The following is a 247,313-nucleotide window of genomic DNA, read 5'->3' on the forward strand; positions in this document are numbered from 1 at the left end:
CCATTTTGACCGACTTACCATGTCCTGGAAGATGAACACACAAAAACGCAGAACTATCGTTGCAACTTTTTTGCAAATCTAAAAGTATTCCAAAGGAAAAAAAAAAGTATCTGATTAAAAAAAAAAAAAAAAAGGAGCCAAAGGTGAAAGCAATGTAAGGCGGGGGAGCGGAGAGGGCAGGTGTGGGGGCAGGTGCGGGGGCAGAGGGCGAGGCCGGAGAGCCCATTGTAAACCCGGTGGAGAGAGCCGCGTGGGTCTGACTGCAGGAAGCACAGAGGTGGGTCGGCTCTTGCTCTTTCCGACACTTTGATGACAGAGATGACGGTGTTGAAGGTTGAGATTTTAAGAACAAACAGTTGGCCTCCCCATGAGCCCTTGGTACTGCTTTCCTCACCTGGCAGGCAGGAGGGAGGATTCTTGCTGTGCCCAGCAGTTGAGCAAACAGTAATTTACAGGTTTCCATAGACATCTGAAGACACTGGGTGACTGTGACGCCAGGGATGGCAAACAATCCTTTTCCCAGACATCACCCCCCCGCCCCCGCCCCCGTCATCTTTCCGGATTAGGAAAGCCTGGCTGACTCCTCTGGGGCCCCAGGGCTCCGGCGGTGCCTGCCCCGGTGTCCTATCTGAAGGCTGGCAGACCTGGTCCTCCCTCGGTTCATCCTACAAAACGATCACAAAGCCTGCACCGAAACCCCTCTTAAAAACGCAGCTTCTGGGACTTCCCTGGCGGTCCAATGGTTAGGACTCTGAGCTTCCAATGCCAATGCTGGGGACCCAGGTTCAATCCCTGTTCGGGGAACTAACATCCTGCAAACCACGCGGCGTGGCCAAAAAAAACCCTCGAAAAACCAAAAACCAACGCAGCTCCTAACGCATTATGCATCAGGGAGGTAAGAGTTAGTTCGAAGAGCCACTTTTATTTTATTTATTTTATTTTATTTTATTTTTGGCTGCACTGGATCTTCTTTGTGGTGCGCAGGCTTCTCATTGAGATGGCTTCTCTTGTTGCAGAGCACGGGCTGTAGCACACGGGCTTCAGTAGTTGTGGCTCACGGGCTCCAGAGCACAGCCTCGGGAGTTGTGGTGCACGGGCCTAGGTGCTCCGCAGCATGTGGGATCTTCCCGGACCAGGAATCGAACCCGTGTCCCCTGCATTGGCAGGAGGATTCTTAACCACTGCGCCACCAGGGAAGCCCCGAAGAGCCACTTTTCCCAGCCTCCCGTCCCGGCCCCTCTTGGCCACCTGCCTGGGGACCAGCCAACCTCCAGTGTGACAGCGCAGGGGGCACGGTCCGTGCCACGGAGAGCTGTGGGTGCTTCTACTTCCAATGCCGGGGGCTTTCCTGCGGGCTCAGCCCTGGCAGTGGTGAGTCCCAGGCCCTCCTCCTGGACGCCATGCGGGGATGATGCAAGGTCAGTGTCACATGGCCTGTGGCCGTCTGTGGGGAAAGGCTGACCTCTGGTGGCCAGCTCCCATATTGCTGCCTCCGTGCTTCTCCCAGCTTCTACGCTGTCTGCATCCCCCCACGGGAGCCTGGGGACACCAAGGCCTGTTTGTCCCGTCCCGGGTGACCCAGGCCCTCCCCACCCCACGGGTGCCTTCCTGGCTTGGGGTCATGAGGGTGTGTGGGGCAGGGTGAGCTCACCCCTCAGGCCCCTTTCTCCTTGTGCGGACTATGTCCACAGCCCCGTGGCCCTGGGCCTGGCTCCCGGCTATGGGTTCTGGTGGTCCACTAGGACCATGGGGCTGCTCCTCAACCCTAAGGGAGCTCTGTCTGCTCTTGCTGAGCCCAGATCCCCCAGTCTGCGTCCTTCCGTCCTCGGCCCAGGAGAGGGTCCGGGCGGCTCTGTCTCAGCAAAAGCTAGAAGGGACTCAGCCTGCTCTGCCCTGGCCGCTCGGACCAAAGTGGCCTGATGCTAAGACAAAACAAGACACCCCCTCCTGCCTTGAAGAGTATTGTCACCAAGTCATTATTTTATCACCAAGTAATGCTGACAGCAGACCCTTCGATGCCTCCTCCATGTCAAGGGTCAGCAGTGGGGAGGGGTCAGGGCAGGGGCAGGATGCCCGGTTCACATAGTACCTGGTAATTTCTTTTTTTCTTTGGCCACACCATGCGGCACGTGGGATCTTAGCTCCCCGACCAGGGATCGAACCCGTGCCCCTTGCGGTGGAAGCGTGGAGTCTTAACCACTGGACCGCCAGGGAAGTCCCAGTACCTGGGAATTTTTAATGAGGTAAGTCTGGTGACCAGGTTTTCTCTTTTTTTCTTTTTTTGCTTGTTCTTTTATTATTATTATAAAACATATACTAATGTGAACATTTCCCATGTGCCTGTGGGTAGAGCCCCTGCTAGGCGGCCCAGCCTGTGACAGATGTTTCCTCATCTTTATTGGGGTATCTCAGAGGTATCCCAGGAGGACGGGGTCTTCTGCCAGCCAGAAAGCAACCATTAACGTCAAATGCACAGCAATTGGTCGGTGAGCAGGTTGTAGTGACACCGTGAGCCTTGCATACCACCCACTCGAGAGCCTGCAGTTTCATATCCGTGTCCCAGAGACAGCACCCCAAAAACCTACTTTCTGGGTGGTGGGCGTTGGCTCCCGAGACCCCACCTGCTGTAGCACCGCTCTTACAGGCTTGCTACTTTTTTTGGATGAATCGAGGGTAACATTAAATACATTACTGTAGGGGAACAAAATTTGCAGGCCAGAGACACCCAAAATGTCTCTGGCCTGCAAATTATTTCAAGCTGAAAACAATCAAGACACCAAAAGACTCAGGAAAAAACTTTGACCTTCCTCCAGCTGCCCGAAGGATTTAGATAGAGGGCTTGTTCCCAGAATAGAGCTATCCCCTGATATGTCTGCAAAGAATATGGGCCGGCGGAAATCAGGGTCCACTCGGCGTCCCATTGTCTCTGCCCAGCCCAGCAAACAGATATTTACCAACATCTCCACGTGAATGACCTTCCTCCCCTATGAAGTCCCAAACCACCGCCCTCACCATCCTCTTTTGTGTTTAGCTGAAAATGGTATTTAAGGCGAGGGTTTTGGCCATTTTGGTGAGTTACTCAGCTTTTCTGGATCTCTCCCATGTATACGTGTTATTAAACTTTGATTTTTCTCCTGTTAATCTGTCCCATGCCAATCCAATTCATAGACCAGGCAGAAGAACCTAGAAGGGTAGAGGAAAAGTCTTCCCCGACATGACTCATGTAAAAATATGCCCCATGTCCTCACCAGCATTTGGTGTTGTCAGTGTTCTGGGTTTTGGGCATTCTGATGGGTGTGTGGAGGCGTCTCCTGGCTGTTTTAACTTGCATTTCCCTGATGACACATGTGGAGCATCTGCATTCCTTATAAAATCACTAGTTAATGCTGTCATCCTAGAGAGAGGTTATCTGAGAGACGGGGAGGTAAGACATTTTGATGGGGTGTTAAGGCCTCGGAGTGGAGTCCTACCTGGGAGGGTCCGGGTGGCAGAGGAGCATGAGGGCCTTGCACAGCTTCACAGCAATTTCACCGGCGTCACGATTTTGCCTTTGATCAGCTTCCACCCATTCCCCGGAATAACCTACTTTTTGTTTTTACTCTCAACGTTGACAGTGTTTCCGGGGCCCATCGAGGTAGAATTCCCCTCTGCCCACCCCAGGCCTTCCTTCTCAGGCCAGAGAGAAAAACACTACTGAAGGAAGGGGGGCGGGGGATGGTGAGAGAAAGAAAGAGAAAGAGAGAAAGAAGGGAGGAAGGGAGAGTAAGGAAAAAAAGTTGCCCGCCACTCCACTGCTACAAGGATCAAGCCTTTGGCCCCTGCAGTCGCCCACCAACAGTGAGGGGAATTCAGGATGGAAAAAAACAGGAAGCACTCTGTGCTTTGGATACAGACCCCCTAGATAGTGAAGTTACATATCTAAGGAAAAGTTTCAATGACCCCAGATTCTTGCATCTTTCCATACGTAGAAAAGCAAACTAAAATCATTAACTTGAGATGGCCGTTCTTTGTGATTAGCAGTAATCTTTTCATGCTTGATTACATATTTTTCTCAACAAAAAATTCCTATATATCCTGGCTTCTCCCTTACCTCTTCTGAGAGGGGTATAGTCCTCAAGAAGGTCCCCAAATAAACTTAACTGACAACTTTTACGCTGTGCCTTTTCCTTTCAGTCAAGAGAAGGGAGGAAGGAAGAACAGCCAGTGTGAGATAGGAATCGGGGTGAGAGCCTACACCAAACCCGTTAGTGGGGATGTAGAGGATCAGAGTCTAAAAGTTTGCTATGAGAGGATGAAACCTGCAATCGAAGCTGCTTCTCAGGGAAGATAGGACAGGCATCTTATTCAAAATGTGTCGACTGTGCATTTATTCACCGGTCCTATGTTCCTCTAATAGATCTTTCTAGATCTTCATTTTTATCTCCCTTGAGTTTTGATTTCCAATGTGTGTGGTTCTTAGTCTTTGGGAATGAATGATCCACATACAGGACATTATTGTGAAATATTTGACCAGCTCAAACATTCCTCTCCTCTGACCATGCTGGACAAACCTTCTCTGCATCAAGTCGTGCTGTCATTTGGGGGGTTTGATTCATTCACTGTTTATTCATAATTTATTAACATTTAGCAAATTGTGCAACATTTTTGTCCTGGGGATATGAAGGTGAATAAGATACAGCCTGAGGGAGACTGACACCTAGCGGAGGAGAGACACAGCACATGGATTACTATTAAGCAATAAGCTCCTAGCGTATCCTAGCTCCTAGCGTATCCTGGGGACCATTCCAGGAAATGCATTAATGGGAAAATCTTGACTTACTTGGAAATCAGATAACATGAACATTATTCCTGGCATGCGTTTGAAATACTGGGCACCACTTAACCAATTCTCCAATCCAGTCTTTGAGTGCTCTCTAACAACGTAGAACTCTCAGGTTTTGATGTAGAAGAAGTCTTTGTTGCATTTCACATGTTTTATATTAATTGCATCATTCATGAATGATGCAGTTAACGGCCAAGGATAGGAGGATGTGGTTAGGTCTCTGCCCAGAACTTAGGTTTCAGAACTGCGATTCCGTGAAGGGTTAACACCTGGCCCCCTCCAGATGGCCTGAGGTCAGAGCCTCTCTGGAAGAGGCGGGAGAACAGCCCTTCCGGAGAATTAGAAAGTTTAGTGCATGCGATCTACTTTCAAAGCCAGGCAGCTGGAATTTAAGGGGCCATGGCTATGAACCCTGAGCATAAGTTGTTGACTGTGAGATGATCAGGCTTGAAAACTGAGCTGGTTCCTGGGTCAGGCAGGATTAAAGGGCCAGATGCTCAAAACAGTGATATTACGGGGATTTAAAAAAATCAACTTAAAGAATCACCAATATCTCCAATTATTTGGGCAAGGAGTTTTACCTTTTTAAAAACAAATTTAACCTTAGGGACAGATTTGCAGTTTCGCACACTGCATGTTCTCTAGGCTGCTGCCTCGAAATCTGCGTGCAGGAAAGCTGGCTTTGGGCTGTGTTTGGGCAGGTTTAGGGGACACAGTGGCCGGGAAACAGATGAGCAGTTGCAGGCTCACAGGGCAGCACGCAAGGTCGTTGGCTTCATCACAACCTGTTCCCTGACTCGCTGTGATGTTACAGGTGCCTTTCGAGTTTGCAGTTAACATACCCAGCATGGCTCTGTCTTTTGTCGCATTTCCTGCACTATTATCTAGGTTTTGGTGTTTCCTCCTCCCCAATTTTTGCATCTGATGACTTACAGAATGTCCTTGATCTTCATGTGATGGCTCTGAGATGGGTGATAAAGAAGATGGGGCAATGGCAAGAATGAAGAAGGCCCTGCACTTGTGAGCCAAGCAGATGAGTGAAACTACAGCACAGATCTTTGCTTAAAATCAGTCAGCAGGAAATTCCCCCCCCCATGCTAAGCGTGGATGTGCGTGGGAGAGAAGAAATACAGGCTGTGCCTGTATTTTCCGAATTTTAAAAGTTAGTATATATTAATGACACACTGAAAAATACCATTTAAAGACTGAAGCAGTGCTGTAATATGGTAGACTAAGTTATCTGGACCAATCCTCCCATTCAAACTAGAAAATGATGGATAAATGTTGAAATGAGTCTTCTTAAAGGCATCAGAAGGGTAACAAGGAGTAAAGAATCACCAAATCGGAACCTAACGGGAAGTACATACAAAAAAAAAACTGAGTAGAGGCTGGGCTCTGAGATGGCTTTTGCTTCCGGGCATGGGCAAGTGTTGCCATGTTTGACTTGGGTGTGACAGCCTCAAAGGGCAAGGAGAAAGCTCAGCAAATCCAAGGCTGTCCCAGGTGGGAGCTACAGGGCCATTCCCTGCAGATGAAGCTGAGGTGCCAAGAGCTGTGCTTGAGGATGAGGGTGCAGCAGAAGTAAGCCTGCTGCCCAGAACCTCGGGAACAGAGAAGGTCACCCCAGTGCCGAGCGGGGTATGTGGGAAGGCAAGGTCCCTGAGATACTGTAACCACATCCAGGCTTTCCTTGGATTCTCAGCCTCAATTTACATCACCTGGGTTGTCCAAAAGAAACTTAAGACACTAATCTGGACTCAGGATGTCATGAGCTGGCAGTGTCCAAGGCTGTCTGGCAGAAGCAAAAGCAATTACCCTTGGGAAAAAGATGCTTTCGCTGAAATCTTTCAAAGGTTATTCACAAGCAGTTCTTCAAGGATACGAGCAGCGTCACTGCAGCACAAACTGATTAACATACATTATTTAAGGACAAGACAAGCTTGAAAACGTCTGCAGGGAACTGAAAGCTATAAAAGTGATCCAGCAGATTTGAGAAAAATTGAAGCTCTGAAAATTACTAATCATAATAAAAAATTATATGGACAAGTTAGACAGATGTGATGGGGCTGAGCAAACAATCCATGAACCAGCAGATAAAAGGAGGAATTATCTAGAATGCGGCACAGAGGGACAAACAGAGGGAAAACGGAGAAGAGAGGTTAACAGACCCAGGAGAAGAGAGGGACGAGGGGGCAACGGCATCCTCTGAAGAGAGGATGACAGAGAAATCCCGGACCTGTAAGGCCACCACACACAGCCTCACGAGGACCAGCAATTCCCAAGCAAAGTGAATACAAAGAAATAAATGTCTAAACATATCTTAGTGAAACTGCAGGATAATGGAGATGAAGAAAAAAAAAAAACGCAAAAGCAGGTGGAGAAAAAAAATTACTTTCCAGAAAGATCTTTAGAAAATCTCCAAATATCTGGAAACGAAATAACACACTTCTAAGTAGCCCAAGGGTCAAAGAAGAAATCAAAAAGGGAATCAGGAAGTATCTTGAACTGAATGAAAATCAAAACAACATATTAAGATTTGTAGGATGCAGCTGAAGCAGAATTAAAGGGAAATGGAGAGCACTGACTTCTGAGATCTCTCAAATCAATGAATTGGATTAGAAATAAATAACAGAAAGATCTCCAAATGTTTGGAAATTAAACAGCACACTTTGACCCCAAAGAGGAGAAAGTTTTGCTTTCAGCCACGATGGAGCAGAGAGACTGGGTTTCCCCTTTCCCCTCACATGTTTATTAAACTGGACAAAATACATGAAACAAGGGTTTTGATGTCACTCCCTCCCTTGCCTTCCCTCTTCCCCTTCTCCCCCCATCCTCTCCTTCTGTACTTATTCCCTGCTTCATTTCACAGAGCATTTGAGGAATGTCATCATGTTTATCTCATTAGAACAAAACCTCCTTGAAGCTGGTGGCTGGGTCTTCTGTTTTGTGTCTCATGTGTCCTGGTACAACATCCCCGCATTGTGGTAACCAATTAATGTTGTTAAATGAAATGATCGTCAGCCAATTCAAAACCGTGACCCCACTTTGCAGCACAGAGAATCTCTTAAATTTGTATTTTGCTTTTTACTTTTCTAAGCTTTTTAAATTTCACTTGATTCTTTCAAGAGTTCTGTGTAGGGGGCTTCCCTGGTGGCGCAGTGGTTGAGAATCTGCCTGCTAATGCAGGGGACACGGGTTCGAGCCCTGGTCTGGGAAGATCCCACATGCCGCGGAGCAACTAGGCTCGTGAGCCACAACTACTGAGCCTGTGTGTCTGGAGCCTGTGCTCCGCAACAAGAGAGGCCGCGATAGTGAGAGGCCCGCGCACCGCAATGAAGAGTGGTCCCCGCTCGCCACAACTAGAGAAAGCCCTCGCACAGAAACGAAGACCCAACACAGCCAAAAATAAATAAATAAATTAAAAAAATAATAATAATAACAAATGTTCAAGTACAATTGGTGTCTTAAAAAAAAAAGAGTTCTGTGTAGTAGGTGGGTGGGTTTAATATGATCACTTTCCAGGTGGGAAAGTACAAAGACCCACTGCATCAATAGCACACTTGGGAGATCTCTCTAATTACACTGATTATTTGTGGTGAGGGTAATTAGATGTTAGGTGTATTGTTAATTTTTTCTCTTCTAGATTTCAACTTGAAGACAGCAGAGGGCGCCTGACCACACAAAAGGTACACTAAATGTTAATGATATATTAGATTTAAGATTATTCATTAAAGTTTCAAAAATGTGAATTTCACTAAAATAGGACCGTGTACTTAATCTTTCTACTATTTTAGGATTCTGATCTCATTTTAAATGTTCTCTTCTCCTTCTTTCTTGGTAATGAGAGTTTCAACCTCACGTAAATCACCATGACACTATTAATTCCGAGAGCCTTCCAATTGAGCTTCAAGATTCTTTCAGATAATAAAAGTACGAAATCCTGCATCTACCAGATCCTTCCAAATCTTCAGCAGGGAATAGGCTCCCCCTTCTGTAGCTCTTAAGAGGCGACCCCTGTAATGTGTTGCAGACAGATGTGCTGTGACTGAAGGGCCATCTTACTTCAAGTGTATTGCCTCCAGGTTACCTAAAATTCTCAGAAAAGTATAAAAGGATTAGGCATGCTTTTAGTCATATTGCACTAGAGGGAAAGTAATGGTTTCTGAGGAGCACTAGTGAGGCTTTCGCCATTTGTAGCTCATTGTTGAAGGCGATTATGTCTGCAGGTTCAGGGGCCAGGTTCCTGTGAAATTCTGCAGCTCCCTTCCAATTGGCTTCTAGCTGGTTCTTTTCTCTATCATCTCACATGTTCTCCCATTCTCCTACAATCAGTGTTGGGGACGGCGGCAGCCTGAATCCTATTCCACCCCCCCACCCCCCGTAGTTCCCCAAATTTTCTTTTTCTTTTTTTAAAAGATTTAATTTTTAAATTTATTTTTGTCTATGTTGGGTCTTCGTTGCTGTGCGCGGGCTTTCTCTAGTTGTGGCGGGCGGGGCTACTCTTCACTGTGGCGCGTGGGCTTTTCCTTGTGGTGGCTTCTCTTGTAGAGCACAGGCTCTAGGCGCACGGGCTTCAGTAGTTGTGGCTCATGGGCTCTAGATAGCAGGCTCAGTAGTTGTGGCGCACGGGCTTAGTTTCTCCGCGGCATGTGGGATCTTCCCGGAACAGGGCTTGAACCCATGTCCACTTCGTTGGCAGGAGGATTCTTATCTACTGTGCCACCAGGGAAGCCCTATTTTTCTTCTGGAAGACTAGGCTAATGGACAAGGCTTGGAGTTGGCTGAAAAAGCATTCCTCCCTGCCTGCTCAGAGATTAGTAAATTGATTGGATCTAAGTTGATTTTGTTACCGACCAGGATTCTTGGACTCCTTAATCAATAGAAATTGATAAGAGGCCAGAGAAGAAATTCAGGCAAGGCTTTATTGGGACTTGTGCTGCAGCACGAGGGAGCGAAACCAAGTAGCAGGTTCCTTTGCTTGCTCCCTGATGGGGGATGGGGGTGGGGGGGCGAGCTGGTACCTTACATGGGGTGAGGGCATGAGCCGGTCCACGGGTTGGTCTCCAGCAGTGGCTTTGGTGGTCTGCCCCCCCCCCCAACTTGGCAGTGCTGAGTAGAGGGATCATTTGCAGTACCCGTGCTTTGCTTCCTTACTCCTCAGAAGTGGCAGTTGGGTATTTTGTCTTTTTGTATCTTGTTCATAGTTTGCCCCAACTGCCACATGCATGCAGTTATTTTTAATCCCTTAGTTTCTTTGTATTTTGTTTGGAGGCGATTTGTCCAGGTGCAAGCACTGCACCAAAAGGTCTCAGGTCCCAGCCTGTCACAATTTCTTTAAGGCTGAGCCTTGTGGTGGTTCACCCACAAAGTAGGAAAAGAGATTATTTCCTGATTTATGCTTTCCCTTTGCCAAATGTTTGCTTGTGCTTGTCCTTAATTTATCCTGTTTCCTTGATCACAAGCCCAAAGACGACATCTTCTAAGCAATGAGACGCATTTTCACTCTGCTCTGTCCAAACCATAGCATTCCACGTTCTACCTGTGGTTTTTCCCGTTTACTAAATCATTTGAGTCAAATGCTAGCTGGCGGTTTTGGCTTCCCAGACTTGGAACACTGACTGCTCTCGGAGGGGGTGTCATCAGCCCTGCTCGATCATGGAGAAACAAGTCCCCTCACACAGGACACTTAAGGAGTCACCTAGAAGGCGGACTGGCAGGGCTGTTTTTCTTGCTGAGCACAGTACCCTCAGCCCCTAACAATATCTGGCGCTCAGGGTCTGCGAATCCTTTAAGTGCAAAAGCATCTCTATGGGGAGCGAAGCCACAGCAATCATTTGACTCGTACAAGGGTTCGCGCTGACAAAACGCGGCTCATTTACCGAGTCACCCAGCTGGGTCACTGTGCAATGTGCACGCACTAAGCAATATGCGTAAACACGGCAGACACTGAAGCCAACCTTCAGGCCCGGGCCCGGTGGCGGCGGGAACAACAGGCGTCGAGTCCCCCGGAGGAGGTCTCCGAGCTGAGGGCGGACGGCACGGGGACGGGGACGGGGCCCCACTGCTTCCAGGCGGACGCCACCCAGAGCCCGAGGCCCCCAAGCCCGTTTCCAAAGGCGGAGCACAACGAACCGGTAAAGCCTCCATCCCCCGGCCCAGGCCCGCCCACTCCGCCCACTCCGCCCACTCCGCCCACTCCGCCCCGCCCTCGGAAGCGCGCGGGGGGGCGGACCGGAAGTGACGCGATTTCTGCGCGCCGCCCAGCACGTATTTTTTGAGCGCTGCGCGCCGCTCGAGACTCTCAGGCGTCCCGGCATCTTCTCTGACGCGGCGCGATGGGCAAGAAGGGCAAGAAAGAGAAGAAGGGCCGCGGGGCGGAGAAGACGGCCGCCAAGATGGAGAAGAAGGTGTCCAAGCGCTCGCGGAAGGAGGAGGTGAGCGGGGCCGGCGGGCGGGCTGGCCTCCTTCGTCCCGGGTCTCGTGCGTAGCCGGGCCCCCTGTTCTGGGCGCTGGGAGGGGCCGGGCTGAGCGGGCGCGCCTCTGCAAGCCTCAGTCCTCGGCTTTAAAAAGGGGTACGTGATCCTCACGGCAGCCCTGAGCAGTGAGCGTCCGTGGAATAAGTAAGTGGAACTGTGGGGCGTTCCAGAACAGTTCTCTGTGTCTCTCTCCGTCTCTGTCTCTCCCTCTCCCTCCCTACCTCCCTACCTCTCTTACTCTCTCCCCCTCTTTCTCTCTATCTTTACAAGGGTCTACAAATGGATCAGTGCTGAACTTAGAGGAGAGCGCTCTGCTCTTAATTGACTGTTGCTCACGGGCTCCCTAACCCGGGGCGGTTTATAGTGGTTAATGAGTGTTTGCTGCGTGCCAGGCATTGTGCTCTCTGGGCTTTAATTCTTACAACCAATTGAGTTAGGTAACTTTGGCGTCCCCATCTGACAGGAAATCAGAAGCTAACAGTTTACGCGCAGCTCAGGGTCACACAGCTGTGAGGTGGCTTGGAGCTGGAATTTGACCGGATGTCCCTGATCCAGAGCTCTTGACCACATACGCTTGTCCCTTTTCTTCCTATGGCATTCGTGTCTCCATTTCCTCGTCTGTTAAATAATGGGGTTGGGCCTTTCCCCTCCCCGTCTCCTATCATTTTTTGGCAGGGGGACTAAGCAAGTGGTCGTGGGGGACAACTTGGAGTTCTGCCCAGTGCAGAACTCATGTCTCAGATACCTGGTTGACACCTGCACGAGGCTGTCACGCAGATTCCTCCCCTTCTACACTGTCCTATTGAAGCCCCATCTCTTCACCCTGCTGGGGAGACCTACATCACCTGGGCTCACTTCCCTCCAGCCACACAACTCTGTGCTGTGTCTCAGATATGCCACCTTCTTTCTGCACCTCAACCCCAAATACATTCTTCTACACTGGCTCCTTTTCACCTTTGAGCCTGTTGTCGCCTTGGAGAGGCTTTCCTCGACTAGGCCGCCTGTGCTGCCAGACCTACCCTGTCCCAGCCCCTCAGCCCCGTGAGTGTGACGCTCAGCCGTTTGAGAAGTGCTGCCTTAGAGTGGTAGGAGGGAAGCTTACCTGACTCCTGGACCTTGTTTTAATCTGGTGAGATTTGTTCAACGTGCGGGCATGGGGAGCGGCTACTGGATTAACTGGCAAGAAGTGGAGGAGGTGGGGGTTGAAACGAGTCACCCGACAGTCACCGAACCAAAGTTGGGTCCCCTCGCCTGCACGCAGCAAAGCCAACCTACAGACCCCGGGTTGTGGTGAGGGAAACTGCAGGGTTTATTGCAGGTGCTCGGTAAGGAGTCCAGGCAGCTGGTGCTCAAAAGACCCGACTTCCCTGAAGGCTTTCAGGGAAGGTTTTTAAAGACAGGGTCAGGGAGGGGGTGCTGTGGGCTGTGTGATCAGCTTGTGGGCGTTCTTCTTGTTGGTTGGTGGTGAGGTCATCGGGAGTCAACATCATCAGCCTGTTTCCAGCCCGTCTGGGGTCTGCATTCCGGGGGCAGCACGCAGTTAACTTCTTCCACCTGGTGGGTGTTTCCGTATCTGCGAAACAGCTCACAGGACATGGCGCAGAGTATCATCTACAGCTGTTGAGGAGGAACTGAAGGTCCTTGACTTTAAGGCCAAACTATTATTATTTTGTCTTCCTTGATTGTTTTTCTTCTTTCTGCATTTTCTCACTTCTCTGATTAAATTTATTCTTTGGAACTTGGGAAGGCCTAGGAGACTGAAGTTTTTCTACAGACAAGGGGCAGGCAGAGGACATGTTGGCGGGGGGCGGGGGGGTGTGCGGTTTCCTGTCCCCGGAAGGCTTCACAGGGTCCTGCTCAGTTAACGATGGCAGAGCCTGTGCTCCTAGCTAAGGGGTCGACGAGGCCTGCTCCCAAGCAGAGACACCGTGGTCGTGCCTGCCCTTGCGTGGCGGGGTTTGATGCTTCCTGCCGGCCTAGCCAGGTGGGTGTCAGTGCCACTCGCCCCAGGACTGATACAGCAGCTCTCCCTCCAGGCCTGCTGCTGCCCATCGCAGCCACACCTTCCTCCCACCTTGTTCCCGTCTTCCCTTCTGCCTTTAAGGAAGATAATTTCTCGGGTGAGTGACAGTGGGCTAGGAACTCTGAGCTTATGGAGGCTCCAACAGTCACTTCTCCACGCGGGGCTTCCTGTAAGGGTCCAGTGGGTCAGTAACTTGTCTTGAGTACCTAATTACACATAGGAGTAGCAGGATAGCGGATGTTTTTGTGGACTCCCGTGAAGGTGAAAATTGGTAGAGCCAGTTGGGTCCTAATTTGTCAATACCTAGAAAAGTGGAAGCTACGACCTAGCAGTTACACACCTAAAGGTTTACCTTGGAAAAATTACCCCCAGCTACACAAAGACAGGTACTAGAGCGGCCGTGGTAGTATTTCTTGTAAAAAAGAAAATTTTGGAGGTGACCCAGATGTTTGGCAGCAGCAGGATGGGTGGCGAAGCCATATAGCTCTGCCACCGTGACAACGAACGGGTTCAGGGCATCAGACCTTTCTTTCAGCAGTGTTAAGCAAAAAAGCAAGTTGCAAGGGAATATTCAGTACGATAACATTTACGTGGAATTGAAAAACCTAAAACAATAACGTACGTGGTTTAGGGATACATAACGTGTAGTAAAAGTATAGAGAGATGGCGTGAGAGTAAGGAGCCCTCCATTCCAGAGAGTGGCTGCCTTCGGGAAGGTGAAGGGGGTACACACGGTGGGGGCGGGGTTGCGGGTGGCCGTTCGGGCCCAGGGGGTGTGATGCTCTGATGAAAGGAACTGAGAGGAAGCCAGTGCGGCTGGGAGAGTGAGGAGATGGGGTGGGACGTGAGGCAGGCGAGGGCGGGAGAAGGGTCTGGAAGACCCGCTTTCAGGCCCTGCAGAATGTGGAGCCTGGGAACGAGAGCCGGGGTAGTGTGGGGTAGGGTGGGGTGGGGTGGGAGGAAGGATGGGGGGACAGATGCCAGGTCTCAGCATGAGCAAGGTGCTGGGCTGAGCATTGAAGAGAAGGATGGGAGACTTTCCCGTGACAGACAGATCATGCGTCACTGCGGGGTGGGCGGCACTAGTGTAAATGCAGGGACTTAGGGCAGGAAGACTGAGTTCCAATGCTGCCCAGCTGTGCACGGAAATTGGCGCCTTAACGTCTAAATTGGTTTCTGCGTTCCTAACGGTGGAGACCTTCGTACACGGATTGGCTGCAGCTGATAGATGTCGGGCCCCCACCGCGCAGGCGCCGTTCTAAGCAGACTGACATGTCTGGTTCATTTGGAGCTTATGTTTTGTTATGTTGGTGGGAGGGAGGTGGAAACAAAATAAATAAATGAACAAGAAAACATCAGACCCCGCTCTGCAGACAGCAAAGCAGGCTGGTGCGGTGGCCCAGGCCTGGGTTTCCAGGGGTGGCTGAAGGTGTTGGCGTGAAGTTGGGTGGGCTTGTCTGAGAGGAAGGCCTTGGGGGGGCGGGGTGAGGGTTTGGAAGGAGATGATGCACATGCCGTGCGCGGGAAGGTCAGGCCCTGAGTATTTGCGCGTGTGTCAGGGTCTGTGTGTTTGAAATGGGAGAAACAAGTTCTAATTCACGGGTGTGACTGGACCCCGGTCAGGTCAGAGGGGCTGGGGAAAGCTGACCCAGGCATCTGGCCACGTGATAGGGTTTAAGAAAACGTCTCACGTGTGGTGGCTTGTCTGTCTACAGGAGGACCTCGAAGCCCTCATAGCCCACTTCCAGGCTCTCGATGCCAGAAAGACTCGGATCGTGGAGACACCCTGCCCCCCGCCTTCTCCAAGGTAAGCAGCACGGACTCTCCAGTGTAGCTTCCGACCTGAAGTTTTCTGGTATAGATTGGAAAACTGCTTGAAGTAGACACCGTGTTTTCATAAGTAACCGGGCACTTGGGACATTTTCATCATGAAAACCTGCCAGATCAGCTCCCACAAAACATTTTTTTCAGTTCCACTTAGGAAGAATGGGAGTGAGGCAACTCAGCTTCATTGTCGTGTAGAAACACGGCGACGAGGTCTCCTGGCACAGCTGCTCTGCTGGTCAGGGAGGTTGTGTGGGTTTGGTCGTTCGCCACCTGGTGACAGTCTGTGGGCAGTCCGTGAGCTTCTCCTTGCTTCTTAGGTTTCTAAAGGCCCATCACGGTGCGAAACTTAAAATCATGATAGCTTTTTGCTGTGTTCGTTCATAATGCTTTCAAATTCTCATGTGAAAAGTGGGACCATTAAATGTAAACTGTCTGTTAGCCATTTTAGGTGGGTTTGTAGTTTATGTGAGGAGCTCCAGCATCTTTTGTAGGATTTGAGACCCTGTGGAAGGAGCAGGCTGGGGGGTTTCTTTTGTTTTTTAAAAAATTAATTAATTAATTTTTGGCTGCATTGGGTCTTCGTTGCTATGTGCAGGCTTTCTCTAGTTGCAGCGAGCGGAGGCTAATCTTCATTGCAGTGCGCAGTCCTCTCATTAAAGTGGCTTCTCTTGTTGCGGAACACAGGCTCTAGGCACGTGGGCTCCAGTAGTTGCGGCTCGCGGGCTCAGTAGTTGTGGCTCGCGGGCTCTAGAGTGCAGGCTCAGTAGTTGTAGCACATGTTGCTCCGTAGCATGTGGGATCTTCCCGGACTAGGTCTCGAACCCGTGTCCCCTGCATTGGCAGGTGGATTCTTAACCACTGTGCTACCAGGGAAGCCCCAGGCTGTGGTTTTCACTGGCTTCTTGCTCCTTTCTTCCCGTCCCCTTGGCTCCGGAATGCCAGTTGTTCTCTAATTTGATCCAGGGATTCAGGCTCAATAGTTCTTACACCTGCTCCTGGCAGAGCAGAGGCCGGACGTGGAGTGCATCAAGCTAGGAGCCCAGGGAGGCTGAGTGACCCTGATAAGGAGATGCCATGTCCTTCGGAGAAGAGGAAATGCCTTAACTGCACGAGCATCCGGAGCTGTCTTGTTTAGTTGAGAAACGGTTTGCTTTGTTTCCCTCAGGCCTGAGTGGAGGCCTTGGTCTAGCACCTCAGGAAGGGAGGTGGTAAGAGCGCCCCCCTCTGCTTCAGTGGGTGCAGGGCACGGCCCCGAATCCCACGACTTCGCCCCCGGCGTGCGATCGTTACCTGTTCAGGGTCGGGAGCAGTGTGCTTACCCCTGAGCAGACACAAGCGGTAAGCGGCTTTGCAGCCGCTCCCAAAGTTGCAGATCCTTCTTGTTCTTCGACTCATAAATTCCGTTAGGAATCTGCTGTGATTTTCCTTGTATTTATCGTGTTATCGTTGAGGCCAAGCATAAGAGTCACACATGGTAGGTGGACGTTTTCATCTGAATTGTTGAAGCAGATAAATCCCTGAGACCTTTGAGGCTTTATCTGTACAGCACCCCTGAGGGAATTCACTTTGAATGTGGGTTGACTTCTTTTGGATGACATTTTTTCTAAAGTATGTGGCCTAAAAAGCCAGGTGTAATGTCACAATATGATGTGAGACGTTGGCAGTTCCATGGGTCAGCTGGGAAGCTTCCTGGCAGAAGGGAGCAGTTGGAGCTGAGATCTGCTGGGATGCAGACCTTTTGGTGGTAACCTTAGTACCTTCTCGCCTCCACCTCTCTATCGCATTACGGGAAAAAACCCAGGAAAATCACCAAGTTTAAGTGTGTACGTCCCCACGTCTTGGCTCAGAGGTAATTTAATGGGGACATGAGGATGAGGTGCTCGGTTGTACCGGAGCCCAGGGCGCACTATCTTGCCTTGAGGGTTTGACTACAGAGTTTCTCAGCCTATAGAATGTCTCTGTTTACAATAAATCCCCAGGAGAAAAAGTTTTCAGATTTCCCAGACTTCCTTGACCTTGAAACCCTTTTCCCTTTGAGCAGCGTCCTGTGGGATTAATGTGGTGGAGGGCATCTTGGGGAATGCCACTCTAAGGGCTTCTGCAAGAAGGGTATTTTCCCTCTCAGTCACCGTGCCCTTCATTACTTCTGCTGCAATGGTCAGGACCTACTTATAATTCCCTTATGGCTATTCTCTTGTCCTCGTGTGTGAAGTAAGTAGAAAAGTATTTGCGTTTTCTAGATGGAAGGGATCTGGGATGTATATTGAAATGCTTCAATACTGGACCTCTTAGAACAGTTTAGATTGTGATTTAAGAGGATAGACCTTTAAAACAGGACAGTTCTGGAAAATTGGCACATAAATAGGAGCCCCTAGACTTCCCACTGCTGATGATTTTCAGCCAAACGCTGTGTGAGTAGCCCCTGCCCTCCTAGGAGACTGAGCCTGGGTGTTAGTGTCTTGAAGGTGAGGCTGCTTCTAAGGGTGGTGCCTCAGCTTCTGTCCTCAGTGCCAGGCTCCTCTCTCACAGAAGTTTAGGACGGGCATGTCCCTGGTGGCGAAGCCCTCTGATGGAAAGGAGAACGGCTCTCAGTTTGGGCGTCAAGTGGTTTGATTTTGTGTTGAGCTGCTGCTTGTGTCTCTTGCAGGTTAAATGCCTCACTCTCCGCTCATCCTGAGAAAGATGAATTAATCCTTTTTGGTGGTGAATATTTCAATGGCCAAAAAGTTAAGTATATATTTTCTTCTTTCCCTCCAAGTTTTCATGGGTCTCATTTAGAGGAAACTTCATTTTAAGCTGATGTCAGATATTCATGGTCCTTTAACTCCCCTCTTGTGTGTCCACATGTCAGAACTGGCCTGGGCCATGGTCCTTGACAAGGCCCCAGGGTCCTTTAGGGACCTTTAGGGTCACGCTTCTTACCGCCTGCATGAGGTGGGCCAGCACCCTGCTGTTCTTCCTCATGATGGGTTTCCAAAGGTGTTTGAATAGGGAAAGTGCTGATAAATTGCAGAGCAATTGATAAATTGTACAACCTGTAATTTTTATTTTTGAGCAGACCAGAAAGCCGTGTGTTTCAGAGCTATAGATGAAACAGTTCCAAAATCCTGAGTTCGCCTTCCCTGCATGGCGGTCCAGAGATGGTCTTTGTCATTGTGTCATCATCCTGAAGGGTCCGGGGACCAGCCTTAGAAAACACGTTTCCTGGGGAGAGTTAGTGATTGAGATTCTACCTTCCATTTGCTGTCGCTTGTGTGGAAGCACCATTCATGACACTAAATTTCCTCTTCCTTTCTGCAGACTTTTTTCTATAATGAACTCTACATCTACAACATCAGGAAAGACGCCTGGACTAAAGTCGAAATCCCCAACCCACCTCCGAGGCGTTGTGCTCACCAGGTACGTGTCCGTATGGCCATCAGCCTCCCTTCCTCTCTCGCTGGGGCTCTGACTCGGGGTTCCATGACAGACCTTTAGAGCTGGTGACGGCGGGCAGCCTGGTGTGGAGAGGCTGGACCTTGCACCTGGTCCTCACTCTCCAACTTGGACTTGCTTCTGAGCTGCTTCCCGCTCAGACTTCACCTGTGAGGCTGGGAGAGGAACTCCTGCTCCTCCAGGTGGTGTGAAGCTAGGTGAAAGCACCTACGTGGTGCCTGGCGTGTAGCAGTCAGGACAATGCTCCTGTATTTGAGGGAGAGAGGCTCCCACAGGCCCAAGATCTGGTGACCAGAGAGATGAAGACAAAAAGACAGGACGAAAGGTGTCAGCGGTTACCGAAAGTAGCTATTGCAGAGTGAAATGAGTCGTGCCCAGGGACGCTGAGGGAGCAGCGCCAGGTCGGCGTGCTTTTCAGCTCGTTTCTGCGCTGTCAGAGCCGATGACTTACAGGGAAGGGGCCCTGGTTTCATGGTTCCACCTTCGTACGCTCCGCGAGGGCGGGCATTGGTCTGTCTTGTTCATCATTGTACCTGGGACAGCGTTGGGGCTCAAAAGATAATGTGAAAGAGTGATGCCTCTCCAGGGTCAGCCTGCCGCGGCATGACTGAAACGTCCCTCCACAGCGTGTGCGTCTCCTTTTTCTAATCCTGCGCTCAGAGTAACCTCCCGATTGAAATGGGGTCTGTGAGGGGGAGCCGAATGCCTGAACTGCATAGACGTCTCGTGCATAGCCGGGCTTGCAGGCATTTGGACTGGTTCATCTTCTGGAAGAGAGGCATGCACTGCTTTCTGGTTTAAAAACTAGACCTTAGAAAGGCTGGGTTTTAATTAATAAATGGGTCTTGGTAAGTTCTAGTCCATTCACCGGAGCCCTCTCCAGTTCTGAGAATGCACCCACCCCAGGCCTCCAGGCTAAGCACTTAGTCCTGTCCTGTCCCATCCCGGCCCATCCTGGCGGGGAGCAGTCCCCTCTCAACGCCTCTCCAGTTCCCGGGCCCCAGGAACGCAGGCTGAGGTGCTTCTTTGGTGTTTGTTTTCTTATCCGTTTTAATCAGTTATTAACTCTGTCCTTGAAGAATTAGTGTCATGAGTCTTTGAGATTTTTAAGTCAGTTACTTTGGCAGGCTCTGATTTGTATGTACATCTTGGGAGTACTTTATGAGTCTGAGGGTTAATGTTATCCCTGTAGATAAGGTTGGCTTGCTGTTTACTCTGTGAATTTCACAACAAATCAGAGCTCTGGGAAACAGAAAATTGGTTATAAATTCTTTTGCCTAAAGGTCATTACAGTTCAAATTCCACTATGTTAAATTCTGAGGCATAAAAATTCCCTTGTGGGACTTCCCTGGTGGTCCAGTGGTTAAGACTCCATGCTCCCAACGCAGGGGGCCCGGGTTTGATCCCTGGTTAGGGAACTAAATCCCAGGTGCTGCAACTAAGACCCGGTGCCGCCAAATAAATAAATAAATAAATATTTTAAAAAGTTTTTTCCTCATTATGGACTAGTTTCATGAATGTGATGATAGAAGCCACGTTCTTTAATCAATTAGGGGCAAAATGAGTAGAAGGAGAAAGCTTATACGTGGACCCTTCATTCTGTCTTTTCTCTCTAGATTCTTGGGGGATTGTTTTATTTTGTTCACTCATTCATTCATTCATTTAGCTGTGCTGTGTGGCCAGTGGGATTTTAGTTCCCCAACCAGGGATCGAACCCATGCTCCCTGCATTGGGAGCGTGGAGTCTTAACCCGGGACTTCCCTGGCGGTCCAGTGGTTAAGTTATTTTAGCGTGTAATTTCAGGGTTCATTGGCCTTTTCTAAAATGAACACAGCCAGTGAGAGAAGGGAAGGGGTCACGAGGCCCACTGAAGGTGTGCCTGACGACGACCTGTCAGGCCTCACCTGTCAGGCCTTGGCTGGTGCTCCCCTCCCGGCACCCTCCCCTGGGGAGAATGTTCAGACACTCGTGCCTGGACGGGCTGACGGGACTGTTGAGAATGGAGGGGTGGGGGAGTGGGAGGTGCGGGCGCAGACGGAGTTCACATTTTGTTACTCGCCTGATGGTTTGTTTCTCCCCAAGCAATAACTAACTAAACTCACTTGAAACAAGATGCATTCTCTCATGCAGTAGAACAAAAGGTTCCATATGGTTAAAAAAATGTCACCTGTGTTCTCGTCAGCCTTTGTGCGAGCCTGAGCAGTAAGGAGTTTACGGAGAAGAGGTAATGTTTACAAAATGCTTGTTCCCGAGTGAGCAGATTGCGCGGACAGTGCCCACATGAGCTGCAGGAAGTGTTTTCCTCCAGCTCAGTCACAGCTGCATTGCCGTCCATCCGAGAAGGTGTTGCAGACTTGTTCCTTGGGAAATTCTGAGCATCTTTAACATGCAAGGCACTCTTCTAGGGCTGCAATACGGCGACAGAAAAGACACATTTGCCATTCTTGGTGATGTCCCATATTTTGTGTTTTCTTTGGTCCTGATGGCCTGGCACTTTTTTAGGACTTGGCTTTCACAAAGCTGACGTGTGTGGCTGATGTCAGAATCCATTCACAGAGTCTGTATGTTGTTTGGACTCCATTGTGCCTTTTTTTCCACCCTTGGAGGGAGAGTCGTGAACTTAAGGTTTTCTAGACATGATTTTATTCCAGTTAAGACAACAATACAGAAACCCAAACACCTGGGAAGCATACAGCCTCGTGGGACAAGGAGCAAAGTAGATGCTGGCTAGGACAGCCCTGCCTTGTATGGGGAGCAGTGCCGTCCTACTTTGGTCACTGGGCAGTGCTTTGCCTCTGTTAGATCCAGGGAATGTTGGTTGTTTACATGTTTATTTCTTATGTTCATGTTTTCTTCTAAGTCTTTGGACGCATTTATAACTTTTCAAGTCCTTGTCTGCTGATTCATCTGTGTCATTTCTGGGTCTCTTTGTATTGACTAACCTTGTTGATATGGGTCACATTTTTCTGCTGGAGCTGTGTGGTTAGATGGTAGACTTTGTGAATGCAAAAGCAGATCTTAGGGAAGCCTGGGCAAGCCCCAAAGCTGAGATACATCCCTGAACACCAGAGCAGTTCTTGCCTTCTTATTCACAACATTCCCACTGGAGTCTCCATACTCCTTCTCTGTCAGGTTGTCATTGTTCTGATGCCTTCTGCAGTTTCAGCCTGGCCCACAAGGAGACAACGTCCTCAGTCTGTGTCATGCTAGTAAAGTGGGTGGTGTTTGGGTTGCCCAGACCCCTCCTGCCATGAGCGTGACGCCATTCAGTGAAGTGCCGCTGGAGTGTTGACTGCCTGCGTTTGTTTTCGTTCATCAACAGATGATGAGTTTCGTTCTGGTAGGTGGCTCAGCCTCGTGCAGATCACCGTGAGCCTTTGGAGGCTTTCTCTAAGCATGGTAGCTCCATGGCGTGGCCTTTCTGGGGTCTCTAGTGAACGCCCTGGGTATTCGGTGACACCTTTCACTCTGGTTGGAAGCTGTCTGTCTCCGAGCCCCCTGTGAGCTCAGGTCGTTTCCAAGTTTTCAGCCTCGCAGTGATGGTGCCCGGCCTCCGGCGGTCTCAGTCTGCACACGTGCAGCTTAGTGTTTATGGGCTCCAGGGGAGCCCACCCAGACTTCAGGGTGCTCGGCCCTGCAAATTCCAGCTGCCTCAGCATCCTGGAACTCTGGCTTCTGTTTCCTCAGCTCAGCAGGACCACGAGGGTGCGAAACTGCCTGCGGGGTCAGAGGGCTGACCTTGCTCGTTTACCGTCTCTCAGGATCACGGTCCTGCACGTCGTGTTGTCTGGCTGTCGTGCTTCATAGGTTTTGTCCAGTTTCCTCCTTGTTTACAGTGGGAGGGCTGGCATGGTGCTGATTGCTGAGCCTGGTCAGAAGTGGAAGTTTTATGCCTGTCTCTTTATAGTTTTCATCTTCTCTTGAGTAGTATGTTAGCTCTTTCTTGGTGTTTATGGTCTTTGAGGAGGAGGTTAATACAGAGCCCTCAGATCACTGGCCATCAGTCCACCTTCGTGTCGTCCCCCGAGTTCTGCCTGTGATGGGACGTGGGAGACACACTCTGGTCACAGTCTGTTTTCTTGCTTGGAGTTTGACTTCATTTTTTAAGAATGGCTCTGAAAACTGCTTATGTAAGTAATAAATATTCATTGTGGAAAAAAAAAAGAAAATAATGAAAGCAGAGTAGGTCCATTGTCCATTCTTCCAGAACTCCTAATTTATATTTTCTGCATCTTTTCTCTGCACCTGTGATTCATAGTTCTGTGCATCTATATTTCATATTAGTTGGACTGTACACATGCATACATGTGTATACGTGTGTGTGCACATATATACATGTGTATATGTATGTATACATACATATATTCTCCCTGTACTGTTCTTCCCAGTTAATGCATTATTTGTGGTATTATCCTGGGACATTCAGTAGCTTCTATAATATGATATTTCAAAACTATATTGTATTGCGTAGCGTGAAAGTACTACCTAAACTTCATTAAGCTCAAAAAAATGTGTTAGGTTTGGGCCTGAGCTAATCCTCATGTCTGGTTTAAAGATTTGAAGTGATCAGTTTCTTTGTTTATAATTACTGGGGTTTGAGAGTCCTAGGAAGCTGGCTTGTCTCTTGATAGGTCGGTCCTGAGAGGATGCACAAGACTGAGTGAAAATGGGGGGGCGGGGGGGGGCGCACATCACCCCAGGCGTGTCACCAGGACCCTCCGGTTAGTCCAGGGCGGGAGCTGCGTCGGCGATGGGGCCGCACTTCTGCAGCATGAAGCTTGATTAAGAGAAGGACCGCGCTGCAGTGCAAGCCCCAGGGTGCCCGGAGGGTGCCCGGGGCGGGCCTCCTGGGAACCACCGTCTGACCACTCAGTGTGTGCTTGCCCGTGGCGGTTTGCGAGGGCAGGAGGCATTCACACAGGCTGCTTTGGAGCACCTGGCGTCCAGCTGCCCCCGACCCAGTTCCCCTGCCCCGGCCACACTGTGCCTGCTGCCGTCGGCACTGCTTGTGAGCCCCTGGCCAGATGGCCCCTCAACAGGTTCCCGTCCCGCACCCCCTTGGTGTGAAGGATGGGCCCGTTGCCTCCTTCGCTGTCTGGGCCCAGGGCTGGTGACTCTCAGGGCGGGCTGGCCCACCAGTGGCTTGTGTGGCTCTACCAGCCCAGGCGGTCCCGCCTGGTTCCCATGTGGCCTGTGAGCCCTGGGCCTTCAGCAGAACCACAGAGGGGCAGGCCGCGAGAAGGACCTGATGGGGCAGGCATTTGAAGACGAGGTCAGGGCTTGACACCGGGTGGTCTGGGGGAGGGGCTCCGGTTTTACCTGAGAGCTGTATGGCTGTGCCCTGACCTGTCGCCTTTCTCTCAACAGGCTGTGGTGGTGCCCCAGGGCGGCGGACAGCTGTGGATCTTTGGCGGGGAGTTTGCCTCTCCCGATGGAGAGCAGTTCTACCACTACAGGGACCTCTGGGTCCTGCATTTGGCCACCAAGACGTGGGAGCAAGTCAGGTAAGGTGAGGAGCATGACCCCTGGGCCCGCTCCTGTCCCGTACCAGCGTCTGGGGTTCACAGTGGTGGGATCGGCTCTTGTAGGATAATTCCAGGGCTCCGAGGAGCGTGGTTGCCCGCCTGGGAGACCAGCCTGGCTGGTAACCAAAGTGAGGGAAGAGCTTCCCCTTTGCGGAGTGGCCCGGCCCGGTGCCGGCTGCCTGACATCTGGCTTCGTGGAAGGCGTTGCCAGGGTCTCTGGGACCAGCGCCGCATCCGGGCTCATTTTCCTGGTCCTCCCTCCCCTCGTCAGCGTCAACGATGATCATGTTTTGCTGCAGTTCTCCTGTCTGTTTATCGCCCCAGAGGAGGCTCTGGGTTTCAGCTTGCTGCCAGTGGAGTGCCGTGTCACTGAGAGGAAGTATCCGGATAGGTCTGCTTGACATAGGAATAGTGGAGCTTTTAAGAGGAAGGACAGGGGAGGCTTTACATCACTGTTCAGTAAACCAGGCTCGGCCATCGTTGATGCTCGATTCCAGCTTCTGCCGGTGACGTTGACCTGTGGTTGTCACCTTCACCCCTGCAGTCTCCGTGGGCAGAGCCACACGCCTGACTCTGTAGAGAGACGGACGGTGTGTCTGCGTATAAATTATGTACAAGAAGAAGCCTAGTAGCACGACGGATTGAAAGTGGAGTCAGTGGCTTTGCCCTCGTGGGGTGCACGCGCGGCTCTGGGGCACTGGCTTTGTACTGTTAAAGCGGCCGCCAGGCTCCCCGCCTCAGCGGAGCGGAATTCGGGGGGGTTCAGGACTGCTGTCAGGTCCTGGGACTTGCATCCGAGGGAGGTCCCTGGAGGGTGTGCTCCGTGGTCCCCTGAGGGTCAGATCGGCTTCCAGCCTGGAGCGTTAGACTCAGTGTAAAGAGTTGACCGTGAGAGTGATTGGAAGGTGCTCAGACATTCCCAAGCTCGCTAAGCTGCCGGGGAAGCTCTGGAGAGCAGTCCTAGTAAAGCTGGACCCAGGGTGAGCCCTGGTGTGCTCTCCCGAGCGCCGCTTGCATCTCCTTCTCTTGCTTGCTTTGGGAAACGCATGGCAACTAAGAACTTTTCACATTAAAAATTGATTTTGTTGTGTATATGTTAAGACCTAGTCATTTTCTTTTCTTTTTTTTTTTAAATTTATTTATTTATTTATTTATTTTTGGCTGTGTTGGGTCTTCGTTTCTGTGCGAGGGCTTTCTCTAGTTGTGGGAAGCGGGGGCCACTCTTCATTGCGGTGCGCGGGCCTCTCACTATCGCGGCCTCTCTTGTTGCGGAGCACAGGCTCCAGACGCGCAGGCTCAGTAATTGTGGCTCACGGGCCTAGTTGTTCCGCGGCATGTGGGATCTTCCCAGACCAGGGCTCGATCCCGTGTCCCCTGCATTGGCAGGCAGATTCTCAACCACTGCGCCACCAGGGAAGCCCGAGACCTAGTCATTTTCATTTTCCCCTTAATTTAAAGAGTGTTCAGGCCCAGAGCATGTACCCTTTTTTGTCTTTCTTGCTTTGCTTCAGTTATTCTTTTCAAAATGCAGTTGTTATTTCTTTGTTCACTTCTGGTGAATTGGTTCTTGATGTTTTCGTTGCATGTTTGTCAGCTTTGGTAGCTTTTGCCTGTAACGTATGGGTGAGGGACGGTGAATGGCTCCGTGAGGAAGCAGCACCCGTGGGGCCTGGTGTTGATGGTGGCGGCATGTCGTGGGGTGTGCTGCAGTGACCTGCTGGGCTGTGTTGTGGCGCGTGCTTTCTCGTGGCCTTCAGACCTTTCCGGTTCCGTGACAGGTGTTGCAGGTGTTCGCTCCGAGGAAGCAGGGAGGCACTAGTGACATGCAGTCACTGCCCTTTGCAGAGCTCGCCTCACCCGCTGTCCCTAGCCCCGCCTCATTGCGCGACTTGAGCTGTGTCCCGGCGTTATCAGCCTGGTTACGCTTGCTCGGCATTCGAGGCCTCTGTCCGAAGTCAGAAGTTGTTCCTGGTGAGCAGGTCTCGCATTACTTTTTTGCTGATTGTAATTAAAGTGGGAGAATTCCCAAAGGTATACTAGGGGACCTACTAAATGCTAATGTGAAGGTGCAGAGGCAGAACTGAGCTGCCTTTCTCAGCCCCCCTTCTCTAGCCTGGATAGAGTGGTGTGGCAGGGAAAGGGTTAGGCGCTTTACTTTTTGTCTTTTTTGTCTACGGCGTCTTTTTTTTGAGCCGACCTCCTGGGCCATCATCTCTGGTTCTCGGTGGGGGATGGGCAGCCGGGCAGAGCTGCGCTGAGCTGCTCTCTTCAGCAGCCAGGGTGGGGTGGTGCGTTTCACCTGAGCCTGCGGTTCCTGCGGGGCTGAAGGTCGGGGGGCGGAGGGCCTGCCCCTGGCTTCTCCTCTTACTCTGTCTGCCGGGAGATTTTAATCGACCGGCTGAATTTCTGTGTCTCTGCTGCTCAGCCCGGTTCAGTTACCGCTGCTTCACGTGCCTACGGTTCCCAGATGCGTTGTGTTTGAGGCTGGCTCTGCTTTTAAGGCCCCTGGTGGGATGCAAGAAATCAGAAGCGGTGTGCGAGAGATACTGTGTGGTGACGACCTCCGTTCCCCTTTGTCCTCGTGGGCGCTGGGCTCGGAGCCTGGGCGTGCGCACAGCCGCAGCCCTTCCCCCGCCCTGGCCCAGCGTGTCCTGTGAGACCAGCGAGGAAGGTGTGCCCTGTGTGGCCCGTTCCTTGCTGTTACAGTGTCTGCAGCCACCGTGTGTAGGGAGCAAGCACGTCTCAGGGAAGGCTCCCTAAGCGAGTCACACACTGGAAGCCACGAGAGGGTGACTGTCTGACCATGGGGAATGTTAAGATTTTTGTCAGGAATGATGCCACCAGGAAAGTGTGGGAGTGGTGACAGGTTTACAGCGTGAAGCGAGCTCATGTTCAGAATAGAGGCTTTGTGTAGAGTAGCGAGCAGCAAGCGGCAGCCACGCGTGGCTCACACGGAAGGTCGGACTGTCAGGCGGCGAGGGCTGGGCAAGCAGGGGTCCCTCCCGCTGGCTGAAGTGTCGGCTGGCAGCACCCGTCGTTCCAGCATCCTGTTGCTTGTGCCTGCCCCTCGACCCCATCTTCACTTTTAGGAATATACTCTAAAGAAATGTTCCCTCTCATTTTGTACAAAAAAGCTTGTACAAAAATATGTGTACAAAAAGCTAAGATGCAGAGCAACATGTGCCTGAGTGTGTGTGCATGCACGTGTTCCTGCAGACTGGGCCACAGGGCCGGTGCAGGCACACATGCGTGCACACACACGGTCCAGAAGGGTCTGGATGTTTCCGGGTTTTCTTCTGATTCCTTGATCTTCTCTTCCCACCTATTCTAGTATTGCTCCACTTTAATCGCTGTAGCTCTGTGGTTTATTTGGATAGCAGGAAGGTTTTTCTCATTTACTTAAAAAATTTGTCATGCACTCATTTTTTTTTTTTTAATTAAAAAATTTTTTTTATATTTGGTTGCATTGGGTCTTTGTTGCTGCGTACGAGCTTTCTCTAGTTGTGGCGAGCGGGGGCTACTCTTCGTTGAGGTGCGCGGGCTGCTCATTTCGGTGGCTTCTCTTGTGGAGCACGGGCTCTAGGTGCGCGGGCTTCAGTAGTTGTGGTGCGCAGCCTCAGTCGTTGTGGCTCGCGGGCTCAGTAGTTGTGGCTCGCGGACTCTGGAGCGCAGGCTCAGTAGTTGTGGTGCATGGGCTTAGTTGCTCCACGGCATGTGGGATCTTCCCGGACCAGGGCTGGAAGCTGTGTCCCCTGCATTGGCAGGCAGGTTCTTAACCACTGTGCCACCAGGGAAGCCCCACTCATTTTTTTCATAAGAGCTTCAGAATGTTCAAGTTTTGTTTTATAAACATTCCAATGGGATTTCGATTGGATTGCAGTTTGTAGATTTCACCTAGGGAGAATTGACAGCTGTCTAATCCTTAGCCTTCCCAGTCGGGAACATTTCACTTCTCTTAGGAGTCTCAGTTAGGTTTATTTTTTTTATCCTTCAGTAACGTTTAAACCGGCCCAGAGGTAGAGTTTCAAAGTCAGGGGGCGTGTGTTCCCGGAGCCTTGTCCCCGGGTCTGCCTTTCTCCCCAGGCAGTGTGGGCACAGCTGTCTGCAGCGCACAGGTGTCGTGGTTGGGGCGGTTCTTACTTGTGCGCAGGGCCCACCCTCGCGTCACAGGGTAGCACACACTGCGCGGGGCGGCTGCCCTGTCTGCACTTGGGAGCGGGCGTCTCAAAGCGCTTACGAGGTTTCACGGCAGGAGTCGGTGGTGGAGTGGCTGGGAGGCTTGTCAGCCTGGGGAGACGGCTCAGAGCTGACAGGATGCCTCTCTGGGTGATTCTTGGACTTTCGTATGCGGATGAGCGCCTAGGGAGCTCTGGAAATGCATGTTCCTGCCCTCATCCCCCCAAACATCAAGTCTGATTCAGAGCCGCTTTAAAACGGGGCTCAGGAATCTGCATTTGACAGTAACCCCTCCCCACCCCCCTTAGTGACCTTGATCCAGGCGGCCCTGGATCACAGCTTGAGGCCTCGCCTACTGGCGTGTCTCATGCTTATTTTGAGCACCATTCACTAATGTGAAAACAAACGTTGGCTGCCTTTTCAGAAGTAAGAGAACTCATGTAAAATGCCTCTTAGATCCTTAACAATGAAAAGCAGTGTGGGTATTGCTTTTGTAATTTACTACTTATTCCAAAATGAAAGCGTCACCCCACTGTTGTTTGGCAGGGCTGTGCAGGCTTAATTGACGAGGCCCAGCGTAGCCACGGAAGCAGGCAGACTAATGACTGAAGTCGGTCTATCGATCCTGGGGGCTGGGTTACAGCGTGTGGGGTTTTGCCTTGGAGCTGCTGCCACTCGGAACTGGGCTTGGTTATTAATAGGCTGATGCAATGGCTGCTGTTGGGAGAGGGTGACTGCTGGCAGGTTCTCCTCTGTAATTTTTTCTTACTGACCTAAAAGAAAAGGGAAGGCGCTTCAGCCAAAATGAAGGCTGATTTTGCTATTTCTGGGGAAGATCACTGAGTCTGGGGGAATCCACACGGTGTGAGCTCAAATCTTGGGAAAAGTGCAGGAAGAGGTCACTGTGAACCGAATTTATTCGGCCTCCAGGACTTGGCCCCACACTCTGCATTCTTTTTGCCATGCTGCACGGCTTACGGGATCTTAGTTCCCTGGCCAGGGATTGAACCCTCGCCCTCGGCAGTGAGAGCACCGAGTCCTAACCAGGGAATTCTCTGCATTCATTTTTTAGGAAACATTTTTCACTCCCATGGGGGTAGTTTTACATTTGGGGAGACTGAGACCGAGAAAAGGTTAAATAACAGTAAAGGCCAGCAGAGGCAGAGTTAAATCAGTATCTGGTATATGTAGTCCCTTTGTTGGCTTTTAAGCAAGTTTTTCTCGTGGGAGGGCAGGGTGATCGATTCCCAGGTATCCGCTTTGTCTTTCATTTTTGCCCTTCTTGTGTTTCTGTAGCACGTTTACAACGAGCAGACCCTTAGGAGTCTTTATTGTCTTCCTTTATGCACGTTCTCCATTCTTGCAACATTTAATTGACATTATAACAGTTGGAAAATGAAAAGTTTGTAGGAAAAGTTCGTAGCGTTACTAACGTCAAGAAGACCAAAGCTTCAATGTCAGCACAGCCTCCTGATTTACATTGGACAAGTATGACCAACTTTAACAGATGTTTTGAGATGCCCTTCAGTGTCTGTCTTCGGTGGGACGTGCCTGCACAACTGACCTGATTTAAAAAAAAAAAGGCCTGATTTGGTAACACAGATTCTGTCTACTAATCGTGTTTTTATTTTTATACCATACACAGCCTCTCTCCCCGTCCCCCGCTGCATCTCCTCCAGGAGGTCGGGGAGGAGAGTGGGCTATGTCTAAGTGTATGTGCACCTGTGTGAGTCTGAGGGCAGTTCGACACCAAAGGCAGGACTCAGCATTTGCCCACCTGCTCAGTCTCTCACAGCGCAGACTCCACTATGGTAGGTTTATTATTATGTAAACACTCCACAAATGGTTTCATTACTAATAGTAATAGTTAAAGTAAAAGAAGGACACAGTTTGATAGGCTGCCTGGATTCTAGAGACTGCTACTAGTTATTCTGTGCAATGTGAGTAAATACTTACTAAGCTCCAAATTTGTTGTTTAATGGTACTTGGAAAAGTGGGGCTGAATTCTGAAGGCGGCCTGTTTGATGAAGGAGGAGATGCTCTTGCCTGCGTTTCCTGCTCTGGCCACATCGGAACCATTCTTGGAGGAGGGCCCTTTCCTTTCCTGAGGATGGGCCACTAGACTAAGTTCCCCGTCAGGTCGGCCTGTGTGGCCTTGAATCTCTGGGATTGTGAGAGAAATTTTTCCTTTGCTCAGTAAATATCTCGGGAACAGCATGGTACTATGGTGTATCTTTTGTAAGGTGTAAACTTTCAGATAACTCAGGGAAGCATTTGCATACTGAGTGCTTAACACTCTGTTTGTACCCGAAGCCCGTGGAGCTATCAGACGCTTGTGCGTCTTCTGTAAACGTCCCCGCAGCCGCTGGCTGGAAGGGGCCTGGGTGATGCTGAGTGGCGGTGTGCCCTGCCACAGCGCTGCTCTGCACGCAGCTCACATGTGCTGGAAGCACTCGCTCCCACGAAAGTGCACATGTATTTTTGCGCTGCTTATAGAGCTGGCTGAGTAGGACATGTTAATTTTTTAAGACTCCATATTTAGGAGTGACGGCAGTTGAAAAGTGCCTGTTGGAGATTCAAATATAAACGGGCTTTTTTGGGTGGCTTTATTTTCTAAAGGGGTATATGGAGTCTTTTTATAGAAGAAAATTTCCCTTTTCGGTTACAAAACACAGTGGTACTTGGCTGCTGCCACAGAAAGTTAATTGAGTCCTTGATGCCTGGCTCACCGAAGGACAGAACAACCATCAGATTTGTGGCCAGAGGCTGCAGGAGTCCCTAACCTGGCCGTCTCGGCTCTGGGGAGTCATCTAGAGATGACTTGGCTCGCTGGTGCTGCTTCCATAGGTCACTGGGCCATTACATTCACGGTTACTGGAGTAACATTGGGAGCGTTTTGGGCTCTCCTGTGTACCTTTTTTGAAGTAGAATTGGAAGCAAACCTATTAGTTTTTGAAAAGAAAACCTGTTTCCCAGGTTGTACTTGTAAAGTATTGTAACAGACAGTTTCTCAGAAGGGGGGTTTGTTGCTTGCCCAGCACGGTGGTGTTCTTCTCACTCACCTTCTCTGTTGTGCAGCTGTACATTGTGGCTTGTCTCCTAGGCACCCAGCCCCGGGACATGGAAAAGCCATGCCAGCCGCTTCAGCCTGTGGAGTGGGGCCGGCTCCGAGGAGAGCGCTTCTCTCACCGTGCAGAGCGCACAGGCAGGGTCAGTGCCCAGTGACGGCGTGACCTGCGGCGGTGGTGTCGTGGCCTGGCACAGACCCTCCTTCTGAACCTCGTCCATCTGGGATTTTTATCATGAATTTGGAAAAGAAAACATGCTTACTAGATTTGTGGGTGATAAACAGCTAGGAAAGGACTTCCCGGTGGCACAGTGGTTAAGAATCCACCTGCCAATGCAGGGGACGTGGGTTTGATCCCTGGTCTGGGAAGATCCCACATGCTGTGGAGCAGCTAAGCGCATGCGCCACAACTACTGAAGCCCATGCGCCTAGAGCCCATGCTCTGCAACAAGAGAAGCCACTGCAATGAGAAGCATGTGTACCGCAAGGAAGAGTAGCCCCCTCTCACTGCAACTAGAGAAAGCCTGCACACAGCAATGAAGACTGAAGGCAGCCAAAAAAAAAAAAAAAAAAAAAAAATTAAAAATAAATAAATTTAAAAAAAAAACTAGGAAGAAAAGCAAATAAATTGGTTGGCAATTCAGCATCCAAAATTATCTTTGTGGATGAAATCTAGCAAGATGAAATTGAAGTGGGATAAGTTTTCCTTGTAGGTTGCATATAAATGTAGCATTTAAAGAAGCTGCCCTTGCTAGTAGAAGAGAAGTATTTAGTAAGTTGAAACGCCGGTAGTCATCTGCATATGGTGAGGCTACTCCAAGACTGATGCTTAAAGATCAGATTAGCACGATATAGTCTTCAGGAATATGGAACTGGTAATTTTTGGTTGACTTTCCATGGATGGGTACCATGGTTGGTTTGAATGACACATTAAAAGGGAAGTTAATAAGCTGAGGGCATTAGGAGAGAGAGACTAGGATGATCAAGCGTTTCAAGAAAGGTGAGAAGAATGGAATTTGTTCTAGGTTGGAGTAAGGGAAGATCCTGGAGGTCCTCATAGCAGTATGTGATGAAATGTTCATCTCAGATTTGCTAGTGGGGAGATGCTGGGTTGGGCAGCTCAAGCTTCTCTTTCATTTTGAGAGTCTTTGTGTTGTATTTTTTTTTAGGGCACCTGGTTTGCGGGAAAGCTTTGTGGAAATAAATGGAGAATAATGCCTTGTATAGAGAAGTGCTGGACTGGGCAGCTCAGGTTGTAACCATCTTTTGCAGCCTTGACTTAGTGGTTGGATTGTATAGGTGGGAGAGCCAGATTGAGATAGCACCAGTGCAAAACAAGGTGGGCAGAGGTACCTGGTGAGTGTGCCCGGGTGACCACGTCAGCTCTTTTTACATCAGGTTGTTTCCTTACTGTTGAGTTTTAAGAGTTGTTTGTGTGTTTTGGATAATGGTCCTTTATCAGATGTGTTTTCTGCAAATATTTTCTCCCAGACTGTGACTTTTAATTCTCTTGATACTATCTTCTGCAGAGCAGAAGTTTTAAATTTATAAGTCCAGCTTATCTATCAGTTACTTTACATGTAGGCCTGTGATCCATTTTGAGTATTTTTTGTGAAAGGTCTGTGTTCAGGTTCATTCTTTTGCATGTGGATGTTCAGTGGTTCCGACACCATTTGTTGAAGAGACTGTCATTGCTCCATTGTATTGCCTTTCCTCTTTTGTCAGAGATCAGTTGACTATATTTATGGAACTCTATTTCTGGGCTGTCTATTCTCTTCCATTGATCTACCTGTTTACTCTTTCACCAACACCACACTGTCATGATTACTGTAGCTTTATAGTAAGTCTTGAAGTCAGGTAACATCAGTCCTCCAACTTTGTTCTTCTCCTTCAATATCATGTTGACTAGTCTCTGTCTTTTGGCTTTCCATATAAACTTTAGAGTTAGTGTGTTGATATCAATGAAATAATTTACTGGGATTTTGATTGGGACTGTTGAATCTATAGATCAAGTTGGGAAGTACTGACACCTTGACAATAATGAGTCTTCCTATCCATGAACGCAGAATGTCCCTCCATTTACTTAGTTCTTCTTTGATTTTCTTCATCAGAATTTTGCAGTTTTCCCCATAAAGATTTTACATATATTTTGTTAGGTTCATACCTAAGTATTTCATGTTGTAGTGCTAATGTAAACAATACTGCTTTTAATTTCAAATTTCACTTGTTCATTGTTGGTTTATAGGAAAGCAGTTGACTTTTGCATATTAAGTTTGTTGCCTACAACCTTGCTATAAATGCTTACTAATTCCAGAAGTTTTCCTGTCAGTTCTTAAGGATTTTCCACATAGATGATCATGTCATTTGTGAACAAAGAAGTTTTTATCTTTCTTCCCAACATGTATACGTTTTATTTCCATTTCTTGCCTTATTGCATTAGCAAGAACTTTCAGTACGAAGTTGAAAAGGAGTGGTGAGAGAGAATATCCTTACCATGTATCTGCTGTTAGTGGGAAAGCCTCAAGTTTCTCATCATTAAGTATGACTTTAGCTGTAGTTCTTTTGTAGGTCTTTATCAAATTGGAAAAGTTCCCCTTCATTCCAAGTTTACTGAGAGTTTTTATCATGAATGGGTATTGGGTTTTGTCAAATGCTTTTTTTCAACTGTTGATATGATCATGTGATGTTTCTTTTTTAGTCTGTCAAATGTGATGGATTATATTGATTTTCAAACCTTGAACCAGCCTTGCATACCCGGGATAAATTCCACATGGTCATAGTGTATACTTCTTTTTATATTTTTTGGATTCAATTTGCTAATATTTTGTCGAGGATTTTTACATTTATGTTCACAAGAGATATTGGCCTGTAGTTTTCTTATAATGTCTTTGTCTGGTTTTGTCATTAGAGTAATGCTGGATAGAGGATAGAAGCTATCCTCAGAGAGATTGTAGAGGATTAGTATAATTTCTTCCTTAAATGTTTGGTAGATTTCACCAGTGAACCCATCTGGGCCTCATGGCTTTCTGTTTTGGAAGGTTATTAATTATTGATTACTTTTACTTAATAGATATAGGTCTATTCAGATTGTTTATTTCTTGTGTGGATTTTGACACACAATTGTTTCAAGGAGGTCCATTTCATGTAGGTCCATTTCATATAGGCTATCAAATTTGTGGGCATAGAATTGTTCACAGTATTCCTTTATTTTCATTTTAATTTCCACGTGATCTGTAGTGATGTCCCTGCTTTCATTCTTTTTTTATAAATTTATTTATTTATTTATTTATGGCTGCGTTGGGTCTTTTTTTTTTTTAATTTATTAAATTTATTTATTTTTTGGCTGTGTTGGGTCTTCATTGTTGTGCGCGGGCTTTCTCTAGTTGCGGCAAGTGGCCGTGTGTGGGCTTCTCATTGTGGTGGCTTCTCTTGTTGTGGAACATGGGCTCTAGGCACGTGGGCTTCAGTAGTTGTGGCTTGTGGGCTCTAGAGCACAGGCTCAGTAGTTGTGGCACACGGGCTTCGTTGCTGCATGGCATGTGGAATCTTCCCGGACCAAGGCTCGAACCCGTGTCCCCTGCATGGGCAGGCGGATTCTTAACCACTGCGCCACCAGGGAAGCCCTCATTTCTGATATTAGTACTTTGTATCCTGTCTCTTTTTTTCTTAGCTTGGCTAGGGATTTATTGATTTTATCAGTCTTTTCAAAGAACCAGCTTTTCGTTTTGTTCATTTTTTCTCTATTCATTTCCTGTTTTCAATTTCATTAATTTCTGCTATAATTCTTTTTTTTTCTTCTGCTTACTTTGGGTTTCATTTCCTCTTCTTTCTCTAGTTTCCTAAGGTGGAAACTTAGATTACTGATTTTAGATCTTCTTATATGTGCATTCAACCCTGTAAGTTTCCCTTTAAGCACTGCTTTCACTGCATCCCACAGATTTTGGTAAATTGTCTTTTCATTTCCATCTGACTTAAAATATTTAAAAATTTCCCTTGATAATAATTCTTTGGCCCATGTGTTATTTAGAAGTGTGTTGTTGGGGCTTCCCTGGTGGCGCAGTGGTTGAGAATCTGCCTGCTAATGCAGGGGACACGGGTTCGAGCCCTGGTCTGGGAAGATCCCACATGCCACGGAGCAGCTGGGCCCGTGAGCCACAATTGCTGAGCCTGCGCGTCTGGAGCCTGTGCCCCGCGACGGGAGGGGCCGCGATAGAGAAAGGCCCGCGCACCGCGATGAAGAGCGGTCCCCGCACCGCGATGAAGAGCGGTCCCCGCACCGCGATGAAGAGTGGCCCCCGCTTGCCGCAACTGGAGAAAGCCCTCGCACGAACCGAAGACCCAACACAGCCAAAAATAAATAAATAAATAAATAAAATCAAGTAAAAAAAAAAAAACTTTAAAAAAAAAAAAAAAAAAAAAAAAGAAGTGTGTTGTTTAATTTCTACCTTTTTTTGGGATTTTCCAGTTATTTTTTTTTGTTACTGATTTCTAGTTTAATTCTTTTGTGGTCTAAGAGTAGACATTATATGATTTCTATACTTTTAACGTTGTTACAATGTGTTTTATGGCCCAGAATGTGGTCTGACTTGGTGAGTGTTCTTTGAGCTTGAGAAAAATGTGTATTCTACTGCTGTTGGATGAAGTAGTCTGTAGATGTCAATTTTATCCACTTGATGGATGGTGTTGTTGAGTTCAACCATATCCTTACTGATTTCTGCTTGCTGTATCTTATCTGTCCATTTTTGAGAGGGAGGCATTGAATTCTCTAGCAATGATAATGGATTCATCTGTTTTTCCTTGCAATTCTGTTAGTTTTGCCTCATGTAATTTGACACTCTGTTGTTAGGTGCATACCTGTTCAAAATTGTTAGGTATTCTTAGAGAATTGACTCCTTTATCATTATGTAATGCCCTTTTTATCCCTGACAACTTTCCAACTTTCCTTGCTTTGAAGTCTGCCCCATCTGAAATTAATATAGCTACTGTTACTTTCCTTTGATTATTGTTAGCATGGTATATCTTTCTTCATCCATTTCCTTTTTTTTTTTTAATTTATTTACTTAAATTTATTTATTTTTGGCTGCATTGGGTCTTCATTGCTGTGTGCAGGCTTTCCCTAGTTGTGGCAAGTGGGGGTTGCTCAGTAGTTGTGGCTCGCGGGCTATAGAGTGCAGGCTCAGCAGTTGTGACGCACGGGCTTAGTTGCTCCGTGGCATGTGGGATCTTCCCAGACCAGGACTCGAACCCATGTCCCCTGCATTGGCAGGCGGATTCTTAACCACTGCGCCACCAGGGAAGCCCCCATTCCATTTACTTTTAATCCATATATGTCTTTATAGTTAAAGTGGGTTTCTTGGAGATAACGTGTAATTGGGTCTTGTGTTTTGATCCACTCTGATAGTCTCTGTGTTTTAATTGGTGCATTTACACCGCTGACATTCAAAGTGATTACTGATACAGTATCTACCATGTTTGTTATAGTTTTCCGTGTGTTGCCCTTGTTATTCTTGTTTTTATCCTCCACTCTTTTTTTTTTTTCCCTTTTGTGGTTTTAATAGAGGATTTTATGATTCCATTTTCTCTCCTTTCTTAGCATATCAGTTATACTTCTTTTTTTACTTTTTTAAGTGGTTGCCCTATAGTTTGCAGTGTACATTTACAACTAATCCAAGTCCACTTTCAGATAACACTATACCACTTCACAGATGTTGTGAGTACCTTGTAAGAACAAGATAACCCTAATTTCTTTTTCCAATTCCTTGTATCATTGTGTCATTCATTTCACTTATATGTACACATATGTGAGTATATATACACACATAAATATATATTCCTCAGAGGCGTATACATGTATACACACACACTCACGCACACAGGCACGAAAGCAATCATAACCAAATACATTGTTGCTATTATTATTTTAAACAGCCTGTTCCCTGTTTGATCAGTTAAGTTTCTGACCTATATTGTTTTCCTTTTCTCTAAAGAACTTCCTTAAACATTTCTTGTAAGGCAGGTCTACTGGCAACAAATTCTCTCAATTTTTATTTGTCTCATAAAGGCTTTATTTCTCCTTCACTTTTGATGGATACTTTCATAGAGTACAGAATTCTAGGTGACTGGGTTTTTTCTCTCAGCAGCTTCAATATTTCCACTCTCTTCCTGCTTGCATGGATTCTGGGGAGTAGTTGGATGTAATTGTTATCTGTGTTCCTCTGTAGGTGAGGTGTTTTTACCCTTGGTTTCTTTCAGGATACTTTCTTTATCTTTGATTTTCTATAATTTAAAAATGATATAGGGGCTTCCCTGGTGGCGCAGTGGTTGAGAATCTGCCTGCCAATGCAGGGGACACGGGTTCGAGCCCTGGTCTGGGAAGATCCCACATGCCGCGGAGAAACGAGGCCCGTGAGCCACAGTTACTGAGCCTGCGTGTCTGGAGCCTGTGCTCCGCAACAAGAGAGGCTGCGACAGTGAGAGGCCCCCGCACCGCAATGAAGAGTGGCCCCCGCTCGCCACAACTAGAGAAAGCCCTCGCACAGAAACGAAGACCCAACCCAGCCATAAATAATTAAATAAATAAATAAAAATTAAAAAAAAAAATGATATAGCAAGGTGTAGTTTTTGGCATTTATCCTGCTTGGCATCCTCTGAGCTTCCTGGGTTTGTAGTTTGGTGTCTGAATTTAATTTGGGGAAATTCTCAGTAAGTGTTATTTCAAATATTTCTTCTGTTCCTTGCTCTCTTCTCCTTCTGATAGTCCCATTACATGCACATTACACCTTGTGTAGTTGTCCCACAGTCCTTGGATATTCTGTGGGTTTTTTTTCCCCAGTATTTTTCTCCTTGCTTTTTGGTTTTCAAGGATTCTATTGAGATATCTTCTAGCTCAGAGATTCTTTCCTCAGCTGTGTCCAGTCTAACTACAAGCCCATCAAAGGCATTCTTCATTTCTGTCACTGTGGTTTTCATGTCTAGGCTTTCTTTTTGGTTCTTCCTTAGGACTTCCATCTCTGCTTACATTGCCCATCTGTCCTTGCATGCTGTCTGCTTTGTCCATTTGAGCCCTTAGCATATTAAACATTGTTGTTTCAAATTTCTGGTCTGAGAATTCCAGCATTCCTGCCATGTCTGGTTCTGACGCTTGTCTCTTCAAATTGTGTTTTTTGCTTTTTAGTATACCTTGTAATTTTTTCTCGATTGCGGGACATGATGTATCTGTGAAAGGAACTGCTGTAAATAGGTCGCTGGTGATGAGGGGGGAAGCGGTCGCTAGTCCTTTGATTGGGTTTAGGTCTTCTAGTGACGCCTGTGCCTCTGCACCATGAACTTCTCCAGTGTTTCTCAGTTTTTTCCATCCCCTTAGGTGGGACAGGGTGGCTGGAGTGGGCTGGAGGTGGGTATTTCTCTTCCTCCAGGTCATTTTGGCTCTGATAATACGCAGCAGCTTAGGCTGTGGTTAACTAGTTTCCCTCGAGGGCCGGCCTTGTTAAGAACAGGGCTCTGATGTCTCTCTAAGTGGTTCCTTTTCCTCTCCCCCTGCCAGAAGCACGAGGGGGTTTTTCTCTGATATTTACTGTGGGACTCCGGTCGAGCCCCTGGAGGTAAACCTCACAATATTGTGGGTACCCTAGTGATGCGGTCCACATGGAGTTTTCCACTCTCAGGGTTGTCTGCACTGAGCCTTCAGCTGAACTAGGGGGTTTCTACCCTAGTTTCTACCGCAGCACTAGTTCCTCTTGGGGTCTCTGCTTGTGTGTGTGTCCCCCGCCCCGAGCACAACTCTTGTGTCACTGCCCGTCTCTCCAGTCTGTGGGCAGCAGTGTTCCCTGTGTCCTCACCTCTCTCACAGATCAAGAACTGTGGATTTTTCAGTCTGTTTAGCTTTTTAAGGACAGAGTAGCAACTTCCAGGCTCCTTATATGCTGAACCAGAAGCTGGAAGTCCCTTTTCGTGGTTTTTTTTTTATTGTTGTGTATTTTTATATCTGTTTTATTGAGATACAGTTACATTCTATAAAATGTATACCTTTTATGTGTACAGTTAGATGAATTTCAACAACTGTATATACCTGTGTAGCCACCCCCATACCCAAGGCAGAACGTTCCATCACCCTGGAATGTTCCTTTCTGCCCCTTTGCAGTCAGTTCCCTAACCTCGAGCCCCAGGTGGCTGCAGTCACCAGGGATTCATTTTGCCTTTTTATAATCTCATACACGTGGAATCACCCAGTCCGTGCTCCTCCGTCTCCCTGCTTCCCTTGTTCATGATGTATTTGAGACCGTCCACGTCGTGGTGTGTGTCAGTAGATGGCTCCTTTCTGTGGCCGACTTGTGTTCTGTCTGATGAACACACCACACCTTGTGTATCTGTTTACTCGGAGCACTTCCCACCGCTTCCAGCTTTGGACAGTCAGGAGTAAAGCTTCTGTGAACACGTGGAGGTGTTTGTGTGCACCTGGGTTCTCATTCCTCTTGAGTAAATGTCTGGTGTCACGTTGCTGGGTTGTGTGCTGAGTCTGTGTGTGGCGGTTGTGAGAAGCTGCTGTCCCGTTTTCACCCTGCCCGCAGCAGAGAGGGGGCGGGGGAGCGGACTCCAGCGCTTCCCGGCCTCACAGCTCTGGGTGCCGGCTCTTGTCTCAGGCCCCCCGTGGGGTGCAGGGAGGAGCTCACCTCTGGTATGAGACAGCTGGCATCTAATGACCTTGACCACATTTCATATTTGTGTTAGGCGTTTGTATGTCTATATATAATTTTTCTATCTTTTGTGAATTTTGTTTTCATATCTTTTGTGAACTTTCTGTTCAGATCTTTTGCCTGTGTTTTTATTGGGTTGTTTATCTTACTGATAAGGTAGTAAGGATTCTTTATATATTCTGCATACAGGTCACTTGCAGATGTATATTTGCAGATACTTCTCCCAGTCCATCACTTGCCTTTTTATTTTTTAGTGGTTTATTTTGAAGAGCTGAAGATTTTTATTTTGATGGAGTACAGTTTGTTAGCGTCTATCTGTATCTACTCCAAGGTCATAGAGATTTTCTCATGTTCTATTCTAGAGTTTATAATAGTTAGTTATACTCAGGATGGTTTTGGTAGCTTGTGGTCAAATTTGATGGTACCCAGTAAGTGCTTACAGAATAAATTGGTGTAAAAAGTGGTTCTTTTTTATTTTTAATTTAATTTTTCTTATATATTGGAGTATAGTTGATTTACAATGTTGTGTTAGTTTCAGGTGTCCAGCTAAGTGATTCAGTTATACATATACATATATCCATTCTTTTTCAGATTCTTTTCTTGTATAGGTTATTACAGAATATTGAGTAGAGTTCCCTGTGCTATACAGTAGGTCCTTGTTGATTGTCTATTTTACATATAGTAGTGTGTATATGTTAATTGCAAACTCCTAATTTATCCCTCCCCCCTCCATGTTTCCCCTTTGGTAACCATCAGTTATTTCTGAAGTCTGTGAGTCTGTTTCTGCTTTGTAGATAAGTTTATTTGTATTATTATTATATTTTTAGATTCCACATTTAAGTGATATGATATTTGTCCTTGTCTGACTTACTTCACTTAGTATGATAATCTCTAGGTCCATCCATGTTGCTGCAACTGGCATTATTCCATTCTTTTTTATGGCTGAGTAATATTCCATCGTATATACGTACCACATCTTCTTTATCCATTTCTCTGTCAATGGATTTTTAGGTGGCTTCCATGTCCTGGCTATTGTAAATAGAGCTGCAGTGAACACTGGGGTGCATGTATCTTTTTGAATTATTGTTTTCTCTGGATATATGCCCAGGAGTGGGATTGCTGGGTCATATGGTAGCTCTATTTTTAGTTTTTTAAGGAACTTCCATACTGTTCTCCATAGTGGCTGCACAATTTACATTCCCACCAACAGTGTAGGAGGGTTCCCTTTTCCCCACACCCTCTCCAGCATTCATTCTTTGTAGATATTTTGATGATGGCCATCTGGTAGGTGTGAGGTGATACCTCATTGTAGTTTTGATTTTCATTTCTCTAGTAATTAATGATGTTGAGCATCTTTTCATGTGCTTTTTGGCCATCTGTATGTCTTCTTTCGAGAAATGTCTGTTTAGGTCTTCTGCCCATTTTTTTTTTTTTTTTTTTTTTTTTTTTTTTTTTTTTTTTTTTTAAAGGAACTCCATTTATCCAAAGGATATCTAAAAATTTAGAACAAAATTCATACTTAATGTAAGAATGTTGACAGCATATCCTTAAAGAGCAGGTATAAGACAAGGGCCTCTGCTATCAGCACTTCTTTTTTTTTTTTTTTTTTTTTTTTTTTTCCACACACACACACTGTATTTTATTTTTACAAGAGATAGATAGACTGACACCAAGCATTGTACATGGATGACCACAACAAAAGCAACAATGATTGCAATTACCAAACATGAAACACACTTATACTATGTCATAACATTGACATTCAGTCCAGTAATCCTCCACTGTAACAGCTCCTTTACTTTGCAGTGAAAATTGATTTGTATATTCTTTTCCTCTGAGTCCTTGTGGGATTTTTTTTTTTTTTAATTCAGACAGAAAGTCACAAAAATTATACTCATCCTCATCAGTTCACTCAGTCCCATGTAATTAATTTCTTTTTTTTCATCTTGATCTTTTGTTAGCACTTTTATGAGTTCATCAGTTTTTCATTAGAGTTCTGAAAATGCTTATTCATTCAGTTCAGCAGTACAGTCAGTTACCAGAAACCTGTACTTGTCAGAGTCTTTTCCATGAATTTCTTGAAGATGAAACTCTTTTATAGGAACATATTTGCAAAATCATCAGAGTACACCCAGAACTGTCTGTAAATGACAAAAGACTTAAAAATGACCATGGTTAAAGATTTGATGAAAGTTCATAATAATGCAGTTGACAAGAAAATTAGTTATTTCTGAGATATACATTTTAAAGTAATAACTAGGATTATTACTTATAACATTATACCAGAACATATAAGATTTTTAGACGTTTCCTGTAATGTCTGAAACATTTATATTAACATATTTCCATACATATTTCCATACAAATACAAATATAAGATTTTTAGAAATTTCATGTAATGTCTGAAACATTTATATTAACATATTTCCATACATATTTCCATACAAATACAAATATAAGATTTTTAGAAATTTCATGTAATGTCTGAAACATTTATATTAACATATTTCCATACATATTTCCATACAAATACAAATATAAGATTTTTAGAAATTTCATGTAATGTCTGAAACATTTATATTAACATATTTCCATACATATTTCCATACAAATACAAATATAAGATTTTTAGAAATTTCATGTAATGTCTGAAACATTTATATTAACATATTTCCATACATATTTCCATACAAATACAAATATAAGATTTTTAGAAATTTCATGTACTGTCTGAAACATTTATATTAACATATTTCCATACATATTTCCATACAAATACAAATATAAGATTTTTAGAAATTTCATGTAATGTCTGAAACATTTATATTAACATATTTCCATACAAATAACCCAATGAAAGTTTAGTATTAGTTGTTTTGTTTGTTTTTTTATACTGCAGGTTCTTATTAGGCATCAGTTTTATACACATCCGTGTATACATGTCAATCCCAATCGCCCAATTCAGCACATCACCATCCCCACCTCATCGCAGTTTTCCCCCCTTGGTGTCCATATGTCCATTCTCTACATCTGTGTCTCAACTTCTGCCCTGCAAACTGGCTCATCTGTACCATTTTTCTACGTTCCACATACATGCATTAACATACGATATTTGTTTTTCTCTTTCTGACTTACTTCACTCTGTATGACAGTCTCTAGATCCATCCACTTCTCAACAAATGACTCAATTTCGTTCCTTTTTATGGCTGAATAATATTCCATCGTATATATGTACCACAACTTCTTTATCCATTCGTCTGTTGATGGGCATTTAGGTTGCTTCCATGACCTGGCTATTGTAAATAGTGCTGCAATGAACATTCGGGTGCACGTGTCTTTTTGAATTACGGTTTTCTCTGGGTATATGCCCAGTAGTGGGATTGCTGGGTCATATGGTAATTCTATTTTTAGTTTTTTAAGGAACCTCCATATTGTTCTCCATAGTGGCTGTATCAATTTACATTCCCACCAACAGTGCAAGAGGGTTCCCTTTTCTCCACACCCTCTCCAGCATTTGTTGTTTGTAGATTTTCTGATGATGCCCATTCTAACAGGAGTGAGGTGATACCTCATTGTAGTTTTGATTTGCATTTCTCTAATAATTAGTGATGTTGAGCATCTTTTCATGTGCTTCGTGGCCATCTGTATGTCTTCTTTGGAGAAATGTCTATTTAGGTCTTCTGCCCATTTTTGGATTGGGGTGTTTGTTTCTTTGATATTGAGCTGAATGAGCTGTTTATATATTTTGGAGATTAATCCTTTGTCCGTTGATTCATTTGCAAATATTTTCTCCCATTCTGAGGGTTGTCTTTTCGTCTTGTTTATGGTTTCCTTTGCTGTGCAAAAGCTTTGAAGTTTCATTAGGTCCCACTTGTTTATTTTTGTTTTTATTTCCATTACTCTAGGAGGTGGATCGAAAAAGATCTTGCTGTGATTTATGTCAAAGAGTGTTCTTCCTATGTTTTCCTCTAAGAGTTTTATAGTGTCCAGTCTTATATTTAGGTCTCTAATCCATTTTGAGTTTATTTTTGTGTATGGTGTTAGGGAGTATTCTAATTTCATTCTTTTACATGTGGCTGTCCAGTTTTCCCAGCACCACTTATTGAAGAGACTGTCTTTTCTCCATTGTATATCTTTGCCTCCTTTGTCATAGATTAGTTGACCATAGGTGCGTGGGTTAATCTCTGGGCTTTCTATCTTGTTCCATTGATCTATGTTTCTGTTTTTGTGCCAGTACCATATTGTCTTGATTACTGTAGCTTTGTAGTATAGTCTGAAGTCAGGGAGTCTGATTCCTCCAGCTCCATTTTTTTGCCTCAAGACTGCTTTGGCTATTCGGGGTCTTTTGTGTCTCCATACAAATTTTAAGATGATTTGTTCTAGCTCCGTAAAAAATGCCATTGGTAATTTGATAGGGATTGCATTGAATCTGTAGATTGCTTTGGGTAGTATACTCATTTTCACAATGTTGATTCTTCCAATCCAAGAACATGGTATATCTCTCCATCTGTTGGTATCATCTTTAATTTCTTTCATCAGTGTCTTATAGTTTTCTGCATACAGGTCTTTTGTCTCCCTAGGTAGGTTTATTCCTAGGTATTTTATTCTTTTTGTTGCAATGGTAAATGGGAGTGTTTCCATAATTTCTCTTTCAGATTTTTCATCATTAGTGTATAGGAATGCAAGAGATTTCTGTGCATTAATTTTGTAACCTGCAACTTTACCATATTCATTAATTAGCTCTAGCAGTTTTCTGGTGGCAGTTTTAGGATTCTCTATGTATAGTATCATGTCATCCGCAAACAGTGACAGTTTTACTTCTTCTTTTCCAATTTGTATTCCTTTTATTTCTTTTTCTTCTCTGATTGCCGTGGCTAGGACTTCCAGAACTATGTTGAATAATAGTGGTGAGAGTGGACATCCTTGTCTCGTTCCTGATCTTAGAGGAAATGCTTTCAGTTTTTCACCATTGAGAATGATGTTTGCTGTGGGTTTGTCATATATGGCCTTTATTATGTTGAGGTAGGTTCCCTCTATGCCCACTTTCTGGAGAGTTTTTATCATAAATGGGTGTTGAATTTTGTCAAAAGCTTTTTCTGCATCTATTGAGATGATCATATGGTTTTTCCTCTTCAATTTGTTAATATGGTGTATCACATTGATTGATTTGCGTATATTGAAGAATCCTTGCATTCCTGGGATAAATCCCACTTGATCGTGGTGTATGATCCTTTTAATGTGTTGTTGGATTCTGTTTGCTAGTATTTTGTTGAGGATTTTTGCATCTATATTCATCAGTGATATTGGTCTGTAATTTTCTTTTTTTGTAGTGTCTTTGTCTGGTTTTGGTATCAGGGTGATGGTGGCCTCATAGAATGAGTTTGGGAGAGTTCCTTCCTCTGCAATTTTTTGGAAGAGTTTGAGAAGGATGGGTGTTAGCTCTTCTCTAAATGTTTGATAGAATTCACCTGTGAAGCCATCTGGTCCTGGACTTTTGTTTGTTGGAAGATTTTTAATCACAGTTTCAATTTCATTACTTGTGATTGGTCTGTTCATATTTTCTGTTTCTTCCTGGTTCAGTCTTGGAAGGTTATACCTTTCTAAGAATTTGTCCATTTCTTCCAGGTTGTCCATTTTATTGGCATAAAGTTGCTTGTAGTAGTCTCTTAGGATGTTTTGTATTTCTGCGGTGTCTGTTGTAACTTCTCCTTTTTCATTTCTGATTTTATTGATTTGAGTCCTCTCCCTCTTTTTCTTGATGAGTCTGGCTAATGGCTTATCAATTTTGTTTATCTTCTCAAAGAACCAACTTTTAGTTTTATTGATCTTTGCTATTGTTTTCTTTGTTTCTATTTCATTTATTTCTGCTCTGATCTTTATGATTTCTTTCCTTCTGCTAACTTTGGGTTTTGTTTGTTCTTCTTTCTCTAGTTTCTTTAGGTGTAAAGTTAGATTGTTTACTTGAGATTTTTCTTGTTTCTTTAGGTAGGCTTGTATAGCTATAAACTTCCCTCTTAGAACCGCTTTTGCTGCATCCCATAGGTTTTGGGTCGTCGTGTTTTCATTGTCATTTGTCTCTAGGTATTTTTTTATTTCCTGTTTGATTTCTTCAGTGATCTCTTGGTTATTTAGTAACGTATTGTTTAGCCTCCATGTGTTTGTCTTTTTTACGTTTTTTTCCCTGTAATTCATTTCTAATCTCATAGCGTTGTGGTCAGAAAAGATGCTTGATATGATTTCAATTTTCTTAAATTTACTGAGGCTTGATTTGTGACCCAAGATGTGATCTATCCTGGAGAATGTTCCGTGTGCACTTGAGAAGAACGTGTAATCTGCCGTTTTTGGATGGAATGTCCTATATATATCAATTAAATCTATCTGGTCTATTGTGTCATTTAAAGCTTCTGTTTCCTTATTTATTTTCATTTTGGATGATCTGTCCATTGGTGTAAGTGAGGTGTTAAAGTCCCCCACTATTATTGTGTTACTGTCGATTTCCTCTTTTATAGCTGTTAGCAGTTGCCTTATGTATTGAGGTGCTCCTATGTTGGGTGCATATATATTTATAATTGTTATATCTTCTTCTTGGATTGATCCCTGGATCATTATGTAGTGTCCTTCCTTGTCTCTTGTAACATTCTTTATTTTAAAGTCTATTTTATCTGATACGAGTATAGCTACTCCAGCTTTCTTTTGATTTCCATTTGCATGGAATATCTTTTTCCATCCCCTCACTTTCAGTCTGTATGTGTCCCTAGGTCTGAAGTGGGTCTCTTGTAGACAGCATATATATGGGTCTTGTTTTTGTATCCATTCAGCCAGTCTATGTCTTTTGGTTGGGGCATTTAATCCATTCACGTTTAAGGTAATTATCGATATGTATGTTCCTATGACCATTTTCTTAATTGTTTTGGGTTTGTTTTTGTAGGTCCTTTTCTTCTCTTGTGTTTCCCACTTAGAGAAGTTCCTTTAGCATTTGTTGTAGAGCTGGTTTGGTGGTGCTGAATTCTCTTAGCTTTTGCTTGTCTGTAAAGCTTTTGATTTCTCCATCAAATCTAAATGAGATCCTTGCTGGGTAGAGTAATCTTGGTTGTAGGTTCTTCCCTTTCATCACTTTAAGTATTTCATGCCACTCCCTTCTGGCTTGCAGAGTTTCTGCTGAGAAATCAGCTGTTAACCTTATGGGGGTTCCCTTGTATGTTATTTGTCGTTTTTCCCTTGCTGCTTTCAATAATTTTTCTTTGTCTTTAATTTTTGCCACTTTGATTACTATGTGTCTCGGCGTGTTTCTCCTTGGGTTTATTCTGTATGGGACTCTCTGCGCTTCCTGGACTTGGGTGGCTATTTCCTTTCCCATGTTAGGGAAGTTTTCGATTATAATCTCTTCAAATATTTTCTCTGGTCCTTTCTCTCTCTCTTCTCCTTCTGGGACCCCTATAATGCGAATGTTGTTGCGTTTAATGTTGTCCCAGAGGTCTCTTAGGCTGTCTTCATTTCTTTTTATTCTTTTTTCTTTAGTCTGTTCCGCAGCAGTGAATTCCACCATTCTGTCTTCCAGGTCACTTATCCGTTCTTCTGCCTCAGTTATTCTGCTATTGATTCCTTCTAGTGTAGTTTTCATTTCAGTTATTGTATTGGTCATCTCTGTTTGTTTGTTCTTTAATTCTTCTAGGTCTTTGTTAATCATTTCTTGCATCTTCTCAATCTTTGCCTCCATTCTTATTCCGAGGTCCTGGATCATCTTCACTATCATTATTCTGAATTCTTTTTCTGGAAGGTTGCCTATCTCCACTTCATTTAGTTGTTTTTCTGGGGTTTTTTCTTGTTCCTTCATCTGGTACATAGCCCTCTGCCTTTTCATCTTCTCTGTCTTTCTGTAACTGTGGTTTTTGGTCCACAGGCTGCAGGATTGTAGTTTTTCTTGCTTCTGTTGTCTGCCCTCTGGTGGTTGAGGCTATCTAAGAGGCTTGATGGGAGGCTCTGGTGGTGGGTAGAGCTGACTGTTGCTGTGGCGGTCAGAGCTCAGTAAAACCTTAATCCACTTGACTGTTGATGGGTGGGGCTGGGTTCCCTCCCTGTTGCTGTGGCGATCAGAGCCCAGTAAAACCTTAATCCACTTGACTGTTGATGGGTGGGGCTGGGTTCCCTCCCTGTTGGTTGTTTTGCCTGAGGCAACCCAACACTGGAGCCTACCCGTGCTCTTTGGTGGGGTTAATGGCCGACTCTGGGAGGGCTCACGCCAAGGAGAACTTCCCAGGACCTCTGCTGCCAGTGTCCTTATCCCCACGGTGAAACAGAGCCACCACTCGCCTCTGCAGGAGACCCCCCAACACCAGCAGGTACGTCTGGTTCTGCCCATTTTTTGATTGGGTTGTTTGTTTTTTTTGAAATTGAGCTGCATGAGCTGTTTATATATTTTGGAGATTAATCCATTGTCAGTCACTTCCTTTGCAAATACTTTCTCCCATTCTGTCGGTTGTCTTTGTTTTTTTATGGTTTCCTTTGCTGTGCAAAAGCTTTTAAGTTTCATTAGGTCCTATTTGTTTATTTTTGTTTTTATTTTCATTACTCTCTAGGAGGTGGATCCAAAAAAAATATTGCTGTGATTTATGTCAGAGTGTTCTGCCTATGTTTTCCTCTAAGAGTTTTATCATATCCAGCCTTACAGTAGGTCTTTAATCCATTTTGAGTTTATTTTTGTGTATGGTGTTGGAGAATGTTCTAATTTCATTCTTTTACATGTAGTTGCCCAGTTTTCCTAGCACCACTTACTGAAGAGACTGTCTTTTCTCCATTGTATATTCTTGCCTCCTTTGTCATAGATTAACTGATTGTAGGTGTATAGGTTTATTTTGGGGCTTTCTATCCTGTCCCATTGATCTATATTTCTGTTTTTGTGCCAGTACCATACTGTTTTGATTACTGTAGCTTTGTAGTATAGTGGGAAGTCAGGGAGTCTGATTGCTCCAGCTCCGTTTTTGTTTCTTAGGATTGCTTTGGTTATTTGGGGTCTTCTGTGTTTCCATAGAAATTTAAAAAAAATTTTTCTAGTTGTGTGAAAAATACCATTGGTAATTTGATAGGGATTGCACTGAGTCTGTAGATTGCTTTGGGTAGTATAGTCATTTTGACAATGTTGATTCTTCCAATCCAAGAACATGGTATATCTTTCCATCTGTTTGTGTCATCTTCGATTTCTTTCATCAGTGTCTTACAGTTTTCTGCATACAGGTCTTTTGTCTCCTTGGGTAGGTTTATACCTAGGTATTTTATTCTTTTTGTTGCAATGGTAAATGGGAGTGTTTCCATAATTTCTCTTTCAGATTTTTCATCATTAGTGTATAGGAATGCAAGAGATTTCTGTGTATTAATTTTGTATCCTGGAACTTTTCTGAATTCATTGATGAGCTCTAGTAGTTTTCTGGTAGCATCTTCAGGATTTTCTATGTATAGTATCATGTCATCTGCAAACAGTGACAGTTTTACTTCTTCTTTTCCAATTTGAATTCCTTTTATTTCTTTTTCTTCTCTGATTGCCATGGCTAGGACTTCCAAAACTATGTTGAATAAAAGTGGTGAAAGTGGACATCCTTGTCTTTTTTCTGATCTCAGAGGAAATGCTTTCAGCTTTTCACCATTGAGAATGATGTTAGCTGTGGGTTTGTCATCTATGGCCTATGGCCTTTATTATGTTGAGGTACGTTCCCTCTTTGCCCACTTTCTGGAGAGTTTTTATCATTGATGGGTGTTGAATTTTGTCAAAAGCTTTTTCTGCATCTATTGAGATGATCACATGGTTTTTATTCTTCAATTTGTTAATGTGTATCATACTGATTGATTTGCGTATATTGAAGAATTCTTGAATCCCTGGGATAAATGCCACTTGATCATGGTGTATGATCTTTTTAATGTATTGTTGCATTTGGTTTGCTAGTATTCTGTTGAGAATTTTTGCGTCTGTGTTCATCAGTGATATTGGCCTGTAATTTTCTTTTTTTGTGGTATTTTTGTCTGGTTTTGGTATCAGGGTGATGGTGGACTCATAGAATGAGTTTGGGAATGTTTCTTCCTCTGCAGTTTTTGGGAAGAGTTTCAGAAGGATAGGTGTTAGCTCTTCTCTAAATGTTTGATAGAATTCGTCTGTGAAGCCATCTGGTCCTGGACTTTTGTTTGTCGGAAGTTTTTTAGTCACAATTTCAATTTCAGTACTTGTGATTGGTCTGTTCATATTTTCTATTTCTTCCTGGTTCCATCTTGGAAGGTTGTACCTTTCTAAGAATTTGTTCATTTCTTCTAGGTTGTCCATTTTATTGTCATAGAGTTGCTTGTAGTAGTCTCTTAGGATGCTTTGTATTTCTGTGGTGTCTTTTGTAACTTCTCCTTTTTCATTTCTAATTTTATTGATTTGACCCCTCTCCCTTTTTTTCTTGATGAGTCTGGTTAAAGGTTTATCAATTTTATCTTTTCAAAGAACCAGCTTTTAGTTTCATTGATCTTTGCTATTGTTTTCTTTGTCTCTATTTTATTTATTTCTGCTCAGATCTTTATGATTTTTTTTTTCTACTACCTTTGGGTTTCGTTCTTCTTTCTCTAGTTGTTTTAGGTGTAAGTTAGGTTGTTTGAGATTTTTCTTGTTTCCTGAGGTAAGATTGTATTGCTGTACACTTCCCTCTTAGAACTGCTTTTGCCACATCCCATAGGTTTTGGATTCCCGTATTTTCATTGTCTTTTATCTCTAGTTATTTATTTATTTACTATTTGATTTATTCAGTGATCCATTGGTTGTTTAATAACATGTTGTTTATCCTCCACGTGTTTGTGTTTGTTTTTTTTTTTAAGTTCTTTCTGTTATTGATTTCTAATCTCATAGTGTTGTGGTTGGAAAAGACGCTTGATATGATCTCAGTTTTCTTAAATTTACCAAGGCTTGCTTTGTGGCCCAGCATGTGACCTATCCTGGAGAATGTTCCATGTGCGCCGCCTGAGAAGAATGTGTATTCTGCTGCTTTTGGATGGTCTAATGTGTTACTTATGGCCTGTGTTTCCTTACTGATTTTCTGTCTGGATGATCTGTCCATTGATGTAAGTGCGGTGTTAAAGCCCCCTACTATTATTGTGTTACTGTCGATTTCTCCTTTTATGGCTGTTTGCATTTGTCTTACATGGTGAGGTGCTCCTATGTTGGGTGTATATATATATTTACAATTGTTATATTTTCCTCTTGGATTTATCTCTTGATCATTAGGTAGTGTCCTTCTTTGTTTCTTGTAACAGTCTTTATTTTAAGGTCTGTTTTGTCTGATATGAGTATTGCTACTCCAGCTTTCTTTTGATTTCCATTTGCATGGAATACCTTTTTTCCATCCCCTCACTTTCAAACTGTATGTGTCCCTAGATCTGAAGTGGGTCTCTTGTAGACAGCATATATATGGGTCTTGTTTTTGTATCCGTTCAGGCAGTCTTTGTCTTTTGTTTGGAGCATTTAAACCATTTCCATATAAGGTAATTCTTGATATGTACGTTCTTATTGCCATTTTGTTAATTGTGTTGGATTTGTTTTTGTAGGTCTTTTTTCTTCCCTTCTTTTGTTCTCTTGTGATTTGATGACTATCTTTAGTCTTGTGTTTGGATTGCTTTTTCTGTGTGTGTGTCTATTGTATCTATTGTAGATTTTTGGTTTGTGGTTCCCATGAGGTTTTGGTAAAGCAGTCTATATAGTGAATATATACAAGATTGTTTTAAGTTGCTGGTCTCTTAATTTCAAACACATTCCCTATATCCTGCATCTGTACTTTCCTCTTCTCACGATTGCTGGTTTTGATATCATATTTGTGTGTGGGTGATTTCCTACCTTTACTGTGTGTTTGCCTTTACTGGTGAGCTTTCACATTCATAATTTTCTCGTTTCTAGTTGTGGCCTTTTCCGCCTAGAGAAGTTCCTTTAGCATTTGTTGTAAAGCTGGTTTGGTGGTGCTGAATTATCTTAGCTTTTGCTTGTCTGTAAAGCTTCCGATTTCTCTTTTGAATCTGAACGAGAGCCTTGCTGGGTAGAGTATTCTTGGTTGTAGGTTTTTCCCTTTCATTACTTTAAGTGTATCATGCCACTCGGTTCTGGCCTGCAGAGTTTCTGCTGAAGAAACCTTATGGGGATTCCCTTGTATGTTACTTGTTGCTTTTCCCTTGTTGCTTTTAATATTTTCTCTTTGTCTTTAATTTTTGTCAGTTTCATTAATATGTGTCTTGGCATGTTCCTCCTTGGGTTTATCCTGTATGGGACTCTCTGCACTTACTGGACTTGAGTGAGTGTTTCCTTTCCCATGTTAGGGAAGTTTTCGGCTATAATCTCTTCATATATTTTCTCGGGCCCTTTCTCTCTCTCTTCTCCTTCTAGGAGTCCTATATTGTGAATGTTGATGTGTTTCATGTTGTCCCAAAGGTCTCTGAGACTGTCCTCGTTTCTTTTCATTCTTTTTTGTTTATTCTAGTCTGTGGCAGTGATTTCCACCACTCTGTTGTCCAGCTCACTTATTCATTCTTCTGCCTCATTTATTCTGCTATCGATTCTTTTCAGTGTGTTTTTCATTTCAGCTATTGTGTTGTTCATCTGTTTGTTCTTCAAATCTTCTAGCTCTTCATCAAACATTTCTTGTATCTTCTCGGTCTGTGCCTCCATTCTTTTTCTGAGATCTTGGGTCATCTTTACTGTAATTACTTTTAATTATTCTTCAGGTAGATTGCTTATCTCCACTTCACTTAGTTGTTCTTCTGGGTTTTTAATCTTGTTCCTTCATCTGGCACATATTTCTTGCCATCTCATTTTGTCTAACTTTCTGTGTTTGTGGTCTCCTTTCTGCAGGCTGCAGGATTGTAGTTCCTCTTGTTTTTGGTGTCTGCCCCTGGAAGGTGAGGTTGGTCCTGGGCTTGTGCAGGCTTCCTGGTGGGAGGGACAGGAGCCAGCCCACTGGTGGGTGGAGCTGGGTCTTGTCCGTCTGGTGGACAGGCCCATGTCAGGAGGTGTGTTCAGAGGTGACTGTGAGCTCAGTACAACTTTAGGCAGCCTGTCTGCTGATGGGAGGGGCTGTGTTTCCCCTGCCGGTTGTTTGGCCTGAGGCATCCCAGCACTAGAGCCTGCTGGCTGTTGGGTGGGGCCGGGTCTTGGTGCCAAAATGGCGACCTCACGCTGATCATATTCCCTGGGGCCTCTGCCACCAGTGTCCTTGCCCCCACAGTGAGCCACAGCTGACTCACTGCCTCCCCAGGAGACCCTCCAAGACCTGCAGGTAGGTCTATCCCAGGCTCCTGTGGAGTCACTTCTTTGTGCTGGGTCCCAGTGCACACGAAATCTTGTGTGTGCTCTCCAGGAGTGGAGTCTCTTGTTTCCCCCAGTCGTGTGGAGCTCCTGCACTCAATCCCTGCTGGCCTTGAAAGCCAAGAGCTCTGGGGGCTCCTCCTCCTGAGGCCAGACCCTCAGGCTGGGGAGCCTGACGTGGGGCTCAGAATTCTCACTCCTGTGGGAGAACCTCTACCATATAATTATTTTCCAGTTTGCTGGTCACCCACCTGGCGGGTATGGAATTTGATTATATTGTGAAAGTGTTCCTCCTACCATCTCGTTGTGGCTTCTTCTTTGTCTTTGGGTGTAAAATATCTTTTTTGGTAGCTTCTGGTCTTTTTTTAAAACATTTGTTTGTTTGTTTATTTATTTACTTACGGCTGAGTTGGGTCTTTGTTGCTGCACGTGGGCTTTCTCCAGTTGTGGTGAGTGGGGGCTACTCTTCTTTGCGGTGCACGGGCTTGTCATTGTGGTGGCTTCTCTTGTAGCGGAGCACGGGCTCTAGGCGTGCGGGCTTCAGTAGTTGTGGCTCACGGGCTTCAGTAGTTGTGGCTTATAGGCTTCAGTAGTTGTGGCACATGGGCTCAGTAGTGGCTTGTGGGCTCTAGAACACAGGCTCAGTGGTTGTGGTGCATGGACTTAGTTGCTCCGTGGCATGTGGGATCTTACCAGACCAGGGCCCGAACCCATGTCCCCTGCATTGGCAGGCGGATTCTTAACCACTGCACTACCAGGGAAGCCCCCCAGTCTTTTTTGTTGATAGTTGTTTAGCAGTTAGTTGTGATTTTGGTGTTTTCTTGAGAGGAGGTGAGCTCGATCCTCTACTCTGCCATCTTGTCTGGCATTGAGGGGCTGCTTTTAGTCTGGATGCTTGCTGCCTCTTTCCTCAGTGTATGCTGGACATGATCCCCTTGATATGGGGTGTGCAGGTGCGGTGGCCCGTGTGCGCTCCTGGTGTGGCAGGGGCAGCGATCAGCGCCTACTTGTTGGTCTCCCCGCAGTGGCGGCGGCCCCTGAGGCTTTTGGACGGCGGGGGCAGTGGCCCCTGCTCCCAGTTCTCGTAGTGGTGGTGGCAGCCCGCATGCTCCCAAGAGGGCAGAGACAGTGATTGGCGCCTGCTGGCGGGTCTCTTGGTGGTGGTGGCCCATGCCCTCCCGAGACAGTGCAGGCAGCACTTGGCACCTCTTCATGGGTCTTGTGGTGGCAGCGGCAGCCCATGCACTCCTGGGACAGCAGGGGCAGTGCTTGGGGCCTGCGCGCGGGCTTCGTGGTGGCGGCCCGTGCACTCCCAGGACAGCGGGGGGCAGTGCTTCGGGTCTGCTTGTGTGTGTCTTAGCGGTGGCGATGGCCCATGCCTGCCTCTAGAGCCCATGATGGTGGTGGTGGCTCACACCCAGCCCAGAGCTCGTGTGTCCGGTTGACTGAGAGCACGTGCACAAGGAAGGAAGCTCTTATGGTGGTCCTGCTCCTCTCCTTCCATGCCCCCCAACAATGGCACCTTGCCTCTCTGACAGGCCCAGGCTTCTTCCGAGCACACCCTGAGTTGCCACAGTCCAGCCTCTTCAGGCTGTCTCTGTGTGCCAGCCCTGGTCCTTTCCCTGGGTCTGACCTCCGAAGCCCAAGCTTCAGCACGCAGCCGCCCCCCACACCTGTGGATGAGTGTCTCAGGCTGGGGAGTGCAGGGCAGCTGTACCGACTGTCTGTGCAGGGCACTCTCCGTGTTGCCTTCCACAAACTGGCTGTTACGCTCTCCTCGGAGGCTCCAAAGCTCCCCGTCAGTCCAGGCTGATCTCCCTGACGATGAGTGAACTTCCCAGGGTGCGGGAACCTTTTCTCCTTCACAGCTCCCTCTCTGGGGTATAGGTCCTGTCCCAACTCCTTTCACTTTTTTTTTTTTTCCTTTTGTTCTACCCAGTTATGTGGAGGTTTTCTTGTGCTTTCGGAAGTCTGAGGTCTTCTGCCAGCATTCCGTAGATGTTCCGTGCGAGTCGTTCCACTTGTAGATGTATTTTGGTGTGTTTGTGGGAGGAGGTGAGCTCCACGTCCTACTCTTCCGCCATCTGCCAAGCTTCTCTTTTTTTTTTTGTTCAATTTTAGATCACCAGGCGGTCCTTCAGGACGGAGTGGACATCGGATGGTGGCCTGGAAGAGACAGTTAATCCTTTTTGGTGGCTTCCATGAGAGTACAAGGTCAGTACAAATAGGAGGATCATCTTTGCTGGAGCAGTCAGGAGTGGGCTCCTTATGGGAAGAACCATTCTGAATACACGTGGAAAGTGCTGCCCATCCCTTAAAGCCAGGGCCAACGGCTTGGGCAGCTGCAGAGGAGGGCCCTGAGCTTGGTTAAACGCTCTGCTGTCACTGTCGTGGGATTCTTCATCATTACTGAACAGAGGTTCCCACACTTTTATTTTGCACCAAGGCCTGCAAGTAATGTGGCCAGTCCTATCTAAGATGGGCTCTCAAGCTTCAGCCTGTTGAGAACCCTCTGAAAGGCTTGTTCAGACCCTGATTTGTGACTCCGTTGGCCTGGGATCGGGCTGAGGATCTGCATTTCTTGAGGCTCCAGGTGATGCTGATGCTGCTGGCCAGGGAACCCCACTTTGAGAACCATGAGGCTAAAATAACTTTAAAATCCGCCCGATGGGGAACATGCGGCAGCCTGCATCCTGCAGAGGGACCTGAGGGGACATCCAGGTCTCCTGTGCCTGGTTGTGTCGCCACAGTGCTTGTGTGCCCAGCCTGGCGGCATGTTCTCCGGGGGTTTTAAGCCCATCATCTATACTGATACTTTCCTGAGTGGCCTTATTAGTTCAGTCCAGAGAAAGAAAACGCTTGGTGAACAGGTTAGTTCCTGCCACTGTCGTAAAACGCTAAGGTTCTGGGTGAGACGTCCAGACTGCTCTGATGCCTGGCGCAGGCCGCGCGAGTGGGGCTTTTCCTCTGACCTTGGGCCGTGTCAGACAAGGTGGGTGGATGGCTTTCTCGCTGGTGCCTCGTTTCACGTGCTCCTCTGTTGCCTAGTCCTTTAAAGAATAACATGCTTATCAACTCGTGGTGGTGGCAGTACACACACTTTTCTCAGTGTGACTCCATTGGCACACATTTTTTTTTTTTTTTTTAGAAATCTTCATTTTAATTTTTATTTATTTACTTATTTATTTATTTATGGCTGTGTTGGGTCTTTGTTTCAGTGTGAGGGCTTTCTCTAGTTGCGGCAAGTGGGGGCCACTCTTCATCGCGGTGCGTGGGCCTCTCACTATTGCGGCCTCTCTTGTTGCGGAGCACAGGCTCCAGACGCACAGGCTCAGTAGTTGTGGCTCACGGGCTTAGTTGCTCCGCGGCATGTGGGATCTTCCCAGACCAGGGCTCGAACCCGCGTCCCCTGCACTGGCAGGCGGATTCTCAACCACTGCGCCACCCGGGAAGCCCCATTGGCACACATTTTTTACGATACTCACTGGCTCATGAAAATAAGTCCTTGCACATACATGTGGGGAGAGTGGCGCTCGGTACGTTAGCGGGAGTGAGCGTTGCTGTGTTCCCTGTTCCCTACCCGAGCTGAAGCATCCTGGTGTCGATCTAGCTCAGTTGAGGTTTCAGGTTTCTTTCACGAACAAAAAATATTTTCATTAGTTGAGAAAAGGGGATATAATTCTTTTTTTTTAAATTCTTTTTTATTTTTTAACATTTTTATTGGAGTATAATTCTTTACAATGGTGTGTTAGTTTCTGCTGTATAACAAAGTGAATCAACTATACATATACATATATCCCCATATCTCCTCCCTCTTGTGTCTCCCTCCCACCCCTCTAGGTGGTCACAAAGCACCGAGCTGATCTCCCTGTGCTATGCGACTGCTTCCCAGTAGTTATCTGTTTTACATTTGGTAGTGTATATAAGTCCATGCCACTCTCTCACTTCGTTCCAGCTTACCCTTCCCCCTCCCTGTGTCCTCAAGTCCATTCTCTATGTCTGCGTCTTTATTCCTGTCCTGCCCCTAGGTTCTTCATAACTTTTTTTTTTCTTTTAGATTTGATATATATGTGTTAGCATACGGTATTTGTTTTTCTCTTTCTGACTTCACTCTGTATGAAAGACTCCAGGTCCATCCACCTCACTACAGATAACTCAATTTCATTTATTTTTATGGCTGAGTAATATTCCATTGTATATATGTGCCACATCTTCTTTATCCATTCATCTGTTGATGGACACTTAGGTTGCTTCCATGTCCTGTCGATTGTAAATAGTGCTGCAATGAATATTGTGGTACATGTCTATTTTTGAATTATGGTTTTCTCAGGGTATATGCCCAGTAGTGGGATTGCTAGGTCATATGGTAGTTCTATTTTTAGTTTTTTAAGGAACCTCCATACTGTTCTCCATAGTGGCTGTATCAATTTACATTCCCACCAACAGTGCAAAAGGGTTCCCTCTTCTCCACACCTCTCCAGCATTTATTGTCTGTAGATTTTTTGATGATGGCCATTCTGACTGGTGTGAGGTGATAACCTCATTTGTAGTTTTGATTTGCATTTCTCTAATGATTAATGATGTTGAGCATTCTTTCATGTGTTTGTTGGCAATCTGTATATCTTCATTGGAGAAATGTCTGTTTAGGTCTTCTGCCCATTTTTGGATTGAGTTGTTTGTTTTTTTTTTTGATATTGAGCTGCTTGTAAATTTTGGAGATTAATCCTTTGTCAGTTGCTTCATTTCCAAATATTTTCTCCCATTCTGAGGGTTGTCTTTTCGTCTTGTTTATGGTTTCCTTTGCTGTGCAAAAGCTTTTAAGTTTCGTTAGGTCCCATTTGTTTATTTTTGTTTTTATTTCCATTTCTCTAGGAGGTGGCTCAAAAAGGATCTTGCTGTCATTTATGTCATAGAGTGTTCTGCCTATGTTTCCCTCTAAGAGTTTTATAGTGTCTGGCCTTACATTTAGGTCTTTAATCCATTTTGGGTTTATTTTTGTGTATGGTGTTAGGGAGTGTTCTAATTTCATTCTTTTACATGTAGCTCTCCAGTTTTCCCAGCACCACTTATTGAAGAGGCTGTCTTTTCTCCATTTTATATTCTTGCCTCCTTTATCAAAAATAAGGTGACCGTATGTGCGTGGGTTTATCTCTGGGCTTTCTATCGTGTTCTGTTGATCTGTATTTCTGTTTTTGTGCCAGTACCGGACTGTCTTGATGACTGTAGCTTTGTAGTATAGTCTGAAGTCAGGGAGCCTGGTTACTCCTGGTCCATTTTTCTTTCTCAAGATTGCTTTGGCTATTCGGGGTCTTTCGTGTTTCCATACAAATTGTGAAATTTTTGTTCTAGTTCTGTGAAAAATGCCAGTGGTAGTTTGATAGGGATTGCACTGAATCTGTAGATTGTTTTAGGTAGTATAGTCATTTTCACAATATTGATTCTTCCAATCCAAGAACACGGTATATCTCTCCATCTGTTTGTATCGTCTTTAATTTCTTTCATCAGTGTCTTAAAGTTTTCTGCATATAGGTCTTTTGTCTCCTTAGGTAGGTTTATTCCTAGGTATTTTATTCTCTTTGTTGCAGTGGTAAATGGGAGTGTTTCCTTAATTTCTCTTTCAGATTTTTCAAAATTAGTGTATAGGAATGCAAGAGATTTCTGTGTGTTAATTTTGTATCCTGCCACTTTACCAAATTCATTGATTAGCTCTACTAGTTTTCTGGTAGAGTCTTTAGGATTCTCTATGTATAGTATCATGTCATATGCAAACAGTGACAGCTTTACTTCTTCTTTTCAGATTTGGATTCCTTTTATTTCTTTTTCTTCTCTGATTGCTGTGGCTAAAACTTCCAAAACAATGTTGAATAATAGTGGTAAGAGTGGACAACCTTGTCTTGTTCCTGATCAGGGTGGAAATGGTTTCAGTTTTTCACCATTGAGAATGATGTTGGCTGTAGGTTTGTCATATATGGCCTTTATTATGTTGAGATAAGTTCCCTCTGTGCCTACTTTTTGGAGGGTTTTTATCATAAATGGGTGTTGAATTTTGTCAAAAGCTTTTCCTGCATCTATTGAGATGATCATATGGTTTTTATCCTTCAATTTGTTAATATGGTATATCACATTGATTGATTTGCATATATTGAAGAATCCTTGCATCCCTGGGATAAACCCCAGTTGATCATGGTGTATGATCTTTTTAATGTGCTGTTGGATTCTGTTTGCTAGTATTTTGTTGAGGATTTTTGCATCTATATTCATCAGTGATATTGGCCTGTAGTTTTCTTTCTTTGTGACATCTTTGTCTGGTTTTAGTATCAGGGTTATGGTGGCCTCATAGAATGAGTTTGGGAGTGTTCCTCCCTCTGTTATATTTTGGAGGAGTTTCAGAAGGATAGATGTTAGCTCTTCTCTAAATGTTTGATAGAATTCGCCTGTAATCCATCTGGTCCTGGGCTTTTGTTTGTTGGGAGGTTTTTAATCACAGTTTCAATTTCAGTGCTTGGCATTGCTCTGTTTATATTTTCTATTTCTGCCTGGTTCAGTCTCGGAAGGTTGTGCTTTTCTAAGAATTTGTCCATTTCTTCCAGGTTGTCCATTTTATTGGCATATAGTTGCTTGTAGTAATCTCTCATGATTCTTTGTATTTCTGCAGTGTCAGTTGTTAATGTCTCCTTTTTCATTTCTAATTCTATTGATTTGAGTCTTCTCCCTTTTTTTCTTGCTGAGTCTGGCTAGTGGCTTATCAATTTTGTTTATCTTCTCAAACAACCAGCTTTTAGTTTTATTGATCTTTGTTATTGTTTCCTTCATTTCTTTTTCATTTATTTCTGATCTGAGCTTTATGATTTCTTTCCTTCTGCTAACTTTGGGGTTTCTTTGTTCTTCTTTCTCTAATTGCTTTAGGTGTAAGGGTAGGTTGTTTATTTGAGATGTTTCTTGTTTCTTAAGGTAGGATTGTATTCCTATAAACTTCCCTCTTAGAACTGCTTTTGCTGCATCCCATAGGTTTTGGGTTGTCGTGTTTTCATTGTCATTTGTTTTTAGGTATTTTTTGATTTCCTCAGTGATCTCTTGGTTATTAAGTAGTGTATTGTTTAGCCTCCATGTGTTTGTATATTTTACAGATTTTTTCCTGTAATTGATATCTAGTCTCATAGCGTTGTGGTCGGAAAAGATACTTGATATGATTTCAGTTTTCTTAAATTTACCAAGGCTTGATTTGTGACCCAGGATATGATCTATCCTGGAGAATGTTCCATGAGCACTTGAGAAGAAAGTGTATTCTGCTGTTTTTGGATGGAATGTCCTATAAATATCAATTAAGTCCATCTTGTTTAATGTATCATTTAAAGATTGTGTTTCCTTATTTATTTTCATTTTGGATGATCTGTCTATTGGTGAAAGTGGGGTGTTAAAGTCCCCTACTATGATTGTGTTACTGTTGATTTCCCCTTTTATGGCTGTTAGCATTTGCCATATGTCTTGAGGTGCTCCTGTGTTGGGTGCATAAATATTTACAGTTGGTATATCTTCTTCTTGGATTGATCCCTTGATCATTATGTAGCGTCTAAAATAAAATAGACTATTTTAAAGTCTATTTTGTGTGATATGAGAATTGCTACTCCAGCTTTCTTTTGATTTCCATTTGCATGGAATATCTTTTTCCATCCCCTCATTTTCAGTCTGTATGTGTCCCTAGGTCTGAAGTGGGTCTCTTATAGACAGCATATATATGGGTCTTGTTTTTGTATCCATTCAGCCAGTCTTTGTCTTTTGGTTGGAGCATTTAATGCATTTACATTTAAGGTAATTATCGATATGTATGTTCCTATTACCATTTTCTTAGTTGTTTTGGGTTTGTTATTGTAGGTCTTTTCCTTCTCTTGTGTTTCCTGCCTAGAGAAGTTCCTTTAGCATTTGTTGTAAAGCTGGTTTGGTGGTGCTGAATTCTCTTAGCTTTTGCTTGTCTGTAAAGGTTTTAATTTCTCTGTCAAATATGAATGAGATCCTTGCTGGATAGAGTAATCTTGGTTCTAGGTTTTTCCCTTTCATCACTTTAAATATGTCCTGCCACTCCCTTCTGGCTTGTAGAGTTTCTGCTGAAAGATCAGCTGTTAACCTTACGGGGATTCCCTCGTATGTTATTTGTTGTTTTTTCCTAGCTGCTTTTAATATTTTTTCTTTATATTTAATTTTTGATAGTTTGATTAATATGTGTCTTGGTGTGTTTCTCCTCGGATTTATCCTGTATGGGACTCTCTGTGCTTCCTGGACTTGATTAACTATTTCCTTTCCCATATTAGGGAAGTTTTCAACTATAATCTCTTCAAATATTTTCTCAGTCCCTTTCTTTTTCTCTTCTTATTCTGGGACCCCTAATGTTGGTGGGGTTATTCGAATGTTGGTGCATTGGTGCGTTTAATGTTGTCCCAGAGGTCTCTGAGAGTGTCCTCAATTCTTTTTTTTTTTTTTAATAAATTTATTTTATTTTATTTATTTTTATTTTTGGCTGTGTTGGGTCTTCGTTGCTGCGCGTGGGCTTTCTCTAGTTGCCGCAAGCGGGGGCTACTGTTCATTACAGTGTGCAGGCTTCTCTTTGTGGTGGCTTCTCTTGTTGGGAGCACGGGCTCTAGGCGTGCCGGCCTTCAGCAGTTATGGTACGCAGGCTCAGTAGTTGTGGCTCAGGGGCTCCTAGAGCGCAGGCTCAGTAGTTGTGGCGCACGGGCTTAGTTGCTCTGCGGCATGTGGGATCTTCCCGGACCAGGGCTTGAACCCATGTCTCCTGCACTGGCAGGCAGATTCTTAACCACTGTGCCACCATGGAAGCCCCTATCCTCAATTCTTTTCATTCTTTTTTCTTTATTCTGCTCTGCAGTAGTTATTTCCACTATTTTATCTTCCAGGTCACTTATCCATTCTTCTGCCTCAGTTATTCTGGTATTGATTCCTTCTAGAGAATTTTTAATTTCATTTATTGTGCTGTTCATCATTGTTTGTTTGCTCTTTAGTTCTTCTGGTTCCTTGTTAAACATTTCTTGTTTCTTTTCCATTCTATTTCCAAGATTTTGGATCATCTTTCCTATCATTACTCTGAATTCTTTTTCAGGTACACTGCCTATTTTCTCTTCATTTGTTTGGTCTGGTGGGTTTTTACCTTGCTCCTTCATCTGCTGTGTGTTTCTCTGTCTTCTCAGTTTGCTTTACTTACTGTGTTTGGGGTCTCCTTTTCGCAGGCTGCAGGTTCTTAGTTCCCGTTGTTTTTGGTGTCTGCCTCCAGTGGGTAAGGTTGGTTCAGTGGGTTGTGTAGGCTGCCTGGTAGAGGGGACTAATGCCTGTGTTCTGGTGGATGAGGCTGGACCTTGTCTTTCTCTCGGGCAGGTCTGCGTCTGGTGGTGTGTTTCGGGGTGTCTATGACCTTGTTATGATTTTAGGCAGCCTCTCTGCTAATGGGTGTGGTTGTGTTCCTGTCTTGCTAGTTGTTTGGTGTAGGGTGCGCAGCACTGTAGCTTGCTGGTTGTTGAGTGGAGCTGGGTCTTGGCGTTGAGATGGACATCTCTGGGAGATTTTCACCGTTTGATATTATGTGGAGTTGGGAGGTCTCTGGTGGACCAATGTCCTGACCTAGGCTCTCCCACCTCAGAGGCACAGGCCTGACACCCGGCCGGAGTACCCAGACCCTGTCATCCACACGGCTCAGAATAAAAGGGAGAAAAAAAGAAGGAAAGAAAGAAAAATAAATAAAATAAAGTTACTAAAATAAAAAATAATTATTAAAAATTAAAAAGTAATTAAAAAAAAGAAAGAAGAGAGCAACCAAACCAAAAAACAAATCTACCACTGATAACAAGTGCTAAAATCTATACTAAACAAACCAAAAAAAAAAACCCCGACAGACAGAACCCTAGGATAAATGGTAAAAGCAAAGCTATGCAGACAAAATCACACACATAAGCATACACATACACACCCACAAAAAGAGAAAAAGGAAAAAAATACATATATCGTTGCTCTCCCAAAGTCCACACCGCCTCAGTTTTGGGATGATTCGTTGTCTATTCAGGTATTCCACAGATGCAGGGTACATCAAGTTGATTGTGGAGATTTAATCCGCTGCTCCTGAGGCTGTTGGGAGAGATTTCCCTTTCTCTTCTTTGTTCGCACAGCTCCCGGGGTTCAGCTTTGGATTTGGCCCCGCCTTTGTGGGTAGGTCTACTGAGGGCATCTGTTCCCGCTCACAGAGGATGGGGTTAAAGGAGCAGCTGATTCGGGGGCTCCGGCTCGCTCAGGCCGGGGCGAGGGAGGGGTACGGAATGCGGGGCCAGCCTGCAGCGGCAGAGCCCGGCGTGACGTTGCACCAGCCTGAGGCGCGCCGTGCATTGTCCCGGGGAAGTTGTCTCTGGATCACGGGAGCCTGGCCGTGGCGGGCTGCACCGGCTCCCGGGATGGGAGGTGTGGATAGTGACCTGTGCTTGCACACAGGCTTCTTGGTGGCGGCAGCAGCAGCCTTAGCGTCTCATGCCCATCTGTGGGGTCCCTGCTGATAGCCACGGCTCGCGCTCGTCTCTGGAGCTCATTTAGGTGGCACTCTGAATCCCCTCTCCTCGCGCACCGCGAAACAATGGTCTCTTGCCTCCTAGGCAGGTCCAGACTTTTTCCCGGACTCCGTCCCGGCTAGCTATGGTGCACTAACCCCCTTCAGGCTGTGTTCACGCAGCCAACCCCCGTCCTCTCCCTGGAATCCGACCTCTGAAGCCCGAGCCTCAGCTCCCAGCCCCCGCCCGCCCCGGCGGGGGAGTAGACAAGTCTCTCGGGCTGGTGAGTGCTGGTCGGCACTGATCCTCTGTGCGGGGATCTCTCCGCTTTGCCCTCCGCACCCCTGTGGCTGCGCTCTCCTCCGTGGCTCGGAAGCTCCCCCCTCTGCCACCCGCAGTCTCCGCCAGTGAAGGGGCTTCCTAGTGTGTGGAAGCTTTTCCTCTTTCACAGCTCCCTCCCACTGGTGCAGGTCCCGTCCCTGTTCTTTTGTCTCTTTTTTCTTTTTCCTTTTACCCTCCCCAGGTACGTGGGGAGTTTCTTGCCTTTTGGGAGGTCTGAGGTCTTCTGCCAGCGTTCAGTAGGTGTTCTGTAGGAGTTGTTCCACATGTAGATGTATTTCTGATGTATTTGTGGGGAGGAAGGGAATCTCCACGTCTTACTCTTCTGCCATTTTGAAGGTCTCCCAGAGTATAATCCTTAAGTGCTTTGGGAGGAGATTTTTAAAGTCGAATTGAAATTAAACAAGGAATGATTTTGTATCCTTAAAGGCATAGTCTGGGTATAATAGTGCTTAAATTTCATGTCTCGTCACAAAGTTCACCAAGTGGTTTTTACAGAATTCACTTAAAAACCAAGCTATTGGGAGGGCAGGTTATTATCTCAAGCTAAAGATGAGGAAACCAAGATAACTATTAAGTAGTAGAACTTGTCCTCGACCAAAGATTGCGGATGTTCAGTTCTCCCATGTTCTGTCGTGCTGCACCCCCCGGCTCCCTGCCCTGGTCCATCTGCTGCCCCTGGTCACGTCTCCTGCTCCTGGTTTGTCTCTTGCCTGCACCCTGGTTTTCTGTCCTGGTCCATCTCCTGCCCCTGGTCCATCTCCTGACCTGCAGGTGTTTGGTTTCTTGCCATTTTGGAGAAGAGAGCCTGCTCTGTTTTTTAAAATTCATATTTAAAGGATTGTTGTTTACACTTAAAACCCTTTACAAAGCAAATAATTGTTTGCCATTACAGACACGGGGGTTCATGAGACGTCAGTGTGTTAATTCAGCACCTGCTGTGTGCAGGACAGTGAGTGGGGTCTACACAGGCCCTTCTCCTGAGACTCAGGTTACAAAATGAGTCAAGGTTTACAGTGGTTGTAACTTGGAACCATTTCAAACTCAGAACGTTTTTCAAAGCTATTATCTGTTACTTTGTTTAAAATTATTTTTTATGAAGTATTTCAAACATATAGAAAAGTTGAAGTTCCTCAAACAGATATCTGTGTGGTCACCATCCATATTAAACAAAGTACAGTTTGACCTTTAAAACCCAATGACAGTTATTTACTTTGCGTGCAGAATAGAATTTTTTTTTCCTGGAAATCTGCAATGTGAAATCGGAGAAAACTGTGGAATGTGGTGAAGTCTTTTAAAAACTGTGCCCCTGGTTCCTCAGTTCATCTACTAGAAGCCCTCCTCCTGCGGAAGGATGTGTTTGATGGGGAGTTCACGTGGCTCATCCTGTTCCGAGTGCCCTGCTCTGGATGGCATTCTGGGGGAGCACAGTGACCTGCATGTTGGCTGCGGGGCACCAGACTTGGGTGATCTGAGTGCAGCAGGAGAGTCAGGAATCACGTCCGACTGGTGGGGCTGCTCGCTCCTTCCATGCGTCCATGCTTTCTTCCTGCAAATGTCGGGCCCAGCTCTCCGTGTGGAGTAGCTGGGGAGCATCTCTCATTCTTCCGTGTAATTCTGACCCAAGGCCCCTTGGCTTTGCCCGTGGCCACCTGTGAAATTCCCGTCAGGACACACGGTTGCCTCTGTGTCTGTGGCAGAACCGCTGCTTTCCTCACACATGTGCTCCCTCCTCAAGGCCCCATCTCTGTTTTGAGTGCTTTGACACTGAAGTCCCAGGAGCGTTGAGCAGGGCAGGGCCTCTGTGCCTCTTGGAATGCCTCAGCCATGTCCTCCTGGCTTTTGCTCGGGCTTGTGGGCTCCAGGAGTTCTCCTCTCTGAGTTTCAGGAATGCTTTGCCCCATCTCTGCCCAGCCTGGGGTCTCCACAGGCCTTGCCAAACTGTAATATCTCCCTTCTAGGTATGCAGGGTATTGGTACATAGTTCATTGTCCCGCTTAAAGTTACACATATAGAAAACTAAGATAATTGTTTGCAAGACTGTGATTGTATAAACTGCGTAACTTTCAGAGTGAAAAGACTTGCGGATCCCGGCGTGTTACTGTGCTTCTCTGGGCCAGTGTTATTTCTAGCTTCAAATGCAAACTCACATATGCTTGCTGTCCTTTTCTATGAATTTAAGCTTTAATTAAACCAATAACTTAGTACATATGGTAGCAAACGTACCTTTATTTTAAATCAAGTTCACTTTTTCATGTCACCGCCCTTTTGTTTGTGTTCCTATATTACAACAGAGATTACATCTATTACAATGACCTGTACGCCTTCAGCCTGGACGCTTTCACGTGGAGCAGGCTGTCCCCGTCCGGGACGGGGCCCACACCCAGGTCCGGCTGCCAGATGACCGTCACCGCCCAGGGCAGCGTCGTCATCTACGGGGGCTACTCGAAACAGGTAAGACGCGCGTGTGGGATGCAGAGTGACTTCTGTCTGCTGCCTTTTCAGTTTCACCAGCGATGAAAACTTCAAGTAATAGTTCGTTAGATTAATATGAACAGTCCTTTCTGTTGAATGAGAAATGGACAGAGGTGGTGGTGATCTGCTCCTGTGCGAACATACTAAGGTTCTTTACGGCCACGTTGCGTTCTCATCCACACGCCCCCGAAACACGCGGCGTAAATGATGGCTGTGGCAGGGAGGTGCCCCGGCCACCTCCTTCCACCCTGCCACACCCCCACTCAGCCAGCCGCCAGCCCTTGTTCTGGAAAGGAAAACTGGCTTGGGATTTGTGGCTGTGACCTGCCTGGGGCGTGGCTAGGCGCGTGACAGTTGGGAGGGCCCCACGAAACAGGCGGCTGTCGCCAGAGGCCGCGCGCGGCGCCCAGAACTGATGCTTTATCGCGGTAGATGCTCCTCAGAGCAAAGCAGGATGATGAGCATCAAGCCCTTGTCACGCTGCCGCCGCTTCAATCCCAAACGCTGCTCTTCTGCAGCCACACGGGCCGCTGGGGAATGATCCGAGGGCCTTCAATGCAGGGCCACTCTCGCCAGGCCTTCGGCGTTCGATGGCAGTGAGAAGCTGCTCTGTTTGCACTCACGGGGCATTTACCAGAGCTGGTGAAAGACGTGGGTGTGACACTGGGGTTCTTCTGGGTGGGAACGCCCTCCGCAGGAGCAGCGTAGTGTTGTGACACTTGGGACACGTCTCTCTCAGATGTCTGTGGGTGCCGTTAATACCGTATGAGACAGAAATGTGCGAGCAGCGGAAGGAATGCTGTGTCAGGTGCACGCCCGTCGCTGCTCCGTGGCGTTAACGTCCACCCCCCCTTGGGGAGGAGCTGAGGCCCCGCTCAGAGCCTTGCACGCCTGGGGGAGTCTGACAGCCCCGGAGGTTCACGCGCATTCTGGTCCCCCTCTAGTCCAGCGAGGAGACTGAGCGTCTGGCCAGTGTGAGGCGCGTTACTGAAGGGCGGCGCAGGCCACCGGGTGAGGGACTAGCTCCCGAGCCTCGCGGCACCCCTGTGAGGAAGGGGAGGTGGGGTGGGAGTTGCGTGCTTCGGGGGGAGCCCGCGGCTGCAGCCTCCTTGCCTCCCCGGCCCCGGGCTCTGCCACGCCGGCCCCTGTGTGGAAGCCGTGGCCCCGGGCAGGCAGAGCGGCGTTCTCAGGGAGGGCTCTGGCGTACAGGCGTCGCGGGGTGTACTTAAATGTGATGGCATGCAAGTTCTCCTCAGCTCGCTGGTTCTAAGGAAGGGTGGTCGCTGTCGGTGGAGCAGTGCCATGGATGCCAGCAGGTGCAGGAGGACAGGGGGCTGAGAGGGAAGGGCTGGAGCCCGGCTGCGGGCAAGTTTGTAACACAAGCAGACGGCACTGAATTCCTGCAGTGTGCCGCCAGCCGGCAAGGCCTCGTGTGGATTTATTTTTATTTTTTAAAATTTATTTATTTTATTTATTTATTTTTGGCTGTGTTGGGTCTTCGTTGCTGCGCGCGGGCTGTCTCTAGTTGCGGCGAGCGGGGGCTACTCTTCGCTGCGGTGCACGGGCTTCTCATTGCGGTGGCTTCTCTTGTTGCGCAGCACGGGCTCTAGGCACGCGGGCTCAGTAGTTGTGGCATGTGGGCTCTGGAGCTCAGGCTCAGTAGTTGTGGCGCACGCGCTTAGTTGCTCCACGGCATGTGGGATTTTCCTGGACCAGGGCTCGAACCCGTGTCCCCTGCATTGGCAGGCTAATTCTTAACCACTGCACCACCAGGGAAGCCCCTCGTGTGGATTTAGTTCCTGAGAGTGCTGGGCTTTTGGCTTGGAAGGGTGGGCATGGGAGTGGCAGCCACTTCCCCTGCTAGCCTGCTGGAAAAGAGGAGTATGCAGTCTCAGTAATTGTGATTGCATCGCTTGAATTGTGCACCTGTTTCCAGAGGAGAACAGAAGAGGCATGCACCTAGCTCTCGTTTCCTAGAGACAGCTGCTTCCCACGCGTGACTGACGTTGGCCCTCCTTGGTTTTAGGACGGTCAGGTCACATGTCCGGCCGACAGACAATTGGATTGTTTGTTTTCCAAAAGGAAAATAGGTTTTCCCCCCTTACAGTAAACACAATACATACTCGTTAGTTAAACAAAACAAAATGAATTGTGCACACGTATTCCCTGGCTCTGTTGGCTGATAGAACAAAACACCACCACCCAGCAGCAGTCAGCATACCTAGTGCCCAGATCTTGGATTCTAGGACCATCTCCACGAAGTAACCAGGGCTTCTCAGGGAAGTAGCCGATTCTGGAATTGGGGCGAGAAGTGTGCAAGGTGCTCCCGGAGCTGCTTGTAGCGCCAGAGCCCAAGGAAGCGCGTGTAAGAAACATGCGCTGATGGGGTGCATCAGCGGCCCGGGAGCCGCCTGAAAGGGTTCCCAGTGCACTGGGCTGGAACTCTGAGCAACAGAGTAAGTAAGGTCGTGTCGGACTGCAGCGCACAGGGGCCCGAATATCCATGAGCCCACGCGATCGCGAACCAGCGATTGAATAGATTAAATGCACGGGGAAAAGGCACAGTGCTCCGTGCAGCATTCCACACAGAGGTGGACCCTCCGCCCTCCTGAAGAGGGGGCTGCGCAGACTGACGCTCTTCCAAGGAGGACAGGCTGGAAAGTTGGGGCGGGGCAGTAACTCGACAGCGAGAAACCTGAGAAACACACCTCAGCCAGGCGAGCAAGGTCCACGTCGGCAGGGATGGGTCTTGGTGACAGCATGCACCCTTGATAGGATGTGATGGGAAGGACACTTGACCTCTGGGATCCACCACCCAAAACCCACAGCCCTGTCCAATTGTGAGAATAGTGTCAGACGAGCCCCGGTAGAGGGGACCCTACAAAACACCTGACTGGCCCTCCTCAGTGTCACCAAAAACAAGGCAAGTCTGAGCAACCCTCACGGCTCAAGAGGCCTAAGGATTCGTGACGACTCCGTGTGACGTGGGTCCTGGGACAGGGAAAGGACATTAGGGAAAACTAAGGAAATGTGAATAAGCTGTGGGCTTCAGTTAATAGTCATGTGTCAGTACTGGTTCCTTCGTTGTGGCGGACGCGCCACCCTGATGTAAGAGGTTAGCCGTAAGGGGACACAGCGTGCGGCGTGCACGGGAGCTCTCGCTACCGTCTCCTCCGTTTTCTGTAAATGTAACGCCGTGCTGGAGTTAAAGGTTTGTTAAAAATAGGGAATTTGAGGGACAAAGACAAAGCAGTTAAGATTGCCGAGATCATGCCCCTGAGGCGAGCTGTTTTCCAGGTCGCTCTCTCTAGACCCTTCTACACTGAGGTAGAAGGTGCAGCGTGAGGACTGGGGTGCTGCTCGGGAGGGTAAAGTGTGTGGTCTGCCCAGGGTCGTGAGCCTAGTTTGAAGCAGCAGACCGGGGTGGAAGCGGGCCGTGCTGTCCACAGCTCAGGAAAGCTCTGTAAATGGCTGTGCTGGCTTCTGCACACGGCGTTCGTTGGATCCTCGCACCGAAGCTTGAATCCCGTTATTGGGAAGGCGATGGGAATTGAGGGCACAGGGCTTGGAGATGGAGGGTGGCTGTGTAATGATAGGAGGGTCCCTGTGGTGACCCCGCCCACCCAGAGCAGGGCTCGGCTCGGAGCCCCAGGAAGCTCTGAGAGGGGAGCTCCGGGGTGTCCCCAGCCTGTGGTCATTTATTCTATCCGTTCGGATGCGGTCTGGATGGAACCTGTTGTGTTTCAGATTTTGCGGCTGGTCTGAAGGCTGGCGAGTCACCCCCGTGGAAAACGGGACCGCGAGCTTGGGGGGCCTTGCGTGGCTTGGCACAGCACGCGGCGTTTGTCATGTTTGTCTGTCCTTTCGCAGAGAGTCAGGAAAGACGTGGACAGAGGTACCCAGCACTCCGACATGTTCCTGCTGAAGGCTGAGGAGGGAAGAGAAGGTACGTGCGCTGTGCAGCTGACAGACCACGCGGCTGGTCTATGTGTCGCTGTGGAAAGCGGGCAGAGGGTCGCGGGGCTGGTGGGGCCCTCCATGAACAGCCCCCGTGTCCCCTCTGGGGCGTTGAGGACGCACTGAGTTAGAAACACAGGTGATGTCAGTCCAGCCACAGCTCCCTTCTTGGGGGCGGGGCCACGGCCTCTGTGTCATCTCTCATTTGTTCTTGCTCAATGTTAGGACGTAGACTTTTGGAATGCATCTTGTGGGGTTGAAATGCCCACTTTTTTTTTTTTTTTTATTTGAAGTATAGTTAATGTACAATGTTGTGTTAGTTTCAGGTGTACAGCAAAATGATTCAGTTGTACATACGTTGTTGTTTTTCAGATTCTTTTCCCTTATAGGTTATTATAAAATATTGAGTAGAGTTCCCTGTGCTATAGAGAAGGTCTTTGTTAATTATTTTATACATAGTAGTGTGTACCTGTTAATCCCATACTCCTAATTTATCCCTCCCTGCTTTTCCCCTTTGGTAAGCATAAGTTTGTTTTCTTTGTGAGTCTATTTCTCTTGTGAATAAGTTCATTTGCATCATCTTTTTAGATTCCACATATAAGTGATCTCATATGGTATTTGTCTTTCTCTGTCTGACTTCACTTAGTATGATTATCTCTAGGTCCCTCCATGTTGCTGCAAATGGCATTGTTTCATTCTTTTTCATGGCTGCGTGATATTCCATTGTGTGTGTGTGTATGTGTGTATACACACACAAACACACACACACACCACATCTTCTATATCCGTTCCTCTGTTGATGGACACCGAGGTGGCTTCCCAGCACTCATTTTTAAAGCTCAGAAGTCGGGAGGTGGTTAGTTTGCATGGTGCACGTGATGGGAGAGGGGCCTGAGCGGATGGGACCCATCTGGTCCTGGCTGCCCCTTGGCCCCTGTGAGACCCGTCTCTGTAAGACGAGAGGCCTGCTGGGCAGGAACGTTTCCTCTTCCCACTGTGACGTTCTTTAAGCAGAGGCTGCAGAAACGTCACGTACAAGGCGTTTCTCAGGTCCCAACCACGCCGAATTGCGGTGACTGATGGGGACGTGGGAGCCAAGGTTTAGAGCCCCTTTTACATGTCAGCGCACTTGAACTTGAAAGTGGACTGTGTTCTAGGCAGTGGGACCCCAGCCCTTGTGTTCAGCCCCCGTGTCTGGCCGTCAGGCCCTCGGCCCCCAGTGAAAAGTACACGGTGTGTCCTGAGACGCATCCGGCACGGCAGGGAAAGCGACCTCCCCCGACCACGTACAGGGCACGCTGGTGCTTATTCTCTTCTCTTCTTTAAACATTCAGATGCTGGTTGCTGTGAGTGACCTTGTGGCCCACTAACGCATGCCGCTCGGGCTGCGCCTCCAGGGAAGGCTTGCCCTTGGCTGCCTCTCTCTTTTTTTAAATGTTCGTTAAAGAAAAAACATCCCAGTTTCTTTTTCTGGACATGTTGGGAAGACTCCCACATGTTTTGTGCCAGGCCACATCTTGAGGGTTGCTGCGTAAACACGGCGCCTGCCCAGAGGGAAGGACCACAGTGCGTGGCCCACGGGAGGTTCTGGGGGTGTCTGTGGTCGGGGCCCCGCCCGAGGGCACAGTGTGCAGGATCCCCCGGAGCTGGTGCGCCCGCCTCTACCTCACCCCTGCCTTCACATCACAGCTGCACGGCGCCCCTGGGCAAGTGTTGGGAGGGTGCGTGGACAGGTTCCCTACCTCAGTGCAGCCTGACCCTTGAGGAGGAGGCATGGCCTCCAGGGTGCGCCGGACCCGCAGGCGCAGAGCGACGGCCGTGGCATTCTGCAGGCCCCCCCTCCCCATTTCCTCTCCTCATCAGGCAGATGGGCCTGGGCTCGGGTCAACCCTTCCGGAGCCAAGCCCTCGCCAAGGTCCGGCTTCTCGGTGGCTGTGGCCCCGAACCATCAGACGCTGCTCTTTGGGGGTGTGTGTGATGAGGAGGAGGAGGAGAGCCTGGAGGGTCACTTCCTCAACGACCTGCACTTCTACGACCCCGTCAGGAACCGCTGGCTCACGGGGCAGCTGAAGGTAGCGTGGGCCCCAGACCTGCAGCCAGTGCCGGGCCTGCCCGGCTGTCACGTCCGTCAGTGATGCCCAGGACCTCCCCGGTCACTGTCTGTGAGGCTCTGTGGAGCTGCCACCGACTTTACTGTCAACGTAGGCGGGACCGGGTCGCCTCTGCCCCTGCTGCTGGCGCCGGCCTGAGAGGCGCGGCACAGTGGCTGCTCTCCCGGGACCGACACGCCTGGGGCTTCATCAGGTCAGGGACCTCAGAAGCAGGGCCCTATGGCCAAAGGAGGGCGGGTGGTCCACTCTGTGGCAAAGACTGGCTCTGCTTGAAGTCCCTTGGCACCTCTGAGGGGAGTCGGGCAGCGTGTGAGGGCTGGTGTCTGCCGCCCGTTCCCCTGAGAGGTCACACCAGGCAGGGGTGCTGTGGTCCCCGGGGTGAGCCCCAGCACGTGGATGGGGGTCCTCTGGCTGTCGGGTGCTCGCTGCCCCCATCCTGAATCGCGCTGCCTTGCTCTTTATCAACAGGGGCCCAAGGTGGAGAAGAGGAGGCGCAGGCGGGGCAAAAGAGGGGAGCCCGGGGGTGCCAACCAGCAGGAAATGAAGGGGACCGGGGCCCAGGAGCCCCTGGAGGTGGTCCGAGAGGTGGTGGCAGAGGACGGGACCGTGGTCACCATCAAGCAGGTGCTCGCTGCCCTGGGCCCAGCAGGACGGCCTGAGCCCGACAACGACGAGGACGATGACGACGGCCCCAGCGAGGCGGGTGTCCCTGCGGTGGAGCCCAGCCCCCGCTCCAACGCCATGCTGGCCGCGAAGCATGGGCGCCTTTACCTCTATGGGGGCATGTTTGAGGCTGGCGACCGCCAGGTCACCCTCAGCGACTTGTACTGCCTCGACCTTCACAAGATGGAGGAGTGGACGGTCTTGGTGGAGATGGATCCAGGTGAGGGGGTGGCACCTCTGCAGTTGCCTCGGGAGCCCCCAGCTTGTCCGCCGTGCGCCCGCCGAGGGTGCTGCACGGCTCCGCCCCCTCCCATGCCCTCAGTCCAGGGGAGAGGGCCCTGCTGCCCGGGGGCCTGTCTGTGCACGGCCGTCCCGGCAGGGGGCCCGGGGGAGGGAGTGGGCTCACCCCGACACCGCCCGTGAGCCTCGGACCTGCCCCGGCAAAGCGGACTGGACGCACGTTTTCCCTGCGGTGCGCGTGTGCGCCCGGGAGCAGACACGCGGCCCACCCGTCTCTGCTGCCGTGTCGCACTACAGGCTGCACCCGACTCGCTCACTGCTCAGTCCTTGGGTCTGAGGCTGAAATCCCTTAAAATCCACACGTTTGGGCAGAGGCCCTGAGCGGCTGTGCGAGACGGCTGCTGTCTTGGAGCGCAGCTTCTCACTCTGCCTGTCTCTGCCTCAACGTGTGGGGATGTGATGTTTGCCGCGAGCTCCAGATGCGCTGGGGGCGGGGCCCCCGCACTCACATCCGCGTGTCCAGGCGGAAGGTGGGCTCCTCGGGGCGGCCGCGGCTCGTGTGCAGTTTCCCCGGTGCCCTGGCCGTGCTGACACTCTGTGGTTTTTGCTTTTGCCTAAAGAATCTCAGGAGTGGCTGGAGGAGACGGACTCGGAGGAGGACAGCGACGAGGTCACGGGCGCAGAGGGCGGCGGGGAGGACGAGGAGGACGAGGCCGGCGGCGCGGAGGCCGGGGGTGAGTGTGCCGCGGGGCCGGGCCCGGGCCCCCCAGGGCTCGCAGCTCAGGTCCCTTCTCTGCCGGAGCCCTCGTTTTTATCGATGATGAGGGAACGTACAATTTTACCAAGCTTCTGTTAAAATTTGACTTTGCTGTGGGTGTGCTCCTGAGGCCAGCTGAAGTGTTTTTTCTAACTGTGTCTGGAGTACGTTTGCGCGCTTGCTGTTTAAGCAGGGTCGTGACGGCCTCGTGACGTCCTCCGTGTAAATCCGGGTGCTCACAGCGCGTTCGCTCCGTCAGGACTCAGGCCTCCTTCCCCGACTGAACGCGTTTCTTTCTTATTCCCCTCCTTCCCCACGAAAGAGCAACGCCCCTCGGCGGCACCCGGTGAGCCGTTCGCAGACTCCCTGCCCAGGACCGAGCAGTAGTGGGCGAAGCTGGCGTGGGACGACGCCGGGCCCTGGAAGGAGAGTGCCGAGAGCCGCCCGGGCCATGGCCACGGCTTTCTCTGCTGACTCGGCCTGAGCCGCACACCAGCCAGAGCATAGACTGCGGGGGTCGGGTTCCCCAGTCTAACCGCAGTGCGCTGTGTGCGGTTTAAAATAAACTGGACTTGGCAGGGGCTGCCGCCGCCAAGGTGGTCTTCCGTGCAGCCACCGGGCCCCGGTGGTTCTGGCGGGGCCTCTGGCTGGGTCGGGGCCAAGATGCGGGCGAGGGGAGCCGCCTCCACGGCAGGCGGCACCTTGATCGTGAAGTGGAACGCTGCGGGCTTTGTGGGGTTCCCCTCTGCAAAACTAGGAGACAGGCTCTGCCCGCCTGCGTGTTCAGCTGACTCTTTGATTTTTAAAAATTATCGGTAGCCGCCCACCGCCTCCTGTACGCATTTTCTTGGTTCTCTGGAGAATAAAGCGCCTGTTGTGGGCTGGTCTGCTCGCTCTGCCACGTGGCTTTGCCTGGGGTCTCTTGCAGTGCCGTGTGCCCAGCTCCTCTGGCCGCTCCCCGCCTTTGGGGAGGAGGTGGTGGAGCTGTGCTCTGCCCCTCTCCCCTTCAGGCTCGAGGTCGTCATTCGGACAGCAACAGAAGGGGACAAGCAGCCGGAGGGCGGGCCCCACCGTCCCCACGCGGCCTCGCCGTCCCGTGCCGGGCACGTCTGGGTCTGCGGTGCGTGGGCGCGCTCCCTGGTGCCTGCTCCAGGGTTAATGGCAGGAGGCCGCTCCTCCTTTATGTAATTGGGGCAGAGCTTGGGCTTTGAATTCACACCAGGTGAATTCATCTTCATCTAAAATATCATCAATAACAAGAAGGCAGGATTCTTAGTTTTCAGTAACAGGCCGAACGACCCATCATTACCTTGGACGGGTCATCCTGCTCATTACCTGGAAGCTAGAAGTGAAGAGTGGGCGCACCCACCCCAGCAGAGCGGGCCCGGGCCTGGGAAGGCTTCAGTGGAAGGTTGAGGCCAACTTGCCCAGAAGCAGCCCCTCACCCCAACCAGCACTTACTTTCTCGCCATGCTCGGCCCCCGCACCTCTGGCCGCGTGACCTCACTCGTCAGACTTCTCACGCTTGACTGCACGCGGATCAGAAATAGGAAGCTCTCTCCTCGCCCCTGCCCACCAGAGCCTCCCTCTGGTACGGGGCCTGGCAGAGCCCGTGGGGGTGCCGGTCGCTGGGGTTGGGCAGACGCAGCCTGTGTGTGGTGGAAGGGCAGGCGCTTCGGCTTCAGCATCTTGCGGCTCCCCGTGGGTGCTGGGGCAGGGTGGCAGGGCTCAAAGCCAGGCCGGGTGTCACGGCAGGCCCGCGGGGGCCCCAGAGCCCTCCCAGTACCTGCCCTGCGTGCTCGCGATGCGAGGCCCAGGCGTACAGCTCCCGCTCTCTTGGCTGCTGCCTTGGGAGGAGGTGGTTGGGAGAGCGTCGGCCCCAACGCAGGCTTCTGTTCCCGGGGCCGCTCTTATTACAGAGGAGCCTGCAAGCAGGTGAGACTCCAAGGAGGATGGTTTGGAATCAAACAAGTTGAAAAAGAAATGACAACCCCCTGAAGAAACTTCTGTTTTGCTCTCTGCTTTGCTGTCCTGTCCACGGGGTTGTTGCTGAGGACGCCGTTTGAGTGACAGAGGAAGAAAAACCCAAGCTCCACACAAGGAGCTGCCTCTGCTGTGTCACCCCCGTGATGAAAGCATCCCTTCAGTGGGACAGTGGCAGGGAGAGGGGGGCGTACGCTGCAGGACTGCGGGGTGCCCGGGGGGGGGCAGCGGCCAGCGCACCGTCCCCGCTTCTGCCTGCCGGCAGCTGGTTTGCTGAACCGAATGCTCCTGGCGCCTGGACGGCCAGCACAGAGCCCCAGGCCTCCGTTCCCTGCATTGCTGGAGCCAAAACAGCAGGGTGACAGCTGTATTCAGGGTCAGCGAGGGCCTTGAGTGGACGTCCGTCTTGCCTGCTCCTTGGTTTGCTGACCTGTTGGTAAGACCCCCTCACTGCCCCCCTTTGGACGGGTTCTGCCCCTGTCTCTCGCTGGTGCCCACCAGCTGGCCCCATCACTCCTGCGGACACCACACCAGAGCCCCTGGAGGGCTTTGTGGGGTTTGAGTGTGAATAGCTGTCCTTTCTCCCCGCTTCCCAGGAGCAGCTCAGCTGGCTGACGGCGTCAGGCTTAGTCAGATAATTTGAGAGGGTTGGTCTAAGGCGGTGATTCCTTGGGGTTGGACTGAATTGAGCAGAAATCAAGGGAAACACCTAGCGAGCTCGGAAATCCTTGCCGTTCACAGAGGCGTCTGTGGCGTGTTTGTTAGCATGTGACAGTGGTGTTTGTTGCAGTGTGACATCCGGTTTTTGTACCAAGTGGGTGCAGGCAGGAAGTCAGTGCTCCGTGACAGTAGAAACGCGCTGGGGGACCCGACGCTGGGCGGGGCTGCCGGGGAGACGGCCGCTTCGCTGTCCTCGCGGGGTAGAGGAGGCCCTCCTGAGGCCCCGCTCAAGTGACACGAGAGAGACTTGTGCTTAGGGAACCCCGCCCCCCCCCCCCCCCCCCCCGTGAGTGGGGATGCGAGTGTGACAGTGTGCCCAGAGCTTCCGCTGGAGGAGTGTGGCCCGGGAGGGACAGCAGGTCCTGCCTGGGAGGAGCGTGGTGGCTGCAGCTCGGGTGGGCGTGCGACGCCTCTGCTCGCTGCTGCCTTCCCAGGCGTCTTAGGTCGGAGAGCAAAGCTGTGTGGAGGCCGTGGGTCCAGAGTGTAGACCGCGGTCACCTGCACTTCTGTGGAAGATCCGTCCGAGGCCAGGCCTGGTCGTCGGGGCTCTGAACACGGGCTCCAGTGGAAGCTGAGGCACCGACCAGCGCAGCTGGTGGCCACGGGGCTGGGGCCGAGGTGACCTAGGCTCTGGTCGGCCCAGCCATTCACCTCGGAGCCCCCTGGACGTGAGCCGTCTGGGGCCGAGGAGCCGGCAGGCTGTGCAGGAGCAGAGCGGGGGCGCTCTCTGTTCCTGGACCTGGGTCAGGACCGGGACCAGGGCAGCGCGTGGAGCGCAGGGGCCCTGAGCCGAGAACTCGGGAGGGGCGGGCTGCTCCCGGCCTCGGGGCAGGGATGGGGGTGCGGGGGGGGGCTCTCGTCTGTGGAGCTGGGCCTTGGGGCAGGGATGGGGGTGCGGGGAGGGGGCTCTCATCTGCGGAGCTGGGCCTGGAAAGACCCCCATGTGTCGGGAGGGTGTGGAGGTCAGAGAGACTCCAGTTGGGAAGAAAGAGTAACCGCCCCAAGAGACACATGGCTGTCAAAGTTTAAGAAAGTTAAGGTAGGTTTGGAGCAACGCTGCTGGGCGGTCCCTCGGCAGAGCGTGCCTCTGTGAGTCGCCTCTGTGTCCTCCGTTCGCTGGTGGAGGGGAGCAGGCGCGAGGTGGGCTTCTGGGTCGGTGAGGGGCCGGCGCCCAGTGGGGCAGCGCTGGCGAGGGAAGGGGGTGCATTTCAGATCCCTGCTCTCGGAGCTCTGCTGCTCAGGGTCGTAAGACCCTCCAAATACGATAGACAGACGCTGTCGGGTAACATAAACCTGGTTCCGTGAGAAGGAATTTGTGTGTGTTCATCTCAAAACGTGGGCAATAGAAGGAATTTGCAGTGAAGACACTGGCTTGTAACGAGATGATGCGAGTTACCAAACTTCCAAATGGTGACGTTTATTACTAAAAGGAGCGAAATTTTTCTTTAATCTCGACAGTGTCTCTCACTTGCGGATAGTGAAGAATGTAGTAATGGTATGATTTAAACAGTTATATTCGTTAAGGAAAGTTATTTTCATTTCGGAAGCAACCAAGCCATTTTTCCAGCTAAAACAAGGGAAGAAAGGCAAAGGTAACGTTTTAACCGCTTCATCAGTGAGAAAAATCAGAACACAGTCGACATTGCCTTTTTGTCAATGTGCAAAACGATTGCCTGTATTAACAGACAGTTTACATGTACCAGGACATAAGGAGGGAGAAAAGAAAGAGACCGACGTGTGAGAGAATGCACAGGAGGGCATCTGCGTCAGGTTAGTGGCTTCACCTCTGGAGTGAGGGCCCACCTGCACGGAACGGACCGTGTGGGTTTACTTCAGTCAGGCTACGTCAGGGGGCGTTTCTTTGGAGATGGCGGATGGTACCCATAAGTAGGGTCCCGCTGGAGGACATTGTCAGGGAAGCACGAGATCAGCATCAGCGGCACATCTGCCCACACGTGAGCCACGGTTCTGCAGCGCGGGGCGGACCGCCACGCAGCAGGCCCGGCGGTGAGTGCAGGCCGCATTGCTGTCACTGGAGCTGGGCTCCCGAGAGGCCCAGTGGGAAGAGCTGGGGGTCCCAGGGGTGCAGGAGCAGCACGGGGGGAGGCGGGCCCCTGCCCCCTGCATTCACGCCCGTCTCCTCGCTGTACCTGCCCCCGGTGTTGGGAAGCCCTTGCTGGGGCAGTGGAGCGCGGCCCTTCCTGCCCCGTCCCTGCCCCGTCCCTGCCCTTTGCGGGCCTGGTGTGGGGTGGGAGTCACTCACTGAGCGGCAGTCGGCTGCCTGATGGTCCTGTTGATGGCGTTCAAGGGGGGGGGGGGGACCCTTGGGCCAGGCCCGCCTCTTGGTCACGGTTGAACACAATACCTGCCGGAAAACCCTCGGTCTCTTCTGTGGTCCACACGCAGGAGGCCCTGGGATACCAGTGTGCTCTGCTCTGAAGGGACCAGGAATTCTCACGCCTGCCTTGGGTGTGTCAAGCGCTGACCTCTCAGGAAGAGCCTGGTGCCTGTCTGACCGTCCTGGCAGGCGTGGAGTGAGTTACTGAAATGGGCTGAACGAGGAACCGCCAGCGGGTGGAGGGCAGGGTCCAGCCGAGGCCCGTCTCGGCCACTCCTTGGGGCCTCCAGGGTTGGGATTGTGCTGTCACCGTGTTGCCAGGCAGCGGCTGCGCACCTGGAGACCTGCACCCACCTGTGACAGGCAGGACGGGAAGGGTGTGCACATGTGATAGCCGTGTGAGCCCCGGCTTACCGTGAGGGGTGTGTGTTGGGGGCAGCGAGGTGGGCGCGAGAGGGGTGCTGCCCCAGACCCAGGCCCGAGCCTGCTCACCGAGGCTCGCCCGGGGCTGGCTGCGTCCACACTGTGACCCACCCCCGGGGGTGCCTGCTTCCCTGAGGTGTGGGACGATCTGGAACAAAATGTGTTGCCCGTTTGCATCCCAGGCTCTTCCACGTTGGGGTGGAAGCAGACTCCAGAAGCTGCGTCTGTGCTAACGCATGCGCCGGTTCTGGGGAGCGTTTGGCATTGCTTCCATCGTCCTCAGGGGTGTCCACCTGCTTTGGGCCCCCCTCCGTGCGGCCGTCTCCTTCCTGCTGTTCCCCTGGGTGCCCGGCAGCCCCTGCTGGAGGACGGGCCCCAGCATCTTGGTGCCCGGCGCCTCATACCCACCCTCGAGGGTGGTCCACGTCCTTGAGGTCATGTTGTCCAGGCTCGTGGACATGCTGTACAAGAGCAGCTTCGTTCTCTGGTTTTACACAAAGGCAGCTGCACTTTTTCTTCTTTGAAGGCTGAGTTAGTGACACTAGTCGGCACTTGGGACCGGTGGTTTTTCAGTCTTCGCTTCCTGCCCGTTTCCTGACACCTGGACAGCCCTGGGCAGGAGAGCGAGACTGACCAGGCCCTGAGCCGGGCTTCCCCTCCCTTCTGCGCCCTCGTCTGGACTCTCGGTCCCCCTACGTAACTGACCAGCAGCACATCCTCGTCCCGGGCAAGATTAACAGTGACTCTGTCGTGGTGCTGACTCGATGTCACGACAGGACAAGCTGGAGGCTGTCGGTGGACTGCGGGTGGGCGGCCCGTGTGGCAGTGAGAAGAGAGGTCGTGACGCCTGGGAGGCACCTTTACGGTAAGTTTCTGGGACGGAAGGCACGGAGCGTTGGAGACGAGACCTGGAAGGCTGAGCTGAGCTCGGTCCAGAGGGGGGGGGCTCCACCCAGGACGCCTGGAGGACCCGGGGGATGGTACCCAAGCTAAAAAAAAAAAGGGTGAAAAACAAACAGTTCATTTCATTCACTCTCCCGAATATTCGTCTGCTCCAGCGGTCCATAGCGTCTTGGGCTTGTTACCTGGGTCTCTCCCCTGGGCTCTCGGGAATGCCCTTCGGTTTTTAAGTGGGGCGGCTGTATAACTTACTGTCCAAAGTGGGACTCTTGAGATGAAAGGGAGCACTCTGATGACCAGGCTGGCTGTTGGATGTTCGCCGGGCCCGGCGGGAGTCTGTGGGACCCGCACTGCGTTCTCCGTGCACCCCGGGGGAGCCGTGGGCTTCGTGTGTGTAGGAAAGCACCTGTCATCCTCCCACACGCCCCACACGGAGGGCGTCTAACAGACAAATGGGCTTATGGTTGTTAGACGGGGTGTGGACAGTCCTTGTATTTGGAGCCCTCTCAGCCCTCCCCTGGAACGGCTTCAGCCACGGGCATTGCGTTTTTGTGGCCACGCTGAGCTTTTCTGCATGGACACCATCTTCCTCGTCAGTCATTTGGGTGCAGGTGTCGCATACCCTGTGCAGCGTCCTCTCCCGCTCTTGCAGGTGAGGTGCGGGTGCAGCTTCCCAGCCTGGGGGTGGGGGATGGCCGGGCGGCGGGGGGGTGGCCTGTCCCCCACTCCCCGGCTCAGCGCAGGTAACTCAATTTCTCAGCCTCTGGTTTCCACATTTCAAGCACGGAAGCAGCTGTTAGGGGAGAAGATGACTCTCACGAGGTTGCTCTGGGATTAATTAAAACCTGTCAGCGCTCCGCGCCACTAGGGCCTCGCGCCAGCATCTGTTCCTGCCCCGTCCCGCGTGTCCACCAGGAACGCGCCCGGCAGGAGCGGGGTCAGCCAGCCTGGCCCAGAGGGAGCTCGCGGGCGCACCTGTCAGTAAACCCGGGCCTCCGGCAGGTAGGAAAGGCTGGCCGGGCTGAGCGAAAGCTTTAGGCCTGTCTGCAGGGCAGCCTGGCCTGCAAACCAGGTAAAAATTAGCTTTTAGGGCCTCTCAGACGCAGTACGTCGTGGTCTCCGTGGAATCCACTCGGAATTCACCCGGGTGTAGGGAGATGGCAGTAACGTGGGTGCTGCTCTGGTTTTCAGTTGTGTTACTGGCAGCCGCACAAGTGATGGGGCGCCGGCCAGCCCCCTGGGAGCCCCCAGCCCTGAAGCCACTGCTTGCCTCAGATGACGGGCATTTGTGCTGTTGCTTTTCTATGTAGCTATGTTACCTCAGGGTGTGTGCGTGTGAGTATGTAACCTGCCTGTGTCGGTACCATTTTGTGTCATGCAGTTACTGGAATGCACAGAAGTCTTTCTTATCTTCACAAAGCGTTGCAGACGGAATCACCAGACACACACCCCAGCATGGACGACGCAGAGAGCTGCGACGAGGAGCAGGCATGTTTATTTGGTTCCCTCCAGGGCTGCGGCAGCCACGCGGTTGTAAAAAAGGAACGGAGAGTAAGGTGTACAAAAACGTGAACTGTCCCTTTAGAAAGTAACATCGTCAGCCGTGTATTTCCTATGGATCCTCCCTCCCCCTCCTGTGTCCCCACACCCTGAAAGACCCCCAAGCGCAACCAAACTGTGAGAAGGAACAGGGGGTGAGTATGTAACAGAAAAAAAAAACTGGATTTAACGGGAACATGCTCTAATCTTTAGTTTATTTCTGGTTAAAAATATAGCAATCCAGTGCAGTGTAGTAAAGAAATCTGCTTCAAAGGTAGCAGAGAAACAGCTGAACATAAGCAAAGCAAGGCAGGGTCCACGGACGGCCGTGCCCAGGACCTTCCCAGGCGTGGGTGCGGGGGCCCCGTCTGGACGGGCCCGGGCCCCACAGACACATCCATGCATGTGGCCGAGGCTGCTCCGTGGCTGGGACCACGGGGCATCCAGACAGTCCGGGACCTTATTCTTTTGTGTGGACAGTGGGACAACGCTGGCAGGGAGGGCAGACACACCGGGAACCTGGTTTGGATTGAAACAAGGTATGTTGCATATTTTGGAGATGGATATGTCATGATTTCTCAGGAATTGTCAAGCCACTGGGTTTCAACCACATTCCTGTCCTGGGACCCGACCAGCTCCAGAGTATGGATGAGGCATCTGGAAGAAATATGCATATCTGTGAGGGAAGTCGAGGCAGGCACAGGACAAGAATGTGAAAACCCGTGGGCTCAGTGACACTGAGGGAGGACGACATCGTGTGAGGGCTGTCAGGGCCGCGGACATCTGACAGCCTGGCCGCACATCCTGCATCCTCAGCGCAGAAACGCCACGTGCTCCAAGCCCAGGCCCAACGGCAGGCTGTCCAAGTGAGGCCTTCCCCCACGCCCGCGCTGCTCCCTGGCCCCCTGGCCCTGGCGCCAGCCCCCTGGATGCCCACAGCACAGCAGCCCTGGGGTCTGGGGGTGGGGGGAGACTGGGGAAAAGAAGGACTTTGCCTTCAGACTCAGTGTCGGGGCAGCGCCGGAGGGCCGGGCTGTGATCGTTTCATGGGCAGAAGAGAAAGCAGGTCTCTGCTTCCCTAAGTAAGTGTGCAGCACAGATTTAAAGTAGAAAAAGGCCCAGGCCGCTGCCAGCTGGAGCGGGCGCCCTCTCCCGTGCCTCACGCCCGGGCTTGCCACCCGCTAGCCACCTCGCAGGCCGCCGGACGCTCCAGGGGCTCTGCCTCTGGTTGCCTCCTTTTCCACGTCCCAGACGGGGATGTGACGACGGTGGTGACTGTATTTTTTGCCATTGATTTGCCGGGATCCCTTCTCTTTCCACGTCAAGCTGGAGGGTCGGCGTGCTGGCCTCCTTCTGCCATGCCACACAGCAGAGTGTTATACAAGCAAAGAATTTTGGCTAAAATCCAAAAAACATGACCCAGAAAAAAAGGCAAACTGTGAGTAATACCCAATCACGTGGTTCTGTGAGAAGACCAGGAAGTTGTCGTTGGGTGTCCGAGCTACGAGCCTTCCCTTCTGTCGTTCTGCTTTTAATGTCCCCCGTTTGTACACCAGCTGCTTTTGCTAATGCGACAATCTCCTCAGATGAAAAAGTTAATAAACAAAATGGCGACTCCGATGTTTAGCAAGATCACCATGGCGACCAGGATAGGCGCCGAGCCCTGGAACGGAAGCAAAAGAGGGGAGGTGAGCCCAAGGCCACACCCCCTCCTCCTGAGCGAAACTAGGGCTTCCCAGAGGGTCGGGGGAACGGAAGTCTCAGGCAGTGGTCAGAGGCTCCCACGAGCTTCTCAGTGTGGAGTCCTTGGGGCTTTGACCCTTTCAGACCTGCGTGCCTGGGTCCCGGCATAACCACCCGAGCTCTGCACACCTGGGACGCCAGGGGCAGCCCGCCCAGCGTGGCCCCAGACCTGGCGACGGGAGAGCCCTCTCAGTTCAGTGAACAACTGCCCAGGAGCTGCGCAGCCGCCAGGAGCCCCTCGCTCTCCTGGGGCACGAGCCCACCTGGCGCTTAGACCACAGCCTCTCCCCCCCAGACCCGCCGTCCTTGAGCCTCTGCAGTGACGGTGCCAAGGCCACGGTGCTGGACAAGGAGGAGGGGCGCCAGCCGCCCCGACCACCCCGGGCCTCTGCTGGAAGCCCCCTCCTGTGGAACCACTCAGCGGTGAGTACATGCCCGGCTGGAGGTGGCCACGTGCTCGTGCCGCTGCCCGAAGCAGCATTGTTTTAAAGCACCCAAGACGCGCTTGAAGAGGTTTTAAAGCCACAACACGGTTCAGTGGGCTAAATATAGAACCCCTTCCTGCATCTCCCACCCTGCCCATCATTCGGCTTCCTAAAATACCCACACGCGCACCACATGCGTTTCTGGAATAGAGCTGGTATCTAGGTCCCAGCGGGAGCACCTGGGTTCAGAGAGGGCAGGCGCGTCACAGGAGCTAGCCCACCGCCCAGACGGATGCTCCCAGTGGCCTCGAGGGCCGCCTTCCAACAGAAAGCTTCTCGGCCCCGGGGTCCGCCTGGCAGGTACTGAGTCCCAGAGGGCCCCGTGGGGATGCCCCGCAAGGCAGGCTCTCGGTTTCCTCGTGTTCAGATGGGGCTGAGCACGCTGTGCCCCACCAGCGGGTGAGGGGCCTGATGGCCATTTGCACAGGGCGTCAGTGCTGGGCCGTGGGACTGAGAAGGCGTTTCACGGGCCATTCCCGCTGCCATTCGGTCAAGGGAGCGGGGAGTGTCTACTTATGGGTGGGAGCCGGTGGGCCAAGGGCCGGCCAGGAGGTCCCTCCTGGGTGCGAGTGCCCCAGCCCTCAGCCTGGCCCAGGACCTCTGTTCTTTCCTCAACACTGCCCGCCCTCCACGGGAGGAGTGTGCTTAGGGCGGGTCTCACCCATGAGGCGTGGTCCTCACCCGTGAGCGAGACCCAGCGCCCGCCACGGGGCCTGAGGAAGCTGAGTCACGGCCCCACCCCGCGCGTCTGATCCCACAGGCCTGGGGGACTCTGTCCCTCTCACCCACGTGGGAGCCAGACCCGTGTGTGTCCTGCCTGCTCTGGCCTCTGTGTTTCCCTCCAGGACGCAGGACGTCCCTCCAAGGTGAGGACCATCCTAGGCAGCAGGGGGAGGTCTGGGGGCAAGGGTGGGGTCTCATGCTGTCCCGTTTCTTTTGGGGGAGCTTCCAAAACCACCCAAGTGCATTTGCTGAAAAGATGGCACCTGGGAGTAGCCCTCACGTGGACCCGTCGGAAGCAGTGCAGCCCGCACCCGTGTGGGCTTCCTGCAGAGGAGGGTCCTGAGAGGAGGGTCCTGAGAGCTGGAGGATCGGGGGAGACCCAGGGGGACGGGCTCTCAGCCCCCGGACTGCTGGCGTCCACTCACCGTGCCGGCCTTGAGCTCATCCCCATTCTCCTCATCCGATTCCAGCGCCACCGGTGAGGACCTCTGGGGCGGAGAGAAGGTCAAGTCCCAGCGCAGCAGCCGGGGCTCCGCCCGGTCCCCCAGCCGCAGGCTCTCCAGCCTCTGAACGGCCGGCTCCGTGCACGAGGCCGGCCTGGCGTGCTCCTTGTTCTGGGCCGTGGAGCGCAGCCTCTGGGCCCCGAAGCCCCGGTCCTCGGCGCCCCCCTTGCTGTAGCGTCCTTTCGGGGGGTGCACCTCCTGCGCGTAGGAGTCCATCCGCAGTAGGGGCTTCATCTCCATCTCGTAGCTGCTCAGCTTCTCCTCGTCCAGCTCCAGCAGCTTGCTGCTCCCCGGGCCGGGGTTGCCGGCCCGGTGGTGGGAAGTCCAGGAGAACGTGGTGGGGGACCCCGTCCGCCGCTCCCGGGGCTTGGGGTTGCTGGGCTGCCTGTGGCCTGGGCCCCGGGCCCGGAAGGCTTCTGCGGGCTGGCTGCTGCGGAGGGCACCGCTGCGGACGCCCCTGGAGCCCCCGGCCTTCTCCTCTCCCCAGCTGTTCCGGGCGCAGTCCCCTCCCCGGCCCTCCAGGAGCATCTGGATGTCCCCACCCCGCTCCTCGTCCACCGAGACCTGCCGGGAGAAGTGGGCCACCTTGTTCCTCGAGGCAGGGGCCGGTGGAGGGGTGGCTGTGGGGCTGGCGGGGAAGCTCTGCAGGGGGCTGTCGTCGGGGGTGGTGCCCTTGCGGTACAGCTCTGGGCTCTCCTGCTGTAAGGGTGTCCCGGTGGAGATGACCTCGATGTCGTCACTGGAACGCTGACGCTTTGGCCGCTGGTACTCGAGCCCTGGATCAAGGAGGAGACGGGGAGCACAGAGGTGGGTTACTCGGACCTTCTGGGTGGAGGCCCAGTCTCACCTGAGGATGGCAGAGGACCAGGACCAGGCTATGGTGGCAGGTAGCCAGGGCACTCGCTGCCCACCAGCAGGCTGGGGGGCGAAGAAAGTGGGAGGACAGTGTTCCCAAGGCCCCTAATAGACCCCCCAACTCCCCTCTGTGGGCACTTCAAGGATGACCAGATTAGGACGGGCGGGGTGGACAGTCGTTCTGGTCCATGCCCCCAGCTGCAGGGGTGACCCAAGGCCCGAGAGCATGCTGGCCTGGCCTGCTCGGGGATTCTGAGGTCCCACCCCTGCAGACTCCTCCTGAAAATAAAAGAAACATCTCGTGCTAGGTGATGTTCTACAAGGCAGGACTTGGACTGTTTGTGGCTGAATTCCAATGCTTCTGTTCCCTATGTTGGGTCCTGGGGTTCTCAAGGCTGCGCCAAAGGCCAGGAATCCTACCAGCAGGACCAAGAACTGTAGGCTCTGGGAGGAGAGCTCAGGGGGTGGGCCCAGAACACATTCCACCCCAAAACCTCGAGAGGCTTCCACTCGCTCTGGGAAGCGTGAGTCTGAGAGGAGTGAGCCTGACCCAGGTGGGGCGGCGCGTCGGGCTGGGAGGATCGCGGCCTCAGCGGGCCTCTCCGATCAGTAATCCCCCTGCTCCAGCCTCCCTGCCTCCCTCAGGCCCGTCCCCCAAGGGGGGACGAGGGTCTTGGATCCGGCTGACGCGCAGTGGCTCCTGGCTCCTTCCAGCCCCCCCCCCAGCCCCACCCCGAGGACAGGCGGGAGCCCCCCCGTGTCCCAGAGCTGTGCTGACCAACTCGGCCACTGCCAGTCACGCGTGGCTACTGATGGATTAGGTGAGATGAGGTGAAGCTAAAGATGCAGACCCGTGGCCGCAGTCCCTGCATGGCGGGCAGCAGCCTCGTCGGACAGAGCAGTCACAGAAGGTTCTAGCATAACCCTGGGGGGAGGAGCGCACACAGAGTCTCGGGGGGGATGCAGCGGGCCAATGGCGGCTGCGGGCAGAACCGTCGGAGGTTACTTGGCACCCCCCCGGCTGCCCTTCCCCCAGCGGCACCGGGACTCACCGTTTTCCCTGTGCTGGAAGGAAGGGGAGAACTCTTTGGCAGTGATCCTGGCGATGCGCGCTTCCTCCTGGGCCTTCTGAGCCGCGGTGAGGGCCGCCTCGGCCTTGGCCCGGGAGTGGGAGGTCCTGGGCAGGAGAGACAGGGAGGGCAGTGAAGGCACGGGGTGGGAGGGCAGTGAAGGCACGGGGTGGGAGGGCGGTGAAGGCATGGGGTGGGGGTGGAGCGGCTGCAGCAGAGGGGCCAGGACAGGGTGCCCGAGACCTCCCTCACTCGGCAAACGTCCCCGGGCACCAGCCAGGCCAGGGTGCCCACCAGCTGCTCTGGGCATGGAGCAGACCGCACCCGAGCGAGAGCTGGACCTACCTAGCCTGGGATGAGTCTTCACCCGGGTGAGCCCAGGTCCTGCCGTGAGGAGGCTCCCACCTTCCCCGGGTCCGGCTACAGGCTAGAGACGCAGCCCGTGACTGACTCATCTCTGAACCTCCAGGGACGGCAGGTGCTCCGTGTGGACCCGACCAGAGATGACGGTCTGGGGGCCGCTGTGCGCCGCCCCCCCCCCCACCCGTGGGCAGAGCGGGCCACACTCCAGGGTGAGCAGCTGGCCAGCCTCGGGCAGGAAGGGGCGGGCTCGACGGCAGGACCAGCCAGCGCAGGAGAGGGCGCAGGGCAGGAGGAGTACGGCCCGCACGTCCCGCCCTGGCCTGCCCCTGGTGCCTGCTTGGCCTCCCCCGTCCTGCGTGAAGGGGCCTCGCTCGTCCCAGCGCCCTGCACCTGGGCCCCCGGCCAAGCAGTCCTTCCGCCCAAACCCTGTCCCCTGGAAGCGTCACTAGCCCCGTGCGCGTGGAGGAGCCTGAGCCCTGGTCTCCAGGTGCCGAGAGAAGGCAAGTCTGTGGCCCGGGATGAGGCCTGACGCCCCTTGGCAGCTGGGGGTGGGGGCGATGGACACAGCTAGTGACGCCACTGCCCTCGGGTGGGGCGCACACCCCAGGGTGGACACGGGGGCCGCGAACCCAAATGAGCCGACGACACCGCCCTGACACTTCCAGCAGCACAACTTCCCGCCTGGCGCTCAGCTGCCCCTCCCCAGCTGAGTCTGTGTGAGACTCTTCAGGGGGCAGGACTGGGTGCCTGAAGCAGGACAGCACCCAGCATCTGAGGGTCTCACCTGCCTGCGGTTTCCATTTCTTCCTGCTTGGTGTCCTGGCTCCAGAGGCCCTGCTTCCCACCGGGGAAGCCGAGGCAACGACGACTGATTCCCCCGAGACGAGGGCAGCCTGCCCCCCCTGCCCCTGTTACCCACTCCACGGGCTTGACCTGGAGGCCCCTCACTCCTCGTGAGCCACTGGGTTCTGTTTTTTTAAAATGCCACTGTGCTAACCAGGCAGAGTTTACAAGAAGAAAACCAACGTATGACGTACACACACGTACAACAGGTGACATCATCACGTGAACGTGAGTCCAGGACGCGGAGCAGCAAGTGGGCTCCAGGCTTCTGCCACCTGCCACCCGCCGCGTCGCCTGGGAGCAGGACCCAAAGTCGGAAGAAACCTATGTGCAAACGCGCAGCGTTGAGCAAATTCTATCCTGTGCATGGTTTCCTAGAAATAGGGAAAGACAACTGTCACTCAGTGTGGCTGCATCCCGTGCCCCTCGGCGTGAAAGCTGAGAAGCACCGCCTTGTAGAAGATTCCTTGGGAACTCCACAGTTGTAATTCCAGCAGAAGAGGGGCAGGAGCCTCAGGGGGGCAAAGCCAGGAATAAAACACAAATTATGAATACTTCGTTTACCACTTGTTAACATGTCAGTTGATAAACCGTGGCTGCAGCCCACCTGTGGCCAGTGCATTCCGCTGCGTCCCTAACAGCACATCCACGAGTTTACAGCACAGAGGGGCCTTCCTGTCCAGCCCTGAGTTGGAGGCTGGTAGAGGCACGTACATATCTCAAGAACCGGCAGTGTCACGTCAGAAATGAGGGTGCAGGTCAGACCTGGTGATGGCCAGTGTGAGGCCACGGTCATCCAAGGCCCATCTGGGGGCCAGAACATCGGGGACAGAGAGGAAAGGACAGACGGCAGGGTGTCCAGCTGCGTGGGGGCCCCATCGGGTGAGCCTTCTCCCCACCACTTCTCCCACTCCTGCCCCATCTGCTGGGCTGGGACCCCGGTGAGCAGCCCCAGCACAGACACCCCGACTCGGAGACCCAGGGGATCCCCTGAAATTGTACCCAAGGTGCTCTGCGTGCTTTCTCCTTCCCCTGCAAGCAGGGGGTCCATGGCTTTCATTAGATCCCATGAGGCCCCAAAGCCTAAACACGCTGGTCTGGACATGGCCAGCCCCGGACGGGTCGACCTGGTCCCCTTCCCGCAGGGCGGCTTCCGTAGCCGAGAAGCGCTCTGTCACGGCACGGCCCCAGCTCAGCCCAGAACCAGCTCGTGGGCCCGAGCTCGCCTCTGCTGGATGATGTGGTTTCTCCAGAACGTACCATGGGTTTGGCTTTGGTAGTAACGGTTTATTGAGGTATAACTCAGAGCGTACAGCTCGCCCCTCTAAAGCACACAATTCAGTGGTTTTTAGTCTGTTCGCGGAGCTGTACAGCCATCACCCCAGCCGATTTTAGAACTTTCCACCACCCCCAAAGGACCCCATTACCTTTATTAATCACCCCATTTCCCCCAAAGCCTCCCCACCAGCCCTAGGCAATCAGTAGAGTTGCCTGTTGTGGACGTTTCACGCACGACTGAGTTGACTGGGGTGAAACGCACATCACAAGGTGCACCACCTGGGAGGTCCCGGGTCAGGGGCGTCCAGCACGTCCACAGGCCATGCAGCTACCACCTCTAGTTCTCGCACCTTCCCACCACCCCAGAGAGAGCCCCATCCCCAGGGCAGTCACTCCCTCCTGCACCCCCAGCACCAGGGGTCTGAGCCACAGTTCAGCGTTGGCAAAGCCCCTCCCATTGCTGCACAGATGGCGCCCACCCCGCTTCCCAGCCACGCGGCGGGGCCAGTCCTGGGCTGCTCCTGGGGTCTGAGCCAAGCGCCCCGCCACGCTGTGCTGCCCCTGATCCCGGGGACCGGGGGTCGTCAGCTGGCAAATGAGCATCACGGCTGACCAGACGGGGCGCCCCAGAGTTGGTGACATCCACCCTGAGCCTCCTGCAGGCCCTCAGAGACCGTGTCTGGGACGGGCCTGGCCCTTGGGGTGCAGTGTGCTTCCGTCACAGACAACGGAACCCCGAGAAGTAAACGTGTCAGGGTCGTGCACCTAGTGGTGGAGGCGCCCCGAGTGAGGAGGCTGTGAGGACGGGAGGTCCGGGGCGGCTGAGGGGGACAGGGCTGTCGCGTCCCCAGGCACCCCTGTCATCGGAGCAGTTGTCTCGTAGCCCTAAGAGCGATAGGGACAGAGTAAAGGGACAAAGTAGGTGATTAAATAGTTAATCCCACTAGGGGATTATAAGTAAAGAAAAAAGTATGGGAGACCCCTGTGAGTTAATGATCACTCAAGAAAGCAGGTTTGCTTAACCACAAAACCAAGCAGGCTTACTTAGCAACAAAACTATGCAACAGGAGCATGAGACATGCCCCCAAACAATAAGACAGTGGCGCCCCGAGACCCACATCCTGCCCAGTGAGCTCAGTAAGTTAATGATTCCTAGGACACGCTCCTGTGTGGGCACTGAAAACAAAAATATAAGGAAAAGGTGACGTACTAAAACCTGAGATGATTTACCCTTTTTAGCATATGTTACCACCTTTTCGCTCATTTCCATTGTGCCATGACAGTCCTGGCTTGACCACGTAGAGACAAGAAAACTCCCCTGCCGGACGTCGGAGAGGATGGAACTGTGACGTCTACTCAAGAATGAGGAAGAAGGTGGTCCTTACCCTCCCTGCCGCCTCCCTCACTTTTCCTTTGATTATAAAACTAGCCTACTAAGCTCTGGGTACAGCACCCTCCCGCCCGCCCACCTGTAAGCCTCACAAGTGCCTTATTCTGGTAAATCACTTCTTACCTGTCGCATTGCCTCTGGCTGAATTCTTTCTGTGCTGAGACGTAAGAAGCAGGAGCTGCTCAGAGCCCCCAGCGCCACCTAGCGGTTCCAAGAGCAGCCCGACGCGTGCACTGACGGCGGAGCATCTTAAGGTCAGGAGGGAGGATGGAAGCCGGGGGTGAGTACAGAGTGGGCGCTGGAGGGCTCTGAGCTCTCCAGGGGCCAAGGCAAGCACGGAACGGCGTTGATGCCATTCAGGGCACTTGCCAGACAAAATCAAACCCTTGGCTCAGGAGAGAGGTGGCCGGGCTGGGCTCTGGGCCTGGAGGAAGTTTCTGGGCCTCAAGGTTTCCGGGGTGTTGGGGGGGCTTCCTGTAAAGACCCCCAGTGCAGGACGTGGGGCCCTGCAGGGTGAGTTCAGTGCCAAGTGCAAAAGGCTGGAATGACCCAGAGACCAGCACTGTGGGCCTGCGAGGGGCCCGCGCGGGTCCGTGTAGGTTGGGTGGCTTGGGGCCGACACCCCCCCTCGCCCCCCCGAGGACCGTTCCCTGGTGCCTGCTAACAGCAGGTCCCTACACCTGACAGCTACTGTTCTGAAAGCGACAAGTGCCGATGGTTGTGGAGCCCAGATGGGGCTCTGGACCAAGAGGTAGGACCGACCCCCCCCCCCCACCGCCCCGAGGGATGGGGCGGCAGGAACACAACCGACAGAGGCGGGGCCGGACTGCGGGGACGCTGGGGGGGCGGCGGGTGGTCAGAGCCTTCAGAGCGACGGCCAAGTGCAGCGCGCCGGACAGAGTTACGGGGACGGAGACGTGAGCGAGGGTCTGTGTATTTTGAAGGAGTGGGTTTGATGGCTCCTCGCTCAGAGGAAGGACATGAACATTCCCTAAATAAGCGCCCACGTCGAAGAACCCAGCTTAAATCCCTTCAAAGGTCAGGCTAACAGGCATCATTCCAGCGCATTTCTGCACACACGTCCCAATGGCACGCATGTAAACACATGTGCTGTCCCCTCTGTCCCTGATGGACACGTGGCTCAGACACAACAGCCTCTCCGGGGAGGGGTTCGACCAAAAGGCCAACAAGAGGCCCAGCTTTCACAGTATGTGCTTCCCTGTTTGTCCCCAACCCTCAGAAGTAAAAACAAAAGCACCTCCTGCCCAGCCGACTGCTCCGGGCGGGGCTGGTCTGCTCCTAGGGAGGCCCTCCCTGCTGGACAGTGAGAGCCGGGTCACCGCCCTCAGGTGGCTGCGTGGACACCTGACTTGGGCCCGGGCCCCAAAGCCAGCGCGGTGGGTGTGGCTGAGCCCCACCCCCAGATCTGGTCCCCATTTGGACGACCCTTGACTGTCGGCTCCCAGAGAGGAGGGCCCGCTGCGCCCGCCTGCTCGGGACGACACACACACACACACACACACACACACACACACACACACACACACACACACACACACACACACACACACACACACACACACACACACACACACACACACACACACACACACACACACACACACACACACACACACACACACACACACACACACACCGAAGGGGCCATGATCTGGTTCCCGCAGCTTTGCTTAGTAAAAACACACGGACGTTAATTCCCCAACATCATACGTATATTTACACATATACGTTCACACGTATATAAAAAGAACATGCTGCGGCAACCCTAAAATAAAATTAAATCAAGGCGACTGCATTTAATAGAGAAGAAACCTCCCAAGGCATCGCGAAGGCTCCCCTGAAGTGAGACTTGCAGGACTCGGCCGGCAGCCAGGTAACGGCTCCCGTGGGCACCGGTCCCTCTGGGGACACCAAGGAGGGCCGGGCCGGCGTTGTGAGCCGGCCTGCGAGCCCCCGGGCCCCCACCTCCTGACGGCAGCTCCACCCACGTGCCCGGCAGCGCCTGCACCCCCGGCTCCCCGAGAGGAGGGCCCTGCGTTCCTGCCGACCAGGGGGCAAGGCGGGCAGGGCCCCCTCCAACGTGGGACACCGTCTCCCATAGACAGCGCAGGGGATGGACAGCCAACCACAGGGCTGCACGAGACAAAGCCACAGGCGTGTCAGATGGGTGGACGGGCGGGGTGTGCGGTGACCTGCCTGTGTCCCTCCCAAACTTTGTCCATCTGGGAACCTGGGAATGTGACCTTATTTGGCAACGGGTGTGATAAAACCCTAGATGGCCTGGCCCCTCCAAGTGTCTGACTCAGCAGGTCTGGGGCGGGGCCCGGGAACTTGCATTCCTAGCACCCCTGGGTGAAGCTGCTGGTGGTCTGGGGGCCCCACTCTGAGAACCACTGCAGGAAAGTGGGAGCCTAGGTCTGCCCTGACCGCTCCTGCCCAGCGGCTACTGCACGTCTGCAGCCAGCCCTCTGCACTCTGCCGACACGTGGTGAACCCACTCAACGTGGTGAACCCACTCAACGCGCTCCTGCACCCGGATCGAGGTATGCCCGCCCCCAGTGCCGCCCCGGGCCCTCCAGCTCTCCTCTGCCCAAGTCGGGGCGTGCCGTCCCACTCGTGGCCGCCACCTTCCCCCACCCAATCCACACCTGACTCTCCGCTCGCCCTGTTCCTTGTTTCTCCTCCAACCTGAGCCCCCTCCTCCAGCCGGGTGTGTGATACCCCATCCTGGTTTTCAGGGGACGCAGCCTCCAGGCAGCTGTCACCAGTGCTGGTCGCCAAGGGGCTAAAACAGGCCTGGGGATCTCCGAAGAGAGGCCCCCTTCCCAGCCATTCACATCCAGATTCAATTCAGCACTTGTTGAGCGCCTACTGTGTGCATGCTGGGACGCCCGGGGTGAGGAGTTGTCCACACGCTGCGTCGTGACACCTGTTGGCGGCCAGCAGTCTGGCTCGTTTCCACGTCCGTGACGACCCTGAGATCGGTGTGGGGATCGCTTCTCGCTGACAAGTGAGGAAACCGAGGCACAGGGTCTGGGCATCCACGTCCCTTTGCTGGTTCGGCCCAATCGAGGATCCAAGTTCTCTTCCAGCTCAAAAAGATGCCCCGAGTCCACAATAAGTGATCAATCCAGAGGGTGAGTGACACAGGCTGTCGTGAGCATCTGCCTGGGAAGGGCCTGTACTGGGGTGAATAGCATCCCCAGCAAGTTCACGTCCACCCAGAGCCTGCGAACGTGGCCTTATCTGGAAATAGGGTCTGTGCAGATGTAATTAGTTAAGATGGGGTCACGCTGGATAAGAGTGGCCCTGAATCCAATGACACACGTCCTTCCATAGGGAAGAGGCCATATGAAGGCAGAGATTGGGGGGGATACACCGGGGCGCCCAGGAGCTGGAAGAGGCAGGAAGGACCCTCCCCTGGGGTGTCGGCAGGGAGCACGGCCCCGCCCACACCTGGACCTCAGACTCCTAACCTCCAGACTGCGAGAATAAACAGCTGCTTTCAGGACCCCGGCTTGCGGCTGTTACTTACAGCAGCCCCAGGTCACTACCGCAGGCAGCGAGGGGTCGTGCTTGCGCTGCGGGGACGGGGCTCCCAGGGAGCGGCAGATACAGGCACACCTGGGCACAGCTGGGGAGGTTTCCTCTGCTCGGGAAGCAGCGGTTTTGCACGCCTGCCTGGGTGCGCTGTAGGGCCAGGGCTGGGGCTGAGGATGGGACAGGTACACACGTTTCTCTGGCCACGTGAACGACCGTCTTTCAGAGGTGCAGATGTGCTTTGGGCACATTTAGGGGGAAAGGCTCCAAACGGAAGTCAGGTGTCATGGGGTCCCACCTGCCCCGTTCCTCCTCCTGACGGCCCTGCAGGGCCCCGCAGCAGCCTCAGGAACCCCACGTGTGATTCCAGCTGGGGCCGTCAGGCTAGGCGTGAAGCACTCGGTGCCAAGGTCTCCTCGACAGGCCCAGAGGTTCTTGGGGCCCCAAGGAAGGAGGGATGAGGCCCAGTCTGCCCGACAGCCCGCGGCCCTGCCCGTGCTGCCCAAGGCCGTGACCCGGCTCCACGTCCCTCTCTCGTCCCCACAGCCCCCGGACAAAGGAGATGCCGGCCCCTGTCCTCCGGCGCTCATGCTGTCTTCCTGGCAGGTCATGCTGGCGATGGTGTCTGGACCTCGTAACCACCACCTGTTCCCTCTGTTTTTATAACAGCTTAATTGAGGTTGATCCACACTGCTCTAAGACCCCGTCTTCACGTGGCCATCTTCTCTGGTACAGTGGTCCCCTGACCTCTGTAAGGGCACCAGTTGTTGGACTCAGGGCCACCCTCATCCAGGACGACTGCATCTCCAGATCCTTCATTCACTTCCATCTGCAAAGACCGTCTTCCCAGGAGGGCTGCTCTCAGTTTCCGGGTGGACGTGTCTTCTAGGTGGTACCGTTCAGCCCACTTGAGGGTGGATGGAGGCTGGCACTGCTTGGGCTGAGGGGCAGCCCCAGCCCCAGCCACGCCTGCTGAAGGGTCCTTTCATTCTAACTGTTGTTGGCAAGGCTGCCTCGAGGGCAGTGCCAGGCCTGTTACTGTCCCCGACCCTGCATGGGGCTTGTGGAGGGCAGGCGTGTCTAGGGCAGACTCGAGAGCTGTGCTTCCCTTGAAGAGAAGCTGAGGGATCAGAGCCAGGACTGAGGGGAAACAGAGGCGGGAAAAGCACACAAGCCTTCCTGTCGCAGGCAGGGCTCGTGTGTTAGCCCTTTGCTTTCACATCGTTAGATCCTCGCTAAGGGCTGCCTTCCAGCCGAGGAGCCGTGCGTCCCAATAAACGGTGCATAAACGGAGATGCGCGAGACCACCGTGTGAGTGAGTGAGAGAGTACGGTCATGGTCACGGCGGCTCCCCCAGTGACAAGGCTAAAGGAAACCGGTCAGCCCCGAGCCCCTCACATGGGCAACAGTGGCAGAGTGGGACCCCTGCGCTGTCTCGCCTTGAGACAGGAGATAGTTGGGCCCCAGGTGAGCAGCTGGGCTTTGTCTCCTATTGACACTGCAAGATAATGGTAAGGCAGGCAGGAGGGAGGAGCTGGGCTCATTCTTAGGGTCAAGGAGACCCCCCCGCTGCACATGTGCAGAGACCTTCCTCAGGGGTCAGAGGAGGGAGGGGGTGCCAGCCCATAACATGTCCCGCCAACCTCCCAGAAACCCTCACGCTGGAGGGTAACCCTCGTCTTGGGTAAAAGATGGGTGCACGTCTGGCAGGGCCCTTGGTCAGACCAAATATGGACATGAAGCCAGACAAAGCAAGATGACTGGCCAGAGAAAACCCGGAAAACTGCCCCCGTATGAGCAATTTGAACCGCCCCAAAAGCACGCGACTCTCTCTCCGAGCCCACCCTTGTGTATTTCTGTGTGTACTTTGCTTCTAATAAACATTCTGTTTCACAAATTTTCTGTCTCTTTGCTGACTTCTTTCTTCAAAGAAGACAAGAACCGGGGTCCCACTTGCAGCCACTAGCCCCTGCTTGTCTAGTGAGTAGGATTTGGTGCTCTCACCGCAGTAGCCTGGGTTCAATTCCCGGTCAGGGAACTAAGACCCCACTTCAAGCCACCGCACACTGTGGCCACCGGAAATCGGCCTCATGTGCACCCTCCCTTCAGCCCCAGGGCCCCACGAGGTGGACAAGGCCCCCATCTTGCAGACAAGACAACTTGGGGCCCAAGGGGTGGAGCAACTTGCCCCGGGCCCTGGGAGGTGGTGGCAGAGCCCGGGGCTTTTGGGACAGGTCGGCGGGGGAGGGCACAGACTCCTGACACCACCGAACAGGAGTTGCATCTCAGGGCCTCGTGTGGCCCCGTCAGTTGCTCCCTGGGTTCCCCATTCAGGACCTCATGTCCCCCCCCCACCGCCCCCCCTCCCCACCGCCATGTCATCTCTCCCTGTCCGCACCTTTGGGCCGTGGAGGAGAGCAGAGATGGGGCAGGAAATGGGCAGCTGTGGAATCAAGGCTTTTCCACTAGGAGAGGCGCCGACCAGAGCCCGCTGGCCGATGGGGACGTTGGTGACGCAGGACAGGAGGGGGCTGCGGTGAGCACCGGAGCGGGGGGTCAAATCGCCACGTGACCCAATTCACAGGTGAGAGAACCGAGGCCCAAGGAAACGAAGGGACAGACCCAGCATCGCCCCAGGGAATGCGGGGCTTTCGGCCCCCAAGGGCAGGTGGACTCTCTTCCTGCCTGAAAAGTGTGGTTCTTTCTTTCTCAATCCTGGGAAGATTTTTAAGCATTACCGAGAATATATGTATGTTACAGGCTGATTTGTGTTCCCCCAAATACACACGTTGGAGTTCTAACCCCGGTACCCCTGAACATGACCTTATTTGGAAGTAGAGTCTCTTTATGGAGGTAATCAAGTTAAAATGAGGTCACTTGGGTGGGCCCTGATCCACTATGACCAGTGACCTCGGAAGAAGACAGACCAGGACACAGACACACAGGGGGGCGACCACATGAGGACACAGGGAGGAGAGAGCCGTGTACGTGCCGGTGAGAGAGTCTCTGAAACCAACCTGGCGACACCTTGATGTCAGCCATCCAGCCTCCAGGGCTGGGAGGAAATAAATCTGTTGTCCGCGCCCCCGTCCACTGCCTCAGCCGATCCACACAAGTAAGGCAGGCGACTGGCAGTATCTTCCAAAATGATTAAAGTCAAAAAAGAACAGTATAATACAAAACAAGTCCCTTGTTGCAACTATTTCAATGGGGTTTTCTACCGGAGCCAGGAAACTCGGGGTCGGGGGAAAGGGGTCTGTAGTGCCTGAACCCCACCTGAGTCCCTGTAAAGGGTATTTCATTTGGTCAGACCCAGTTTGAACATCAAAGACTGGAGCAGCCCAGAGAGCCGGAGAACATTCTGGATCAAACCAGGACAGCCAGCCTCTCGGCCTCCTGCTAGGTCTCCCCCACCTCCTCCCCCCTTTTCTTTTCCTACTAAAACATCTTCAAAGACAGAGGAAGAAAAACTCAAAGTAAAGAAGGAAATGGTGTCCAGTGTACCGGCGGGTCCAGCGAGGCTGACTCACAAGCACAGAAACAGATGGGGGTCAAAAGGCCGTCACAGAGAGACGTGCAGCGCCAGTGCCCCGCACACCAGCTGGAGATGAGCAAGGCCCCGGCTGCCAGGGGCGTGGGGCAGGATCTGAGGCCAGGAGGCACCTGTGCCTGACACCGAGACCCCGCCCAGGGAGCAGCCTCGGGATCTGTAGAAGGGTCCTGGGGCTGCCGTAACGAATGACCGCGAACTGGGGGCGTAAAGAGAAACTTATTCGCTCCCAGCTCCGGAGGTGGGAAGTCCAACCCTCCCGCCGCCCCGAAGGCCCAGGGGAGACTCTGTGCGGGCCTGCCTCCCAGCTCCGGCGGGGCTGGCAGTCCTTGGCATTCCTTGTGGGGCTGCAGCCAGCCTCTGCCGCCGTCTTCCTGTGGCCTCTCCCTGTGTCTCTTTGTCTTTCCTCTTCTGTCTCTTATAAGGACACTCATCACTGCATTTAGGGCACCCTGATCCAGGATGATCTCATGTCAAGAGCTTTAATTACATCTGCAAAGACTCTTACTCCAAATAAGGGCACAGTCTGGGGTTCCAGCTGGACAGATCTTTTGGGGTCCACCGTTCAACCTACTACAGGGTATTAATGCTCCATTTCTTTGGGACCTTTGATCCCAGACCAAATATCACTCCCAGGAGGCAGTCCTGACCCCCTCCCACCCCCAGGAGCATTCCGGGCTTCCCAGGACCGGCGTCATGGCCCAGGAAGGTGTGATGGGGGTGAAGGGGTGAGTGTTGACATCCAGCCTCCTGCCCACTGGCTGCTTCGTCTGGGGCAGGCCATGCCTCTTTGGGCCTTAGTCTCCTCAACTGAAGAAGCTATAGTAACAAGGATCCTTGTGGGATCTCGGTAGAGACTCCTGAGATAAGGTGTGGACAGCACACAGCCCAGCTTTCCTTATTAGTGGCTACTCTGTAGATGAGGCTTTTTAAAAAGCAGCTTTACTGAGGTGTAATTCACATACCATGACATCCTCCTATTTAAGGGTGCAGCTCACGGGTATTTAGTATATTTAGGTTATGGAGATGGCCGCATGACTCTCATTTTACATTTTCATCACCTTTAAGACACCTCATATCCATTAGCGTCACTCCCTCCCTGTTCCCCGGCTCCCGGCAACTGCCAGCCTGCTGCCAGCCTGCTTTCTGTTTCGTTGCTGTTCTGATGGAAGTATTTCAAGGAGGAATTAAGGGCCAAGGGCTGGCAGGGGAGAGGCAGCTGCATTTGAATGGGTGCAGAGGGGGTGGGTGCTGGGAAAGGTGGGACAGGTGACCTGGGGGCAGGGCCAGCACCGCGGCCCCCTCCCTGCTCTCCGCGGTGCCCTGGCCATCTCTGAACTTCCTTTGCTGTGCTGTTCTTTTCCAAGTTAAAAGAAACCCTTTGCCATGAAAATACATAAAAGTCTAGAAAACCACCCTCCTGGAACAAAACAGAAAACGACAGAGACGAGGGTAGAAAACTCAACCCAGACACGGAAACGCCTTCCCACAGCAGGGCTCAGTCACCACCGACACCCGCTGGGAGAGCAGGTCTGTTGGGCTCACTTGTCCACTTGCTCCTGGCGTCCTGACCTGGTGCGACCACGTGCCGGACACGTGGGGACACCACAGACTCAGCGCACAGGGGCAGGTCCTGCCCCGACCGGGCGGAAGTCCTGATGAGGAGGCCGGTCTGGACACGACCATGGAGCAGTGGGCACTGGCCACGCTCTGGAGGGGACACGGGTCTCCCCGAGGGCTGAGAGGCGAGGAGGAGCTGGCCCGGCCAAGAGTCCCGGGATGAAGAGGCAGCGAGCGCCGAGGCCCAGGGCGGGGGGCCGAGCAGCGTGCAGGGGTGCTGGGGCGGCGGTGGGGACGACCCTGAGGAGGTGGGCTTCAAGCCTGCCACTGTCCGGCTAGTGTGGCTTTCAAAAAATATATAATATACATATACACGCGTGTGTGTGTGTGTACACGTGTGTTCTTTAAAAGAAGGTTTAGGGGCTTCTCTGGTGGCGCAGTGGTTGAGAATCCGCCTGCCGATGCAGGGGACACAGGTTCGAGCCCTGTTCCGGGAAGATCCCACATGCCACGGAGCAACTAAGCCCGTGTGCCACAACTACTGAGCCCGCGTGCCACAACTACCGAAGCCCATGCTCCTAGAGCCCGTGCTCCCAACAAGAGAAGCCACCGCAATGAGAAGCCCACACACCACAATGAAGAGTAGTCCCAGCTCACCGCAACTAGAGAAAGCCCACGCGCAGCAACGAAGACCCTACGCAGCCATAAAGAGAGAGGAAGGGAGGAAGGAAGGAGAGAGATATATACTCTGCTAAACGGACCATTAAAAATAGATATGATGGGGACTTCCCTGGTGGTCCAGTGGTTCAGAATCTGCCTTCCAATGCAGGGGACGCGGGTTTGAGCCCCGGTCTGGGAAGATCCCACATGCCATGGAACAACTAAGCCCGTGCGCCACAACTACTGAGCCTGCGCTCTAGAACCCACGAGCCACAACTACCGAGCCCACATGCCTAGAGCCCGTGCTCCACAACAAGAAGCCACCGCACCACAATGAAGAGTAGCCCCTGCTCGCCCCAACTAGAGAAAGCCCGCGTGCAGCAATGAAGACCCAACGCAGCCAAAAATAAATAAATAAGTTTATTTTTTTTAAAAAAAGGTTTAAATAAAAACTGTGGAGAATGAATGTAAATTCCCCTTCCAACCTTTCCCCCATCTACTCAACACCCCACAGTAGCTATTCTTAATTCTGGTCGACGCCCTTCCAGCTCTTTTTCTACATACGGGAATCCCTTGCTTCTCAAAAGTTCACTTTACGCCACTTTGCTTTTACAAAAGACCTACACTCATCCTTGTTTTCCATAACGGAAAAACAATTTTCGTGCTTATGAGAAGAAGAGAAAATCGAAAACAGCGTTCAGTGTTTGCTTTGCAGCGAGAGGGGCCCCGTCAAGCTCCTTCCCAGGGGCCCACGTTCAGCATCTCAGCGTCAGGCCGCCAGAGCTGTGAAGCGTGTCAGCATCTGTGCTGCGTCCGGACTTTTTTGGGCATCCGACAGCCAGACGTGTCCTGAGGTCATGGCTTCTTCGCCTTATGCCATTCTGGCTCAGGAGAAGTTTCACAGAAGCGCTCTGCTTTCGGATAGCGGGGGAGGCTTGTACTGACAGGCATGCTCATCTGATTTCTGAAGTACGAACGGGGTCACACTCTACATACTTCTTCCTGTGACTCGTTTTTGCCTTTAATATATCCTGAACACCTCTGCTTATGACTTCCCCACTGTTTTCCATACTGTTTCCGATGGCTGCACGAACCTGCACTGCGTGTACGACACCGGCCCTCACACACTCACACGCTAGAAAGTTTGGACGCAGACGTCAGCTCACCCCACTCGGCTCTGCCTCTTGCCTTCTCTGTTGTTGTTTTCACCTAACACTGTACCTTGGAGATTGTTCCACACCAGCAAACAGGCCTTTCTTGTTCTTTTTAATGGATTTTGTGCCAAAATACATTGAGCCTGCCCTGCTGACAGACGTGTAGGCTGTTCTCCATTTTCTGTTTTTACAAATCAAGGTCCAATGACATCCTTGTGCATTTGGTATCTCACACACAAATCCATCTTCAGGACACGTTTCCAGAATTGCGGGTGCCCGTTTCCCCACATCTCCAATTCAGCGGGAATCCTTTTTTCTGTTCCTTCCCAAGCTGACAGGTGAAACAGTATTATATCCGTGTAGTTTTCTCTCTCTTTCGTTAAATATCCTTGTAGTTTTGGGACTTCCCTGGTGGTGTAGTGGTTAGGAATCCGCCTGCCAATGCAGGGAACACGGGTTCAAGCCCTGGTCCGGGAAGATCCCACATGCCGCAGAGCAACGAAGCCCGTGCACCACAACTACTGAGCCTGCGCTCTAGAGCCCGTGCACCACAACTACTGAGCCCACGAGCCACAACTACTGAGCCCACGAGCCACAACTACTGAAGCCCACAAGCCTAGAGCCCGTGCTCCGCAACAAGAGAAGCCACCGCAATGAGAAGCCTGCGCACCGCAACGAAGAGTAGCCCCGGCTCGCCACAACTAGAGAAAGCCCGCGCGCAGCAACAAAGACCCAATGCAGCCATAAACAAATAAATAAACTTATTAAGAAGAAAATATTAAAAAATATATATCCTTGTAGTTTTAATTTGCACTTTGGGAGTGGGTCTCCTTGTTGATCTGTAGCACTGTTCATAAGGAAACTCTGAGGCTGCCACAGCCATCGCCCACCCCATTTTGCAGGTGAGAACACTGAGGCCTCTGCAGGCAGGGCCCTGCCAGGGGCACGGCTGGTGCGTTGACCACCTCCAGCCAGAAGCCCAGCCACAGTCTGAGCCGGGCAAGCCCACAGAGAAGGGCCTGTGATCAGGGGGGTGGGCGTGGGCGTGGGGAGAGGCACGCCCCAGTTGCCAAGGCAACCCACAGGCTCCCGCTCATTAGAAACGCAAGTCTCTTAAAGAGTCGACTTTCCAACATCATTTCTCCCTCCCTCCTGCCGCCTCCCCCCAGGCTGTGGTCTATGTTTAGACCGAGCGCCCCCCTCCTCCTCCCTCACCCCACACCCCAAGCCCCCGCACACCAGGAATAGCAGGCGAGCTGCCGCCCCACAAGTAGCCTATATACCCACTGAGCGAGTGGGAGACGGCCGATCCCAGCACCGCGTTTCCCAGGGGTTGTCTGCGCGCCCAGACAGGGTGGGTGTCGGGAGGGGCCGGGGCAGGGGTGGGCGCTGTCTCGCTCTCCAGCATGAAAGGCCCCTCCCCATCGAGTCCATGTTACTTAGAAGCCAGTTGGAAGTGTGTCCCTGTCCTCTGGTTTGCCTACTTAATGCCCTGCTTGAAACCTGGACTTTGAAATAACTCAGTTGTATTCAGTTTAATAAGGCACCAGTCCGTCCACGACGTCTGGACCAGGCCCAGGACTGCTGGCCGCCTAGGCTCTCCAGGAACCTCGAGGTGGCCTGCCCCATCTCCCACCAAACTGCCGTGACCCGGCCGGCTCAGGGGTCATGAGCCATAGGAGGAATACGGGGGGAGGCTGGCCGGGGGACAGCGCTGTGTGTGAGGGACGGACCCTCACCCGGGGTCCGCCCGCGGATCCCAGCACCTGGCTGTTCACACAGCAGAAGCAACAGGCGCTGATCGATAGAATAAACAAAATCAGGCCAGGCCGGGCCCTGGGGGGCCTTGGAGAGCAGCAGGATGTTGGTCAGGGGCCGTGCTCCGTGCCCCCAGGCCTGCGGGGAGGGCCCTCCCCTGCCGACACCCCGCGGACGCTCCACGCGGGCTCACTTCTACCAGGGCCTCAGTAACGGGAGGAGCGGAGACAAAGGCCACTCAGAGGCAGTGCCATCTTCCTGGCAGATCCCCCGAGGCCACCACCCTGCAGCTGGGTACGCGTGGGTGCAGCAGTCACCCACCCGTGCCCGTTCACACCCCTCCTCACAACCCTGTCCTGTCGTTCCTTCTGGTCCCGCAGAGTGAGGGCGAGCTGGGTCAGGGCCTGGGGCTCCTAGGAACCAGCTGCCGGCGATGGGATGGGCCTCGCTCCCTCCCTGACCTGCTGCAGAAAGCCTCCCCATCTCCACCCCGGAAGGGCTGAGATGGGCTAAAGGAACAACTCCCATGGCCTCCTGGACACGGGCGCTTGGGCCAGAGGACACGGGGCTGGGTTCCACGTGCAGCCGGACCCTTGCTGTGGGACGCCGGCACGCGGCTCCAGCCTCTCCGAGCCCCCGAGCCCCTAACGTAAGATCCGCGTCCAGAGAGGGGGCACAGGCAGGCCCTCCGCGGGGCCAGGCGCCAGAGCCGCGCCCCGGGTGAGCTGCTGCTACCGCCACGAGCGTTGTTGCTTTCCCTCTGCCTGGCCCAGCTTGGCTTCCCCTCCCCCCGGGCGGGTGGCTCTCACACATCCTGCCTCCTGGCGCCGGCAGCCCAACGCCCCGCACTTCCCCGTCCCAGCGCCCGGTGCTAGGATGACCCACTTTACAAACGAGGACGCTGAGGCACAGGGGAGGTTCAACAACCTGCCTCAGGTGACAGACAAGCAGCTGGGCGGTGGGGAGCGGGGAGAAGAGATCCTGCCCATCCAGCTCAGGTGCCCGCCTTCCCACTCGGATGCGGCATCAGTCTGGGCGCAAGCTTTAGCCTGAAGGTAACCCGTCTCTCCTTTTCTCAGCCCCTCCCGAGTCAGGTGTTGAGGAGACGAGACACCCGCTCTGGGCGCTGAGCTCCACTCTGCAGGGGGCGTCGTGGATCAGGAATCCTCTACCCACGGACCTGACCAGGTTTCCCGCAGGTGTGGAGGGGAGACCAGGGGCTTTCAGCCGACTCCACCCCTGCACCTCCTGCTTCCCGCACCCCCCGCTGCAGACGGTGGCACCCCCGGGAGGGCCCAGAGCAGACCTCCCCCGACTACAGATACCCCTTGTCCCGTCTGGCACGAGATGGCAGCGGCCAGCAGCGTCTCAACACTCCTGCGTCCAGCTGGAGAAGCTGGGAGAGATTTCCTTACGAATTTCCTTCAGTTCTCCGAAGGCAGAGCTGCACGAGCTTAACCTCACGGGACCTCAGAGAGGATTATGAGATGTCTGTAAGGTGTCTGGAGCTCCCTGGAGGCCCGATCTGGGCGAGTGCACGGAGCCCGCTGGAGGCGTACAGGTCCCGGTCCTGGCCGGTGTTCCTTGAGGAGGAGGGCAAGGAGGTGGCACTGGAGTCCAGCTCCTTGGTCAGTACTGTTGAGGGCACGGGGGGCTCAGCGCCAGCCACGGAAGGACCTCTGTAGAGACTTGAGCATCCATCACGCCAGGGAGGGAGGGGACGGGGCCTGTCCTGTCTCAAGCAGCGCCCGCCTCGATCAGCAGCGCCGACTCTCCCTGGACACCGGGCAGGGCCAGCCTGACGGGGCACTCTGCACGGAGTCAAGCTCCTCCGACCCTCGCACGACAGACGGGAGATGTTATCGCCTCCTCTGTGTATCCGAGTGGGATGAAGGCTCAGCCGTGCTCACCCACCATTTGAGAAGAACCGGAAAGGGTGTTCCTGAAAAGTGTGTGAGCGTGGGACCCGCCTTCAAGTGCTTGTATGGGGGACGGGCCTCGGTGGAACCGCAAGTCCAGGTCAGCTCCACACCGGAGAAGGCAACACTGCAGAAGCAAGGCCAGCTCCAAGTGCCAGGTCAGCTCCACCTGAGGCCAAGCTCTCAAGCATTCAGGTGGCAAATGTGCTGAGGCTGGGACGGAGATCAGGAGGACTTCCCGGAGGAAGTGCAGCTGAAGGCAGAGGGGCCTGGAGCGGACGGAGGAAGGACAAGGAACCAATGTTGGAGGAAACAGGGGGCCGGCATGCTCTGCTCGCTGATGCACAGCCAAAGAAAAGAAACCCCCAAAGCAGGACGGATGGAGCCCGAAAACTCCACTTGTGGCCCAGTGCCTGTCGAGCTGGAGTACAGCACGATGCCTACAGACAGAGTCAGAGGGCTGGCCTAGGGCAGGGGGCTGCCACCTACAGCCCACCGCCAAATGTGGCCGACGCCTGGAGCTGAGAGTGGGTTTTGCATTTTTAAGGATTTTACAAAAAAGAGAAGATTCTATGACAGACCACAGGGCCGGCAAAGCCCAAGATACTTACTGTCTTGTTCTTTACAGGAAAAGCGTGCTGACACTGATCTAGGGGAACTTTGTGGGTCAAAGTCTCACCCCTTTATCTCTGAGGCCCTGAGATGGGGGTACCTGGTCCTAGACCCCCAGCTGTCACCACCAAGGGCTAGGACCCGGTTCTCCACGCAGGTGTCGGGACACTGGTGCTGCACAGGCTGCCTGGGGTCAGGGTCAGCCGTTAGATCCGACTTCAAAGCCGAGGACGGAGCCGATGATGACCAACATGCCAACTGGGGACGGGACATTCTGGAGAACAGACGAGGTGCTTTGTCTAAACGGCCTCATCAAAGGGAGGAACGTGGATGTGGTGGGCAGGCGCCAGCTGGGCTGGGCGGGACATGTGCGCAAGCTGGACTCGGGCAGGGGACAGTTTTAGAGGTCAGCGAGCTGCGGGGGGCCCCCGAGTCCCGCCCGGTGAGCCTCGCCCGCCCCTGCCCTCCGCCCCCAGCTTCCTGCCCCCGCCGCCACCAGCCCGTGGGCGGGGTCCAGGCCTCAGAGCCACAAGGGAAGGCGTGGTGAAGGCTCCACGCGTGGGGCTCACGGGAGACCATTCCCACAGCCTGCGGGGAGAAAGGGGTCTCCACACAGACGGGCGGGTGGGAGACACCAAAGCCCCCGCCGGCCCCGGCCTGCGGGACCAGCCCCCAGGATGAGACAGGAGGTCCCAGGCAGCGCCGGCCCGGGGTCCGGGGCGGGGGTCCCTGAGCGCTCCCCAGGGAAGAAGGTTCTAGTGCAGCCACTTGCAGTGAGCCCGTTACTTCCTGTCGGCTCCTCACGCGCCCACACGTCAAAGGCATGAGCTTGGGGCGACAGCTCCCAGGTTTATCTTGCAAGAAACAACCACTGCATGCTGGCTGTTTGCAGGTGGGAGCTAGGTGAGCAGAGATGGGACGGTTCCCGCTCATGAGATGTTCAAATTCTGAGCAGTGGAGGCTTGGGGACAGACATCCGAGCCGGGCAGGGGGCGAGGCGGACCCTGCCGTGACCTGGGCCTCACAGAGCTATGCTGGCTACCAGGTGGGACCCTGGACAAATCACAGGGCCCCCGGGGCCTCAGTTTCCCCACGTGTGAAGCACGGCCCATGACACCCCTGTCACCAAGGCATCGTGAGGACAGCAAGGGCAGGTGGCCCTCGCTTAGGGGGTTTGAGTCTGGCGTTCCCTCTCCGCCTGCCACCAGCCTCCGCCGAGGTCACTTATTCAGTGACGGCCGTCTGTCCACTAGGCGGCCCCAGAGGCGACAGAGTCTCATCCTGCTGCACCTGCAGCTCTGAACCACTGGCTCCGGTGACCTGTCTCCAGCCCTACCCGGGGCCCTCAGGAAGGACCTGCTGGTCCAATCTTGTTGTGTCTTCAGGTGGTGGCACCGAGCCAGACACCTGGGGACAGACGGTGAAGGAGACTCAGGCTTGGCCTTCAGCCACCGAGCACCGCCCACCGTCTTCCCATCTGTGAAGTGGGACGGTTACCGGGTAGGTGAGTCACCCACACGAGGCCCTGGGACACAGCCAGGCTCGGTGAGACCGAGGCAGTTATACCCAGACGTCCGGGGCCACAGAGTGAGGATGGAGGAGGGGCTTCTGCCAGACCCGACTGGGGGAGCACGTCAAGATGGGAGCAGTGCGCACGGCACCGTTTCCCACGTTCGGTGGGCACACACACACCCACCACCGTGCCTCTGCACGTGACAAATGCGGGAGTTTGGACGGGGCGCGGGTGGGGTGGGTGTGCCTGACACGGGGCCAGGGGCCTCACACCCGGGAGCACCGACACAGTGGGCTTGGGGTGTCTACGCTTTTGCGTTCCCTTGTGGCTCGGTTCAGCGGGATGTCCGCATTCACCAGGGCTTCTAGCGGATGAAACTGTGAGAAAACAGGTGATTTGTCTTATGTTCAGACTGTTCCCTAATATATCAATCATGTTAAGCAAATTCATGTTTTCATAGCAAACGCTGGGGGCAGGGCTGAATGTACAAATACTCTTCACCCACTAGCCGACCTTGACCCTGGAGACAGCTGTACACGGCCCAACCCTCAGTGGGCTCGGCGCACCCTGGGCCAGACCCAGGTGGACCACAGAGAGGCCGCTGGGGGGTCAGCAAAAGAGGGTCTGAGGCCCCCGAGTCTCCTGCTGTACCCACCCCACAGGAGCTCAGCCCTAAAACAAACCCCCAAAGACGCCAGCGCCCAATTCCACCACCAACAGCCGTAAAATTAACCCAGGCCTGTTAGCCGACAGTATCAGAAATCAGACACGAGCCTGGCAAAATCAGGCAGTGGGGCAAAAATCTAACTCTTCCCCTGGTTTCTGTTTCACGGGGATGCAGAGTCCACTGCCAACAAAACCCACTGGCCCCCGGGGTCCTCGAAGATGGACAGAGCACTTCAAGGCCAGGCACCTCCCAGTGACAGGGGGTGGCCGTCTGCAACTCCTCTGGGCCAGCGGTGGGCAGGGGAAGCCCACAGCCTGTTTCAGGATGGTTTTCAACACAAAATTAAAGACGTGATGTTACGAAGAAACCGATTGTTCTGCGGTGTAAAGTTATTTATGTTACGTTTGTGACAGTCACATGTCCTGCCAGCTCCTTGGTGAGCACGTGACAGATCAAGGCCTAAAACCACCAGAATTTAGGCATCTGAAACCTCCACACGTGATGAACCATCTGAGGCTCCCCTGGCAGCAAAGTCCGGGCTCTGCCGCCTCGGGGGCCAGGAGCCTACGTTCATACATGGGGAAGTGGGGAAACGCTCATCTTCTCTAGAAGCCAGCGCAACGCAGATGTAACTGTCCCCATCCCATCGCACACTGAGCTGTTGTGCTGATGGGAGGCGGGGGGATGAGACAGCATTTTTGTCAGTCCGCTCCGTGCCCGGCACTGTTCTAAGCTCTGAAAGGCAGGTACTATTATTATCCCATTCGACAGATGGGAAAACTAGGCTCAGAGAAACTACGGTGAGTTCCAGGAGATCCATCGGGTGTGTCCCAGGAGGACGTGGGATTCCCCCGAAGCTGACATCCAGCCGGGCGACCCCAGACCAGACGTCTCCCTCCAGCTTTATGAGGACTCGCCATCGAGTGCCCAGGACGCCCCGTGGGGGGGTTCCGCCGTCCCATCCTGTGGGCGAGGACAGCGAGGCTCAGGAGGTGACCTGACATGTGATCATGGGCGCATCCAGGAAGAGGTGTCTGCAGGGGGCGTGGAGACCCCCCTGGGAGCTGGTGGCCTCCCCTCCAGGACCCGGGGAGACTGAGGGCTGCTGGGAAACAGGAGGACAAGTGCAGGGCCGAGGGGCCCGTTCTGCAGGGAGCCCGGGGACGGGCGAGTAGACATCCAGACACCTGCAGAGCAGAGTCCTAGGAGCGACTCCCGGGGCCCCCTTCGACCCTGAAGACCTCCATCCAGCCGAGAAGGCACCCAGGTCTGCTCTGGGGAAAGGCTCAGTCCCCCGAGTCAGGCTCCAGGGAGAGGCCTCCTAGGAGGGAACTCGCTGGTCTAGAAAGTTCTCCCGGGAAACACTAACAACCCAGCCCCCACCTCCTGGGAGCTGAGGGCTCGGCCAGCACCGCGGCACCACCCCCTCGGTCCCTACCACTGCCTCGGGACGGGTCCTGTGGCAGCTTCACTTCACAGACGGGGAAACCGAGGCTCAGAGATGTGCGGGCGCTTGCCCCGTGTCTCAGAGCAGTGAGCGCAGGACCGGGGCCTGGGCGCCCACACACGCCTGGGGGTCTCGGGAAGGCCTCTCCTCCACAGGGGCCACGGCACACCCGTGACCTCAACCAGGCCAGCCTGGCTGACACCCTATGGCGTGAAGTATGGGCGACACTGTCCTACCCAAGACCCCAAGACTTGATCCCCACCCAAGGCCATTCACACACCAGGAGGGACGGGCAGTGGCGGCTCTGAGAGGGGGCACCTCATTCGGCCTGGAGAGGGTCCCGAAGGCCCTGGAGAAGGGGTGCTGGGGCTCAGGTAAAGGACAGCAGGCAGGGGCCCTGCAGCTGGAGGCGCAGAACCCGAGAGCCTGGCTGCAGGGGCCAGTGTGGCTGGCGGGTGGGGGGAAGGGGGTGTCAGGAGAAGAGACCTGGGAGAGCTGGATGGGGCTGCCACCTTTGGGGCCCGATGGGACCCAGGGAGGAGGGGCTTGGGGAGGAGGAGGGGCTTGGGGAGGAGGAGGGGCTGGGGGAAAGAGAGGAGGAGGGGCTGGGGAAGGGGGAGGAGGAGAGACTGGAAGAGGGGGAGGAGGAGGGGCTGGAAGAAGGGGAGGAGGAGGGGCTGGAAGAGGGGGAGGAGGAGGGGCTGGGGAAGGGGGAGGAGGAGGAGGAGGGGCTGGAAGAGGGGGAGGAGGAGGGGCTGGGGGAGGGGCTGGGGGAGGGAGGAGGAGGGGCTGGGAAAGGGGAGGAGGGGGGTTGGGGGAAGGGAGGGGGAAGGGGGGAGGAGGAAGGGGAAGGAGGGGGCCTTGGGGAGGGAGAGGAGGGCTAGGGGCCCTGCAAACCAGCGCCAGGCCCCAGATGCAGGGCGGGCTGTCTCCAGCCTGGGCTGGGGCCCCCCGACTGGCCGGGTGTCTTGGCCAGCACCAGTGATGACCCAGGTCGCAGACACAGTGGCACCCTGCCGGTGATCGTGCCCTTGTTCGGCCACTTCACTTCACGTAATTATTCCGCAGTCAGGCCTCCTGCCGGGAACAGCTAACAAGGGTGCATTCAGTCGGAAAGGCAGGAGCCGGAAAGGCAGGAGCCAGGCTGAGGGGGCAGACTCTGTGGCCCCAGGCCCTCACCCAGCCCGGCTCCCAGCCACCCCTCCCCGCGCCGCCCACCAGGCTGGGGTTCAGACTCCCTTACATAAACCCCGCCAGCAGGCCCCATGCAGAGGGCCTGAGAAGGAAGACGGTCAGGAAGGCCGACTGCTTGTTCAACTTCCCCACAGCGGGAGCACAGCCCTGCACCCCACCTCCCCGCCACCACTGCCCACACGTGGGGTCAGCTGCAAGTCTTCCTTCTCACTGTCCTCCCTTGCCCGTTATGCCCTGGGTCTGTGTCAGAGTCCACAGGTGGAGAGACGGAGACATAGAGATGGAACCCTTGTCCTAATGCTCTTCCCAAAAGGCAAACACAGAAGTCTCCACCCGGATGCTGCATTTGGGGTTCAAATCCTGGCTCGGCTATTGAACGGCTATGACCCCAGGAGCGGACTTTCACTTGCTCTCACTCATTCGTAAAGTATTTGCTGAGCGTCTCCAAGGTGCCTGGTTCTCGTCTGGCCCCGGAGACACCAGTCAACAAACGGGCAGCACCCTGCACCCAAAGAGTGAGGGGTCTAGGGCAGGTGGGGTGGACAAAGCCAGGTCCCACAGCCCCAAGACAGGGCAGCACAGGCCACGCCGCAGGACCCTGGCCCCCAGGGCTCACCTAGGTCCTCAAGAATGGCCGTTCTGTGGCCAGGTGTGGCAGGAACAGCTGCTGCCCTTCCAGTAACCACTGGCCCCACTCCCCTGTAGCAGTGCATGGCCACCTGGAATAAGGACTACATTTCCCAGCCTCCCTTGCAGCTGGGTGGCCATGTGACTACATTCTGGCCAATGGGGTGTGAGCACAGTGCCATGTGCACCTTGGAGGAGACAGCATGGATGTTACACGCAAGAAATAAGCATCTCCTTTGCGCCGCTGTGAGCTTCTTTATTGTAGCAAACTATACGTAACATATGCTACGTCAACCGTCTGGAGTGTGCAGCTCAGCGGCGGTGGTGTCATCCGCAGTGTCGTGCGACTGCCACCACGATCTATTTCAAACCCCTTTTCACCGCCCCACACACAAACCCTGTACCAGTAACAGGCACTGCCCACCCCCCTGCACGGCCCCTGGGAACCTCTACTCTCCTTTCTGTCTCTATGAATTCGCCTCTTCTAGGTATTTCACATGAATGGAGTCAGACAGGATTTGTCCTTTCGTGTCTGGCTTCTGTCACTCAGCACCATGTCCTCAGGGTTCATCCATGTTGCAGCCTGTATTAGACCTTAAATTACTGTTATTTGGGGTCTTGTCAATCTGGCCTCCTTCCTAACACACCAGGTGCCATGGACGGAACTTTGTACCCCCTGAAATTTAAATGTGAAGCCCTACCCCCCATATGTGACTATATTTGGAAAGAGGACTTATAGGAGGTACCTAAGGATAAATGAGGTCATAAGGGTGGGGCCCCGATCCAATAGGACTGGTGTCCTTATGATGAGGGGAAGAGAGACAGCTCTCTGCATGCGTGGAGGGCGGGCCACGTAAGGACACAGTGAGACAGTACTGCCCGCTCCAAGGAGAGAGGCTCAGAGCCAACCCCGCAGGCACCTTGACCTTGCACTCTGCAGACTCCAGAACTGGGAGAAACTGCGTCTTGCGTAAACCCTCGGTCTGTGAGATTTTGTCACACATTCTGAGCTAAGACACCAGGCAAAGAGGAGGACAAATATGCCAGGAGTGGGGAGAGAGGCACAAAACACGGAAGCTGCTCGGTTTCCTCAGCTGTGAAACAGGCGCACGGGCTCCCGTGCTACCCTGAGGGCCTGTGAGGACGGGGCATAGAGACCCCAGGGCACCCGGCTGTGTCCCGCTCAGCTGACCAGGTCGGGGAAGCAAGTTCATGGTCAGGGCACCCTGACAGGTTAACTCGGTATTGCTGGCAACCCTGGAGAGACCCACTATCCAGGCTCCACTGTCATGGGTGACACCCCGACCTTGGCGGCCCCTACTCAGATCAACTTGCAGAGGTTGGCCAGGCGGTGGTAGAAAGGAATGCGTGGGGGGCGGTGACGGCAGCAGAGCAGCCGAGATTCCAGGTGCGCTTGGGCCAGCGTACTGTGTGCACTTGCCTCCCTCCTCATTTAACCCGGAACCGCCTCGGAGGCGGGCCGAGCAGCAGCGTGGACAGGGACCGGTGCCTGGTTCTCTGTGCAGCTGTCGGGATGCTGGCTGGCGCTGTGCTGATTGGTTGACAAGTATTTTGACTATCACCCCTTGGAATTGTTATGATTGTTGAAGAGAAATGGGAAATGAAAATCAAAACAAAAATAGCAAATGATTCCTGTCCTACGGACAGAGAAACTAGCTCAGCAAGGAGAGGCAACATTGCCAAGGTGGCTGGCGGGCCTGAGGCCAGGTCTGCACCTGTGTGTGATTGGTTTGTGTCGAAGCTCACGCGCCCAGCAGGGGTGATGGGCAGGGGATGTTGTGATGGGGGTCCCCACCTCCTGCCTCGTACAGAATAGTGAGATTTTTGAAGGAGAAAGAGCAGGGCCACAACGAGGCCAGAGACACGAGGCCACAAGCCCTTCCTAGCACCAAGGCGCCACCCCTCTGACCCCCGAGGCAAACTGGTGGCACACAGCCTTTGTCCAAGGTGGGCGACAGGAACCCACTCGCCACGCCCTTTGGGTGCTCGGCAACAAAGAACAGCTCGCCTGCAGTGACAGGGTTCTCCTGGAGCCAAACCAGGGCAGGGATTTATTTGAAATCCTTGCTGGAATGTCCCAGGTGACCAGTCCACGTGTGTGGTCACCCTTCCACAAGGAGAGGGCTGGGCAGTGACCAGGACCAGAGGAACAGTGTCTGTGGGCAGTGAGAGGACCAGAGCCTGGCAGGAGAATTCCTCTGACTCCTGAGTTAGTGTTCAGCGAGCTTGTTGTGAGTTCCCACTGCCCCGAGGATCCCAAGGTGGAAATGCAATCCCTGAGGGCTTCCTGGGGGCAAGGATGTGCTGAGCATTCCATAGGCATCCTCCCGGTCCATCCCAGCTGCCCCAGGAGTGGGTCTATCATCATGCCTGACATACAGATGGGGAAACAAGCTCAGAGTGAAGGCTCACATGAGGTCGGACTACCACGGCTGGTCCGACCCTATAGCCCCCAACATGTATTACTGAGACGCGTTCCTCTTTATTAGAGAGATCCCCTCCTTCCCCTCCTCGCTCCTGTACCTACTGGGTACTGAGAAGGAAACAGTCATAACTTCAGGGAACTCACAATTCCAACAAATAGATTAAAAACTCCTGCACCACCAGACAGATGCCAACACAGAGGGGAAGAGAAAGGGTTTGGGGATCACAGAAAGGGGGCAGCTGACCCCCTCTCAGAGTTGGGGATGAGTTCAGAAAGGTGCATCTGAACTGGGTCTTGAGGGATGCATAGGAGGTGGCTGGGTGGAGCTAAGGCATTCCAAGCAGAAGGAACAGCGTGTGCAAAGAGGAAGGCTGCCCAGAGGGTGGTGGGGCGGCAGCGCAGGACTGCAGCCGGGGTGGTGGGTCACAGGGCCAGCATACAAGGAGGGCTGTCATCCAGCTGGGGATCTGGACTTTATCCCGAGGCTTGGAAGCACTGGGTCAGAGAGAGCAGGCTGCTGAGCCTACAGCTGCTGACGTGCCCCTCTGCCCACTGCAGAGATGACCCAACACGAGGCACTAGGGACAGGCCGCTGTGCCCGGTCCCGGAGGCAGGCGTGGTGGAGCAGGGGTCCTGCACCCCCGTCCCGATATCCCCTCTCTGCACTGGTGGAGACCCTCCACGGAGCTGGGTCAGTCTCCACGCAGGCGACACTGGCCACCACACTTGGTCCCCCAAGACCAGCCTCCTGGCTGGTCGAGCGGGACCTCTGTGGGTATCGGGGGGCCCGTCTGACAACCAAGCCTGAGGTTACAGAGGACACCGCAGGGGCTTGGACCCGACTGCCAGACCCCTCTGCTCCCCACGATGCCCTTCGAGAAGCGCAGGCCCCCCAGACCCCACATCAAAGCCTCACTGGGGAGCTGGTGCCAGGGTCACAGCCTCGAGGTCCTGGGAGGGGACTGGTGGCCAACTCAAGGGGGCTTGTGGCTGCAGACTCGAGCCCTCCCTATGGGCTTCCTGGGTCCCTACCTGTGCCAGGAGGATAGGGGAGGACAGCAGGGCCCGTGACCCCTGCTGCAGGGACCCCGCCCCTGCCCCGCATCACCTGCTCTGAGCCGTCAGCCGGCACGTCTCCGCCCCACCCCCGCCTCAGGGGAGCCCCAGGGGCGGTAAGGGGCTCGTCAAAGTTACAGGCATCAAGCCACACGGCCAAGAGCCAAGCATCTAAATGTACACTTTCAGTATACATTCATGAATGTATACTTTTAGTCTTTTTTTCTTTGCAAAGATAGGATACTATCCACACGCGATTTTAAAGCCTACATCAAGAACACCCTAGAAGGCAGCTTGTTCCGGGGAAGGAGTACCTCTAGCTGGTGTGTGTATCACACAGAAATGTTCAAAAAGGGTCTGTGAATAAAGAGTGACTCTGGAATTACAGAAGCGACGTGACATGCCTCCTCTATGCACGCACGTGCATTGTGTGAACGGGGGAAAAAAGACCCTGGGCAGTGGCCCCCGTGGGCGGTGGGGCTTAGAGGCAGTGTTTCGATCTGACTCTTTAATTGAGTAAAAAGAGGAAGAAAGTGTATCGTAACATCACAAGTGGCTGAGGGAAGAGTGAGGGAAGGCTCCCCCACGCCGGAGCGGGAGGGGAGTCTTGTCTCAGAGTCTGGGGGCGCAGAGCCCCACCTCCCTCCTCCCAGCAGCTGCCTCTCTGGGCAGGCGGAAGCCAGGCAATCACCACTTCGCCCACGCGCAGGGCTGCAGGGCTGCAGAGGGACCAGCACCAGGCTTGCCTGGAGATGAGCCGCACGGGGAGGGGCCCTCACTGCCTGGGGCTCTGGGGTCCAGCCAGCTGCCTGGGCAGGGGTGGAACCACCCTGCCACACACACATTCTGCAGCAGGAGAGGCATCAGCTCAGCACTCAGTGTATCAGTCAGGCCGGGCTAAGTGCTGTAACAAACAGGCCCAACGATGGGTAACAGCTCAGACGCAACCCACGCCTATTTCTTGTTCATGTAGAGCCAAAACCAGGTGTTCCTGAAACATGACCCGCCAATGGCCACAACTGACCAGTGACCTCACCCAGAGGCAGGACGGCCTTTATGTCCTGCTATCTTCAGAGCTGCTCAGAGCACCCAGCAAACATTCTTACACAAACAAGCAAGCAGAACCAGATCACACCCCTCGGTCTAACTACCGGTTTCAGAAATCCTCGGGACAGTTTCAGAAATCCTCGGGACGGAGGGACCTATTAAGCCCACCCCCAGAGGCACTCAGCAAAGCCCGGACTGTGGGAAATTCTACAGGACAAACAACTTGGTTTTCTCAACAAACAAACTGCAAGGGAAAAAATGCAGCGAGGACTAACACGACATTATAAATCAACCATACTCCAATAAAAATTAAAAATTAAAAAAAAAAAAGGCAGTGAGGGAACCTGCAGCTTAAGAGACCAGGGACATATCAGCCAATTACAACGTATGATATTATTTCAGTCCTGATTTAAATAAATAAACTAATTAAGAATGAGGCAGCCAGCAGAATGAGAACCGCGGCTGGATTTTAATATTAGGTATTGGTGTTATTTTTTGGGGGGGATGATAGTGAGGCTATGTTTTTTTAAATTATTTTAATTTTCATAGATGAAAGGGTATGATGTCTGGAATTCTCTTCAAAAGTAACCTTGGGGGAGGGGTGGGTCAGAGTTCAGGTCAACACCGGCTCTGGGCCACACTGTGGTGAAGCCGAGTGATAGGGACAGAGCCAAGGGCCCAGAGCGGAGGCTCATTTGCACCTGCTCTCCGGCTCCCGCCTGGCTCGCGGCCACCCCACTGCAGGGGGAGCCCAGAGACGCCCCCAGCTGTGCACCCAGGAAGGAGGGGACCTGGATGGAGGGCCGAGAGCCAGCCCTGCACAGTCAGGCGGCACAAGTAGCAGTAGGATGGGGAGGGAACGAAGCTGTGTTTTGTTCACGTTTCCTCATTTCCTCAGGAAAATTCCACTCAAGGCAGTTTTCCAAACGGAGAAGAAGTGATGAATGTGCCCAAGTCAAAAGGGAAAGGCTGCCGGGCAGCCCCTGGGTCCCCGCGAAGGTGTGACAGCTCCCCTTACAGCCGAGGAGACGACACACAGGTCGTATGGGCAGGTACAGTGTCCTGGGCTGCTGCACATGCCGCGTGGGTCAAAACAGTAGGATTTACTCTCTCACAGTCTGGAGGCCAGAATCTGAAACCCAGGGGTCACAAGGCCACGCTCCCTCCGGAGGCTCTGGGGGAGGGTCCTTCCTGCCCCTCCAGCTCCTGGGGGTCCAGGTGACACTTGGTTTGTGGCTGTGTCCCTCCATCTCTGCCTCTGTCCTCACGTGGCCTCCTATAAGGACACGTGCCATTGGATTTAGGGCCCACCCTTATCCAGTGTGACCTTATCTTAAACTACACCTGCAAAGACCCTATTTCCAGACAAGCTCACATCTGAGGTTCTGGGTGGACATGGATTCTGGGGGGACACCGTTCACCCCAGCGCAAGCCCCCCACAATAGGTACTGTGCTACACTTTCCATACACGTGGCCTCTCACCGGTCCCTGGGGTTGGGGTGTGGCACTGAGGCCTGAGACGCAGAGCTGGGGCTCTACCGCCTCCCCATCCCAGGAGCCCAGGGCAGGGATGGGGGCTCAAGGGAGAGGGTGTGGGAGCCAAAGACGCCAAGCGACAAACACCCTCCAGCGTCCCTGATGCTCCTGCGAGGTCCCAGGAGCTCGGCGGCACCTGAGGTTCAGGGAGGGGGCAGGGTCTTGAGCAGCTTCAGTCTCGTCCCCGAGGGACCCAAGCTGGGCAGGTGTGGGGATAGGGCCCTGCTTCCTCTAGAAGATGAGCTCACCAGGGCCTCGGGGCAGGAGGGACCTGGTCTCCCTGGTGACAACTGCAGAAGAGTCAGGTCTGTCCCCAGGGTGGCCCCGCTGCTCCCCCAGGACAGCACTGCCGGCCGAGGGCTCCGGGTAGGGCGGGTCAGTGCAGAACAGCCTGCTGGGGAAGGGGTCCCTCCCTCAGTGCCGGCCGAACCCAACCCAGAGCTCTCCCGAGCACCGCCCTGCAGAGGCCCCGCCAGAGCACAGGGCAGCTCAGCCCCACGGGGCGGGTGCCTCCAGCTAACAAACACAGCCCACAGGGAAGACGACACAAATATTTATTAAAAATCCAAGCTGCTGACAGCTCTCCCGGGAAGATGCACAGATGGCCGACAAGCGGAGGGAAAGATGCTTGAAATGCAGTCAGAACCACGAGGAGGTCCGCTCCACACCCAGCATCACGGCGAGCATCAGAGACGCACGGTAACGAGTGTCAGCGAGGATGCAGAGACGTGGGACCCCTTGTGCGGTGCTGACGGGAATGTAAAAGGGGCAGACCGCGCGCAGCAGTGGGGCAGCTCCTCAGAAAGCTAGACCGAGAATCGCCATACGACCCAGCAACTCCTCTCCCAGGTATCCACCCACGAGAACTGAAAACATACCTCCACCCCAAAATCTGTGCACAAACGTTCACAGCAGCACTATTCATAATAGACAAAAGTAGAAACAACACAAATGTCCATCAACTGTGAGTGGATCGACAAAATGGGGTCCACCTGTACCATGACTATTACTCAGCCGTAGAAACAATGAAGCTCAGACACAGACGACAACAGGGATGAACCTTGACAACACTGCACTGAACGAAGAAGCCAGAAATGGAAGACCACGTATTCCACATATTGTATGATTCCACTTATATGAAGTGTCCAGAATAGGCAAATCCACAGATTGTAGATTTGTGGCTGCCGGGGGCTGGGGGAGGCTGGCACAGGGGTGCAGGTTTCCTTTGGGGTGATGGAAACGTTCTGAAAGCAGCAGTGACGGTTGTACAACTCTGAACACACTGGAAACCACTGAGTTGTGCACCTTAAAAGGGGGATTTTTATGGTATGTGAATATGTCTCCGTAGAAAGAAGAGTGGCTGAGGCACTGCTGCTTTCCACATGGACATGAGAACATGAACCGGTACTGCTCCCTGCTGAAGTTGGATGGTTTGCCCAGCGCCCCCCATTAGGGACCATCCCTCCCCCACTGCACGTCCTGGTGGGGTATCAGGATGTCCATCCTCTGACCACCGTCCTCACATTTGAGGTGGGCACATGACCCAGCCTGGCCAATCAGGAAATTCCATCCCTCATGCGTAGTAAGTAGGCAGGTGACTCCAGCAGAGCCAATCCGAGCCTTTCCAGATCATCACTATATGGACCCTGGGAGAAAACAGTCTCTCTTTCCCGCCAGGATCGAGAACTCTAAGGGTTATGTGAATGCACACCTGGTGGCCTTTCCCACCACACGCAGAAAACCTGCTGGAGAATGAAATTATCACACAGAGGAAAGCAGAACCAAGAGAGGGAACGAGAGACAGAGCCCTGACATTATCTGAACTCCTGGATCCACCTGTGCCTGAAGCCAACCCAGGAAATGGGAGCCAATACAGTCCCTTTCTTTCTTTTTTTAATACAAATTTTATTTATTTATTTATTTATTTAATTTATTAATTTTTGGCTGCGTTGGGTCTTCGTTGCTGCACGTGGGCTTTCTCTAGTTGTGGTGAGCAGGGTCTACTCTTTGTTGCGGTGTGTGGGCTTCTCACTGCAGTGGCTTCTCTTGTGTGGAGCATGGGCTCTAGGCACGTGGGTTTCAGTAGTTGTGGCGCACGGGCTCAGTAGTTGTGGCCCGCGGGCTCTAGAGTACAGGCTCAGTAGTTGTGGCACACGGGCTTAGTTGCTCCACGGCACGTGGAATCTTTCCAGACCAGGGCTCGAACCCGTGTCCACTGCATTGGCAGGTGGATTCTTCACCACTGCGCCACCAGGGAAGCCCCCTACAGTCCCTTTCTGCTTGAGCTAATTTGAGCTACGATTCTATAGCTTGCAGCAGAGTCCTGATTAACAGAGCCAAGTCGCATTTTACACAGACTTTAGGTTTGGAGAAAACCTCAGGTGGTCAAGATGACTCTTCAAAATCCCCCAAAATATATACATTTAGGGGCTCCATTATGCATAATATATAGGTCTTTTTAACAATGGAAACTAAGTTCAGAGAGGTGCTTACGCATGAGATGTTCCCATTTCCGATCCTGTTCCGTTCCTCCCTCCGTTTCTCCCTCCTGACTCATTGCTGTTACGATCAACTCCGTAACTTCCATGCTCACGTGGTATGACTTCTCCGGGTACCAGACGGGCTGGGAGAAGATGACCCCCCACCTGGCAGAGCCCATTAATGGGTCTTGGGAGAGGCAAAGGGAGGCCAGGGCAGAGTCTGGGGTGGCGGCGGGGGTGGGGGAAGCTGACAGCAGACAAAGCCTGAAGCTCCTGCTGGAGCAGAGGCTGGGCACTGTGCAAACAGCCTGGTCAGCAAGCAGGGACCAAAGAAACCCCCTTCCATCCCGCCAAACCATCTGCAAAGTCCACACACACACACACACACACACACACACACGTCTTAGATGAGGATAAGGTAGCCTCTCACGGAAGACGTTCATGGTCAGAAAAAGTTGGGAAAGCAAAAGCAGCGCCTCTGAGCTTGCGGCACGACCCACGAGCACGTAAGACCCTGAGACCCAAAGACACAACTACTGGGGGTGGGGGAGGGGCTACCCAGGAGAGTAGTAAGTTCTGCTCCAAGCCCTCTGGAGAGCAGGCCTGACTCCAGAGGCAGGAGGTGTGATTTACAGGAGCCGAGGTGAAGCAGCAGGAAGAAAGGCATCCATGACCACGGGAGCAGCGGCCGTGGTGCAGCTGTGCAGAGCGCAGACCCCCAGGTTCACATCCACTTGGAAGCTCAGAGTGCGACCTTATCTGCAATGGGATCTTGGTAGATGTAATTAGGATAAGGTCACACTGGATGAAGGTGTCCCTAAATCCAATGACGTGTCCTTATAAGAAGGGAGGACAGACACAGAGGCAGGGATTGGAGGGATGCGGACACCAGCCAAGGACACCTGGAGCCCCCAGGAGCTGGAAGAGGCAGGAAGGGCCCTCCCCTAGAGCCTCCAGAGGGCCTGCAACCCTGCAACACCCTGACTTTGGACTTCTGGCTCCAGGAGTGTGAGACAACATTTCTGTGGTTTTAGGCCACCCAGTTTGAGGCACTTTGATACGGCAGCCCCAGGACACTCATATAAAGGACCAGGAGTGTTTCCAAAAAGGACCAATGGTTCAGTGTGGCCCAGAGCCCATGGTGTGTGCAGATAAGCCCAGTGAAGACACTCCCTTCTTCCCTCCAGAACCACCCACTGAAGGCTGTGGCAGTCAGTGATGCCAAACAACGCTGTTTAACAACCTCGCCCCCCCAAAGTAGGTGGCTTAAAATAATCACTTATTCTTGCTCGTGCATCAGGTCTTCCCAAGTGTCCCTCACCCCCAGGGATGGGGGCTCCCAGGGTGTGTTGTCATGGCGATGGCAGAAGTACAAGGGGGGTGAGCAGAAACACACCGAGCGTCCCAGGGCCTCAGCCCGGGACGGGCCCTCTGTCACTCCAGGCCGGTCCCACAGGCCAAACAAAGCCTGGGGCCGAGCCTTCAGTGGGAAGGGACCAGTCACATGGCCAAGGGCATGGGGAATGCGGAACAAACATGTAACCTACCACAGGCTGGACTGAACTTCCATCTGATGAAACGCCTCAGTTTAAACTCAAATTAGGGGCTTCCCTGGTGGTCCAGTGGTAGAGAATCCGCCTTCCAATGCAGGGGACGCAGGTTCGATCCCTGGTCAGGGAACTAAGACCTCACATGCCGCGGGACAACTAGAGCCCGCGTGCCGCCAGCTACAGAGCCCACACGTTCCAGAGCCCACACGCCCTGGAGCCCACGCACCGCAACAAGAGGAAACCCGCACACCACAACTAGAGAGAAGCCTGCGCACCGCAAAGAAAGATCCCGCGTGCCTCAATGAAGATCCCGCGTGCCGCAACTAAGACCCGACGCAGCCAAAAAAATAATAATAATAATAAAAACCCTCAAATTAAACTCCTCAGATCTGACCCGTGTGGATATGGCAGTCCCTGCGCCTGGGGAGCCCCTCCACTCAGGTGGGGAAACAGGCTCCACGGGTGTCCAGGAGTCAAGGGCAGGGGAGTCGTCCCCGTATCCCCCACCCCCGCCTGGCGTCCCGTCTTTCCTGGTGATGTGTCACTCTTCACAATGACCCTGCCAGGCACACGCTCTCTTCAACCCATTTTACAGAGTTGAAAGTGAAGGCCCAGGGAGTTCATGCACCCTGCCTGAGGCCACAGCACTACTAACAGTGGAATCACTTACCATTTCCCTCAAAGATGGGAAAGAAAGAGGCTCTGGCTGTAACAGGAGGGTTTGGGTTTAGATTTAGAGGAAAAAATCCCTGCTGTCACCAAGCCTGGGGACAGCTCACCAAGACCATTTGGGAACCCCTTTCTCCAGGGCCGTGTGAGAGACAACAGCTTCTCTTGTGAAGGGGTGAGTTCAGTGGAAGGTAGGTTCAACAGCCCCAGAACCCCGGGCCAGGGCCAGGGCATGTCACCCCAGGTGCCCTTCTGATGCCAGGTGGGAAAGCTGCCTGCAGGTGAGTGAGAGGCTCTGTGCGTTCTGTCTGACAAGTGGCACAGAGCAAAGCGGGCAACGATCCTAATCCCATCTGACAGCCCGAATCCCCAGGCCCACGCGTGCAGCCCGGAGGTGACAGAGGTGTGGGCAGAAGCTGGCACCCCAAGCCGACACCTGCCAGGCCCCGGGAAGCACCTTACAGACGCGAGACACAGGCCCAAGGCCAAGGGTTCCCGGATCTCCGGGATGGAGCCCGAGTTTGGGGCACACGTGGCCCCAGAGGCAGCAGCCTCTCACCCCCAGGAAGCCCTCGGGCTGGTCCCCAACGCAGGCATTTCTCAGGACCTAGCACCCCGCTCCCCCAGTCTCTCCTGTTCCTTTTTTTTTTTTTTTATTGTTGGGAGGGCAGAGCCGGAACAGATGGCTGTCGCCCACCAGAAGGCCTCTCCTGGCACATGGCCGGCCCTCCCCCGGAGGCAGGAAGCTGCAGAGAGCCCAGATCTGCAGGACCTGGAAGCGCGGCTGCAGAGCAGCCTGCCTGGTGGGAGCGAGAAGGGGACAGGCATGCCCGCTCTAGAAGGGGGACACCGGGGATCTACCCCACCCTCGGCTGCAGCCGGGAGCCTATGGGTTTCCTCCGGAGCTGTAGCAATTCACCACATACGCAGTGGCTGAGAACACCATGCATTTATTATCTCATAGATCTGGGGGTCAGAAGTCCAATACGAGCCTGTCTTATGGGCCGAAATCAAGGTGTCGCGGGGCTGCTTCCCTCTGGAGGCTCCAGAGGAGATGTTTCCTGGCCTCTCCCAGAGTCTGGAGGCGTCGGCACCCCTTGGCTCGTGGCGACATCAACCCAACCTCCACTTCCATCATCACAGCCCTGACTCTGAGCTCCTGCCACCCACTACTAAGGACCCCTGTGACGATACTGGGCCCCCCACCCAGATAATCCTGCAGAATCTCTTCATCTCCAGATCCTAATATAATATCTGCCAAGTCCCCTTTGCCACAGACAGTCACACATCCACAGGTTCCAGGGATTATCAGGATGTGGATGCTTTGGGGGGCTGTTATCGGCCTACTGCAGGGAGAAAGCCCTCGATGACACAGCAGTCACTCAAGGCCACCCCACCTCCTCCTCCTGGAGCCCTCCCTCCCAGCCAAGGTAAACTGGTGCAGCCTTTTGCCAGGCAATGTGGCAGCAGCTTCTACAATCTTTAAATGCACATGTCACTCAGCCATGCCTGCTCTGGGGCATCGTGGTGAGAAAGACCCCTGCCAGCAGCACAGGGGGGTGGGGCGCAGAGGGCAGGGACAGGCTTTGCAGCCTTGTTTGTAGGACTGAGAGATGGGACGCATCCGAAACGTCTGTTAGCAGAATAAGCTGGACCACTGTGGTGCATCCACACCATGGAATATGACGCAGCTGCTAAGGAAACATACCTGACATGGAAAGCGGTCCCGGATAAAAGTGAGGGGAAAAGAAAAACAAGCTATGAAACAAGTCAAGTACAATTCCATCACTGTAACCGGTAATCATGTAGGTGTGATACACTTACCTGTACACGTGTCAGAAAAACCGTGATTCCCTCTAAGGAGATGGACAGCCCACTGTGGGACATGGTTACTTGATACCGGTCTGCCTTGTTGCGTTAACATTTTTTACAGGGATATATGACTCAACGTTTTAACAAGGAATGATAGGTACATATTTTAAAACAATAATACACCACTACCCCCCCCCCCGACTTTCAGTTCCTCCAATATTTTGTTTCCTTTAAGATGGAAAGATGCCCCAGTTAGAGAGCCCCAGGCAATCTCCGGGCAATAATCCACCCTCCCGGTCTGGGAGACCCCACAGGGGGTCTTGTGCGTTGTCCCCCTGCACCCAGGGCTCTGGGGACAGCCTAGTGAAGATCCATCATTCACAGGAGCAGAGAAGCCACAGCAGAAAGCTTAAAGCAAACAGGTCGCCCTGAGGCCCAGACAGATGCCAACTCAGGGCCGGGCATAAAAAAAGCGACTGCGCACAGCGACATTACAATAAGAAAAAGAATGACATCCTTTTTCTTTCTTTTTTTTAAAAACCAAGACCAGACCTTCTTGAAGTCAGCAGAATATTTGCTAATATAAATGTTAAACTTGTAGACTGTAAGTTCCCTAAATGGCTGTAACCATGTCTTACTTATCTTTGTATTTAATGCTTCAGGTAGTTCCTGACATTCAATACATTTATGTGGAATAATTGGGGGAAAAAAAAACCAAAAAAGCGACTGGGGATTTGGAAGCCCTTCCCCGAGTAGGCCTCACCCGAGGTTTCACACGCCAAGCCCTGCCTGTCCCAGGGGCGGGGCTGTATCTGGAGAGCACTTTAAGGAAGCCAGCCAGCACCCCCCATTCACAGTTAGGGTCCCCAGTATCTGGCGCAGGTCTAAGGGGCCGAGAACAGGAACAGGGCGGTAGGCAGCGCCCGAGATGTGAGTTCTGGTCCCGCCTGGGCCACAGCCTGGCTCTGGGACCCGGGCGCTGCCTTGCTGGCACGGGGGCCCGGCTCTCAGGCGCGCGGCCCGCGGGGTCCCCTCTCCCACCGTGCTGGCAGGGATGACCTCTGACCTTCAGAAGGGCCGGACTGCCTGGCGTGAGGATTCTGAGCGCAGCCGTCAATTAGCCACGTCCGCCGTGGGTGCAGCAGAGAGGAACAGGTGCGCATGTGCCAACAACTGTCATCTTCCACACCTAAACGCCTGCTCAAGGTCCCTCCCAGCTCCACCCGCCGCCGTTCTGGTCACTCAGCAAAGCATCACAAGACAGGGCGTCAGCTGACGGCCGCACGCGGGCCTGGGGCCACGACGCCGTCGACCGCGCCGACCGCCCAGCAGCCTCAACGCGCAGAAGCGGGTGCCCCGCTGCCCCCACCTCCTGCCCCCGTACCCCGGTCCGTCCAGGGCTGCCCGCCCCTCGGGGAGCAAGAGATCCTGGAGCAGCGCGGCCGCCCTGCCTGCACCTGCTCCCCACTCAGCCCCAAGCACGGAGGTCACTCCCGGGAAGCAGAGTTGGCTCCCAGCTCCAGGCTGTGGGTGTAGCGCCAGAGGGTACCAGGCCAAGAGGCGGGGGGGTGGGGGGGTGGGATGGGACATGAGCCTCTGTTCCACCATCCAGCCCCTGCCCCCCTGAAAGGGCACGTTCGGGCACAAACCTGGTCCCTGCAGGGTGTCCAGGTGGGGCAGCGAGTTGTCACATAATCCCCACGACGCAGGACCCTGGGGCGGGGGGTTTGCCTCTCCTCCCCTCCGTGCAGCCAGGTGACCCACGAGGCGCGACAGCGCGCCCAGCTCAGGACTGGCCCATGCCTGCGGGAGGTCGGGCCCGGCCCCGAGACACACTAAACCCACAGGAACTCGCAGTTCTCTCCCGTGAACTTTGCCAGGAGACGCTGCCTTGATGGACCCCGGCGGGGTGTGCCTCGCACCCTGGAGAATCTGTGGGCACCAAGAAGCAAGAAGGGACCCTCAGCCCTCTCGGGAGCCTGGCCTGGTCGTCCCCTGCCCCGCGGTGGCCACGGCCACGCCTCCAGGACCCAGAACCAAAGGAGGTGGCCGGGGCCCCTGACAACGAGAGGGGGTGGGGCCTAAGCAGTTATTCACTCATTCATTCAAAACCAGCTCCTGCGCAGACACGATGCTGAGAAGAAGTCACAGCCGGGGCACAGCAGGGCCTCTGATGCCGTCTGCCTCGCCCAGACCGACCCACCTGGCACACCTTCCCCTCCGGCCCGGCTCCCACTTTTGCCCCTGATGGGGCAGGACCCTCCTCCACCTCCCGCCTTTGCTCACGGGCATGTCTGCGCACGTCTCCTCTTCCCTGGGGCCTCCTGGGAGATACAAGAGTGGCAGGCCTACCCGACCAGCATCCCGGGGGCTCCTCAGGAATGCAGGTTCTCAGGCCCCGCCCAGACCTGCTGAGGCAGCAGCTCTGGGGGTGGGGCCCGGCCATCTGCATTTTACACACCTCCTGAGGGTGCCGAGGGCACCTGAGAATCACCTGGAGAGCTTTCAAAGGGCTCTGAAGCCCAGGTGGCATCCCCGGCAAGGAGCTCAGCATCTCTGGGGGGTGCTGCCTGTGCGTCTGCCCCCAGGTAATCCCAGCGCACACTGGGGGCAGACACGCTGGGAACCAGGCTGCAGCCCCGGCTCCCCACCTCGGTGGCAGGGCCAGGCCCCGGCCCTTGGAAGCTACGGGTGCGGTCCGCCCTGAAACGGAGGTATCGGGTCCCCCCTCTCAGGCCCCGAGCTCCGTGCCAAGCCCGGTTCCCAGGAAAGCCTGTGTCCCTGTCCTCACAGCAGCCGTCCTCCAGGGAGGGTCCCAGGCATCATGACGAGCACACACCAAACTGTTTCTCACTGACTCGGCTTAGCGACCGAGCGCGGCTGGGGCCCGAGGACGCAGCTCCCCACCCCTGGCCAGAACCTGGCTGTGACAGTGACCGCAGCCCGCTCGGGGCCAGCCGCTCCACAGCCCCAGGCGGCTGCCGTGGCCACTTTCACACTGCAGTGGAGGGTGGGCCTCGGGGCTCCCGGAGCACTGACCCGCCTGCATCCACTGGCTTCACTCTCCAGGACAGCCCCCTCTGGTCCTCCTCCTCCTTTCTTCTTTTTCTCAAATCTAAGCTCATCGAGAAAACACAGGAAGTGCAGCTCCCACCACAGCCTGGAGTGGAGGCTCGTCCTCATCCCTGCCGTGGTGACCGAGGACACTGTCCCCTCCCACCTCCGAGGGCTGACCCCGGGCACCACGAAGCCGCAAGGCTGGGATCACACCCACCTCCCCACAAGGCCAGGGGCGGGAGGGGAGGGGCCGGCCCAGCTCAGGGGACGCCCGGGAGGGTGACAGCGGCGCACGCCAGGCCCCACACACGCTGAGGGCACTGCACGTCGCTCCATCCCATCCTTCCACAGGGAACCTGGCCCAGAGAGAGTGAGCACCTGCCCCGGGCTGATCGGCAGTGACGGGCCCAGGCTGGACGTCTCCGCGAGCCAGCACCCAGCACACGGAGCCGCTGTCAGGGAAGTTCCCAGGCCTCTGCCGCGGGCGGGCAGCCGTCACTCTCATCTCACAGGTGAGAGATGGGAAGGCTGGCCCAGGTGGGGCTCCTTAGGGAGCTGGCGCTGAGCTCCGCCCATACCACCACCTCCACGGACTCTCTCATGAAGACCAGCCCCCCGCAGTTTCTGTGGGAGGTGTCAGAAAACACCTCCCACAGATGTGTCCCATGTCCCCAGTCCCAAGAAATTCGCCTGGGTGTCGGACTTTAAAGTCAATTCCGGGGAATACTGTCCATGATATCCTTGTGCTTCTGCCTCACGAGCACCTAAATTTCTGACGACACTGTCCCCCCGCCCTGTAAAGTGCCTTCAGTCCACTGAGGTCAATGAGGCAACCAAACACAAAAGGTAACAAACAGATGCACTACTGGAAGGAAGGAAATACGCCAAACGCCAGCTGGAGTCTCTGGGTGACGCGTGAGACCCGCCCTCAGGCTGCTGGTCCCCGCCTTTTCCACACGGAGCAAGCGTTACATTGATAACAGAAGAAGCAACTATAGAACCAAATTTGATCTTAAAATACCAGATGAGTAGTCATAAACGCTGCTCCTATTCATCGCGGGCCTGAACACTTCTGGGGGAGTAGGAAGGGGTGAACAGAGCGGTGCAGGACCCCGACATTCAAGGTAGTAATTCCATCTCCCCTTCAGCTTCTTGGAATGGGTTTCGTTTCCAAGACCTCAGATGGGAGCCGCAGATATTCTGCCAGCAAACCACAGCCACCTTTTCTGTTCTTTCAGTGTGGATCAAAGGTCACTGGAAACCAGAACCAAACGAGCTAAAGTTTTATTAGTGACAAGGCTGGGAAGGCCTGAGCTGTAACTGAGCCGGGTGTCTCCCTGGAATGACTCCAGGCCTGCCCCTGGCCGGGAATACAGAATCATCCAGAAAGACTCAGCATCTGTCCTCCTGAACACCTCCTGCCCGGGCAGCCTAAGGCATTTAAAGCAACCCCAGGTCCCCGTCCCAGGCCCCACGACTCTCAGGGCGGACCCGAGGGCCTTACCCTGACCCAGGAAAGTGGAGAGCGGTGGGGAAGCTCTCGATGAACTCAAGTCAGGAACTGTTTCCTTAGAACCCAGGAGCATGGCCACCTGGGGGCCTTGGCTTGCAATAGGGCAGCTTCCTTCAAGCTGTGGCTGGCGGTTCCTGCTGCCCACAGCCGAGTGGGGCAGACCCAGGCTCACACACTTACCTCTGTGCTTCCCAGGGGGACCCAGGGTCCCTTCTTCCAGCTCTGAAGTCCCCACCCCTGTACCAACACCAAAGACACCTCAACATCCAACACGGAGCCCGCCAATGGTCAGCTCCGGACCCACCGCTTAGGGCCTGGTGGCCCCGCTGAACCCTGAACACAGTAAGTCCTGCATCCCATTCAGAACAGCTATCGGCCTACAGCGCCAAGCCTCAAGTGAGCCCCCGGGCCAGTACCCACAGCCGGTCTGTCCAGCTGGTGCCAACTCCAGGGCCCATGGAGAATCTGGGCCTCGGGCTGGGGTGGCCGGGACAGCTTCCACCCTGCTCCCACGTCCCTGCAGCATGGGGCACTCCATGCCCACCTGGGAGTGCGGCCGTGGAGGCAGCACATCTTTCCCTCAGCCCACAGCTGTCCTATGCATGTTACCAAGCAGAATGGCCACCATCTTTATCTATCAATGTTTTACATTAAACACCAGCATATACAACAAGTAAAAGAGAGGAAGGGAGGTCTGCTCCCTTTGAGGGGAGGCTGTAAGACCCAGAACCCCCTCAGATCAACCATTTCCTTGCCCCACCTCTAGGAACCTCTGAGGAACCCCAGGGTTCCACAGGGCATAGTTTGAGAAACACCAGTGTAGGCCTCAACCTGGGCAGCACAACCAACCAAACTAGGCCCCGTGACACAGAACCTCTGAGGAACCCCAGGGTTCCACAGGGCATAGTTTGAGAAACACCAGTGTAGGCCTCAACCTGGGCAGCACAACCAACCAAACTAGGCCCCGTGACACAGAACCACCCCACGCCTCCCCACGCCACCCCCTGCCCTCCTACCTGGCCCCGTGACGCAGAACCACCCCACGCCGCCCCACGCCGCCCCCTGCCCTCCTACCTGGAGGCCGCGATCTCCGCCTTCTGCTTGGCGATGGTGGCCGCCCGCTCGGCCGCCTCCACGGCCCGGTCCACCTTCTCGCGGATCTTGCTGGCACGCAGCGGGATGAGATTCTTGCGCTTGCCGCTCACGAGGATGTTCTGCTTGTACTTGCCCTCCTCCTTGGTGCCGTCGGGGAAGGTCATGCAGCCGTAGCCGTGCCGCCGGTTGCCAGCCCACTCGCCCTCGTACTTGAGCCCGTCCGAGCGCTGGCTCACGCCGAAGCCCGAGCGCTTGTCACTCTTCCACTCGCCCACGTAGGTCTCGGTGGTGGTGGCGTCGGTGTCGTCCTCGATGGCTGACAGCTCGGCCTCGCCCTCACCCAGGCTGATGGTGGAGTGGATGTCGCTGGCCGTGGAGCTGACGGTGCTCATGCCGGCCTCGCTGCGGAAGGAGCTCTGCTTGCTGCGCTGGCTGGCCAGGCTGCTCTTGGACTCCGACTTGCGCAGCTTCAGCCCGCTCAGCAGCGAGCGCCGGAACAGCCCCTTCTTCTTGCTCTTGAGGATCTCGGAGTCGCTGTGCACCACGAGCACGAAGCCCCCCCGGGACACGGCCGGGCTGCTGGCCACGGTGGGGCAGGCGTCGGGGTGCAGCGCGGCGCCGTTGGTGTGCTCGCTGCGCAGGGAGTTGATGGAGGTCCTCAGGGGCGAGCGGATGACCGCTGCCATGCCGTAGGGGACGCTCTGCCGCACGCCGTAGCCCTGACGCATGCCGCCGACCCACTGGCCCTGGTAGGTCCCTGCGGAGACACAGGAGAGGGTGAGCTTGAGGGCGGGAGGGCAACGCAGCCGCCACGGTCTGCCCTGTCTTGGGGCAACTCGGTGAGGTTTACATCGAGGCAGACAGACCATCAGACCACAGGTGCTTTTATGATTCCTGCCACTGATAGTGTTTTTATAGACCCTTCCCTCCTGCTTCCCACGGTTGGATTTTGTTCTCTCTCTCTTAGAGGTCGGGGAGGGGGAAGGGAGGAGTCAGAGTCTGATGCAGTCAGGAGTGACATGCAGAGCTTCCCAGGCCATGTGGGCAGAAGGCCCAACCTGGGAAGACAGGGAGGGGCGTGGAAGAGAAGAAGGAAGAAACACATCCTGGGTGAGCAGCTCCAAGCAAGGCTCATGGGGCCCATGAGGGGCAGCTACAAGGACACAGATCCGGGCTACAAATTGGCTACTGACGAGGCTGCCTTGGGAGGTAGTGAGATCCCCATTGCTGGAGGCATCCAAGAAGAGTTGAGAAGACCACTTAGCAAGGACACCTTAAGGCATGAAAACTGGCAGGCCTGGTATCTCCAAAAGAATCAACATTGCACACCCACGTGCACAGCAGCATTATTCACAATAGCCAAAGACAATGTGGTCCATCCAAACAATGAAACATTATTCAGCCTTCAAAAGGACAGCAGTTCCGCAATTTGCTACAATGTGGATGAACCTTGAGGACACTCTGCTAGGTGAAATAAACCAGTCGCAAAAGGACACACACTATTTGATTTCACTTATATGAGATACCTAGGAGTCAAACTCAGAGACACTGAAAGTAGATGGTGGGGCTGGGGCAGGGGGAGGGGAGCAGGGAATTATTGCTTAATGGGTACAGAGTTTCTGTCTGCAGTGACGGAAAAGTCTTGAAAATAGATAGAGGTGATGGTTGTATGACATTATGAGTATGACTAATGCCACTGAACTGGGCACCGAAAAATGGTTCAAGTGGCAAGTTTTATGTTATCTATGTATCTTTTTAAAAAAAATAAATTTATTTATTTTATTTTATTTTTGTCTGCGTTGGGTCTTTGTTGCTACGCGTGGGCTTTCTCTAGTTGTGGCGAGCGAGGACTACTCTTTGTTGCGGTGCACAGTCTTCTCATTGTGGTGGCTTCTCTTGTTGCAGAGCATGGGCTCTAGGCGCACGGGCTTCAGTAGTTGTGGCACGCAGGCTCAGTAGTTGTGGTACATGGGCTTAGCTGCTCCGTGGCATGTGGGATCCTCCCAGACCAGGGCTCGAACCCATGTCCCCTGCGTTGGCAGGCGGATTCTTAACCACTGTACCACCAGGGAAGTCCAGTTATCTATGTATTTTACCATAATAAAACAAAAGCAGCAGCACTGGGCCCATATTCTTGCTCTCCTTATAGGCTGTGTGACTCTCATGGGACGGGTCTAAATTTCTCCTGCCATAGGTAGTTATGCAAATTAAATGACACTCCACAGGGCGGGGCTCCCCACCCTCTTCCCTCCTCCCACCCCCCCCACCCCCACACCCCCCCCCCCCCCAACCTACAGCTTTTCTTGCCTCAGGCTGCAGCTGCCCACGCTGGGGCAGAGACCCAGGGCTTGCACCTGGGGCTGTGAGAAGCAACCTAGACTAGCCTCTCAGTCCTGGACGGCCCCTCCCCTGCCTGGGGTGGGTGGCCTGCGGGAAGCTGGCCCTTTAAGGCCAGACCCGTCTGCCTGGACAGTGGTCTCCCTGTGGCCAGTGCGAGCTGGGCGTGGGCTGCTGTTGCAGGGACCTCTCACCCCCAGCTTACTGCCACTCCCACTTGTGGGTTGGCGACAGGGCTGTCAGATAAAACACGGGACGCCCAGTTCAATCTGAATTTCACATGAACAGCAAGTAATTTTTAGAGACATATTACATGGGACATACTTATACTAGAAATGATCTGACTGATGATCTGAAATTCAAGTTTAACTGGGTGTCCCATGTTTATTTGCTGAATGGATCCAGATGCCCCAGCTGGGACCTCCCAAAATGTCACCCTGGGTCTCACTGGTGCCCCCCCGACCAAAGCTGAGGATGCTCCTGCATGAAGAGACTCAGCCCACTGCCCTGCCAGCACCCCTGCATCCCTTCAAGGCAGGCTAGGCTTTCAGCTAAGGATGCACAGGAGCTCCACAGACAGCCTGGTGGAGGCCGTGGGTATGGGGGCACGGGGAGGAGTTAGGAGTGGAGCAGACATGGGTTCAATCCCAGCTCCACTCCTTCTGGATCTGTGCCTTTGGGAATATCTGCTTTAACTCTCTGTGCCTCGGTTTCCTCATCTGTAAAACGGGGAAGGTGGCTGTGCTGCTTAAACGCGGTAATCCATGTAATCCGTGTAAAGTGCTGGAAGGTCGTTAATGCTCAGTTACCGGTAACTAATACTCATCATCATCATCAAAACCTTAGGGATAGGACTTCCCTGGTGGCGCAGTGGTTAAGAATCCGCCTGCCAATGCAGGGGACACGGGTTCGAGCCCTGGTCTGGGAAGATCCCACATGCCCGTGTGCCACAACTACTGAGCCTGTGCTCTAGAGCCCGCGAGCCACAACTACTGAAGCCCACACACCTAGAGCCCGTGCTCCACAACAAGAGAAGCCACCGCAATGAGAAGCCCGTGCACCGCAACGAACAGTAGCCCCCGCTCGCCGCAACTATAGAAAGCCCGCGCGCAGCAACAAAGACCCAACGCAGCCAAAAATAAATAAGTAATTAAAAAAAACAAAAAAAAACAAAAAAAACCCTTAGGGATGAACAGCATTTTACCCCCCAGGTGAGGAAACTGCGGCTCAGAGAGGGGCCAGGAAGCCAAAGGGGCGGGATTCAAACCTAGGGCTCGCCGTCCTCCCCGTACCCGGGCTCTGCACCCAGTGAGCTCCTGCCCACCTCGTCCCGAGGGTGCCAGGCTGGGAGCCACAGATGGCATCCTGCGAGGTGCGGCGGACCCCACCCCTGAGAAAATGAGAGCCCACGTTCCCTCCCTCAGATAAAGGGGCGATCACGGGGAGGTGCTGGGAAGCAGGCCACCCTGTGCCCAATCACGGAATCCACACCACGTCCCTACAGGCTGGACAGCATCGTTCCCACCTTCCAGACGTGAACGCAGAGTCTATCACATACACGGAGACAAAGGCAAACACCAGCTTTCTCTGAGAGATGCAGCAGGCAGAACAAGGGTCCCAGGTGGGGGCTGGAGCCTCCCTCCCACTCCGAGCTCCCGGGTCCTGCCACCCTGGCCTTCCACAAGCCTCGACACCGCGCCCCTGCAGACCTGAGTGACCAGAACCAACCACGGCCTCCGAGTCTGTTTCCACATCAGCGAAAAGAACTGCTCGGCATATTATTCCTGAATTCCGTGACTCCAGAGGTCCCTGAACAGATTAGCAGAGGCTGGAGAGGGTCAGAAATGTGCACATAGGGTGTGCCCAGACAAGAGCGAATGGTGAGGAAAAGGAGCTAGCTACACAGCCAGCCTTTGCTTCAAAATACATTCATCACTCCATGTCCTCAACAGATAGATCCATGGAGACTGAAAGCAGGTTGGCGGCTGCCAGGGGCTGGGGGAGGGGGAACAGGAGTCACCACTAACGGGGTCGGGGTTTCCTTTTGGGGTGATGAAGATGACGGTCTGGAATTAGATAGAAGTGGTGGCTGCACAACGTTATGAATGTGCTATCTCCCACTGAGCTGTTCACTTTAAAATGGCCAGTTGTATGTTATGTGAATTTCAGGTCCCTTACAAAAGACAAGCTGGTTAATGGTTGGTACACAAAAATGAATGGAAGCAGCGAGAAATATATAATTTCAAATCCCAAAGCAAGATAGAAGACGAGCTGGTCCAGTTCCAGGCGGTTTGAGAGTAGCGTGAGGGACACAGGGCTTCGAAACAAACTCCTGAGGCCAACGGGGCCCTGCTGGGCCAGCCTGCCTGGCAGTTCTGGAGTCTCGGGAGAGTAGAGCTTGCAGCGTGTGAGCCAGAAGTCAGGAGCCCTGAGTCCAGAGCTGGGCCTTTCCACTCACCCACGACCTGGGGGACCTCACTCCACCTCTCAGATCTCAGTTTATTCACCTGTGAAATGGGGGTGATAACTGTACCCACCCCCCAGGCACATAAAGCAGTGGGCATGGCCTCCTGCACGTGGCATGACGAGGCAGCTGTGCTGTCCTTGCTTGCAGCTTGCAGTTTTATTGTATTTGCACTTTTCCTCCCAGTCAGAACACACCTCTGATTTTAGAGCTGAAGTCAGTAAGAAAAATGGATTTTGATATTACAGAAATACGCTCCAGATCAGCTCTGCTGTGACTTGCCGGGGTAGCTGGGCCCCGCCGCTTGATAGCAAAGGGCTGGTACAGAGCAGGAGAAAGAACGCAGGCCCTCAGCAAGGAGACAGCTTCTCCCAAAGGGAGGCTCTGGGCCAGTCTCCACTGGGCCAGAGTCTTTTCTCCTCCCCTCTTTCTTTCTTGTTTGGGGCCACCAGACAAAGGGTTGAGTTCAAGGCCCTGATTCCCCATGGTGGTTCCACTGAATCCGGCTGGTTATTTGCAAAAGACTAAATCCACTGTTTTGTTTTATACCCCAAGCAGCTTGTATGTGGAAAGACAGAAGCCAGCCTTGCGCAAAGAGAAGACTACGCACGGCCCGACAGGGCACCACCCTTGCAGTGCCGTGGGGTCTGTCCGGGCTGGTGCAGCCCCCAGGGCAGGGGCAACTTCCTGTCTGCACTCCGCACCCCGCCGACCCCGGGCCCCGCAGCCGCGGCTGCCCCTCTCAGGGAGACGCCCAGATGCAGACAGATCGTCAAGGGGGCACCCCTGCTTCTTTCCAGGTAAGCTTGGGAGGGCAGGGTTGCACGCAGGTGACCCTCTCAGGGACTCTGCCACTTCCACTGCCACCTCACGTGCCCATCGCCATGAAGATGAGGGACGACCCCTCTGTCCCCATCACCCGGAACCCAGAATCAGGAGATCTGAGTGGGCCTTAGGGAGGCCCGACCTCCCTAAACATGGCCTGTAAGATGCCAACTGGAGAGACCCAGGCTCGTAGGGAAGAGCAAATGAGATGTGACCACCAGCGGGTCTCAGGCTTGGGTGGTGGCAGTGTCCCTGATCGCAGGGCGAGTTAACACCCCCCCGAGCCCCTGACCCAGCCGGGTGGGCATGGCCAGAGCCTCTGCATTCCTGACAAGCTCCCCGGTGAGGCCAACACTGTGCTCGGGGACCCACGCTGAGGGCCACCGAGACCATCGCTCCAGGCACACTGTGGGCACTGACGCTGTCTGGCTCGGGACACCACCAGGTCCAAGTCCGAAAGCCGACTCCGCCCCGCGCCTCTCAGCCAGCGGAGATCTGGGCCTCCACCCCTGCAGCCGGCATCCTGGGCAGTGTGGACAGTTGGCTCTAGCCAAGTCCCTCGTGCCTCCCCAGGGCCCCGCACGCCTCTTGCACGCTTTTATTTTCTTCCTCTGAAGCCCACCCCCCCCGCCCGCTGAAGTTATTCCAACGCGTTCACCACAGAGCCCAGGGGACCAGCCTGGGGACAATGCAGCCTCTGCCATACGTCCCGGAGAGGGCCAGGTCAGTGTGGCCAGATGCGGTGACCTCCAGAGAGCAAGCCCTGGACGGGGGAGCTCTTCCTGGGAGTGGCTTGGAGCCCGCAGCAGACGGGGGCTCAGGCTGGAGGTGGCTGAACCACCCCTTCTCCTGGTTGGCCCTACACGGGGCTCACACGCCCAGGTGCCGAAGCCATGGCCCCAAGTCTTCCCGTCCAGAAACCTCCCACCCAACTGGACTGAGCTGCCTTGGCCTGGGGGCACAGACGACTAGGCCCTGGTCAGACTCTGCCCCTGGCCAGCATGCTCTCCCCCCGGGTCGCTGGGACCCTGAGAAGGTGATGCCATTGGACTCCCAGGAGGGAGGAGGTGAAGCTCACGTGACTACTACCTGCCCGAAGATGCAGAGAAAGAAACGAGAGAGGAGCCGCGGACAGATGCAGCTGGGCCTCCTCCCTCAGCAAGGACAAGGTCGCTGCTCCTCGGCTCCTGGCACCCAATACACCCCTCCCTCCTTCCCTGAACCCATCTGTCACTTGACGGCTGCTTCTGGGCATGTATGTACCCATATGAACTGAAAGCAGGGTCTCAAGAAGATCCTTGTACACCCACGTTCACAGCAGCATTACTCAAAATAGCCAAGAGGTGGAAGCAACCCAAGTGTCCATCAACAGATGATGGATAAACCAAATGCGGTCCATCCACACAATGGAATATTACTCAGCCTTAAAAAGGAGGAGGGGGCTTCCCTGGTGGTGCAATGCTTAAGAATCCACCTGCCAACGCAGGGGACATGGGTTCGAGCCCTGGTCCGGGAAGATCCCACGTGCCGCGAAGCAACTAAGCCCGTGTGCCACAACTACTGAGCCTGCGCTCTAGAGCCCGCGAGCCATAACTACTGAAACCCGTGCACCACAACTGCTGAAACCCGCGCGCCTAGAGCCTCTGCTCTGCAACAAGAGAAGCCACCGCAATGAGAAGCCCGCACGCCACAACGAAGAGTAGCCCCCGCTCACCACAACTAGAGAAAGCCCGCACGCAGCAACGGAGATCCAATGCAGCCAAAAATAAAAATAAATAAAATAAATAAAAAATTTTTTTAAAAAAGGGAGGAGATTCTGACATAGGCTACAACCTGGATGAAACCTGAAGACCTTATGCTAAGTGAGATTAAGTCAGTCATAGAACGACAGATACTGTATGATTTTACAGATGAGATTCTTAGAGTAGTTAAAAATCGGACAGAAAGCACAATGGTGGGTGCTGGAGGGCAGGGCGGTTATTGTTTAACAGGTGTGGAGAGGTACAGTTTTACAAGATGAAAAGCTTTCTGGAGATGGATGGTGGTGATGGTGGTTGCACAACATTATAAATATACTGAATATCAGTGAGCCACATCCTTAAAAACAGTTAATATAATAAGTTTTATGTTACGTGTATTTTACCATATTTTTAAAAATGAGGCCATGGTGGGGCGGGGTGGGAAAGCTTAATCCAGTATGACTGGTGTTCCTGTAAGTGACACCAGGAGTGCACTCAGAGGGACAGTCACGTGCAGAAGCAGCAAGAGGGCGGCCGTCTGCAAGCCAAGGAGGCCTCAGAAGAGCCCGAACCCAGCCTCCAGAGCTGCTAGAGAATAAGTAGCTGCTGGTTAAGCGCCCCCGTCTGTGACACTCTGTTATGGCAGCCCTAGCAAACTAATACAGGATTCTCAGTCTCTAGCCAGGCGACCTACCAACTACATAAATAAGAACTAAAAGTTAGGAGAACAAATCTAGAGAAAAGATAGAAAGCCAGGTGCCGAGAACATATCAACCGTGAATTAAAAAGACAGCCTTCTCCTCTCCTGCATGACACAGGAAGTTTCTGAGTGAACCAGGAAACCACGCCCCAGGGGACCCAGGCAGGTGAGGAGCATGGGGGGAGGCATGGGACCAGACCCGGGACTATTAGGAGGAAGTCTTCATTCTGGACAGGCAAGATGGGGAGAATTTCTCTGGAGAAACGGGATCAGGCCAGCAGTGAAGCCTGCACAGAACTTTCAGTCAGCTTTTTGGTACCTTACTGCAATAAGTGAACAGCCCAGGGTCATCAGACACTTGGAGAAAGCCTCCAAGAGGAAAGAGACCAAAACATACAAATAAATGTGGAAAAAATTGGAGGGAATCATGAAAAATGCAGGGTGTGGAAGACATAGATGCCAAACATTAAATCCTCATAGAGATAAGGTAGTGCATCCTCAAAATGAGAATCAAAGGCAATAAAAAAGGAAAAAAAAAAAACCAACAGAGAAAAAGAGCTCCTGGAAGTTAAAAGTGTGATGGCTAAAATAAAAATTTTGATAAGTGAGTTGGAAGATAAATCCAAGGAAACCTTTCAGAAACTAGAACAAAAAGAGGTGGGCAAAGTAGTGAGAAATAGTGAGAAGAAAATTAGAGTCATTCATGAGTCATCCAGAAGGCCCCAAATCTATAAATTAGGAGTTCCAGAAAGCAAGGAAGGAAAATTACCAAAGATGTAAAATGGGAAAGCGTCCCAGAATTGAAGGATGTGAGCGTCCAGGCTGAAGGGGCTCACAGACACCCTGCACGACGAAGGAAAGATTCTCGTACAAAGTCAAGAGAAACTTCAGAACCTCAGTGAGCAAAGATCCCAAATGCTTCCAGAGAAGACAGACTTCACACGAAGGACTGAGAGTCAGCAGAGCATGAGACCTCTTGTCAGCAACACCGAGACCTAGACCTCAGTGGGAAATGGCCCCCACCCAAATTCTGAACAAAAATGACTTTCAATCTAGAATTACATATACAACCAATTTATCAAGTCATTAAGCCACAAAAACTATCTTCCATGCATCCTTTCTCAGGAAGCTACTGCAGGATGTACTCCACCAAAATAAGGGAGAAAATCACAGAAGAGGAAAGACATGGGCGGCGGAGGGGGGGTGGTGTCCAACAAACATGAGGTGGCAAAGGGAATTTCCAGGAGCAATTTTATATGTGTTTACACAAAAATACCACGGATTTGAACTGTGAGGGTCCGCTTACACATGGATTTTTTCCATAGTAAAGACTACAGTACTACATGACTCATGGTTGAATCCACAGATGTATCCACAGGTACAGTAGAACCGCACATACTCAGGGCTATCAATTACACATGGATTTTCAAATGCATGGAGGGTCGGAGCCCCTAATCCCAACACCAATCAAGGGTCAACTGTATGTATCTTCCAGCAAACACTAAAGGAAAATATATAAATCTAAAAAATGTGTATATACTGTATATATAGAGAGAGAATCTGGTGGATGTTTCATGCAAAACGCAGCATTGAGAGATATTTTTCTGAGCATTTGGAAGTTGGGCAACGAATTAACCACTGTTTTAAAGAGAACTATGTATTTGAAAAAATGAGGTGATTACTAACTCAAGCTGCACGTGTAAAGTATCAATACTTGCGTGTATACAGAATCAGTGCATTGCTTGCCTCAGCAGTAAGCAATACTCCAGTCTTTTAATAATGAGAGCTATGGATTTAACAGAAGAATTGACCTAACAATGCTGGAATGGTTAAGAAAGGGAAGAGAAAGGTGGTTCTAAAAGACTGAGAATCTTCACCTACCATAGTAGGAAATCAGTACATAACAGCTAAAAGTGATCGTAAACCAAGAAAGCAGTAAGCACACAGATGTAGAAACTTGGAGTTAAGTCTCTGAAGACACAGCTGAAGGAGTTTAAAGTTGTAGTTCTGGAAGCAGTAGAGGGAGGGGGCTTTGTTCTAAACACTGTTGTTTTTAGCATTAAAATTGACATCTTAAACTGTGGGCACATCTTGATAAAAATTGAAATTTTCAAGAGGGATGGGAAGAAACACTTTCATGAGAAAATTCTCACAATAGTGACATTATGCTTGCTTTTCCAGCTGTAGAAACTAAGACTCAGGATTTGTGCCTCATGGGGGCCGGGGGCTGGGGTCCGAACCCGGGTGTTGGGGGAAAGCCCTGCTCCTCACAGAGGACGCTGGCCTGGTAGGTGCCCAGCCCGAGTATTTAGCCGAGTATTTAGGTTGGTGGGAAAGCCAGAAAGGGGGCCCAAGTGGCAGGTCGGTGGCCTTCTTGGGGGGGACGGAGGGGACAAGCGTCCCTGAGAAGGCATCAGACATGTCAGATTGGAGGCAGGAAAGTGACCAGAGAGGCCATGAGCATCGCGTGCAGATGATGGCCATTCCCGCGCTGAGACCAGCTCACCAGCCAGGAAGCCACCCCAAAGCCGGGAGGGATCGAGAGCAAAAGCAGACACCATGGAGACCAGCAAATACGGGCCCCACGTTCATCCTTATGCTGCCCAGAGGGGAGGGGATTCAGGCGCGGCTGGCCTCAAATCAGGAAGCCACCCAGGTATGCCCACCTCCATGGTGCGGGCAGGGGGTCCCCAATGACCGGGGGAGGACCAGCCTCAAGAAACAACCTCAACCAGCATCCTAGGTCGTGCCCGCCGGCCGACTTCACACCAGCACTGCTCCTTCTGCCCTCCTCGTCCGTTCATCCTGGGAAGGTTTAGTGGGGTTTTTTTGTTTTGTTTTGTTTTGTTTAAGATTAGACTTTATATCTTTAGGTTTACAGAAAAATTGAGTGCAAGTACAGACACACATGAGTGCGGTGCATTTCTTACAGTCGATAAGCCAATGCTGATACATCAGCACTCCTGGTGTTGCCCATCCTGTGATTCTGGACAAATGTAATGACCTGTACCTACCATGACTGTGTCACACAGAATAGTTTCACTGCCCTACAAATCCTCTGCACTCCACCTATTCATCCTTCCTTCCCCCAACCCCTGGCAACCAGTGTTCTTTTACTGTCTCCATAGTTTTGCCTTTTCCAGAAAGTCATAGAGTTGGACTCATACAGTATGAAGCCTTTTCAGGTTGGCTTCTTTGACTTTGTAGTACGCACTTAAGGCCTCCGCGTCTTCTGTGGACCTGAACCAAACTATCATCCACGCATACTCAAGAGCATCTTTGTTGCTTAAGTTTTGGTGATTATGAATAAAGGGAAGGTCTTTTCCACATCAGGAAAAAAAAAAAAAAAGAGATGGACCTAACTTCCGAAGAATGAACCCTGTTACGTTTACCTTGAGAATTTCCCCACGCTGGCTGCCTTCTCAGTTGCAGGCACCCGGAAAACCTTCCAGGGCAGCGCAATCAGAAACCACGGCCACGGTGTCCAGGGACACCATCAGCTGACATCTGCTGAGCTCTCACCATCCACGGAGGGCCAGGGGCTGTCATCACAACAGGGGGCTCAGAGAGGTAAGGTAACTTGTCCAAGGCCACACAGCAGGAAGGGGCGAAGATCTGAACCTCCCCACTCAGCTGTCCCCAGAGCTGGAAGGAGCCACGGGGATGTGGGGGCCAGCCCCAATGCCCCCTGGTCCCCATCAGAGGGGAGGCCCACACCTGGCACCGTCGGCTGATGGGTGCACATCAAGGGTGAGTCGGAGAAGTGGCTGGTCTGTAGACCCCAAGTCAGCGTCCTCTCCCCTGGGAACCTGGTTCCCTCTGAGCTGCACTCCCTGAGGAGACCCCCTCTTCTCGCCTGTCGCCCTGACCTCCCGGGGAGGGCAGAGGCTCCTCTCCCCCCTGCCAAGTGCTCACAGCAGGTCCAAGCCAGTCAGTTCCCACAGAGAGCCCATGAGGGAGACACTGTACCCATTTTACAGATAGAAACAAACTGAGGCGTGATGAGGTTAAGTCACTTGCCCAAAGTCCTGACGGAAGCGGCTCAGCTAGGACCCCCGCCATGTGTGCCACATTCCCAGGCCCACGTTTGGGACTATCCCTCTCCACTGCCCACCGAAACACAGAGGGGTCAGCACCCAAGAACGCAGCCTGCAGTTCCAACTACACCAGGTCCTGCTGGCCTGGGGGTCCTCACTCAGAATGGCAGGATGACTCATCCTGAAGGAGGGTCCCTTCAGGACGCAGCTCTGCACCCAACACCCAGGAGCTGGCCCCGGGCGTCGGGAGAACGCTGGGTTTTGCTCAGAGGAGGCCGGCTGCTGCTTCGGACCCCACTGATGTCAAGCACTGTCTTCTCTCTGGTGTGAACGGTTTCGAGGTGCAGGCTCTGGAGACCTGGGCATCCCTCCCTCCAGCTTCCAAGTTTCAGCCCCATATCCTGTCGGGCCTCAGTGAGCAGGGACCACCCTTGTTCACCCTTCATGCCCCTCCCTCTGGGCCTGAACAGGGGCGTCAGGAATAGAACGCAGGGTTCCCAAAGCTGCCATCCGGGGAGCACCCTTCCCGGACCCATGCTCCCCTCTCTGGTCACCCAGCGGGCGCTGAGGCTCAGCTGCCCGAGGCCCGCAGGGCTGGCCTCTCACAGGCCAGGGGTTCATGGATGTAACTGTGAGGTGGGGCAGCAGGGGGTGTAGGGCAGGGACGGGAGGAAGAATCGAGGGAGCCCCTCACGGGAGAGGGTGCTTGACCAGAGTGGCCGGAAGTCAGGCAGGTCTGAGCTCGGACCCTGGACAGGTGGCCTGACCCGAGCCTCTACTTCCCTACCTGCAAAATGGGGGTCAAAGTTACTTCTCTCTCGGAGCCACAGAAGAGGAGCACAGCCTGGGGGCGAAGAGCCAGGAGCTGGGGTCAGACCGACACTGCACTGCCTTCAGAGCTGGCCCGAGTCACCTAACTTTGCTGGGTCTCCGTGTCCCCTTCTGTGAAGAGTGACAGTGACAATATCCACCCCGTGGGATGCTCGTGGGGAGTGAGGGTTCACACTTGCAAAGCACCTCAGGACGGTGCAGGGCACGCGGCAGGCGCGGCGTTAAGTGCATCACATCAGAAGCCGCGACGGTCTAGCCCATGACCGGGCGGAGGACCTGGGGGGCCGCGATGGGCAGGGGTGGCCACGGCTGCTCTGTGCTGCAGCTCTCCGGCAGCGTCGGCCTCACTTGGGACCTCGATGAGATGCAGATTCTCGGGCTCCCCGGGCCCACTGAAGCAGAAACTCTGGGGGTGGGCGGACCACTGGGGCTGTAACGCCCTCCAGGTGACTCAGATGCCACTCGAGATCAAGAACCCAGGTTGTCCTGTTAGAACCACCCGCAGGACCTTGAAAACTAGTGACTGAGACCCACTCCACCCAGAGACACCGGTTCAGTGGGTCAGAAGCGAGGCCTGAGCAGCGGAGGGTTTTAACAGCTCGCAGGTGATTCTTATTTCAGGACCAACAATCGTTTTCTTTTTTATGGTATGTCTTTTGAGGACCAACGATCTTGTTGCTGAAAAGCTTCCCGACGGTCAAGCTCCCGGCTTCAGCCCAGGCAGCAGCCTCTGTCTCACACTCTCCGGGGAGCCCCCGCCGGCTCTTCCCAGGGCAGGCGCGCTATACACACACACCAAACACGCCAGGAAGGCGGCCCAGGCCGCAAGCCGAGCACCCAGGGTAAGACGGAGGATTTGGGCCCAGGTGGGTCACCGAGCCCTCCGAGATGTGACATGAGCTATGAGCCGTTATCGCAGGAAAACACTAACACCCACAACTGCACGCAGGGGTTCCCCACCACCGGCCCGCCTGGGCCCCAGCGAGACCCCCCACAGGCCTCAGTTCCTGGAGCGCAGGATCCCGGGGGGGAGAGGGGAGGGCTGAGGCCCGCGTGGGGCTCCTGCTCCAGGGGACAGGCAGAGGAAGCAAGAGGGGTGGGCACGACACCCGCCGGACCCCGGGTTCAAGTCCAGCTCCGCCACTAAGCCGTGAGGCCAGGCAAGTTACTTATCTGCAGCTTCCACGTCTGTAAAACGGGGATAAAACAGCTCCTAACGCGCTGGGCTGCAGCTCCTAACTGACCGGGTACCAGCACCAGGAGCAGCTCCAGCCTGGCATGAACGCCAGGCGCCTGTGAGCTCTTTTATCCCTGAGGAGGCCGCCCAGGTGCGTGTTATAGCTCCACGGAGGCCGCCGAGGTGCCTGAGCCGTGCCCCCGCAACCCTTCCCCCAGGTGCCTGATGCATCCCCATGAAGCCCCCTCCCAGGCGCCTGATGCGTCCTCGGGTCTCTGTATCTCCTCACGGACGTCCTCTCCCAACAGTCCACCCTCTCTGAGAAGAATGACAGCGTGCCTGGGGACCAGCTGGTCCTGCACCGCCTCTTTTTCCAAAGCCCTGAAACGCAGAGAGCAGGACCGTCGCTGGTCACACTCTGCTCTGAGAACCTTCTCAGGGCCCATCCCACCTCCCCCAAGCGCCCGCTTCCCACGGCGTGGGGACACCCCCCTACTCTAAATGACTGTTTATCTACCAGGTACATTCCGAGCGCCAGGGGCTGAGGGTACAGAGAGCAAAAAACCTCCTGGACCCGAGATGTAGGGGGACAGAGAGACACTAGGTGAACCCCATCATGAAGGAAACTAGAGCAGGGCTTGGTGGGGAGGGGCAGGAGAGTGGGCAGGGCCACCTGCAGGGGGCGAAACTGAGTAGGTCCTGGGCCCTGCACAGACGGTGTGCTTGAGAAATTAGGAGTTTCTCCAAACATAGACTTCACCGTGTCCAGGAATAAATCTCCAGGTTTGGGTGAGGGGTAGAGGGCCTGTAAGGACATCTCAACTTCCAGGAGATTCTTTAAAAAGAAGCTGAATGGAAATGTAAAATGGTGCAAACATTCTGGAAAACAGTCCAGCAGTTCCTCAATTAAACCTAGAGGTCCCGCCTGACCCAGCAATTCCACTGCTCGGTTTATACTCAAAAATGAAAAGAATGAAATGAAAACACACGTCCATACACCAACCTGTACACGAATGTTCACAGCAGTATTGTTCACCACAGCCGAAAGGGGGAAACAACCCAAAGGTCCATCAATGGATGACGGATAAACCAAATATGGTCCATCGTATGCTGGAATATTACTGTCTTAATATTCACATGCCACGTAGTCAAGCTACAACATGGATGAACCTCGAAAACACTACAGGGAGTGAAAGAAGCCAGACAGTGAAGGATTCCATCTACATGAAATGTCCACGATGGACAGATCCGCAAGACAGAAACCAGATTCGTGGTTGCCAGGGGAGGGGGAGGGGGGATGGATGACAGGGCTTCTTTTTGAGGTGATGAAAATGTTCTAAAATTGACTGGTGAGGCTGCACAGCTCTGTGAATATACTAGAAATCATGGAATTGTATGCTTTAAATGGGTGAATTGTATGGTGTGCGAACTGTACCTCAAACTATTAAAAATAGAACCTCGCGTTAGTGGAGCCCCTGCAGTCTGAGTGGGCCTGGGGGTCTCTGCCCCCTCCTGACAGACATCACAGCTACCCTGACCACCCCAGTGGGGATACCTCCACTTCCTGTGAAGGCCAGAAACAATCCCCACGATTACTGGGCTCCATGGGGACCCCACAGATGAGGACTTCCCAGAAAGACTGCTCTGCAGCCCAGGGGGGACCGCACAGCTGGGGAGTGCTTCCAAGCTGTGCCCTGAACCTCCACAGGACACCCCCAAGTCCACCCAGAGGCCCCGGTGGCCCATGGGGTGGAGAAGGCTCCCGTCAGGACCTCACCCAGGACACGGAGAAGGAGACTCTGATTTCAGACGTGACATTTGCTCCCAAGGGGCGGGGCCAGTGCAGGGGCCCCCCAGCCTGGGGTCTGTGGACTCCCAAGGGTAGGATAGACTTGGGGATTGTGAGGGAAGAAATTACATCCTTATATTCACCAGCCTCCACCTGGGATTGAGGCAGGCAGCAAACCACGGTGGCGTTCACCAAACCCGTGACCCTGTCACCCATGGAAACAGCACGTCCAGTGAGGGTGGCTGCAGACGCCCTGGGACAGCGTTACACCCAGGCCTGCCGGCCGGAGAGCTGAGAATGAAGCTCACGCCCACCCTGCCGGACGCCAGAGCGGCCAGCCGAGGGGTGGACCGGGCCCAGGACACACCGTGCCAGGGCCCCACGCTGCCCCTGCGGCCCCCACGGACGCAGCTCCAAGCTGTGCTGGGCCCAGTGGGGGGACAGCTGGCCCTGCACCCCGCTGCCCCAGGGTAAGGAGGGACATCGCGGGCTCCACAGGCGTCTCTGGAGGGAGCGGCTCTGGGAAGGGACCCCGAGCGCAGAGGGAGGAGCAGGAGGGCCGACATGGGGCCCACGGGCCAGCAGACCTCGCCGCCCTCCACCGCCCGGGAGGACTCAACGTTCAGGGGGCCTGGGGAAGGGCAGGGCTCTGGCCAAACTGTCTCCCCCAGCCCCACCCTGACTCCTGGTCAGCCCCGGGGCTGCAGCTGGGCTGGGCATCTCCAGGCGGGCTCTGAGAGAGGGCGGGGACCCTGACTCTCTCTGGGTCCCCCAGCAACCCCCTCACCCGGCTCCTTCAGGTCCCAGCACCCCGTGCCTCAGGGAGCCTGGCCAGACCCCGCCCCCGTCGCTCCCGCCCAGGGCCCACGCTCCTTCTAGGCCCTGCACGGTCCCCGGCCACACAGGCAGGAGGGCCTGCGCCCCTGGCAGACAGGCCCCTGAGGTTGGGTTTTACAGAAACTTCCCTCAGCCATCACCCAGGGTCCTTGAGGTACGGCAGCCAGAACAGTGGCTCTGAGGGCAGAAGGTGGCTGGGAGAGGCGGACCGATGGTGAGAAGACCTGAGGAGTTCCCATCCCTCCCCCAAAAGGCCCCCGGACACCTGGGCACCGGCCTGGCTCCCGGCCGGCCAGGCTATGCTGTCCTTCCGCTGGGCACAAACAGGACCTCAGACGAGGCTGCTCTGACCACCACGGAGTGACACAGGTCACCCGGCCACCCACACAGTGCCAAACCCTCAAGGAGGCCAAAGCACCCTTCACCATTTCAGCTCCATCCTCGCCCCCCTCCATAGATGAGTCAGACCCCCCATCAGAGGACTGCCCCCCTTTCCAACAGCACCCACTCCAGCGTGAGCCCCCTTCCTCAGACCCTCCCCAAACGGCCCGCCCAAAGCCCACTCCCACAGCAGGCTCTTTCTAACACCCTCTCGCTCCAGGGCTCCCCACTGATCCAAGCAGGTGCTCCTGGGGGGCTGGCCTCTGCGCCCTGAGGGAGTTCTGGGCGTTTCCACAGGAACTCCTCCCTGCTGGCCACTGTGGGTGGGCGGGGAGGCTTGGAGGCATGGCTCTGCCTTCCCGAGGGGCAGGGGTGCTGAGGGGACTCAGAAGCCCCCAGGCTGGCCCTGCAGCCTGACTGGCTCCGGCTCCGAATCAGCCCTGACAACCCTCCCGCAGCTGGCTGCGCAGGGGGCTTGGGCCTGGGCCCCTCCTGCAGGACGACGCAGGGGGCGTCTCCCAGCAGGTGGAGGGCTGTCCCCAGGCTGGGGGTCCCGCTCCATGGGCAGCTGAGGCAGACCCGCATTTTCATCTCAGGACTTTGGGCCAAACCGAGAGCAGGTCAAGTGGGATCGAGCCCTGGGCTGCCGGGTGAATGGGCAGCATTGCCGGGCATCACCTAGAGACCCCCGTGCCCTGGGGACCCAGTTCTACTTAGTGCCCCTCACCGTCCCGAGACGGGGGCACAGGGCTGGCCGCTGGGGCAGGGGTTCCTGCCTGGGGCACAGGAACAGCTGGGGTGGCCCTGCTCTGGGTGGGTTCAGGCCGCTCTGGGCTAGAGGACAGCCATCGTCAGGGGCTGCTGCTGGGACTTTATGGGAAGGTGTGTGGAAGGGGCTGGGCTCTGGGCTTAGAAACAAGGGGCGGAGTGAGAAATAACACACGTATGCCCCTGACAGCAAGGAAGGGCTCATTCTCCCTCCCCTCCCCCCCATAACCCACCCCCAACTCTGTCTCTTCCTCCCCAGCCCTGCCTCTCCCCGTCCCTGTCTCTGTCTCTCTCCCTCCTCTGTCTCTGTCTCCTCTGTCTCTGTCTCTGTCCCCTGCCCTCCCTCTCTGTCTCTCCACTAACACTCCTGTCCTTTCCTCCTCCTGCTTGGCCTCGAGCTAGCAGGACACTCTGCGCCTGTCAATTCACGGTCACTGTCAACACGGCAGCCTGGATCCAGCCCCGAGAAAACCCTGACTTCTGCTATATTTCTGCCGCATTCTCTCGGGGACCCGCGATTAATTTCTTCCACATTGAGCCCTGCACCGTGGACACAGCCGCTGTTCGGGCAGCGTAGCACACCAGGGCCCAGGGAGACTCCGGCCCAGCTGTTGCCTGGGACCTCGGTCCCTGGTGGGTTACCTCCTGGCTCTTGTTTCTCCGGACAATCAGGTTGGTTCTGTGCAGACCCAAAGGGTCAGGCCGTGGCCCCCACGGCCCGGGGGGTCTAGTCCCCAGACATGGCCCCTTGTGCTCTGACCTCAGCCATGCTGGTCCCCCCGTGCTTCCGGGGCGGCCCTGTTCCCTCTGCCTCTGGGTGCTTAAAAATGCTCCTCCTGGTGCGCCTCGGACACCCGCCTCACTCCTGCCATCCTCGCGTCTCTGCGGGAAAGTCGCTCCCCTAGAAGGCTTTCCCAGATGCCCCAAACACCCGCCAGCCCCCCTGTTAGCCTGGGCCCAGCTTCCTCCATCCCATCAGTGGTAAACGTAAAGGACTCACTGACACGGTACCCAGCCTGTGCAAATGCACACACCGCCCTGGGGCTCTTGGTTCCCTGCTCTCCCTGGGGCCAGCTCATTGCCCGGCACAGTTCGTGCTCAATAAATACCTGTGTGGGTCCCAGCTTCCCTGCAGATACCACTGCTGTTCTCTCGCTGCTGGTAAAACAGACCCTAAATGCAGCCCATCAAAGCCACCTCGTTGAGAACTGGACAGGACCACCTGGCCGCTTAGCTGGTGGGCTGAGGTCCCGACGTTTACTGAGCCCCTGCTGTGTGCCTGGCACCGTGCTAGGTACTCTGGGGGCAAGAGAAAGGCACCCACGATTTACTTCAAGGAATCCACCATCCAATGGGGGGGCAGCATGTCAACGGGCACCCTGGGGATGGCTAGGAGTCAGGCGCTGCAGTTTAAGTCACCGTGGTTATCTACAACACATAGAAAAGCCTCAGAACTCAACAGTAAGAGGACAAATAACACAATCTTGATGTGGGCAAGGACCTGATCAGACATTTCTCCAAAAGCACACAAATGGCCAAGAAGCGCATGAAAAGATGCTCAATATCATTGGTTATTAGGGAAACGCAAATTGAAACCACAGTGAGATACTACTTCACACCCACCAGGATGGCTATAATCAAAAAGGCAGATAATAACAGGTGTGGAGAGGACGTGGAGAAACTGGAGCCCTCAAACCATGTTGACGGGAATGTAAAACGGTGCAGCTGCTCTGGAAAAGAGGCCGGCAGCTCCTCAAAAGGTGAAACACAAGAGTCACAATATGACCCCGCAATTCCACTCGTGGGTATTTACCCAAGAGAATGGAAAACATATTTCCACACAAAACTGTGTCCACAAATGTTCACAGCAGCACTATTCACGAGAGTCAAAAGGTGGAACCACCCCAAACGTCCATCAACGAATGGATGGATAAACAAAGTGAGGTCTATCCCTACAGTGGAATGTTATTCAGTCTTAAAAACGAATGAAGTTCTGATACATGGGACGTGGATGAACCTTGAAGACACTGAGTGAAAGAAGCCAGACAAGGAAGACCACATAGTGTAGGATTTCATCTATTTGACATGTCCAGAACAGGCAAATCCAGAGAAAGAGAGCAAATTAGGGGTTGTCAAGGTCGGGGCGGGGGAGGGGCAATGGGGAGTGACTGCTTAATGCATAACGAGGTTTCTCTTGTGGGTGACAAAAAAAAAAGTTCTAAAACTAGGTTGTGGTGATAGCTGCACAACCTTGTGAACTTCTAAAAGCAGTGAATTGTACACTTTAAAAGGATGGATTTTGGGGCTCCCCTGGTGGCGCAGTGGTTGAGAATCTGCCTGCCAATGCAGGGGACACGGGTTCGAGGCCTGGTCCGGGAGGATCCCACGTGTTGCGGAGCAGCTGGGCCCGTGAGCCACAATTACTGAGCCTGCGCGTCTGGAGCCTGTGCTCCGCAACAAGAGAGGCCGCGATAGTGAGAGGCCCGCGCACCGCGATGAAGAGGGGCCCCCGCTTGCCGCAACTGGAGAAAGCCCTCGCACAGCAACGAAGACCCAACACAGCCATAAATGAATAAATTAAAATTTAAAAAAAAAAAAAGGATGGGTTTTATGTAAATTATGTCTCAGTAAAACAATACCATTTGTCTTCTCTCAGGGTGCAGGCTTGATACCACCCCTAGGCTGTAATCAGGATAGGTGGGGAAAACAGGAGGCGTGGGACCGGGACTACCATCCACCACTGGCGTCTGTAAATGGTTTACGCAGTGATACCAGCTTATTTATGGAGCATCTGTGCCCACCAGGCGCCAGCTCAGAAATCTCTGCCTGGGCTCGCATACAACATTCAAGATGCCCCACGCAGGCTCGTAACCAAGGATCTGGGGTCTGAACTCAGCCCTGTGCTGTGTGATTCTGTGGCTTCCAGAGCCCAAATCTCCCACATGACTTTGGCAAGTCGCTCTGTCCCCTGGCCTTGGTTTCCTCGTCTGTAAAATGGGCACAGTAACTGTGTGGGCCTGGCCTCACGGGGTGTGGGGCAATCAGATGTCCTAACGGACGAAAATGCTGGCCACGTGGCCGGGACAAGTGAGGGCTGGGTCCCCATCCCGCCTCTGCTCCTGCTGTCCCACCCCCACCCCCTGGGCCTGTCTCCACCCTCCTCCCCTCCCTGCCCTCCTCCTCCTCAGCCGATTCTGAGTCCTGGGGCCCCTCCAGGGACAACCTCTCTCCTGCCTTTTGCTACCGCCTCCCAGAGTATGATGCCCCATTGAGATTCAGACTCACAACCTCCACCGCAGCCTCGCCATCCTCACCTGGCTCCACACCCACCCCTCCCCCAGGGGCCCCTCTGTCCCCGGTGCCTGGGTGCTGACCGTCCCGGCCTCTGCCCGCCTGCTCTGCTCACCTCTGAACTCTCAGGGTTCTGGTTCTCCCCAGCCCACTGTCCCCACCTGGACCCAGGCCATCATCCCTTCCCCCCTGGACACCTGCACCGCCTCCCAGGGGCCCCCAGCTTCCTCTCTGGCCCCCCTTTCCTTCCCCACCCGGCAGCCAGAGTGATTATCCAAACACAACCGTACAACTGCCACACGGCCCAGCAAACGTACTCCTGGGCATTTATCCCAGAGAAATGAAGACTCAGGTTCACACAAAGCCTCTACGGCAAAGTTAGCAGCGGCGGGTATTCACAGCAGCCCCACGCGGGAGCTACCCCAGACGGCCCTGGACGGTGACGGCGCAGCGCTCCATGCACCTGGAACACAGCCAGCAGTGAAAGGAACCAACTGTCGACGGGAACAATGGCCTGGACGGTCTCCGGAGAACCACGGCGAGTGACAAAGGCTGCTCCCAGAAGCCCACATTTGTAGAACACTCTTGAAATGAGAAATGGAGAGCACATCAGCGGTTGCCGGAGGCTGAGGAGACACAGGGGTGAGGGGGGAGTGGGTGTGGCCATGGAAGGAGGACCAGGGGTCCCTGTGGTGATGGGATATTCTGTATCGGACTGTATCAACGTTGGCATTCGGGCTATAACACTGTACCAGAGTTTTGCAAGATGTTACCCTTGGGGCGGACACGGTGGAGGGCTCGGGGATGTCCCTGTATTATTCTTACAACTGGACGTGAATCTACAATTATCTGGAAACAAAAGGTTTAATTACAAAAGGACAAACATCAGATCGCATTGCTGTCCTGCTTAAACCTTTCAGAGCCCTTCCCTGGCCTCTGGACAAAATCCAACGTCCTTCCCATGGCCCGGAAGCTGTGCTCAGACCTCTCACCCTCTGCCCTCACTCGGCTGCAGCCCACGCCTCTGCCTCTGGGCCTTTGCACGTGTTGTTCTCCCCACCTGCTCGTTCTCCTGCTCTCCACACGACTGCCCCTTCACATCCTCAGCTCTCTGCTGGTGTGTCATTCATTCATCATCCAACCATGGTCCCCCGAGCCTCCCCCTGCTGCAGGCGCTGCGGCCGTACCGGGGGCCACAGTCAGGAACCTGACAGACGGGCCTCTGCCCTCTGGAGCGTGGGGGCCACGGGAGCCAGCGCACAGGCGCGTGTGCACACGGAGGGCCCAGAGGGGCCAGCAGGGGGGCGCCACGCCTGGCAAAGCCACAGACCCCACACCGTCCTCACCAAAGTGGACTTCAACCACTGCAGCTACGCCTCTCAACTCAGCAGTAAGCAGCCCAATGGCCAGGGGTGGGGCCATGAAAAGGCTATGCACACAGGTTGGCTGCACGGCCCACAGCCCCTTGGCTTTGCTTCTACATCCAGCCTCCGACAAAGCCTGCCCGGGTTTGTGACACCGGCCTGCATGTAAGATCCCGCCTGGTACTCCTGGGAGGGGTCCCCTGGCCTCCCTTGGTTCCTGAAACCCTCCCCCGTTGAAAACCCTCCCAGCCTCCCCAGGGTGTAGCTGCCACCCACCCCCCCGGAGATGCCTCCCCTCCTCCCATCTGCCGTCCTCAGCCCTGATGCAGAGGCTGGCTCGCGGGGTGGGGTGGGGGGGACAGGTGCTTCTCAAGGCGTGGTCCCCGGGACCGCCTGCGTCAGGTGGCCCCACGGCAGGCCCCTGGGCTCTCCCCTGGGAGCTTGTCCAGGTGGCCAGGGTTAGGCGAGCAGCCCAAGGACTGCAAGGTCAGCCCTGTTTCAGCATTTCCCGTCTCCACTGCCCTCCTGAGCCTCAGCTCCCCACCTGTAAATCGGGGGAGTCACGCTTCTCTCACAGGGAGACCACACGAAAGAAGGCTGCGCAGCTCCCAGCTCAAGGCCAGACACTTGCCAGGCCTGAGAGTGACAGCCGTGAGCCGGGGGGAGCAGGACGGGAGGAAGGGCAGAGCGTCAGCTGGTGGCGGCAAGGGCGGACCCAGGAGTCCCCCGGGAGAAGCTACGGGGCGCCTCGCAGGAGAGGGGGGACGGGGAGACGCCCGCTGCCCGCTCCGGGCCTCGGCCGCGCACTCAGGCCGATGGGACGCCGCAGGCCCTCCTCCCACTTCCGGCTGGCTGTGGGATCTCGGCACGTCTGGACAGCCGTGGAGGATGGAAGGGCTCTTATCCGGGGTCCATGCAGAAGTCTCAGGGAGTCTTCGACCCCCAGAGGTGCCCACAAAACATCGCATGAGTACAGGGACTGGTCTGCCTCCTGGGACAGGACCACAGCTACCAAATGCTCTCAGAGGGGTCTGGGAGACCCCACAAGTTTATGCATGGCTGGGCAAAGGCCCAGCAAAGGCTCAGGTCCAGAAGACTGTGTCATCCTTCCCTTTCTCTGCTTCACTGTTAGACCTTGGGCTCCTCTGGGCCTCGGCTTCCTCAACAGTAAGGTATGGGGTGGGGTCGGGGGTGGGCGCTGAAATGATCGCTCCATTGGGAAATGCCATCGCTAGGTGCCACGGGCGGCTCTGGGCCAGCCAAGGCCCACTGTCCCCGGCCATGCGACCTCGCCAAGCCACGGAACCCTGCACGCTTTACTTTCTCATCATCCCTTAAGTGGCAGCACGTGCTTTACCCCAAAGCACTGATTTAAGGACTAAAAGAAGTAACATCTATGGTAAGTGCACAGCCCAGTACTTGGGACAAAGTGGATGTTAAAAGCAGTGATTATCCTTCTTCCAAAGGAATCTCCTGGCTTTAGGATTCTAGTTAACATGTACGCACCTCGGAGCACGTTCAAACCGAAGCCTGTAGGGCACTGTAGTGGGTTGAAGAGTGTCCCCCAAAAGATACGTCCATGTCCTAAACCCTGGTACCTGGGAATGTGCCCTTATTTAGAAAAAGGGTCTCTGCAGATTCAATGAACTTAAAGTTCTTGAGATGAGATCACGCTGGATTTTGGCTGGGCCCGAAATCCAATGAGAGGCATCCTTACAAGAAACAAAGGGGAGGGACTTCCCTGGTGGCGCAGTAGATAAGACTCCGTGCTCCCAATGGAGGGGGCCCGGGTTCGATCCCTGGTCAGGGAACTAGATCCCACATGCATGCCACAACTGGGAGTTCGCATGCCACAACTGAGGAGCCCACGTGCCACAACTAGGGAGCTGGCGAGCTGCAACTAAGGAGCCCTGGAGCTGCAATTAAGGAGGCCGCCTGCCACAACTAAGACCTAGTGCAACCAAATAAATAAATATTAAAAAAAAAAAAAAAAGAAACAAAGGGGAGACACAGACACAGAGGAGGAAGCCACTGCTGACAGAGCGGAAGCGTAACAGCACTTACATGTGGTGCTTGGGAACGCTACAGTCTCTTTCATTTTCATGAGCCACTTGGCCCAGAGTTTTAGAAAACTCTGTCCAGAGCAGCGACTCTCAGCCCTGCCTACTTTTATCACATCCCCAAGCCAGATGCCACCGTCCGAGATCCTGGCTGGAGCAGCGCTGCGTGGAACCCAGACGGGTCCCTCCCTGAAGCCGTCCTGGTGATTCCGACACGTGGCTGAGGCTGCTCTGGACAAGAGGCCGTCAACCCGAGACACATGGCAGCATCACCTGGACACTTTGAAAAAGAATCTCAACACTCAGGCCACACCCAGACCACCTTGTCAGCGTCTCTGGGTGGGGCCCAGGCACTAGCATTTTCCAAAGCACCCAAGATGACTCTGTGAGCAGCCAAGATCGGGACAAGTGTGCTAAAACGGAGCTGCCCGCGTGAGAACCACCCGGGCGTCTTGCAAGCATGCGGATTCTAACCCTGCAGGTCTGTGGGGTGCCTGAGATTCTGCATTTCTAACAGTCTCCAGGGACAGCGTCCTTGGTGGTCCCACTGTGCAGCCGGGGTTCAGAGGCACTGCCCAGCACTGTGGTTCTAAAGGTGGGGTCCTCGGGCCAGCAGTATCAGCATCAACTGAAACTTGTAAGAAATGTAAAGTCTTGGGCGACACCTCAGACCCAGAAATTCAGCGGGGGGCCAGCAATCTGTTTTAGCACACCTCCCAGGCGACTCTCACACACACTCACGTGTGGGACGCACCGGCCTGAGTAACAGACAGTGGCAGGACAGCACCAGCAGCAGAGACTGACTCTCAATTCGTTCAGAGGTCTCCAAAAGCACCAGGGAGCCCTCCCTGCATCCCAATCAACACCTCTGACATTCCTGGGAAGGTGGGAGATGGAAATGGAAAAAATTATTATGACTCCATCGCAGAGATGAGAAAACCGAGGCCGAGAACAAGCCTCCTGCAAAGTCAGCAACTTCAGTCGTGGGGTAATGGCCACACTGCCCACCGTCATTCAGACACAGCTCAGGGGCCCCTCCAGGGACGTCTCTGCTGCTCACTCAAGGAAACACACGTCTCTCCCTCCCCTTCTCAGAACTCTCACCTGTGGTACTTCCATTGGGGATGCTCAAAGTCTGGCATAAGAAACCCCTAATTATCTTACATAGTTTAGTTTTGCATACAGGCTACATATTCTTCTTGGTAAAAGTCATGTCCTCCTGTTTCTTGTGTTTTATTCTTCATTTGCTTCTTTTTTTCCAACAGCCTACATTACTGCAAACTATGTACTGTATACGTAGTGCTATAGACTGCAGTTTTGTGTCCCCCCCTCCCCACTAAACCATACGATGAAATCCTAAACCCCAAAGTGATGGAGTTAGGAGGTACAGGCTTTGGGAGGTGATTAGGTCATGAGGGTGGAGCCCTCATGATGGGATTAGTGCCTTTATGAAAGAGACCGCACAGCCTCCTTTGTCCCTCCCCTCACATAAGGACACAGAGAAGGTGGCAGTCTGCAACCCAGAAGGTCCTCACCAAACACCAAATCTGCCAGTGCCTTGATCTGGGACTTCTCAGCCTCCAGAACTGTGAGAAATGAATGTTGTTGTTTAAAACCCCCCAACCCCTGCCCCGTCCATGGTATTCCGTTACAGCAGCCCAAATGAACAGAGTCAGGCTCAGGAAAGACTGCCAGGTGGATTCATCAAAAGTGGACCTGAGCTTTTCAGTCTTTATGCCTTGAACATAGTAGGAACTAGTAAATGCTTCTCAATTAATGAATGAATCAAGCTGAGGAAAAGGGATCATTAGAAAGTGTGCAGATGAAAGGGTACTTATTTTTCTACTTGTCTTTCCTAGCACTTTACAACGAAAGCTGCTCATTAGACAGTGCTCCAAAAATGTCTTCTGGCCATGAATGCCTCGCAGCATTAGGACATTACCTCTATTATGCACTATATTCAACACCATCCACCTTACTCATGTAACACACTGGCAGTCTCTATGAGCAACGACAGAGCTGATAACAAAACAAAACCGACCAGGGAATTATAATAGCAATGCTTTAAAGAGCTTTAAAATTCCCCTTTAACTGTCTACATCCGGTTCTAAGTTCTTACAACAACATGGATGTGTGAAATGATGACAGTGGATGAAATCACCAAACACGACTGCATTTGCACAGTTGATTCGTTCCACAAGTATTTACTGAGTGACCACTGTATGTTGGCACTATTTTAGTGACTGGACACTCAACAGCGACCGGCACAGACACACAGCCCCTTCTGCGTGACTCTTACACTCCACACCAGCGCTGTCCGAGAGGCCTTTGTGTGATGATAGAAACGTTCTGTCTCCGCAGTGTCCCGTGTGGTGGTCACGAGTCACAGGTGGCACTTGAGCACTTGCAATGTGGCTTAGTGTGACGGAAGCACCGAGCCTCTAAATTTCATTTCATTGTAATTATTTTAAATTCAAATTCAAACAGCCGCATACAGATTGGGCAGGGTTGGTGTAGATGACTAATCCGATGATGCCCATTTAAAGAGAACGGAAGCAAAACAGTCTTTCATTGGTTGCTACAGACAAAATCGTTCCTTTGCTGCCTATGGTGTGCTTTTTTTTTTTTTTTTTTTGGCCACACTGCGTGGCATGTGGGGTCTTAGTTCTCTGACCAGGGGTCGAACCCATGCCCCCTGCAGTGGAAGCACGAAGTCTGAACCACTGGACCACCAGGGAAGTCCCTGGTGTGCACTTATAACCCCTGTACATCCACAGGAACTGAGCACACACAACCCAAGGCAGAAATAAACCTCAGGTTTTATTTCCATGAGTCCTACTAAAGGACCCCACCCCAAAGCTGCCTCCCCTAGCTGGGAAATGCTCTCTTGGTTCACCAGGAGACATCCAGAAGGCACTCAACTTTTTCAGAAAAGACTGATAGGATTGGGGTGAAAAACAAACACCCCCAGTAGTGGTGCTTCATGGAGCATGGAATCCACACACTGACAGAGCGGGAGCAGGAAAACTTCTGGTGGCCGAGTGTGGAGGGGTCAGGGCCAGGTGGGCACTGGCCGGGAGACGCGGTCTGGCTGGAAGAGATGCCCGGAAGGAATTAGAGCAAGGCGGGCTCCCTGGCAGCCCAGGCAGTTTGCTGGGGGCGCTCTCCAAGGTGCTGAAGGGGCAGCTCCTCTCCTGAATGATGGGAGAGCCGGTCCCTTCCTCCAGCCCACAGAGCCTGTCTGGCGAGGCCAGGACCCCTTACAGTGCCACCTTCATCGACCACGTGACCTTCCACAGGCCAGGAAGCTACACACTGGGGAGTGGCTAATCCAAGAAGGGATGGACCACTGCAGAAATTTCAAACAAGCACCATCCTCTCTTCCAGGGCTCACAAATCTAGTATCTTGCTGACATTTAAGGACCTAAGGAATGTTTTATACAGAATTATCAGCTCATGGTTGATAGCTAGCTGTCTTTAGAGCTGTGGAGGCCTGGCAGAAGATGAGGAAGAAAAAGTCTTGAAGCAAAAGGGCAGACATTCCTGGCCCTCCCCTACTGCCACCATCACCGTTTTCCCCCAGGGGCTTCCTCTCTCCATGGCATCCTCAGGAAAGAAGGGCCCACGGCCCCCTCTCCTCGGCTTTGCTGCGCGCACCGTCAGCGTCAGCTAGGGCTACTCACTAGCCAGGCGGCGGGTGGCTATTTTCGGAGGGTGCTGATCCTCACTTCCTCACCAGCCCAGTCAGGGTTCCTAATATAAAGCTCGTTAGATCGCTCCAGGGCTGCGCTGGATGGGGGGAGTTCTCAGCTACACTCCTTTCTCAGCTATTATTGGCAACAAAGAACTAGTTATTTGCTTTCCCCTCTCCTTTCACCTCATGGAGACTTTTCCCTCCCCAGAGGGGCTGAAAGGCTCTCTGAGGAGACGCTTTTATCTCCAATTGCCTTTTGTTTCTGAAATGAGTTCCTACTGGCGTAATACCCGTGTCCATGGACCTGCTTCCTCCTAAATTGAGCATTTGGATTAAAAAAAAAAAAACAGTTTACTTTTCACATATTCCTGGCCAAGCACCAAAAAACAGGACCAATGGTCATTGACTTTGTTTGGATGAGGGGTTTTCCCCCTTAAAGGGGGCATTAACTGCCTAAACGTGTATTTAAAGTGGAAACAAAGCCGCAACCCATCTGTATCTGAGCCCTGCTCTGCGGCTGGCACTCTCCCTTTACCGGGAGAGCTGCTTCTCAGGAGCAGGAGTTGGTAGAGATCTGGAGTACCTGGCAATGGAACAAAGGCGGAGGGTGCACATGGCTGTGTTTTGGAAGACAGGGTGGAAACCATCTCTGGGTGACAGGTGTACTGTGTGTGCGCGCAGGCCCCGGGGAATCTGAATTTTGACTGTGGGCGTGTGTGACTCGTGTGGGCTGAGGGATCTGGGCCGGTGAACGGAATCTGTAACTGAGGGGGAGCGGCCGGGTGTGTGCAATGACTCATATCTTTCGGGCTGTGGGAGGGTTTTGTTTGTGGGGGGGGTAACTTTTGGCCCAAGGGATCCTGTGTGCATGGCACCCAGCAGGAAATATTTACCTGTACAGCAAAGCCGGGGTCCAGCGAGCGGAGAAGAGGGCCTGGGTGTGGTGTCTGCCCGTGTGCGTCTGCCTACAACTCCTCTGCTGCACCCAGAGGAGAAGAACGGGTACGGAGGAAGAGGAAGGAACAAGGAGGTAGTTTTGCACGAGGGAGTTTAGAGAGAGGTGTTCCACACAGAAGCACGGGATCCGGAATCGCTGCCCCGAGCGTGAATCCTGGTGCCGCCCAGCGTTCATCAGCCAACTCATCTGGCTCCTCTGAGCCTCAGCTTCCCAATGTGGGAAATGGGAGGATGGAGAAAACCAAGCCCGGAGAGGTACAGGAATTGAGTGCTGTAATTATACATACACTGGCCACATGCTCGGCACACAGTAAGTGCTGAACATTGCCATTTATTATCATTTTCATTAGCATCATTATCTTGTCTGGCTACTGGTTCTAATAATGATCATTGTAAGTGACATTCATCACATATGAACTGTAATAATAAAACAGTGTTAAATAATAACGAATGCTTACTCTATTCCTGGCATTGACGTGTACACCGCCTCAATTAATCTCCACCTACTTTACAGTTATTATCAGCCCTTTGTACAGCTTCAGAAACAGAAGCTCAGAGAAGTTAAGTAACTTGCCCAAGGTCACAGAGCAGAGCAAAGGCACACCTGGGATTCAAGCCCAATGGATGTCAACTCCACAGCATGTGCTCTTGCCACCCTAGGCCCCCCAGGCCTCACCGTCCATGTGGGGTCACTCGACAGACAGTAAAGGCCGCTCAGCTCACTTTAGTGAGCCAATGACTGCCTTGCGCCCAGGGGAGGATGAACCTGGAGGAGGAGGAGGAGTTGGCAGAAGTGTCCCCAGCTGAAATGGATTCCACACCAATTCCAGCTAAATGTAGACTACATTTGCCGTTGGTGCATTATTCATGAAAATCACCACTTTCCCAAGTCAGCACCGGGAGCTGGGCTGAAGTTCGGGAGCTTTGCTGACGCCTGCCCAATATTCCCATTCCCAGTGCAAAGGAAAAGCAGGATTGGAGTCAGGACCACGAACTCATGAAGGCTCTACTTGCCCTCTCCGAAACGTGGCCCACCCCCGCCCACCAGCTGACTTGGGAGCAGGCGTGCAGACCCACTGCTCTGTTCTGGCGGACTGCGACACCCCACGTTGGCCCTGCTCACCCCACGCACTGCTTGAGGGCAAACATACTCAACAGTCACCTTCCTAATGAGGAGCGGGGACCACGTTCCAGAAAAGTGGCCCCAGATGTCTGGGCCTGATTATTCCAGGCCAGAAAGGTCAATTCGACTTTCCATCATGCCCTGTTGCCAACAAAAGGCAGCAGTCGGCCTGGCGCCCTGCATCTGTGTGCCTGCCTCGGCTGGCATACAGGTGGTGTGATGTGAGGAAAGAGGGCCCCACCCTGGACAGATCAGGGGTTCAAACCCTCGACTCTGCCACCAAAGGCTGGGGGCTCTATCCTGTCTCGTGGGCTCCGGGGCCTCCCTGGCTCTGTCTGTGATGGATATGACCCTTGCCCCTCCAACGTGTGAGACCCAAGCAAGGCGGTGCAGAGGGAAGTGCCTTAGGGAGTGGACACGGCGTAGCCGGTTAAATGGCGGGTAGAGACCCAAGGATGTCCGCCCAACGACAGCAGCACGCCTCACGACGACGCATCTGCTCCCACGCTCGTGCCCAGCCACAGAATCAGACCCTCTCCTCCCAGTCATCACAGCGAAATTACCACCCTTCCCTCTGAAATGGAAGTTCCGTGAGGGCACAGCTTTCTGTCTGCTCTTTTCCCAGAGCCCCGAGCACCTGCTCAGAGTAGGCACTCAGTAGATGTCTGTGGAACGGAGCATAGAATTCTGTGGGCCACTGAAGATTTCTGGGGACGGTGGGCCGACTGGGGCGCTGGACCTCGCTCTCAGACACTCTGCTGAGCTCCAGAGGGACGGGGGCTCTTCTCCTCCCAGGCTCGTCTCTAGGTGCAGGCACAGCCGGGAGCACCTCTGGAGGGACGGATCTGCCTAGCGGCCAGACCAGAGTCCCTGGGTGACGACGGTCCCCGGGCTCCCAAAGAGCCCAGCTGGGAGCGCCAAGCTGCTCAGCCGCCCACCTCAGCCACCCACATCTGCGCCTGTGCCTTGCCGTGCCTGCGCGTGCACGCACGCGCGCGCGCGCACACACACACACACACCCGCGGCCTAGAACCCAGGGAGGGCCGTCTGCTCAGCCTGCCCCAGAGCCCCAGGGTCAGGGAAGCTCTCCAACCCACTCCAGGAAAACAACAACAGCACAGAAGAGGCCGCCCGGGACGGGGCGCCACGGCTTCGACAGGCAAGAGCGTTATATAAGTAACTGCCCCCCACGCCTCCTCCCCTCGGGGGAATAACGAACCCTGCCTCTCGCTTGTATAAGCCAAAATAATAATTACTCTCCAGCCCTCCGTCACTTGTGGATGTGGCCGGGGAGCAGGTGTGTAGCACTCGGAGGCAGCGAGCAGGAGGCCACACGTACGCTCGTGATTTCTGTGCCGAAGCACCCAAGTCCCCGCTGTGCCCCACTCCTTTCCCAGGCACGCATGCCTGAAAGATTACTGGGGAGGCATAGAGCCACTTCTGAGGATGAGCTCCTAGGTGCGGGAGGGAGCCTCCGGAGAGCAGGCTTGTTTGGGGTCTGGCTTCCAGAAACAGTAAGTGCTCCACGCCTCTCAGACGCCCTGAGGAGTGGACACTGGACTGTCTGGGACGGGGGGCGGGGGGGACAGCCGCAAAGCTGGCCAGGGCTCCCTGCACAGAAACCATCTTACAGCCGCGGCGGCGGGTGGGCAGGCGGGCAGCACTCTGGCTTCCAGCCGGGAATGTGGTGGCATCTTAGAATGAAGGCACAGAGCACCCCTAAACTAATGGTGAAAATGATTCAGCCACTGACAGGCGAGCTTCCTGGGCTCGCGCTACACAGATGGGCCTCCCTCCCTCCCTCCCCCCAGCAGCCTGCTCCGGCAGTGCTAGCCCGCGTCCAACCACCTAGAAGTTTATTGCCTTGTTGTGATGGTTTGGGTTCGCAGCCCCCGCCTCTAGCTCTCCCAGCCGCTCTCTTTCCATTGGCTTGGGTTGATCAGGACTAAGGGAGGCCCGTCGGCACCGCAGGAAAACAAGCAGCAGAGCTGGGGCCTGACTCCCAGAGGCCGACACCCAGGGAGCTTTGCCAACAAGGGGAGGGGGCCCTCTCCCAGCCCCCCTGCGCCCTTGCTGGGTACCGGAGGAGGCCGCGGGCCCGGTCTGGCCTTTCCGGCCTGCTCTTGGACGATGCACTGACACTCGGCTCAGCTCCGCGGCTCCCGGGCCTGGCACTGCTCCTGGAAAGCCCCCAACACCCTTTAGCTAGCACAGGGGCACCGTCCCCCGCCAGGCAGTGGGGCAACCTGTAGCCAAGGCCGCTGTGGCCTCCAGGGAGCCCCAGGAAATGCCCCGGGTGCCCAAGGCCCTCTGGAGGGAAAAGCTGGACTTCCCCAGAGATAAACAGAAGAGGCAAGAGAAGATCCCTCCTCCGCCAGCGTCCGCGCGCCCGGCGCACCTACCTCCATCGGAGTAGGTCTCGGTGCCGTAGCCGTCCTGCAGCCCGTTGCTCCAGGTCCCTTCGTACTTGGCCCCGTTGCCCGTGCACTCCCGCACCCCGTAGCGCCCCTTAAATCCGTGCGTCCACTCGCCCTTGTACACCCACTTCCCCTTGCTCTCCAGGCCGATGCCGTGGCGCTTGCCCTGCGCCCAAGTGCCCTGGTACGTGTTGCCGCTGGGCCAGGTGTAGACGCCCAGTACCTCGAAGCCGTGGCTCCACGAGCCGGTGTATTCGCCTTGGCCCTTGGGGCCGGTGCAGACGCCATGGCCGTGCGCCTTGCCGTCCTCCCAGCCTCCACAGTAGGACCCTCCATCGTCAAAATTAAACCTACCCCCACTGGACATGCATGTAACTCGGTTTGCAAATCCCGCAAACGGTGAAAAAAAAAAAAAAAAAAAAAAAAGGCGATCAACAAACCGGAGTCTTGGTTGGCTGGCTGGCTGGTTTTGTTTTGGTTTTTTTTTTTTTTTTTTTTTTTTAAGGAAGAATGGAGAAAGCAAAAAACACAGCGAGCAGGTCCCGGGCGGCGGGCGGCCGCGGCGCCGGCTTCGGTGGAATTTAAGTCAATTGGGGGCGATTATTCATTTTCGAGCTGCGCCGCGGAGCCTGACCAGCGTCTCGCGCTCCCGCTGGAGACAGGACCGGAGGGGAGGAGGGCGGGGGAGGGGAGGGGAGGGGAGGGGGAGGGAGGGGGCAGGAGCAGGAGCGTCTGGTGCAAACGGCTCCACCTCAGCTGCAAGTGCCCCTCGGAGGCGAGCCCGCCGGGCTGGCCGCGCAGGCCGGGCGGGGACAGCGGCGCTCAGGCCTGGGGCGCAGTCCCCCACCTGCGGCTGCCGCGCTGCGGGCGCCCGAGGGCGGCGGCGGGGCCCGCGGGCGGCGGCGGCACGGGCGGCGGCGCGGGCGGCTGCACCATATTGGGGGCCGCGGGCCGGGCCGGGCGGCGGCGGCAGCAGCAATGCGGCTGGTCGGGCGGCGGCGGCGGCGGCGGCGGTGGCGGCGGCGGGCGGCAGGCGGCGGGCGGCAGCGGCGGCGTGCGCTCCGGGGCTGGCTCGCGCGCTCGGGCCGGCGCGGCGCGCGCCCGCAGCCCGCGCCCCGCCCGCGCGCGCGCCCCCGCACCCCGCCGCCCGCGCGCCCCCGCCCGGCCCCCCGCCCCCGGCGCGCCGGCTGCCTGGAGAGGGGAGCTGGTCCGCCTGGTCTGCCTGGTCTAGGGCGCGTGGCGCAGGCGGAGGCCCCGGGCGGCCCGCCCTCCCGCCTTCCCCTCTTGCTCCGGCCGGCCTGGAAATAGGGGTCCAGCCGGGGCGCCCCAGCCCCCCTTTCCCGGGACTTGGATTTAAAGGGACAGGAACTGCGTAACGGGAAGGCGCCCAGCACCCAGGGCGCTCTCTGCCCCCTCCCGGCAGCCGCGAGATGAAGCCCTGCACAGCAGGCCCAGGGCGGGCCGGGGGCGCCCCGCATGTTTCTGCTCCCCCACCCCGAGCCTCGCCCCTCGCGCCCGGTTCCCGCCTGCGACGCCTGGCCCTGACTTGACTGAAGAGGCTTTTGGCGGACCACAGGTGGTTTTCTCTACGACAAATGATCCGTCCTTTTTCCTTACAGGGAGTTCGGGTCCACATTTGGGGGAAGGGTGATGCTCGCCTTAGAAAACTGGTATTTGGAGATCAGCCCCGCCCCATAAATTAAGAGAAAGTCCGGCTACACGCACATACCTTGGAGTAAAGACACCCAAATTCCGTCCCTCCCCCGCGCCCTGGCCAACAGGTAGCCCCCCATCCCGGGAGCGCTTGCGCTTTCGGGGAGCAAAGTGGCATCGCCAGTCGGGCGTTATTAGGTCTCTCTCCACACATACTCCCACCCCCCACCCCCAAGAGATGGTGTCTGATTCCTGGATCCGAGTATCCTGGGACCAATTTGAAATGCATTTCCTGGACCATAAATCTGTAGGCAGGAGCCCGAGTTCCCAGCTCTCCCGGAACGTGTTGGGCAAATGGCAGCACCCCAGTGCTGCGGGGGGAGACTGCACAGGGTCGGGGCTCGTTGGAGTACAGCGGGTGACTCGGGCCGAGCAGAGTCAGGAATTGCAAGACAGGCCTTGGAGCTGAGATTTAGGACGCCAAAAGAGCTACACTTCGAAGTCTCCACTAGCCAGGGGTCCTGCTCACACCGCCTGCCAGCACCTGTTCCACCTTTGGCCAAACCGGCTCTCACTGGAAAACTAGCCTCTCCTCCTTCTCCCAGAGTTCACACTCAACTTCTTGTCTTGACTTGAGCACCAAAGCCCCCTCCCTAAAGGACCACCAGCCTGCAGGGCAGTCCTCTCTTTACCACCCCCTGCAGAGGGACAATTAGGGAGTTTTCAGTTTTGCTTTGTGACTTGCAGTTACAGTGATGCAATGCACCTTCTAGGTGGCGCCTCCCTGTGCTCTCTGGAAGGTTTTTCTAAACTCCTAGGGGTGGAATTCTTGGGTTGAGCACATCTTGTACTTGATGGAAGTTGCCAAATGGCTCTCCGGAACACCTGGAGCAATTTCCTTCTCACCCTGCAGTGCACTGCACTTCTGGTTCTCCACTTCCCTGGCTAAAACTCGGTGTTATCAGACTTAGGTCTGCATTTATTTTATTTTGTCTCTCTAAATGGATATAAAATAGTATCTCACGGCTGTTCGGTGTAAATGAAAATTAGGTATCATGAATGTGTAAGGGAAAGGGCTGCAGACTTTCCTCAAGATTCAGATTCAAATCCTGCCTCCATGGCCCAGCAGCTGTGTGGCTTTGGGCAATTCCCATCAGTTCGCTGTGAGAACTCAGCTCAGCTGGGTGCCCAGTGCCTGGTAGGCGCTCAAGAAGTGGGAAGTGGTGTTATTAGAAGCCCAGCCGCCAGCAAAGGTCACGGCTTTCTACATGGGATGCCCAGCCTTCAGCCTGCTCCCCTCAACACTGCTGATGTAAAATTGCCGTTTCTCTTGGACAGTCTGCACTTTCTTTCATTTTATTTCCAAGCTCTCTTTTGCTGATTCAGCAGCCCTTCCTCACACAAGCAGTGGATTGCAACTGAGATCTCGTTGGGAAATGGTGATTGGTTCCTAGCAATTACTGGTCAGCACCTTCCACCTCTGGCTAATGCATACCCTTCCCCCAGGCAATTCCAATACACGCCCCCCCCATGACCCTCCCTCCTCTCAGATTAGCTCCAACAGTGACAGACTCTCTTCCATGAAATGCAGATATTAGAGGCATTCATTTTGTGCAATTTGGAAATCATTCTCCCATAAAGTAGGGCTGGCGGTATTGATTTCATTTTGGAGGAAACTGTCCAAGGCTATAAACATAGTACCACCCAGCAATCTCAAAACACAAACCAGGGAGAAAGAACAAAAAGCCAGACCACCATGAGGAATTTCATGGTTCTGTGCACCCGGCTCTGGGGTGAACAGCTCGCATTAGTGACTCCACGGGCAACTCCTCAGGTGACCTGGGCTTCCACAAAGACCAGGTTAAAGCCCGCTCTGGGAAGTGCCCGGCCAAAGGGAAGATATTGATTGAGCAGGATTCCAGCCCAAGCTGTCTGCTTTGCCAGCCTCCAGGGTGTGCATTGCCATTTCCCATGCCCACTCCCTCTTCCTGGGACCGGGAAGTTTTCCGGTTTCAGCTCTAGAAAGCCTTCCTGGTTTCCCTATATAAAGAACGCCTCCCTCTCACCTCCACAGAAGCCCATGTGTTTCCTTCAGAGACCTGAGCTGCAATCTATAGTTTCCCGTTTGTCTCCTTGAATGTGCCTGTGTTTACCCTACACAGTGAGACATCTGCATCCGGAGCTCCCTTTCTTCATGCTCTCTTCTAACGTGATACTGACGCTCCTCCTGCTGGGAGGTGGGCCGGCTGGTGAGTACAGCAGAAGTGGCACAATGTGATTTCAAAGGTTAGGGTGTAAACGGTGACACAGCTTCTGCCTCACGCTCTTGAGATCCGGGAGCATGGGCCCATCTCACCATGCTGTCAGGAAGCCCAAGCAGCCCGTGAAGAGGTTCACCAGGAGGGAAATGGGCCCTCCAGCCCTCAGCCCCAGCTGGACTCCCAGCCAACAGCCAGCCCCAGTTGACAGCTCTGTAAGCACACCACCCATGGGGCTTTCCCCACCATGCCTTGTCATAATTCCAATTTCTCTTTTTCCTTTTTGAGGTGTAATTGACACACAACATTATACTAGTTTCAAATGTACAACAATGATTTGATATTTGTATATATTGCAAAATGATCACCACAATAAGTCTAATTAACATCCATCACCATGCAGAGTTACAGAATTATTTTTTTCTTGTGATGAGAACATTTAAGATTTACTCTCTTAGGGCTTCCCTGGTGGCGCAGTGGTTAAGAATCCACCTGCCGATGCAGGAGACATGGGTTCGAGCCCTGGTCTGGGAAGATCCCACGTCCCACAGAGCAGCTAAGCCCGTGCACCACAACTACTGAGCCTGCGCTCTAGAGCCTGCGAGCCACAACTACTGAACCCATGTGCCACAACTACTGAGCCTGAGCGCGTAGAGCCCGTGAGCCACAACTACTGAGTCCGCGTGCCACAACTATGGAAGCCTACGTGCCTACAGCCCGTGCTCTACAATAAGAGAAACCACTGCAATAAGAAGCCCATGCACCGCAACCAAGAGTAGCCCCTGCTCGCCGCAACTAGAGAAAAGCCCGTGCGCAGCAACGAAGACCCAACGCAGCTAAAAATAAATCTATTAAAAAAAAAAAAAGATCTGCTCTCTTAGCAGCTTTCAAATCTGCAACACAGTATTGTTAACTAAAGTCACCATGCTGTGCGTTACATCCTGTGACTTATTTACTTTATACGTGGAAGTTTGTACCTTTTGACCCCCCTTCACCCATTTCGCCTACCCGCCTCCCCTGAAACCTCCAGTGCAATCTGTTCTCTGTATCTGTGGGCTTTTTTTTTTTTTTAGATTCCACACGTAAGTGAGGTGAAATTATATTTGTCTTTCTCTGTCTGACTTATTTCACTTAGCATAATGCCCTCAGGGTCCATCTAGGTTGTTGCAAACGGCAGGATTTCATTCATTTTTATGGCTGAATGATATTCCGTTATTTCCATATCTATCTCACATTTTCTTTATTCAGTCATCCATCAACGGACACTTAGGTTGTTTCCATCATAATTTCAATTTCTGAACAAAATAGATGATTATTGCTTTGTGAAGCCAGGCAGAGGTCATGTCAACTACAGCTCAGGGGCCACTGCCTGTTTTTATAAACAAAGTTTGATTGGAACACACCATGCCCATTTATTACACATGGCTACAGCTGCTTTTACGCTCAATGGTAGAGTTGAATAATTTGGACAGAAACCACACGGCCATAAAGCCTAAAATATTTACCATCTTGCCCTTTACAGAAAAAGTTTGCCAAGCCCTGTGTATTAGTCTGTTGAGGCTGCCATTACAGAATAACAGAGACTGAGTGGCTTACACAATGAAAATGTATTTTCTGGAGGCTGGAAGTCCTAGATCATGGGGCCAGCATGGTCAGGTTCTAGAGAGGGCCCCTTCCTGACTTGCCGATGGCTGCCTTCTCATGGGTCCTCACATGGCAGAGAAAGAGAGAGCAAGAGAGAGAGCAAGAAAGAGAAAGAGAGCTCTTTGGTGTCTTTTCTTATAAGGACACTAATCCTAAGGGATCAGAGCCCCACCCTTATGACCTCATTTAACTTTAATTACTTCATTAGAGGCCCTGTCTACAAATACAGCCACACTGGGGGGTAGGGCTTCAATATATAAACTGGGGGGGAAACAGAAATTCAGTCCATAATACCGTGTTTTATGCCACTAAACTTGGGGAATGTTTGTTACACAGCAGTAGCAACCAGAATGGACTGCATGCTTCATGCAGACGGAGCCACATCTGTGTCGCTCACTCTCATGCCCACCAAGCTGGAACACAGTCAGTGTACAATACACTTTTGTTGCATGAACATGCTGACCCAAGAGTTAGTGTTAAGTAGGGTGATGAGAGGGACAAATACCCTATCAGGCATTGGGGAACCTGGATTCTGGTCTCAGTTCTGACACTAACTTGTGTGACACTGGGCAACTCTCCCAGAGCTTCCCGAGGCCGAGTGGCTTCACCTATAAAGTGGGGAGCAAGATGGTTCCCCTGGTCCCTCGGCTCTCAGGCTGTAGGACTCCCCTTATCAGTCCCCGCCTACTCTTCCTACACTTCAGTGTGACCCTGCCCTGCTGTGCCATGGATTACTTATCAGGACTGTGGCCACAGCGAGCACTGAGCAAACCTCTTCAGAAGGGCTTATCTTTTTAGGGTCACCCAGGCCAGCTTCCAGGGCTTGATCTCTCCACCCCAAAACTGGCCCCACTACACAAACTCGTGCAAACGTGGGAATTCTGTCTGGCTACAGCTCCAGGAGCAGCTGTTGAGACAGGCATCCGTGATCTCATCTGCGCAGTCCCCTTGGCTGCCGGGGTGTGAAAACCAGCTCAGCTGTTTCCTCGCTGGGAGCCCATTGTGGGCTGGCTCTGTGCCTCTCTCTCTTCATCTGTAAAATGGCACCAACACCTGTTCCTGTTTTGTAGGGTTGGGGCAAAGAGTAAAGGACTCAACCCAGGTAAGTAAGGTGTTTGTACGGTCCCCACCGCCTCGTTGGTCCTCAATAACTCATAACTGTTATTATTATTATTCCTGCCCCTTTCCAGGGATAATTTTCCCAAGAATGAGGATGATCTTGTTACAGGAGCTGCCTCTGCCCCGAGGGGGTGGAGAGGTGCTGGAGGCCCCCGTGTCCTCCCCCTCCCATTCTCTCCTTCTCCCAAACCACCATCATTCATCTTCCAGTTGTAACTCTCCGCCTGTCCCTGCTCAGGACCCAGAGAAGAGATGATAATTGCTTGGAGGTGCCCATGAGGGTCTACACCTTGAGACTCTCCTGGGTTCTTGATTCTCCCCAAACCAGAGGCAGGGAAAGATGTCAGCCCTGGATGGGAGCACAGTGAGGAGTAGACAGGATTCCTGGATGTCCTTGGCCAATTTCTCTGTTGCCAGGACCCTGAGCACCTGATTTCATCTAATTCCTGGCAGTACCCTTTGGGGTCCAGACTGTGACCATCACTTCCTCCTTAAAGATGGGGAAACTGAGGCTCAAGCAGGAAAAGTGACCCGAGGCCACATATGGCTAGCAAGTGTCAGCTCCGGAAAGGCAAGGAGGGGACTTCCCTGGTGGCCCAGTGGTAAAGAATCTGCCTTCCAATTCAGGGGACCCGCGTTCGATCCATGGTCAGGGAACTAAGATCCCACATGCCGCGGGGCAAGTAAGCCTGCACGCCACAACTACTGAGCCCAGGTGCCTCGACTAGAGACCCCGTGTGCCGCGAACTACAGAGCCCACGTGCCCTGGAGCCCGCGAGCCGCGACTAGAGAGAGAAAACCCGCATGCCACAACTAGAGAGAAGCCCGCATGCTGCAACGAAGATCCCGCGTGCTGCAACTAAGACCCAACACAGCCAAAAATAATAAATAAATAAATAAATAAATAAATAAATAAATAAAATAATTTTTAAAAAAACGAAAGGCAAGGAGAACTCTTTGGGGCATCTCACTCCTGGGCTGCTCTGGAATGCTAGCACCCAGCCTTCAGGGCAAGCATCCCATCCCCAGGGGTTGATCTGTGTGGAGATGATAACAAAGGAATCCTTTGTTTTCGATTAATTGCTGACCAGCTCCAGGGTCAAAAGTCTGCTCAGGAGAAAAGTTGAGAACTTAATCTGAGCTTTGAAATGCTACCCTTAGACACCCTGCTGGGTGCTTCTTCTCTGCACCCTGTGGCTGCAAGGCCCACATTTTAGTCCCAGGAAATGCTGGCCCCGAGGTCACAGATAAGGCACTGAGGCAGACAGCAGATAAGCAATTTGCCTAAGATAGGCAAGTAAATCCTGTAGGAGGTGGTTCTCCAAGCTTGACACTCCAAGTTCAAGTGTTTCCAGACTCATTCAAACTGTCCTCTCTGCCAGGAGTGTCAGGAACCTTCATCCTTGACCATCCCTCATTAGGACAGCCAGTGGGTGCTTGCTGCAAGCTGGGCTCAGTGCCCTGAAACCCCCAAGCCACATCAGCCCCTAAATGGTGCCACTTTATGGATGAGGAAAGTCTCGGGCACATGAGCTAACCTGCCTGTGAGTGGCAGAGTCTAGATTCGGAGCAGGCACGCGGGCACCCCCTCCTCCCTGCTGTCCGGCAACATCCCCGCCATCCTTCTCCCTAAACTACCCTCTCCCGCTCACTGCTGGGATCACGCCATCAGGAGCTGGCAGCAATAGCAGCAGTAATAGTACCCTGATGCGAGGCGGCTGCTCTGCTCTGCCCAGTACCCACCCCTCACGGTAACAAGATACATGCGCCACGTGGTTCAAGATACAGGATGTTTCCCTGAGCACCTCCCACCCATCGCCTCTCCACCCACTGCAGGGAACAGCTATTCTGAACTGTATCACCACAAATTCGTTTTGCCTTACCCTGGAACTTCATGTTAATGGAATCACACGTGTGTGTATAGCTTCTTTCACTCAACGTTATGTCTCAGATTCATCTGTTTTGTTACGTGCAACTGCACTTTGTTCTTTTCAGTGCTGTTACTGTTCCATTGCATGAATGTACTACAATTTATTTCTCTGCTCTCCTGTCGATACACAGGTGTGTTGTTTCCAGTTTGGGATTATTTTGAATAAAGCTGGTATGAGCACTCCTATGTGTCTTCTGGGGGGCACTCATTTCTCTTGGGTATACACCTAGGCATGAACTTACTGGGACTAGAGGAGAAGTATACAGTTGACCCTTGAACAACGAGGGGAGTAGGGGAACCCACCCTCCGTGCAGTCAAAAATTCACACATAACTTATAATAGGCCCTCTGTATCTGCAGTTTCTCTGCATCCACGTTTCTGCATCCACGGATTCAACCTACCACAGATCGTTTAGTACTGTAGTATTTACGATCGAAAAAAATCCGTCTATTTTTAAGTGGATCCACACAGTTCAAACCTGTGTTGTTCAAGTGTCAACTGTAATTAATTTTAGTCTTTAGTTTCCCAAAGTGGTTGAATCAGTTCGCACACCCCCAGCAGAGGGTGAGAGTTCCAGTAGCTCCACAACCTCACCAACACTTGGTAATGTCAGTCATTTTAATTTTAGCCATTCTAGTGAATGTGTGGTGGTATCTCATTGTGATTTTAACATGCATTTCTCAGATAAACACTTTGTAAATTAATTGGGCTTACTTTTTCCTTGTATTCACTATTTAATTTTTATTCTTGATGTTTCTATCTATTATTATTTATTGTTTATCTATTTTTACAGTTTCCTTCTGAGAATATCATATGCTACTGATTTTCTGTTTAGATCGCGAATGTAAGGTTTTCTTTGAAAATAAACCTATCCAGGTTTTTAAAAAGGGGGCCAGGGGAAGATCTATTTAAAGAAAAATATTATGCAAACCACAGGCCATCAGGGATAAGAATGTGCAATTTAGTGGAACAGAGGAGGATCTCTCCGATCTTAAAGATGGAGGCAAAATCAGGCTCTGGACAGAAAGCAGAACCCAAGTCCCTCTCTTTTCCTGAGCCCCACTGTCTCTCCTGCTGTTTGGTCTGCATTTCCGCTCCCCACAGACCAGCTTTCTCTGCTGCAGTGTGCTCCTCCCATCACCTCTCAGTCCAACACCCTGGCAGTCAATAACCTGGACTCTATGGATCCTGACTTCCTGGAGAGATTCAGCTTAGGTCAGCTAGAGTCAGGTGTCCATTCCTGACCCAGTCGGCTGTGGTCAGGGAGTGGGGTCCTGCCCCGTGACAGCAAGAAGAAGACATGATTGGCATTTCTAGTGCGAGTTAGAGGAAGCAGATTCTGAGGCAAAAATTGGGATGTGTGTTCATGAAAAAAATGCTCAACATCTCTAATTATTAGAGAAATGCAAATCAAAATGCAAAATCAAAATACAAATCAAAATCATCTCACTCCCGTCAGAATGGCCATCATCAAAAAGCCTAAATGTATGAGAATTCCCTGGCAGTCCAGTGGTTAGGACAGTGGTGGCCCAGGTTCAATCCCTAGTTGGGCAACTAAGATCCCACAAGCGGCACAGCCAAAAAAAAAAGTCTACAAATAATAAATGCTGGAGAGGGTGTGGAGAAAAGGCAACCCTCCTACACTGTTGGCAGGAATGTAAATTGGTGCAGCCACTATGGAGAACAGTATGGAGGTTCCTCAAAAAACTAAAAGTAGAGTTGGCATATGATCCCATACTCCCACCCCTGGGCATATATCCAGAGAGAACTATAATTCAAAAAGATACATCTACCCCAATGTCCATTGCAGCACTATTTACAATAGCCAAGACATGGCAGTAACCTAAATGTCCATCGACAGATGAATGTATAAAGAAGATGTGGTACATATATACAGTGGAATACTACTCAGCCATAAAAAATAATGAAATAATGCCATTTGCAGCAACATGGATGGACCTTGAGATTATCATATGAAGTGAAGTCAGACAGAGAAAGACAAATATCGCATGATACCACTTATATGTGGAACCAAAAAAAAAAAAAGATACAAATGAACTTTTTTACAAAACAGAACCAGACCCACAGACATAGAAAACAAGCTTTATGGGGACTTCCCTGGTGGTCCAGTGGTTAAGACTCTGCACTCCCAATGCAGGAGGCCCAGGTTTGACCCCTGGTCAGGGAACTAGATCCCGCATGCCACAAGTAAAAGATCCTGTGTGCCGCAGCTAAAGATCCTGCATGTGGCAACGAAGATCCCGCATGCTGCAACTAAGACCTGGCACAGCTAAATAAATAAATATTTTTTTAAAAAATAAAACAAGCTTATGGTTGCCAAAGTGGACGGGGCGGAGAGGGATAAATGAGGAGGTTGGGATTAACACATACATACTACTATATATAAAATAGATAACCAACAAGGACCTACTGCATAGCACAGGGAACTCTACATAATATTTTGTAATAACCTATAAGGGAAAAGAATCTGAAAAAGAATATATATTTATAATCTCAATCACTTTGCTGTACACCTAAAACTAACATGACATTGCAAATGAACCATACATAAATAAAATAAAATAAAATAAATTGGGATGTGCGTTCTGTCAATGGGACAGATGATTTGAAATTAAGAATGAAAGAGCTTTGAAAAATGGCAGGTATAATTTTACTTCCTTATTTACCAAGATCTAGACCTATTTATGACTCCAGGGGGCGCTGTCACTGGGTCATTCAATTTCTAGATGAAGACAATTATGAAGAAGAGAGGGCCAGAGGAATAAAGAAGGAAGAGAAGGATAAGGAAGAAGTGATTTGCATGGATTAGCAAGAAGGAAAAAGAGAGGCTGTGGTGGTGTAGGTGATGATGGTGATGGTGATGGTGATGATGATGATGATGATGATGATGATGATGGTGGTGGTGGTGATGATGATGGTGATGATGATGATGGTGGTGGTGGTGATGATGATGGTGATGATGGTGATGATGAGGAAGATGATGGTGATGTTGGTGATGATGATGGTGATCATGATTAATTATTACATCTGTGTGCCTGGCTCTGTGCCGAGCACTTGACATTTGCTATCACATTTAATCCTACAACAACTTTATGAGGCTGGTACTATTATTATCCCCATTTTACAGATGAGGAAACCTGAGGCTCAGACAGGTCAAGTCATTTGCCCAAGGTGGAAATGAACGCAATCAGCCAACAGCAAAGAATGGGCTTGTAACTACCACACTTTTCTGTCTCGAGTGTGTAAACGTCCCCTCACTGGGGAAGACAAGCTATTATCTGTGGTCAAGCCACATATTCAGACATTTTAATGAATGGTTATATACCGTTGTACATGAATAACCACCCAGGCCAAGGAGTTGAATGTTATCGTCACCCCAAAACCCACAGTGTGCCCCTCCCCAATCATAACCTCTCCTCTCCCAAACAGAACCATTGATCTGAATTTATCAATATCATTTTTTCTTTATAGTTTGCCACGTGTGTATATGTATCCCTAAACCCTGTAGTTTAGTTTTGTCTGTTTGGAACTTTATGTGACTAGAATTATACTACATGCATTTTTTTTTGCCCAACATTGCGCTGAGGGTCATTCACGTGGTTGTATGTCTCTGGGATTCATTCATTCTCTTAACTGTATAATATTCCATTGTATGAATACATCAAACGTTACTCAGCCGTTCTACTGTAACTAGACATTCAGGCTGGTTGTTCCCAGTTTAGGGCTATTAAAAACAATGACTTTTGCTTTCTGATCTATGTGTTCTGGAATGTGTGCACGCATCTCTGTCCCAGGAACACTTATTCGGTCACAGGACTCACCATCAGCAGCCCTCTCCAGGGATCCCAGGTCAGGCAGGTGCCTCTTCTCCGAGCTTTGTCAGCACCTGTGCTCCTCTGGCTTTAGCACATGCCACTCTGCCACGTAGTTATCTTTTAATTCATGGTCTCACCCACTCACATGGCAGGGGGAGCGCTGCAGGTGGGATCCCATCCGACTCCTCTCATCCCCCTCTGCGCCCAGCACAGTGTCTGGCACACATCAGGAATGCGATCGTTGCATTCTGACTCAATGATGAATGAACAAACCAAGGAATGAATGAACGGTGGGTGTTCCCTAAACATTTGTTGAACCGAAGCGTGTCACATAAGTGAACGGTGGAGCCCGGAGGTGCTGTCAGCTGGGGCTGCTTTCGATCTGTGTTTGACCTTGTTTGACACAATCTGATGTCACGGCGGTGGCACTGGGGACACAGTCCATGGGCAGAGGAGTGGGAGGATGAGGACGCCTCACTCACACTTCCTGCTCAGCAGGTGGGATGTCGGAGACAGAGACACATCCAGGAAAACGCTTCCCAGCCAGATCGCTTTTCTCTACTCCCTCCTCCTTCTCTGCCTCCCAGGGCTAATGAGTGTGATTAGACCTCATTAGAACAAGGCAGCCAGTGGTTTTCTCCTGCCTTTCCCTCATCTACTGTGTATCTGGAGGGGTGAGCCGGAGGGCTGTGCGTGTGTGTGTGTGTGTGCGTGTGTGTGTGTGTGCGTGTGCGTTGGGGGGTTTGGGCTGAAGAGGCTTGTGAATTTGCTGGCTCATCAAAGAGGAAGATGAAAGTCGTGGAGTCTGGGCCAGGGCCGTGGGCAGGGGCTGAGCTGCCATAGGTGGTGGGTGTATCAAGGATCAAAGCCAGTGTAGACCGGCTCAGAGGCCGGGGGAGGGGAAGTCACGATAGTGGATGGGAGCCCCTACCAGCGCAGACCAGCTTCCTTAGGTGTGCGGGCCAGGCCAGGTGAGTTCAAGCCTGTCCTATCAACGATGGGTCTTGTCAGTGCCCACTGGCCTTGGGATTACACCCAGCCCTCTTAACACGGTTTAGAAGGCCTCCCTGACCAGCGCCTGGCTCTCCCTCCCACCTCCTCCCTTCCTACTCCCTTTCCTGCTCCTAGGTCCCCCGTCACGGGCCTGGGCTGGTTCTGCCTTCACCTGTTCTGTTCGCCCGCCGGCTGCATCCTGTCCGTCTCTGCTTAGTAACTCTTTCCAGGAAGTCTGCCTGACCCCCTACCACTTCCAAGGCCAGGACGGGTGGCCCTGCCTGTGCGGCCACAGCTCCCCCGACCCCCCAAATCGTGGCAGCTGGGGTACCGTGGGGTCCAGGCTTGCTCCTCATCTGTATTCTCTGCCAGATGATTACAAGCAGGGACCATGGCTGCTGGGTTCACGTTCTAACCCAACTCGGTGTCCATGCACAGTAGGTGCTCAACAAGTATGTTTTGGGGGTGATGAAATGAAGAAGGTGGGCAAGTATTTGCCGAGGACCATGGAGTGACTCAGAGGTACCTGGGCCTGGGGAGAGCTCCTCCCCTCGTCCAGCTCTGCCCCACACTTTGCCTTCCACATGGATGCAGCCCCCCTTTCCTCCTCTTGAGCGGCTGTGTCCTGCGGCAGCTTGAGCCTGCAGTGGACACAGGGTTGCTAAGAATCCACTACCTTTGCTCAGGCAAAAGCACTCAGACCCTCCCCGATTCTCAGCCTGTGTGTTGGGCGTCTTCACTCACGTGCTGAGGACCTGATTTAGTCCCTGAATGAGGCGGTACCTGAGGGCAGACGTATGTCTGAACTTACCCACTTACTGATACAGAAGCAAACAAATCTCTTTTTGTGTACACCACTCTGAGCTGGGTTTTCTGGCATTTGCAAAAGGACCTTTTCAAAACATCTTTATTGAGATATAATTCACGTAGCATATAATACACTTAAAAGTGTATAATTCAATGTTTTTAGTATAAAGTTATAAACTACCACTACAATGTAATTTTACCTTTCCATCACCCTCCAAAAGAAGCCCCATATCTATTAGCAGTCACTCCTTACCCTCCCCTGCCAGCGCAGCCCCTGGCAAGCACTAATCTGCTTTCTGTCTGCATGGATTTGCCTGTTCTGGGCATTACATAGAGAGGGAATCAGACAATAAGGTCCCTTTGTGACTGGCTTCTTTCACTCAGCATAATGTCCTGAAGGTTCATTCATGTTTTAGCACCAGTACCTCATGCCTCTTTATGGTTGAGTAACATTCCATTATGTAGATGGACCACATTTGGTTTATCCATTCATCAGCTGATGGACATTTGGGTTGTTTCTATTTTTGGCAACTGTGAACAATGCTGCTGTGAACATTTGTTTTCAAGTGTTTTGTGCACATATGTTTTCATTTCTCTTGGGTATAAACCTAGGAATGGAATTGCTAGGTCATATGGTGACTCTGTTTCACCTTTGGAGGAGATGCCAGACTGTTTTCCAGGCCAGCTGCACTATTTTCCTGGTGACTAGTGATGCTGAGAATCTTTCCATGTGCTTATTGGCCATTTGTATGTCTTCCTTTGGAGAAAAATGTATTCAAATCCTTTGCCGTTTTCTAAATTTGTACTTTTATTATTGAGTTGTAGGAGTGCTTTGCATATTCTGGACACAAATCCCTTATCAGATAGACGAATTGCAAATATTTTCTTCCATTCTGTGGGTTGTCTTTTCACTTTCTTCATGGTTCTATCATTTGCAGCACAAAAGTTTTTAATTTTGATGAAGTCCTTTGTATCTGCTTTTTCTTTTATCACTCATGCTTTTGGTGTCACTGCTAAAGGATCTTAACTAACACACCTGACTTCTTTGAGACAACTGGTCACTCCTCATCAATCTACCCCTGCTTGTGTCCTCAGAGCATGGCAGCTTTTCCTCCCAAAGAGAGCCTCGTGCCCTAGGGCTGGGGCGGGGGGCGTTTGAGCCAATGATGTCAGAGTCATCTGCCCCCCAACAACGTGGAAAGCATCTCAGACGCCCAAACAGACCAGGTTCTGAGCCACATGCTCCTGTCCCCCACCGTGGCCAGAGCTGATCTGACACGGGAGGCCTTCCTGGAGGAAGGGCCAGTGAGAAGTGAAAGACACAGGGAGGGGGACAATTACAGAGCGTGCGCACAAGTCAAGCGCCACCCTTTGGGGGCCAAGACCCTGGAGCGTGCTTGAGTCTGGTGATCGCAGCCCATCACAGCCTCCACGAGACCCACGTGTCAGAGAACACGCCTCGCCCTGAGCTGGCGGGAGCTGCTCGGCACGCGGCCACGGGAAGAGCGGAGCAGACCGGCTCCTCCCCCACCTTCCTCCCAAACACAGGCCCTTCACCCCGAGCCCTCAACAGCTCACACAACGTTCGTTCCAGAAAGCCCAGGCCAGGGCCGGGGAGGTGGCAGAGAACAAGACAGGTGTGGCCTTTGCCCACGCGGCCACAAAGCTGTGTGTAGCAGCTCAGCGCATTCTGCTGACAAATGGCAATTGCAGTTACTGATGACACGGAGGCCAGGCTTGGCTGGTAAACAGTGTCAGTTCAGGAATCGCCGACTGGATAAAGAACTTCCAGACGCCTGGAGTGCACTCAGAGGATGTGTGTTCTGTCCTAAGTCTGCCCCTCGCTAACTGTGTGGCCTTGGGCGAGTCACTCAGCCTCTCTGAGCCTCAGAGTCTTCCCATGTCGCATGGGAGGAAGAACCAGCCCCTCCTCCCTGCAGAGAATGAGGTCACGTGTGACTGTCGGTGTTGACCTGGCTGCAGGCGGTGACACTCCCTCTGTTTCTGAAGATCTGTGTGTCAGGACCTGGCCTCGGTGTTACCCACTGAATCCATACAACAACCCCACGTGGGAGGCACGCCCAGGAAACGAAACAGAAGGCCAGGAGAGGGGAGGGGCTGAGCCTATTGGCCCAGTGTCTCTGTGTTCCCTGGAGAGCTGGGGAAGGAGACAGGATTCTCATAACTTCTCACCCGTCCATTCCCCCATACCTTCACCCTGCAGTAGGGCCACAGCTTTGGGAAAGGAAATGTAGCTCCCCGTCATGACAAGGGTCAGGGCCCCCCGAACTGCAGCTTTCTTCTTTGACAGCAGTTTTTTAAATGCACTTGGTTCATGTTATAACAATTACACTTCCTGTACACACTTTGGAAAATACAGGAAAGCACACACAAGAAATGAAAGTCATCGTCATCCCAACGCCCTGCAGTCACACAGTTAAAAACTGATTTCTTTGCTTCCAGCCTTTTTCTTCTGTGCAGTTAACACAGATATATTTTATAAAATTAGGAAGAGGCTCTTTTGTACTTCCTTTTTTTTTTTTCACTTAGCACATGTCCGGAAAATTTTCTCATTTCATTAAATTGTCTTCTACAGCCCAACCTAATGGTTGCTAGTATCTGTCTATAGCTGTCAGTAACAGCAAACGTTATATGCAAATATAGTTTATATCCCTTTAGAACTTTATAATGGCTACATCGTGCTCATATGTTCTCAATGCTTTCCAAGTATTAACTCATTTAATCCTCACAACAACTGCATGAGCTAAATGTACTATTTGTACTATGACCCCATTTTACAGAGGGGGAAGCTGAGGCACAGAGAGGTGCGGCCACTTGCCCAAGGTCACACAGCTGCTAAGGGGCAGGGCCAGGATTTGAACCCAGGCAGTCTGGCTCCAGAGTCCACGCTGCCTCTGAAGTGCCCTCATTATGGGCAGAAATGGAACTGCAACAGCAGTGGGGGGACGGAGGGTGGGGGAGAAGGGGCAAGCTTCCTCCTCTCTGGGGCTCTGGAAGACAGACAGAGAGGTGTCTCTGGGTCCAGCGTGTAACTGATGCTGGGCTGTCTGTGTCCCCGTCACGCTGTCCCCAGATGGTGGGGAAGCCACCGTGCCTGTCTGTGTGGACGTGTGCATCTGCCAGCACCTTCGAGAACCCTGGGAACCCACTTACCATGGAACTCCCAGAGCTGCGGTGACAGGAGGCGGGGGTCCCCTTCTGCCCCTGATTCCCGCCCCCCCCCCTTGGTCTTAAGCACCATGTTCTAGAATGACGGCTGCCCGTGGCAATGCCAGCATGAGTCACCGCAGACAAGGGCTTCACTGGTCACTGGCAGCCTCGGCAGCAAGAGCTGATCATAGGCCTTGGCTGGGAGGACAGGCGTCTCCCCACCCCCAGGAAGCCACACTAGTGGGGTTCTGGGATGTTTTACAGGAGCAGGAAGAAGGGAGGAAAGCATGGACGTCAGCCCTGCTTGGAGGGGTGTTGTTCAAGTGTACGTGAAGGTCCTACCACGGGCTGGTATCCATGCCCCCAAACCAGAGAGCAGCATGCCCGGTTATAGGGACAGGCCACGTCCCACGTGGCCACCCCAGCGGGGGTGGGGATGCCCCCTTACTTGTAAAGGACACCGTGATGGCCACGCTCACCCAGGGAGGCAGCGGGACTGCTGCCGGGCAGCCCAGACTCGGAGTGACCCTGGGCTCCTTAACTTTTGTGAGCCTCAGTCCCCTCTTTATCAGCCAGCCCCCTCCCAGGGTGATGCCCGAGGACATGAAATGAATGGCGCGCCCGCTGTGCCTGGAGCAGGACATCACGGTAAGTGCTGTGTTACCAGGTCAAATATTTCCCTGTGTGCATCTCTGATCGCCTCCTTGGGATAAATTCCAAAACGCAGACCGGCCAGGCCAAAGGGCACGTGCATTTTGCACAGCGGCGGCGGCTGCTTCTGCTGCCTGCTGGTCCTCCCCGTGACAGCGCTGCCCAACCTCCCATGCACACAATCTCGTGGCTCTGGTTCTGATTTGGCAGGACTGGGCGGGCCCGAGACTCTGCATTTCTAAGGCAGGTGGTGTGATGCCCCTGGTCTAGGACACACCCTCCCCACCCCCACTCCCTGCCCCTGTGGCGGGCGTGCTGAGGCGCTCACGAGTTCCCTGCCAGCCCCTCTTGCAGGAAGCTGGGTGCTCGGTGGGGCAGGGTGGACCACAGCCCTAGGCAGCGTTAGTGGCGCGGCTGGAAGGCCGTCCTGGCGTGCTGCCTGCGTGTCCCCATGAGGCCTGAATCTCTGCCATCAGCGGCCAGTCCAGCTGGGCTGTTGATGCAGCCAATTCCAGCAAATCCAATCCACCCAGAGAAGCCGAGAGAGACGAGCTCTGTGCACCGAGGCCAGGCGGCTGGGGTCCAGCCCCGCGAGGGGAGGGCCTCTCCTGCAGCCTCCGGCCTGCGGGCTTCGGCCCCCACGGCGGCACTGCGAGCAGGCCCGGCGCGGACGGCGGGCGGAGGGAGACCCCCTCTGGACGGGAGCGTCCGTGCAGCCCTCCTCGCGCTCTCCCCGTCAGAGGCAGTGTGCTCCGCTGGGTTCCCGCTCCGGCCCAAGGGGCTGAAAAGCCTGGGCATTTCCTGGGCTCAGGGATCAAACAAACAACTCTACTCCAGGTAAAAGTAGGGGGGAGGGCACAAAATACGTAGGGTGTTTTTGCTTTCTGTATGAACCACATGAAATTGCAGATTTGGGGCCATTTTCGCCCTCCAAAAGGGCAATTTCACGTGGTTCAATGTTAACCTCACGGCAAACCTTTGGGGTCGTTTTTATAACCGGCCCGTTCTCAGGATGCACGATGCTGACAGACAGGTCCACAATCATGTTTCACACACGTTGCCACCAACACTGACCATGTTTCATGGAATCTAAGATGCCAGGCGTAGGGTGCTGGGCCCCTCCATCCCCCTGACAGCTGAGTTCCCCTGTCAGGGCTTCGGGGACCTTTGGGGGGTCAGCGCCCCCCACCTTCTCTTTCCAGCTTCCTGGTGCCACACACCCATGAAGACTGACGGCCAAGGAGGAAGAAAGAGGCCCCACGGGCTGGCGTCTGCTTCACGCCGGTGGGAGCTGCCCTCCTTTTCTCTCCCGCAAAGACTCTGAGGGTCCATCCCAGGGAAGAGCCGTGGGGAGGGAGGGGAGAGGGAGGCGGGACAGAGCTCCGAGCGGGTGCCAACCTCTGTCTGATCCCGGGAAAGAAAGCCGTCAACGTGTGCGTGGATTAGGGGCTCACCTGGCCCTGACCTTCCGGAATCAGGAGGTGAGAGCTCCCAGGTGTCAGTGTGCTGTGGGCAGGCTGGAGGGATGGGGTCGGACCCACGCCCCCCGCCAAGTGGGGGTCTCACGTTGGGAGTGATGAGTGGCACTCGCTCCCACGATGAGGCTCTCTGGGTAGAGCGGGGCGGCCTCCGAACTTGGTCCAAAATGGCAGGGAAAGGAGACTGGCCTGGTCTTGCTGCGGTTGGGGGCGGGGCCAGGTGAGGGGTCCTGCTCTCGGAAAGGAGTGTCCAGCAGCTCCGAAGGACGGAGCACCCACCGTCTATCAGCCTGCCTGGATGCGGGGCCTGAGCCTGGAGGAGGTGGGTGGAGGTTTAAAAGCTGCCAGCAGCCCAACATCCAAGATGGAGTCAGACTCTACTACACGCTGACATGACCGCTTCCTGTACCGCAACTCAGTGACACGTGCGACCTGCACGTGGGTACAAGCATGAGCATCCGTGCACATCACAGGGAGCGTGATGCCCTGTGAGTCTCCAGCACGTTAGGGTCTATGGGGGTGCGTTCAACCCACCTCCCCCCAGAACACCTTCACGGCGGCTCCACTGTCAAAACACACTCAAGATTTTAAATTATGACAAGCTCAGCCTGGACCACACACCCAGGTACCACCACCCAGACTGAACAAATGTTCATCCTTTTCATATTTGCTCTGGAGAGTTTTTTAAGGAGTTCAAGTTAGAGTGGAAGCTCTACCCCATCCTTCCCCTCTCACCAGGCCCAGAGGAGACCACTTGCAGAGTTACTGTGTGTTCTTCCCACCATCTGCCATCACATGCGTCCTACAGAATTTCCATGAAGATTATCACACCGTTCAAATCCTTTTGCAGTTCTTTCTCCCTCCACCAGATATAATGTTTTAGGTTCATCTCTGTTGATTCCCGCAGCTCTCATTCATTTTAAAGGTAGGATAGAGGTTATTCCACCGTGAGAATGAACCCCAGCTGAGTTAACTATCCCACATCCTGGTAAGCAAATGGGGGGTTCTTAATTTTTGCTTCTAGTCATTGTTTTCAGACAAAGAGGACAAAATGCTCAGAGGGGAAGCAGCAGAGGCGGGCGATGGGCACAGGTCTGCAGCCTCCAAATCCACCGTGTCCTCTGCTTCCCCAGCAGAATATCACAGCAGGCTCAGAGCTCCGGTTGAACCGCACACCCTAGCAGGGTGAGGCCACCCGTCATGGTGGTTTAAAGGTATGTCCACAAATTCCTGGATTCTCTGCCCCTTGAGAGGTGGAGCTTAATTCTCCTGCCCTAAGCGTGGCTGCACTCACCCCTAACAAATATAACAGGCAGGAGTGGTGTGGCATCATCAGGTTATAAGAGGACTGGGGCTTCTGTCTTTGTCTGTCTGTCTCTCTCCCTCTCTCTGTGATCACTCACTCTGTGGGAAGCCAGCTGCCCTCTGCAGAGACAAGGCAAGGAATGGAGGCCTCTCGTGAACAGCCAGCGAGGCCCTGAGGGCTGCCGACGACCGCAGAGTTAGCTTGGAACTGGATCCTTGACACCCTGCACGACCACCTTGACTGCAGCCCTTCAGGCAGCTCCTGGACTCCTGCCCCACAAAAACCATGAGCTAATACACATGTGCTGCTTTAAGCCCCTGAGTTTGGGGGTATTTGTTATGCAGCAGCAGATAACTGACACACCTATTCAGCCTCCCTCAGAGGCCAGGAGGTGGGACGCAGGCAGACTTGGGAGTCCAGCTGGCTTCACCACCCACACCTCACAGCATCCTGGCCTCAGAAGGAGTGTGATAGCCCAGGAGCCACGAGCGTGGAGCCATCAGCACATGGGCTGAGCACGGTGGTAAACGCCTCCTCCTCTTTCTCCTCCGACTCCACCATCCTCTGCCAATTCCCTCACAGCCCTGACCGGCTGCCCCTCCAGGGATTGTAATACTACAAAATAAACTCAGACCCAGCTCCCAGCTGCAGGCAACTAGCTCCCTGTTGAGTTTTCTTCCTGAGGGTATATTACTGACACAAAATCCAGCAACTTCTGCCACATGCACATGCAGTGTTCTGGAATTTCCCCCATGTCAAGAAGTTTTGGAGTCAGACGGACCTGGGTTTTCAATCCCCTACCGCCACCTCTTCTCCTCCCCAAGCCCCACTCTCCTCATCTGTAAAGCAGGGTCAAAACTGTACCCATCTCCAGGACAGCAGAGAGAATTCGGGCAGGTGAAGGGAGCCGGCGATCAGGGGAGAGCCCTCAGCAAACAGGGCTGTGGGTTATCGTTCGCCCTATTAATACCAAGACAGCAGGAGTTCGTGATGTTGAGCATCTTTGCATGTACCTGTTGGCCATCTGTATGTCTTCTTTGGGAAAATGTCTATTCAGATACTCTATTTTTAAATTGGAGGGACCTCCCTGGTGGTCCAGTGGCTAAGACTCCGTGCTCCCAATGCAGGGGACACGGGTTCGCTCCCTGGTCAGTGAACTAGATCGCACGTGCCGCAACTAAGACCCAGTGCAGCCAAATAAATAAATAAATATTTAAAAATAAATAAATAAAATAAATTGGATTGTTTCTTTTTGTGATACAGAGTTGTATGAGTTCTTTATATATTTTGGATACCAACCCCTTGTCAGATATATGATTTGCAAATATCTTCTCCCTTTCGGTAGGTTGCCTTCATTCCTTTTTACAACTGAATAATACCCTACTGTGTGGACTATGTGTGTATACATGTGTTCGCACACCTAATAAGAGTTACTGAGCACTTATCATGGGTCCAACGCCGTCCTAAGAGCTTTACACTTATTACCCTTTCAAACCTCACAAGAGCCCTGTAAATGGGTCCTACTATTATCCTCATTTTGCAGATGAAGGAACTGAGGCTCAGAGAAGAAAGCGGTTTTCATAAAACCACACATCTGGTAGATGGTGGGGCCAGGATGCCAAGTCAGACAGCCTGACTCCGCAGCCCACACTCTGAGCCTCTAAGGCTTGTATCTGAAGATGTAAACAAGCCTCTTTTCCCTTCTGAGCCACACAGCGGAGTGACGCCTCCACCCACCACTTTTCCTTTTGTTCCGGCTCCTTTGCAGCCTAGGTGCGTATCTAGAGTGTATCTGGTCTGCATGTTCACTTTACAGTCGGGATAAGAGACTCCAGGGAGAGAACTGACTCCCCCAAGCTCACACGGCCTGAAGTGACAGGTGTGGGTGCGGACCCACCTGGACCCTGAGGACCCAAACGGGAGGCGAGACCCCATGTGTCCTCCAAATTGCAGAACCGTCACCAAGAGCCTGCGCGAGCTCCTGTGTCCTTTCTCCGACAGCCACCAGGAGGGAGTGAGCCTCTGCCCGCAGCAATGCTGGGCCGTGTCCACTCCCCACGGCACCTCCCGCCTGACCATTCATTCTTCCGAGGGTGGTTTCCTTTTCTCCCTACTGCAAGCTTTAGTGGGAAAGAAAAAGGCTAGAGACCAAAACGCTGGGAGCGGCGCGCCCCGCAAGCAGAGGAGCTTATCACCTCCTCCCTGGCTTCTGGCCTCAAACGCTTGCTCCGGGCGGGTGGGGTCACGGGACCAGAGGAGGACGTCGCCTGTGGTGACCGCTGCCTGCGCTCCCCCCACTTGGCCGACAGACAGGCTGGCCTTGGCCAGAAATTATATGTTTTGAAGCTGTTCCTGAACCAGAAGCCCCAGGACTCTGCCTTTTTTGTGGTTAATGTTTGAATTCTCCTTGCAATTCCTTGAATTCTCCTAGCTTTTCTTTTTCCCCCTTGATTTTTTAAAAATATGTTTCATTATGGAATATATATTTGCTGTAGAAAAATGAGAAAATATAAATAAGCATAAGAAGATTTTAAAACATCCCAATTCCACTATATGGCGAGGAAATGAACCAACTTGATCTGGCACAAGGATGACCCTCACAGGCAAGAAGCCGAGCCCTCTCAGGTGCCCTGACTGACCTGTGAATTAGAAGCCAGGAGGGCGGCCAGCCTGGAGGAGGTGCCAGGCCTGGAAGGGAGGCTGGGCCTCTGCTGCTTGGACTCTACACGGTGTTTGCACCTGTGAAAAGGCCCCAAGGTGTGCGTGTATGATGCACATGTAGGTCCAACACCATCTTTACTAAATACTTGCCCTTTCTATTCCCAAGGGATCACCACAATTAACATTTTGGGGCGTTTCCTTGCGGACATTTTCCCATGCATATACGTAATTTTACCCATAGAGTTGCTAAATCTATGTTAATTTTCTGGCTAAATTTATGTTATTTTTTGTGTCCTTTTTTATTGCTTCCCTCCAGTCCCCTTATAAGGACCCATATCATTTGAGGTCGTTTCAGAACAAGGAGGTTATCACAACCGTGTCCCCAGCACAGTGCCAGGCACACAGTAGGTGCACCGTGGAGGGATAGGGTGGGCGGGGGGAGGGGGAAGGGGCCAGGGAGGGGAAAAGCATGGGGCAAAAACATAAAACACATCGTGCGACCCATGTTGGGTCCTAATTGTAAGAAACTGCAGTCTAACACAACATAGTAAAGCAAATATACCCCAATAAAAATTAAGTACACAGCAGAAACTAACACAACACTGTAAAGCAATTATACTCCAATAAAGATGTTAAAAAAAATTACATAAAGATATCATTGGCGCATTGGAGAAATTTGAACACGACGTGGTTTTTGCTGATATTAAGGAAATACTAATCATTGTGTTACGTGTCCTAATGGTACAATGGGCACTTCTTTTTTTTAAACATCTTTATCAGAGAGCATACTAACGTACTTGGGTGTGGCATGACGAAATGTCTGGAATTTGTTTTGAAATTTTGGGGGGGAAAAAAAAGAGCGGCAAGTAGCTAAAACAAGATTGGCAAAATGTTGAAATTGGGAGATGGCTACAAGGGGGGTTATTATGGTATTCTTTCTACTTTTGTGTATGTTTCAAATGGTCCATAATAAAAAGTGGAAACTAATTTTCTAAAAAAAAAAAAAAAGCATTGGTCAATACATTTTGGAGATCTACTGCATGACATGGTGCCTATAGTCAACAATTCTGTTTGGGCACATTAAAATTTGTTAAGAGGGTAGATTTCATGTTAAGTGCTCTTGCCACCAAAAACCCCCAAACCAAAATGCAATGACAAAGGGGCATGAGGAAACTTCTGGAGGTGATGGGTGGGTATGTCTATTACTTGATTGCAGTGATGATTTCATGGGTGTATGCAGATGTCCAAACTCATCAAATTGTATACACTAAATATATGCAGGTTTTTGTATATCAATTATACCTCGATAAAGTTGTTTTTTTAAAAAAAGAGCAAGTGGCAGAGCTAGAAAAGAAAAGCAACATTGGCACAACCACTAGTGTGAGTCGACTCAGCCAAGGGCACCCAATCCAACAGACCAATGCCCTTCCTCATAGCAAACAATTTTATACCCCCATTGCTATCCTGAAATGAAACTCATAGAATCCTGAACAATATTTTCAACTCCACATAATGCTCCAGCTGTAATATGCAGCAGCTCTAGAAGGAATAGACATAAACATAAAATAACTGGTTTTTCAACGTGTCCATGCTCAGCCCAGCCTCCCTGGACCTCAGCTGCTTGCACTGGCGCACAGGCTCATGTGAGTGCAACAGTGACAGATGGCACCTGACCCGGGTGTGACAGTGGGACCCACCTGCCAGTCACATGGCTTTCCAAAGTGGCGGAAACCTCTTGGCAAAGTTCTGAACCTGACGCAGTGTCCCCTCCATTTGCAAAACGGCTGCATTCCTGCCAACGGTGCAAACTCGTGCAAAACCATGCTTCCCACTGGTGTGTAAAATAGAGTTTGGTCCTAAACAAGCACAGTTACAAACAGGTTTTTCACTTGCATGACTGTCCCAGAGGATGTCCTAGAACCAGGTGAGATGTCAGAAACTGCTCCGGTGGTGTGTCTGAGATCCCTGCCCACACCCTTAAGTGCAGGTGGCACCCTATCCCTGTGACAAACGACTTCCTTCCAGAAACGTCCAACTCGGCCTCTAGGGGAGGCAGTGCCCACCCTGCTGGGCAGTCCGCCAGGACTCAGGGGAGCGGGCTTGGATGCATCCCACGAATGGCCCACTTTTTGCCTTTCCCGGGAATGATGGCAGCCTCGAAGCAGGAGTGGGTGGGGACCACAGCGGTGACCAAGACTAGGGTCCCCCATGTGGCAGGGGCAGAGAACCAGGTGGACCAGGCTTCTCAGGGGTGTTTTCCCAGGCGGGGAGGCAAGTGGGGACCCGGAGTGGGGCAATGCCAGGGGCTGGCAGAGGAAGGCGGAGCTCTGGAATGAGACTGCAGTGAGATCTGGGCGGCCCCACCTTGGCCTGGGTGTGCTGGTCACTGTGATCGATTGGAGGCAGGGGAGGGCAGAGGGCAGAGGCCACGGGGAGGACTCACAGATCTCGTGGGTCAGGCAGGAAAATGCCAGAAAGAGAGACCTCAGAGCGCCACTCGTCTAAATCTTTTTTTTTTTAATTAATTAAATTATTTGTTTATTTTTTTCTGCATTGGGTCTTCGTTGCTGCGTGCAGGCTTTCTCTAGTTGTGGCAAGCAAGGGCTACTCTTTGTTGCAGTGCGCGGGCTTCTCATTGCGGTGGCTTCTCCTGTTGCAGAGCATGGGCTCTAGGTGCGTGGGCTTCAGTAGTTGTGGCTTGCGGGCTTCAATAGTTGTGGCACGCAGGCTTCAGTAGTTGTGGCTCGCGGGCTTCAGTAGTTGTGGCTCGCGGGCTTCAGTAGCTGTGGCACACGGGTTTCAGTAGCTGTGGCTCGCGGGTTTCAGTAGTTGTGGCGCGTGGGCTTCAGTAGTTGTGGCTCGCGGGCTTCAGTAGTTGTGGCATGTGGGCTTCAGTGGTTCTGGCTTGCGGGATCTAGAGCGCAGGCTCAGTAGTTGTGGTGCATGGGCTTAGTTGCTCTGCGGTATGTGGGATCTTCCCAGACCAGGGCTCAAACCCGTGGCCCCTGCATTGGCAGGTGGATTCCCAACCACTGCACTCCCAGGGAGGCCCCCACTCATCTAAATGTTGAACTGAGCCATCACTGTGGGATAAGAAGGCAGTGCGGCCCCCACTCTGGGTCTCCCTCTGACAAATGACCTGGACCAGGGCTCCCCAGGCCGTCCCCCTAGCCCTGCCTCATCCGCCTTCTTCCCACAGGGACCACTCTGCCCGCCACCGCTGCTGGTGTGCAGTGATCCTGTCCTCAGGCTTGAGGGGCCGCTTACCAAGCAGCTGGCTGTCCCCGGAGTCTGCAAAGCGGCTCATCACTCCAGGAACAAACGACCTCCTCGAGGCCCCGCGTGTAAGTCAGAGGATAGAGGCCATGTTGCCTCTGGCCTTCAGGCATGGGGAGCCAGACCCGCCCACCACTGGGCTCTGTTTCCCGACGGCCTTGGTCACTCGGGACAGCGCATTCCCCGGAGGGAGAGGCTCGCTGAGCACAGGGGAGACCCCTGCCCGCCTCCGCCCAGGCCTCACCCGCCAGGTGTGGAAGAGGAGAGGGTGGGGAGGAGCAGTGAGTTTTCCTTTGATGGCTTTGGCTGTGAACTCTCCCTGAGCAAGTCTGGGTTGGTGCTGAGAAGTGAATGGATGTCCCGTTATCAGGAAAGGTCCTTCAAGGAAGCGGGAGGGCCAGACGGGAGGCTGTGGGGTCCTTCCCGTGGATGCTCAGCTCACCCTGACTTTATACTTCGCCCTCCACCGCGTCCAGAGGTGGGCTGCTGCCTCGGCGACTCGGCCTCTGCGGTGGCGGTGCTGCCTCTGTGGCCACCATTTCTGAATAAGACTTTAATATTTTTCATTGAGAAAATAAGCAAATGAATGAATCACTCACTCACACGTATTTGTTAAATGCCCAGAGCTAAAAGCTGAGCGAATGAGAGAGAGGAAAAGAGCCTCCTGGTCGGAGCAAACCCCTGGGCTGGTCGGATTTGGAAACTCTGGGTCCCCACCAGCTGTCCCTTCTCCCTCCTCGCCACTGGGAGGCCCAAGGGCTCTGCGGACGCCGGTCTCCAGCAACTAGGCATTCCTCTGCTCCGGAATATAAACACATGCTACTCAGCCTCCGGGATAGCACGGGAGTTCTTTATATATTTTGGATATTAACCCCTTATGAGACATCATTTACAAATATCGTCTCCCATTCAGTAGGCGGCCCTTTTGTTCTGCTGATGGTTCCCTTTGCTGTGCAAAAGCTTTTTAGTTTAATGTGATCCCATTTGTTTATTGTTGCTTTCGTGGCCCTTGCCTGAGGAGACAGTCAAAAAAGTGTTGCTAAGACCGATGTCAAAGATCGTACTGCTTATGTTTTCTTTTAGGAGTTTTATGATTTCAGGTCTTACATTTAACTCTTTAATCTATATGAGTCTGATAATATATAAAGGAAATATAGAAAGTCCAAAATATATAAACAACTCATATGACTCAATATCAAAGAAACAAACAATCCAATTAGAAAATGGACAGAAGATCTGAACAGATATTTTTCCAAAGAGGACATACAAAACAGGCACATGAAAAGATGCTCAACATCATTAATTACCAGGGAATACAAATCAAAACCACAGTGAGATATCATCTCACACCTGTCAGAGTGGCTATTATCAAAAAGACAGCAAATAAGTGTTGGTGAGGATGTGGAGAAAAGGGAACCCTTGTGCACTATTGGTGGGAAGGTAAATTGGAGCAGCCACTATGGAAAACAGCGCAGATATTCCTCAAAAAATTAACAATAGAACTACCATGGGATCCAGCAATTCGACTTCTGGGTATTTATCCAAAGAAAATGAAAGCACTAACTGGCAAAGACATACACACTCCCTTGTTTGTTGCAGCGCTATTCACAGTAGCAAAGGTATGGAAGCAACCTAAGTGTCCATCAATGGGTGAATGGATACAGAAGATATGGCATATATATACAATGGAATATTACTCAGCCTTAAAAAAAGAATGAAATCTTGACATCTGCGACAACGTGGATGGACCTGGAGGTATTATGCTAAGTGAAATATGCCAGAGAGAGAAAGACAAATACTGTATGATTTCACTTATATGTGGAACCCAAACAACAAAGCAAATGAGCAAACAAAATAAAACAGAAACAGACTCATAGACACAGAGAATAAACTAGTGGTTGCCAGAGGAGAGGGGGGTGGGGGAAGGGGTGAAATGGGTGAAGGGGATTAAAAGGCACAAAATTCCAGCTATAAAATAAATAAGTGACGGGAACGTAATATCCAGCAGAGTGTTGCAATAATGCTATAATAACTGTGTATGGTGACAGATGGTAACTGGACTTATTGTGGTGACCATCTCAAAATGTATGTAATCATTATGTTGTACACCTGAAACTAATGTAATATTGTAAGTCAATTATACTTTAATTTTAAAAGTCTGCTAATAAAAATATGTTTAAAAAGTTAATCAAAGGAAACAACCCAAATGTCCATCAACTTGCAAATAGATAAACACCGTATGTCCCTACAACGCACTATTATCCAGCCACAGAAAGGAATAAAGTGCTGACACAGGCTATAACATGGATGGACCTTGAAAACATGCTGCGTGAAAACAGCCAGACACAGAAGATCGCATATTGTCTGATTGCATTGATATGGGCTGTCCAGAGTGGGTAAATCCTTAGAGACAGAAAGCAGATTCACGGTTGCCAAGAGGTGGGAAAGGGGAAATAGGGAATGACTGCTAAAGGGAACAGGGTTTCTTTTGGGGGTGATGAAAATGTTCTGGAATTAGATGGTGGTGATGGTGTAACAATGCTGAGAATGTACTAAATGCCACTGAATTGTACACTTTAAAAGAGTTCAGTGGTGAATTTTATGTCAACAAGAGTGGTGGTATCAAGAGGCTGGCCCGGTATAAACAGAGCTGGAATCTCGAATGAACATGGCCCTGTAAACCACACCTCTGTATGTATTTTGAGTACTTGCTATGTGCCAAGATCTAGGATGAGCTCTCTTCCTACAAGATCTCATTGCATTTTCAACACCGTCTAGGGAGCATTATCACCCCCATTTTACAGATGAGGAATTGGATGCCCCAAGAGGCCGGGCTTCCTGGCCGGGTGAGGGTGGCAGAATGGGGCTTGAGCGGTTCTGTCTAAGGCCACGCTCGTAGGCGGGTAGGCGGCTGCCTCTCCCGGGCTGTGCGAGGAGCCGCTTCCTGAGATCGAGGCAAAGGCGGGCCGAGGCTCCTCACTCGCAGTCGGCCGGATGGGACTGGCGGGTAGGATGTTCACGGTGGAGAGAAGAGGAGGGATGTGTGGCTGGTTTAATCCTCACGGGGGGGGGGGGGGGCGGGGGCGGGGAATCACCAGCTCCCCTCCCCAAGCATCCACTCTCTGGCAGGGCTGGAACTCAGAGTGGTGACACAGCCCCTAAGGCCCCAGCCTGCCCATCGGTTAAAGGGGAGCAGCAATGCCAGACCTTCAAGTATGCTGTGAGCCTGCACCAGACAACGCAGGTGCGAGGCTCAGCCAGAGAACAAGGCTGTCTGCCAGGATGGAGGCTCCTCCCACAGCTGTGTGACTTTGACAGAGATTTCATGTCCTGGGCTTCATTTCCTTGTCCGTGAAAGGGACTACTGACACTTTGTGGGTGGTGATTCCCCGCCCCCCACCCCCCCGTGAGGATTAAACAGAACCTAATGTAGATAAAGGGAATGGTGCCCAGCCCACAGCGGGTGCTCAGCAAGCCGCATCTGGGTGTGGCTCTGTAACTGAGCCAGGGACCCGACTGTCTGAAAAGCACCTGGCGCTTGTCTCAGACGGCAGGTTGCTGGGCCCCTCTGACCCACTGGCTCCTCCTCTGTGGGTGGGGGAGCCCAGGAACCGCGTGTGAAGCGTATCTGTTTCCAGGTGGCAGATCTGGGAACCCTGGCTCATCACGGAGGGGTGACAAAGGACCCTGTGCACGCAGACGGGGCTGTGCCTTCTCTGGACGGGCATTGCAGGCCCGGAGCTCAGCTTCCTGGGCTGAGTAAGCTGGACGGCAGCTGGGCTCTCCACCACCAACAAAAATGGCCTGATAATGAGCTACCTCATTACCTCGCAGACTGTCACTCCCCTCAGCCACCATCTGCCACCTCACCTGTCACCTGGCATGTCCCCATCCCAGGCTGCCTTGAGCCTGCTCCCTCCATATTGTGCCTGCATCCTGCTCCCGTGGGGGGCCGAGGCCCAGGCTGTGCACATCCTCAAGAAGTGTTGGAGCTGTCTGTTTGTCCTAGACAAGTAACAGCAATCCCAGCACATAATTTAAAAGGCACATGGGGTGCCAGCCCTGTCTCCGTGCCTCCCTTCCTTTTTCCTACCAGAGCTGCAACTTTGCCCAGGGCATCAAGGTCCGGGCTGAAAACGCCTGTGGCCCAGCCCTCCCTGCAGGTGTGGGCCCAGCACCGCCGATGGCACATGGGTGTCAGGGAGGGGCTTCTGGAAAAGCCCTTTCCACTCAGCTGGTGTCTGCCCTCCGTCCCGCCTGAAGGCCAGGATGTTGGCAGTGCAGCCGCCGTCTTGTGGCCACGAGGATAGGAGCTGGGTGAGGTCACTGTTGCCAGCGTGGAGCCGCTGCTCCAGCCAGGACGCCTGTGTCTGGATGCCTCAGGGCCCCAGGACGAAACACGCTTATTCCACGGTCTGAGTCTGGTTCTGTCCCCTGCAGCACGTGCAGTTCCCAACAGGCTCGGGGATACAATGAGTACAAAGCGAGGAGTCTCCTTCTCAGCCCTGCCCCAGCACCCAGCTTCCCTGGAGGCAGCAGCTGACCAGATTCTTGAGGTCTTCCCAGGAACATGGATGCACATACAAGCACCGTGATCACAGGTGGCTCTTTTTCCCCAAGCGGCAGCGGGGAACTCGCTGCTCTGTATGTGTCCACTCTGCAGGAAAGCTCAGCCTCCCCCAGGGACGCAGTGCGGCGTCACAGGGGTGGTGCACGCATCCTTCATTGTGTGCTGTGACTTGGGGTGGCGTCACCACTCCCCCACTGCTGGACACTAGGCTGTTTCAAATCCGTCCAGGCACATGCTTCGTCAGTGATCTCTAGAGATACTGTTTGCCCAGATGGTTAAGACGGTGATGGAGACACAGCGGTGGCCCCGTGAAAACCAGGCCTGCGAGACGGCTGTCAAGGAGGGCGAATTTATGTCTGCCTTCTCCATCCGGTCAACGGCCTGGCTCCGCCCCCAGACCTGGCCCCGCCCACAGTCTCCACCCCAGGCTACAGGGCACCGCCCCCAGAAAGCGTGGTCCCACCTCCAGGAGGCCTGGCTCCACCCCCTAGGAGGTCTGGTTTCATCCCAGGAAGTCTGGCCCCACCCCCAGGAGGCCTGGCTCCGCCCTTAGGAAGTCTGCCTCACCCTCAGGAGACCTGGCCCCATCCCTGGCTTTTTCCTTTTTCTTAGTACCTGCGTCCCCGCTGCCTTCCTCCTACCCAGCCCCTCCTCTAGACATCACCACTGGGACCAGCCCTCACCATCTAGTTCCCGGGCTGCTGCAACTGCCTCCCGCCAGCCTCCCAGTCCCCTCCCTGCCCCTTTCTCACCCCCAATAGATGTGTTCACCCCCTGCTTAAAACCCTTCGGGGGGCTTGTTGCCTCCAGGGGCAAGGACCGCCCCCAGACTAGTCTCTTCTGCATCGAGAGCACCCTGCCAAGCCCCGCCACGCCTCTGCTCTTGCAAACCACGGCTCTCCTCTCCGCGGAAAATCCTTCCTTCAACCTCAGGTCGGGTGTCAGCCCCTTGCCCGCCCAGCGAGACCTGGGCACTCTCCTTTGCTGCGGCCACCCCCGCCGACTTTCATCCCAGTTCTACTGGCTGCCGTGCCCTGTGCCCGCCGCACTTTGCTGTGCTTCTCCCGGCGCCTCTCGCTCGATCCTCAGTCCGCCTCGGGAGGTCTGGCTACAATTGCTCCTGTCTGACACGAGAGCAAACAGGGCTGTGTGTGTTAGTGTCCCCTGGGCTCCACACATGGGTTTGTCGGTTGAAAGAAGGCACAAATGAGTGGGGCAAAGAGAAATAGAAGAGGCAAGATAATCCCCAGTTTCCATAGCAACAGAAAGGATGCAGCACTATGAGGGGTGGGGGGGGGCAGGGAACATCCTGGGAGCAGGATAAATCATGGAATTTCAAGACAGAAGGGACCTTCAAGGTCCTCTAGTCCAGGAGTTCTCAACTGGGGGCGAGTTCCCCCTGGGGGACGTTTGGCAGTGGCTGGAGGCATTTTTGGTTGCTATTCTGGTTGGGTGGGAGGTGCTACTGGCATCCAGTGGACAGAGACCAGGGATGCTGCAAAGCATCCAGCAGTGCACAGGGCGCCCCACGGCAGGTGGGCATCAACAGTGCCAAGGCTGAGAAACCCTGATGTAGTTCAGCCCCTGTTGTGGGTTTGAATCCTCTCTCTGGCATCCTCCCACCCCCTCCAGAGCCGTTTCAGTCTTTGCTTAACCCCAGTGATGGGGGGCTCGCTACCTCTAAGAGCAGGTGGTCCAAGGTGATGAGCTTTGCGTCAGAACCAGAGGTGGCAGGACATCTAGGGGGAGAATTTGCACATATGTCTTCATAGCAGAAAAGCACCACTCAGCTCACGCTGAAGCCTGAGAGAAACGAGCCTCCAGTGAGCTAAGACACCAGCTCCTGTCTGTCCTCAGGTTTTCCATGGAAGAGGGTCTGCCAGGAACCAGGGGTCTGGGTGGGAATTAAGAGGGTCCTGCTGGTCCTTGGCTCAGGATCTCTCAGCCTGCGGCTGCAGGGTGAAAGTGGGGAGAAGCAAGGGGGAGGCAGGACTTGGTCATCTGCATATCCAGAAGTAAGATTAAGTTTCTGAAATATTAAAGCCTTGTTAATGATATTCATGTTGAAGTATTTAGGAAGAAATGTACATACCCTGAAATACAGAAAAGTAAGATGCATGGATGGAAGGCTGGGTGGATGGATGAGTGGATAGATGGATGGACAGACAGGGGATGGATGGATGGATGCACAGATATGTGTGAGCGAGTACAGAACACTTCTATTAAAAGTTTGATTAAATCATGTTACAGACGAGGAAACCAAGGGTTCAAAAGATTAGAGACATTACTCAAGGTCATCCAGTAAATTGTGGGGCCCAGGATTTGAACCCAGGTTAGTCTGGCCCAGAGCTGTGCTCTGTCCACCCTGTAGGACTCATCCCTTCCTCGGGAGGGCATCAAGGGGCACAGCCGCCCCAGGGTTTCTGCAGGAGAGGAGCCCTGGCAGCACCCTGACCAGAACGGGGGTGGTTCCCAGGGAGTCTGTCTATAGGGATAACGGGGTGGGGGCTGGTTAAAAGCTGTAAGTTTCCCTGAGGCACCCTTGGCGCTCCCCTGAGTGGGAGCTCACTTAGATGCTGAAATAGAGCAGTGAACTAAAGAGGCAATCCCTGCCTCGAAGAACTGGCAATTTTCCTCCTCCTCATTGTCACCATTTTCCAGGCATGCTCTAAAGCATGTTCTTCGCCTTTTTTGTGCCATAGACCCTTTTGGCATTCTGGTGAAAGCTACGGATCCCTGCTCAGAATAATGTTTTAAAAGCACAAACTAAAATGCATAGGGTATAAGCAAAACAGTTATATAAGTGTAAAAGTATCATTTTAGATTGAGATCTAGTGATGTGTATTTCTTTATTAGCACATTAAATAACAAGCTCTAATATGACTGTCCCTCCTTCTGGGAGTGGGCCCTTGAGGGGCCACCAGCAGCTGCGGGATGGTATGTTCTGGTGCACGGGTCCAGTGCGTGAGCACTGGGGTCAGACGGACCTGGGCTTGAATCCTGATCCACTATTCACAAGCAGAACCTTGAGTAATGACGTCACCCTGCCCATCCTCGGTTCTCTCATCTGTAAAGTGGGGATAAGGTTGGAGGTGAGGATGGTGTTGCTCTGAGATGCCTGCCCTGACTCTGGCTGATATAACCCCACCTGAGGTCTATTCCCACTGAGTCTGGGGCCTGTGTGCATCAGGGAAAGGTTGGTGAAAACAAGGATGTAATTTTTTCTTCCTGTCTAAGTTCATCGACCTCTGAAGTCCCTCCATGAGCCCCATGGGAGCCCATGGGCATTTGCCCTTGGCTGCGGCTGGCAGGGACTCTGGGCCCACCCTGTCCTCCCTGAGCAGTGGGCATTTTTTAACTTCTTGAGCCCCAGTGGCAGTGAGCAAGCATGTCGAGGCTGTCAGAGGGCCATGGCCTCTGCACCTCAAGCCTGCGCCCCCCACCCGCCGGCCTGGAAACCCTTGGGCCTAAAGGTTGAGGTTTTGCTTTTTATTCCTCCTGGAAGGGAAACAAGGCCAGCCCTGAGCCAGGGACAGGCCTGTCAGGGTCACACAGACCTTGAGCCCACAGCCGGGCTCCCCTCTGGGCAGCTGGAGAGGAGCAAGGCGGTTTCTGTGCCTGGCATGTCCCTGGGCCCAGCCAGCCAGGAAGGCCACTCAGGGCCAGACCCCTCAGGTCACCAGCCATCCCAGCTGTGTTCCTGAAAGTCTTGGCAGGATGGGAAAGCGCCGGCCGGCCAGGAAGCAGAGACATCACCCAGCTGTGAGTAACCAGCTGCCGCGGCTGGGAGTTGGGGATGGGTGGTGCAGCCTGAGGCTGCTGGCAGGTCTCCGTGGGTGGAAAGGGACTCTGCCCACGCAGCAGCCCAGCCACTCCTCCCCCCGGGGCAGAGTGGAGAAGTGAGGGCATTTCACGTCAGGGGCAAAGGCAGGGCAGCGGCATCCAGCAAGCACTGTGCCCTGGCCCGGGAGAAGCCCTTGCAGGAGACGGCAAGCATCATCTCGGGAGTCAGGCTCCAGGAGCCAAACCTGCTCTGCAGGAGGCCCTGGGAAGGAATGCTGCCTGCAGTTCACAGTAGAGGCCTCTGTGGCCCATCCTACAGAACCATCTAGACCTGACCTGACCCCTCCTGTCACCTGGAAATGGAGTCCAGCTCCCTTCCTTGCCGCTGACCATCCCTGTCCTCTTTTAAAAGCCCGTTTGGGGGCTTCCCTGGTGGCGCAGTGGTTGAGAATCTGCCTGCCGATGCAGGGGACACAGGTTCGAGCCCTGGTCTGGGAAGATCCCACATGCCGCGGAGCAACTGGGCCCATGAGCCACAATTACTGAGCCTGCGCGTCTGGAGCCTGTGCTCCGCAACAAGAGAGGCCGCGATAGTGAGAGGCCCGCGCACCGCAATGAAGAGTAGCCCCTGCTCGCCGCAATTAGAGAAAGCCCTCGCACAGAAACGAAGACCCAACACAACCAAAAATAAATAAATAAATAAAAATTAAAAAAAAAAAAAAAGCCCGTTTGGTTAATTCTGGGGTGTGGATCTTAAAGAAAACCTGAGCGTAGAGGAAGGGCAGAGCAGCCCCTCCCACATGGCCCCAACGGGGAAGCCCCAGGGGCCTCGTCTCCCCAGGCGGGCAGCTCTGTCTGCCGGGTTGCGGGCACACATGTGGGCAGCCGGCCCTCCTCGTCCACTTCACAGTGTGTCAGTAAGCATCTGGCCACGCTATTTTGTAATCCTGGTAAACACCGCTTTTCCTTGCAACATTTATTTATGCATTTATTGCAAAATCGCCATCTTTCTGGTTGTAAGAATAGTACATACTTGTTGCAAAATATTCAGAGACCAAAAAGTGTGATGAGGAGAGAGAAGATAAAAAGATCACCCTCAACCCCAATGCCTGGGGTTGTCACCGTTACCTCTGGATGCTCACTTGGCCAGATTGTGATTTAAAAAAAAAAAACCTCGGGCTTCCCTGGTGGCGCAGTCGTTGAGAATCTGCCTGCCGATGCAGGGGACACGGGTTCGAGCCCTGGTCTGGGAAGATCCCACGTGCCGCAGAGCGGCTGGGCCCATGAGCCACAATTACTGAGCCTGCGCGTCTGGAGCCTGTGCTCCGCAACAAGAGAGGCTGCAATAGTGAGAGGCCCACGCACCGCGATGAAGAGTGGTCCCCACTTGCCACAACTAGAGAAAGCCCTCGCACAGAAACGAAGACCCAACACAGCCATAAATTAAAAAAAAAAAAAAAAAAGATAAAGGGGCCATGTTTATCAGTTAAAATTTGTTTAAAAAAAAAAAACCTCTATATATCAATTTATTTGTTCACTTACAAACTTAAGATCATACCTACATATGTGCTTGCTATTATATATATATATTTTTCATTATATACACACAGGTATTCACATATATACATATATTCATACGATGTTTTTTATTTCATTTTATAGTCTTACACCTCCACTGAGATTAGGAGAGCAAGGACACTGAAATCTACTGTATTTAGAATTTTTTTTTTTTTTTTTTTTTAGAATTTTTGAAAGTACACATATACCTTTCTTTGCGGGGCGGGAGTCGTGTTGGGTCTTCTTTGCTGCACGCGGGCTTTCTCTAGTTGCGGCGAGCAGGGGCTACTCTTCGTTGCGGTGCGCAGGCTTCTCATTGCGGTGGCTTCTCTTGTTGCAGAGCACAGGCTCTAGGGTGCATGGGCTCAGTAGTTGTAGCACGTGGGCTTCAGTATTTGTGGCACGTGGGCTTAGTAGTCATGGCGCACGGGCTTAGTTGCTCGTGGCACGTGGGATCTTCCCGGACCAGTGCTCGAACCCATGTCCCTGCATTGGCAGGCGGATTCTTAACCACTGCGCCACCAGGGAAGTCCCCACATATACGTTTTTAAATGCGGTGGCCAAATTTCTAACATGACTGCCGTTCCCCTGGCCCCTCCACAGCCGGCTCTGTCTGGGCAGGGGCTGCATTCCCGCCTGGAGGCCTGGGGGGCTAACAGCTATCCTGACCCAGACCAGGGTTGCTTCTGTTTCCCATGTGAATCTCCTTTAACCCCACCAGCACCTTTTACATTGTCCCTTCACTAAATTCCTTGAACTTGCTCATCTGTTTCTGACCCTAAAACTGCATTCCACTCTGTTCTACCCAAGTTCAGCAGTTTATTCAACCAAGTCTCTGTTGGGTGACAGTGGTTTCCAATTTTTCACAATAATTGTGAAACTCTGGCACACTTTCCAAGTATGTCTTTGAGATGAATTCGGGGAAGTGAAATTGCTGGATCATAGGACAGGCCCCTTTTAATATTTCTAACCCTCTTTTCTGATGATCCCATGATGTTTCATCTGGGGAAGGCAGCATCATTTATTTTGCCAGCTCCTATGATGGGACATGTCAGTTGTTTCCAGTATTTTCTATGGTAACCAACATCGAGAGGAACATCTTCATGCACAAAGCACCTTGTGTATCTGGGACTGTGCTCTTGCCTGCCTTGCCTGAGAATCTGAATCGGGTACAGAGAAGATGTACAGGGACCTTTGGGCCCATGTTTCATTTATAACAGCCATACCCACCAAGTTGAAGTTTGAGTGAGTGACAAATCTAACAAGAATCACAGCTTTATTTTGAGAGGGCTATGTGTCCACTCACATCCAGGCTGTAGCACTCCCATTAGGAGGCAGCCCACGGAGTCCCATGGAAATACCTAACCTGAAAATAAAGCAACAAAAATCTAACCTCAACCTTCTCTCATAACCAGGGCTTCAGCTCCTTATTCCTCCTACAAACGGAAGCAAATACTTCAGGCTGGAAGGGATGCTCCAGCGGGCTGGATGGGGCAGGCCCACGACGCGGAGGGAGACCTCGGCCCCGCTGTCTCCTTTTGGCACCCTTGTCCTCAGGCCCCGAGGCCCTCTGCGCTCCCCTGCCTGCACTTGCTGTTGTGATCCTTGTGAGTGAATTTTAAGGCAGGGAGCACTGAAAAGCGTAGCCTCTGAAGCTGGATTTCCAACCTGCGTTGCCAGAAAACCACACAATCCGACGTGTGCCTTGCGTCCCACCCTATTTCAGAGATCTTCCAGGTGTATTCAAGGCCTCCGAAGCTCTCATGTTCCACCCGGGAAACTCACAGCATCTGTTCATGTGTTTCCAACACTCTTCCAGCAGAACCTCTGTTTTCCCTTAAATACCTGAGTTTTAACCCCAAAAGAGCACGGGAACTTCAGGAGTCTTTTGAGGGTGAATCTTACACATGGACGGGCTTTCTCCTCGCTGCTCTCCAGTGAAACCCTCTCTGTCTGAGTAAGGGCCCAGCCAGAGCCAAATGCTCTCACCCTCCCACCTGACCCTCCCCCAGCTTCCCCACTCCGGGGCCGGTCACTGCCCAGTGGAAATCAAGGAGTTGGCCGTCTCTTGTCTGTTCCCTCGTCCACCATTTTGAGAAGCATTTGATACTTACAGTAGCTATGGGGCATTTACTGAGCGCCTGCTATGCACGTGCTTCAGTGTCTGGTTCCGTCCTTACAACGGCATGACGAGCTGTGTGTAACCAGCCCCTTTTACGGATGAAAAAACTGAGCTCAGAGGTAAAGTCCCCTGCTCACACTTATAAGGAGCAGAGGCAGGATTCCTGACCATGCCTCATCCTGGAGCACGGCGCAGGCGTGTCCTCAGAGCACACACGGGGCCAGGGAGGGAGAAGGACACACGGGACACGTGTACACAAAGCGCTGGTCAAGCGGTCTGCCCCTGAACAGAGAGCTGTGCTGAGTCTGGGCAGGAACCACCTCCCCTCGTGTGGCCACTGCCCAGCAGGTCTCAGAGAACAGGCAGCCAGGGAACCAGCCTGCCCCAGGGCTGCTGTGAGCCGGGTGCTGGGCCAGGCCTGCCCCCTTCCTGCTCCGGTGCACGCCCTCTGCACCAGCTTCCTGGGCTACCATGACAAAGGACCACAAACCACGGGGCTTAAAACAACAGAAATCTACTCTCCCACATTCTGGGGCCAGAAGCCTGAGATCGAGGTGTGGGCAGGGCCGTGCTCTCTCTGGAGGCTCCAGGGGAGGGTCCTTCCTGCCCCTCCCAGCTCCTGGTGCTGCTGGCCATCCTTGGTGCTCCTTGGCTTGCGGACGCATCCCTCCACTCTCTGCCTTGGTGTGTGTCTGTCCCTTTGTCTTTTCTTTTTTTTTTTTATAATTTTTTTTTTTTTTCTTTTTTCCCTACTTTATTTATTTATTTATTTATTTTTGGCTGTGTTGGGTCTTCGGTTCGTGCGAGGGCTTTCTCCAGTTGCGGCAAGCGGGGGCCACTCCTCATTGCGGTGCGGGGACCGCTCTTCATCGCGGTGCGCGGGCCTTTCACTATCGCGGCCCCTCCCGTTGCGGGGCACAGGCTCCAGACGCGCAGGCTCAGCAGCTGTGGCTCACGGGCCCAGCCGCTCCGCGGCATGTGGGATCCTCCCAGACCAGGGCTCGAACCCGCGTCCCCCGCATTAGCAGGCAGACTCTCAACCACTGCGCCACCAGGGAAGCCCTGTCTTTTCTTATAAGGACATTTGACATTGGATTTGGGGCTCACCCTATGCCAGCATGCCCTCATCTTAACTTGAGGACATTTGCAAAGACCCTATTTCCAAGTAAGGCCACATCCATAAGTAATGGGGTTAGAACTCGAACACCTCTTTGGGGGGACACAATTTCATGGACACTGTGCTGGGTGTGGGATGAGGGCAATACTTCAGGGCCAGGCACTTCCCATCAGGCATACACCTGTCCCCTCTCAGGGACGCCAACTCCAGAGGGAGCCCCCAGCACAGAACAAGGGCCATGAACACGTGGCACCCACTGCAACAAACCCCCTGGTGTGGAAGGAAGATCCTGGGAGTAGGAAAGCCTGCAGAGGTAGGAAGGAGAACTCAGGCCTCAGTGTCCCCAGCTTGCATACAGGGGGTTGGGAGGGGGGCCCCCCCCCCCGACCCTGCTGCAAACTGCCTGGTGTCGCCACCTGCTGGACGGCAGGGGTAGTGCATGGGTGGGAACATTCCAGAAAAAGCTCTTGGCCGTGAGGTCCTCACACCTGGGCCCCCGTCACTGTCACTGAGTTCCTCCCTCGAAGGCACAACCCCTAGGGCAACCAGAGACCTCGTTCCTCGTGTGTTCCCCGCTCCTGGCCCGGTGACAGGAGGGCGGCGAGGGGAGCAGAGACCTTGGTGGTGACCCTGAAGTCACCTGACTCCTCCTGCTGACGGAAGCTGCCAGGCTGCTTCTACTACAAGGTATTCCACTGTGAACATTCGTGCGCCTCTACACGTTTGTGAGCATTTCCTGCGGCTGCACTTGAAATGTCCCTGTGGGGTCTCCAGCGGGCATGGCCTCTGCTCCTGGACACTGCACACGGGGACCTTCTCCGCAGCAAAGGACCTGGTGTGCACGGGTTCTTTGAGTTTTGCCAACCTGCCAGCGAGGAGAGGGCCACACTGTCACTGGTGTGCATGCCCTGCTGCCTGGCCGGGGCCCGTGTTTTGCCCACCAGGCACGTCTCTCCTCTTCCACTTGCCTGTTCATTTTGACGTCAAAGTCAACAATCTTTTCTTCTACACTTTGTGCTTTGGGGATTTTGTTAAAGAAATCCTTCCCAGGATTTCCCTGGTGGCGCAGGGAATCTGTCTGCCAATGCAGGGGACACGGGTTTGATCCCTGGTCCGGGAAGATCCCACATGCCACAAAGCAACTAAGCCCATTCGCCAGAACTACTAAGCCTGTGCTCTAGAGCCTGTGAGCCACAAGTACTGAGCCCATGTGCCACAACTACCGAAGCCCGTGTGCCTAGAGCCCGAGCTCCACAACAAGAGAAGCCACTGCAATGAGAAGCCCGCGCACCACAATGAAGAGTAGCCCCCGCTTGCCACAACTAGAGAAAGCCTGCACGCAGCAACGAAGACCCAACGCAGCCAAAAATAAAAATAAGTAAATTTATTAAAGAAAAGAAAGAAATCCTTCTTTACTTTAATGTCATAAAGATACGGCTTTTTCCCGCAAAAGTTTTATGCGTTTTGCTTTTTGCCATTATATACCTTTCTGCTGCCAAAAGCCAACCTGCTGTTAAAGAATCATCAGAGACAGTGTCCCCCACTTGGTCCCACCTGGCGTCCTGCCCTCTCACTGGTCCCTTCTCCTCTCTGCACCCTGGCTCTCCTCACTTCCCCTGCCTGGCCCACACCCCCCCAACTCTAAATTGTCCTCAGCCGATGGTGCAGAACAATTCCGCTCTCCCCAGGCCCCTGCCGCCCCCTGCTCCTGCGCGCTGTTGAAGAGCCCTGACTGACGCAGCAGCTCTGATACTTGCTCACCGTGTGATCTTGGCCACGTTTCTCAGCCTGCCACACACACCTGCCACAGAGCTTGACAGGAATGCCCAGCCACGAATGCCTGCTCCGCCTTCAGCCTCCACACCGGAACCACGCCGCACACTATGCGCCCTGTTCCTGCCCCAGGAGCTGGCCTGTGCTTTCAGCGGAAGGGGACACCCTTGCTTTCTGGCCTCTGGCTGCCCCCGGGGGCCTTGTTGCAGTCAGCATGAAGGTGCAGAGTGAGGGCTGCGTGTTCAGTCTCTAGATCCCTTCCTGTAGGACTGCCTCGGGCCGGAGTGTCCCTGGAAGGTCAAGGCTGTGGGCTCCACACACTTCCCCCTCCTGGTTCCAGCAATGCCCGCCTTCATACTCCAAGGCCCAGCAATGGTAGCAGCTCTGCAGCTATACTGCATCATTTACTGCATTATTCCTGCTGGCCCCCTGCCTGCCCACACCTCTGGGAATCACACCCCATCAGTGCCCTCCTCAGGTTACCCTGATGTGAGTGTGCTGTGCATCTCCTGACGGACAGACCAAGGGCCACCCTTTCTCCTTCAGAACCCCCTGAGGCCCATCAATCGAGATAGGAACCCCTGTAAAAGTCAGGAAGGCCCTGGCAGGCAAATGCGCTAGCAGGTCCCAGCGATGATCAATTTCACTGCTGAGGACTGTGTCTGGGTCAGATCACTGTTCTCCTCGAGATGAGATGTCATAAAGATTTACGATGATGGTCGGCACACTCGAGGGCCAACCTTGCTGCCGGAAAGTCAAACCGTCCCCATGCCTCCCCTGGCTCTGCCCTGAGCTCTGATGGAAGCAGCAAGGTGAAGGGAGGGGGTGGGAAGGCGAGGCGAGGCCCAGATTTTCCCAAGCACTTTATCAAGGTCAAGGGAGGCAGCCTCCTCCCTTCCCACCCCTCCTGCTGAAAGTTAAATTCCATCAGAGAGAGGAGACAGCTGCCAATAAGGGACAGAGGGCGGCAGCAGGAAGGGCAGGTGCTTTGAAGTCAGACCCGCCTGTGCCCAGTGCCCATTTGCTAGTTGGGTGTCCGGGGCAGGTCCCTCGGCAATTCCAGAGTGAGGACAGCAATACCTCAGTGTAGAACCGTTGAGAAGATTACAGAAGTGAACGGGAAACATTCCAGCTACAGCAAGTTCTCTGTTACGATTGGCTCTTGTAGCCACAGTTGGGAGCAGTCGAATGATTAACACGAAAAAAGAACTGCTAAACATGTTCTTTGAATATAAGAAAAACGTGCATCTATTTCAATGTTGAAGCTAATGACCATTGGCCTCTATTGCTTTGCCATCCAGATGAGGACACTGAGGCCCAGAGAAGGTAAGTGGCTTGACTGAGGTCACACAGCAGTAGCAGAACCAGGTCTGGAATCCAGGCCTCCTGAATGTGTTTTCACAACCTCGGGCCATGGCAGACACATCCTAGGGTGGTCCCCTCCCCTGGAGTGTGGGCAGGACCTGTGACTTGCTTCCAACCATGAGAATATGGGATGTTACTCTCACGGTTACGTTTCATTATACAAGACTCTGTCTTAGCAGAGGGAGTGAGAGAGAAGGAAAGAGCCAGGCTATGAACTGCCATGGGGAGGGCCCAAGAGCAGCCTCCAGCTGACACCCAGGGACAAAGCGGGGCCCTCGGTCCTTTAGCCACAAGGAAATAAATCCTGCTGACAACCAGAGCGAGCTGGGAAGCTGAGCCCTCCCAGTCGAGCCTCCGAATGAGCACGCAGCCCGGCTGACACCTTGATTACAGCCCATGAGACCCTGAGCAGAGGCCCGGCCCCTGAGCCTGGACTCCTGACCCTCAGAAACTGCGAGACAGTACTGGGGGTTGTTTCCGGCTGCTAAGTTTGCGACAATTTATTATGCAGCACAGGAAACTAACACGCACATGATCCCTCTGAGTCCTCCTGAACCATGAGAAAACATCCCCTTTTCCTACGTACAGTGGGTGGCCAGACCCTTCACCCCCCTTTGCTTGCTCAAGGATGTACAGAGCACCTGGGCTCTGGGCGGGCCGCGTCTGTGCCAGGTACTACACTCTGCCCATCTCTCTCTCGGGCGGAGACCTCTGGCTTCCAACAGGCACGTGGCTGCCCGTAGTCAACACCGCACCTCCCGGCAGGGGGATGCAGCCATGTGAGCGAGTTCTGGCCAGGGACCTGCGAGGAGCGGAGGTGTGAAGCTTCTGAACCATGTCCTTGAAGACCAGGGCCCACCTTCCCTCCCTCCCTTCCTGCCGGCTGGAACGCAGCCCACGTGAGCCCACTAGGTACGCACTGTGTGCCTGATTGACTGTGTGTCCACCAGCCGGGCCACCCTTCTGGACTGGAGAGCTCGTACCTGCTCTTCTGGGACACAGCCTTTCCAGAAATACCCTCAGCTGAAGACAGCTGCCTTGCCTGGAGCCATACCCACTCTGGTCCAAGTGGGGACACAAAGGCCCAGCCCCTCGCCTTGCTTAGGACACCCCTGAAGGGCCACCCAGCCTCGGAGCTCCCCGTGGGGTGAGGCCTGTGGAGGCTGCATCACAGTGAGGGTCTCCCTGGGCCAGGCAGCACCCCCGGGACCCTCCTCCTGCAGATCTCCACCGGGGGACCCGACCTGCACCCGGAGAAAGGCAGCACCACAGGACAGGGAAGCCACAGGTGAGAAGGTGCCTGCACCAAGTCAGCTTGACCTTGACGTGAAAGAGACAGAGACACTTCCGGCTCTGCTATTTTGGTTTTCTTTGCTAGGGCACTGCAATCGATACCGTAATTAATATACCAGGCTGCACGGACGCACGGGCAGCCCAAAAGGATTGAGCCCCTATAATCACAGGGAGCCCTTTAAACTTCCTCCACCCAGAAGGCCATGCCTTTTTAAACTTAGTCCAGATAGGGGTACCTTTCTTCTGATTTGCACAGACACCCCACGGACTGGCTCAGGTCCCACCTCCTGCGTGGGCTTGATGACGCGCTCGGGAGAAGACAATGAGGGTCCCTTCCTGCCAAAGGCGAGATCCACACGGGATTGGGAACGCTGTACAAATGGGTGGCCAAGGAAGAGTCGGAAATCCTTATGAGGAACTTCTTACAGAAACGCCTCTGGTCCTCAAAACATGTGGCTTCCGCAGGACCACACGGCCCCTTCCTGAGCTCCAGCTTCCATGTGCAGGGTGATTTACGGACCACACGAGGCAGGCCTAGGTGGGAAGCGGCAGCAAGTGATTACGAGGCCATTAAGAGACCTCGGGTAACGCGATCTCTGCCAGCACTTACAAGGATTTTCTGCTTATCTCCCAGGCCTTTAGTATCAAATGTCAGAATCAATTACCAAGTAATTACCAATGAACGTATTTTATGCCGACTCCATAAACAGATAAATAAGATGACCTGAGGACCAGAGTGATTTTGGCAGCGGGGCTCGGCATACAGCAAGGCTGGGCGGTGCAGCAGGTAGCCTTTTCCTGAGAATCTGCCGTGAGAACGCAGGGCCACCCCACTGATGGAAACTGGGCCCACAGGTCCGATGCTCCCGCTGGGGGCCAGGCCTCCAGGGCCCCTCACACTGTCTTGTTCACGGGGGCGCTTCATAAACGGATGATGACTTGGTCATTTATGGTCCCTAAACTAGGTAAGCGCCTTTGCATCTTGCTTTCCAGCTGCTGAGAAGCCGCCAGTCTGAACCACAGACAACGGAAGCAGCTTCGGTTTCAGCAGCGGGGCGGATACCGTCAGGATCCGCCAGGGATCTCTGGAGCCCTTGGTACCGTCTCCGTGTACCCAGAGTGCGGGTGCGTCCACACCTCCAGCAGCTGGCACCTACGCTATGTCAGGACAACTGCTTTGGCTCTTGCAGGTCACCTGCCCGCATGAGCGAGACACCTGCGATTTATATCACTCCAGGCAGCCCTTCACCGAGACGGTGGGCTTGGGCAGGAGTGTGAAAACCTGCTCCCTAGACATCCTCGCGTGGCCTCCGTCCCTCATGTCCAGATTCCCTCACTCCCTAATTGTCACTTCAAAACAAATCGTCATGGTAGGTTCTGCTTCTGGGCAACCTGTCCCAGGAAACAGATCTGGGTAAACGATTCCTTAGTCATCCACACAAAGGAAACGGCACAGCTGTGGTTGGAAAAAGGAGGGAGAAGCAGCTACTGCTCCGGGGACACCTTTAGAATCGACTGTTAGATATACACACCACTATAGATAAAACACATAACCAACAGGGACCTACTGTGTAGCACAGGGAACTCTACTCAGTATTTTGTAATAACCTATAAGGGAAAAGAATCTAAAAGGGAATATATATATTATGCTATACATGTGGAATATATATATAACTGAATCACTGTGCTATACATCTGAAACTAACACAATACTGTACATCAACTATACTTCAATTTAATAAAAGTACATGCATTTAGAGTGGAAAAAAAAAAAGAACAGACTGTTAACAGTAGATGCGGTATCCTTGTTTTTTGAAGGGGGAAGGATAAGAACGTGTATTATATACATGCTTGCATCTCCATCAAGAAGGAAATACATGGGGACTTCGCTGGTGGTCCAGAGGTTAAGAATCCATCTTGCTGTGCAGGGGATGCCGGTTCGATCCCTGGTCAGGGAACTAAAATCCAACATGCTGCGGGGCAACTAAGCCTGTGCGCCACGACTAGAGAGAAGCCCGCGCACCACAACGAGACATCCTGTAGGCCACAACTAAGACCCAACGTGGCAAAAAATAAATAAATATTTAAAAATTTTAAAAAAAGAAGGAAATACGTGAAAGTAATGAAAGCAGATACTCAGGGTGCAGGAAGTCACAAGCCCTCTGCATGTTTAGACTGCCGATTCCACCAATCCAGAAAATTAAACACAATTCCTGGGCCCCACCCTCCAGGGAGCCTGACGCAGCTGGCCTGGGGTGAGGAGCCAGGGTCTTGAGAGGCTCCTGGCCTGACCGCAGCTCAGCCAGGCTTGCGGACGTCGTTCTGGGTGGTTTCATCAAGACGTCTGATGAAACCCAACAGGCAGCCAGGTGGTGCTGCTTCCGGGACACGAGCCAGCCCCCATGGGACATGCGACGGAAAACCTCCTCTCATTCCCGGGTGACCCCTGATGACACCTGCGAGCCGGGCTGCGGGGTAGACGTCAGCCGCCTTCGCCTGGCGCCCGCTCCTCATCCCGTTGCCACAGCAACAGCAGACACAATGGTTTCCATGGAGTTCGGGTCTATAAATAATGTCTAGATCAGTCGTTGGGGTGGGAACGGGTGGACTCCGCAGGGTGGTTCGTGGTGACCAGCAGCCCAGGCCACTGTCCACCGGAAGCGTGGCCCTCGGGGAAGCGAGGTCCGTCTTAAACCTGACTCTGTCCAGTGGTAAGGGCGGTCTCCTCTGATTCTGCAGCCATTTCTGCTTCAGAGAACGGAGCTGGGAGTGTTCCATCTCTGTGAATCTGACATGCGTGCACCCGAGCTGGCTACGCTGGGCTGGCGCTGGGCGGGCAGGTGGGCTGCAAGTCCCTTCTGGGGACTCGGGGACCGAGGAGGGTGCGGAGGGGCTGTTTCTGTGCTGGCGAGGACGGTGCCTATTTCACGTCTTGGTCTTGCTGGGTGAGCTCTGGCAGGACAGAAGGGCTGGGGTCTGAGGATCTGGATCCCAGTCTATCTGGCTCCCCTGGTGCAGGCAGCGATTCTGTCCGTGTCCTAAGGATAGCTTTTTGTGTTTTTTAATATCAGTGTTTCCAGGGAAGGCTCACATTCCCAATCCAAGGGTGAAGGAGGTGATCTGTGGTGAAGTCATTTGAAAATCAAGCCGATGGACGCCGTTGCTCTCTGACGAGGGTGAGTTCTCCGGTGGGAGGCCCGCAGGGCCCCTGGCACGTGGCATGCTGCAAGGTGTCGGGAGAAGGGTTGGGCATTGCTCTGACACATGGTGGGCGGGCATGGGAGTGGGGCAGCCCCTTTGGAAGGCAGTGAAACGACAGTTCTCAGCACTGACAGGGCGGGTCCCTCCGTGCAGCCGTCCTGCCTCTAGGGGTTCTTCCTGACCATTGCCTGGCTTGTGTGTGCCGAGGCGTATTGCACAGGCGTGCAAGGAGCCACGTTCATGCGGCTGTGTTTACTATGGCAAAGACGCGGACTGATGTCTGCCGGGAGGGTGGCTGGACGCATATAGCTTGGCACCCACATACCAACAACGAGCACACGGTCAGACAAAAAGAAGTGCTGGGTTGTCTGAGCCGATGCACAACAGTCTCCAGGATAAACTGATGACAAAGAGCAAGATGTATAGATGCTCCTGCTTCTGTAAGAAACGTATGATGCACCGCAAACACGCACGCACACGTGTGCACACACATACATGGGATACATATACATACACATATCTATGCGTGAACGGATGTGGATAGAGACTATTTCTGAAAACATACACAAGAACCAGATGACTTTGCTTAGCTCTGTGAAGGCGGGTCTGGCGCCCTGAAGAGGTAGGCTGGAGGGAGACTTACTTTCATTGCACACTTTTCTGTAGGGTTTGGGTTTGGTTTCATCGTCTGCATACATTAATTTTTCAGTTAAAAACAGATGAGTGGACTCATGCCGTGGAGCCCACATGTCACAACTAGAGAGTAGAGAGCCTGCGCGCCGCCATGGAGACCCAGCGCAGCCAAAAAAAAAACAGATAAATGGAGGAAAAGGAAGGGAGAACGAGGAAACAAGGAAGGAGGAAGGGAGAGAGCCAGGAACGGAGGCTGGAACCTTCTCTTCTTCTAATCCTAGCGCTGCCAAGGTCAGAGGACGCAGGGACCGGGCAGAGGCAATGGAAACACAAACCAGATTCCGGAGTGTTTTGCTCCAATGCTGCACCGACTCCTGGGAAACCCGTGAATTTGTTTTCCCGACCCAAAGGACGGCAGGGGTTTCAAATTCTCCGAGAAGCAGCCCTCAGGGGGAAGCTTCACTGACCCTCAGCCCAGCTGCTGTCCGCCTCATGGGCAACTGAGAAAAGGGGGAAAATGCATGAGAAGGAGCTGGGAAATAGGTTTTTCACATTTCCAAATGAATCCAGATCTCATGCAATTGGGCCTCAAGACTCATATCTGCAGAGGGTCGCTGTGCTAATGGTGGGGGGAGGCTGGCGCTGGTGGTGAAGGTCAAAGGGCGTCCCCCCTTAAACAGAGTGGTGGCCTGGGTGTGACATAGAGTCTCAAACAAAAAAAAATGGTTTTTCGTCTCAAGGGAAGAAGACGGGAACTGCGGGCTGGGGAGCGTGGGTGTTGGTGTGGTGACTTTGACCTCGTGAATATAAGAACTCGATGTCGTCAGCTATGGTGTCAGGCTCAGCAGGTGGGGTGACCTTGACTTGGGAGCCTGTGTTACGAGGGATGTAAGCAGGTCTTCAGTGTTTCCCCAGTTGACTTGAGCAGTTTCTCAAACACCAAGATCATGTTTGGAAAACGCAGACACTGGGCACCCCAAGGCATATATATGAAAGAAGGTCTGTTAAAAGTATGGGAAGAAACTATTATCATTTCAACTTCAATTCACCTCATCTTTTTAAAATTTCTCTTTGGTGTTTGATGATGTGCATTAAATGGCGGCAGCAGAGTACAGATGCAGGCTTTATACATAATCATAATAATACCTAGCTGGGACTTCCCTGTTGGCCCAGTGGTAAAGAATCCGCCTTCCAATGCAGAGGACGCGGGTTCGATCCCTGGTCAGGGAACTAACATCCCACGTGCCGAGGGGCAAGCCCGCATGTCGCAACTACTGAGCCCATGCGCCTCAATGAGAGAGTCCATGTGCTGCAAACTACAGAGCCCACGCGCTCTGGAGCCTGTGTGCTACAACTAGAGAGAGAAAACCCCGCACACCACAACTAGAGAGAAGCCCAAGCGCCACAATGAGAGATCCCGCATGCCTCAACTAAGACCCGCCGCAGCCAAAAAAAAAAAAAAGAAAATAAATATTTACAAATAAATAAATAAAAAGGAAGCACTTAACTTGACCTTTGATTTAAAAATAATACTAATAATACCTAGCCCTCGTACTGCCCGTGTGCCACAGCCCTGCTCCAAGCTCTTTACGGGTATTCATTCACTTACTCCTCACAGCTCTGCAAGGTACCGTTACCTCCTGCTATGGACTGAATTGTGTCACACCCCCCCACCCCCCACACCAGATTCACAAGTTGATGTCCTGACCCCAAGCATGGCTGCATTTGGAACAAGGAAGTAATAAAGAGGAAATGAGGTCCTAAGGGTGGGGCCCTGGTCCCACTGGATTAGTGAGATCCCATAGGATTAGCTGGCCTCTCTCCCCTCCATGTGAGGACACAGAGAGAAGGCGGCCGTCTGCAAGCCGGAAGGAGAGTCTTCTCCAGACACCGAATCACTAGAACCTTGACCTTGGGCCTCTGGCTTCCAGAACGTTAAGACAATGTCTGTGGTTTAAACCACCGAGTCTGTGCCCGTCTGTTGAGGCCCCCACAGGAAACTACCACCCGTCTCATGCAGGTGAGGAGGTGGAGGTGTGGGGAAGTTAAGGAGTCTGGACAAGGCAGCACGGCCAGGAGGTGGGACCAGGGCTTGAATCCAGGTGTTTGGCTGCAAAGCCCAGGCCTTTCATTACGTATGTTAGGCCATGCTCTTTTTTTTTTTTTTTTTTTTTAACTTCTGTTGTAATATGTTTGAAAAAGTCTGGAAACTACCAGATTAGAAAGAAAGGGTGAGAGTCTGGCAGAGAGGACAACAGCCCCCAACGATCTCCGTGTCCTAATCCTCAGAAGCTGTATTTACCTTACTTGGCAGAAGAAACTTTGCAGATGTGATTAAGTTAAGGATGCTGAGAGCAGGGGATTACCCTGGAGTATCCAAGTGGGCCCTACGTGCAATGCCAGTGTCCTTATGGGAGGGAGGCAGGAGGTCAGAGAGGATAGGAGATGCCGGGCCCCTGGCCTTGAAGACAGAGGAGGAGCCGCGAGCCAGGGATGCAGCACCTCTAGAGGCTGGAAAAAGCAAGAGGACGGGCTTGCTTCTAGAGCCTCCAGAAGGAATGCAGCCTGCAGACCATTTTAGACTTCTGACCTCAGATGATACACTTGTGCTGTTTCAAGTCACCAAGTTTGTGGTGATTTGTGACAACAGCAGTAGGAAACGGTACAGAGGAAAAAACTGCGGATTTTGGGGGGTAAATTATCGAAGGAGATGATACGGTTGGGGAGCTGAGATGCAGTGGTGACGCTGTGTGACTTCTGATCTCAGCCCCGAGAGACCCTGCCGTGCCCACTCTCACCCCCTGGAGGCCGCCAAGATGCCCAACCTGTCCACCGAGGATGAGGCCACGCGGAGCAGAGGAGAGCCACGCCAGCTGCACTCGCAGTTGGCACCGACCGCGGAACAGCCCTGCTCCCCACCCTCCCATGCCTTCCCTCCAACCAGCTGCAACCACAGAGCTACGCCTGGGCTCCGACCCACCCACGTTCCTGAACCAGCTCTGTCCTTGGGCAGAACCTCTTCTGGGGGCCAGCGGCTCTGTGATGGGCTCAGCTCGTGCAGATAGAACCCTGTGCCTCTCACCTGTCATGCGCCCTGTTGCTCTGTTTGTACCCTGGGCTCTTAGATCTTAATTTTCAATGACTGGACATTACCTTGCTAAACTCTTTTTTCATTCCTAATAATTTTTTCTGTAGATTCTAGTTTTTCAATGTAGTCATATTATCTGAGAGGCAATGATAGTTTTGTTTCTTCCCTTCCAACCCTGATAAATATTACTTTTCCTATTTTCCTATGCTGGTAGCTCCTCCAATACAATGTCAAACAGAAGCAAAGAGACACCCATCCTTGCCTTGTTCCTGATTTTAAAGACACTATTTTGGGCTTCCCTGGTGGTGCAGAGGTTAAGAATCCGCCTGCCAATGCAGGGGACACGGGTTCAAGTCCCGGACTGGGAAGATCCCACATGCCGCGGAGCAACTAAGCCCATGCGTCTCAACTACTGAGCCTGTGTTCTAGAGCCCAAGAGTCACAACTACTGAGCCTGTGAGCCACAATTACTGAAGCCCGCGTGCCTAGGGCCCATGCTCCGCAACAAGTGAAGCCACCACAATGAGAAGCCTGCGCACCGCAACGAAGAGTAGCCCCCGCTCGCCAGAACTAGAGAAAGCCCGCGCGCAGCAATAAAGACCCAACAAAGCCAAAAATAAATAAATTTTTTAAAAATGTAAAAAAAAAAAAAGACTATTTTGTGCACCATTAAGAATTATATGGGGCTTCCCTGGTGGCACAGTGGTTGACAATCCGCCTGCCAGTGCAGGGGACACGGGTTCGAGCCCTGGTCTGGGAAGATCCCACATGCCGCGGAGCAGCTAGGCCTGTGAGCCACAATTACTGAGCCTGCGCGTCTGGAGGCTGTGCTCTGCAACAAGAGAGCCTGCGATAGTGAGAGGCCCGTGCACCGCGATGAAGAGTGGCCCCCACTTGCCACAACTAGAGAGAGCCCTCGCACAGAAATGAAGACCCAACACAGCCATAAATAAATAAATAAATAAAAAGTTTAAAAAAAAAAGAATTATATGTACTGTAGCATTTTGGTAGATAGGCTTAAGATATTAAGAAAATTTAATTTTGTTCTTTTTAAAAAAATTAATTTTTTGCTGCTTTGGGTCTTCGTTGCTGTGCGCGGGCTTTCTCTAGTTGCGGCGAGCGGGGGCTAGTCTTCGTTGCGGTGTGCGGGCTTCTCATTGTGGTGGCTTCTCCTGTTGCGGAGCATGGGCTCTAGGCGCGCGGGCTTCAGTAGCTGTGGCACACGGGCCTAGCTGCTCCGCAGCATGTGGGATCTTCCAGGACCAGGGCTCGAACCCGTGTCCCCTGCACTGGCAGGTGGATTCCTAACCACTGCACCACCAGGGAAGCCCTTAATTTTGTTCTTAATCTTTCAAGACTCCTTATAATAAAAGGATGCTGAGTTTTAGCCATTGCTCTTTCTGCATCTGTGTGAATGATGGAATGGTTTTTCTCCTTTGACCTGTTAATGTGATGAATGACATTTATAGATTCTCTAATGTTATATCACTCCTGTATTCCTGGCATACATTTATGTTTGACATGATATATTATCTTTTTATATATTGAAGATTGGGTTTGCTAATATTATGTGTAAGATTTTAGGGTCTATTTTTATGGGTGATTTTGACCTATAACTTTCTGTTCTCACACTACTCTTGTCAGGTTTCACATCAAGATTATACTGGCCCTACAGAATGAGTCTGGAACTATTCCTTTTTTTTGTATTTCTTGGAAGAGTTTTGTGAGACTAGAATGAGAGACTTTAAATATTTGGTAGAACTCTTCCGTAAAACTCACTGGGACTGGTGTTTTCTTTGTGGGAAGATTTTCAATTACTGTTCAATTTCATTATTGGTTGTAGAACTGTTCAGACTTTCTATTTCTTTGGGGACCAGTTTTAGTCAATTACATTTTTTTCTAAGAATTTTCCTGTTTCTCTGCCACTCCTTGAATTGGAAAAATCCTTACCTGCTACCCCGAGGTTTCTACCTTTTAAATCTTAGGCAGATCATTCTGAATTTGCCCTCATCTCTTTGAAATTCCAGCCTTCTCTATGTTGGCATCTGTATCAGTACTGTTTGGGCTGCAGGTAGCAGAATATGTGACCAAAAATGGCTTAAACAGCAAAGTATTTTTACCAATGCTTGTGAGCAGTCCAAAGGCAGGCAGTTCCAGGGCTGGTCCAGCGGCACAATAATGTCACTGGGGACCCAAACTCTCTCTCCCTGCTCCTCCCATCCTCAGCACATTGGCCTGCTTTTTACATGATCACTGCTGTAGTTCCAGGCATCTGTGTGTGGACATGAAATCTCCCAGGAATAGGGACATCTCATACTTTGCATCACTTTTTAAAAAAAATTTAACTATAGTTGAGTTACAATACTGTGTTAGTTTCAGGTGTACAGCTTCAGATTCTTTTCCATTATAGGTTATTACAAGATATTGAATATAGTTCTCTGTGCTATACAGTAAATCCTTGTTGTTTATCTGTTTTATATATACAGTAGTGTGTATCTGTTAATCCCAAACTCCTTATTTATCCCTCTCTTCTCCTTTCCCCTTTGGCAACCATAAGTTTGTTTTCTATGTCTTTGAGTCTGCTTCAGTTTTGTAAATAAGTTGATTTGTAATTTTTTTTAGATTCCACATATAAGTGATAGCATATAATATTTGTCTTTCTCTGACTTACTTAGTATGATAATCTCTAGGTCCATCCATGTTGCTGCAAATGGCATTATTTCATTTCTTATGACTGAGTAGTATTCCATTGTGTGTGTGTGTGTGTATTTATACCACATCTTCTTTATCCATTCATTTGTTGATGGACATTTAGGTTGCTTCCAAGTCTTGGCTACTGTAAACAGTGCTGCAGTGAACATTGGGGTGCATGTGTCTCTCTGAAGTAGAGTTTTCTCTGGATATATGCCTAGGAGTGGAACTGCAGGATCATATGATAACTCTATTTTTAGTTTTTTAAGGAATCTTCATACTGTTCTCCATAGTCGCTACACCAGTTTACATTCCCACCAACAGTGTATGAGGGTTCCCTTTTCTCCACACCCTCTCCAGCATTTATTATTTGTAGACTTTTTGATGATGGCCATTCTAACCAGTGTGAGGTGATACCTCATTGCAGTTTTGTTTTTCTCTAATAATTAGCAATGTTGAGCATCTTTTCATGTGCCTGTTGGCCATCTGTATATCGTCTCTGGAGAAATGTCTATTTAGGTCTTCATTTTTGGATTAAGTTTTGCATTACTTTTTACTGGGGAGGAAAGCTTTCCCAGAAGTACACCCCACACACCCAACAGACCTTCCCCCAGGTCCTGTTGGCTGTGCTGGGCTCCAGGGAAATTCTGGGGTGGTGAGGATGTGGAGTGCTCACCCTCTGTAGTGGGTGGCAGCCCTGCAGGAGTGGGCAGGGCTGGAGTGCAGAAAACCACGTCAGCTCCAGCACCTTAGGGTTTAAGCCCTGATTGTCCCATCTGACTCCCTCCTGATCTCTCTGGCCTGTTGCCACCCAGGCCAGCTTGACAGAAAGTACTAGAACCTGTGGTGTGCTTGTTAATGTTAATAGCAGGCTCTCAGGTTGGGGGAAGCCCTGATTTGAAGGTTTGATTTCCAGGGTGTAAATACTTCCATTTTGGTTGATTTCAAGCTATCAACATGACATCATTGACTACAGAGCTGGGAGGAGACTCGCAAGGCAGGCTCTCATGAGCCAGCACAAGCCAGCTCCCACGCAGCCCAGACCAGAACCCACTAAATCCTGTTAATTAAGGCATCAAGGGACTTCCTTTGTACCGCAGTGGTTAAGAATCCACCTGCTGGGCTTCCCTGGTGGCGCAGTGGTTGAGAATCTGCCTGCCGATGCAGGGGACACGGGTTCGAGCCCTGGTCTGGGAGGATCCCACATGCCGCGGAGCAACTAGACCCGTGAGCCACAACTACTGAGCCTGCGCGTTTGGAGCCTGTGCTCCGCAACAAGAGAGGCCGCGACAGTGAAAGGCCCGCGCACCGCGATGAAGAGCGGCCCCCGCTTGCCGCAACTAGAGAAAGCCCTCGCATGAAACGAAGACCCAACACAGACAAAAATAAATGAATTAAAAAAAAAAATCCGGGCTTCCCTGGTGGCGCAGTGGTTGAGAATCTGCCTGCCGATGCAGGGGACACGGGTTCGAGCCCTGGTCTGGGAGGATCCCACATGCCGCGGAGCGGCTGGGCCCATGAGCCACAATTACTGAGCCTGCGCGTCTGGAGCCTGTGCTCCGCAACAAGAGAGGCCACGATAGTGAGAGGCCCTCGCACCGTGATGAAGAGTGGCCCCCGCTTGCCACAACTAGAGAAAGCCCTCGCACAGAAACGAAGACCCAACACAGCCATTAATAAAATAAATTAAATAAACACAGAATAATCATTAAAAAAAAAAAAAAGAAACAGATATTTAAAAAAAAAAAAAATCCTTCCCTCTACTTTAAAAAAAAAAAAGAATCCACCTGCCAATGCAGGGAACACGGGTTTGAGCCCTGGTCCGGGAAGATCCCACATGCCGCGGAGCAACTAAGCCCGTGCGCCACAACTACTGAGCCTGCGCTCTAGAGCCCGCATGCCACAACTACTGAAGCCCACGTGCCTAGAGCCCATTCTCTGCAACAAGAGAAGCCACCGCAATGAGAAGCTCGCGCACCGCAACAAAGACCCAACGCAGCTAAATTAATTAATTAATTTAAAATAAAGGCATCAAACGGGCTGGCTGAGATGATGGAGAGAGGGTTGATGTACAAACACTATCCTGATTCCTCATGACCATCCACTTGCATAGTGAGGAAACTGAAATTCAGAGAGGCTAAGGCACACAGTGACTTATGTGGAATCAGAATCCAAATCCAGCCTGTCTTGTTCATGTCTTTTCATTCAAAACAAGGCCCAGATGCAGAATAGATTCCATTAGCTCTCATTCCGCACCTACGATGTGTCAGGGGCTGGCTGGTGCCCTAAAAGTGGAGCATTACTCATAACGCCAAAAAGTGGGAAAAACCCAATGTCCATCAATGGAAAAATGAATAAGTAAACTGCGGTCCATCCAAACAGTGGAATATTATTTCTCCATCGAAAGGAATGAAGTCCTGCTACATGCTACGGTATAGAGGAGCCTCAAAAACATCATGCTAAGCGAAAGAAGATACTCACAGAGGACCACATTATATAATTCCACTTATGTGAATGTCCAGAATGGGCGAATCTCCAGTGACAGGGTTGCCAGGGCCTGAAGGGAGGAGGGAACGGGGAGTGACCGCTAACGGGTAGGGGCTTCTTTTTGGGGCTGATAAAAATGTTCTGGAACTAGGTAGTGATGAGGGTTGCCTAACTCTGTGAATATCCTACAAAGCACTGAATTGTAAAACAAAACAACAACAACAACAAAAAAAGTGGAGAATTAATTGAAAAGGGATTTTCTTTGCTCTCCTCTCCCCCAGGCTGAGGCCTTTGTATAAATGTCTCATCATCGTTGAGCAGGACTTTTCAGGTCACCATGTACTGTGCTAAGTGAGCATTTTATATGCATCTTTCTTATTAAGTACTCTCAACCACCCGATAATGGGGTCGTATTACTAACCCTATATTTACAGATGAGAAAACTAACGCTCAGAGAGCAATTAAGCAACTGGCCGAGAGCACACAGTCAGTTGACGGCAGAGCCAGGACTTGGATGCAGGTCCATCTGACCCCAAAGCATGTGCTCTAAACCCTCCGCTGTCAGGTGAGGTCCAGGTCACTGGAGGCTTCCTTTTCCTCCCTCCAGGATGCAAGGTCAGGTGACTCTGCAGCTCGTAGGGCTACTTAGCCTAGAAGCTTCTGTCTTCCAGTCCCCACCCTCCCTCAGCAGGTGAGAGCTGGGGCTGGGAGGGCAGGCAGCCCTGCGCTAAGGCAACAGGGTCCCCGTGCTGTGCATCAACCTCCCCGCCTCAGTGCTCAGTTCTGTGGCTGCACAGCTGTGTGACACACACAGGACCCTTGCATCTCTCAGCCTCATTCTGTTTACCTTAAAAATGGAGGGGCCCTGAAAATCTGGGGTCCTCAACAGGGGCAGTGCTGCCCCCTAGGGGGTGTTCTGAAAATTCGCAGGCATTCCACAAGTGGCACAGTCCCCCAAAATGAAGAATTCCTCCAATTCCTCCACTTTGCGATGTCCCACCAGACCTTCATGTAAATGAAAAGTCCTCTTGTAATTTACGGGTCTAGAACCAGCTCTGTTTTCTGTTTACGTGTCTTTAGCAGAGCTGGAATATACATTGGAAGCTCTGGGAAGGCAACTATAATATCATGTGGTCAAGGGCAGATGGTCATTTCCTCTGTTCAGAGCTTGACTGAAAGTTGTTCACCATTTTGGAAAATCCCATCACCAGCAGCGATGGCTTCACGGTGTCTGAGCCTCCATAAGACGCACCTGTGTCACCGTGATTCCCTCTCTGGGCCAAGCGTCTACCACTTCACTGTGTCATCCAGGATGCTCAGACCTGAACATTTACCTTTTGAAATCCACGTTGTTTTATTTTAAATGACTTTTCCTTTATGTTGCAGTTAGGGCATTATATTAATTTTTTTTTGCAATTGGTGTGTAGGTAGGTTACAATTTCTACGGATTTCATTTCGGAATAAGAAAAGGAGCGTTACAAAATATCTGTTATCTTCTTTAAAAGGTGTTAATTAGGGCTGATAGAGGTCTGGGAACCACTGAGCTACATCATTTCTGCAGATCCCTTCCAGATTTTAAATTATTAAACCTGACCTCCGAAAACTTTTTCCATAATCCTAATGAAACCAAGTGCACAGTGCCTTTTAAATAATCCCAAAAGCATCATTGCACCACGGTGGCCCAAGGGCAGCCAGCAGCTGATTTCAACAAGCTGGGCCTGTGGACTCTTAAGAGGCTGCCTTCTGACCCTGGTAGAAAACCCACCTGGCTTGTAACATGTCACTTGCCTTGTTTATTTCCTTTTCACCTCAAAAAAAAAAAGAGAAAAGTCGACACCCCAAACGAAAAATCTTCCTTATGCCATCTCTTTGTGTTTTGACAAGTTCAGTGCTTACCTAGAACGTTTTACTGAAGGGGAGAAAATAAGTGGAGCGCTGAGGAAGTCTATGGTAACAAATTTTGATGTGCTTGAGTGAGGTCACGCCACGTGACATTCCTTCCTGTTAATTATTTCTCCCAGGCTTATCTTCCCTCATCTTCTCGAACTTATTATATTTTAACGGCAGCTAGCGGAACGGTTGGGGCACTGCCTTCCCCATCTGCGTGGAACAGAATGTCCAAAACGGTCGGAATCAGGGATGCTGCATGGAACTGGCAGATATGCCAGGGAGTGAAAAACGGCAAAAAAAGAAAAAAAAAAAAAGAAAAAAGAGCAGAATCACGCAAAGCCAGAGAGGGAACAGACTGCAGTGAGGGATGTTCTGCATTGAACAGTGCCCCGCAAAGAGTCACATCCCCCCCAAACCTCAGAACACGCCCTGACGTGTAAAGAACAGGGTCTTCGCAGGTATGCAGGTAGGCTATGAGGAGGTCATCTAGCATTAGGGTGGGCCCTCTTGTTGTAAAGAAAGGACAGGACCCAGAGAGACACAGAGGAGAAGACCACGTGACAACGGAGGCAGAGGCTGGAGTGATGTACCACCGGAAGAGGCAGGAAGGACCCGCCTCTCGAGCCTCCCGAGGGAGCACGCCCCTGCCCACACCTTGATTTCAGACTTCTGGCTTCTGGAACGGTGAGAGAATACATTTCTATTGTCTTAAGCCCTCCAGTTTGTGGCAGTTTGTTATGGCAGCCCCAGGGCTTATGAAGGAAAACCTGAGAAGGTAAGTGTTAGGGACTGAATGTTTGTGTCCTGCCCAAAATTCGTATGTTGAAACTCTACCCCTAATATGATGGTATTAGGAGGTGGAGCCTTTGGGAGGCGATTAGGATTAGTGGAGGGCTTGGGGTGAAGCCCCCATGAATGGGATCAGGGTCCTTCTAGGGAGCTGGCTGCCTGGGCTCTGCTCTCTGCCACGTGAGGATACAATGAGAAGTTGGCAGCCCACGACCCGGAAGAGGGCTCTCACCAGAACCCAACCATGCTGCACCCTGATCTCGGACTCCAGCCTCCAGAGCCGTGAGAAATACATTTCTGCCGTCTACAAGCCCCCCCCCACCCCCCACCCCCAGTTCATGGTATTTTGTTATAGCATCTTAAGCTAAGACAGTAACTGAGCTGGTCCCCACCCCTTCCCACATAACCCCCATCCCCACCATGCAGCCATCAGTTGCAAAATTGATTTTAAAATCAGTGGTGCGTGGGATGAAGGACCTGCCTGTCTCCTGTCTTGACGACAGCTGGGTGGTTTATACTCTCTGAGCCCTGGGTATTATTTTAGCCCCAGCAGAATGAGCCACTTCCTTCTACCCTCTGAAGATCCTGGCATTTATTGAGTTCTTACTATGATCCTGGAACTATTCAAGTGGAAAACATCAGTGTAAACATTCTATATATTCTATTTATAATTCTATTAATAAATATGTATATTCCATATTTTATCCTCAAAACAATTATATTTCATTGAATATTAGACACTACTAGTTGTAAGATAGACCATTATGTTATACACTATTAAGAATGAAAAAAAAATGGGAATTCCCTGGCAGTCCAGTGGTTAGGACTCCACACTTCCACTGCAGGGGACAGGGGTTCCAACCCTGGTCAGGGAACTAAGATCCTGCAAGCTGCGCAGTGCAGCCAAAACAAAAAAAGAAAAAAAAAAAGAACGATAAAAACTGTCATTACTTGTAAACACATCCCAACGTGTGCATCTTAGAATCAATGAAATATAGTTTTATCATCACCCCTATTTTATGGGTAAGAAAATTGAGGCTAACATCACTTCGCTATTAAAGGGTAGAACCGAGATAAAATCCTCTGGAAGCTTGCTTGGGGCCTGAGCTGTTAATCAGTGTACACACTGCCTCTCTCATTAGGAATACCGCTTCGAATATTTTAGGCCAAGACTGCTGGTTATCACCCAATACCCATTCTCCCCTTTCTTTCTTTAGCAATACAACCCTTGAGTTTCAGTGGGCACATGGTCGATGGCTAGAAACTACATTTCCCAGCAACCCTTGCAGCTAGATGTGGCCATGTGACTAAGTTCTGGCCAATGGGATGTAAGCAGAAGAGAGGGCTAACACTTCTGGGCCAGTCCTTACAAGGAGGAAGCGGCACCCTGCGTCTTCTCTTCCCTTGTTGCCCTGGCTGGAATGCAGATGTGCTGGCAGGAGCTGGAGCAGCCATCTTGGATCTGAAGATGGAAGTCACATATTGGGGTTGGCAGAACACCAAGATCTTATATTTATAAGAGCAGCTAGAATTGCCACATGGGCCTTATTTGCTTAATCTTGGGCAATTGTGAGAGAAAAAAAGAAACTCCTATTTCATTTAAACCACTGTTATTTTGGCCTTTGTTACAGCAGCCAAGATGTAATCCTAATTAAAACACACTATTACATGCCAGATACTGCCCTGCAGGCTCAGTTCCTCCCCTCCAAGAGTACAGGCTCATTCAGTGAGGATGCATATAAAACACCCAATGCAATGCTGGGCACAGAATATTAGTTCCTCACACAGACAAGGGTAACTCAGGCATTAGTTGCCTGCATATCTTGACATTCTCCTGTTTTCTCCAAATCCTACCCATGCATGGCAGGAAAAACAACATGAACGTTATTTTTCTGGGTTCCTTTTCCCAACTCCCCATCACCTCTGCCTTAACAAATCAAACATTTTCTTGATTGGTAGAGCAATTCACAAGTCAGCTTGGACCTGCCTTTACAGGCTAGAATGGTTCTTCCTTCATCTAACAGCTCCATCCCCATTTTCCTTGCTGGGGTCCTGACCAGCTTGGCTATCTCTGTCCCCACTCTTCACCAGGCCAGACCATGACTCATGGTCCAGCCTAACCAGCCAGAGTTTTCCATCCCTTTGGCCACAAGAAGTGGTTTAGAGTTGAGACTCACCCATGCTGAACTGATCTGCATCTTTACTAAGAACTGATGATGTGGATGTTGGGAGAATGAAGATCTATCTCCTCAACAAACATTTTCAGCTGTAGGGATCACGAAATCTATTGCAGTTGCTAAGGCTGTATAACAAATTACCCCAAAACCTAGGGACAGAAAACAGACATATACTATGCTTACAGATTCTGTGGGCCGGGCCAAGACAAGGGGACGGTGTGGATAACCTTTCTGCTCTACACTGTCTGGGGCCTCAGCTGGAAGACCCCAAAGCTGGAGGTTGATGCTGGCTGTCAGCAAAGGTCCTCTGTTCCTCTCCATGTGGGCCGTCTCTCTGCGCAGGCCAGCTTGGGCTTCCTTATAGCATGGTTGCTGGCTTCCAAGTGTCCAGAAAGAGAACAGGCCAGGCAGCAGCTGTATGCCTTTTAAGACCTAGCCTTGGAAGTTACCTAACATCATTTCTACAATTTTCTATTTGTTGAGGCAGTTCCAAAGGGCATTCAAGGTCAAGAGGAAAGAACATAAACCCTCCCTATCTTTTTAAAAATTTTTATTTATTTATTTTTGGCTGAGTTGGGTCTTCGTTGCTCCACGCGGGCTTTCTCTAGTTGTGGTGAGTGGGGGCTACTCTTCGTTGTGGTGCACGGGCTTCTCATTGTGGTGGCTTCTCTTGTTGCAGAGCACGGCCTCCAGAGTGCAGGCTCAGTAGTTGTGGCTCGCGGGCTCTAGAACGCAGGCTTAGTAGTTGTCGCACATGGGCTTAGTTGCTCTGCGGCATGTGGGATCTTCCCGGACCAGGATTCGAACCCGTGCCCCCTGCATTGGCAGGCGGATTCTTAACCACTGCGCCACCAGGAAAGCCCAAACCCTCCCTTTTGTTGGGAGTATGTCGACATTACATTTTAGAAGAGCATGTGGGATGGGACATATGTAGATGTGGCCAAATTTGGAAGATACAACCTGACACAGAAACCTAGAGTTACCATCACCCTTCGTCAAACAAATGAGGGTATCTACAAAATGAGGCCAACACACAGAAGAAAGCAGAACAAAGAGAAGGAAAGACACCATTTGAGCCCCTGGATACAGCTGTACCCGAAGCTAGGCACACCTATAGATTCTGTTCTCCACTTAGTGAACCAATAAATATTATTTTTACTTTAGAGATTTTGGTTGAATGTCTGTCATTCGCAGCAAAAAGAGTCCTGAGTAACACAAGGTCACTAAGATGCTCGGGTAAGCCAGGACTCCAGCAGTTAGCAGCACGAAGCACTAGCTGGGGCTCTGGAATGACACGTTTTCCTCTGCTCTTGGCTAACCAGAATCCCGAGGCCAGCATCCCCAGTATGATTTGCCACTTTTGAAGGCAAGAACTGATGACAGTGAGTTTTTTGTGTGGCTTGGTTTTAAGCAGCCAGAATGTTCCCTTCTGCCACGAGGACAGTACAGGGTAGCATTTGAGAAGTGCTACAAAAATGACCCAGATCAAGGTGAGAGGCAGCACAAGGGAGAGCGACCCTGCGGCCTGGAACATTCCTCCAGCCTGGGTCCCAGAGGGAGATGCCGGGCCTTGGAATGAGAATAACAGCCATCATCTCTAGCATCTATTGTGTGCCAGACTTCGGCGTTTGCACACCCTACCCCTCATCTTTACAGCAACCTTGCAGGGGAGGTCTTATCTTCATGTTACAAAGGAGGCAACTTGCTCAAGATCCACACCCGGAAGTTGTGATGGCAGCGTGGTTTTCTGACTGCAGAGCCCGAATTCTTTCATACGCCAAGTTAGTGGGCTGGGAGGAACACGGTGCAGGGGATGGGGCGGGGGCGGTGGAGTTCCGGGTGAGGTGATAATGGGTGGGGAGGGGGTAGGGATGGGTGAGATGTCTGGTGTGTCCAGAGCCCGAAAGGCGGGACTCGTCATGGCAGCGGACGCCGGGGTGGGCTTGCTGGTGGTCGGAGAGGCAGGGCCTGGAATCTTGCCAAGGCCGTGCTTCTGTGGCCTCTGCAGACTGAGGCCACCCTGAGCAGGATGCCGGCAGCTGGTTAGTGGCTGCGCACCGGCTCCTGCTGGCCAGCCTCCCCATTTGGAGCTTGGCTGGGTAGGCAGAAATGAATCACACCCCGGTCCTGCCTGAGCCCCCCTCCCTCTGCCTGGGGCACAGCCTGCCCGCCAATCCCAAATAAGCAACGCCCAGGGGTCAGGATCCAGGAGGGCAGGCAGCCCTGGAATAAGCACTCCCTTTGCCGGAAGGGCCTGCTGGCTTTGGATTTCTTCGGGGACCTGTGCTGGTCCCACTGCACCATGTCAGGGGTCTGAGCTCAGGGCTGGCTGTGCCTCCAATGAGCCACATGACCCTGGGCAAGTCCCCTCCCCTCTGACTTCCCGATTGTAAAATGGAGCAAGTTGAGCACCCCCTGCCCCCAGGCTGCTTGTTAACCGTGCCCCTCCCACATCCCTGGTGCTGTGCCTCTCCTCTCTGTCCTGTCATCTGCTGTCCGTCTTTCCTCTCTGTTCTGTAAACTAGCTCACCTCCTTCCAGTAACCCCCTGCCCCAACCACTTCTGTTGCTTGCAACCCCAAAACCCTGGCTGCAAGTGACCGGGCTGGGCCTCACACCGTGCCTGTGAGCCCGCCCCACACAACCACCGACATTCCAAAGGGGACAGGCGTCCTCCCGTCAAAGAGCCTGCGGTACAAAGTGCTTTATCAGCTTCTCGTGGTGGCCCAGGGCCCACCCAGCCTCCAGAGCCAGCAGCAGGATCCGTGGGGGGGGGGGGGGGGAGGGACCCAACAGGGGAAGCGTGGCCAAGAAGCACCCTTAGAGTCTGAGCAGAGCTTTCCAGAAGCGGGGTGTGGCCTCCTGTGTCAGAGCTGCTGGGGAAGGCAAGGCAGGATGTGATTAATGTCGGCAGTGGGTGTGACAGCCCGCCAACCCCAGCCCCATTGTTAGCACAGCACACAGGCAGCGCCCCCTTGCCCACCCCTGCACGGTGTCAATCCCCTCTCCTCCCTTCCCATGTACAAATCCACAGAGCCAGGCGCTTAAGAATAGCATCCTACCCAAGACGCAGGCATGAGCCAGAACTCCAGAAAAGGAGAAAGCATCTCCGCTCTTGCCTCGGAGCATGTGGGCTCCCCAGTCTGCGCCTGGCGCTGGCGGGGGCCGCGCTCGGTTTGCACCTTCTGTTCCACGGGAAGGGAGAGCCCGTGCGGTAAGCTCCCAGCCTAAAGCCGGTGCCTCGATTCACCAGGGCAGATGTGCGCTAGGCATCATGTCTGCACATCTGGGGCGCCTCCCCACGGTGCCCGGGGGGCTGGCCTGAAGAACTGTGCCCCCCTTCCTCGCCAGCAGGGAGCCCTGGCATGAGATTGGAGGGAGGAAGGAAGGAGAAGGGGGCCGTTCCTTATCTCCCACCTTCCTCCCTACAAGGTCACCACAGGCTGGCTGTGCCCTTGACCTCTCCACCCACCTCGTCCCACTGGGTCAGTAACCCACCAGACTGTACTTCCTGCCATACGTTTTCTTTGGCAGCGTTGTTGATGATAGTTAAAAAGAAAAAAAAAAAAGGAAGGAGCTGAAATGTCCAAAATTAGAAGTGGGTTACGTTAATTATGGCAAAGGCACCCAAGAATACTATATGGTTTTTAAGAAGTGTTTTTCTGAAAGCGCCGTTATTTTGAGTCTGAGATACCATCATTCCTTACGTGTAACACCCATTTCATAACCCCCTTTTCAGGGGAAAAAGAGAAAGAGAAGAAATAGCTGGCATGTTTCTTTTGACATTGATTCTAAAACACATCTTTATTTCAGAAACATCAAAGTGTGGGAAAATATGCAATATGGTAAAATGTAATGATTTGGAGAAAATGTTCTCGATATATTTTTAAGTTTAAAAAAAGTGGGTTAAGAAACATCATGCCTGGAATTAAGAAAAGTTAGCCTGTATATACGTATGTAAGCTGTACTCATTCCACAGTGAGCTGAGTCTATGAAATACACATGCATAGAAAATAGACTGGAAATCAACTATATTTCAATGAAAAAAAAAAAAGAAAGAAAATAGACTGAACGGCAACCTAACCACAGGCCAGCAGTGTTTGCTTCCAGAGCATGGGGTCACGAGTGCTTTTGGTTTTCTTCTTTGAAATTTTTTGTGTTTTGCCACTTTCCGATTTTATAATCAGACAACTGAAATAACACTAGCTACCCCTTGTGACCTCCTTTCCACGTGTCTGCACTTACCTATACTGAACGCTTTATTACTATGACCACATTCAGGTCTTGGAACCACCCATTGTGGTGAGAATGCTTGTTATTGCCATTTTGCAGATTAGAAAACTGAGGCTCAGAAGGATGGAGTAATTTTTCCAAGGCCACACAGCTCTTCAGTGGTGGAGCCAGGATTCAAACCCTGGTCCATGTGATTCCAGAACTGAGGCCCTTAACCATTATGTGATCAGCACGAACCTTGCCAAGAGCCCTGCTTCTTCACGCAAGAGGGCACCTAAGGACGGGAAGGGATGCTGAGACGTCGACCACAGAGAGGGCCCCTCACATTGCCTAAAGGCTGAAAGCTGGAGTTGAGGACCAGTCTCTTTGGTCTGAGACATCAGTGTGTTTTGTGACATGAAACGACCATGATTGGGCCAAGAAAGCCAGTGTCTCCAGCCCCACTAACAGCCTCTCTTGGAGGCATTGTTGGCCGAGGTAGAACAAAGGAAATGGATATTCCCAGAGTGCCACGCTAGGACGCTTTGGCAAGCCCCCCTGCACCCCTCCTGTGGTTTCTGCTTGTTCTGCTAAAAGGTGCTCTTCCGCTTCCTCAAGAGATGAACATTCCCAACACCACTTTTTCTCAGCTGGGGGGCCAAGGGAGCAGCTGGGAGACCTCCAAGCGGGGACAGCGTGTTTGTTTTCTGGAACTCGGCTGAGGATCTTTTCTCCAGGAGACCCCAGGAACTTGTTCCAAACAAACGAAACGGCTGCTGGGGAACCTGGTAGCCAGGAACCCAGGGAGGCCAGCGCAGCCCTGGGGAGCAGGACAGGGTCAGCAAAGGCTGGTGTTGCTGGTACTGGGCATCACTGCTCTGCATGTCCATGGCAACAACTGGGGGTGGGGGGTGCGGGCAGGATTGTCCCATCGTCCAGATGAGGAAAGCAGAGGCTCAGAGAGGTGACGTGACGGTCCCAGGGCCAGAACCCAGCCTGAGCTCAGACCGATGTTTTCCCAACTCTTGCCAACCTCCCTTGGGTCTTGGGCTTATCTGGGAATACGGTGAAAGTTATGGACCCTTTGCTGTAAAAAGTGGGTACAGGTATTTACATGAAAATGTTGTGTATAATTTCAGGGAGGTCAAGTTCTCCTTGAAAGTCTTGGATAAGAGTCCCTACCAACCATCCAAATGCATATGTCTCCACACTCCATCTCCAAGCCAGGCATGGGCTCTGGGTGAAGGGGGGGAGGGACACTGGTCTCCACTTCCTGCCCCAGCCTTGAAGGGGAGAAAGATCCACAACTGTGTTTTCTCTGTAAGGCCCTGTGCACTTAGGACTGGCACCCACGTACCGTAGGGGAGCCAGAGCCGTCCCCCCATTTCTGGCTGTTAGATGCTCTAGCCTCCCCGCCACCCAACCCTCACTCTGTTGAGAAGTAAGAACAACACGGAGTGGGGAAGGGGCTCCTTAGTCCAGTTCTAATAAATCAGTAAACAAACAAACAAACAGACAAAATCCTCTAGCAAACACCTTCTCTGTACAGCAGGCTCTCCCCAACAATTAAAAAAACATCTAGGCCCTCGCCATTAGCCTGTAGCCATCCCCGTTACAGAGTTCTCGATTACATAGTGCATAAAGCTAAAATGTTTCCTACAATCAGTCACTGTTTGATATGGGGTTTTGGTTTCCGTTTTTGTTTTGACAGCTAATAGACATGAATTCTTTAGGGCAAAAACTTTCCAGCACAATATACGTGTGTTTTAAAATTTACGAATTATACACATGCGCCTCTGTTCTCATATTTTATGCAAAAATCATAAGACCCATATCAACACGGAAATTTGGGGGGCGTGGCACGTACCGTGTGGCTTGTGGGACTGACCAGGGATTGAACCCTGGCGAGTCCTAACCATTGGACCACCAGGGAATTCCCTCAACAGGGAATTTTTTAAGGGCTGAGTAAAAGGTGAAATGATGTTTTTTAATGTCCTGCTAATTGTCAGCTTCTATCCTCACTGACTCAAGGCAGAAAGATGCCTTTGGGTGAGGATTTTTGCCAATGATCATGGGTTTTTGAATACGTGTTTCAAATAGACTTCTTGCTCATCTGGAATCTGGGGCTGTCTTTGAGGTCAGATTGGATGACCGTCTTTGTTTTCTCCATGGGACAGGTCTGATAAAGAGCTTGGGCAGGAATAGAACAGCTGCCTCTGCCGCTTTCTGGCTCTCACTTGTGTTCAAGTTTCGTAGTATTTGCTTCAATCCTCAGTTTCTTTGCAGGAATCTTTCTAAGGCACGTGTTTAATTTAGTGAGGACTAGACGAGGTGGGTATAGAACCTGCAAATCCACTTTGCGAAGCCAACATGTCACAACTTTATGTTGCAGTAGGCTAAGAGCTAGCAAACCAGCCAACGGGACTTTGTGGGGGGAATTCTCGCTCTTCCCAAAGGATACGCGTCGGGAGACGGGTGAGGAGTGACCACGTGCAGCATCACCCCTCCAGGGGCCGAGCCTGTGTTGCCCTCTGCTACTGTATGTTACCTCTCTGCCTCTCCAGCCTTCCACACCTGTTCCACCAGTGCCCTGTATTGAATTCTCCTGCCAAAAGAGCTGGGGTGGTCTGTTTTCCTGTCTGGACTCTCGTGGATACAGAGGGCCAATGTCAATCCAGAGCCAGATCTCTTAGTCTTCAGAAATGACCTAGGGGCTTCCCTAGTGGCGCAGTGGTTGAGAATCTGCCTGCCAATGCAGGGGACACGGGTTCGAGCCCTGGTCTGGGAAGATCCCACATGCCGCGGAGCAACTGGGCCCGTGAGCCACAACTACTGAGCCTGCGCGTCTGGAGCCTGTGCTCCGCAACAAGAGAGGCTGCGATAGTGAGAGGCCCGCGCACCGCGATGAAGAGTGGCCCCCGCTTGCCGCAACTAGAGAAAGCCCTCGCACAGAAACGAAGACCCAACACAGCCAAAATAAATAAATAAATAAATAATAATTAAAGGTGCTAATAATTAAAAAAAAAAGAAAAGAAATGACCTAGGATCTCTTCCTGGTGCTCAGCAGATGGTTTCACCCCAGGAGGGTGGTCACCGCCTGCAGCATTGAGCACACTGCACTTTTTTTTTTTTTGATGTGGACCGTTTTTAAAGTCTTAACTGAATTTGTTACAATATTGCTTCTGTCTTACGTTTTGGTTTTTTGGCAGCAAGACATGTGGGATCTTAGCTCCCCGACCAGGGATCGAACCCTCACCCCCTACATTGGAAGGCGAAGTCTTAACCACTGGACGGCCAGGGCAGTCCCGAGCACATTGCACTTTTAATGCACGTGTTTTAAACTTGTAAGACTAATTTCAGGGACTTCCCTGGCGGTCCAGTGGGTAAGACTCCACACTCCCAATGCAGGGGCCCAGGTTCGATCACTGGTCGGGGAACTAGATCGCACAGGCATGCCGCAACTAAGACACGGCACAGCCTAAATAAATAAAAAAATAATAAATATTTTTAAAAAGACTAATTTCAGACTTCTGACCTCCAGAACTGTAAGATAATAAATATATGTTAAGGTACTAAGCAGCCAGAGGGAGCTGGTACACTCACCCGGAAGGAAACAAATCCATGGAATGTTTCTTTCGGAGTTCCCTGGACAAAGCGAGGAAGCTCACGAAACTTTGAAGTCTGCCTTCATAGGAAAATTTAAACTCTCATTTCAGAGTATGCCAAGATGTCAGGTGACTACCGGCTCAATTCACTTCATTTGAATCCAACTCGGCCACACCCAAGTGTGGTAAGAAATTGGCTCATAGTTTATAAAACTCAACAGTTTCATGTAGGAGCCCTGACTTCATCCCAAGTTTTACTGACCCGAGTCCAGTGATAATGGCACTCGTGGCCGCTGCTCCTGGGTGCCAGCCATTTGTCAAGTTTCAGTATCCTTGGTCCCTGAGCTACATAGCAGCCCTGCAATGCGGCGCCCCATTACACAGATAAGAAAACTACGGTACAGAGGGAATAAGTGGCACGCCCAAAGCCAAGTTAGCAAAGACAGAACCCAAGTTTCCAAAGCTTTGGGCTTTCCCAGCTGTCCCGCTTCTGACGTCGCTAACTGTTCATGAACCCAGATGGCAGGAAGAAGGTCTTAGCCCCCATCAGCTCAGGACCAAGGCAGGGCACAGCCCATTTCCATGCTAGTGACGTGCAGCGCCGTGCGAGTGTCGAGTGAGAGATGAGGACAAGGAGCCTGTTGCCGAGGCACCCACTCCCCCCTTAGCCGGGGCAGCGGACCATAGATGGGTTAGACAGCAAGTCCAGGGATGCTCCAGCCTCATGACGCACAGCCACTCGAACCTCCTCCCTCGTCAAACTTCCCAGGGATGCTAATGAGTGATGCAGGCAGACACAACAACTTCCTTCCCAGTCCTAGCATGGCGCTCATTCGGAGAACTAGCTGAGGGCTGGACAAGGAGGAAGGAAGCGCGAGAGGCTGCAGAGTCCATCTCCAGAGAAGTGGAGGTGATTAAGCTGGCAGACTTGACCTTGACACAATGTTGGAATGAGCTATGGGATTATCTGGGGCTAGACTGTATCTGCCCAGCTATAAGAATAATGATTACGGAGCACCCACACACTCATAAGCTGGCTCTAATGGAGTACGATGGTCACCGTGATTATGACTGTAAAAAAGGTAATAACAGCCCTGTAATGATATAAGCCCTTCCCTATCCAACCTTGCCACCTCGTGTAAAGCACTAGTGTAGTCTGGTGGAGAGAGATTTGGGGCCAGACAGATCTGCATTAGAAATCTGGCATACAGTATACCAGATGTGACCTCCTGCAAATTATATAACCTCTGTGAGCCCCAGTGTCCTCATTTGCAAGCAGAGCCCTGACATTGTTCTGGCTTCCACACTCTCTGCACATCCATGGGCTTCAGGAGAGGCTGGCTCCAGCCCCAGAAGGCATATCCTGATTGGTCAAGGGTCACCATGATGACTCTCTTCCTCTTGTCTGTGATTAATTTAAGCATGGGCATATGATACAACCTAAGTTAAGGGGCTTCAGTAAAAGATTTTTGTTTTGTTTGTTTTTATCTTTTTGCCCTTAAAATTGTTACACAAAGAAAGATAATCTTTCTTCTTCTTCTGGATGCCAGATGTGATGCCTGGAACAGCTGCAGCCACTTGTGAGCATGAGGAGAGCCAAACTAAGGTCAAGGCTGACACACTGAGGAGGGCAGAAGCAGCTTGGGTCCTCAACGGTGTCCTTGAGCCAATACATTCACCAACTCTAGAATCTTCACACCTCAGGACTTTTTGACAATGAATTTCTTTTTTGTTTAAGCCCCTTTGAGTTGGATTTTCCAGTACATGTAGTCAAGAGCATCCATTCTATTGCAGGGCCTTGCTGAGAATTAAATATATAAAGTGCCCACTATAATCCCTGGCAGCCGGCAGCTTTCATTGCCTTGTGAGGTGATAATATAAGAAGCAAGCACAGCAAACCTCCATGATTCCGAGGGCTTTCTTCATTCATGTGTGTACATTATGCTCCCCGGCTAGAGATGTAAACTCCCTAAGAGAGACAGTGCCTTGGACCTCTGTGCTATGCTCCAGTGTCTGCTTAATAAATGCTCTCCTACTACCCCAGGGGTAAATAATGAGGTTTGCCTACTGTATCAGGTAACCATGGCCCCAACAATGCTGAATAAAATGTCATCACAAACAGCAATCAATGTTGATCACAGGGTACAAACATTCAGTTACAAGATGAATAAGTTCTGGGGATCTAATATACAGCATGGTGACTAGCGTTAATACTGTATAGTGCCCCTGAAATTTGCTAAGAGAGTAGACTTCTAAGTATTCTCATCACAGACCAAAAAAGGTAGCTATAAGACACTGATGAAAGAAATTAAAGACAATACAAACAAATGGAAAGATTTACAGTACTCATGGATAGGAAGAATTAATGTTGCTGAAATGACCATACTCCCTGAAGCAGTCTACAGATTCAATACAATCTCTATCAAAATACCAATGGCATTTTTCACAGAACTAGAACAAATAATTCTGAAATTTGTATGTAGACACAAAAGACCCCAAATAGGCAAAACAATCTTGAGAAAGAAGAACAAAGCTGGAGGCATCGCAATTCCTGACTTTAGACTATACTACAAAGCTACAGTGATCAAAACAGTATGGTACTGGCACAAAACCAGACACATAGATAAATGCAACAGAATAGAGAGCCCAGAAATAAACCCACACACATATGGTCAATTAATCTATGACAAAGGAGGCAAGAATATACAATGTGGGAAAGACAGCTTCTTCAATAAATGGTGTTGGGAAAACTGGACAGCTACATGTGAAAGAATCAAACTGGACTACTTTCTTAACCATATATAAAAATAAACTCAAAATGGATTAAAGACTTACATGTAAGACCTGAAACCATAAAAATCCTCGAAGAAAACATAGGCAGTACATTCTTTTGACAGTGGTTTTAGCAGTATTTTCTTTTTTTTTTTGTATCTGTCTCCTCAGGCAAGGGACAAATGCAAAAATAAACAAATGGTACTATATCAAGCTAAAAATCTTTTGTACAGCAAAGGAAACTATCAACAAAACAAAAAGGCAGCCTACTGAATGGGAGAAAGATATTTGCAAATGAGATTTCTGATAAGAGGTTAATATCCAAATATACAAAGCACTCATACAACTCAACATTAAAAAAAAAAAACCCGGTTGAAAAATGAGCAGAGGATCTGAATAGACATTTTTCCAGGCAGACATACAGATGGCCAACATTACATGAAAAGATGCACAACATCACTAATCATCAGGGAAATACAAATCAAAACCACAATGAGAGATCACCTCACACCTGTCAGAATGGCTATTATCAAAAAAACAACAAATAATAAGTATTGGCGAGGATGTGGAGAAAAAGAAACCCTCGTACACTGTTGGTGGGAACGTAAATTGGTGCAGCCACTCTGAAAACAACATGGAGCTTCCTTTAAAAATTAAAAATAGAACTACCATATGATCCAGCAATTCCACTTCTGGGTATTTTTGTGAAGAACACAAAAACATTAATTCGAAAAGATATATGCACCCCTATGTTCCCTGCAGCATTATTTACAATAGCCAAGATAGTGAAGCAACCCAACTGTTCATTGCTGGATAAATGGATAAAGAAAATGTGGTATGCATAGTCAAGGACTGTTAGTCAGCTGTAATAAAGAATGAAATCTTGCCATCTGTGACAACATGGATGGACCTGGAGGGTATTATTCTGAGTGAAATAAGTCAGGCAGAGAAAGACAAATATCATGATTTCACTTATATGTGGAATCTAAAAAACCAAACAAATGAATAAACATAACAAAACAGAAACAGACTTATACACGGTTGCCAGAGGGGATGGGGGTGGGAGGAATGAGTGAAATAGGTGAGGGAGATTAACAGGTACAAACTTCCAGTTACAAAATAAATGAGTCATGGGGATGGAATTGTACAGCATGGGGAATACAGCCAATAATATTATAGTAACTTTGTATGGTGACAGATGCTAACTAGACTTATAGTGGGGACCATTTTGTTATGTATAGAAACACTGAGTCACTATGTTGTGCACCTGGAACTAACGTAGTGTCGTAGGTCAATTATACTTCAATTAATAAAAAAAAAGAAGGTAACTGTGTGAGGTGATGGAAATGTTAATTAGCTTGATTGCGGTAATCACTTCACAGTGTATGTGTACATCAAATCATCGGGTTGTACACCTTAAATGTATTTAATTTTATTTGTCAGTTATACCTCAAAAAGATGGGGAAAACTGACACATGCTACAACATGGATGAACCTTGTAAACATCATGCTAACTTAAAGCAGTCAGTGGCAAAAGACCAAATATTGTACAATTGCATCTCTGTGAAATGTCCAGAAGAGGCAAATCCACAGAGGTGGAAAATAGATCAGTGGTTGCCAGGGCTGGGGTTGTCGTGGATAACTGAGGAGTGATAGTAATGGGTACAGGGTTTCTTTTGGGGTGGTTAAAATGTTCTAAAATTGTAGTGATGGTTGTGCATGGTTGTACTCTTTTAATTTTTAACTAAAAACTATTGAATTGTACACTGCTGATTTCTTCCCTTCCTCCGATTTTCCTGCATTTAGTGTAGGATGTGATGCCTAGAGCTGTGGCAGCCATATTGATACCATGAGGAAAGGCCAAAAAGAATCACAGATGCAGTCCCTGACGTCACTGAGCATCATTGCTGGAGCAGCACCACCAACACTACCCATCTCTGGATTTATTGTCATGTGAGAAAAACAAACCCTAAATGTTTAACATCACTGTCCATTGCAACCAAAGATATTTCTCACTAAAACCCAGCAGCGATTAGACAGGATGGTCTAGGATGCCTGCCGAGTGGGCCATCAGACTTAATGAGAAAGTCATATGCAACATTTCAATCCAAGTTCCAGCAATCATTCAGTCGATTACCTCACATGTACTAGTCACCGTGAGCAAGCAGAGCTGCTCTTGGGAGCCGCTAGTTAGCAGGGAACATGGATGAAGTCAAATCTGATGTCAGAAGCATGGATCGATAGTGACTAGCACATGTTATTGCAAAATGTTAACACATATGAAAAACAGAGAAATTTGGTCAAACATGTAGTTGATCCGGACTTCCCTGGTAGTGCAGTGGTTAAGAATCCGCCTGCCAATGCAGGTTTGAGCTCAAACCCAACACGGGTTTGAGCCCCGGTCTGGGAAGATCCCACATGCCACAGAGCAACTAAGCCCGTGCGCCACAACTACTGAGCCTGCGCTCTACAGCCTGCGATCCACAACTACTGAGCCCACGTGCCACAACTACTGAAGCCCACAGGCCTAGAGCCCGTGCTCTGCAGCAAGAGAAGCCACCACAATGAGAAGCCCACGCACCACAACGAAGAGTAGTAGCTCCTGCTCGCCACAACTACAGAAAGCCCACGTGCAACAATGAAGACCCAATGCAGCCAAATAAATAAATAAATAAAATTATAAAAAAAAACCACAACATGTAGTTGATCAAAAATCTGAAAAGGTTGTAAATCACATCAATTACTTTCTGCACCAGCAATCACTCCTCAACGCGGGTGATAAGTGGGTTGACTGGGTGATCCCTGGTAGCCCTTTACCTCTTTTCTTCATCTGGTAGTTAAGAAGTTAACCTGCCTGACTGCTAAATTCTCTTTCAGCTCAAGTCTTTCCCATCCTGGGATTGATGCTATGTTATAAGGAAAGATCAACAATATTTTGGAAAACATTCCACTTTGCAAGCACTCGGGTAGAACCATAATTATACACAAGAGATCATAATTGATAGACAAGCTATCCCACTAATTGGAGAAATTAGCACAGTACCATGATCTTTACAGAAGAAAATGTTTCTGTTTGGGAGAAGCATCACAAAAACTTATTTGGGAATTCAGAATGACCATCTCAAACATTTAATAAACACCTACTATGTACAAGGCAACTGTCTAGAGCTGGAAACCCAAAGTGACAGAAAAGTATCAGACCTGGTCCCTGCTCTCAGGGAACTCAGAATTTAATTAAGCCACCAGCACATGTGTTTTGACAGTACTAACCTTCACCTGGGACATGCCAGCATGGCCTTGCTGTATACTGTAGCCAGGAACCGTTCTGACGGCTCTGTCCAGAAGTTCTTGAGGAATACTGTCCCTGCAGGAAAGAAAATAAGTCTCGTCACCAAGAATCACACGTGTGATATGTGGACCAGTGGTTAAAAACATTAGCCACAGGACATCCTCTTCAAACAAAATCTTAAGCAGAAGCCAAATACATATTAATATATAAACATACATCATACATACATATCAGACCGGCTCTGGTTAAAACGCCGGGCAAAGGTCCCTACTTGGTCAGGAAACCCCCATGGTGCTTAGCGTCACACAGCGGGGAGGATATGGGGTCTGTCCTTGCTGGCTGTCTACATGGGCAAGTGGCCTCTCTGAGCCTCTTTGAGTCCAGAGAGCCGAGCGAGATGACAATGCAAAGCACCCAGCCTCCAGTAGGTCTCGACAGGTGTTAGCTCCTTGACACCACGGTCACCTGAGCCCCAGTGACCCTCCTCGCCCACAGAGGTGTCATCCTGACCCGGGCTTGATCTTCAGCCTTTCTGGAGGGCACAGGGCAGTGGGATTTGGGGTCAGGAATCTTTTGTTCTAGGGTGAGCTCCGCCAGTATCTGTTCTCCTTCCCCCAGGCCTGATCGCCTCCTTTAGCAGGTGAGGATAATGATCTATTGATTTCAAAGCATGTCACAAGGCTAAATGAGGCATGAAAGTGCTTTGTCCCCTGGCATTTCTGCCCTTCCTGCTCTCGGTGCCAAAACCCTTAGCTTGGCCGGAGGCACCAGGAGCTGCTGGCCTCGAGGCCTAGCTGCCACTTGCTGTCTGTCCTCTGGCAGGTGACTTCCCGCGCCGTGCCCTGTGCACAGAACCCACGCCCTCAGTGGCAACGACCATGATGATACAGGGCCGTTCGTGTTCTCTGACGCGGGTGTCTGTGATGTAAACACGCACACGCACTGAGGTAAGGGGACCCATACGGTGTCAAGTGCTGGTTCAAAGTCCTGGTGAGACGGGCCAGTCCTCGCCCTGGCCCTGTCTACAGCATTTCCAGTGCTGAGGCTTTTGTGGAGCCCCTACGTACATCAGAACCTGGGGCTGAAGATGCTCCTGGAAACGGTGGTAGCCGCTACTTCTCGAGCATCCGCCAAGCACCTGCATTATCTTAACTATCTAGCCATCTTCCCAAGTCGATATCTTTATCTCCATGTCGAGAGGGCTGAGGCGCTGGGAGGAGGGGGCGAATTGCAAGCTGGGGGTGAGGGAGCCGCGGTCAGAGTTTGCTCGTCTGACGTTCCGAGCGCCCGCCCTTACCCCTCTGGTCCACCAGAGGGAAGATGGGTTTGGGAAGGCTCCCAGGGGCAGACCACGGTATCGAGGAAGGCATGCATTCAGCAGCAGGTAGCAGAAAGCCCGAGTAACCTGAACAAATGTGGTTTTATTTTTCTCATGGGAGAAGCTGAGTTGAGCACCTGCGTGATGCCCCAGCACCACCGGCAGCGCGGTCCCCAGTGCCGTGGCCCCTACACCGTGGCCGCGCTGTGCTCAAGGAAGCCCCGACGGGGAGGGTAAAGAGGGATGCCTGACACACTTCTTCTATTAAAGAAGCAGAAGTGTTCTAGAAACCTCTCGGCAGACGTACTTGGGTCTTGCTGGCCAGAACGGGACCATACAGTGACTCCTGGATGCAAGGGAAGCTGGGCACGTAAAAATCTGTTTTCCCACCTTTGTAGTCTGAGACAGCGAGACAGAACAGGTTGGGATGGCTCTCAGGTAGTTGATGGGCAGTGTTGCACATTCGCCGATCGGCCATCCCCGCCCCGGCCTTGGAGACTGGATCAGTGTCCTGGGGCGGCCATAACAAAGGACCATGAACTGGGGGCGGGGGTGGGCGTTACAACAACAGCAATGGATTCTCTCACAGTTTGGAGACCTAAAGTCTGAAGTCCATGTGTGGGCAGGGCCGTGCTCCCTCTTGGGGGCTCTAGGGAGGGTCCTTCCTGCCTCTTCCAGTTTCTGGGGGTCCAGGTGTCCTTGGCTTGTGGCTGCCTCCCCCCAGTCTCTGCCTCGGTCTTCACATGGCCTCTCCCCTTTGCGTTTCCTCTTCGTATAAGGACACCAGGCCTACTGGATTAAGATCCACCCTAACGACTTTATCTCAACCTGATGATATCTGCAAAGACCCTATTTCCAAATAAGGCCACATTCCCATGTAACGGGGGTCAGGACTTCAACACATCTTCTGGGAGGAAGCAATTCAGCTCAGAACAGAGACCACATCGGCCTTCTGTCTTCTTCGGGAGGGGAGGTAAGGGCCACACCTGTGCCGTCTTCCTCCAAGATCAGACCCCCTACCCTGCTCCCATGCCTGGGGTCATCCTTGCCTGAGCAAGGGCCGTCCCCAACCCCCTCTCCTGCCTCACGCCCGCCTCCTCAGGGAACCTTCCAGCGTCCTCTGATTGCTCCTCCTCATGCGTGAGGATTGTCTCGGACCTGCCCGAGACAATGGTTTTCAAAGCCCTAACTCCCCGCTCGGCACCAACCCCTCCTCCCACCCACAGCTGACACTGCCGTACAGTGATGCGCGGGGGTCCGGGTCATCTTCCCAGGCAGAGGCTCAGCTCCTCCCTAGCCCAGGGGATGCTCCGGTGCAGGCAGGGCTGCAAGCCCCCCTCTAGTGTCACCTTTGTGACGGGACGGGAAGACCTGCCATGGGTCGCGCAGCTTCACAACGGTGATACCCAGGATGGGTGGTGCAATCAGCCTTCCACCTGAGGGCCATCATCCCAACTGCTAACGTTAACTGAGCATCTGCCGGACGCCAAGTGCTCCACACCTACCACCTCAACTCTACAAGGGAGGAGAGTAGCAAGGCGCAGCGTACCCAGAGCTGTGACATGCCCAACACTCGGCCGCTTACTTATTTTTTGTTTTTTCGGTGGGGGGACGGGAATGCAATTTTCTGGGATGTTACCCTAAAGGGGGAATTGATTGTGTTAAGGGACTTTATCAAGATTCCTTGGTTCTAGGAAGGTCTAAAACACCCAGATAAAATGTGGTTAGACTCACCTGGTTCCCGGGTCTTCAGTAACTGGTTGACCACAAGAGGGGCACTTGGCTGTTTTCCATCAAACTCTGGAGCAGAGGACCCTCACAGCCAGCTCATCGTGGTGTCTCTACGTCGCGTGCAGGGGCCAGGAGCTCTGGTAGATCCCATGGATGAACACAGGGTGGAGGTGCGCCAGCGGAAGAGATGGAATTGCCTGACCCCAATCTCCGTGTCCTCCCCGACCTGCATCAAGAGCAGAGGCGGGTTAGCGTCTCCTGCTGCACAACAAGTTACCACAAACCTAGTGGCTTAAAATAACACCCACTTATCACCTGACAGTTCCGTGGGCCAGAAATCTGAACAGGCTCCACTGGGTTCTCTGTTCAGGTCTCACAGCCGAAAAGCCCTGTGTCCCCCAGCTGGGCTCCCATCTGCGGGAGAATCTGCTTCCCCGAGGCTGTGGGTCTGAGGTCCCGTGTCCTTGCTGGCTGTGGGCTGGGGCCATGCTCTGCCCTGGAGGCCACCCACATTCTTTCCCACTTGGCCCCAGCTGTCTGCAGAGCAGAAACGGCATGTCATGGCCTCCTGATCCTTCTAACATCTCTGTCAGGCCCCTCAACCTCCAGCCAGAGAAAACGCTCTGCTTTTACAAGATTCACCTGAATGAGTCAGGGCTGCCCAGATAATCTGCGTATCTTAAGATCACCTGACCTGGGACTTTAATCTGCAAAATCACTTCACAGCAGCACCTGGGTTAGTGTTTGGATAACGAGGGACTGGGGCCGGGGTGGAGGCTGGGGGCATCCTTAGAATTCTACCTACCTTGGGGGAGTCTTTAGAGGGGATTAGCTGCAAAGACAGCCCTCCCCTGGATCTCCGGGTGGAGACACCACCCCTTTCCTTCTCTGGTACAAAATGGGCTGACTTTTGGCACAGAGGGATTTATAATATGAATTCACCCCTTACATTGAAGGAAAAAGCATAACAGAGGCCTGGCCTCCAGGGGGAAACCCAAATATTTATACCGAACAAGCCTGTCTTCTGTAAGGCTGTGGGGCAGGCCAACTATTCGTTCACACTTAGGAGAGTTGGCCTCTGGTTTCTTTTTCCTTTTCTCAGAACATTTTATTTATTTATTTAAAATATTTTTATAATTAATTTATTTTTATTATTTATTTATTTATTTTTGGCTGCGTTGGGTCTTCGTTGCTGCGCGCGGGCTTTCTCTAGTTGCGGCGAGCGGGGGCTACTCTTCGTTGCGGCGCGTGGGCTTCTCATTGCGGTGGCTTCTCTTGTTGCGGAGCACAGGCTCTAGGCACGTGGGCTTCAGTAGTTGTGGCACGTGGGCTCAGTAGTTGTGGCTCGTGGGCTTAGTTGCTCTGTGGCATGTGGGATCTTCCCGGACCAGGGATCGAACCTGTGTCCCCTGCATTGGCAGGCAGATTCTTAACCACTGGACCACCAGGGAAGTCCCTTTCTCAGAACATTTTAAAGTGACCACCTGTCGGTGCTTCTCAAAACTGATTCTCAGAGTAACATCTGATGAGTTTCCCAATTCAGCAGACTCTTTGTCACTCCTGAACGACTTCAACAGCAGCATAAAGCATCCATGGAGGGCCCCCAGGCTCTCAGCACACAGGCTGCAGGGCCTCCAGGTAGTTCTGCTTTTCCCTCTCTGTCCCCCCAGAATTCATGTCTACCTGGAACCTATGAAGGAGACCTTATGTGGAAATAGGGTCTTTGGAGGTGTAATCAAGTTAAACGGGGTCGTCCTGGATAAGGGTGGTCCCTGAATCCAATTGGTGTCCTCATGAAAAGAGGGAAGTCTGGACACAGACACACAGGGAAGAAGCCATGTGAAGACAGAGGCAGAGATTGGAGTGATGTGGCCAGGAGGCAAGGAAAGCCAGGGATTGCTGTGAATCACAGAAGCTGGGAGAGCGGCCTGGACCAGTTCTCCCTCAGAGACATCAGAAGGAACCAACCCTGCAGACACCTTGATTTCAAACTTCGGGCCTCCAGAACTGTGAGAGAATAAATTTCTGTTGTTTTAAGCCACTGAGTTTGTGATCATTTGTTTCTGGCAGCCCTAGGAAACTAATATACCCACTGAGTGGTTGTGTTTTTTAAACGTAATCTCTGGTTGGCTGTAGACCTCACCACTCCCTGTTTTATTCTACCATCTAGCTTTGCTCATTAGCTTTCTGCCTGGCTCTTGAAAGCATTTTAACTTGCAACCCCAGGTTTAATGAATACATCTAATAGAGCTGGGTTTCAAAAGCAAATACCTCATATTTTACATAAGAGTAAACTCCAAACAGATCAGGGATCTAAATATGACAAAATGAAACCGTATACATAGTAGAAGAAAACATGGGTCAATTTCTTTATAACCTGGGTGTAAGGAAAGGTTTTCTAACCACAATTCCAAATCCCCATGCAATAAGAGATGAATAAATTTAACTACATAAAAATAAGAAATCTTTTCAAGGTTAAAACACCATAAACGAAGTCAAAGGCAATTGACAAATTGAGAGAGAGTATTTACAACATAAATCACAGATAAAGGGCTAATATCCCTAATATACTAAAAAAAAATCTTAAAAATGGACAGAAACAAAGACCCAAAACTTGATAGAAAAATAGGCAAAAAACATGAACAGGCTAATTCATTTACAAAAAGACACAAGAATGGCATCCACACCTGGTTCTCCGACCCTGCCAGATTGTCACTTCTCTGTTATAATTTAATAAATCTGTTTCTGCTCAAACTAGATATAGCAAATTCTGTGTTTGCAATTTATTTGGTGAACACAGGCTATTTTCAGATCTCAATGCACCTAGAAGCATAAAGACTTTTCAGCCTACAGTACATCCAAACATTATTTACACAAGACTCTGGAGACAGTTTTAAAAGAGTTCACGGATGTATTTTCAAGCAATCACAGTTTTCTTTCAATAAGAAGACTGCATTCCGGGGTGACTACTTTGAAGGAGGGAGAGTTACTGTGTTGGGTGAGCTCTGCTATGATTGTTTGAAAAGAAACTTTCCGTATTTTAGAGTTACACCTTGTCACCCAAACAACACGTTCTCTCCCTTTGGAATGTGGTTTTCACCCACACTTGGGTCTGGGTGTGTCTTGTGTCTTGAGACTTCAAACCAAGAACTGAAGACTTGGTTGGGGTGGCCCTGGGAACTACCCAGTGCCTCTGTCTCTGCCCCTGCCTGACACTTCTCAGAAACCCACGCAGGATCTAGAGGAGGCGGGTCAGGCTTCAGCCTAGTGCAAAGTCCAGGAGAAGCAGAACTGCCTTTTGAAACTCAGCAGATCACAGAAACAACCTGAATGCCTGACCATAGGGGATTAGTTGAATAAATCATGATACATTCAAACAAGATTCTGGGCCGCCCTTGAAAATCACGATTTGGAAGACATTCCACGACATGGATAGACATCTGGGGTACACTGTTAGGTGGAAAAAACAGATGGTAAAATGGGGAGCACAGTCCTAATTTCGAGAAATATACCATTTCTGTAAAAATAGGTGTGCATGTGTATATATGAATACAAAAGTGTCTAGAAAAATATATTTTAACATGTTAATGTTGGTTATGATTGAGAAGTGACATTATTTGACTTTTAGGATGTTTTTCAGTGAGATATAATAATCTTTTTACAAGGAGCACATATTATCTCACAATCAGACAAAATAAGTGTTTTTTTTAATACATACATAATCCCCAATTTATTTGCTTTAAAATACTTCAGAAAGAAAATATATGTATTTCTCCCACTCCAGGGAGAAATAGATGAAATAAAAGTGGTAAAATGTCATCTCTGTTGGACCTGGGCCATAGGGATGTGGGGAACGACTACGCTATTCTCTCGACTTTTGGGTATGTTTGAAAACTTCCATTGTAAAAAGGTAAACAAAAGAAACCCAAAACACTCAAAACCAAGAGCAGCAGTGAACAGTTAGCTTTCAGAGGATATCATTCTTTCGGCGTAAGAAACATAGAAATGTGAATAACAAGCAAATATACAACAGAAATAAGGCTGTAGAACTTAATGATGAGAATTCACTATTCATTGGCTGTGTGGCCTCTTTAAGCCTCAGTCTCCCCACCTGTAAAATAGGGAGATCCAGGACTTCCCTGGCGGTCCAGTGGTTAAGACTCCGTGTTCCCAATGCAGGGGGCACCGGTTCCATCCCTGGTCGGGGAACTAAGATCCCACATGCTGCACAGTGCAGCCAAAATAAAAATAAAATAAAAAATAAAATAAAATAAAATAGGGAGATCCTTGCAGAATGGTAGGCCTGTAACACGGACTTCACTCTGATTATGACTGCAGTCGTCGACCCAGGGAAGCACTAGAAGCCTGAGAGCAAGAACGCCTCGCGCCTTGCCCGAGGGGAGTCGTCCAACTTCGGTGTGCCCCAGGGAGCTCGCCACATGCAGATTCCAAGGCCCCGCCCCACAGAGTCTGACTCAACACCTGAGGTCGGGTTTGGGAATCTGCATCTTAAGTAAGAGCCCAGGTAACTCCCACTGGGGAAACACTGCATCCAGCACAAGGTCAAAGACACCCTGGAAAGCAGGTCTGCCCTGGAGGAGAACGTGTGGTCATGCAGAAACAGGGGTGGCTGTGGCTGGGGTCAATTGCCCATTTATGACCCCAGGTGGACTTTGTCAGCAGTCACGGCTAGCAAGAAGTGGCATGCCACAGATACCTTTGGAATCTCCAGTTTGCAGAAATAGTGAATAATGACTTGTCACCTTTGTGCTTTCCTCCCTGAGGGACAGAGTCCTGGCAGCTGACTTAGGCCAGGATCTGGTTCCAACATGTCTGAACCGCGTGCCCCCAGGCCCACAACTGACCGCTCTGCATCTGTAAAATGGGAACAACGACAGCACCATCAGGATTCCTCGCACCGGCTCGTGGCCGTCACTTGAGGCTATCAGGAGCCGAGGCACAGAGCAAGGATCCCGCAGTAGGATTAGGGAGGCACTTCTTAAGTCCTGCACATTAGGGGTCCCTTTCCTTTCTCAATCACAGGAAGGCAGGGCCTAGGACAAACAAAAACATTTAAGTGGAGACCACACACATCCTGGCCATACATCTCAGAGAAAAATAAGCGGTGGGTCCAGGCACGGAGCCTATGCTTTTAAGGCACCCTCGTCTTAATCGGAGTCTCAATCTTAATTCTGTTTTCCTTTTCCTAACCACAACCTGGCCTCCACGCTCTTCCTCTCTGGCCGGGATTCTAAGTGAGAGGAGAAGCAAGGCCATGGGGTGGGGGAGATGGAGAGCCATACTCCAGCTGGCTGATCTCGTCTCAGCCTGGTCCCTGCCTACTGAAGTAATTCAACAGTGTCACTGATTCAGACACAAGAAGTCATCCCTCGCACATCATAGCTTCATTGCAAAATCATTTGGGGAATTTCGGGTGAACCCCAAATCTTTCTCTTTCTCAAAAATAATATTAAAGTGGCGCAGTGGTTAAGAATCCGCCTGCCAATGCAGGGGACACGGGTTCGAGCCCTGGTCCGGGAAGATCCCACATGCCGTGGAGCAACTAAGCCCGTGTGCCACAACTACTGAGCCTGTGCTCTAGGACCCGCGAGCCACAACTACTGAAGCCCCTGTGCCTAGAGCCCATGCTCCGCAACAAGAGAAGCCACTGCAATGAGAAGCCCGTGCACTGCAACGGAGAGTAGCCCCCGCTCGCTGCAACTAGAGAAAGCCCGCGCGCACCAACGAAGACCCAACACAGCCAAAAAATAAATAAATAAAATAAATTTATATATTAAAAAAATAATAATAATATTAAAGTAATTTCTGCTCCACCCCAGCTCTATGGAAAATGCAGACAGTCACATTGTCCTACTGTAGACCGAGAGCTCTCCTAGACCGCACTGTCAGTCCCTGGGCCCTGTGTCAGGCACGTGGCAGGTATGGCCCGAAGGAGCGACTGAGCCTGCTGTCCAGCTCAGTGCTGTGTGGGGAATCTCTCCCTGCTGAACACACGGCCCCACCTCCCTGTTACCTGCAGCCCCCTTTCTCTCACATGGAGGGATGCCCCTTCAATCTCCTCCCATGGGTCCCCGGCCCCTCCACTTTGTAGCAGCCGGAGAAACACTCAAGTCCCAGTGGAAGCAGAGCAAGGGAAAGTGAGAAGCTCCAAACAGCCCAGGGCTGGAGGCTGTTTCAGGGAAGGATC

The 247,313-nt window shown here is 52.2% G+C and overlaps 2 protein-coding genes and 2 long non-coding RNA genes across 6 annotated transcripts; 3 read left to right on the forward strand and 1 right to left on the reverse strand.

The window, feature by feature from the left end:
* The first annotated feature begins 1,269 nt into the window (after positions 1-1,269).
* LOC130705711 (uncharacterized) lies at positions 1,270-7,928 on the forward strand. Its single transcript, XR_009006066.1, has 3 exons — positions 1,270-1,418; positions 2,142-2,243; positions 5,758-7,928. It is a non-coding gene; the product is annotated as an uncharacterized LOC130705711 (long non-coding RNA).
* A 535-nt stretch (positions 7,929-8,463) lies between these two features.
* On the forward strand, positions 8,464-75,329 carry KLHDC4 (kelch domain containing 4). Of its 2 annotated transcripts, XM_057533955.1 has the most exons (14): positions 8,464-8,508; positions 10,766-10,956; positions 11,087-11,256; positions 15,037-15,128; positions 17,796-17,874; positions 18,449-18,547; positions 23,951-24,087; positions 55,475-55,567; positions 66,522-66,681; positions 70,573-70,648; positions 72,523-72,731; positions 73,239-73,653; positions 74,294-74,407; positions 74,753-75,329. In XM_057533955.1, the coding sequence occupies exons 3-14, from the start codon at positions 11,158-11,160 to the stop codon at positions 74,815-74,817; spliced, it is 1,638 nt and encodes a 545-aa protein (XP_057389938.1). In that variant the 5' UTR covers positions 8,464-8,508; positions 10,766-10,956; positions 11,087-11,157; the 3' UTR covers positions 74,818-75,329. The 2 variants fall into 2 exon arrangements, with proteins under 2 accessions (XP_057389938.1, XP_057389939.1); XM_057533956.1 differs by lacking the exons at positions 8,464-8,508; positions 10,766-10,956; positions 11,087-11,256; positions 15,037-15,128 and having other exon boundaries at positions 17,799-17,873; positions 18,447-18,547.
* A 2,714-nt stretch (positions 75,330-78,043) lies between these two features.
* Positions 78,044-85,893, forward strand: LOC114236512 (uncharacterized). The gene is made up of 4 exons (XR_009006065.1): positions 78,044-80,759; positions 81,266-84,499; positions 85,322-85,427; positions 85,755-85,893. It is a non-coding gene; the product is annotated as an uncharacterized LOC114236512 (long non-coding RNA).
* On the reverse strand, positions 83,873-239,809 carry JPH3 (junctophilin 3). 2 transcript variants are annotated; one of them, XM_007172573.2, is made up of 6 exons: positions 239,765-239,809; positions 238,038-238,131; positions 130,049-130,826; positions 87,695-87,819; positions 85,710-86,563; positions 83,873-83,996 (listed from the first exon to the last, which is right to left on the reverse strand). In XM_007172573.2, the coding sequence occupies exons 3-6, from the start codon at positions 130,795-130,797 to the stop codon at positions 83,916-83,918; spliced, it is 1,809 nt and encodes a 602-aa protein (XP_007172635.2). In that variant the 5' UTR covers positions 130,798-130,826; positions 238,038-238,131; positions 239,765-239,809; the 3' UTR covers positions 83,873-83,915. The 2 variants fall into 2 exon arrangements, with proteins under 2 accessions (XP_007172635.2, XP_007172633.2); XM_007172571.2 differs by lacking the exons at positions 238,038-238,131; positions 239,765-239,809 and adding an exon at positions 162,846-163,498.
* Between the last annotated feature and the right edge of the window lie 7,504 nt (positions 239,810-247,313).

This window comes from Balaenoptera acutorostrata, chromosome 19 (assembly GCF_949987535.1).
Source record: "Balaenoptera acutorostrata chromosome 19, mBalAcu1.1, whole genome shotgun sequence".
NCBI classification, from domain to species: domain Eukaryota; kingdom Metazoa; phylum Chordata; class Mammalia; order Artiodactyla; family Balaenopteridae; genus Balaenoptera; species Balaenoptera acutorostrata.

Coding starts and splice junctions, on each gene's coding strand:
- JPH3 (XM_007172571.2), bottom strand. CDS start 163,227: ATGTCCAGTGGGGGTAGGTTTAATTTTGACGATGGAGGGTCCTACTGT. Junction 87,820..130,048: donor GCGGAGATCGCGGCCTCCAG/GTAGGAGGGCAG, acceptor TCTCCTGCCCAG/GACCTCCCACTCCCGGGCCA. Junction 83,997..85,709: donor ATGAGCTCAAGGCCGGCACG/GTGAGTGGACGC, acceptor CTTCCGTTCCAG/GGCTCGGCGCCTATCCTGGT.
- KLHDC4 (XM_057533955.1), top strand. CDS start 11,158: ATGGGCAAGAAGGGCAAGAAAGAGAAGAAGGGCCGCGGGGCGGAGAAG. Junction 11,257..15,036: donor AGCGCTCGCGGAAGGAGGAG/GTGAGCGGGGCC, acceptor GTCTGTCTACAG/GAGGACCTCGAAGCCCTCAT. Junction 74,408..74,752: donor CGGCGGCGCGGAGGCCGGGG/GTGAGTGTGCCG, acceptor TCCCCACGAAAG/AGCAACGCCCCTCGGCGGCA.